General features: G+C 40.5%; 2 protein-coding genes and 2 pseudogenes across 11 annotated transcripts in view; 3 read left to right on the forward strand and 1 right to left on the reverse strand.

The window, feature by feature from the left end:
- Nucleotides 1-14,261: 14,261 nt before the first annotated feature.
- LOC114217590 (actin-related protein 2/3 complex subunit 5-like protein pseudogene) lies at nucleotides 14,262-42,211 on the forward strand (annotated as a pseudogene).
- On the forward strand, nucleotides 42,200-156,117 carry SCAMP1 (secretory carrier membrane protein 1). The gene is made up of 9 exons (XM_028114567.2): nucleotides 42,200-42,346; nucleotides 71,640-71,717; nucleotides 93,531-93,629; nucleotides 95,445-95,553; nucleotides 98,394-98,522; nucleotides 102,581-102,740; nucleotides 128,276-128,377; nucleotides 138,290-138,407; nucleotides 153,327-156,117. Exons 1-9 carry the CDS (start codon nucleotides 42,290-42,292, stop codon nucleotides 153,489-153,491), a joined length of 1,017 nt encoding a protein of 338 aa, XP_027970368.1. The 5' UTR covers nucleotides 42,200-42,289; the 3' UTR covers nucleotides 153,492-156,117.
- An 11,069-nt stretch (nucleotides 156,118-167,186) lies between these two features.
- LHFPL2 (LHFPL tetraspan subfamily member 2) overlaps nucleotides 167,187-288,358 on the reverse strand; it is a 154,354-nt gene continuing 33,182 nt past the window's right edge. For 3 of the 10 annotated variants that reach the window (XM_088023363.1, XM_028114442.2, XM_088023362.1), the window contains 4 exons: nucleotides 247,284-247,341; nucleotides 233,593-233,675; nucleotides 191,217-191,850; nucleotides 167,187-171,205 (listed from right to left, as the gene is read on the reverse strand). In XM_088023363.1, coding sequence (XP_087879489.1) covers nucleotides 170,949-171,205; nucleotides 191,217-191,646 — 687 coding nt within the window. In that variant the 5' untranslated portion in view covers nucleotides 191,647-191,850; nucleotides 233,593-233,675; nucleotides 247,284-247,341 and the 3' untranslated portion in view covers nucleotides 167,187-170,948. Of the gene's footprint in view, nucleotides 171,206-191,216; nucleotides 191,851-215,143; nucleotides 215,396-233,592; nucleotides 233,676-247,283; nucleotides 247,342-259,928; nucleotides 260,009-260,431; nucleotides 260,618-288,358 lie in introns of those variants that run through there. The other 7 variants (XM_028114448.2, XM_028114445.2, XM_088023358.1 and 4 more) reach the window with 6 other exon arrangements.
- LOC114217568 (actin-related protein 2/3 complex subunit 3 pseudogene) lies at nucleotides 196,157-197,029 on the forward strand (annotated as a pseudogene).

A 288,358-nucleotide genomic window follows, 5' to 3' on the forward strand; every position in this document is an offset into this window, starting at 1 on the left:
GACTCTAGTGTCAACATTTAAATGGACAAGACCAAACCATATTGACCTATTTACTACCTTCTTTCTCCCCCACTCATGTTCCTGCTAGAGCAATTAGCTCTGTTTAATGCATAATCATCTGGGATTCTGGGCGAGTTACTTAACCATTCTTGCCTTCGATATCTCCAAAGGTAAAATGAAGATAATCAGATGAACTTTAGAAAATTATAGTGGTGACTAAATGAGATGGAATGTGAAAGTATCTCTAGTGTGGCTGGCATCTATAGGTGCTCAATAAATAATAGTTCTTAATTCTCTTTCTAAATGTCTCCCAACAGCACATCTACCAGACTGGAATGTCCGCATTTTGGATCACAAGGCAGTAGGGGAAAGATAAATGATAATGCTAGGTTGATGCCAGTCATAATTCCAGTTGCCACCGTTAAGATTCTAACTTTGAAGCTTTTTTTTAAAGATTGATTGATTGATTGATTTGTGAGAGAGAGCGCGCAAGAGAGAACGTGAGTGGGAGGGACAGAGGGAGAGGGAAAAGCAGACTCCCTGTGAGCAGGGAGCCTGATGTGGGGCTTGGTCCCAGGAGCCCGGGATCATGACCTGAGCTGAAGGCAGACAGACGCTTCACCGAATGAGCCACCCAGGCGCCCAACTTTGAAGATTTAATGTCAGATAATTTTCTTCTATTTAATTTGTGACCTTTCCCTCTGCTCACCTCGCTCCTCAATCCCTACTCTACTCTGAGAATCCTATCATATCAAGACTCTGAGAATCCTATCATATCAAGACTCATTTCCCACTGAGTACCCTACTTTCATAAAGTTCAGCTGTTTAAAAAAGTTGGCAATGTAACACAGCGAAGAACACAAGTTTGATAAAGGAATAATTTTGATGGTGCCTTGAGAGCAAAGACAGGAATAATAGTAATAGCAATTTAACATATTTCATCTCTCTGATATGTGGAAAATTGGGCAAGATTCCTAAGAAAAAACAAATCACTTTTAATCACTTTAAGTACGTTAAAAATCATTTTAAGGCATTGCCAAAGAGTCCAGAGCTGGTGATAATGCCTTATTTAAGTAGGTTGTGTTTGTTTTTACCATATCCATGATGAATTGTAACATTTTCACTACACTAAAGTAGATATGAATGTGTGCTATCTTCATATCTTTGAAGCTCTTGGCAAGTCAGTAAGAACAGCCCATTGTTTTTACCCTCTTTTAACAGAGGGAACAAATAAATAATTCAACCAAAACGTGATGTCTGTTACGCTGATCATGAGTTCAATTAAAAATAAGTATAGGGGCGCCTGGCTGGCTCAGTCGAAAGAGCGTGTGACCCTCGATCTCAGGGTTGTGAGTTTGAGCCCCATGTTGGTGTAAAGATTACTTAAATAAATAAAAAAAACCTTAAAAAAAATAGAAAAATTTATGGAATATAAAACATGGAAGCTATATTGGGACTATATTGGAGAAAACCTCTGCTTTGTCATAATTAAAGTAAAAGAATTCTATAAATATTGAAGTAGCAGCGACTAACATAAGTATAACATTTTGGCATATGTTTACCAAAAGCATACTTCCCTGGAATATTTTTATTCGGTAAAATTTTTTTATCTAACAAGATAATATTTTACAGTGAAAGACATATGACCTGATTTTATTTTTTCTGAACTCAAGATGATACAATTAAACCTAACAATCACTAGAGTTCAACAATATTAAAATAGCTAAATAGCTGAAGTAGTATTGGTTAATTATTGATGAAAATGTAATTTTGATGATAATTTAACATTATTTAGTAAAGGTTTAATTTCCTATCTAAAAATTATTATTTCTAATTAGAAAGTCTTACTCCAAATAGTTTTGTATTTTGTTATGTAGTAGCAAAAAATTACTTGAAGTGGCTGGAGGCAAAAACGGAATTACTCTCTGAGCCCAGCAAATCATAACATTTCAATATAGTCTAATGAGTAGAGTGAATCAGTAATGCAAAATCACTGTGAACTATTTCTGCTCTTCTCTCTGGCACTACAGTGAAGCACGAGATTGGAATATTGAGCATTTGGGGCAAGAGTCAAGGTCATTTAAATTTTTATTGCTACATTTAGTCCTTGGCTTTGAACAAACCAAAAAAAGAACCCTCAAAAAAAGTAATTTACTAAATCATGGTACCAATAAAATCATGAACAATCAAACTGCAACATTTGGCTTGCCTTAGATTCCTTCTGTGTTGCTAAGACGTTAGACAAGTCTGACTGACAAGCAATATTTTGCTGCAAAGGAGTTCAGAATGCTCTGTTGACAAGGCTGAGGATAAGGGTATGTACAGAGACTTAGTCTATCTTCTTATTTTGTAACTAAGATGGCTCTGTTGCATTTCCTTCTTGCTTTAATTGCCCTTGGGATGATTGACATTGGTTCCTAACTCCCAGTCCACAGGCTAATTAATTTGGTGAGGCTCTAGTAAACCTGTTAGGCAGCTTGGGTCAATGGCCATCAAAATTCTGTGATTCCTTAGAAGAGCCATCAATGAATCAAAATGTTGATCATCAGGGTAACACACACACACTCTGCAACAGTGGTTTTTAAACATAGCATAACCTTTTTTTCCAGTCAAAATCTTAAATTTCAATCCTATTCAACAAGCATTGAAAAGATCAGAAAAAATAATGAATCTACATTCATTTTTTTAAATAGTCTTTTTTTTAAGATTTTTATTTATTCATTTGCGGGAGAGACAGAGAGAGAACAAGCAAGGGGAGAGGCAGAGGGAGAGGGAGAAGCAGACTCCCCGCCGAGCAAGGAGCCCGACGCAGGACTCGATCCCAGGATCCTGGGATCATGACCCGAGCCGAAGGCAGACGCTTAACCATCTGAGCCACCCAGGCGCCCGATCTACATTCATTTTTAAATGTGTAAAAATTCAATTTAAAATGTGTTGATTTTCTGCTGTACAACAGTTACTATGGTGGACCCAGGAAATATAAATAATAATAGTAACCAATAAATATTTACTGAGTGATTATCCTGTGCCAGGCACTATTCTAAGTTCTTTACAGGCATCAATCCACTTAATCTTTACAAGTATGGTTCTTTCTCTTAGATTCAGGCAAGAACGGCCCCACTCTGGTCTTCCTCTCTGGTCTTCCTCTGATCGTACCACTCTCTGCAGGATAAGGAGGTGTGCCCATCCAGAACCTGCCACCTCCTTTTTAAACTACTTTTTTTTACCCAGCGCCTTGGCATTGCCTAACTAGCCCCAAGAACATTTCAGGGACCGTGTGACTCTTTCCCCTTTGTCCATCCTCCTGCGAGGGGACAGTGCCACCGTTATTGCACTTGTAAGCCTTCTGATTAACTTTGAGAGCTCATCATTCTCTTCTCTTTAACATTTTCTTCACATGACTTTTGGCTCACTATCCTCTCTTGGTTTTTCACTCAACTTACTCACCTACCTTGTCTCCTTTGCTACTCTCTCTCTCTCCCTCTTTTTTTTTAAGTAGGCTCCAGGCCCAGCATGGAGCCCAGCGTGGGGCTTGAACTCAGGACCCTGAGATCAAGACCTGAGCTGAGATCAAGAACTGGTTGCTTAACCAACTGAGCCACCAAGGCGCCTGTGCTACTTCCTCTCATACGCCCAACATACGAATTTTCAAATGTCTCAGGGCTCAGTCTTCAGTCCTCTTATCTTGGCAATCCATTACTAAATGGTCTCATTCTGTCTCATGGTTTTAAATGATGTCTATGTACTGACAACTCTCAAATTTATATCTCTAGCTCTGACCTCTCCCCTGAAATCCACCCTTGTATATCTGCCTGTTTGATGTCTCCATTTAAATTTCTAATAGGCATCTCCAACTTACATTCAAATATGTACAAAATAAAATCTTATTTACCCACCACCTCAAGCTACTTTTCTCACAGCCTTCCCCATTTCAGCAAATGGCAACATTCTTCTAGTTGCTCAAGCCAAAAACTCAGTCATTTTTGTCTCCTCTTTTTTGTTTCATATACAGTCCATTAGCAAATTCTGTAGGTTTTACTTATAAAGCACGTCTAGGATATGATGACTCCTCAACCTTCTACCACTGCCGTACAATATCAAGACTGAGGTTAAGATCGGATGCTTAATTCTAAGTGAGGGAGAAGCACTCAGGGGTCCTGTCGAAGGTTGAGTTTTTTAGCGGAAATGGAGCTTCAGGCGCAGAATGTTTATTAGAAAGTGCCCTGGCATTTGAAGTATGTGGTCATGGGTTGGGGATATGGGGGATGGGAAGAGGGCAGGGAGGAATCGTACAGAGATGATTTCAAGCACTGGAAAAACAGACTATATAATGTTGGAGTCTATTCTATTTTGGAGAATCTAAGATTAATTCTCACCTTAATAAAAATAACCAAGATAGTCATCACAATCCCAGAAGAGAAAATTAAATCTGGCTTATGATAAGTAAAATTCAATGAAAACACTAAAGTTTTGTCATTGCTTTCACATTCACTTTTTATTCTGTCCTCTTTCATTTTCAGAAATAAATTCATATGAAGCAGATCTGTAAAGGAAAGCAGTAGAGTTGAAAATATCAGGGAAAAAGCAGCAGTTTGACTAGTAAATCATTGAGCTGAGACAAGTGTGAACTCATTACAACTTGAATTTCTCACGCATCTCAGTTTCTCCTTCCTTTTCAACTTCCTAATAGAAAAAGTTGAATTTCCATTATTGGCAACTCCACTGTTTGCCCTCACTTCCATCAAAAAATAAATAAATTAGAAATACCTCCTTTTCCACATTTATTTTAATCTAGAATGTTGTGGTCTCTCAGGATTTATATTATGATTTCTCAAAAGACCAAATCTTAGAAATCTCACTCTTAAATCCATGGGGAATCTGTCTATTTCTACTTTATTTGGGCAAGTGGATTGAGAGGGAATGGAGTTTGATTTAATACCTGTTAAATTCTGTAGACTATGTATTAAAGGTGTTGCAGAAACAGTAAGTACTGCAATAAAGTTCTATTTTATTTCATATTTGAAGATAATACTGCTGACCATTGTATTATTTGTATATTAATGACACTGGGGGGAAAAACAACCTATAATCTTATCAGCTTTTATCAGTGGCATATTTTTCTTACTCCAATACGACAGTCTCGCTAACTTCTTAAGGGCAGAGAAAAGCTTTTTTAAAATCACTAAATCTCTAACAAATCACAAATCACAGGTAAAATAACAGTGATTTATTGAGCACCTCTTTTGTGCCAGGTAATTTGTACATATAACTTTCTGGTATTAACAAGCTGCATTTTATTTACAGGCAAGAAATTGATGTTTAGGGAGTTTTAGTTACTACTTTTCCAAGGTCACATAACTAATAAGTTGCAGGTCCCGGATTCAAGGTCTGGCTTCTGTTACCCCATCTAGCACTCTCACCTATGGGATGATACACTCCCTACAAAGCGCAATGTGGCAGGGACTATTTTGCCTACCAATTATCTCTTCTCTCCCTCTTCCTTCTTATAATAGAAACCTGCATTTTAGCTGAACGTGTCGTTCAGCTACTTCTTTTCAGCTTCTCTTGCAGCTGAAGATGAGCATGTGACTAGAAAGTATATAAGGTCTATAATAGGTAATATGTAAGTGGAATATTTCACAAAACTTCTTCCCCCCTACTCCACCCTTGCTTCATGAAATGTAGGTCTAATGCTTCGAGGTCTAGCAGCTATCTTGACCTATCAGATGACCTTGAGGATACATGCCAAAGATGGAGATGGAAGAGCATATCCTAATGTTTCCTAAGTACATCATGGAGACGCCATGCCAATTCTAGTCGGCCCGCTCTCAGGCTTCTTTTACGTGATCAAGAAGTAAACTTCCATCTCCTTGAAACCGGGTGAACTTACTCCCAACTTTTAGACATAGTACATCATGCTCAGTATCATGCACAGTATTTTTATGGAATTAAATTTGAAACCTGCTGCCTGATACTCTTTCTTTTTCTTTTTTTAATTAAATAAGCTTTACACCCAGTGTGGGGCCTGAACTCGTAACTTCAAGATCAAGAGCTGTATGCTCCACCAACTGAGTTAATGAGGTGTCCCCCAACCCCTGACATTCTCTTATGTGTCTTCTCTCATCTCCTTCCTTTAGAATTTCACTTAAATTCTAACTTGTCTATAGACCACCATTTTTTAATAAAGATTTTATTTATTTGTTAGAGAAAGAGAGAGAAAGAGCACAAGCAGGGGGAGCAGCAAAGGGAGAGAGAGAGAGAAGCAGACTCCCTGCTTAGCAGGGAGCCCGATGCAGGACTCTAGCCCAGGACCTCGGGATCACGACCCAAGGGGAAGGCAGATGCTTAACCAACTGAGTCACCCAGGCGTCCCTCCTAACCACCATTTTATCTATGGTGAATTTCAAATAAATTACCAGACATTTATAATTATCTTTTTGTTAGTTTTTTAAAAGATTTTATTTATTTATTTGACAGAGAGAGAGAGCACAAGTAGGCAGAGTGGCAGGCAGATGGAGAGGGAGAAACAGGCTCTCCGCTGAGCAGGGAGCCAGATGTGGGGCTCGATCCCAAGACCCCAGGATCATGACCTGAGCCGAAGGCAGCCGCTTAATGGACTGAGCCACCCAGGCGCCCCTGTTAGGTTTTTAATATAGAAAATTTCAAAAATGAACAAACATGGAATAATACAATGAAGAATATTTTTACAAATCTTGTTCCGTATTAGTCATAAGGGTTAATTTGGCTTCATAGACTGAGTTTCCCCACCCTCACTTTTTCATGTGCATCTTTCTGCAGTTCTGGGCTCAGATGAAGAGGAGGCCTCTTCTAGATATTTATAAATAGCCAACTTCAAAATATGTTGGAAATACACTATTGTTTGATGTTACTATATATAAATGCCAGATGGTTTCTACTATCTAGTTTAATGGTACAAAAAAAAGTTACGTTAAGTAAAAACATTATGGAAATTGGCCCTATTAAGCCCACTTAGGTATGGACCAATCAAGTCTGAAGTGTAAGAATGATTATTTTAGAAAATGCTCATGTTGGTAAATAAACAGACAGGGCCTGACATAATCAAAAGACCACAGGGATTAGAGTCGAAGACCTGCTTTCGAGTCCATAGAGACAGAAAATAGATTAGTGGCTGCTAATGGGTACAGAGTTACTTTAGGAGTGATGACAATGTCCTAGAAATAGATAATGGTGATGAGTGCATAAACTTGTGAATGAACAAAAAAAAATCACCAAATTATACCCTTTAAAATGTTGATTTTTATAGCACGTGAATTGCATTTCAATTAAAAAAATAACTTTGTACATAAATAATTTCATATGAGTATGGGTTTGTTTTTTTTTTTTTTACGTTTGGGGTGGGGGCAGAGGGGGCAGGCAGACAGAGAGAAAGAGACAGAATCCCAAACAGGCTCCAAGCTGGGGCTCAGTCTCACAACCCTGAGATCATGACCTCAGCCAAAATCAAGAGTGGACACTTAACTGACTGAGCCACACAGGTGTCCCGAGTATGGGTATTTTTATAAGATAAAATCCCAGAAGTGGAATTGGTGGGTCAATGGTCAGGTGCATTTTAATTTGTAACTTTCATAGATTTTGCCGAATTTTTCTCCAGGTGTTATGCCAGTTTACACTCCCATCAACATGTATGAGAAGCTTTGTTTCCCCATAGCCTTGCAACAGCTGTGTCGTCAAACTTTTAGAGTTTTATCAATCTGATAGATTTAAAAAGTGATATCTTGGTGTAGTTTTAATTTGTTGCCTTCCTACTATGAGTGAAGTTGAGTTGGTACTGTTTTTTTTGTTTGTTTGTTTGTTGCCTATTTCCTACAAAACAAATTTAATTCATTGAAAACGCTTGCTTGTACTGCCATGTTTTGCTATGTAGAATCTCTAATTCTTATGGCAGGAAGGAGTTTGCTCTGTTTCTAACCCTCTCAATCAACCCCCAATTTCAGTTCTACCCTACAGTTAAGTATATAATTATTCAAATTAGCGATGATTCTCTCTGGCAACAAATTGAACCTCTACAGAAAATGAACCAACTACCATAAAAGGAAAATAAAAGCTGAATTTTTAGCCTTTGAATCTGAGCTTTTGAAAACCAAACAAAAGGCTGCAGCCTCTCCAAATTACTGATTACATAATAATCTCTGAATCCTGACATCCGGGGGTTTTTTCCCCCAGGCTTAAACCAATGACTTATAGCTCTTTTCTTCTGGCTAGAAAAATAGACCATACAAACACTGTTTGTTCCTTAAATACATTTATTTGCGTAGTTCCTTCCATAACTGAAGATTAATCCTCCTTCTGTGTAATAACTTGGATCACACATTGTGCTCGCTTTCTGGGTAGAAAATCCTCATGTTGAGATCAATGGCAAGGCAGCCTTTCGATAACGTCTAGCTATTTCAATCCTCAGGAGCAATACTTTAGACTCCACAGTTTTAAAACAAATGTTTTTAATGTAATTTTTATAATTCTCTCAATTAAATTTATTTCCAGGCTGATATGTAATTTAAGAGTTTAGTTGTGCTTCACACTCAGAGTTCCTCTTGGTAGCATTTTCTCTATCTGGATTTGATATCTTATGTCTCTGAGTCTTAGGAAGGTTGTTCCACATTGTAGAAAAAATGAAAGCCAGATTGGGAATAATGCAAACTAACATTTATGGAGCATTTACAATGTGCCAGGCTGTGTTCTAAGAACCTGAAGTATGCTAACTCATTTAACTTTCACAGCAGCCTGTGAGGTATGGATCATAATTAACCCCTTTCTTAGAGATGAAGAAACCAAAGCCCCTGGTGGTTAACAATCAGAAAGTCTGATTCTCCTGTCTGTGCTGCTAACCACTACTCTGTATTAACACTCTAGGGCAATCTGATCTAACATCCATTTTAGGAACAAATTGTCTGAAGCCCAGAGAGATAAAGTGCCTTACACTAGAACTCTAGCTCCATGTTCTTTTTTTTTTTTTAAAGATTTTATTTATTTATTTGAGAGAAAGAATGAGAGAGAAAGCACATGAGAGGGGGGAGGGTCAGAGGGAGAAGCAGAACTCCCTGCCGAGCAGGGAGCCTGATGCGGGACTCGATCCCGGGACTCCAGGATCATGACCTGAGCCGAAGGCAGTCGCTTAACCAACTGAGCCACCCAGGCGCCCACCTAGCTCCATGTTCTTCGCTCAATACTACATAAGGGAGAAAAGGATGATAATTTCCCTTCCAAATCTTACATGAGTTATGAATTAGCCCAGTCTAGCTGAGTTCAGAGAAATGATAATATAATTAGTTTAGGAAGCCATATATCTAGGCCTGCTAAATATAAACACAGACATGAGATTAAAAATTGAATTTCAGATCACTGATGAATAACTTTTTAGTGTAAGTATGTCCCATGCAATATTCAGGACAAACTTATACAAAAAGATTATTCGTTGTTTATCTGAAATTCAAATTTACTGGGTCATCCTGTATTTTATCTGGCAAACTTGCATATACAAAAAGGTAAAATATTAATTGTGTGTCTTGAGGAGGTGGTGGTGTTACTTTCCAGGCACTTTTACTTCTTGCTTTATCCAATTCCATATTGTTCAAATTATTTGCAAATACTAAGATCCTCAAAACCTTTCCCCAAGTCTCCAGCAGACCTCAGCTTATATCCTGGCCAAACCAGTCTTTGACAAGGGTAATAGGATTACTATGATTTGCTAGATTTACTCCAGGTAAGGAAACACTTGGAAAAAAAATGGGTTATGTTAATAATAAAAAATATTCTTAAACCTAGCAATTATTAGAAACTGGACTACCCTCTTAACATCATACACAAAAACAAACTCAAAATGGATAAAAGGCCAAAACGTGAGATCTGATACCATAAAAAATTCTCAAAGAGAGCACAGGCAGTAATTTCTCTGACATTGGCCATAACAACATCTTTCTAGATATGTCTCCTGAGGTAAGAGAAACAAAAGCAAAAACGAACTATTGGGACTACATCAAAATAAAAAGCTTCTGCACAGCAAAGGAAACAATGAATAAAACTAAAAGATAGCCTATCAAATGGGAGAAGATATTTGCAAATGACATATCTAATAAAGGTGTAGTGTCCAAAATATATAAAGAACTGATAGAACTCAACACCCAAAAACCAAATAATCCAATTAAAAACTGGACAGATGACATGAACAGTCATTTCTCCAAAGAAGACATCCAGAGGGCCAACAGATACATGAAAAGATGCTCGGGGTGCCTGGGTAGCTCAGTTGGTTAAGCGACTGCCTTCAGCTCAGGTCATGATCCTGGAGTCCCGGGATCGAGTCCCGCATAGGGCTCCCTGCTCAGCAGGGAGTCTGCTTCTCCCTCTGACCCTCTTCCCTCTCATGCTCTCTCTCATTCTCTCTCTCTCAAATAAATAAATAAAATCTTAAAAAAAAAGAAAAAATATTTAAATACAAAATCAGTGGACAAGTTTTCAAGTGGAAACAATTCTCTTGTGGGCACAACTATCATTTGAATTCAGTCTTCTCATTGCCTGAATACTCCCAGATAAAATGCCAAACTGAAAGGCAAGCAAGCCTATACCTGGACGCGTAGTGCCCCATAAACTCAACAACCAAAACATGCTGACTTATCTTGACTGCAACACCTAACCTTAAATCTTCGTCTTCCCACGCCACAAAGTTTTCACAATTATAAAAGGTGGGATTGGTGCGCCTGAATGGCTCAGTCGGTCAAGCGTCTGCCTTCGGCTCAGGTCATGATCCCAGGACCCTGGGATCGAGCCCCACCTCGGGCTCCTGGCTCCGCGGGGAGCCCGCTTCTCCCTCTCCCTTTGCCTGCTGCTCCCCCTGCTTGTGCTCGCTCTCTGTCAAATAAAGTCCTTAAAAATAAATTAACTAATTAAATAATAAAAAGTAAAAATAATAAAAGGTGGGACTGTTTTATACTTGCCCCTGTTTTAACATGCAAATGCTAATGCTGTTTTTTCACTTAATAGAGTACTTAAATAAACTTACCCATTATGGTGACAATAGCTTTTAGAGAAGCATGGAGTACCAGAGCATAGCAGCCAGGGAAGATTTTTCTGAGGTGCTTTCCTTGAGTGTTAGGGGTTAAGGAACTCACATTTGTCAAAGAGAACACAAGGACTTTCAGATGTAAATCATTGGTGAATTTATCTCCAGGGTTTTTGGGAAATGAATAATGAAACAAGAACAAGCCACGTGCCTGGGAGGAAAGCTTCAGGACAATAATTACCAAGATTATCATGAAAACCAAGTGGTAATTAGCTTCACTGGTTAAACTAATTAAGTGAGCAAAAAAAATACTTTCAGAAAATAAAATTTCAGATGTTTAATATTAACGCAGTTTTACTACAATTTCAGAATACCTTGGAGAACATGTAAGTGCAATTTAGAGGACAGTTCTCTCTATAATGGAGTGGTAAAAGTAGCCATAAATGAAGTAAAAAGCCCATTGAAAGCTGTGTGTAATTCACAAGTCCATACTTTGTGTTAAGTATGCCAAAGGGTGCTCCTGTCTAATGTTATATTTGACTCTTCATTAGATTGTTGCTCCTTCTGAGTTTCTGTGACTGCATACCATAGCTTTGGGCTGGAGTTAACCCAGGGTATTTTTCCCACCAAAATTATTGAAACCTGTGTTATTTATCATTATTCAATATAAAGAAAAAAAGAAGTGCCTTATATTGAAATCATTTTGTACTGTCACAACCAGACTTTCTGGGATGCAGACCCTGTATCAGTCTATTTATCCATCCATTCATTTGCTCATTTGCTCGTTCATCAAAGCCCTGGATGCCCACCTCTTCTTTACCAGCCACTGACCTAGGATCTAGGGTTATAAAAACAAATAGGATAAGGTCCCCGTCATCAAGTAGTTTACAGTCTGGTTAGAGGAGACACATTTGTAAATACATGAATGCCACTGTTGTTATGGCTTCTGGGTTATAAGTACCTATAGGCTGTGGTGGGGCATGAGGGAATGGATGAGTTTAGGGTGGAAAGCCTATAGAAAAGGAATTGCTGGAGCTCTGGTGTTTTGTCCCCTTTTATCATTCTGTTCCCTCTTCCTAAGATACCCTTCCTTCACTTATGGATTGGGCTAAAATTTGCTCAAAACTTAAAAAAAAATCATGTACAGGGGTGCCTGGGTGGCACAGTCACTTAAAGCATCCAACTCTTGATTTCTGCTCAGGTCATGATCTCAGGATTGTGAGATCCAGCCTCATGTCAGGCTGGGTGTGGAGCCTGCTTGAGATGCTCTCTCCTTCTGCCCCTCCCCCTCCTTCTCTAAAAAAAACTTTAAAAATTAAAAAAAATAAATTCCAGGATCCTAAATAAAAAATTAAAAAATCATGTACACATTTTACTCAGTTATGTATGAATGCATTTCAATTATTTAAAATATTGTAATACAAAATATTTAAATAGTGGAAGTCTTTCTTCACCCTGCTCCCCATACTCTTCTACTTAGAGGTAGCACTTTTTTTAAAAGATTTTATTTATTTATTTGAGAGAAAGAGAGAGAGCACAAGGAGAGGGAGGAGGAGGGGCAGAGGGACTGAGCCAGACTCCCCACTGAGCATGGATCCCGATGTGGGGCTTTATTCCCGGACCCTGAGATCATGACCTGAGCCGAAGTCAGACGCTTAACCAACTGAACCTCCCAAGTGCCCCAAGAGGTAGCACTTTTAACACATTGCATGTATGTTTTCAGAACTGTTTCTGTATATTTATACATATTCATATTTATTTGCATTTGTATATACACATGTATGTACATGCATGCATGTATAATTATATACAAATGGTAAAATAAATATTGTTTTTCAATTTTTTTTTTCACTTAACAATTTATCATGGGTATTGTCTCATTACAGTACTTCCATATGAAAATCCAAAAGTTGGGATTACCATATTTATTTAGCCAATCCCCTATGGATAGAAATTTAGAATTTTCTCCAAAATTTTTGCTATTACAAATACTGAAATGAGAACATGCAAACATTTTTACATACATGTAGGCCATATACCTAACAGTGGAATAATTAATTTAAAATCATGATATATTGTCAATTGCCTTCTAAAACACGTGTAGCTATATGTACATGCATCTACTTGGTAGAAGACTGCTTGTTTCCCCACACTTTTACTGGTTAGAATCTTGTAAATCTTTTTTTTTTTTTAAAGAAAAGACTATTTTTTTAGAGTAGTTTTAGGTTTGCCGCAAAATTGAGAGGAAGGTATAGAGACTTCCCATATATACCCCCTACCCCACATGTGCAGAGCCTCCCGCATTATCAGCATCCCTTACCAGAAGGGTACATTTGTTACAATCTATGAACCTACGTTGACACACCATAATCACCCAAAGTCTGTGGTTTGGGTTCACTTTTGGTTTTGTTCACTGTATGGGTTTGGATAGTGCATAATGACATGTATCCATCATTATAGTATCATACAGAGTACATTCGGTGCCCTAAAAATCCTGTTTTTTGCCAATTCATCCCCCCTTCCCCACATCCCAACCCTTGGCAACCACTGATCTTTCTTCTGTCTCCACAGTTTTTGCCTTTTCCAAAATGCTATCAGTTAACATAGTTGGAATCATACAGTATGTAGGCCTTATAGCTTGACATCTTTCACTTATTAATATGCATTTAAGATTCTCCCATGTCTTTTCATGGCTTGATAGCTCATTTCTTTTTAGCACTGATAATATTCCATTGTCTGGATGGACCTCAATTTATCCATTTACCCTCCGAAAAACATCTTGATCACAATTATGAATAAAGCTGTGTCAACATCTGTGTGCAAATTTTTGTGTTGACATAAGTTTTCAGCGACTTTCGGACAATACCATGAGGAGAAGAGTGATTGCTGGAATGTACGGTAAGATATGTTTGGGATGCCTGGGTGGCTCAGTCGGTTGGGCATCTGCTTTCGGCTGAAGTCATGATCCCAGGGTGCTGGGATCAAGCCCTGCAACAAGTCCCGCATCCGGCTCCCTACTCAGCAGGGAGTCCGCCTCTCCCTCTCCATCTGCCCCTCTCCCAGCTCATGCTCTCTCTTGCTCTCTCTCTCAAATAAATAAATGAAATTTTTTTTTTAAAAAAAAGAGTATGTTTTTCCCGCCCCCGAGCCTGAGCCGGTGCCGAGCGGGGTAGAGCCGAGGTCGGACCCGGAGCGGAGCGGGCTGAGCGGGCGCCGAGTCCCAGCCATGGCCCGGAACACGCTGTCCTCGCGCTTCCGTCGGGTGGACATTGATGAGTTTGATGAGAACAAATTCGTGGACGAGCAGGAGGCGGCGGCGGGCGAGCCAAGCCCGGACCCTAGCGAAGTGGATGGCCTTCTGCGGACATGCTTCGGGCATTCCACGCAGCCTTGCGGAACTCTCCTATCAACACCAAGAATCAGGCCGTGAAGGAACGAGCCCAGGGCGTGGTGCTGAAAGTGCTCACAAACTTTAAAGCAGTGAAATTGAGCAGGCTGTGCAGTCGCTGGACAGAAATGGCATTGACTTGGTAATGAAGTACATTTATAAAGGGTTTGAGAAGCCCACGGAAAACAGCGGTGCAGTGTTACTCCAGTGGCATGAAAAGGCATTAGCACTAGGAGGACTAGGCTCCATTATAAGAGTGCTTACAGCAAGAAAGACTGTTCAAAAAAATAAAAGGACTCATGTTACCTTGAGAAGAATTTTGGATGCACAGGCTGATGAAGAAGGGATTGACAATGGACCATCTTCCTGGGAACTCCCAACTAAATTATTCCAGGACATGCATCCCCTAAAGTGTATTTTATTTTCAGGGTGGAGGGAGAACTTGGCTGTTTCCTAAATCCTTTGCAGGATCTGATGGTCTATGCCTTTGTCCACGAGTAACCCAGAACTGACCTCATAACTGTCTGCCGGAGTGGCTGGTCAGCATCGGCCGGGTGTAGCTGTGTGCTCTGCCTATTTCACGTGGGGGAGGGACGATCTGGGCAGGTACAGATCCAACGGCTGTGGTCAAAGGGGGAGCTTGTTTTTTTGAAGTAGTAAAACTTCGAGGGTTTGTACAGACATCCCGTCTTCCGAGAGAAGACGGGCTCTCTTGGATTCATTGTAAAGTGCCTGCTGCATCAATAAAGTTCTTGGCTTACTAGTAAAAAAAAAAAAGAAAAAAGAATATATTTAGTTTTGTAAGAAGCTGCCAAACTATCTTTCAAAGTGGCTGTACCATTTTGTATTCCTTCCAACAGTGAATAAGAGTTCCTGAGGCTCCATAGCCTCACCAGCATTGGGGGTTGCTAGTGTTCTGGAATTTTGGCCATTCTGGTAGGTATGTAATGGTATCTCATTGTTGTTTTAATTTGCAATTCCCTAGTGACATATGATGTGGATCAACTTTTTATATGTTTATTTGTCATCTGTATATCTTCTTTGATGAAGTATCTGGTAAGATCTTGGGTTCATTTTTAGACTAGAATTCTATATCCTGAAAAATTGCCCTTCAAAAGCAAAGGAGGGAAAAATGACTTTCTCAGACAAACAAAAAATTAAGAGAATTTGTTGCTAGTACACCTGCCTTGCAAGAAATTTTAAAAAGAAGATCTGTAGAGAGAAGGAAAATAACATAGGTCAGAAACTTGGATCTACAAAAAGAAAGGAAAAGCATTGAAGGAGAAATAGGTAAAGGTAAAAGGAAAATTTTTATTTTTCTCATTTTGTGAATGGTATAAAGTCTATGTCTAAATTTATTTTTTATTCAATTTATTTTTCTTTTGCATGTGGATGTCTGGTTGTTCCAGCACCATTTTTTAAATAAAGATTTTATTTATTTGACAGAGAGAGAGAGACACAGCAAAGAGAGGGAACACAAGCGGGGGGGGGGGTGGCGTGGGAGAGGGAGAAGCAGGCTTCCCGCCGAGCAGGGAGCCTGATGCGGGGCTCAATCCCAGGACCCTGGGATCATGACCTGAGCCGAAGGCAGCCGCTTAATGACTGAGCCACCCAGGAGCCCCCAGCACCATTTGTTGAAAAAATTGTCTTTGTTCCATTGTATTGCCTTTGACTCTTTGTCAAAGGAGCCTTTGACTATATTTATGTGGGCCTATTTCTGGTGCTCTATTCTATTCCATTGATCTATTTGTCTATTCTTTTGCCAATACCATGCTGTCTTGATTACTATAGTTTTATATTAAGTCTTGAAATCAAGTGTCAGTTTTCCACGTACTCCTTAAACATGGTGTTGACTATTCTGAGTCAATAAAATTGTCATATATTTAAAGTATACAACATGATGATTTGATATATGCCTACATTGTGGAAGGAACCCCAGTTGATGGTATTGTTGAGTTCTGCTGTGTCCTTCCTGATTTTCTGCCTGCTGGATCTGCCCATTTCTGATAAAGGGGTGTTGAAGTCTCCAAGTATGATTCACTCCAAGTGGATTCATCTATTTCTCCTTGCAGTTCAGTTTTTGCCTCCTGTAGTTTGATGTTCTATTGTTGGGTACATACATGTTAAGGATAGAATGTCTTCTCGGAGAACTGCCTTCTTTGTAATTATATAGGTCCTTTATTTACCCCTAATAACTTTCTTTGCTTTGAAGTCTGCTTTGTCTGAAATTAATTTAGCTATTCCTGCTTTCTTTTGATTAGTATTAGCATGGTATATTTTTCTCCATACATTTACTTTTAATCTTCATGTGTCTTTATATTTAAAGTGGGTTTCTTGGGGTGGCTGGGTGACTCAGTTGATTAAGTGTACGACTCTCGATTTCAGCTCAGATCGTGGTCTCAGGGTCATGGAATCCAGCCCCGTATCCCTGCCCCCCGACAAAATAAATAAATAAATCTTTTTAAAAAATAAAGTGGATTTCTTATAGACAAAGAACAGTTAGGTTTTGGTTTTTTCATCCACTCTGACAGTCTCTTATCTTTTAACTGCTGCATTTAGATCATTGATGTTCAAAGTGACTTATTGATATATCTTGATTAACATCTACCATATTTGTTACTGTTTACATTTGTTGCCCTTGTTCCTTGTTCCTATTTCTGTCTTCTACTCTTTTTCTGCTTTTTGTGGTTTAAATTCACCTTTTTATATGATTCCATCTTTTCTCCTTTCTTTTTTTTTTTTAAAGATTTTATTTATTTATTTGAGAGAGAGAGAATGAGAGATAGAGAGCACGAGAGGGGAGAGGGTCAGAGGGAGAAGCAGACTCCCCGCTGAGCAGGGAGCCCGATGTGGGACTTGATCCCGGGACTCCAGGATCATGACCTGAGCTGAAGGCAGTCGCTTAACCAACTGAGCCACCCAGGCGCCCTCTTTTCTCCTTTCTTAACATATTAGTTACATGTCTTTTTTTTTAAACTTCTTTTCGTGGTTGCCTTAGAGTTTGCAATATACGTTTACAACTAATCCAAGTCCACTTTCAAAGAACACTGTATCTCTTCACAGGTGGTGAGAATACCTTATAATAACAAAATAATCCTAATTCCTTTCTCTTGCCCCTTGTATCATTACTGGCATTCATTTTACTTGTATAAGCATATGTACACATGATATATACATAAGCACACATAATTGAATACATCATTGCTATTATTACCTTGGACAAAGTATTATCTATTAAATCAACTAAAATAAGAGAAATAAAAGCTTTTTTTGTACCTTTACTTATACCTTCTTCGATGTTACTTATGTAGATCTGAGTTTCTGACCTTTGTTATTTTCCTTTCCTCTAAAGAACTTCTTTTAACATTTCTCACAAGGTGGATCTACTGGCAACAAATTCTCTCAAGATTTTACTTGCCTGAGAAAATCTTCTGTTTTTTCTCCTTCACTTTTGAATGTTAATTTTGCAGGGTACAGAATTCTAGGTTGCCTTTTTTCCCTCTCTCTCTCAACACTTTATTAATTTTTTTCAAGATTTACTTATTTATCTGAGAGAGAGAGAGCAACTGAGCAGGGGGGAGGGGCAGAGGGAGAGGGAGAGGGACACAAGCAGACTCCCCAGTGAGCGTGGCCTAACATAGGGCTCGATCTCACAAACCTGAGATCATGACCTGAGTCAAAATCAAGAACTGGTTGCTCAACTCCTGAGCCACCAGGAACCCCTTTCTCTCAATACTTTAAACACTTCGTTCCACTCTCGTCTTGCTTGCTCGTTTCTGAGGAGACTTTGGATGTAATTTTTATCTTTGCTCCTTTATAATAAGGCATTTCCCCCTCTTCCTCCAACTTCTTTCAGGATTTTTTTTCTTTTTCTTTGATTTTCTGAAGTTTGAATATGATATGCCCCTGTGTAGTTTCTTTAGGGCATCTGTCTGGCTTGGTATTCTCTGAGGTTCTCAGATCTGTGGTTTGGTGCCTGACATTAATTTGGGGGAAATTCTCAGTCGTTATCATTTCCAATATTTCTTCTGTTCTTTTCTCTCTTCTTCTCCTTCATTATTCTCATTATACATATATTACATCTTTTGTAGTTGTCCACAGTCCTCGGATATTCTGCTCTGTTTTTTCATCTTTGTTCTGCTTGCTTTTTAGTTTTGGAAGATTCTATTGATATATTCTCAAACCCAGAGAGTCTTTCCTCAGTTGTGTGCCATCTGCTCCTAAACTCATCAAAGGTGGTCTTCATTTCTGTTACGGTGGTTTTGATCTCCAGCTTTTCTGTTTGGTTCTTTCTTAGGATTTCCATCTCTCTGCTTACAGTGACAATCTGTTCTTTCATGCTGTCTATTTTTATCCATTAGAGCCCTTAGCATATTAATCGTAGCTGTTCTAAATTCCTGGTTTGATAATTCCAACACCTGTGCCATATCTGGCTCTGATGCTTGCTTGAGCTCTTCAAACTATGTTTTTTGCCTTTTGGTATACCTTGGAAATTTTTTTTGATAGTTGGACATAATGTGCCCAGTAAAAGGAACTGTTGTGACTAGGCCTTTAGTACTACAGTGGTGAAGTGTGGGGAGAGGAAACGTTCTATAGTCCTCGGATTAGGTCTCAGTCTTTTAGCGAGCACATGTCTCTGGAGTGTGAAATTCACAAGTGTTTCTTGGGTTTTTTTTCTCCCCTGTTTAATGGGACAAGATGGCTAGAGTGTGCTGGAGTTGGCTCTCCCCCTGCCTCCAGATCAGTTAGGCTCTGATCATACCACAGCAGAATAGGGGTTAGGCTATGGTTAATTAGATTCTCCTGAGGGCAGACGTTGTTAAGAACAGAATGCCCTGACATATCAAATTAGTCCCTTCCTACCGCCCTCTTCTGCCAGAAGCATGACAGAATTTTTCTCCAATATTCACCATGGGAACCTGGTTAAAGTCTTAGAGGCAAAAGTCACAAAAGCATGGGGAGCTCCCCTATGAATAAGACCCTCTGGATTTTTCAGCTGTCAGATTTGTCCACATTGCGTCCCCAGCAATTCGTCAATTACTGTTTAGGTTTTCCTACCTTGGCCCTGGTTCTGCTGTCAGTTTCTGCTTGTGAGTCCTGCTCCAGTAAGCCAGGACACTGTATTCTCCGGTCTGTCTCTCCGATCCTGGGGGCAGTGGTTTTCCCTGTGGCTTCTTCTCTTACGGATCCAAGAGGAATTGTTGATTTTTCAGCATGTTCAGCTTTTCCCTTGTTAGGATGGAGTAGCAACTTCTAAGTTCCATACATGTAGAACTGGAAACCAGAAGTAGCATATTTTAAATATTTTAATATTTTGATTGTCAGATAAGGGGAAAAGTTATCATTTTAATTTCCACTTCCCCAACTTCTGGTGGGATTGAGCATCTTTCATATATTCCTTTGAATCTAATCTTAAAAGATGAATCAGTGTTCAGCAGAGGGAAAAGGGTGAGCAAAGGCATAGATCTATTAATTGCACAGTGTCAGCATGCTTTAGAGGGACTGGAATTACTTAGTATAGGGAATGAGAGGGTGACTAAGAAAAACAAGGCTCAGAAAAGTAGATAGGTATCAGGCGACAGAGGGCCTGTTCAGACTTCATCCTGTCCCATAATGGGGAGCTACTGAAGACTTTAAGCAGGGCTGCAAAAGGCCAAATTCGTTTTTAGAAAAAGTGATCTTTTAGCTGAGAGAAGAGCGAAATGAGGTGAAAGCGCAGAGACTGAAAAGACGAGAGCAACCTTGAGAGAACTGTGGTGGCTCCCTGAGGGAGGGCAGCCAAGCTGTGTCCACAGGTGGGGGGGGAGGAGGGGCAGAGAGGAGAGAGGTCAGAAAGACGGCAACCGTGGCACGGACTGTGCATTGTCTATGACGATGGGGAAACAGGAAGCCAGGGGTCTGAGAGTCAGTTTTCCATCAAGTGTATTGGTATGAATGATCAGGAAATTTTGGTGGTGGCCAAAAGAAAAAAGAAAAAAAGTTACAGAACAGTGCCATGTAAACTAGTTAAGTCTAATTTCAGTAAAGTGTCTACAGAGTTGAACATTTAAAAGAAAATCAGAAAAAAAGTCTGTGTGAGACAGAGAAGACATTGGTTGAAAAGAGCCAGTAATAAATGAGTCTGCAAGGAAAAATAAGGGAGAAATAAGAAGAGAAAAATATTTTTAAAATTGGATGAAGGAAAGTAAAAGGAGGTAGAGGAAAATATGAATGGAAAACTGAGGGTTTTAAGTTTTTATTTTTTTATATTTCATTTTCCATACATTAGCATTAAACTTTGAAAATAATATATTGAAAAGAGAGCATTAATCCACGGGAGACAAGTCGATTTTGAACAACACGTTTGATGAAATCTCCAAGTGACAGCTAACTGCTGCTAATGCTTTCCTCTTAACCTCCTGATGTTATTTAATCTGCAAAGAAATCATTATCTCTATCTTGTAGAATGCATGAAAAGGTTACTTGTACACATTACCAGTTAGATATTCGAACGTCTTAGCTATTTATTATTAGTCATTCATTTGATTGCTGGGGTAATTTTCATGGGAGTTGTGAAATCCCCGAACATTCTAGTTCTCTTTCTCTTGGACTAAGTTTGCCCTCCTCTGAGTTTCTTTCTTAGACACAGCAATTATTGCTGCTATTTCTTTAAATTTGTACACACCAGTCCTTAGATAAGTAATGATTTGTCTTGGAATCAGTGCTACTTTTCTAAGGCATGTCTATGTAAACCATCTTTGGTTGAAGGGTTCTGTGTGAAAACATAATGCTTTGCTATTACCATTTTCATAAAATGGCCATGGAGTAAGTAAACGAATATTAACAGAGAAGGAATCTTTGTGTCCCCCTCCCCAGTTCATATGTTGAATTCCAGATGTCTAAGGTGATGGTGTTAGGAGTGGGGCCTTTGGGAGGTGCTTAGGTTGTGATGGTATAGGCTTCATGAACAGAATTAGTATTCTTATTAAAGAGGCACCAAAGAGCTCCCTCACTCCTTCCCTCATGGGAGCACACAGCCAGAAGGCACTGGAATCTGGAAGAGGCCTCACCAGAAGCTGACCGTGCTGGTGCCTGACCTTGGACTTCCAGCCTCTTAGAATTGCAAGAAAAAAAAATTTTTTTTGTTTATAAGTCACTCAGTTTGTGGTATTTTGTGATAGCAACCTGAACAGATTAGAATAAGAACAAAGAAAAAAAAACTCATCCATATTCCCACCACCCAGGACTAATCACTATTATCATGTTGGCATGTTTTCCCCCATATTTAAAAAAGAAAAATCAGTCTATTCTTATACTCATTGTATAAGGACAGAATCGCACTAAGTTAAAAGTTCAAAAATCACCTCAAATCTGACACCCCGAAATGACCTTTATTAGCTTTAGATTAATATTATTATATACATCTTTCTAAGTATACACACAGAAGAAATACTTTTATAAAAAAGGATCACACTATATTAAATATATTAAACTTAAACTTGAATTTTTAAAAATTTTTTTAAAGTAAGCTCTAGGCCCAACATGGGGCTCAACCTCACAACCCCAGATCAAGAGTTGCATGCCCTACTGACTGACCCAGCCAAGCACCCCAACTTACCTGAATTGAAAAAAGGAAATTTGAAGAGAAACTGAAGGAATTGTTGAGTTCCAAATAAACATTTCTCTAGCACAAGAGATATTATTTCCTAAGGGATTCTCAATACTCTAAAATATTAAAAAGGTATACTCGATGTGCTTTAAAAAACCCCCACATATTTTGATTGTATATGTCATCAAGGCCTCCCCGCTTTAAAAGATGAGAGCATTAGCATCCTCACGCTCCTGCCCCTCTCTTCATCCTTCCCTTGGTTCAAAACAGTCACCTCCTATTTTATAATCACAATTTTCATAAATTTTAGCAGGTGCACCTAATGTATTAAAAAATCCTCCATCTGTACCTCTGTCATTCCCAAACTTGGAAGCAGCTGCTCCGGAAAACCCTCCCCCACCCGCACCGTCAATTCCCAGCCAAAAACATTCATGTCACTTGTGTCGCGAAGGCTTGAGACTTTCTTCTCCCTTCCCCCATCTCTCTAATAAGGCCCAAGAGGAAAAACGAGTGAGAAAATGCCTAGAGAATGAACAACTCCTGAATCCTACTTAGCATGCGAGGAGAAAGAAAGAGGCTGTGAACCCTTGTGCATTACTAATTTTGACTACCCATGGGCACCTGGGTGGCTCAGATGGTTAGGCGCCTGCCTTCGGCTCAGATCACGATCCCAGAGTCCCGGGATCGAGTCCTGCATCAGGCTCCCTGCTCCTTGGGAGCCTGCTTCTCCCTCTGCCTCTCTCTCTCTCTGTCTCTCATGAATAAATAAATAAAAAGTTTAAAAAAAATTAATTTTGACTACCCTAAAATTCTCCGGAATGACAGATGTGAACAGTAGAACTCGGAGGTTACAACTGGCCTCTGAGAACTCGCTGAGGAAGTCAGGGCAGGAGTTCCAAGGAGAATAGGGTCAAAGGGGAAGGACTGAGGGGAGTGGCATCTTTTCCAGGGTTAGGGAGCCTGGCAGAGGGACCATACCTCCATCTCAGAGGAGCACAGCCAGTGTCTACTCATCTCCACACTTCCCACCCGTTTAAATCGAAAGCTCAGTATTCAGAGCTAAACATCTGGCTTGATAGCAGGGAACATGCAATTAACGGTAGTTCAGGGGAATTGCTGTGTTTGCAGCTGTTTCTTCTTGATAAAATAATTGTTGTTTCAAGTGGGAAATTATTATGTAGAATCGGACTGGAATGAAAAAGTAATGTCTTATCACAGCTTGATTTAGTAGTATATAAATAGGTTTTGGAAAAGGAAGGTATCACATTAAAAAGTGAGATCATTATAAATGGTGGATAAACATTGTCTCAAAGAACAAAAGAGAATGATGCCAGGAAAATGTGACACGTGACTGAAGAGGCACAGGTCACATGTCAAATCAATATTTTTTAACCCTGTATCTTGAAAAACACACACACTGAAGACATGGTATTTGGTAATCTGCTTTGGCCAGACTGAAAGCTCAGTGGTTACTGGAAGCCACAGGAAAGTTGGTGAGGACAGCTATGTATATGATTTAAAAGTATTTCAAAAGTCTTGTACCAAGTGTCAAACTATCATTTGTCTGCAATAGCTACTAGTTGAAGAAAATAAATGAGTGATGTATTTTTTTTTCCTGTATCTGCAAAGAGCAATTGAGAGAGAACAGATGACTCAAGTCCTAGGGCAAGAAGGGAGCCGGGGGGGACTTGAAAAGAACAGCAGTTGAGTGAAAGAAACAGAGCCTGGGAAAGAGATTTCAGAACATGCTGCAAGCCCTGATTTTCTCTTCCTATGACACCTGTCAGTGGTAAAGACCATAAATGGGCAATTCCTAGAACATTTGTAGGTCCTATATTAAAGGAGCAGACCAGTAGGGATTGAATAAGTGTGGGGTAGCAAGAATTTCAGAACCAGGAAAGCCCACACATGGAGTCTGGGTGTAGTATACACTGTTTGCGGGCTCAGCTGGGGCTCTGTGGGTGGGAGGCCATGATTCTCCTTAGGGTTACTTTATCAGGGCCACATTGGACCCAGATAATTCCTTACCTTGTGCCTCCACCTTGGCACACCCCATAGAGGATCAGAAAGAAGTCACCAGAAGGTCTTGTTCACTCTAATGGATTTTTGTTTATGCTGCTTGTGTTTCATTTAGTCTTTTGATAAAATCGATGACAGAACAAATCATGGTGTATGGATTTCCTTTTTATCTTTCTATTCCCAAACCTGATCTTGTCAGCCTTGGACCTGAGACTCCTCAAATGCTGTTCATATTTCTAACTTGTGACCAATGTAGATTCAAAATATGATATTCTCCTTATTTCATTTGTTAGTAGTACTGTTTTGCCCTGTTCTTTCAATATCATGTTGGGTTTTCTTGAAATTGCCTTTTTTTCCTCAGTGCCAAAATTAATGAAATCCTAGGGCTTGGCCTTTAAAAACTGGGGGCACGTGTGGCTACTCCCTCTCACTACACTGAAGAGAAAAGCAAATAGTACTTTGCATCATAAAACTGTTCTTGCAGAAGTTACTTCCAGCCAAAGAATCTCCTTTTCCTAAGGGGCCAGAAAGTAAATATTTGAGACTTGCAGGCCTTGTGGTCTTTGTTGCAGCTACTTAATTCTGCTGCTGAAGCATGAAAGCAGCCAAACGAATGGGCATAGCTGTGTTCCAATAAAACTTTATTTACAGAAACAGGTTGTTGGACCGGGCAGTCGTTTGCTGACCTCATCAAGTGCCAACTCCTCTTAGACAACTGGACCCCAAAGATTGTTGCTATGGCCTGTGAAAGTAATCTTTAATCCTTAAAATGTTATAAACTTGTTGTTTTACTTAATAATGTGTTGCCTAGTAATATATACTTAAGTTGACATCCCTGTTTTCCAGAAGACATAAATACTTGTGAATTTTCTTTGTTGAACAGAAGAGGATTACTGGCTTTCTCTCTTCTCCCTCATGCATGAAGGTAAAAGAAAATTATTATCTTACAGGTTAGGTTCTCTAGAAGCAAAAGATGAGGTAGAGCTTTGGGAGCAAGATGTTTCACTAAGATCAATACTTATGAAAAGTAGGGAAGGAAACAGGACTGGGCAGGGAGAGAAGTAGTACTCCTATGCAGGTCCGAAAACGTCATCCAACATGGCGGGGAACACTGGAAGAACAGTACCCCAACATGGCAGGGAACACTGGAAGAACAGTACCCCAAATGGCCAAGACTATAGCCTTACCTTGCTCAATCACCAGATCCAGAATGCCCTAGGAAGAGGAAGGCTTCAGGCAAAGCAGCTCTCTGGAAAAAGCTCATAGCTAGAAGTTGTCCGCTGGCTACATTCCCCACTGCTTAGGCATCAAGTCCTTTCTTGGAGGGGGTCTGGACAAAGAATCTTCATACCTACCCTAAACAGCCAGTTTTTTATTTAAACAAAAAGTCTGAGAATGTATCTCAAAAGTTAACACCAGTGATGGAGTAAGAACAGCTGTAGAGCTATTGAACATGTTAGCTTCATCCTTTTGATTATGTTTTCACTATTTAAATGTATAAATATCCCTTTTCATGTGGGAAAAAAGAGTGTAGGACACAGATATCATGATGAAGAAGTATCTGGGCATCTTTTTTTTTTTTCCCTCTGTTTCTTCACTCATCTTCCCTAACTAGTTGTCATTCACCTTCTATTCTATCTTCTTTCATTCTACCTCTTACTTTCTGGTTTTTCCATCTTTCATTCACTAACCCCTTCAGTTCTACCCAGCATTTTTCAATAGCTTCATATAGAAAGCAATACCTTGGGCTTGTAATGGAGGACAATTTCACAAACCACATTCAACATTTCCTGATTTTTGAACACTACATACTATGCTGCTATGAATATTCATGTACAATTTTTGTGTGAATATACGTTTTCAACAACTGTGGTTATATACCTGTGAATGGAATTGCTGGGTTAGGTGGTAACTCCATGTTTAGTCCTTTCAGGAACTTCCAAAATGTTTTCTAAAGTGACTGCACCATTTTACCTTCCCACCAGCAATGTATGAGCGTTTCAATTTCTCCACATCCTTGTTAATACTTGTTATTGTCCATCTTTTTCCTGACAGTCATCCTAGTGGATCTGAAGTCATATCTCATTGTGATTTTGATGTGCATTTCCCCAATGACTATTGATGAGCATCATTTCATGCCTTGTTTCTTTTACTATATCTTTTTTTGAGTTAGTTTCTTAGTGGCTGCCCACTAAGACACTAATTGTAGTAAATGATAATTACTATCTTAACCTAGAACAACCAAATTTGGATCAATAGAAACTTAATTTCAGGAATGAAACAAAAATTTGCCTCAGTATAGTTCCATTCTCTTCCCCCTCCTTTGTGCTATTACTGTCATATGGATTACATGTTATGCATTATAAACCTATGAACAAAATCTTATAATTACTGCTTTATGCAACTGTCTTTTAATTCAAGTAGGAGAGGAAAAGCGTTTTTTTTAAAGATTTATTCTATTTATTTATTTGAGAGAGAAAGAGAGAGAGCACAAGTGGAGAGAGGGGTTGGGGGGGGCAGATCTCAAGCAGACTCCATGCTGAGTGCAGACTCCGAGGCAGGGCCTGATCTCATGAGTCTTGAGATCATGACCTGAGCCAAATCAAGAGTCAGACACTTAACCAACTGAGCCACCCAAGCATCCCACACTTTAGTATTTCTTGTAGGGCAAGCCTGCTATTAAGAAATCTGCTGAGGCGCCTGGGTGGCTCTGATGGTTAAGCATCTGCCTTTGGCTCAGGTCATAATCTCAGGGTCCTGGGATCGAGTCCCACATTGTGTTCCTTGCTCAGCAGGAAGCCTGCTTCTCCCTCTGCCTGCCGCTCCCCCTGCTTGTGCTCTCCCTCCCTCTCTCTCTCTGGCAAATAAATAAATAAAATCTTAAAAAAAAAAAAGAAATTTGCTGTTTCTTTTTTTTTTTTTTTGGAATGTCTGAATTTCTCCTCATTTTTTAAGAACAGTTTCTTAGGATACAAAATTTTTGATTGACAGTCTTTCTTTCAGCACTTTGACTATGCCATCTCCCTGCCTTCTGGCCTCCATAGTGTCTGATGAGAAGTCAGTTGTAAATTTTATTGAGTAGCCGTTGTACTCGTAAGTCATTTTTTTCTTGCTGCTTTCAGGATTCTCTCTTCGTCTTTGTGTTTGGACAATTTGTCTATGATGTGTCTAGGTTTTGATCTCTGAGTTTATCCTTTATTGCATATCTTGGATGTGTACATTAATGATTTTCATCAAATTTGATTAGTTTTGGGGTATTATTTCTTTCTCTCTGTTTCTTTTGTTTTTTCCTTTCTTTCTGGAACTTTCATAATGCATTTGTTCATTTGCTTTATGATGTTCTGAAGATCTTTTGCAATCTGTTCATTTTGGGGGGCACCTGGCTGGCTCAGTCAGAAGAGCATGGGACTCTTGATCTCAGGGTCATGAGTTCAAGCCCCACATATGGGTGTAGGGGTTACTTAAATAGATAAACAAATAAATAAACTTAAAAAAAGGAAATATGGACATTTTTCTTTTTTTTTTTTTAAGATTGTTATTTATTTATCTGAGAGAGAGAGAGCACAAGTGGGGTAGAGGGGCAAAGGGAGAGGAAGAAGAAAACTCGCTGATGAGTGGCGAGACTGACATGGGACTCTATCCCAGGACCCTGGGATCCTGACCTGAGCTGAAGGCCTACACTTAACTGACTGAGCCACCGAGGTGCCTGGAATGTGGACGTTTTTCTTCATTCTTTTCCTTTCTATTTCTCAGACCAGATAATCTCAATTGAATGATTCATTCTTTTAAACTCACTGATTCATTCTTCTGCCAGCTCAACTCTGCTTTTGAACCCCTTGAGCATGATTAATAAAATTTATTTTATTAAAAAATATTGTCACGTATGTAACATGTAAGCAGTTAATACTTACTTTTTTCTCATTGTCCTGAAATATTTACCAAAAAACAGGATTATATTTCAGGCCAAAAAGAAAATACTGCAATTTAATTTATGTAATTTATATGGGCTACATCCTCAGATCACAAAATACAGTAAAAATTAACCACTCTTCTAAGTAACTATTGGATCCAAAAAATAAAATTAAAATGGAAGTTAAAGATCATTTGAACATTAATGATAACAAGAATACTACACTGAAAATACATGGAAAATTTAGAGGCAAATTTGTAGATGTAAATGATTTTATCATTAAAAAATTTTTAAAATTAACTCAACATCCATCTCAAGAATCTTAAGAACATAAATGCAAAACAAACTTTAAAAATAGAATTAATAAAGTTATAGACATTAGTGAATTAGAAAAAAAAAAGACAATCTATAAACCCCAAAATGTACTTTTTAAAAATTATATCTTGTGTTTTTGTTTTTTGAGATGATTCTTTATAAGGACTACTATAACAAGAATATTTGGTCAGTGACTCTTCCATGTGGTATCTTTCATAGACAAGCCAGGCCATATAAGGCTAGGCTATGCTACTGTAATTATTCTCCTTAATATAATAATGCTTGATATTTAATAGTTTCTACTTGATAGTATTTTTCATTCATACACATATGTTGTTTGAATAACCCATACAGTGTCAGTGTGCCTGTATTTTCAGTCATCTCTCACTGGGGGTGTGTTTATGAACAATTCTATAGCAGAATGAATTAAATACTGTCAAGAAAGAAGCACTGTTTGAAAACAAACAAACATGTTTCTCACTGTAACTGGGGTTTTTGGACATTGGACTCTATAAGACTAACTGAACTTCTGGACAACTTAAAGCATCAGAGAATTCAACCAGCCAGGGCAAAATTGGACTATAATCATACACTAGAGTAACTGGTGCCTCAGGGAAATTGTTCAAACTAGAAAACCATTTGACTCAGGTGTGAGCAGTTTCTGCCTTCTTGGTCAGTGGAATTTGTCCTTGAACCTGGAACCTCTTTTCTCTTTGTTCTGGGTGTGGCAGGTGTGGTGAACTTTTACAATCATTTTGTTTTAAACCGGTACCTGACCATTGTTCTTACGGAAATCCTGAACGAAATGCAAATGTGTCTGACTGAAACATTAAATTTTGTTTAGTAATCTAAATTGTGTTAAGTCTTTCCAGAATGATACGGTTAGGGAGGGAAATCTTTCTACTAATTCAAAAATAATTGCTTTTTTTGCGAGCTGAGTGCCTTTTTATTCAGTTATTTCCTCACAGGAAATCATGAGACTAGAGGGGGCCCATAGGTCTAACTTCTTCCTCTCTGCACACGGAAAGACTGTGAAGTGAAACTGCACTGGATTGTTGCAGCCCACCGTGTACTGGATAGTTAAGGTCTCCCATGGGATGCCATTTATAACTGAAGGAGGCAGAGTTTGGAAAGTGCACTGGCAACTACTCACTTACTTTGCATAGGTTTTGGGGGCCAAAGGATCTCTGAGGGTGAGGGTGGGGATATTTCTCCTGAAGAAAATGGTAGACCCATTGTCAATTTCTTGTAGTAAAAGTAAAGATGGCCTTGAATTAGGGGAAGGAAGAACTTCATTCTCTCACTTTGTTGGTAGCAGTGGTTGACTCTGGTAAAGGAGGATAGGACAAAGATACATGACTGTGGAAGACAAGATAACCTTGGCTACTTGTGACGTACCAAGGCTGACGAGGGAAATGGCTGCAGGGGATCCTCAGTACTGGCTGATTGACTCCAGGACCAAAATCTAAATTTCCATTTTACATTTTTTCTTTTTGTATGTTCCAATTCTCCTTTAATCTTTCCGAGCCCTCGGTAAAATTTTAACACTACAGTCCAGTGTTACCCATGCTGTGGGGACTTAGGAATAAGCCTGTGTACATAGCTGCACCAAAGTAGTGTAGGAATGTAAGTTTTCCTCCACTCTGCTCTCTCCTGTGAAGTCAGCTTGGTGGTAGATGTCAGAAAATTGAATGGACATCCTGGCTGAGTAGAGAGTATTTGTCCCGTGCCAGGCAATAGCCGAGTGGAAGTGGACGCTACTGCCAACATGACACAGCTCTCCCATCAATATTCCAAAGGGAGGAAATTGGTTAGGTGATCAGACATATTCTGTTATTTTATAGATGGGACAATCTGATCAGTAGATAGTTTCGTTATTGTTGCCAGCTGGAATAACTTGGCAATTAAATTGTGGTAGTTTGTTGGTACTTTATAACAAGCATGGAAAATTCAGTGGAAGAAATAAATTACCCATGGTTAATAATTAATCATAAAATAAAGGATTATCTTCTTAAAAATGTCTAACATTGAGAAGAATATGCTAAGAACAGAAAATTGAGTTTATACTAAAAGAAAACTAGATTCAAAATGAATGAAGCAGCCCGCTTCCCCATATGATACATTCCCTATAATTTCTTTGATAAGATTGGAGGAACATGTTGACCATCAAGACATGGAGACAAATGTTTATACGTTAAAAACAGATGTTGTTTGAAAACAACAACAACAACAACAAAAACAGATGTTGTTTGGCATCTCTTTGTTTATGCGCCAAAGGTACAAACTCCTCCTCTTTCCTGGGAAAATTCTAGTGCATTCAAGATTGTTAATCTTGAATTATTAATCACAGTGTTTTCTGTGATTTTTTTTTTTTTTGGCATTTTAGGATTCCTATTATGGTCCTCTATAGTCCTAAACGCATGCTGCGGGGATTATTCGCTTACTACAACAGCACTGTGGGAAACTTAGGTTGATTTACAAAGAACTGTAGTTCTTTAAAGGCACAAACATTCAAAACATCTAATTGGAGATGAGCGGCAAAGAGGGAAGCACACACATATATATTTGTTTTCAGCATCGATTTTGTCACAAAAATGTTGCAGTTCACTGAGGTGAACTGATGCTATGTTATATATAAAATAACTGTAGTGAAATCAGTCAGAGAAAGACAAATACCATAGAATTTCACTCATATGTTAAATACAGACAACAAACCGGTAGTTGTGAGAGGGGAGGTGGGGGGGTGGGGCATGGGTGAAACAAGTGAAGGGGATCGAGAGAACACTTATGATGACGAGTGCTGAGAAATGTACAGACTTGTTGAATCACTATATTGTACACCTGAAACTAATATAACACTGTTAATTATATTTGAATAAAAATATCAGATATAAAAAACAGAGAGAGAAAGAGAGAAATTAAGAAACTACCATAATTATTAGGAAGTAGTGCACAGTTTTAGATTGAAATTTGCCTGAAATAGACCATTCAGACATGGAGACAATAATAAATTATATGTAAACACCAAAAGATAAAATAAGTAAAACATTTACAGATTTTGACAATTATAGATTCTATTTTGATTGGTAGAATATTCCAAGTTGTTTGGATACAAGTGTGAATTCCACATGCATCACAACAAATTAGATGTGTACTTACACTGTACAGATATTTTAAGGAGCTAGAACGGGGGTTGGCAAACTATGGCCTGAAGACTAAATTATGTCGTACGTGTTCATTTACATATTCTATACACGCTCTGAGTTTGTCATACTGCAAAGTTTGAGGGCACAGTCCCCAAGACCGCTATCACTTATGCATCACCTGTAAGTTAGGAAGATTCCCAGCACCACCCTCAGGTTTGGTAATTCACCAGAAGGATTCATAGAACTCACTGAAAGTTATACTCCCGATTATGGTTTATTAGGGAGAAATGATACAGGTTAAAATCAGCCAAAGGAAGAGACACACAGAACACAGTTTGGGGAAGTTCCAAACCCAAACCTTTTGTCATCCTCTCTCGTGGAGTAATGAACCATTAATCTGTGAGAAGTAGTATTTGACAGCATGTATAGGTTATTACCAACCAGAGATCACCTGAGCTTTGGTGTCCAGAGTTTTATTGGAGCTTCATTCCTTAGGAATAACTGATTGACTTAATGAGTGCGCACAAAGTTGAACTCAATCTCCAGATCAATGATACCATGTGACTCAAAGCCCTCACCCTAAATCCCATGGTTGGACTTTTGGTATGGCCAGCCTGCACTCTAAACAAAGACACTCCTATTAGTTATGGCAGAGATCACCTGCCAGAAGCATTTTTGTACCTGCTGATCAAAAATAAGTTAGTTACAAATTTAAAACATAGCTAATGTCAGTGTCAATGTCTAGTCCTAAGACATTCATGGACAAATTATACTGGGAAGAGAAGGGGTAATATGTAAGGGATCTTCTTGCTAGGTTTGGATTTAAAGCTCTGATTGTTATTTTGTTTTTTTACACTGAGTGAGGTGATTAAATTTTGGAGCCAGTGGTAAAGGGATTATGATACCATCAGTAAACTTTCACAGGGGGTCTCCTTTCTGCGAGGTAACTGTTCAGCACACAGTTCTCCAATGTTTCACTTACGTGTTCCGGACCATGAGAGAGAACAAAGGTGATTCATAAGCGAAAGCACAGATTCATTTGATTCAGAACAGTTTATTCTAGTTTGTAAAGTCAATTATCTCAATTCTAAGTCCTGTAGAAGTTTTGGGGTTTTTACAAACACCATTTAAGTCAAAACTAAGCCATATTCTTTCTCTTAAACTTATTTTAAAATTGTGAAACGGATGGTCATTAACTAAATGGAAAGTAAAGTAGAAAAAAGAAAAATTGTCCGTTGTCTCATCTATCTTTGGATTTTAGGCTTAAAAATAAAGTTGTACTTCTTTTTTTCTTAAAGAATTTATTTCAACTTTTTTTAAGTAATCTCTACGTCTAACATGGGGCTCAAACTTACAACCCTGAGATCAGGAGTCACATGCTATACCCCTTGAGCCAGCCAGGTGCCCCCATACTTCTACTCTTTATACTCTAGATATCCTGCCTCTTCCCATTCACATTGTGCTTATTTTTTCATGTTATTATGCACTTTAAAAAGACATTATTTAATGGTTATATAATAATCCTTCCACGGATTTAGATTGGATTGTTGATTTAACCATTTGACTTTTCTACATTTTTCTCAACCAATGTTTGTGTGTTTCTTTGTTTGGTGAGGTAAAGCACCAGAATGTTATTCCAAAACTTTTTCTTTTTCTTTTTTTTTAAGTCCTTTTTTTTTTTTAATTAACATATAATGTATTATTTGTTTCGGGGTACAGGTCTGTGATTCAACAGTCTTATACAATTCATAGCGCTCACCATAGCACATACCCTCCCCAATGTCCATCACCCAGCCACCCCATCCCTCCCACCCCCCCGCCCCCAGCAACCCTCAGTTTGCTTCCTGAGATTAAGAGTCTCTTATGGTTTGTCTCACTCTTTGGTTTCATTTTGTTTCATTTTTCCCTCCCTTCCCCTATGATCCTCTGTCTTCTTTCTCAAATTCCTCATATCAGTGAGATCATATGATACTTATCTTTCTCTGATTGACTTATTTCGCTCAGCATAATACCCTCCAGTTCCATCCACATCATTGCAAAAGGCAAGATTTCATCCCTTTTGATGGCTGCATAATATTCCATTGTATATATATATATATATATATATATATATATATATATATACCACATCTTCTTTATCCATTCATCTGTTGATGGACATCTCGGCTCTTTCCATAGTTTGGCTATTGTGGACACTGTTGCTATAAACGTTGGGGTGCATGTGCCCCTTCAGGTGACTACATTTGTATCTTTGGGATAAATACCCAGCAGTGCAATTGCTGGTCGTAGGGTAGCTCTATTTTCACCTTTTTGAGGAACCTCCATACTGCCAAACCTTTTTTTCAAATTTATACAAGCTCATAGGGCATTCCAGAACCTTAATTCTGACAGATGCTGGTTGTATGATAAAACACATGAATTTATATATGAATTAAATGTAATAATCAGGGGCCTTAGCCCCTGTCCATAGAATAAGCCTGGGCTCTCTCATTCCCTCCTTTGGGGTTGAACTCTTTTCCTACCAAGAATATTGTCTGTGAGAGGATCAAGGAAGAGTTTTTGTTCCCCATTGGCTTCAGGGCCTCCGGCCTAGAGCTGGCTGTCAGCATCTCCCACTGTCCCTCCCATGATGTTTCGCGGTCCTATTATGGTTGTGCTCTGGTGAGTCTGTTTGCGGGCTACCCTGACATGTGTGGACCTGTCTGGGTTCTCAACTTCTTAACTTGAGCTAATGCTCTGGGACCCTCACTCCATTGATTTAGAAATTATTGGACTTGATTTTTTTGTGTGTTAACATTAATTTTTTTTAAATTTCACATCACCAAATCTCCATTGACTTTATGTTTCAAATTCGTTTGTGTACCAAACTACAATTTAATCGAGAAACTGGTCTAATACCCTTGTGAAAATGTGATTAATTTCTTCAGAATCTTGCCTGACAACGAAGATGTTCTCTGTTCTTATTTTACCATCACTGATCTTCTTATGCCCTTTATGGTGAAAAGTGGGTGACAAAGCAGGCAAAGGGAAGGCAAATTGTTTTCCAATTTTGTTTTTTGTACAGAAATTTCATTGTTCTTAAATAATCTTTTTAGAAAATTTTGCTACAATGTTTATTTACTATGATAAAATACAGCATTATATGGCAAAAATTCAGAATATATTGTAAAAACTACTATTAACAATGCAAGTAATAAAAAGAGGTTAGGGAACTGTTAGGTGAGCGCAAATCTGCTGTGAAAGAAATTTCTTTGGCTTTCACTATACCCATCCATGAAATCGTTCAGCTTCAACATTATACCAGATGCTATGCTGGGTATCAAGAGTGTGAAAATAATCAAGGTGTGGTGTGTGCCCCAGTGGTATATATAATCTGGAGGGAGACAGAAGTACGCCAAGAGGGGTGATAGACCTCACTGGAGCCCAAGGTCACATTCCTTTGGCAACCTCTGACTTGAGCTGTGGTAGACAGTAACTATGTACATTGATGGCTTCTCACGACTAGTGTTCACTGAGTTTCTGAGCTTTACTGCCTCAGGGATTGCCTCTGTGTGTGTGTGTGTGTGTGTGTGTGTGTGTGTAATTAACATGCCTGGGAAGATCTCTACCAATAAGGAATAGGAGTTGGTGGATAAATGCCTCTGTCCTTCGAAGGACAATTATAAGGAACATTTTACATGGTTCCTCAGAGGATCCTCACTGGGAATGAGCCCCAATTACTTATAGTTGTAAATTGCTTAATAATTCATTTATTGGAGGGATGCCTGGGTGGCTCAGTCAGTTAAGTGTCCAACTCTTGGCTTTGGCTCAGGTCATGACCTTGGGGTCGTGGGATTGGACCCCACACTGGGTTCCACACTCAGCTCTGAGTCTGCTAAAGATTGTCTCCCTCTCCCTTGGTCCCTCCCCCTGCTTGTGCTCTTTCACTCTCAAATAAATAAATAAAATCTTTAAAAATAATTCATTTATTGGATTTTGCTCTTTAGCTGTCTTGTTCTTCCCTCTAGCTTCCTGGGAACACCACTCAAATAAGCTATTTATACCCAAGTTCCTTGTCACTTTCACCCAAATCAAGGTCCTGCTTTTGGCAGAATCCGATTTTTCCATTACCAATATAAAGTAGTGATTTCTATAGATGATAAATATATAAACAGAGTTCTCTGGTTCTACAGAGGATGGATCAACTAATTTCTTTTTTTTTTAAAGATTTTATTTATTTATTTGAGAAAGAGAGACTGAGAGACAGAGAGTACGAGAGGGAAGAGGGTCAGAGGGAGAAGCAGACTCCCCGCTGAGCAGGGAGCCCGATGTGGGACTCGATCCCAGGACTCCGGGATCATGACCTGAGCCGAAGGCAGTCGCTTAACCAGCTGAGCCACCCGGTCACCCTCAACTAATTTCTTGAGTAGGAGTTTCCAGGAGAGACTCTAGGTCAATTGCAGGAGCCAAAAAAGGGGAGAAGTTTGAAATTGATTGAAAGATAAGGCTTTCCAATTTCTTTAACTATTGCTCAATATATCTAGTCCTGGGATGATACAATGGAGGCTAAATTGCATATCTTCTGTTATTTGAATGCTTTATATTTGCATTCAAATATATATATTTGAATGTTATATTTGCCTAAGACCTTATGGGCTTTTAGGAGGAGTCAACGAGACAGTTTTGCTAATGCCCAGGCCTCGGACTAAGCAGTTTTTAGAACCAAGAATATGAACAAATCTATGCTTTGACCTTTGAAACCATCTCTTGATTCGTGAAGATGGTTCAAGGTTGGAGAATATCATGATGGGCAGGCTTGGTCCAGGGATATTGGTGTGGTTAAAGATAAAGGGACAGTTTGCTTGCAACCCTGTGTGGTGGTTTTCCACTGTCTTGTAACCAAGCTCCTAGGGCAATGTGTCAGGTTCCATGAGAGAGGGGCTGTGAGAATGTAAAGAGAGGGTCAAAAGATAAAATTGTGATTTATCAAAGCATATAAAAAAAAAGTAAATCATGAAAACCTCCCTGTATAAGGCCCATCCCCCAGCAGAACCCAGGGCCTTAGCGAAGATGTCTAAACAGTATGAGATTTGAGCAGGACTGTACTGGGTTTTGTGGGAGGAAAAAATATCCTCCCTTAGTCCCACGGCCTAAGACCATACCAAGAGACAGGCAGTAAACTCCTGAGGGTGCAAATGGAGGGAAACCAACTATGGCAGCTGCCCCAAGGGCTGTTTCAATGAAAGGAGGTGATGTGGTGGGGATGGGGGAGAGCTTGGTTCTCAGACCTAGAAAGTATGGATATAGTTATCCTCATCCCTGTCAGAATTTCTCCCCAGTCATCTGGTAGTTGGACTTTGGGTTAAAAGGGCATACTTAACAAACCAACGAGATTATGCCACTTCTCTAAAAAAAGAACAACCCCCCAAAAAGAACCCAACGTGGAATTCTGTCCTTGGGCAATATAATAAAGCCTAATGTAGAATGAAAGGACAAACAATATAAAACCCCAGATATGAGGCCTCTATTTCACGTAATTCTTAAAATAACCTTTAGATTCACTTCAACTCTGAGTTCTCATTTTCTCATTTGTGAAATGATGATAATAATATTTGCTTCCCAAAGGTATATTGTATAGGAGAAAGTGTGTGTTGAGATTCGAGCATTTCAGGGCCTGACCCATGCCAGACATGCAAGAAATTTTTACTGCCTCTACTCTCTCTTCCCTCTTTAGAATAACTACTTTAAATAAAACTGATTTTTTTTTTAATTCTCGGTATTAAAGAGGGAGAAAACTAAGGTAAACTTTCTATAAAAACCCAATAGTTAGATTTGGGGTATTTCTTTTGGGAGATTAGAAAATGGGTTAGACTGCTATGATTATTTCCTCTTTTACAAGAGTTCCCTGATGATTTATGCCTAATTTACAACTTAAGAATTGTAAACTGTCCTTACTTTGAAGACTTTTATGAAACTGCACAGACATTAGGTAATATCAAGTGTGATTATATAATTTATGGTTCATGAAGAAAAACCAGAATCAGTTTTCTAAAAACGTACCTAGATAAAAATAACAGTAGTCTTTGTTCTGCTTCTCACACTTGTGTCCAAAGGAGTTACAGGACTGTAACACTTATCTTACTACATTATTATAGTTATATATTACTATATATACATTACTACATATTACTATATATTACTATGTATTACATATTTTACTATTACTATATAATTACTATAATACTACATAATTTACTATATATAATATATAACATAGTATGTATTGTATACTATATAACTTACTATGTAGTTTATATATTTTACCATGCCACTATTTTACTTTATTTTCCTTTTTTATAGTATTTTAAATATGCACTGGTAAATGCCTCAGTATTTAGGTATACATATGTGTTTGTATATATAACATACATATATGTATAATAGTGTCTTGCAAAATGCATTTTTTTGTCTTGCAAAATGAGGATAATTTCACCATAATGTTCTTATGCAGACTCTTCTAGCCAATAAAATGAACTCTACAGTTCTTTTTTTTTTAGAGTTTATTTATTTATTTGGGAATGAGCGAGCGAGCGAACACAAGGGAGGGGGAGGAGCAGAGGGAGAGGGAGAAGCAGGCTCCCCACTGACACTTAACCAAGGCGGCCACCCAGCTACCCCTGCAGTTAGTTCTCCAATCTCATTGGCCCATACCATTTACAATGTTTCTATGACGTCATTGTTTGGAATTTAGAGTTTCAATCCAGAAGATTTTATCATAATACTTATACAACTTTGTTTATATTGACTAACAAAATGGTTGTTCTGAATCTTATATTTGCGTTTATTGTGAGCAAAGATGGTATGTGGGATTCTTTTTTATTAACTAAGAAATGTTAACCGTAAACAATCATTTCTTGAATACTTTCTTAGTAGCAGCAGTCACAGCAGCAAATCTGGAGATGGGGTCTACTGTGACAAAAGACGAATTTCAGTTTTAACCCATTAGTGAATCCAGAGTCCAATGAACCTTTGAAGTAAGAAATACAAATTTCTTTTTTTTAAGATTTTATTTATTTGACAGAGAGACACAGCAAGAGAGGGAACACAAGCAGGGGGAGTGGGAGAGGGAGAAGCAGGTTTCCCGCTTAGCAGGGAGCCCGATGTGGGACTCCATCTGAGGACCCTGGGATCATGACCTGAGCCGAAAGCAGATGCTTAATGACTGAGCCACCCAGGCGTCCCAAGAAATGTAAATTTCTAACTTGACATTTTCTCAACATTTACTGGCTATATGCTAGCCAGTGTAGAAAACATGGAATTTAGCCTATAACCCCCACCCAACAGATTCTCACAGTTAATTTGTTAGACTGAGCGAGGAGCATGATAAGGGTGTGAGGCATACCCTAAAGGAAAAAAACAAAAAAAAACCCAAAAACAGAGTTAGGGAGGGGTGACACATTGCCACAGGTTAATAAAATATTAGAGCTGTCCAAAGGACCCCAAAAATCATGTAGCTATGTTCTAGGCTTTTTAGGAATTTTCTTGGGAACAGTCTCTATATTTTTATCTTATTCAAGGCTTTATTCTCAACAACTAAAACGCTGTTTATCAGTTAGTAGGTGCTCCATAAATACTTGTTGCATGACTAGTGTGAAACTTCAGATCATAGAGGGGAATTGATTTGATAAAGGTCACACAGCTGGTTTCTGGCAGAGCTGGATCTAGAAACTAGTTTTGAGTCTTCATTCTTTGTTTTATCAAATTTAAGAGGCGGCTCCTGGAAAATGAACAAGTACAGCAAACGAAGCCTTCCATATGCGGACTGTCTTCCACATAGCATTTCTTCTTCCTTTATGAAATACCACTAACCAGATCTATCAATTTAATGTCTGAAATGTGAGTCAGGAGAACGGAGTTCTGTTCCTACTTCCTCTATTCACTCACTCCCTTTGCCACTGAGGCAAATTGCTTAACCTGTCCAAAGTCAGTTTCTTCTCCTGTCATGAAACAGCTAAGCTCCCTTTCATTTCTCATGTCCTAGGAGTCTAGATTTCATGAAAGCTAATCAATAAGCTCACCCATGGACCATATCTCTGAACATCCTTATATCAGGGTTCGTGAAGTGTGGTCAGCATATCACCTTTATCAGAATCACCTGGAGTCCTTTAAAAATGCTGATCTTGCAACTGTTAAAGAGTATAAATTAGATGCATAGTTGTTGATTTGGAGGGATTTCCACTAGGCCATCCTTTCCAATGATTTTCACTTCAACAGTCATGGTACACATAAAAAATGAGAATATTGGGACCCCTGGCTGGCTTAGCCAGAAGAGCGTGCGTAAGTTCAAGCCCCATATTGGGGGTAGAGATTACTTAAATATATAAATAAAAACTTAAAAAAAGTAATATTTGTGTGGTGTATTGGGGTAAGAAAGCTTAGACGGTCTCTTTGCTAATGCACTTTTCACTGAGAAACTGCCAGAAGTAACAGTGAGTGAGAAAAACAAGTTGCAGGAAAATATTAGATATGATCCATTTTCAAGACAATACCAAAACTTTGTATATGTGTCTACATGAATATTATGTATTTGTGTATGATCATGTATGTGCATTATGTGCATGTAGATATACAATGTTAAAAGAATGTTGAAAGGATCATACTAGGTTGTTAAAGTAGGGGAAGAGAGAAGGGAAAACAAAGAATAAAGAGAAAAAAAGTGAGAACACCAGTATGTATGCTACGAATCCACCTATGCATTTATGTAAAATAATGTATTTGTGTGTAAAGACATTTAAAAAATTAAAAATGCAGATCCAGGGCTCCTAGCTGAGATTCCTTAAAGCAGAATTTAAAAGATAGGAGATGTGCAGAGGTGGGTGTCTGCATCATTAACAAGAATTCCAAACGATTCTGAAACAGTAAAGTCTTTGCATTAGGTGCTAATATCATTAGCTGTAAACACACTGTATTGGAAATTTCCATCCTGCAATGCAGGCTAAGCTGATACTCATTGTCTTGGAACATAGTAGATGCATAATAAATAGTTTGATTATTTGGGTCATTTATAGGACAGGTGGAGGGAGTGAGGGCCAAAGTGGTGAGACAAGCAGATCAGGTGGGCAAGGTCAAGCTCAGGAGAGTGGAGGAAAAAAGCATATAACAGCAATGGACTGGGCCCCCTTGCCATTTTCAGACATTCAATCAATATATGTTAGGCACTAAATACATGCAGCACACTTTTTCTAGCTCTTACATAATTCCCAAATAACTCTTTACAGATTCAAAGTTATTAAGTGATAGCACTGTCTCATCAGAACTGGGATTTGTACCTGACACATGTTTTGAGCACTAAGCTAATGAACCAGACACCAGGCAGCTGCTGAGGATAGGGTGGTGAATACAATAGTTAGCTCTTTTTCATATCTAGAATCTTGAAGCTCTGCCATAATCATCTCTGTCGTCACTTATTAGTTGACCGTCCTAGTCAGGTGCCTAGAAGCAGCTTCTTTGTCCTATATTTCAACCTGGATGCTGCCAAAGAGAGATTATAGTAAATGTGTTTTTGTCATCATCCCTAGAGCTAGTGTTTTCACAGTGGGGAAGAAGTATCATTTCCTTGCATAGAGCAAGGTGCTCCGCCCGCTCCCCCCCCCCCGCCTCCGGGGCCGACCCCCCCCCCCAAGCTAAGAAGACTAATTCTATTTTTTTCCCCAAATCTTAGGCACCGACCAACTGAGAATTCTGGCTCTTCATTGCTTCATCTGTTAAGTGCTTTTCTGTTAGAGCAGAAAGATGAAAATGGGGAAGACGATTCCCTCTCATTAACTTCAGGGGTAGGGCAACAAATGGTACAAAAATTCTTTACACGTACCCATTTTTCTGTGATCTCATCCCTGGTGTTGGGGGCTGTTTAGGAAAAAAAATCAGAGGTGTATATTTTGTGCCCAAATGCCTTAAAGTAAAAACAACAACATCCTTTTATCACCCACTAACCACTAACATTAACTTGAGGACCTTGATTTCTAATTCGTGGCACCCTCACCCCAGCCCCATTCATTTCCGGAGAAGTAGCCATTTTGCAGATTCCGGAGAATGGGAGCAGGGGCTGGACCCTAATACTGGATCTTCCCTCTTTCCCAAACCTCTGTGGAGCCATTCCGGCTCGGTAACGCGAGCCTGGTCTCCGTGATTTGTCAGTAACCTAGAGTCCGGGGACCGGAAGACCGGAGGCTGCGATTCCCAGGTGGGGTTGAGTGGGGTGTGTGTGCAGAACTCATTAGCGAGGTCAGGCCCCCTGGGGCGTTATCTTTGGAACCAGGTGCGGAGCTTCTCCAGCTGCCGGAACCTCTCCAGCCCTGGGCTGGAAGCGTGGTTAAATAGCTGCTCCCTGCCCAGGTGTGCAGCCTACGTCTCAGGCTGCCTTCCCAACCTGGGGAAATGGGGTCAGTGTGTGTCTTTCATGTTCACAAAGTACCACCTCTTCCCCAAGTCACGTTCGATCACACGGAGCCGATCTTAAATGGATAGTAATGTAATTAAGTCCAGCCAAACGCATTCGTCAAGACGCGGAATCTCAAGCCCACGGAACGTGGGACGGGTCACCCCCGCTCTCCGCTCCCGGCTCCCTCCGCCGCTAGTCCCCACTCGGTCGTAGCCAAAGCCCGGAACGCTGGATCCAGGCCCGGAAGAACGAGACCGCGAATGGGAGCGGCGCCGGCGGCCGGGAGCCCGTGGCACCGGGCATGCTCAGTGGCGCGGCCGGCTGGGTGGCCCCGAGAGCTGCACCCGGATCTGCTCGGCGGCGGCGGCGGCGGCGGCGACGGCGACGTGAGCGCGCAGGGGGGCGGCGGCCTCGCCTCGTCTCCCTCTCTGCGCCTGGGTCCGGTGGGTGACGCCAAGCGCCGGAGAGATGTCGGATTTCGACAGTAACCCCTTTGCGGACCCGGATCTCAACAACCCTTTCAAGGTGAGCGTGTGGTCCCCAGCAGTCTCCCGCCGCCGCGACGCGTCGTTGTTTGTGAAAACGACAAGTTCCTTCGCGCCCACTGAGCCCGCCCCTCGGCTCCCCTCAGCCGCCTAGACTGGGGCTCGGGGCCGCCGCGCCCCATTTGGGGGTCGCGCCGCGGCCCTCGCAGCGCTCGTTTGGGGGTTGGGGTGGAACGTCTTCAGCAGCCTCTCCCGCCGCCCCCTCCGCACATTCCCGCCTGGGGAGCGTCGTGCCCTCGCCCGGGAGTGGGCCCGCGCGTCGGGAGGGTTCCTGGCCGGTCTCTCGGGAGCGGGGAGAGTAGAGCGCAGGGCAGGTGAAGTTGTCACTTGACAGGCGAGTGTGGCCGGGCGGGGGCCGGGAGGCGGCGGAGGGGATCACCTTCGGGTGGGGTTGTCATGGGGACCCGCGGCGGCGGCGAAGAGCTGCGTGGGGTGATGGCAGAGGTGTAGAAGAGAGGTGAGGGCGCCGAGTACGCTGCAATTAAAAAAAAAAAAAAAAAGGTGGTGTTATTTTTTAAACTTGTGTTGCTCCCGCATACCACCAGCGGCGCTGCTATCCCCCTCCCCCCATTTGATTCAGGTTGAGAGTGCTGATATCAAAGCAGAAGTGAAAAATAAATAAACACCTGGAAAACAATAGTGCACGTGGACGACCATCTTCTTACCTAACTGCACTTAGTAAGGTGAACGACGGGATGTTTTCCAAGCTCCTAGTGCGTCACGAGTTCTCTGGGCTGTGTGAGGATAGCATTTCCTACATGAGTTTCTTTCCTTCTTGGAGTCAGCCTTATCAACCCAGCTTTGGAAGGGCTTGGCACAGAAACGGGCAAATGAGGAAGGAGGCTAAGATGTTTATGATCTGTGCTTAAACTAATGCAACATCTGAGTATATACCTATTTAATAGTCTGTGTTTCCTAATGAGGTCAGCTGCTTACATGTGTAATTTGTTTCCAGCTGTTGAAGTTTATTAATTTTTTCTGGATATGTGCAATAGTAACTTTAATTTGTAGTCACGCAAAATGAAAGAGTAACTTTATTTTGTGGTCACACAAGTGTCACTTCTGCCTTGAGTTTACATCTCATTACTCCTGGTTTGGTCTCTTATTATGAATCCTGGAAGGGGGCGGCACCTGGCTGGCTCAGTCCGTGGAGCATGCTACTCTTGATCTTGGGGTTGTGAGTTCAAGCCCCACGTTGGGTGTAGAAATTACTTAAAAATAAAATCTTAAAAAAAGAATCCTGGAAGGGAAAAATATCCCTTTTTTTGATTATTGGCCTTTTAATTTCACGGAGGATTATTATACTTAAATGATCCTGGTTATTGACAACTTGATTCACTGTGTAGGAATGTAGAATAGACTCAGTCTACTATTCCTTTGCTCCTAGTGTCCTTTAAGGAAGTTCTGTGCAATCGGCCTGGAACTTTCAGGCTTTTATAGCTGATATGGTTGCACTTTAAGGAGAGTACTTTCCTCCCCTCCTCACCCCCTCCACCCATTTAGTATTTGGTATTCCATCATTCCGTGTTGTGGAAAATCAGATTATTCTTTAATCATAGACATTCTGGGGGCTCCTGGGTGGCTCAGTCGTTGGGCGTCTGCCTTCGGCTCAGGTCGTGGTCCCAGGGTCCTGGGATCGAGCCCCGCGTCGGGCTCCCTGCTCAGTGGGAAGCCTGCTTCTCTTTCTCTCACTCCCCCTGCTTGTGTTCACTCTCTTGCTGTGTCTCTCTCTGTCAAATAAATAAATAAAATCTTAAAAATCATAGACATTCTGAACACACGTTTCATAACTTGCAAAATAGGTGTTATTTTTAAATATTTTGAAGGTATAATGTTAAGAATCTGTTAGCTATTCCTAATTCAGATAATTTATTGATGTTATTTATTCAGCATCTGACAGTTTGGTTCTTTTTATTGGTCATTCCATTTAATGGCTTATTTTGTATAGCTCGTTCCCTTGTTAGGGCAAAACATTGTTTTCTTCTTAACCTGGACTGTTCTTTGGTGACATCTGATGTTGCCATGACGCTTTGCTTTTCTGCCATACGTATGGTCGTTGTAGTAATTCTAAACCCAAAAGTGGTTTTATTTTTATTTTTAAATTTTTTTTCCAAAAGTAGTTTTAAAGATTTATTTTTATTTTGGGGGGGGGAAGCCCATGAGGAGGGGAGGGAGAGGGAAAATCCTAAGCAGGTTCCACACTCAGTGGAGCCTGATGTGAGGCTCAGTCTCACGACCCTGACATCATGACCTGAGCCGACTCAAGAGTCGGCTGCCTAACCATGTGAGCCACCCAGGCTCCCCTCCAAAAGTAGTTTTAAATACTCATTTGTGGTGACATAAAATTATAAAACTTTTTTGTTGCTTATAAGGTGGATGCACTCAGAGGACAATGACTATTCAAGTCCATGAAATGTTTCAAGGGATGGATAATCTAGGCCTAAAGAAGATTTGGCTGTATACGTGTTCCTGTTTATGGCCTTACCCTGTTTTTGGTGACTGTCACAGCACTGCATATCTGACCCTTTATCTTTCCATTTGTGTCCACCCGCCCTGCCTTTTTTTTTTTTTTTTTTTTAGTTTGTTTATTTGACAGAGAGTGAGACCGTGAGAGAGGGAACACAAGCAGGGGGAGTGGGAGAGGGAGAAGCAGGCTTCCCGCTGAGCAGGGAGCATGATGCGGGGCTCAAATCCAGGACCCTGGGATCATGACCTGAGCCAAAAGCAGACGCCCAACGACTGAGCCACCCAGGCACCCACCTGCCCTGCTTCTTAAAGTGAAGCTTTACATCTACTGCATATTCTTTCTTATTATGTATGATTTTTGAAATAACATTTCTGATCCTCTCTACTTAAATATAAAAGTTCCTGGTTTTATCTTTTTTTTTTTAAGATTTTATTTATTTGAGAGAGAGAGAGAGTGAGCAAGCAGAGCAGGAGGAGGGAGGGGCAGAGGGAGAAGCAGACTCCCCACTGAGCAGGGAGCACCATATGGGGCTCGATCCCACGACCCTGAGATCATGACCCGAGCCGAAGGCAGATGCTTAACCGACTGTCCACCCAGGCACCCCTGGCTTTATCTTTTTGTTAACTTATGATCATCTTTTCAGATCTGTTCTAATTTTCAGTATTGCAGTATTGAAAAATTTCGTATTTTCAAAATATGATATTTCACATTTGGCAACCATCCTAATTTCTTCTTGGTTAAAAGCTATTTGATTTTGGGGGCTCCTGGGTGGCTCAGTCACTTAAGCATCCGACTCTTGATTTTGGCTCAGGTCATGATCTCAGAGTTGGGAGATTGAGCCTGGCATCGGGCTCCACACCAAGTGTGGAGCCTGCTTAGGATTCTCTCTTCCCCTCTTCCTCTGTCCCTCCCCCACACCCCCTCTCCCTCTCTGAAAAAAACAAAAAACAAAACAAAAAATCCCAAAACCATAAAACAAAACCTGTTAGATTTTTTGTTTATTTAAATTCTGTTTAGCATATAGTGTCATATTAGCTTCATTAGTAGAATTTCATGATTCATCACTTAAATACAACACCACAAGTGGCCTCCTTAAGACCCATCCCCCTGCCTGCCTCCCCTCTAGCAGCCCTCAGTTTGTTTTCTATCGTTAAGACTCTATTTTGTGATTTGCCTGTCTCCTTTCCCCCCATGTTAATCTGTTTATTTCTTAGATTCCACATGAGTGAAATCACATGGAATTTGTCTTTCTCTAACTTGTTTCACTTAGCATAATACACGGTAGCTCCATCCACATTGTCGCAAATGGCAAGATTTCATTTTTTGATGTCTGAGTAATATTCCATTGTATATATGCACCACAACTTCTTTATCCATTATTCAGTGAACATTTGAGCACTTTCCCTAATTTGGCTGTTGTTGATAATGCTGCTATAAACATCAGGGTGCATGTGTGCTTTCGAATCAGTATGTTTGGATCCTTTGGGTAAATACCTAGTAGTGCAGTTGCTGGGTTGTAGGGTAGTTCTATTTTTAACTTTCTGAGGAACCTCCATACTGTTTTCCAGAGTGGCTGCACCAGTTTGCATTCCCACAGTGTTAGAGGGCTCCCCTTTCTCCATATCCTTTGCCAACACTTGTTTCCTGTTAATTTTAATTTTGCTAATTTTAGCCATTCTGCCTGGTGTGAGGTGATACCTCATAGTAGTTTTGATTTGTATTTCCCTGATGTTGAGTGATGGTGAGCATCTTTTCATATATCTGTTAGTCATTTGGACGTGTTCTTTGGAAAAATGTCTATTCATGACTTCTGCCCATTTCTTGACTGAATTTGTTTTTTTGGGTATTGAGTTTGATGAGTTCTTTATAGATTTTTGGACACTAACCCTTTATCACGTATGTTATTTGTAAATATCGTCTCCCATTCTGAAGGTTGCCTTTAGGTTTGGTGATTCTGTTGCTGCGTAGAAGCTTTTTATCTTGATGAAGTCCCGATAGTTCATTTTTGCTTTTGTTTCTCTTGCTTCCAGAGATGTATGTATCTGGTGAGAATTTGCTATAGGCGATGTCAAAGAGGTTGCTGCCTGTGTTCTGTAGGATTTTGATGATTCCTGTCTCACATTGAGGTCTTTCATCCATTTTGAATTTATTTTTGTGTGTGGTATAAGAAAGTGGTCCAGTTCCATTCTTTTGCATGTAACTGTCCAGTTTTCCCAACACCATTTGTTGAAGAGATTGTTTTCCACTGGATATTTTTTCCTGCTTTGATTAGTTGACCATAGAGTTGTGATTCCATTTCTGGGTTCTCTATTCTGTTCCATTGATCTGTGTGTGTTTTTGTGCCATTACCATACTGTCTTGATCACTACAGCTTTTTCATGTAACTTGAAGTCCAGAATTGTGATGCTTTCAGCTTTGCCTTTCTTTTTCAAGACTAATTTGGCTATTTGGGGTCTTTTGTGGTTCCATTCAAATTTTAGGATTGTTCATTCTAGCTCTGTGGAAAATGCTGGTGGTATTTTGATAGGGATTGCTTTGAATGTGTAGATTGCTTTGGGTATCCTAGGCATTCTAATAATAATTGTTCTTCCAGTCCATAAGCATGGGATGTTTTTCCATTTCTTTTTGTCCTCTTCAGTTTCCTTCAGTGGTATTCCATAGTTTTCAGAGTACAGATCTTTTACCTCTTTGGTTAGGTTTATTCCTAGGTATGTTAGGGTTTTTTGTGCAGTTGTAAATGGGTTGATTCCTTGATTTCTTTTTTTGCTGCTTCATTACTGGTGTTTAGAAATACCACAGATTTCTGTAAGTTGATTTTATATCCTGAAACTTTAGTGAATTCGTGTATTAGTTATAGCAATTTTTTTTGGTAGGGTCTTTTGGGTTTCCTACATAGAGTATCATGTCTTCTGTTAATGGTGAAAATTTGACTTCTTCCTTGCTGATTTGGATGCCTTTTATTTCTTTTTGTTGTCTGATTGCTGAGGCTAGGACTTCCAGTACTATGTTAAACAACAGTTGTAAGAGTGGACATCCTTGTCTTGTTCCTGACCATAGAGGAAAAGCAGCCAGTCTTTCCCCATTGAGGATGATATTTGCTGTGGGCCTTTTGTATATGGCCTTTATGATGTTGAGGTATGTTCCCTCTATCCCTGCTTTGTTGAGAGTTTTTATCAGGAAAGGATGCTGTATTTTGTCAAATGCTTTTTCTGCACCTATTGACAGGATCATATAGTTCTTACTCTTTCTTTTATTATTGCTGTGTTTCACATTGATTTGTGAATATCAAGCACCCTTGCAGCCCAGGAATAAATCCCATTTGATTGTGTGATGGATGATTCTTTTAATGTACTGTTGGATTCAATTTGCTAGTATTTTGTTGAGAATTTTTGCATTCATGTTCATCAGTGGTACTGGCCTGTAATTCTCTTTTTTAGTTGTCTGGTTTTGGATTCAAGGTAATGCTGGCCTTGTAGAATGAGTTTGGAAGTTTTCCTTCCATTTCTATTACTGGGAGCAGTTTGAGAAGAATAGGTATTAACTCTTCCTTAAATGTTTGGTAGAATTCCTTAGGAAGCCGTCTGGTCCTGGACTTTTGTTTGTTGGAGACATTGATTACTGATTGAGTTTCTTTGCTGGTTATTGGTCTCTTTAATTTTTCTGTTTCTTCCTGGCTAATTTAGATATTTCTAAGAATTTATCCATTTCTTCCAGATTGCCCAGTTTATTGGCATATAATTTTTCATAATATTCTCTTATAATTTTTTTACTTCTGTGGTGTTGGTTATGATCTCTCTCATTTGTGGTTTTATTTATTTTTTTTAAGATTTTATTTATAGATGAACCATGAGAGACTATGGACTCTGAGAAACAAACTGAGGGTTCTAGAGGGGAGGGGGGTGGGGGGATGGGTTAGCCTGGTGATGGGTATTAAAGAGGGCACGTACTGCATGGAGCAATGGGTGTTACACTCAAACAATGAATCATGGAACACTACATCAAAAACTAATGATGTAATGTATGGTGATTAACATAATAAAAAAAGATACTATTTTTTTTAGAGAGAGAGGGAGCTTGAGCAGGGGGAGGGACAGAGGGAGAGGAAGAGAGAGAATCTCAAGCAGACTTCAGGCTGAGTACGGAGCCTGACATGGGGCTCGGTCCCATGACCCTGAGATCATGACCTGAGCTGAAATCAGGAGTCAGATGCTTAACTGACTGAGCCACCCAGGTGCCCCATTGTGATTTTATTTGGGTCCTTTCTCTTTCCTTTTTGATAAGTCTGGCTAGGGGTTTATCAATTTTATTCTTTTCTAAGAACCAGCTCCTGGTTTCATTGATCTATTTTTTTGTTCTTTTGTTTATTTCTATATCATTTATTTCTGCTGTAATCTTTATTCCCTTTTTTCTGCTGGCTTTAGGCTTCATTTCTTTTTGTAGTTCCTGTGGGTATAAGGTTAGATTGTATATTTGAGATTTTTCTTCCTTCTTGAGGTAGGCCTGTATTGCTACATAATTCTCTCTTATGACTGCTTTTCCTGCATCCCAAAGGTTTTGGACTGTCATGTTTTCACGTTCATTTGTTTCCATGTATTTTTTTTCTTTAATTTCCTGGTTAACCTCATTCTTTAGTAGGATGTTCTTTAACCTCCATATATTGGTGGTCTTGCCAAATTTTTTCTTGTCGTTGACTTCAAATTTCATAGCATCATGGTTGGAAAATATGCATGGTATGATCTCAGTCTTTTTATACTTGTTAAGGCCTGATTTGTGACCTGGTATGTGATCTATTCTGGAGAATGTCCTATGTGCACTTAGAATGTGTATTCTGCTTTAGGATGAAATGTTCTTAATATATGTTAAGTCCATCTGTTCCAGTGTATCATTCAAAGCCATTGTTTCCTTGTTGATTTTCTGTTTAGATGCTCTGTTCATTGCTGTAAGTGGGGTGTTAAAATCCCCCACTATTATTACTATCAGTGTGTTCCTTTATGTTATTAATTGTTTTATATATTTGTGTGTTCCCAAGTTGGCATAAATATTCATAATTGTTAGATCTTATTGTTGGTTAGACCCCTTTGTTATGATATAGTGCCTTTCTTCATCTCTTGTTAAAGTCTTTGATTTAAAATCTAATTTGTCTGATATAAGGATGGCTACTCCAGCTTTCTTTGACGTCCATTAGCTTGATAAATGTTTATCAACTCACTTTCAGTCTGCAGGTGTCTTTAGGTCTTAAATGAGTCTCTTGTAGGCAGCATATAGTTGGGTCTTGTTTTTTATCCATTCTGATATCCTATGTCTTGATTGGAGCATTTAGTCCATTTACATTCAGAGTGATTACTGATAAGAATTTAGTGCCATTGTATTACCTGTTAAGTTGTTTCTGGAGATTTTCTCTGTACCTTTCTACTCTTTGTCGTTTTTGGTCTTTCTCTCCCACTCGAAGAGTCCCCTTTAATATTTCTTGCAGGACTGGTTTAGTGGTCACAAACTCCTTTAGTTTTTGTCTGTCTGGGAAACACTTTTATCTCTCCTTCTATTCTGAATGTCAACCTTGCTAGATAAAATATTTTGACTGCATATTTTTCCCATTCAGCACGTTGAATATATCCTGCCACTTTCTTCTGGCCTGCCAAGTTTCTGTGGAGAGATTTGCTAACCTTATCTGTCTTCCCTTGTAAGTTAGGGATTTCTTTTCTCTTACTGCTTTTAGGATTTTTTTTTCTTTATTTCTATATTTTGCAAATTTAACTGATTTGTCTTGGTGTTGGCCTGCTTTTGTTAATTTTGATGGGAGTTCTCTCTGCCTCCTGGATTTGAATGTCTGTTTCCTTCCCCAGATTAGAGAAGTTTTCAGCTATAATTTCCCCAGTTAAACCTTCTGCCCCATTTTCCCTCTCTTCTTCTGGGACTCCTATGATATGAATATTACTGTGCTTTATGGAATCTCTAAGTTCCTTAAGTCTGCATTCATGATCTAATGTTTTTCTTTCCTCTCCTTTTTAGCTTCCATTATTTTCTGTTCTGTATCATTTATTCATTCCTCTGCTTCTTCCATCCTCTGCATCCTTCCATCCATTACATCCAGCTGGTTTCATATCTCAGTTTATAGCATTTTTTAGTTCAGCCTGACTAGTTTTTAGGTCTTCGGTTTCTGCAGTAAGGGACTCCCTGGTGTCTTCTATGCTTTTCTCAAGCCCACCTAGTATCTTTATGATTGTTGCTTTAAATTCTGGATCAAGGGGCACCTGGGTGGCTCAGTTGGTTAAGCATTTGACTTCAGCTCGGGTCATGATCTTGGGGTCCTGGGATTGAGCCCTGCACTGGGCTCTGTGCTCAGCAGGTGGTGGGGGGGTCTGCTTCTCCCTCTGCCCCTTCCCCCCACTTGTGCTTACACACTTTCTTTTTCTCTCAAATAAACAAAATCTTTAAAAAAAAAAAATTCTGGATCAAGCATTTTACTTACGTCTGTTTCAAGTAGATCCCTGGCTGTGACCTTTTCTTGTTCTATGGGATTAATTCCTCTGTCTTGGCATTTTCTTCTCCACCTTCTTCTGTGTGTTAGGAAAGCCTATTATGTTTCCTGTTCCTGAGAGTATTGACTTTGTAAAGAATAGGTCATGTACTGTTGAGGGCCTGGTGCTTCAGGAAGTGTCTCTGGTGTATGCTGTGTGCATTGTGCTGCTCTCTTTTGCTTGCTCTTTCCCTGAGGTCAGTCCTCTGCAGAGTTTCTCCTTGCCTGCAGTGGGGAGTATTTGGACGTTGGCCAGAGTGTGGTGAATTTTAACCAGGTGTGCTCTGGTCAGCTTGTTAAAAGAGACCTGATGTTATTTCCACTCGAGCTGAAGGTTTGCAGAACTCTATGGTCAGTAGATGTGGGGGGTGTGTGTGTGTGTAGGGAGTGTTGTGCTGGTCTTCTCGGGGGGCCTGCTGTGTTGGTTCTCAGACATACTTGCCCGAGGAAAGCAGCACCTGCCAAGTGCACAGGGGCAGGGCTTGGTGTAAGTGGTTTATGCCACTCTTGGCACTGTGCTGCTCATTGAAGTTAGTTTATGCTGGGGGGCGGGGGAGAATAATGGCGCCTACCAACTTGTTTGTCCTCAGAGAGGCAAGCCACCTCTTTTAGATGTGCTCCAAGAAGGGGGAATCATCTCTCCCAGTGTGTCCTAGGGGATCCTCAGATCATTCTGTCTGCCCTGGGCTGTCTGCACTCCTTCTCCACAGGAACACTGCATCACTTGCTGGGTTCCACACCCACCATGCCATGGACTCTAAAATTCTAGTGTTTGAGCCCTGTGGTTGTAAAAACTCACAAAAATCAGTCCCTCTCGTTTTCCCAGTCACTGGCTTTGGGGAGATGTCATCTTTGTGTTATCCCCTGTGCACTCTGTCTCTCTTTTTTTCTCTCTCACCTCTCTCTATGACCAGGGTTCCCTCCCCTCTGAGGCACCCGTGATCCTCTTCTCCCCCAAATCATGTCTCCACATCTCCTACCTTCCATGATGTGGCCTTTTATCTCCCTCTGTGCAGTTTGTTTTGTTCTTAGAACAATTTCTTGGGTGTTCAGAATGATTTGATATTTATCTCGCTGAGTTCCAAGGACCAGGCAAGCCTGGGGTCCTCCTCCTACTTTGCCATCTTAGCTCCTCTGGGCTTTAGCATTTTTTTTTTTTTAAAGATTTTATTTATTTATTTGACAGAGAGAGCGAGAGAGGGAACACAAGCAGGGGGAGTGGGAGAGGGAGAAGCAGGCTTCCCCTGCGGAGCAGGGAGCCTGATGCGGGGCTTGATCCCAGGACGCTGGGATCATGACCTGGGCCAAAGGTAGATGCCTAACGACTGAGCCACCCAGGCACCCCGGGGCTTTAGCATTTTTAATGAATGATCAGATTACCAGTTTATTATGAAGGCTACAATTCAGGAATGGCCCAGCAGAGGAGATGCCTAGGGCAAGGCCTGAGGGGTGAACGCCTGGCCTCCTGGCATGGCTGTCTCCCAATATCTCCACAGGTTCAACCCGGAAGCTCTCCAAACCCCATCTCCTAGGGTAGGCAGAATGAACTAAATGATCAAAAACTATTCGATTTCTATTGCTTTTTCAGTTTTTCAAGGTTTCTTTTCCTTCACTTTCCTTCCTTCACTGTTAGCACTTTTGCCAGCATCTTCATTTGAGCTGTCATGAAAATAATTTCTGAGGATAACCTCCTTAGATAATATAACTGTAATGGCTTAATAATTTGCTGGATTTAGTTGTTTTGTTTTGTTTTGTTTTGTTTTTTTTGAGCTCCTGCTTGATTCTAGTGGTTGTGATAGGCTAAGTGAAAGTGTTTTTGGAATTTGAATAGTTTTTATTGTGTATCAAGAAACTTGGAGTAACTGGAAATATGTAATAATCTGAAAAATAGATTATTATATGGATGTTTCTCAGAATCCACTCTTGAGTTGTTATAATGTGGCTTTAAAGCTAGAGAGGAAAAAACAGTTTCCACATAATCAACATTTATTATGTTATGTTGCTTGTTCTGTTCCCTTATTTATTCAATAGATATTGAAGAAATATATATCCTTAAGGTTATTAATCTAACATGTAGATAAAAATGCTTAGAAAGTAAAATAAAAATAAAGTAAAATAACCATCAGACATTAGTAATATAATTTGGCTCTTATAAGTCAGTGTAAACGTATAAGTGCCAGAATGAGTGTAGTTTATTCAAAGGAGAGAAAAATTAATAAGTGGTAAGAAAACCTTCATACCTTTTAATATGTTTTAGCATATTAATATGCTTATTGATTGGATTGGAAAATTAATTTTGGAAGTAACATGTAGTTTTTAAAAATGGAATCAAATTTTCATAGCTGGGAAAGGAAAATCTTATAATGGATTTATTCAGATCTCATTCTGTGGATGAAAAAAAGCCCAGAGATAGGATGATTGCCAAATGTGAAATATCTTAATTTCTTCTTGATTAAAAACTATTTGATTTTCATTGCTTACTTGCTCATTATCTTTTACCCAGGTGTAGGTGGTACAGAATTGGCACTAGAATTTAAATCTTATTCCTAGTCTATTAATGATGGCACTCTATATGCTTGTTTGCATTTCTGACACCAAATTCTTGTTTTGGGACTTTGTACTTTAGGCTCTCATACAGAGATAGCAGAGGGTAGTGGTTAAAGGTTCTGCTCAAGAGTTTAAAAAAAACCCCTGCATTTGATCTTGGCTTTGTCACTAACTAGTTGTAAGACCTTGGAATGTTACTTAGCCTCTCCATACGTCTGTTTGCTCTTCTGTAAAATAGAGTAATAGGACCTTCCCTGTAGGGTTGTTAATAGGATTAGATGAACATATATTTAGGTTGTAATAAGTGCTCAATGCATGGTGGCTTTAATTAGATCATAATTAGTAGTAATAGTAATTTAAGAAATTGTATTTAATTACGGTTAACCACATTCTTAGCTTATTAGTTTAATGAAGTTCATGTTTTTTTAATTGATGTATAGTTGACATACAATGTTACATTAGTTTCAGGTATACAACATAGTGATTCCACAAGTCTATGTTATACTATGCTCACCACAGGTGTAAGCTACCATCTTTCACCTTACAACACTGTTATAGTATGATTGATTTCATTCCCTATGCTGTACTTCCCTAAGACTTATTCATAAAAGTTCATGTTCCTTTAGACTCTTCAAGAGTGCTAGTATTTGTTGGGCAGGTCATAGTTGAGGAATCAAGGCCAAACATAAGTGGTTTGCCCTAGGTCACCCTGCTAGACCTGACCCAGGTTGTCTGAATTTTAGTGCTTTGTCACTACAAAGGCTTCCTCCCTGATGACTCTATTCTTTTATTTTGGGCCTCAAAAATTCTACTCTTTTAAAAATAATCTCTTAAAAATGGGCTACAATTCAACATTCTTTTTTGATATTTAAGTTACAGTAATACCAGGGGTATCCTAAGAGTTTAGTTGGAGTTGAAAATTAAAAACCTCAGGGCACCTGGGTGGCTCAATCATTAAGCATCTGCCTTCAGCTCAGGTCATGATCCCAGGGTCCTGGGATTGAGCCCCACATCGGGCTCCTTGCTCAGTGGGAGGCCTACTTCTCACTCTCCCACTCCCCCTGCTTGTGTTCCCTCTCTCGCTGTCTTTCTGTTGAAAAATAAATCTTGAAAAAAGAAAATTGAAAACCTCATCATTAAAAATGACCCATAATTCAAGAATGTTACTTATTTTGTTTTCATTTACAGTTAGTTGATGTCACTCTTGCCTTACCCATTTAAAATTTGTGACTGGAGATTGGACAGCACTAGGAAAGAATTTTGAGGATTTCTTCTGTGATAGTCTAACATTGCAAACTTGAGTCATTTCTTTTCGGCTACATTCTGTTTATCAAACAAGACACAAAGCCAGACCATATTCAAAAAGGAGTGAGAAGGATTAGATTGTACTCCTTGGTGGGAGAAGCTATGTTCCTCCTGATACAGACCTAGGAACTGAAGAGCTATGCCCAGCATAAAATGGTGAGGCAAGTACAGGATAACCCCAATAGACATTCCCATTCAAGTAGGGGAGGAATGGGAGACAGGTAGCAGTTGCTGGCCTGTGGCAAGTCTGAAATCCAGCCAGGCCCATTTGTCAGGGTCTCCTAACTGGGGCAGTGAGTGTTCCTTGAATAGGGCCAAGTTCTACCTGGAAGTCTTCCCCTAATCTATTATTTTCTTCTGGTTTTGGTTCCACCCTCTGATAAGTCCTTTTTTACTGTAAGAAATGTTTGCAGCTGAGTAGCATTTTCAGTGTGTTTCTTACCCACTGGAAGTTGGGAGTCCAGAAGCTTCTTTTCATTTTGAAATCTCTGTTCCTTTTAGTCCGGTCTGGCCCATTTCTCTTAACAGTTTTTGTTGTTGTTGTTAATTTTACCAGGGTTCAAGCTATCCCTTAAAACACATCTGTAATTCATTTTGAGACCATCTTTTTTACTTAAGGTAGAGTGTCAGGGTGCTCTGCATCAGTACTATTAAGATATGTAGAATACTTCTTGTCTAGCTTGAGCATCTCCTTTGGCTACTGAAAGCTCTCAGGCAGGTACAGTGGGAGGCTGTTACTGTAGTGGAGTACCTTTTAGAGATGCTACATGGCATAACTAGTATTTGAACATGATTTTTTATTTTGGTATCATGACTTTAACAATAGTCATAATTGAGATGGTAATGGTAAAAATTTTGAAAGTAAATTGTTCTTTTGCTGATACTAAAAAAGATTTTTTTGGCATATAATTAATATTTAGTAGTGCTGAAATGCAGATACAGGGAATTTATAGGGTATTTTCTTAATATGAATCACTGGAGAGATATAGTTCCTGAAAAATTTATATTGGATTAATGAAACTAGTGATGAGTTCCTAAAGATGAATCTACAGTATTCTGTTCTTGTCCAACCCGCAGGTATTGTCTTCAATTCCAAGTGTGTATTTAAAGAGTGGTTGGAACAAAACAGGATGTGCCCAAAGAAGTGAGAATGGCCATGGATCTGGAATCGAGTCCTAGGAAGAATAATTTAAGCTTAAATTACTCAGTGGATTTAGTCTGCAGGAGGCTAAAGGGAAGTATGAGATATTCAGATACTTGAAGGATCCTTGCTGCGCTGAATAAACCTGTTTTTGCTTCAGAAAAAAAAAAATTAAGGCTAATTGGCAGAGTTTACATGAAGCTAGATTTTGCTCTAAAGTAAAGATTTTTTTAAAAAAAGATTTTATTTATTTGAGAGAGAGCGAGAGAGAGAGAGAGGAGCAGGGGGAGGGGCAGAAGGAAAGAGAGAAGCAGACCCCTGCTGAGCAGGGAGCTGGAAGGGGGGCTCTGTCCCGAGACTCTGGGATCATGACCTGAGCAGGAGGCAGATGTTTAACCGACTGAGCCACCCAGGTGCCCCTAACATAAAGATTTTTAAAGATCTGTTAGAATAGTCTGATGATGCTTTCTTTGGTATGGAGTTCCCTAGCAGTTGAAGGAATTCAAGCAGAACTTGGATGATGTACCAGAGATGCTGAAGTAGAGATTTTTGTGTCTCAAGTTTTTTTTTTTTTTTTACTTTGAAACCATATAATTGTTGCATTTTTGTACCTGTATGGACCATTTTGTGAATGTATAAGTTCTCTCCTGTTGTAATCTATTAGACATTGGGATTGCATCTGATCATATAAGCTAGAGAGGAGGCTTTGTATTTTAGGAGGCTGCTATGCTCTGAGCCTCAAAGTCAGCTGAGGAAGCAGCCCTGAGTGGTTACTTACATGATAGATGATTGTTTCCTTTGTTGTATGACTCTTACCATGCTGTCCTCACTTGACTAATCTTAGCAAAGTTACTTGGCTCAAGGAAAGTCATTCTCTGAGATGATCAGGAGCAATTAGGATTGTTTGGTGCAAAATTTTGCTCCAACAGTAACAGTGATAGTTAAGTGAGCTATCTTTCTCAGGAACTTGAACTGAAAGCACAGAGAAAAAGTCCTGTAGTTAGGTGGGAATAACCATGGAAAGATAAGGGGAAAGAGCCAAATTATCTAATCACAAAATACTGGAGTAGTAATTGACCAGGGCTTTTGAGGGTCATTTTTTATAATTCTTATTTCTTATTAGAGCTGCTCTTGAACTACATGTTGAGGAACTCTAGTCTTTGAAACCTGGCACCCTTTTTTCTGTACGTATCTTTAAAATATCCTCCCTTCCCTCAGCATTTGAGGTGACTTGAGTCTGTTTCTTTCAACCAGAATTGCCAAAAGGTAGTTGCAAAGTAACATTTTCTTGACAAAACCATGATAGAATTAAACCTGTATTTAGATCAAATATAGATCTAAATGAAAGAATACAGGTCTACATGATATAATTAAACCCGTGCTTAGTTTTTGGTGATAAGGTAATGAAAATCCAAACACAAGGAGATGTTTTTAAATCACAAGAGGGAAATTTCCCAACTTTCAATAGGTGAAGGAACTAAAAGATGATGTGTAGGGGGGCCTGGGTGCTCAGTCGGTTAAGCGTCTGCCTTCGGCTCAGGTCATGATCCCAGGGTCTTGGGATCAAGCCCTGCATCGGGCTCCCTGCTTAGTGGGGAGTCTGCTTCTCCCTCTCCCTCTCCCCCGGCTTGTGCTCTTTCTCTCTCACTCACATTCTCTCTCAAATAAACAAATAAACCAAAAAAAGATGATGTGTAGAGGTTGGTTGGATTTGACATTGTACTGAGTTCCCTTACCACTTTTATTCCATTTCATTTGTTCCTACTGAGACAGCCTGTACTGTCCTATAGCTTCTGTCTTCACATTGTGACAAGTGTTGGAGGCCTGTGTTCCTCTTCCTTGTGCAAGAACTGCCACAAGAACTCTTTGTAAACCTGTACAAAGAGCAATCCAGTAATCTCCCTGGCATTTGGTTTTGAGTGCTTTTAAGAATTAGTAATGCCAGTTCATTATTTGATGGGCTTTTGGGTAGTTGCCACCTTTCAACTATGATGAATAATGCTGCTGTAAACATTTGTGTACAACTTTTGTTTGACACTTGTTTTAAATTGAGTACCTAGGAGCGGAATTGCTGGGTCATATGGTAACTATGTTGAATCATTTGAAGAACTGCCAGACTGTTTTCCACAACAGGTGCACCATTGTATATTGGAACCAGCAGCATATGAGGATTCTGCTTTATCTACACTCTTGGCAACACTTGTTATTATCTGTTTATGATTCTAGCCATCCTAGTGGATTTCAAATATCTTTTTTTTTTTTTTAAGATTTTATTTATTTATTTGAGAGAGAGAATGAGATAGAGAGCATGAGAGGGGAGAGGGTCAGAGGGAGAAGCAGACTCCCCGCCGAGCAGGGAGCCCGATGCGGGACTCGATCCCGGGACTCCAGGATTATGACCTGAGCCGAAGGCAGTCGCTTAACCAACTGAGCCACCCAGGCGCCCGAATATCTTGTGGTTTTGATTTGCATTCCTCTGATGGCTGTATGGTGTTAGCTTATTTTTATGTGCTTAGTGGTCATTTGTATGTCTTTTTTGGAGAAATATCTATTCAGATCCTTTGCCTATTTTTAAATTGGGTTTTTTGTCTTTTTTATTACTGAGTTGTAAGAGATTTTTATACATTCTCAGTACAAGTCTTTTACCCACGTACAGTTGAGCCTTGAAGGACAATGTTTGAACTACATGGGTTCACTTATTTTCAATAAATACAGTATATTACTGTAAATGTGTTTGCTCGTCCATATGATTTTCCTAATGTTTTCTTTTCTCTAACTTTATTGTAAGACTATTGTATATAATACATATAACATACACAATATGTATTAGTTTTTGGGATGTCAAAAGTTATATACTGACTTTCTATTGCCCCTGGGGGGGTCAGCCCCCCTAAGCTCCTGCATTGTTCAAGTGGCAACTATATACGATTTGTAGATACTTTCTCCTATTTTGTCAATTATCTTTTTACTTTCTTGTTAATGTCCTTTGAAGTACGAAAGTTACAAATTTTGATTCAGTCTGAATTATATTTTGTGGTTTGTGTTTTGATGTTATATCTAAGAATCCTTTGCCAAATCTGAGGTAATGAAGATTTACCCTTATGTTTTTTCCTAAGAGTTTTATAGTTTTAGCTCTTAAATTTATGTTTGTGATTCTTTTTGAGTTAATTTTTGTATATGGTGTGAAGTAAGGTTGAACTTCATTCTTTTGAAAATGTGGATATCCAGTTGTTCTAATACCATTTGTTGAACAGATTATTCTTTTCCCATGGAATGATCTTGGCACCCTCTTCAAAAATTTCTGTATTCTTTCTTAATCTTTCTTCTTGCAAAAGAAATACTTTTATCTAAAAAAGCCCTTATACTGTATGCAAAATGGCTCCTAAGTACCTGAGTGTCCCTAGAGTATATATATTAGCTTGCCTACCTTCCAAAGTTGCCAGAGCTAGTGTTGCAATTGCTTATAAATCTGTGCTTGCATCAGTATTTTTAGAATGCAGTTATGAACACATTATCAGTATCACCAACTTGATACTTTTCCTTTTTTTACTTATATTTTACAGAATATAGATGAATTACTGAATTTATTTTTGCAGATAAGCAGAAATATTAGAGCCTCTTTACGAAAGCAAGGAATGTATATGGTAAAATGCATTTTGAGTATTGGTGAGATTAAACTAGGAAGAAAGGATTTGTGATAGTTATACACTGATAATTTTAACTTGGTAGTAGAAGAAAAAATCAGACATTTGAATGCAAGTGATTTAGTTTATGTAGCTGTTAAAAGTTTTTGCTTCAGAAACAGTCAAAACAATGCATACTGTAGAAACAGTATATATAGAACAAATACTGGAAGTTTCTGCTTTCTCAAAGAGATACAAGCAGTGTCAGAGTCATATGTGCTATTGGTAACCATTTTAACTATGGCTATCTTTTTTTTTTTTTAAGATTTATATATTTTAGAGCAAGAGCAAGCATGAGTCGGGGGAGGGGCAGAGGGAGAGAATCTTCAAGCAGACTTCACACTGAGTGTAGGGCTGGATCCCACGATCTATGAGATCATGACCTGAGCTGAAACCAGGAGTCAGACCCTCAACCACCTGAGCCACCCAGGTGCGCTTTCCTCTGACTATCTTCTAATGGTGGTTAGAATCCTCATGTGGTGATTTGAAATACATATGGAAAGTGGTGAGAAATGAAAGTAGGAGGTGATAGGAAAAGAGCATCAGGAATAATGTTAGAGATGGCCAAGGGCTGGTATACTAGTATAATTTACCACCATTTAGCAATTTTACTAAAGCTTTTGAGGCTTGTCTTAGGTGGATTTAGTCAGTCTTGTGGTTTTATTTATGGCGTAGCATGCTTAATTTTTGGCATCTCAAATAGTCATAAATTTCAGTGAATTGCTTACAAGTCAGTGGTGTATTGTAAAAATGCAAATTAATGTATTTCCCAAGGTTAAAAGAAGTGTACTGCATACTTCTACTTGATTAAAAAAATTTCTTATGGAAATGTTTGTATTTGTGTCTCGGGAACTTAATCACCATTTAGCATTGAGTTCATAAGAAAATGTTCTATGAAGTACATATATTATAGACAGGCATTTCTTTGTTCTTAACCTGGTATTAGGGGCATTAGAGGAAGGAGTAAATGAAATTTGTGGAGGTTTGTCCTCACTTGTTGAGGGGAGGAGGTAGAAGGGTGGCTCTGGAACCAGGCTGTCTAGATTTGCTTTCTTGAGTGACCTTAGGCAAATTACTGAATTTTTCTGCCTTCGATATTGGTGTTTTTTTATATTTCTTATAGGAATATTTCTTTTGAATCAAGGCAAAGATGGGAGGCTCTTAAAATAACAGGAAATAATGGTGCAAGATTATCTTTGGTTACAGCATGTGATTATTATTCTTTTATTTTATCCCTAAATTGCCTATATTTTCTCAGATGAATTTTTATTAACTTTTAAGCTTTTTGGTTTTAACAGAAATAGTAACAAAAACAAAACATACAAATTACTGGTTGTGTTACAAAGCTTAGGCATTTTAGAGGTTGTTATAGATCAGAATGTGAACTAAGGGTAATAAGGAAAGGTCATTGTATTTTTATGACTTAAGTTTTGTTTAAATGTTGCAAAGTTGTGTACTTGGTTGCTTAATGTTGATGATTTTTGGAAAGGACATCTGTTTTTTTGTTTTTTATTACATTAGGGACTAATAGTTTTGGAAGTTTATGATTCCTTTTTGAAGTCATGGGAAGCTAGCAGGAGATGAATCCCTGGTGTCACAATTCAAACTCTGAACATTTTCCTCCCTTGGCTATATTGTTGTACAGAATGCCTGGCTTTGGTGGTGCTTTGATTTTAAGTACTGGCTTGGGTACTTGTATTTGATTTTAAGTACTTTTGTTAACCATGAAGTTAACAAGAGTAGTTTATTTAGCCAGGTTTTTTTCCATAAGATAGTGTTCTATGAAGTATACACTTATTCTCAGGTGGAAAAATTACGTTTAAAAGTTCACTGCCCATGATATGACCAAAAAAACAAAACAAAACAAAACCCTAAGACCTTTTAAAATTTGTTCATAGGTCTTTGGTGTCACGTTTAGTGGTAAATTGTTCTGGTAATTTCAGTATTTAGTACGTTAAAGGATAATGATCAAAAACTCATTAATCTTGGTGAAGAACTACTGAGTGTGATAAAACAAACTTTTCTGCACAAAAATCTAACAGTTCACTGAAAATGAGGGATTATTTATGTGGGAAGACTGCTGTTCTCTGATCTCTAGGATTTCATTTCAGTGACTTATTCATTAGTGGTCAAAGGTGATTGAACTTGCAGGTCATTGACAGACATATGACCAATTATTTTCCTGTTTTTCATGATTACCTTTTTTCTTCTTATGTCTCTAGATTTCAGTGCATTAATACTGGGGCACATAGCTGTATTAGCTACCCAGTTTCTCAAATATCAGAAGAAATTTTAGTGATTTAGTATAATAGGAAATTCTGGTGTCATTTTGGTCCCTGATAGCTAATACCCCCACTCTCTCCATCCTGACTTCATACCTAATGAGTATTTCTCTTTAATGAGTGATGTGGTATTTAGATTTTTTGAAGACTTAGAGATTTATAGCTGGTTGGCAACATTTATTCTAAGAAATACTACATCTGATTATCTTTTTTAAAAAACAGCTTTGAGTTATAATACATATATTGCACAGCTCACCCAATTAAAGTATACAGTTTAGTTGTTTTTAGTATATTTGCAGTTGTACAGTCATCACCACTTTAGAAACTTTTCATCACCACAAAAAGAAACCCCATTAGCAGCAGTCATTCCCCAATTTCCCCCAATTCCTCTAGCTCTAGGCAGCCACTAATACACTTTCTGGGGATTTCTTATAAATGGAATCATGCACTGTGTTGTCTTTGATTGGCAGCTTTCACAGAGCATAATGTAAGGTTCATGCATATTGTAGCATGTATCAGGACTTCATTTTTTTTTATTGCCAAATAACAACTTTATTGCATGGATATCCATTTTTTTTTTTGTCAGTTGATATAAATTGGGGTTATTTTCACTTTTTGGCTGTTAGGAATAGTGCTGCTATGAATATTTGTGTACAAATTTTTGTGTGGGCCCATGTCTTCATTCCCTTGGATATATACCTAGGAGTGGAACTGCTAGGTACTTTGGTAACTTCCAAAATGACTGTACCATTTTAAATTCCCACCAGCAGATTCGTTTTTTCATACCCTTGTCAACACTTGTCTCTGTCTTCTTGTTTGTAGCCAGTAGTAGGTGTGAATTGGTATCTCATTAAATCTGCTTGGTGTGATGGCTTCAGTTATTTTAATTTACTGAGTACTGATTTGGGTTCACAAAATTTAGTATGTGAGTTGCTTTTAGGTTTGAGTAAGACAGTCAGGACTTGTAATGAAAATGGAAACCAGGTTTTAAAAGTCATGATTTACTGAATAGTTTCTAGTGATTATTAAGCACTTCTTTTGATATGTTATAAAAGGTTTGCTAAATACATGTTTTAGTGTTTTGCTGAGATTTTTAATGGCTTCTCATAGTTTCTTTGGTTTTTAAAAAATAATTGGGGCATTTAGAAGTAAGTAATTCTCCAGGTAAGTGAAATTCTCAGTATTTATTAAATTCATGTGATTATAGTAGCTCCGCGAAGTACAAAGTAGGAAAAAAAAACTTAACTCTCTGAAGGTAGGGCCTCTCATAGCCTCTAGCTTGGGACTTTTATTTAATCAAGTTGCCTAGTCTAGTGTATAATATTGATTGGATTAAGTAGAGCTATTGAAGAGTATTTTAATTAAGTTTTGTGGAGCAATGCCATGTTTAATTCAGCCTTTTTCCTTTGAGGACATAGTGTTTTAAACATAAATTTGTTTTCTTTATTACATTTTTTTCTAAGAACTCAGTCTTAGGGATCAGATTTGAATTTGAGTCCTACCATGTCAGCTTATTAGCTATATGACTTTGGCCAAATTACTTTAAACATGTGTGAGGTAGTATTGTTAGCAGTGAAGGAAGGGATACAGAATTAAGTAATACGGCTGTTCTGAGGATTACATCATGACATAAATAGTCTAGTATTGTGCTAAAATAGATGAATTCTCTTTTTCTCCTTGAATCTGTCTTTGCTTTAGCCTTCAGTTTTTCACAGACATGCTTGATAGAATTAGAAATATGCATTTACTTCTAAATGTTTTTAATATTCAAATTATTGTCTTCTAGCATCTCATGTAAAAAGGTGTGAGTTAAGTGAAAAAGTGTAGTAAAAGTCTGCTACTGTGTTATATGAAGACAGTGGATTGGGAAGCTGCTGATCAGGTCTCTTGTCATTTTTTTTTAGAAGATTTTATTTATTTGACAGAAAGAGAGCGAGTGTGCAAGTGAGAGCACAAGCAGCACAGGGAGAGGGAGAAGCAGGCTCCCTGCTGAGCAGAGAGCCTGATGCGGGACTTGATCCCAGGACCAACTGAGCCACCCAGGCGCCCCTCTTGTCATCTTTTGTAATTTTGAAAATCTTACAGGAAACTCAGCTTTAAATCTGAGTTTGTTGTTTTCCCTTTGGCTAACACAATTGAATTTGTCCAAATGGATGAAAGTGAAATTATAAGCCAATCTTGAATAAATTGCATTGCTTCACTCAGAACGGTCCGGTGGATGGGTACTTGGGTGGCTCAGGTTAAGCATCCAACTCTTGATTCCGGCTCAGATCATGATCTTAGGGTCATGAGAGAGAGTCCCCGACCTGGCTCCCCACTCAGCAGGGAGTCTCTTTCTCTCCCTCTGCCCCTCCCCCCACTGGCATGCTCTTTTGTGCTCTCTCTCTAAAATAAATAAATCTTAAAAAAAATTGTCCAGTAGAAGTATAATTTGTGCTAAGTATGTAATTTAAAATTACCTAGTAGCCATATGGGAAGAAACCAGGTGAAATTAATTTTAATATTTTATTTTACCCCATATATACAAAATATCTTTTCAACACATAATCACCATAAAAATCATTAATGAGATATTGTACATTGTTTTGTGCTAAGTCTTTGAAATCAGAAATATGGTGTGTTCTATACTTTCAACATACTTCAATATGGACTAGTTACATTTCAAGAGTCATGTATACTAGCGACCGATAAATGTTCATACTTAAAAAATCTTTCTCTTAGAGCAGATTTTATTGAAATATAGTTAGTGGCAGGAAACTGTCTTTACATAGTTAGAACACGAAATGGCAAAGAACATTGATTCCACCTGTTCCTGCTTTAAAGCATGGAGACGTGCTCAGGTTACCTCAGGTGATAGATTTATTGTACGGATTGTTGAGGGAGGAAAGGTACCCCAACATAGTCAGTCTCTGCAGTTGTAGTGAAACAGTCTCTGGAAGCTAACAATGTGTTTCCTCAAATACCCTCTTCCCCTCCCCACCCTCCCCTTCCTCCCACCAAGCGGTGGAAGTCGTTTTCATGTGAAGTCAGTGTTTATAAAACACAAAAGTTGCGCTGTACTGGTTTAAGTGAAGGTTAGGGGGCTGATCTCTGCCATCCTCTTTTCCCTCTTCTGCTCTTCTGCTACTTCTCCGTTTCCTTCACCTTGGGGACCTTCTGAGGATCTTCTGGACAGTGAAAACTCCTGTAACACCAAGTCATTCTTCACCAACTGGAATAGCAGTCACTCTCTTGGCCCCGTTTTTGCTTTGGGCACACATTGGCAACCCTGGTATTTGCCATTCCCCTCAGATTCTGTACCTGCTGCTCCCTTTTCTGGTCACCTTCTTTTTAGCTTCTATTTGTCTTTTTACCATGACTAGTGTCAGCTTCTTCTCCTGCTACTAATTACCAGTCTTTATGTCTCCTAGTCAAGTAGCTCAAGAAATAGGATCTAATTGATTAGTCATTATCCAATATAGAGTCACTTCTGTTGGGGTCTACCAGGCTTCCCCCTCCAGTTCTAAAAATGGCTGCCTTTGGCACAAAAGCCAATTCTTTGTTCTTTAACATGTCGCCGAGATAACAGGGTCACATGACACAAAGGTGGGCAAAGAATGTCTGGTTGCTTTTCTCGCAAGGTGGCTGTGGGTATTTTGGCCTATTCATCATATATGATGCACTATACTTTCTTAATATCTCAGTTAATCATAAATGGAAAGCTTTTTTGTTTCGTCTTTCGCTTGGTGGTAGTGGTAATGATAACAGTCTCAGCTATCACTTACTATTTCCCATGTGCAGGAATAGTAGTAAGCATCTTATATGTAGTAACTCATGAGCTCTATGATATGTTTTACTGGGGAAGGAACTGAGTCACACTGATGTATGAATTGCCTTGTTCAAAGTTTATAACTTTTCATTAGTGGAACTGGGATTTGAATATAGGCAGTCAGCTTTTTTCCAAATGGTAAAGACCTAAAATCTATAGCTTAACATTTCAGAGCTGCAACTGACCAGGACAGTGATCTATCAGGATTTCCCCCTATTTTACAGATGAGAAAATTGACAGGTTAGGTGTGTTGCCTAAGTTCACAGAGTCTAGTCATTGCCAGGAGCTCAGAGTTTCTAATTCCTAGGCTAGTATTCTATTACAGAGCAAGTACCTAAGATACATGAGGTTTTGAGTGTTGATCTTGAAACTCAAACCTCTTAAGTGTTAGCAGACCTAGTAAGTGGATACATAATATATGGTTGTACACAATCATCCATGTAGGCTATTATGTTATTAGACTATTTAGCTTCAAGATAGTATATATATGGAGAAGAAAAGAATAAGCAGGGTACTGAAGTTGATTAGCCACAAAACTTGTTTATTCACTTCATCTCCTTGAATGTAGCTGAAGGTGAAAGTACTTTCTGCCAGGTTTAGAATCTTCCTGAGAGGTTATGTGTGGAGTGATGGAGAAATGTCCAGTTTAACACATGGTGGATGAAATAATTTGAAATACAATGAAGGCACACTACCCTAGAAGGTTTGGTAAAGAAACGTGGATTAAAGATGTAAAAAAGCTAATTATGCTAGATGTGAAATTTTAGTTACTCTCTTTGAAAAAACATTTTTATAAGGCATCTCAATTTTTAATGAAATATGAGTATGAAGTAAGTGGCTTACTAAATAAAGGGTTAGCATAATAGCCATGGCATCATTAAATGACATAAATTTATAACTTTAATGTTTATAGGTAGTCCTATCCAGATAGGGTATTTAAATTCTTAAGAATGTCTATACTTCTTGAAAGTCAATAAAATACAGAAGCCTAGTATATTCCTTTAAGTCAATAAAATGAGACTATCTCAGATTGTTTTCCTTATTAGAAATGCACATTCTCAGACACCATCCCAGACATCAAGGTACATTTAGAATGGGATTCAGTTATCTGGGTTTTAAACCCTTCAGGTGATTCCAATGTGTACTGAGTTTGAGAACCACTGCCATAGAAGTAACCAAGGTAGCAGTTGAAACAGTTTCATTTTGTTGTGTTAAAAGAAAGTGCAGTACTTTCCTGCCAAAGCTTTGGAATCATTAATAAACAATCAGCTCAATGTCTTTTCTTTTCTTCGCTCTCTCTCTTTTTTTTTTTTTTTTTTTTTTAGAGGGAGAGAGAGAATCTTAAGCAGGCTCCAGGTTCCATTGTCTTTTCTTGATAAAAGTTGTGACTGTGGTAAATTCTATTTTTAGTATATCTGATAGAAACAATATATATATAGGCATTGGAAAGTCATGGCTTCATATTTTGCCTCAGACATACACTAATTGTCCTTCAGGAAGTTTCTTGACCTTTTTTTTTTTTTTAAGATTTTATTTATTTATTTGACAGAGAGATAGATAAACAGCACAAGTAGGCAGAGCGGCAGGTAGAGGGAGAGGGAGAAGCAGGCTCTCCGCTAAGTAGGGAGCCTGATGTGGGGCTTGATCCCAGGACCCTGGGATCATGACCTGAGCCGAAGGCAGACGCTTAACCAACTGAGCCACGCAGGTGGCCCTTGATCTTTTTCAAGGCCATAGCTTCTTTGTCTGAAAAATAAAATAATACCGTCCATCAGGGAGGATCATAGCAAGGATTGGAAGTAATGTAAGTGCTAAACACTTAATAGGGTTTAAAAGATTATTCATTATTGGGGCACCTGGGTGGCTCACTTGGTTGAGTGCCTGACTCTTGGTTTCTGCTCAGGTTGTGATCTTATAGGTCATGAGATTAAGTCCCCTGTCGAGCCCTGCGCTGGTTCATCGGGGAGTCTACTTGAAGATTTTCTCCCTCTGCCCCTCCCCCTAGTCGTGTATACACTCTCTGTCTCAAAATAAATCTTAAAAAAAAAAATCATTATTAAATCTTAAGCTTTGTCTTCTTCCAGTTTACAGACTGCAGCTTTCTCAATACTATTTACATTTATTCAAACTAATTTGAAATGTTAGTCATGTAATAATTCAGAGATAGCAGTTCTTTATCTTCCTAAATCATTCTTGGCAAATCCTGTACATATTCTACTCCTTTGTCACCTAATACTACATTAAGGAGAAATTCCAGACTAACTAGAAATGAACTCAGTTCACTTGACACAATGCTTTTGTTAAACTGTCAGTTAACTCTCAGCCTGGATTAAACTCTTCTAGAATCTAGAAGGAAACCAGGTATGTTTTAGTTATTGTAGTTAAAAGTAGAAAATTGGAAGAATGATTTCATTCTGCATCTCTTTGGAGCTAAGTTATACCTTAGGTAGGATTAAAAAAAATTTAATGTGAATTTTAGGACACTTGATAATTTGCTGTGTGTATTTATAAAATGAGAATTGGGACTCATTGAACTCACTGTATTTCGCTAGTATTGAAAGAATGACACTGATGGCATGAATGTTGGCTAGGATCCGTATTTTTCACTCTACATTTTGCTAAATTATATAATATTTTCATGGCTCCAAAGTAAAAACTATAAAACAAGGGACATTCAGCAAAGTCTAGGTACCAACCCTGGGCTCTCATATCACTGTTCTCTTCATCTCCCCATAGGTAATCATAGGTTTTATGTAAGTAAGCTCTACACCCAACACGGGGCTCGAACTTACGACCCTGAGATAAGAGTTGCATGGTCTTCCAACTGAGCCAGCCAGGCACCCCTGGTTTTTTACTCTTGTTAAACATTTAAATAAACACATACACATTGATTTTTTTCTTTGAATAAGAGTTAACATATTGTTTTACACCCTTTCCACTCATTCCATGGCAGTATATAGATTTTCTTATAGTATTTTACAGCTGCATGATACTCAGCTGCATAGTACTCTATCATGTACATGTACCATAGTTTATTTAACTATATTCTATTGATATTTAGTTTGCTTCCAGTCTTTTGCTATTATAAATAGTATTTTGCCAGTATATTTTAGGAATAAATTCCTAGAAGTGAGATTGTGGGTCAAAGTATAAATGTAGATGTAGTTTTGCTAGCTGTTGCCAACTGTCCCTCCATAGAGTTGTAACAATTTCTCTTCCCATTAATAATGTATGAGAAGTCTTATTTCCTTACACTTTTGTCACAAGACTGTGTTAGACTTGTAGATTTTTGCTAATCTGATAGGTGAGAAATGATTATGTTAGGGTAGTTTTAATTAGTATTTCCCTTATGAGTGAGATCAGCATCTTTTCACTTAAATTTTTGAACTAGTTTCATATTTGTGCACATTTTTTTTTCAGGTACTGGTGCTACTATCCCGAGGAATTACTCTTTGGATTTTTTTTCTCTTTGGGAGTGGTAATAATCACTCAAACAGTATTACTAGGCATGTATGATTAAATAAAAAAGATCTATTTATGTATTTTTTGTATTTAAAGAAGTGACATTCTAATTTGGGAAAAGGGACTTGTATGAAGATCATCATGATTCAGTGAAATAAATGCTGGTGGAGATAAATACCAAGCTCTGTGGAAGCACTTAGCCTGGGATGAAATGACTTGGGTATCAGGAATTTTATTAGTTAACATGTGAATTGTTCTTCACATTGAGTCTTTAAGGAAGAGGAGATTGCTAGGTTTACCCTCCCTTAGAGTATTCCTGCCAGAGGAAGCAATGCCAAGGAAGAATATGGTGCTGAGGACTCCTGGGTCACCTGGTTTTGTGGGTAGGGATAAGGGGAGTGGGCATTGAGACTGCATCTGGACCATGAGGATTTGCTAAGTCTCTACTTGTTGACTCTAAACCCACTTCTTTAAAAAAAAAAATTTTTTTTTTAATTTTTTAAGAAAGCTCTGCAGCCAATATGGGGCTCAGACTTACAACCCTGAGATCAAGAGTTGATGCTCTACTGACTGAGTCAGCCAGGTGCTCCCCTAAACCCATTTCTAAATTAAGATAACCACAGCAGTGCCAAGTTGAAAAATTGGATTAAAATATTCATGTTCCTGTTAATTTTCTCCCTGAGGCACATTCTCTCTTGATAATCTTCCTGCTCCTCACATTTTGGAATAAACTTGGGAAGAGAACTCTGGGAAGTAGAGTGATTTCATTCCCTCCTTCCCTTTTTATTGTTGAGCAAGCCTAAAGTTCTTACTTTTTGTCCGTGCCATACTTTTAATTTATCATTACATCTTCCTTTTTGCCAAGTTCAAGGCTCCTTATGCAATAGCTTGTTTGACTTGGTAGAGAGTGAAGATCTGGGTAGGGGAAGGTGCTTGTGAGAGAGTTTATGAGTCTGGAAAGGTAGGCAGGGACTAAGCTAGAAGGTCAGAAGCCTTGTATCTCGTTTTGAGGAATTTGTATTTTGTCTTGGTGGAGAGCCTCTAAAAAACCTGAAATGGGTGAGGAACAGAGGAGAGGGGTCGGAGGAGGGGAATGACAAGATAAGCTTTTCATTTTTGAGAAGTAATTTTGATGACTATGTCGAGGAAGGTGGGTAGGAGAAAGTCCAGTATAGATGGGAGAGCAGTGCTCCAACCAGCAGCAGCAGCACATGGGAACTTTTTAGAAAAACAGATTCTGACACCGCACCCTAGAACCCTGGGGGTGGGTGCAGCAATGTGTGTTTGATTCAGATGTGTGCCAAAGCTTGCGACTAGAGACAGAAAAGTCAATGAGGCTGTATTACAGTTTGTAAATGTTTTTTCATGTTACTTACATAGTTGGTTTTTGTTGAGATGTTCCTGTTTGTGTCTTATATTCATTCACAAGAAAAGTAGATGAGCTCTCTAGGATTTTGGGACTTATTTATTTGAAAGCCTAATATGAAAAGATTTGAAAAGCTGGGATATTATGGTAATATATTATATTTGGAAAAGGGGAAACCATTCAGGATGCAGTAAACTATAGTCAACTGAAACTATTGGAGTAGAATACAACAAGTAAGTGGAACATCTTGGATGCTCTAGATGTTGCCTGTACATGACATTGATTTGTAATGTGGTATTTTTATCTGCAGTAGGGAAAAGTGATAGGAGATATTGTAAAAAAAAAAAAAAGGGAACATGAACTCGTTGTGGAACCCAAAGGAAAGGACGGTGAGTTTGCCCAAGATTTCCTAAGATGGTCTTGTGCAGTCAGTTCCACATAACTGTTTTCCTTCTTTATATAATAGCAGTTGATTTGCATCTAAAGCAGATGCAGATTTTTCATTGAGGGTGTGAGGGCTGTGGGTATAAATTTCAACCTTGTTGGAATGGGACTGAGTAAATCTGATAGTCTTTATTCTCCTCTTTAGCTTTGCTGGGTGAACAAAAGTACAGATAGAGCAAGTGCTTTGTAAATATCAAAACTGTGCCTTAAAGGCTAAGTAATCTTTTTTTCTCTTTTGTATTTTATTCCAGGACCCATCAGTTACACAAGTGACAAGAAATGTTCCACCAGGACTTGATGAATATAATCCATTCTCGGATTCTAGAACAGTAAGACTATCTTAATTGGACTACTTTTAAATGTTGAAATTAGATAGGAATTATATTTCAGTTATGATTTCTTTTTTAGTCAATTGGTTAAACTTATATAAAATAAGCTGTTAGTGTTTTATTTATAATTTAGAAAGTCAAATTTTTTTTAAACAGAAAGGAGTATCAGTAATAATTGAAAATTACCACGATGGTCCTAGTGAAGTACTACAAACTTTCTTTTATGTTCTACATTGCTACTAATCCCTCTACTAAGTCAATCTTACTACAGTTCTTAGGAGAGGGAAGTGCTTTTTGGTATAAGTGTTGTCTTCGTGGTAATGTAGGGGTGACGTTTTCTTATAAAACAGAACATTCTACTCTGTGGTAGACAGACTAAAACCTCTGGAACTTTACTTGGCTTAGGAACATACTGGTCTCAAAATTTAGTCTTGATTTATGGAGGGGTATGAAAAAATTCCTGAAGAAACAGGGGTTCTCTCCCCTGGATGCATATTAGATGCACCTGGAGAATTTGATTACACTTTTCATTAGGGCCCTACTCTCTCACAGTTAGGGCACTTGTGCTTTTTGTTGTAGCTGTTTTGGTGATTTTATTCTGAACCAGTTCTGAGAACTATTGAGGTAGGTTATGTTGAGAGTTCTTCCCCAAAATTTCTCTGGCAAATAATTTTGTTACTGTATTTTGAGTCTTTAGTGTAATTCTTACATTCAAGAGGTCTCGTAGTTTAAACCCCGTTGGCTTTTGAAATATAAGTCATCCTGGTGAAGGTATTGAAGTTCTTCAATTGTATGCTTGGATTTACAGATCAGTGTAATGATTGTACTTAATCATCTCTTCCTGATGTGTTTTCCATAGTCTGGAAAATAATTCTCTAAAGATATTGTAGGTTTTAGCTTAGAAATTTATTCAAAATATTTTATATTAACATTTCAATTTTAAGAAGAGCTTTGTACAAAGTAAAAGCATTAAAATAAGAATGAACTTTTACATTTCACTTTATTCCAAAGCCCTTATTAAACAGACTTTGCTTATGTATAGCAGCTACACCCCAGCCTTGGTTTACTAAAGTGTTCATTGAGCAAGTAAATTTCAGATTGAACCATTGGGGATGGCCAATAAGTTGACCAGTTTTGACATGTAAAAAATGGCAATTTCATAAGATTCAGCTGTATAGTAAATTTGTGCTATGAATGTATGTATGAGAGTGCATTTGGTTGTAGTTGAAAGGGAGAAAAAGAAGAGCTGTATATTTTATTCCACAAGATGTAGTTCTTTTAATATGATTTCGGGGGGTGGAGATGGGAACAAGACTCGTTAATATTTGTTGGTAAAGAATGAAAAGAGGTTTGCATATTTTTTGTAAGATTTTACTAGCAAGAAGTATGGTGAACTTATTAAAAGTAGCAACTGTAGATTGTTCTGAGCAGTAATATTAGTACTCTTTACCAAGTTGTCTACTTTGTGTCATGTGCTTTATCTGTCATTACTGAATTCTTATAACATTCAAAATGGATATTTTTTATTTCTGTTTTACTGATAAAGAATCTGAGACACTGGTCATCCAGATAGTAAGTGGCAGAATTGGTTTAACTATCTGTTTTCTCTAAAGCTTTTGCCTTTTACATTTTGCTAGTTCTGTCTTTAGAGAAAGGTGCTTAAGAATAGAAGGTACAGTCCTGGTCTACGAAAAATTTCTCACCCAACTGGAATTTAAAACAATTACACAAAGAAGATAGAGCCAGGAAAAATAAAACATAAAAGTGTAAATTATAGTTTGAAACAGAGTTTTTGCAATCAAGGAAAGGTTTTCTGAAAGAGAATAGTCTTATTTAGGTAGCTAGGCAATATGGACAAGCCAATTTAAAATGAAACACTTAGATTTGATAGAGTATCAGAACCAGGGAAATGTAAATTATTGTAACATATGCATTTTCCAGTGAACCTTTTTACATGATTGAAATTGTAGTTGAAATAATAATAAAAAAAATCCTTTGTTTTCTCTGTATGGTATCAGAAACTTGTCTTTTTTTAAATGGTTGTGACTATTTTCCAAAACAGATCAGATGTATTTGTATAATTGATTTAAGTGATATGTAAGAACTCAATCCAAATACTGTTTTAGTTGATTGGTGGTATTCATATTTATTTTAGAAAAATATTAGTGAAAATCAAGCTTCTGAATTGTTGCATAAGGGTGTGGTGAAATACTTAAGGTCAAGTGAGAAGATCCATCAGCAGAATGAGTGTATAAACTATAAGATTTAGAAAAAGTTCCTGTTTTTTGTTTCTTACTTAAGTTTCCTTTTATATTTAGTTTTATGTTTAAATGGAAAATAAGGTATTTAATGAAGGCAACAATTAAACGTTTTTTTTTTTTAAAGATTTCTCATTTATTTATTTGAGAGATAGAGAGCAGACTGACCAAGAACATGAGTCGGGGCGGGGGGCGGGGGGGAGAGGCAGAAGGAGAGGGAGAAGCAGGTTCCCTGCTCAGTGGGATCATGTCCTGAGCCAAAGACAGACACTTAACCGATTTAGCCACCCCAGGCATCCCTTTAATATTTTAATAATTTACATACTCACTTTACAGATTCAGAAAAAGGAATTGTCCCGACACATTACAATATAGACAAGGTCGGTGTGTTGGCAGTATAATGGAGGGCTGTTGAGCGCTTGTAATGTGGCTAGTCTGAAATGAAATGTGCTTTAGAAACGGAGGGTAGGGCGCCTGGGTGGCTCAGTTGGTTAAGCGACTGCCTTCAGCTCGGGTCATGATCCTGGAGTCCCGGGATCGAGTCCTGCATCAGGCTCCCTGCTCGGCGAGGAGCCTGCTTCTCCCTCTAATCCTCCCCCCTCTCGTGTACACTCTCTCTCTCTCTCATTCTCACTCTCTCAAAATAAATAAATAAATCTTTAAAAAAAAAATAAAAACGGAGGATAGTCTTGAGTTACAAAATAATTTTTGTGTGAACTCAGAATGCATTTTCCTACTGAAAATTATGTTGAACATGGTGGGTAGGTTCCCTGGCCTACCTTCTAAAATTTAATGAATAAAATACTAGAAAAATTGACTCATCCTTGAGAACTGGTATGTACTTATGGAGGAATGCTTTCCTTTAAAACAAGGTAATAGTTTAAAATGTCTACTACAGCGTGATTGGCACTAGTTTCAGCCACTGGTAATGACATTTATGGCTTCAAACAGAATTTCTTCTGGTAGATCTTAAAGTATAGGAATTAGGGACACGTGTGTTGGGGGGGATGTATGGTGCTGCTTATATAAATTGAGTGACATATTTCAGGGCCTAGTATACTGTCACATTTTTATTTTCTTCAGGGATAGGTTGCTGCTTTTCTTACTGTTCTAGTTGTTGCCATAAATAATTTTGGTCACACAAAGCAGCAGCAGGATCTGTATCTTCTGGCAGAAGGGAGAACCTAGAGAAGAAAATTCTAAGTATTGGCATGCCCATATTTTTTATTTTTTAAAGAATATCTTTTTTTTTTTTTAAAGTAAGCTCTATGCCTAACATGGGGCTTGAACTCACCACTTGACCATCAAGAGTCACATGCTTTACTGACTAAGCCAGCCAGGCACCCCAGCATGCCCATATTTCTGACCATATGGAAAAATAAGTGATTGGTTTATGTAAGAACTGCCTCTAAGATAATTCTGGACATTAGGTAGACTGAGAGTCATAAGACCTGGATTCTAAACTAGACCTTCCACTGGTAAGTTGGTGACTTTAGGCAAACCACCTAATATCTTTGGACATCTTTTTTTATTTTATTATTTTTATTTTAATGGGTAATTATGGAAGTAGGAAGATGTTGAGTTAAATAGTTTTTAATACCAGTTTCTCTTGAAAATGGATGAAACTTAGCCCAGGGACTGACTGATTATACTTCTACACAGTAGTTTACTTATCTTTAATATTGCAAACACATTTTTCTACAGTGTAATAATTGTATTTTCTCTTGCTCTGAGTTTCTTTTTGTATCTTTTCTCCTTTGCTTCTCATTGTCTTGTCTTTGTTGGAGCTGATTATCTGTCTCTTATGGAACCAGTCTTCTTTGTTTCTCTTCTTATTTAATGATAACTATGGCCTTCTATCCTCCTATCTAGCCAAGTGTCATTGGCTAGAAATATTTGAGTCTTCTTTGGCTCAAATAGCTTCTTTTCCTATTTCTAATTATTTGCCACATCCTGTCACTTATATTTTCAGGTAATACTGCCTTTTTCATTCCTACGAAACCACCCTAATTCAAGTACTCATGTGAAATAATACAATGGCCTATCTACTTACCTTTCTCCAGTTTCTCTCCTCTCAGCTTAAATTCCACATTCAGTCATTATAGTCACTCCCTTGCCTTCTCTTCTCTCCCTTACTTTGACATAACTTCTAGGCTAAAACCCAACTGCTGGTTATATACAGTTCTGTCTACATCTACTTTCTGCCCCTACCCTAGCAGCTAAATATGGCTGGAGAAAGCATGCCAGAGGGTCTCACTTTCAGTTACTGACCAGCTCGGTAGAATACTAGAACACTGAATATTCTGGTTATATAATTGTCCACTTTCTTCTTCCTCCCTCATCTGTAAAATCTCTTCCCCTATGGTTATTCTTAGATAATGACCTTGCTTATTTCACTGAGAAAATTGAAGCAGTCAGTAGAGAACGTCCACAGACTCCCATCACCGCATCCACCTACCTATCAGCATTTTACCCATGTTCTCTGCTTGCCTGTTATTTATAGATGAGCTACTTATTTGTGCTTCTGTCTAATGTCATCCCCTCTATTGCTGCAGTAGATTCCATGCATTCTCACCTTGGAACTTTGCCCCCTCCTACATTATTAGTTTTTTCCTTCTATTAGATCATTATATCTTCATAAAAATATGTTGTGTTTTTTCCCATCTTAGAAAAAAAATCTCAAAAATTTATTCAACAGATAAAGATAGTGAGATAAAGTGAGATAAAATTCATATGTCCATTTAAAGCATATAATTCTGGTGTCATCAGGATTGCCCAGCTATTGTCAAATTCTAATTTTAGAACCTTTTTGTTTCACCCCCAAAAGTCAGACCTTTCAGCAGTCACTTCACGTATCTCTTCCCTTTCCAGCAGTAGGCAACTACTAATTTACTTTCTGCCTCTCTAGATTTGTCTTTTCTAGACATTTCATATAAATAGAATTATGCAATATGTGGTCTTCTGTGACTAGATTCTTTCACTTAGCATAATATTTTCAATATTCAACTGTGTTGTGGCATGTAGCATCAGTTACTTTATTCCCCTTCCCTTTTTTGATTTTCATACCACCTTTTATTTAGCCATTTGTGAGTTGATGGGCAGTTAGGTTGTTTCAAATTTTTGGCTCCCATGAGCTTTTGTGTACTACTTTTTCTGTAGTCCTGTGTTTCCATTCCTCTTGTATATATATACACGTAGCAGTGGAATTGCAGGGTTGTATGTTCAACATTTTGAGGGGCTACCAGCCTGGTTTCCAAGGTGGGTGCACCATTTTACATTGTCATCAGTAGTGTGTAAGTGTTCCACTTTCTCCACATCCTTGCCAGCACTGGTTATTGTGACTTTGTGCTTGTAGCCATCCTAGTGGATGTGAAGTAATCTCTCCTTGTGGTTTTGATTTGTGTTTCCCTGATGGCTAATAATATTAACCATTTTTTTGCTGTGTTTATTGGCCATTTGTGTATTTTCTTTGGAGAAATGTTTAGATCTTTTGCCCATATTTAAATGGAGTTGTCTTTTTATTTATTTATTTTTATTTTTATTTTTTTTTGTTTTTAATAGTGAATTGTGAGTTTGTTAAATATTCTAGATACAAGTCCCTTATCAAATATGTGATTTGCAAACATTTTCTCTCATTCTGTGGGATGTCTTTTCACTTTATTGACAGTGTTCTTTGCATAAAAGATTTAATTTTTTTTAAAGATTTTATTTATTTGTCAGACAGAGAGAGAGAGAGAGCACAAGCAGGGTGAGTGGCAGGCAGAGGGAGAGGGAGAAGTAGACTCCCCGCCAAGCAGGGAGCCCGATGCGGGGCTCGAACCCAGGACCCTGGGATCATGACCTGAGCCAAAGGCAGACGCTTAAAGACTGAGCCACGCAGGCGCCCCTAGGAGATTTAATTTTGATGTCACATTTGTTTATTTTTTCTTGGGTTGCTTGTTATTGGTGTTCTAAGAAACCATTACTTAACTCAGGGTCTTAAAGATTTACTCCTATGTTTTCGTCTAAGAGTTGTACATTTTTAGTGCTTACATTTAGGTTTATGATTGGTTTTGAGTTAATTTTTGTATGTGGTATGAGGTGGTTGTCCAACCCCATTCTTTTGCATTGGATATCCACTGTTCCAGCACCATTCGTTGAAAAGACAAGTTTTTTCTATTGGATTATTGTGGCACTCAGTTGAAAACCAGTTGATTAATTTAGGGATTTATATTTGGACGCTCTGTTCTGTTGATACCTGTGTCTATCCTTACTACAGTAGCACACTGTCTTGATTACTGTAATTCTATAATAGAACTTAATCTTATTTCCCTGTCCAGTTCATTTATGGCATCCTCTTCCCTGCAAAACTTTCTCTTCTCTCCATTGCTGCAGAAATCCTCTGAAGGGTAGTCTACTTATTTTAGTTTCTTAGTCCTCTCTCCTGAAAGATACTTCAGTGTTTTTCTCCTAGCACTCTACCAAAATGTACTTGTCAGGGTAGCCAATGACTTCCACATTGTTAATTCAGTGGTAAATTTTCATTCTTAACCTTAATCAGCAGCACTGAGAGTTGATCACTATCTCATTCTTTTTTTTTTTCCCCAAGATTTTATTTTATTTATTTGACAGAGAGGGAGAGCACAAGTAGGCAGAGTGGCAGACAGAAGGAGAGGGAGAAGCAGGTTCTCTGCTGAGCAGGGAGTCTGATGCGGAACTCTATCCCAGAACCCTGGGATCATGACCTGAGCTGAAGGCAGATGCTTAACTGACTGAGGCACCCAGGTGCCCCTCACTATCTCATTTTTAGAATATTTTCTTCATTTGGCTTTCGGAGTTTTTCCAGTTTTTCCTTCTCAGTCTCCTTTGTTGGTTTGTCTTCTCCCCTTTCATCTTCACCTGCAGTATTGGAGGGCACCTGGAATTAGGCTTTGCTTCTCTTCTTCATCTGTGTTTGCTCAGATGATGACTTCATCCAGTTTTATAGCTTTAACGTGTATCTATAGCTTTAAATACATGTGGGTGACTCCCAGATTTACATCTCCAGCACAGACCTCTCTTCTGGATACCAAGTTCGTATTTTCAACTGCCTACTAGATACGTCTACCTGGATGTCTTAAAAATTGTAGTGTTTCCCCATCCAGCGTCATGAAAACTGAACTGAGTCCCTTGATTGTAAACCTGCTAATTTTCAGTCTTTTTCCTCTCTATCCTACTAGTTGCTTAGGCTAAAACCTTGGTGGGATTTCACTGTTTGCATTTCCTTGTATTTCATGTCTTTCTCTTAGGGAATCCTGTTGGCTCTCCCTTAAAAATACATCCAGATCTGATCCTTTTTCTCCATAACCACCGCTTGGCTTGTGCTGCGATCATCCCTTGCCTGAATTACTGCAGTGGTGGTTTCCTAACTACTCTCTCTCCTTCCACCTTTGCCCTGTTTCAGTCCCTTTTCAACTCCGTAATCATGTGATCCCTTAAAGTTGACCATTTCAGTCTCCTCTTAAGAACTCTTCACTAGCTTTTAATTTTTAGAGTAAAACCAAGAGTCCTTAAAATAATCTGATTCCTAACAATGCTCTGTTTTTTTTATCTCCTCATACTCTTTCCCTCATGTATTCCTGTATCTAGCATACTGGTGTTGGTCATATATGTCAGGCATTCTCCTCACTTTCCACTGGCTCTTCATTTCCTCTACCTAAGATGGCCTTCCCCCAGATATCTGCAAGGTTGACTTCTTCACTTCCATAAAGTTTTTACTCAAATATTGACTTCCCTGACCACCTTTGTAAAATTAAATCCACTCAGCCTTTATTCATGATGCCTTTACCCTGTTCTTTGTTGTTGTTGTTATTGTTGTTCCATAAAATTTACTGCTTTCTGAGATACTCTAAAATGTGTTTATTATGTATATTGTTTATCTTCCATTGTAAACTCCATGAGAGTAAGGATGTTTACCTGTTTTGTTCATTAATGTATCTCAAGTGTCTATAACTGTTGGACGTTGTAGTTGATCAATAAATGTTTGATTAATGTATGTATGAATATGTATGGTCACACCTCTTTTTCTTCATTTACCTTTCTCTACTTGGAAACTCCCATCCATGTATATTCCTTCTTTCCTCCTATTGTGCACCTCTTTCCCCAAGTACTCTAATCTTTAAAGCCTTGTTTTAAAATGGTTATCTATTCTGATAAAATTATTTCTGTTTGTCCTGATTCTTACATTAATGTGTGTAATTTTCACCACCCTTAATAACAAGAGAACCTATGTTAAGCATAGCTACAATCAGTTGTCTGCTCAGAGACTGAAAAAGTCAGTGAAAGCTGAAAAGTTTTAGGTTTGTTTTGGCAGTCTCTTAAACTTTTTTGCCTTAGAGAGGCATTCTCAATTTCTAGGTGTCTAAAACTCACTCTTGGGAGTTGGTTTAAAAATGCAAATCTTTTCTCTTCATTCCTCTGAGTTTTTGAATCTGTGTGTCCATAGCAGGGACCAGAGTCTGCATTTTTAAAAAGATTTACCTATTTATTATTTGAGAGAGCGAGCGAGAACGAGTGAGCTGGGGAGGGTGGGGGGAAGAGAGAGAGAAAATCTCAAGCGGACTTCCTTTTGAGCACAGAGCCCAGATGTGGAGTTCCATCTCCGGACCCTGAGATCATGACCTGAGCCAAAATCGAGTTGGATGCTTAACCAGCTGAGCCACCCAGGTGCCCCAGAGTCTGCATATTCAATAAGCATCAGGGGTTTCTGATGCAGGGTATCTATAAACACATTAAGAACCCTTGCTTTAGACCCTGAGTAAACTTAAGAACTTTATTGGTTCACAGATGGAAGAGAAAGAACAGGAAAAAACAAGGAGAAATTTTCTTGAATAGGTGATTAGAATATGGAAGAAAACCAGGAAGGAGAACATACATTTGTTTGTGCATCAGAAAGATAACTCATGGGGTGCCTGGGTAGCTCAGTTGTTGGGCGTCTGCCTTCGGCTCGGGTCATGATCTCAGGGTCCTGGGATCGAGCCCCGCATCAGGCTCCCTGCTCGACGGGAAACCTGCTTCACCCCCTCCCACTCCCCCTGCTTGTGTTCCCTCTCTCGCTGTCTCTCTCTCTCTGTCAAATAAATAAATAAAAAATCTTAAACAAAAAAACAGAGGCAAATCCCTTAAAAAAAAAAAGATAACTCATGGACTAGTTCCTTGAAGGGATCTTAGATATTATTTATTAAATAATGAAACATCTTTAGAATTTTCAGTGCAGAGAGCCCTTAGGTTATAGAAGAATCTCTATACTGTTTATTGCTATGATTGTTATAATGGTTTTAATTCTGAGCCAAAATATATTTTGAAATGAAAAATGTTGAACATTTTTTCATTTGTCTGTTGGCCATTTATATGTCTTCTTTGGAGAAATGTCTGTTCATGTCCTCTGCCCATTTCTTGACTGGATTTTTTTGTTTTTTTGGGTGTTGAGTTTGCTGAGTTCTTTATAGATTTTAGATACTAGCCCTTTATTGATACTAGCCCTTTATTGATAAGACATTTGCAAATATCTTCTCCCATTCTATAGCTTGCCTTTTAGTTTTGTTGACTATTTCCTTTGCTGTGCAAAAGCTTTTTATCCTGATGAAGTCCCAGTTAAAATACCAATTTTTATCACTTATTATTGGTACAAACTTTTATCACTTATTATTGGTACAAACTTTTCCAGTTTCATTAAATATTCTTTCAGACCTTTTAAATAGGTGCATAAAATGGTCTCCTATGGATAAGCCTTATAATGATAATATTATAAAGGGACATTTTCTTATTTTGGACATTTGGGTTATTTTCTTATTTTGGACATTTGGGTTATTTCTTATTTTGGACATTTGGGTTATTTCTAACTTTTTGCTGTTGTAAATAATGCAATGGTGAACATCCTTGTACCTATCTTGGATTATTTCCTTATGATATTTTTTAAGACTAGCTATTTGTGAGTCATAGAGTATAAATACTTCTGTGCTGATGTACATAATACTAGATTAAGCTCCAGGATTATTATATGAACTAGTTTATAATCCCATTATCATTGTGTGAGAATACCCATTTTAGATCTTTTCCAAAATGTGATAATCTTACGGTAATAATGACCTAAAAATAATTAGATGAAGCTTACATTTTTTTGGATTACTAATGAGGGGTTAACATTTTTAATATGTTTATTTACTTTTTGTAAGTATTTTGTAAGCTGCTTGTTGAGGGCTTTTTAAAATGCATTTTTCTTCAGTAACATGTTCATCTGTTTTTTTTTATTGATTTGTATGTGATGAAGTGTATTAACCAATTGACAGTTATATGTTTTGCTTATTAGATTTTGCCCTTTAATCTTGGTTATGAAATGCTTTATATCATCCAACTTCGAAGTATTTATTAGATATATTACCTTTTCATTATGATTTCTTTCCCCTCATCCCTTTTAAATATTTAGACTATCTTTGCTCCAACCCAAGATCAGAAAGTCATCTATATATCATCTATAACATATCATCTGTATTATAGAACTATGCTATGTTCTAGTGTTTTTATAGTTTAACAAAAAAAAATAACCATTTGAGATTTATTCTGGTGAGATACAGAATACTGATTTTTCCCCCCTAAACATTTAAATAATTGTCTTGGCACCATTTTGGTAATCTTTGTTGTTCCTGTTGTTTTGAAATGCTATCTTGGTTATGTGCTTTAATTTTTATATATGCTGTCATTGTATATATACTGGAATTCCAAATTTTTGTATTTCAAACTTCATGTTTTTCTATCTCATGGTTGTGAAATATGTCACTGTTTTCTCATCTGTTGATTACTAGTGAGTTTGAACCATTAATTAATATTTTTATTGACCATTCTTGTTTTCTTCTTTGTGCTGCCTGTTCAGATCTTGTGCTTATTTTTCTGTTAGTAGTTTATAGTTCTATGAATTTGTAACAATTCCTTATGTATTCTGCATAGCATTATATATGCATTATAACCAATTTTCTCTAGCCTGTGATTTGACTTTTCACTTGATGTTAAGTTTGAATGTACACGTTTCCCCCATTATTGAAAAGTAGAGCACACCTATGAAACTTCTTGTAAGCCAAAATAGCAAAAAGTGAAGGGTATTCCCTGCTTTCCAAAACTTCCTGTTACACCACTTTACTTTTACAAAAGACCTACATTAGTACCTGTTTTCTCTAACCTAAGGAAATCTGATTTTCTTTGATTATATGAAAAAAGCTGTCACTGTACTAATGTAGGTCTTTTGAAGTGGTGTAAAGGGAACTTTCAGAAAAGGGGGGATACCTGTAGTTGAACTTGTCTATCTTTATTGTTTGTGTGTTTTTCTAATCTTGATTTAACAAGTACTTAATGAGCGTTTACTGTGTTCCAGGCATTGTTTTAGGCACTGGAGGTACATCACTGACAAAATACATAGAGATTCCTAGAGCTTACATTCAAGAAGCTCTTATGTACTCTTAAGTTCATAAAAATATTCACGTAATTTTTTTCCCCTAAAAGTATTTAAGTTTTGCTTTTTTACTCTTAGATCATCCACCTGGAATTTATTTTTGTGTGGTGTGAAGTAGGAAATCTAGCTTCACTATTACATCTGGGTAGCCAGTTTCCTAGCATCATTTATTGACTAATACGTTATTTCTCCACTGTCTTACAGTGAGTATCCCCTCTGTTGGATATCAAGTTTCTGCATTTGTGTGAGTCTGTTTCTGTGTCCCTTCTGTTTATTGGTATATTTCTGTATCTTTGCCATCTATACCACCCTCTTAATTACTATATCCTTATGATAAGCTTTGATATCATAGGTCTGCTCTATTCTTCCTCAGAATTGTTTGACCTATTCTTAGCCCTTGGCTTTTTCATACGAATTTTAGAATTAGCTGTATTCTCCGGTTATTTCTTCCACTGTGCCTGGCTTCCTTTTCAGGACTGCTACTTGCTGTGACAGGATACAATCCTGGTGCATTGGTGGGGTCTTCTGGCTTTGACAGTTCTGATTTTTGAACTTCCCTTTGCAGCTACTTGCTCGTGTGCTTTCTTTCTCTTTTCCTTTTTTTCTTTCTGTTTTCCTTTTCCTATGGCCATTTAAAAGAATACTTAAAAATATATATGTATTTTAATTTTTTAAAAAGATTTTTGGGCTCCTGGGTGGCTCAGTTGGTTAAGCGACTGCCTTCGGCTCAGATCATGATCCTGGAGTCCCGGGATCGAGTCCCACATCGGGCTCCCTGCTAAGCAGGGAGTCTGCTTCTCCCTCTGACCCTCCCTCCTCTCATGTGCTCTCTCTCGCTCATTCTTGCTCTCTCAAATAAATAAATAAAATCTTAAAAAAAAGATTTTTATTTATTTGAGAGCGAGAGAGAGTGAGTGAGAGAGAGAGAGCAACATGCAGGGTGAGGGGCATAAGGAGAAGCAGACTCTCCGCTGAGTGGGGAGCCTAATGCAGGGCTCGATCCTGGGATTCCAGGATCATGACCTGAGCCAAAGGCAGACGCTTAACTGACTAAGCCACCCAGGCACCCATAAAAATATATTTTTTAACTTAAAAAAAAACAGTATATTGGGGGGGTATATAATAGAGATGTGTATAAAGCAAAAGGTGCAAATCCCTCTCACACCAGTTTGCTGAGAGCTTTCAGATATTTTTCTGGGTGTGTACAAGTGTGTGTTTATAAAAGCAAAAAATGGTCATATGCATTCTGTAGTTCACTTTATTTCATTCATTATTTAAAAGGCAGTCTTCTGTAACTCTAACTCATTCCTTTTGATGGCTGCGTGGTATGTTTATATAGTAATTTAACCAATTCCTCTTTGGTGGACTTGTAGATATCTATTTGCTCTTTGATACTGCAGCTGCTTTCAAATACTGCTGGTCCCCATTGGCAGAGTGGAGGTTGTGCAGTCTGTTTTCCATCTCCCTAATGCCTCCCCTCTTAGTCTTTTCAAAGGGTATTAGTGGAGTTCTGTCAAAAGCACTCCTATTTACTTTTTTAAAAATAATTTTTTTAAAAATCATGATAAGTGTACTCTTTAATCCCCCTCCCCTATTTCACCCATCCCTCCACCCACCTCGCCTCTGGTAACCATCAGTTGTTCTCTATAGTAAAGAGTCTGTTTCTTGATTTGTCCCTCTATTTTTTCATCTGCTCATTTGTTTCTTAAATTCCACATACAAGTGAGATCATAATATATTTGTCTTTTTCTGACTTATTTCACTCAGCGTTACACTCTCTTGATCTGTCTGTGTTGTTGCAAACGGCAAGATTTCATTCTTTTTTATGGCGGAATAGCATTACAGTGTGTGTGTATACACATCTTTATCCATTCATCTATCGATGGACACTTGAGCTGCTTCCATAATTTGGCTATTGTAAATAACGCTGCTATAAATAAACATAGAGGTACATGTATCCCTTTGAATTATTGTTTAGGTATTTTTTGGTAAATATCCAGTAGTGTGATTCATGGATTATAGAGTAGTTCTATTTTTAATTTTTTTGAGAAACCTCCATACAATTTTCCACAATGGCTGCATGAATTTGCATTCCCACCAACAGCGCAAGAGGGTTCTTTTTCTTCACATCCTCCCCAAGACTTGTTGCTTATGCTTTTGATTTTAGCCCTTCTGAGCTGTGTGAGGTGGTATCTCATGGTAGTTTTGATTTGCATTTCCCTGATGAATGATTTTGAACACCTTTTCATGTGTCTATTGTCCATCTGGATGTCTTCTTTGGAGAAATGTCTGTTAATGTCTTCTGTCCATTTCAATCAGATTACTTGTGTTTTTTTTGGTGTTGAGTTATATAAGTTCTTTATGTATTTTAGGTACTGACTCTTGATTGGTTGTGTCATTTGCAAATATCTTCTCCCATTGTGTAGGTTACCTTTTAATTTTGTTGTTTCCTTTGCAGAAGCTTTTTATTTTGATGCAGATGTTTTGTTTTTGCTCTTATTTCCCTTGCCTCAGGAAACATATCTACAAGAATATTGCTAGCCGATATTAGAGTGATTACTACCTCTGCTCTTTTCTAGGATTTTTATTGTTTCAGGTCTCACATTTAGGTCTTTAATCCATTTTCAGTTTAGTTTTGTGTATGGTGAAAGAAAATGGTCCCGTTTCATTCTTTTGCATTTGGCTGTCCAGCTTTCCCAACACCATTTGTTGGAGACACTGTATTTTTCCCATTGTATATTCATTCCCCCTTTGTGAGAGATTGGACCATATAATTTTTTATTCTGTTGATCTCTAATGTATCTGTTTTTATGTCAGTACCATCCTGTTTTAACTACTACTGCTTTGTAATATAACTTGAAATCTGGGATTGTGATAACTACAGTTTTGTTTTTCTTTTTTAAGATTGCTTTGGCTATTTGAGGTCATTGTGGTTCCATACAAATTTTAGGATTGTTTGTTCTAGTTTTGTGGAAAATGCTATTGGTATTTTGATAGGGATTGCATTAAATGTGTGGATTGCTTTGGGTAGTATAGACATTTTAACAATAATTGTTCTAATCCATGAGCATGGCATATCTTTCCATTTCTTTGTGTTGTCTTCACTTACTTTCATCAGTGCTTTATAGTTTTCGGAGTATAAGTCTTTCACCTTTTTAGTTAGGTTTATTCCTAGGTATCTTATTATTTTTGGTGCATTACAAATGGGATTGTTTTCTTAATATCTCTTTTTGCTGCTTCATTATTAGTGTATAGAAATGCAACAGAGGCACTGAGTGGCTCAGTCACTTGAGCATCTGACTCTTGATTTTGGGTCGGGTCATGATCTCAGGGTTGTGAGATAGTCCCCTGGAGCTCTCTCTCTCTCTCTCCCTCTGCCCCTTCCTCCCCCCCCTTAAAAAAAAAGTAATGCAACAGATTTCTGTACATTGATACTTGTATCCTGCAACTTTACTGAATTCATTTATCAGTTCTGGTAGTTTCTTGGTGGAGTCTTTTGGATTTTCTATATAGGGTATCATGTTATCTGCAAATAGCAAAAGTTTTACTTCTTCCTTACCATCTGGATACCTTTTATTTCCCTTTTTTCCCCTAAAGATTTTATTTATTTATTTTGAGAGAGAGAGGGAGAGAGAGAGCGTGTGCACACATGCACATGACTGGGGGGGGAGGAACAGAGGCAGAGGGGGAGAGAGAATCTCAAGCAGACTCTACACTGAGTGTAGAGCCAGATGTGGACCCATCTCACAACCCTCAGATCATGACCTGAGCTGAAATCAAGAGTCACATGCTCAACTGACTGAGCCACCCAGGTACCCCAACCTTTTTTTTTTTTTTTTTTTAAGATTTTATTTATTTGAGAGAGAGTGAGTGAGAGAGAGAGAGCATGCCTGAGCAGGGTGAGGGGCAGAGGGAGAAGCAGACTCCGTGCTGAGCAGGGAGCCTGATGTGAGGCTCCATCCTGGGACTCCAGGATTATGATCTGAACCTAAGGCAGACATTTAACAACTAAGCCACCCAGGCACCCCCCTTTTTTTTTTGTTGTAGGATTGCTGTGGCTAGGACTTCCCATACTATGTTGAATAAAAGTGGTGAGAGTGGACATCCGTGTCCTGTTCCTGACCTTTGAGGAAAAGCTCTCGGTTTATCCCTACTGAGTATGATGTTAGCTCTGGGTTTTTAGTATAAGGCCTTTATTATGTTGAGATATGTTCTCTCTAGACCTACCTTGTTGAGGGTTTTTATCCATAAATGGATATTGTACTTTGTGAAATGCTTTTTCTGCATCTGTTGAAATGATCATTTGGTTTTTATCCTTTTCTTATTGATGTGATGTATCACGTTGATTGATTTGCAAATATTGAACCACCCATGCATCCTGGCAGTAAATCCCACTTGATCTTGGTGTATGATTTTTTAAATACATTGTTGGATTTGGTTTGTTAATATTTTGTTAAGGACTTTCACATCTATGTTCATCAGAGATATTGGCCTGTAGTTCTCTTTTTTAGTGGTATCTTTATTTGGTTTTGGTATTGGGGATATTGGCCTCATAGAATGAATTTGGAAGTCTTCCTTCCTCTTGCATTTTTTGGGAAGGTTTGAGAAGAATGGGTATTAACTCTTCCTTAAATGTTTGTTAGAATTCGCTTGTGAGGTCGTCTGGTCCTGGACTTTGTTTTTTTATGTTTTTTGGGTTTTTTTTTTTTTTGGTGCAAAATGTTGGTTTATTAAAGCATGGGTCCTGTCCCCGTGTTGGGGCAAGTAAGGAAAAGGGAGGTTTCATAAGAACTTTCCTATACTAAAGAGGACTGACGTACAAAATATCAGAGCCATTGTCAAGCTTATTTCTCTCGCACCAAGGTATTAACATTAAAACAGTTGGGAGATTCCTGGAAGAATGTCACACACCAGGGGGGGAGTGGGGTGGGGTGGGAGAGGTTGTATATGCTTTGTCTTCACCTAGCTCCTTTTGCTCCCTCATCATTTCCTCCCTGAGCAATTTTGACCCTTAAATCTAAGGTTGTTGGAGGCAGAAGTTCTCATTTTCTGTAACGACCTCCTGCTGAATAGGGGCGTAGAGATGTCCCTAGCTAGGGGAGGCAGCTGAATCTAAGGCTGACAGGAAGTCAGGAAGTATTTCTGTGGGTGGTAAGAATCATCTGTTGATGTGAAGTCATCGTAGGGACGGAGTCTCGTGCTAAGTGGAGAGATACTGATGGGGAAATCTGGAGTGGGTGATGTTAACTCCAGGGGGTGTTCTTCTTGATGGGGTTTTGGAATATAGGTGAAATTTGGTGGGGTGAGGTCCGGAGCTGACTACCAAGAATTCTTGAGACATCTTTGGTGCAAGAGGATGGTTTATTCTGGACTTTGGTTTTTTAACTACTACTTTTTGATTCAATTTCATTGCTGGCTGTTCAGATTTTCTGTTTCTTCCTGCTTTAGTTTTAGCAGGTTATATATTTCCAGGAATTTATTTTTTTCTAAGCTGTCCAATTTTTTGGCATAGAAGTTTTCATAATATTGTTAAAATTGATTGTACTTCTGTGGTGTTGGTTGTTATTTCTCCTCTTTCATTAGTAATTTTGTTTATTTGAGTCCTTTTTTTTTTTTTCCTGTAATGAGCCTTGAAGGATTTATCAGTTTTGTTGATATTGTCGTAGAACTGGCTCCTAGATTCATGGATCTGTTCTATTGTTTTTTTTAGTTTCTATATCATTTATTTCTGGTCTAATTTTTATTTCCTTCCTTTTCCTGGGTTTGGGTTTGTTCTTCTTTTTCTACCTCCTTTAGGTGTAAGGTTAGGTCATTTACTTGAGATTTTTCTTGCTTCTTGAGGTAGGTCAGTATTGCTATAAACTTTTCTCTTAGAAATACTTTTGCTGCAGGGTGCCTGGGTGGCTCAGTTGGTTAAGCGACTGCCTTTGGCTCAGGTCATGATCCTGGAGTCCCGGGATCAAGTCCCACATCGGGCTCCCTGCTCAGTGGGGAGTCTGCTTCTCCCTCTGACCCTCCCCCCTCTCATGTGCTCTCTCTCTCTCATTCTCTCTCTCAAATAAATAAATAAAATCTTTAAAAAAATACTTTTGCTGCATCCCAAAGATTCTATTTTATTTTTTTTTGAAAGATTTAATTTCTTTATTAGAGAGAGAGTGTGTGAGCAGGGGTGAAGTGGGGGAGAGACAGAGGAAGAGAGAGAATCTCAGACTCTCTGGTGAGCATGGAGCCTGACGTAGGGCTCGATCCAACGACCCTGAGACCATGACCTGAACTGAAGTCAAGAGTCCTGCGCTCAACCAGCTGAGCCACCCAGGCACCTAAATGGCATCTAAAATCCCAAAGATTTTAGACCATTGTGTTTTCATTTTCTTTGGTTTCCATGTAATTTTTGATTTCTTGGTTTGACCCATTCATTGTTTTATAGCATGTTTATTTAATGTCCATGTATTTGTGCTCTTTCCAAATTTTTTCTTGTAATTGATTTCTAGTTTTATAGCATTGTGGTCAGAAAAGATGCATGGTATGATTTTGATTTTTTTGAATTTTAGAGTTTTTTTGTAGCCTCATATGTGATCTATTCTGGAAAATGTCCAGTGTGCACTTTAATGTGTATTCTGCTCTTTTAGGATGGAATGTTTTGAATATGTCTTAAATCCACCTGGTGCAGTGTGTCATTCACAGTCATTCTTTCCTTGTTGATTTTCTGTTTGGATGATCTGTCCATTGATGCAAGTAGGGTGTTAAAGGCCCCTACTAAGACCATTATTGTATTACTCTTGTTTAGTTCCTTTATATTTGTTGTTAACTGTTTTATGTATTTGGGTGCTCCCATGTTGGGGCATAAATATTTACAGTTGTATCTTCTTGTTGGATTGTCCCCTTCATTATTACATAGTGTCCTTGTTTGTCTCCTGTGGTCTTTAAGTCTATTTTGTCCAATAAAAATATTGCTACTCTGGCTTTTTTTTTGGCTTCCATTTGCATGGTAAATGTTTTTCTGTCCCCTCACTTTCAATCTGTAGGTGTCATTTGGTCTGAAATGAGTCTCTTGTAAGTAGCATATACATGGGTCTTATTTGTATATCCACTCTGTCACACTATGTCTTTTGATTGGAGTATTTAGTCCATTTACATTCAAAGTAATTATTAATAGATATGTATTTATGCCATTTTGTTACATGTTTTGTGGTTGTTTCTATAGATTTTCTGATTCTTCTCTTGCTATTTATAGGAATAAGGTTCATTGGCTTTCTTTAGTGATATGTTTGGATCCCGTTCTCTTTAGTCTTTGTATATTTATTACTGGGTTTTGATTTGTGGTTACCATTAGGTTTGTATATAACATCTTCTGCATATAGCAGTCTATATTAAGTTGATGGTTGCTTAAGTTTAAACTCATTCTTTACTCCTCTTCCTCCCACCTTTTAGGTGTATAGTGTCATATTTCACATCCTTTTATTTTTTGAATCTCTTCAATGATTTTTATAGAAATACTGATTTTTATTGCTTTTGTGCTTTTTACTTTTCATACTCTCACTTATGGTTTTTCTTTTTCACTCAAAGAGTGCTCTTTAAAATTTCTTATAGGGGGGCGCCTGGGTGGCTCAGTTGGTTAAGTGACTGCCTTCGGCTCAGGTCATGATCCTGGAGTCCCAGGATCGAGTCCCGCATCGGGCTCCCTGCTCAGCAGGGAGTCTGCTTCTCCCTCTGACCCTCCCCCTCTCATGTGCTCTCCTTCTCTCACTCTCTCTCAAATAAATAAATAAAATCTTTAAAAATAATAATAATAATAAAATTTCTTATAGGGCTGGTTTAGTGGTCTGTTTTTTTGGAGGAACTCTTTATCTGTCTTTCTATTCTGAATGATATCCTTACTGGATAGAGCATTCTTGGCTACAGAGTTTTCTCTTTTACCACTTTGAATGTATCATGCCACTCCCTTCTGGCCTGCAAAGTTGCTGCTGAAAAACTCACTTGTAGCCTTATGGGATTTTCCTTGTATGTAACTGTCTTCTTTTCTCTTGCTTTAAATGTTTTTCTTTATCCCTACTTTTTGCCATTTTAATTGCTGTGTGTCTTGGTGTGGACCTCCTTGGGTTGAATTTTTTGGAGGATCTCTCTGCCTCCTGGATCTGGATATCTGTTACCACATTAGGGAAGTTTTCAGTTATTATTTCTTCAAATAAATTTTCTGCCTCTCTCTTCTTCTGAGGTCCCTGTAATGTGGATGTTACTATGCTTGATAGGCTTGATAGAGTTGCTGAATTCCCTAATACTGTTCTCAATTTATATACTTTTCTTTCCTTTGCTCAACTTGGTTACTTTGTGTTACTCTGTCATCCAGGTATTAATTCATTCCTTGGCTTCATCAAGCCTGCTATTTATTTTATTATAAGTGTATTTTTAATTTCACTTATTGTGTTCTTGACCTCTGGTTCTTTTTTATCTCTGTGTTAAGGGTCTCACTGATATCCTCCACTCTTTTCTCCAGTCCAGTGAGTATCTTTGTGATCATTACTTTAAATTTTCTTTCAGGCATCTTATTTATATCCATTTTGCTTTGGTCTCTAGCTGTGGTTTGGTCCTGTTCTTTCATTTGGGAGATTTTTCTCTGTCTTCTCATTTTGTTTGACTTTCTGTGTCTGTTTCTCAGTGTTAGAGAAGTCAGCTACTTACCTTACTCATAACAATAGTAGTCTTTGAAGAAGTATTATAGTGCCCTGTAGTGCAGTGTCCCTGTTCCCCAGGGTGTGTTGTAGGTGCTCTGCTGTTGAGTTCTGGAATCTTCTCCCTTCAGTCCAATTGTTTGCTGATGCTGTCTTTACCTATTGTGAGTAGCAAGGTGTGCAGTGGTCTACGTGTGAAACAATACCTGCCACTGCTGGAACTGTGGTCCTGCAAAACAAGCGGGTCAGGAGATGTGGTATTGGCAGGGTGGTCTTCTCGGGGAGGGACCCCACAGCACCACAACTCAGGGGAGCATGCCTGGGAAGGGCTGATCTGCCAAAGCACGTGTGGCGGGGCTCGGTTTGGTGTAAGCAATTTAAGTAGCATGTGGCCGCCCACACAGTGTTGGTTTCCGCAGGTGGCTGTTATTTATGCGGGGGAGCAGGGGAGAAAAATGTCACCTGCCAGCTCCTTTTTTCCTGGAGGGGTCTCCCCATGATACCTGTCTTTCTAGGCCCGTGCTCTGAGATGAGCAAATCTCTGTCCTTCTTGTCTGCCTGTGGCATTTTTCAAACTGCTGGTTCTACACTGCATCTGCATAGGCTGTCTTTCATCCTGTCTCTTTAAGATGAGGGACTCTGTTTCCTAACACCTTCTGGGCTTACCCAGAGCTGAGCATGCTGGTTTTTAAAATTCTAGGTTTTAAGTCCTGCTGGTTTTAAGAATCCATGCAATTTCAAAGGCAAATATGGAGATTCATCCTCCCAGTTAGTATGAAGATCTGTCTGCCTCTCTTCTCTGTGCCGCTGGCTCCTTCTCCGCTGCGGCAGGCTGCTGTCCCTTTTGCTCCCAGACTCTGTCTTCACTCTTTATACCTCCTTTGTTGTGGACTCTTCCCTACCCTTCGCTGTGGAGTGTGTTCTGGCATCCTTTGGGCTGTTTGCTGGGTTATTTCCACTGCTGTGGGTGTTACCTAGTTGTATCTGTTGGAGGAGCCGAGTTTAGGGTCCTCCTTCTCTGCCGTCTTCCCAGCCAACCTCTCCTATTAACTTTTTAGGGCCCTGGCACGTACCTTTCTTTGGTGGAAAGAGTTAACAATTAACCTTGATGTAAATTCTTCAGTTTGGCACTATCTGTATTTTACTAAAAAGTGATACTTCAAGGTTTTGTTTTGTGTTTCTACACGTGGCATCCTGGAGGAGAGTGTGTGTGGTGCAGTGGTAGAGGTAGCAGCCAATTGGAGAGTTGAGGAATGAGTGAGTTTGAGAAAATGGAGATGGAGAGCTGAAGCAGCACTTTACTACACACTAGAGGAAGAAGAGAGGAGTTCTTGGCGTTTTGCTTTTTGTTAGGGTTAGGCCTTTTGAAAGAAGTTAAAATTGGATCTCTGTGTTATATAATTTGTCCTTTTCTTAATCTTCCTAGCCTCCACCAGGCACTGTGAAAATGCCTAATGTACCCAGTACACAACCAGCAATAATGAAACCAACAGAGGAACATCCAACTTATACACAGATTGCAAAGGTTAGTTCATGTTATGTGTGTAAATTTGTTTTGGAAATTACAGTATCAACATCTTCAGAATAGAAGAATTTTTTTTTTAAAGATTTATTTATTTTGAGAGAGAATGAGAGAGAGAGAGTACATGAGAGGGGGGAGGGTTAGAGGGAGAAGCAGGCTCCTCGCTGAGCAGGGAGCCCGATGCGGGACTCGATCCCGGGACTCCAGGATTATGACCTGAGCCGAAGGCAGTTGCTTAACCAACTGAGCCACCCAGGCGCCCGGAAGAATTCTTTATATGTTGCCTTACTTAATTTTTTTTTTTTTTTTTTTTTTTGCCTTACTTGGTTTTTTTTTTTTTTTAAGATTTTATTTATTTGACAGAGACACAGTGAGAGAGGGAACACAAGCAGAGGGAGTGGGAGAGGGAGAAGCAGGCTTCCCACTGAGCAGGGAGCTGGACACAGGGCTCGATCCCAGGACTCTGGGATCATGACCTGTGCTGAAGGCAGACGCTTAACAGCTGAGCCACCCAGGTGCTCCTGCCTTATTTAATTTTTAACTTACTTTTGAGTGTGGGTTAGTTAGTCAACCCTATAATACAGTTCTTTTTCAGCTTATAATATTTATACTGTTATTAGCAGTTACTGAATTCATATATCCTCTTGAACAATTTCTTTAGGGAAATTTTTGTTGCCTTTTGTTGGGTTTACTCTTTAATGCACAATGCTATTATAGTACCAATGATAAGATAATATAAACTATTGGAAAAGAGTTGTAATGGCTAAGCAAAGGACAGTGGTAGGAAGTAGCAGGTGGTAAAAATAGGAGAATAAAGGAGATGAATAGGATGCCTTGTATTACATAAAGGCAGATGGAGTTACAAACCAGAATTTCTTAATCATATCCTTCTTTCATCTCGTTGTCTTCTAAAATAGAAGATACTGTATATTCTTGAATTGGAAACCTTAGGCACCATTCAAACCAATTCTTAAGAGGCAATTCAGTTGTCATTTTCTCACTTTGTCTGTTTTGCCTCAGTTGTTCCCTTTGTTCTTCATTCTCATTTAGGCACAGAGGTTACCTTAATTTTATTTTCCCAATTAGGACTCTAACTACTCTTACTGAGAGAATTTTGTCCTGTTCTAAATGTCCCAATATTCTCGCTGATGGTTTTCATAACCAGAAAAACCCAAATCAGGGATTCCTAGGTGGCTCAGTCAGTTAAACATCTGCCTTCAGGTCAGGTCATGATCACAGGGTCCTGGGATCAAACCCCACTTCGGGCTCCATGCTCTGTGTGGAGCCTGCTTCTCCCTCTGCCTGCTGCTCCCCCTGCTTGTGCTCTTTCTCTCTCTCTGAAAAATAAATGAATAAAATCTTAAAAACAAACAAAAATCAGTCACGTATTTCCTTGTCTTCTGAAGATGTAACCTAGAGTGAATTCCTGTATTTTTTTTTAAGATTTTATTTATTTGAGAGAGAGAGACAGAGATAGCAACAGAGATAGAGAGATCACGAGTGGGGAGGAGAGGGAGAAGCAGGCTCCCCACTGAGCAGGGAGCCCCATGACCAACTGAGCCACCCAGGCACCCCTGAATTCCTGTATTTTGGAAGAGCATTTGAATTTAATTCTGACATTGTAGGACTCTTGATCTTGGGGTCCTGAGTTCAAGCCTCACATTGGATGTAGAGATGACTAAAAAGTAAATAAACTTAAAAAAAAGTTTCTGGCATTGTAGAGGGAGAGAGAGAGTAGAGAGCATAGTCATGTTATCGGATTTTCTAACTCTGACAACCTATTCATTCACTGATGTTTTGTTTGTTTGTTTGTTTAAGGAACATGCTTTGGCCCAAGCTGAGCTTCTTAAGCGCCAAGAAGAACTAGAAAGAAAAGCAGCAGAATTAGATCGTCGAGAACGAGAAATGCAAAATCTCAGTCAACATGGTAGTATCCAAAGAAGTTTGAAATAAAAATAACTTTTAAACACTTTAAATTATGCCTGTGCTAGCTCTAAGTCATTTGGTTTATGGATAAAGCCATGGCATTTTTTCCTGTTCTAGCAAGATCAGACAGGAGATTTCCTTCTTGTTACTCTGTAGCTCTCTGATCTTGGCTGATTTGCATAGTCTTTTGATAGATTATAACAGTGTTAGCCTTATCACACAGAAAGTGAATGTGAACATGATAATTTTGGGGTTTGGCCAGGAGCCTTTGATTCTGCACTTGGGCCCTCTTTGAGTCTATTGAAGCTTTAAGAGTGTGCCCTAAATTTGACTCTTACTTTTTGTTTATTACTGTTTCTAATTATGTGCCTTGTCCTCAGAAGTATAACATGCCTGTCAAATCATATTAAAAAAATGTGTGACATGACTTTGGAAGCCTCAGGTTTCTCAGTGATACCACAGAAATAAGTACTGAATTGATCATTTGCTATGAAATCTATTTAGACTGTGACTACCAAAGGCCACTTCAAGGGTGTATCTTAGAGAAAGATAGCAGTGTCTGGCTAAGGGGTTAAAGAGCTAGATAAGTCATTGTTACTATGTCTAGGATAGTGATGGAATGACAGAGCTAGGTCAGCAATAATATACTGAACTATTTCTTCCTTATCTTAGATTGTGTAAGCCTAAGTCAGAGAACAACAAATACCATATGACTTCACTCATATGTGGAGTTTAAGAAACAAAACTAACAGTCATAGGGGGAAAAAGAGGCAAACCAAGGACAACTGTAGAGAACAAACTGATGGTTACCAGAGGGGAGGTGGGTGGGGTTGGGGTTTAAGGAGGGCACTTGCTGTGATGAGCATCAGGTATTGTATGGAAGTGTTGAACCACTATAATGTACCCCTGAGACTAGTATTACATTGTATGTTAACTAGGGAATTTAAAACTAAAAATGAAATTTATATATTCAAAGACTATTAAAAAAAAGTGTGTAAGCCTAGGGCCTTGTGAAGACACATTCATCCTTGGCCATTTTGTTGGCTTGCAACATCAGAGACCACATCTGTAAAAGGAGAAACTAAGGATTTATTTGAGATCAGTGTTTCTGAAATACCTGTAATAAAATCTGTCCTATATCCTTAGTATTGACTAATATAAGTTATTTCTATGGGAGATATTTTAGTAAAGATAGTAACAAAGAGCGGGAAATTAAGAGTTAGACTTTTAGTATGTTACACATGTAAGTACTTATTATCTATTAACTCATTTAATTATAATTCCCTGAAGGGTGGTATAGTTATTATTCTCTTGTTATTTCTACTCTTAAATTTATGAAGAAATGTAAGATTTTATAGATGTCTTCAGATTTTACCAAGTCTTCAAGAGTTTAAGGTACCCAATGCCCTCTAGCCAAAAAATTGCTAGGCACTTCTTTTTTCAGATTCTAGTTCTTACTTTGCTATTCTCTGCTCCTCTCAAATAGTGTGAGACTTGTATGAGAAATGAATATGAAATTTGGAAAGAATTATAAATAGCACAGACATGGTGGGAAGAATCAGACATAGGTCATTCTTGTTTTCCACTGTAAAGTTTTCTTCACCTATACAAAGTATATAAAATCAAATTTTCAAAAATTGTGGCATATAATTTCTAAAATGAGAAGTGGCCTTTAGGTGTTGTGTTTACCTTCTGTTTTTAATGTTTAGACTTCTTGCTTTAATTTTAGTGTTTTTATTGCTCCCACTGCTTCCCAAGCCCTATTTTCTGTTTCATTTCTTTATAAAGACACATTTTCCCTCCTCATAATTTGAATTTATTTTTCCTCTAGGTTTTTGAAGGTGTTATAATTCCTTAGCTCCCTTCTCATGTTTCATATTTTCTCCTAGTTTCATGGTTTTCTTACATGGATATTTTTAATATTTTTTCAGACTTTGGGATTTCCAAATTTGATTCTTTGGTATTAGTTAATTGTGTGTTTCTTCATGGAGTTAACAGTAGAAAACTCAAAAGATTCAGAAGCTGTTCTTCCCTCTCGACATGGGCTAGGAATTATATTCAAACACTTAAGATGCTGAAGAGGAAATTGTAGATATTTTAAAAACTGCATGACCTTCACATGACAGCCAGACTCTTGGGACTTTGAGAAATAAGTCTGTTTTTAGGATAGAGTCACAGGGTATGTCTTTGTGCTCTTTTTTTGTTTCTTGTATCAAGAAACCATTTATGTACATAAATGGTTCCTGCTAAACATTACATGACACCGGAAAAAATATTTTGCCATCTAATGTTTTCTAAAGTGAAACTCTGGGGAAAAAACCTTTTTTTTTTTTTTTTTTTTTTTTAGGATTTATTTTTAAGTAATCTCTACACCCAACGCAGGACTTGAACCCACAGCACTAGATCCAACAGTCGTCACATGCTCTATCAACTGAGCCAGCCATGTGCCCCTACTTTGGGGGAAAAAAAATTTTTTTTTTTTTTAAAGATTTGATTTATTTGACAGAGAAAGGGAACACAAGCAGGGGGAGTGGGAGAGGGAGAAGCAGGCTTCCCGCGGAGCAGGGAATCAGATGTGGGGCTTCATCCCAGGATCCTGGGATCATAACCTGAGCCAAAGGCAGACACTTAACAAGTGAGCCATCCAGGCGCCCCCTTTGGGAAAATTTTTAAAAATACAAAGCTTGGCTTTCAAAGCTGTACCAATATAGGAATGTAGAGATGCAGCATTCGATTTATAAAACATCTATTAAAAGAACAAATTATGTTATTTATTATGAAACCAAAAACAAGAATAGCACATCTTGGTCCTAATATAATTTTTTTTTTTTAAATTTGCAGGCAGAAAAAATAATTGGCCACCTCTCCCTGGCAATTTTCCCGTGGGACCTTGTTTTTATCAGGATTTTTCTGTAGACATTCCTGTAGAATTCCAGAAGACAGTAAAGATTATGTACTACTTGTGGATGTGTGAGTATAAAAGAAATTGTATATTCAACAGAGTTTCTGTTTTATTGTCAAAAACCACCCTTTTTGGAATTCAGATATTAAGGATAGTATCACAAATAGGTTTTTTGGTATAGCTCTTAATTTTCAGAGTGAAACATATTTAGGTATTGCAAAATTATACTGTATGTGACAATCTAAACTGAAAGCATATATGAAAGCATATATGAGAACTGGCATTCTTTTGAGGAAAGGACTTCTCTGTCACATATATAGTATTTTTTTGAGGAAAAAGGAATAGTTGTAAAATACTCTCTAGGTAATACTTGTTTTGAAAAAATTATATGAAATGAAGGCTGTTTGAAGCATTATGACTTTTTAAAAGGGCCATAAAATATTATTATAATTTTTATTAGAGCTTTGAGCACAATTTACTTTTCATTTTCAAGTGGTTGATAAGTACTTTTATTATCGGAAGTCCTAGTTAATGTAGGATATTTTACTAAATAGAACATTAGGACATATATTTAGGCTGTGGTGCTTGCGTTGTGTTGAGTATAATTACAACTCATGTAATAATTAAAGTAAAATGTCAAGCTGTTAACAGTTTGTTCTAGGTACACAGAATTTCCACTTATTCTCTGTTTCACTTTTATTGCAAACAGTAGTCTCAGCCCCTTTTAATGTTACTATGTTAGTAGGAGAGGTGTAGCTGTCATGACTTCTCACCTGCATAACTGCTGGGTTTAGTGGAGGTTTTGTAGTGTACATTCTTGATGGAGGAAATTTATGTGTGTTACTGTATAATTATAAAAAAGCCGTTTTTTCCCCTTCCTAAATAAATGAGACAGTTTTCCTCAAAATCTTTTCAGAGCATTCTTCACATATGTGAAGTTACTTTAGAATGTGAGTAGTGATCCCTTATGGATAGTACATTCTTAACTCTTTAGTTATTCTTTGAGATTTTGTTGTTGATCTAGTATCTTGCTAAATCTCCAGTGTAGGCAGTATTATATACTTTTAACATTAAAGCTTTTGATTTTATATATGTCATGTAAACAACCCATATATTTTATTTAATCAATATATAATATATGCATGTATATAGTAATTATTTTTTAATGGGCAGACCTGGCCTAGCATTTTAAGTATAAGTTCTTTGACCTAGTGGAAAAACATATTTTGGATGGCGGAGATAGAGGGTTGGAAGAAAATTCTACAAGGAATTTAGTAAATAGAGATTGAATGGGAAAGGTGATTAATTTTAATTGAATGGCTACTTTACTAGTACTAATTGTTTCAAAGTAGGTCTGTTTTGTTTTATAAATATGTAACTTTCTGAGGTTTTTAGAATACAGTTTTTCTAAATCCTGTTGAGTTGACAGATCTCTTATTTAAAGTATTTAAAGAGGTCTCAATATTTAAGGAAGCATTACCTGGAATAAAGTAAGATCTAGTACCAGCTCAGTGATGTTTCTAAATTTCACTTTTAATAAGTCACTTTCAAGAAGTGTCAGCCTGTTAATGATTTCAGAGCTGACGAGTGCTTTCATACTGTAGTAAAAGTTATAATGAAAGAGAATATTTATTGAGGATTTATTTGTGCCAGGCATAGTACTAATCACTTTATATACATGATGTTATTAAATCCTAACTGCACTATGAAGCAGGTATTATATTACCTAAGATAAGGAAACCAAAGCTTAGAGAATTGGAGTAACTTGTTCAAGACTACACAACAATTAGGATTGGAGTTGGATAGCTTGACTCCAGAGCCAAGAGTCTAGATTTCCATGTTGTGCAACCTACAAAGTACCAAAATGGAGAAGTAATTTATGTTTTAAACCCAAATAAGATGAAGATATACTTTCAAAGGTACCTTACTTGAAATAAATATTTTACTCTATAAAGGAACTGAAGCAATTAGAACTATCACTGTGAAATGAATCTTAACCTCTTTGAGTATATTCTTAAAAAAAGGGAAAACAAGCCATTTAAAGATCAATTAGTGAAGAAGATAATTATACTGTTTAAAATCTGTCTATGTTAGGTGTCTGTGTTATAATGCAGAGCTTATCAAGAAGAATATTGTAGTGATAGTTACAAATTTAGGTCCACTAATAACAGATTTAAGTGCTTAAAAAAGCATATGGAAATTTTCTATGAAGTTGAATCACTCAACTTAAAAACTTACAAATCATGTAAACAAAATACCCTAAAAGTTTCTTAGTGTTATATGTACACCTAGAATCCACCAAGTGGATTGGAATGGGATTGAAATTAGCAACAGAGAATCATGTGTTTCACATTACCTTGCCTTTCTGTATATTTTTTGATCTGTGTATAAGTGGATTATTTAGTAAGTAGGCTGGACATTTTACTTTTCTTTGGGGTACAAATAAATGACTTGTTGATCATGGTTTTTGGTTACTCTGAAAACATTTAGAAAGAAATTTTAATAGATTACACAAAATTAAATTGAAATTTTTATCAATAATTGGAAGAATTTTTAATGAAACTTAAATACACATATCCATATTTTCTTAGGCAAATTAGGAGATAAACCTTTAAAAATTCTCTTAAGGTTGAAATTTGAATTGTAATGTGAATATATAAAACTTTTTTAGGCAGTTGGATGATATTTAATGTTAAAAAATAGTAACTTTCTATTTCATGGTCTTTTGAAATCTGTTTTTAAGCCATTGACAAAAACTTTTATTTTGAGACAGAAGATTGTGAGTAAATTTATTAGTAAGCTAGCTTTTGTCAGAGTTAGAACTCCTAATGGTAACAAAGTTAATAAGAAAGAGTCTTCTTTGTGTAATAGAATGGAATGGAGTTTTAAATGTGGAAGAGCTCCTGTATTTCTGTAGCTGAAAAATTGAAATGTAGAGGTTGATTAGCTCAATAGTATATCTGTATAACCCAGATGTTTTCACTCTTCCTCTAGTGCCCTTTTCTTACTCTAGAGTTTGTATATTTAGCTAGTCATTTAAGCAAATATAGAGGCACCCTATAATGTATGTCTTTATCTTGTTTTGTTAATTACTATTTTTATTTAAGTTGAAAAGATTTTAAAGTTTTTAAGGTAAGTTGAGATTTTTGTATTTGGATTTACTAGGTTTTTCATTTATTTTTAATTCAAGTAGTAGTTTGTTGGTATATTTTTCTTGTATTAATTTACATTGAACATTATTTTAACTTTTGAAAAAAAATTATTTCTTTTAATTCAGCTTGTGAATAAACTTCTTAAAAATCTTTTTTAAAAGTTATTAATTATAATGGGTAAATGTAGTTCTTTAGGATCAAAGTATAGTTAGATGGTACTCGGATTTTTTGTTTTAGGTCTTTCTGGATATGTAATTATTAACAACATATGAAGAGTTTTCCATTAACTGTGTTAATTAAAAGAAAGATCTGCCACAGCAGCTGAAATTCATTATTTCCTTTCTTTAAAAGTAAATTTAATCCTCTACCAAAACACCATATTTATCCCAGCATTTTAAAAAATGATAACCCTATGAAGAATATTCCCGAGAGATTGACTATACAGTCCCTGAAATTGCTACTGTATTGTTATTTTTAGTTCAGTGATTCTAATTAATTGCTTAAAAATGTTACAGTGAGATTGTACAGGGCACTTCTCCAGTTTTCTTCTCCTTGTATAGTCTACTCTGGGAGGAGTCTGCAGGCCTACTCTGTAAAAATGTAATTCAGAGTGTAGGATCTTTTTCCTCCAAAGTCCTGGTTCTTTCCCTGGCGGGGCCTTGGATCAGAAAGGCATATCACGTGTTTCCTTCTCAAGGAAGAATCCCTTAAGGCAGTGTTTCTCTGGTAATTGCCCATCAGGAGAGGGTCAGAAGAATTGTTCCCAAACATTACATATAGTAGGACTCTTTTTCCTGTATATACTGTTTTCAAATCAAATGTGTAAGAAACAGCAATGTTTTTTGAAAGATCCTAACTAGAAACAAGGGATGGAATACATTTGCTCTAAGAAAGAATTTTTTCATTTACAATTTTTGTTGAATGAATTCATAAATTGAATGTAAACATTTCTATTTTGTTTTTTGATTCCACAGTCCACGCTGTAACACTCTTTCTAAATATCTTCGGATGCTTGGCTTGGTTTTGTGTTGATCCTACAAGAGGGGTTGATTTTGGATTGAGTATCCTGTGGTTCTTGCTTTTTACTCCTTGTTCATTTGTCTGTTGGTACAGACCACTTTACGGAGCTTTCAGGTAAAATGTGTGTACTTTGAAATATACTCTTTAAAACCTGTGAAGTAAATAATTGGTAATTAACCTTAAGGGGAAAATTGACATTTTCACTAAAATTTTTTATTGTGTAACATATATTCTGATAAATTCATATGTAATATGCCTTTGTAGTAATTAGGTTTTGTAAGTCACAAAATCTCTTTCTTTTCTCCCACTTGAGAAGATCAAACATGAAAATAAATAAATGACAATAGTCTTATATCTTAATATTTGTAGAATATTATATTTCATATGATACACTTGACATTAAAGAAAATTTTGCTCTTCATTCCCCTTCAAAAAAAAGTCACAAATGGTGATTAAAGTCTAATTCTTAAATGAACCTAGGTAAGGTCAGTATACCTATGATATTTAAAGTGAGTCATTTTTACCTAGCAAGCTAATTATTTTCTATGTAAATTCATTTTTGGCTTTTCAAAAGTTCTCACATTTGAGAACCATTAAGATTATAAGGTTATAATATTTTGCATGATATATTTTAATCGGTGGTTAGGATTAATATTTCCTAAATGCATGTTCTGTGAGGTATTAATAAATGTTGACAAAAAAGGGACTCATTAACTTAGGTTTGGAAAAACTGGATAATAAAGTTAAATTTCTTCGCTTCAGGATTTCTTAGACTCTTTTAAGAACCTAGTGTGATTTGTGATTTGACTATGAAAGCATTATTTTTTTGTGGAACACCTTGTTGAACTATTGCTTTAAATAAATGTTGGGAAGTGCTGATTTAGATAATAGTTCTCTACGACTCCATATATGCAACATTTATCAACTTATTTTTGAGTAAACTTATTTGTGAGTAATGAACTTTTTTTAGCTCTCATGAGTGAGGGGGGCAGCATTACTAGGAAACAGGTATGTATGGTGCAGATGTTATATTGGGGAAATTAGAGGGCCACATTCAGTTGTTGTTGTTATTTTTTCCATTTCAACATAGAATTTCTTTGCTTAACTACAGTTTATATTCCTTCATTGTGGAATTAGAAACCCAGATATGTAAACAGATAAAAAAAAAAAAAAAAACCCAGACGGAAAAGGAATAAGATGAGGGAATTTGGGGAGAAAAGGGGTCATTCAACAGAAAACTAAATTGGTTAGAATTGGAATGAAGGGAAGAAAATGGATGGACGAAGGAAAGAATCTTTGAATATATTAGAATATGGAGGTTAGTTATCAAGGAATCGGGAGAGGTGCCTCCTCTGGATGTGGCTTGGAGAGGAATAAAAAGGACCTATTTACTCTTTCCATGACCTAGGAAGAGAGTTACTGCTGCTCTTTTCCTTGTTATCTAAGCCTGGCTCACAAGGTTTTTTAATTTTTTGACACTTGGCTTTGGCTTCTGCCTGCCTACTTCCATCATGCTACTAATATATTTGTAATGATGCCAGTGGGTAGGATTAGGGTTGTTTTTGAGACTTTAAAAGTGACATGAGGAGGTGCCTGGGTGGCTCAGTTGGTTAAGCGTCTGCCTTCACCTCAGGTCATGATCTTGGGATCGAGCCCTACTTTGGGCTACCTGCTGGGTGGGGAGCCTGCTTCTCTCTCTGCATCTACCCCTCCCCCTCCCCCTGCTCGTGGGTGCGCACTCTCTCTCTTACATGCGCTCTCTTTAAATAAATAAATAAATAAAATCTGAAAAAAAAATAAGTGACACGAGACTAATGACTTTGGATTTTAAACCTTCTATGACTAATGTAGCGAAAACAAACTACTAAAAACCAGCTTTCTGCCTTTTATTACTTGAAGTCATTTGCTTCCTTTTATTTCCTTTCTTTGCCAGTTGAAATAAAAATGCTTTGTGGAACATTTTTACTTCTGTCATTATTAATATGTAAGGCTAAGTTCTTAGCTTCATCTCAGTCCTTTAGAGTTTATCCCAAATATGTTAATTATCTGGGTTTCCCTGTTCAGAGCAGAACTGAGAGGAATAATATTTAATGGGGAAAGTTGAAATTAAAGTATTTTACATCATTACTATACCTTCTCAGTATGTAACTTCGGCATTTCTTTCATCCACATTGCCACGTGTCTTTCCTGCTGTATCTAGTAGTTTGTTAAACCTGTATTGATGGCAGCTTTTTCCTTTAAATATGAAAATCTCAAACACAGATACATTGGATGTGATTCTTGATATTAAATATAGGGCTTTAAATAGTCTTAATCACATAAATGCTTTATTTTATTTTTTATTTATTTTTTTAAAGATTTTATTTATTTATTTGACAGAGAGAGAATGAGAGAGAGCACGAGAGGGAAGAGGGTCAGAGGGAGAAGCAGACTCCCTGCCGAGCAGGGAGCCGGATGCAGGACTTGATCCCGGGACTGCAGGATCATGACCTGAGCCGAAGGCAGTCGTCGCCCAACCAACCAAGCCACCCAGGCTCCCATAAATGCTTTATTTTAGATCAGTTTTGATAGGGATTACTGCCTTTGAGAAAGGGCAGAATCAGGATATGCAGTGTTTCATATTTTGTTTCAAGACTGATTAAGAAATGAAAACAAGTTTCTGAACATACTTTGTAAGTCAGTAGAAAATGGGTAGCTACAAACTTTTAGGCCAGGTTCACTGGTTTCTTGAGAGAAGTTGTTATTGAAAGCATTTAGTTTTTATTAATCAGATGCTGCAGTGAAGCTAATATGCTTTTGAAAAGTTTTCAGGGTTTTTTTTTGTTTTAAGATTTACTTATTTATTTTAGAGCGAGAGCGCACAAGCAGAGGGAAGGGCAGAGGGAGAGAGGCAGCCACCTAGTTGCCCCTAAAAGTTTTCAGGTTTTACTCTTCTCTGGCTAATGGTATATTTGCCTCTTCTGCCATAAGATTATTTAAATATCTCCTGAATTTTATTTCTCAGGTTTCCCCCTAGAAGTGAAGAAAAGACTAGTAAGCAATAAGGCTCACCTTGGGTGGCTCAGTTGGTTAAGCGTCTGACTCTTGATATTGGCTCAGATCATAATCTCAGGGTTGTGAGATCAAGCCCTGCCTCCAGCTCACAGCTCACTCCCTGGGCATGGAACTTGCTTAAGATTTTTTCTCTCCCTCTTCCTCTGCCCTCCCCCCACTTAAAAAAAGGAATAGTAAGCAGTAAGAAAAACATGGCAAGGATTGATTTTAGAATAAACTAGTCATTGCAAACATAGAAGTTAGGGGCATTAGGTTTGAGAATGTGATCAGATTTTTCTTTTTTTAGTTCAGTGAATTTATTTTTTCTTGTGGATGGTGGTAATTTCAAGTTTCTAGAGTAGCTGTTAGCTCTGTGGTGGAGTGCTAAAAATAACTAGAGGACATATCAGGAAGCCTTTATTTCTAGAATACAATAGAAACGTACCTTAGTCATTTGGAGTTGCATTTTTAATTGCCATATGTGGTTTATCTCTTTTGCCTCTGGCTCACAGGGTAAAAGTAAATAAATTTAGTATTCAAATTCCTTTTTGAAGGTTAACAGGTAACTTTGTTATTAAGAATTTGTTGTAATTTGCTCAATAATATGGCTGAATAAACCTTTTTTTATATTAACTCTAATCTGAGAAGAAAAATATAATTGTTTTAACTGAATTATACAATGCCTTTTTAGATTGAATTAAAGTATTTGGTAGTACTTTTAAAGCCCAGTGGAAAATTTAAATCTACATTTAAGTGATTGTATCTAGTAATCACATATAACACATCATAATAATTACACATAATTTTAAAATGTGATAAAGGTAGAATATTTAGCAATAATCATTTTTTAATTAGTTATTATGCATGAGAAGTTGGTTTTCCAGTGTCATCTGGGTTTCTATTTTAGTATTTTATTTGCATGCTCATTATTGAGTTCACTGGATTCTTTCAGGGGGACATAAATATTAAGATAAATAACTTATATTATCCAACTGCTTTACAATAATGAAGTATCCTAAGGTTAAATGAATCACTCATTGAATAATGACCATATACTAAGCTGGAGATACAAAGAAGACATGGTACTTGCCCTTAGAAATGTATAATTGATTTGAAAGTAGGCATTTCTGAAGCTTTGGCTAGTAAAATTTATATATAAAAATTGGGTGATATTCAGACACCCCCAGAATATTTGAATTCCAAAGGAATTTAATATTGGTGACATACCTTGTGTTATATCTCAAGATATAAGATCAGTTATCTTCAAATTAGTCTTCTTGGATTACCTTTTTGAGGATATCAGTTTTTGATAAATATTTTTCTCTGAAATCAGGGGGTGAAAAACCCTGTTTTTATTGGCACCATTGAAATATCAGAATGTTCATGAAAAAGATGGTTTCAAACTGTGTAAAATACTGTACTGTATGACTTATCTTAGTTTTCCACCAAGAAACTGGTTTTACTGTTATACTTACAGGACTTTGTCCTTCATAAGGTTATCCGTCCACCTGAATCTGAAGGTCAATGTAGAGAAGTTTCAGGTATATGTGTTTTTAAAAGTTAAGTTTAATAGCTATCAAAATTAAATCTGGACTTGTCATTTTGTCATTTACATATTTTAAAAAGATTGTAACTCTGATCTTAATTTTATGCTTCCACAAATGACTAAGCATTATGTAAATACTTTAAGATAATAGGTCATTATTAATGAGGCAGTGTTTTGTTGAAAAAGCTTACTTATTGGAAATATACTGAAAAAGTGTAAGAATCCTGGCTTCTCTGCTTAAAAGTATTGAGCTCCTAGGAAAATGCAGTATAAAACTTTAGTGCCTCAGTTTGTTGAATGTAAATGGGATAATATTTGCAGAGTTGATAAAAGGATTAGAGATAATATATGCAAAATACTAGGTTTTATAGGTTGTCAAAAAATGGTAGCTGGAATTAATGTTTTATTTTTGTGTTAGGTTTTATTATTTACTTCTGATCCATAAAACTGTTCCTTGTAAGAAATCATCCTTTGCTGCTTTTAGTTCATTGTCCTCTGGTGCCTCAGTCTGAGCTAGAGGAAATCATAATTTATACTAGGGTGTATGTAGGTCCTTGTGTTGAGAGATAAAAATAAACTTAAAAAAAATCTAGTATGACAATCTAGTCTTTTAATTGGAGTTTTTTGTTTATATTTAATATAATTACTTATTTACATGGATTTATATCTGCCTCCTATTTTCTTGAAGAGGAATAATTCTTATATTTAATTATGAAAAATTTCAAAAAAATAGCAAAGTTGAAAGAATTTTATATCGAACACCATATATACACCATCTAGATTCTGTCACTAACATATGGATGCATTACAGGGTAAGTTGTAGACATTAGTAACTAAACTCAGTATTTGTTTACTGTTTTGGTTTGTTCTTGTGTGTGTTTTTTTAATTTTTTATTTATTTTTTAAAAGATTTTATTTATTTATTTAATTGACAGAGAGAGAGCGAGAGAGGGAACACAAGCAGGGGGAGTGGGAGAGGGAGAAGCAGGCTCCCCGCTGAGCAGGGAGCCCGATGCGGGGCTCAATCCCAGGACCCCAGGACCATGACCTGAGCCGAAGGCAGACGCTTAACGACTGAGCCACCCAGGTGCCCCGTGTGTGTTTTTTTTTAAATGTAAAATCTGAATTCACAAACCCTATCAAGATACAGTATATTATTACCTCACCCAAGAAAATTTCTCAGGGCCCCTTTACTTGAATCCCCTTTCCCACTCCTCCAGAGGCTACTGTAAATAGTTTGTTTTTTTGTCATTGGAGTTTTTTTTTTTTAATTTAAATTCAATTAACTATAATGTATTATTGGTTTCAGAGATACAGGACTGTAATTCATCAGTTTTATATAATAACCAGTGCCCATTACATCTCGTGCCCTCCTTAATGTCTGTCACCCAGTTACTCCCTCCCCTCCAGCATCCCTTAGTTTGTTTTGTATGAGTAAGTCTCTTATTGTTTGTCTCCCTCTCTGGTTTCATTTTGTTTTATTTTTTCTTCTCTTCCCCTATGATATTCTGTTTTGTTTCTTATATTCCACATATGAGTGAGATCATATGATAATTGTCTTTCTCTGATTGATTTATTTCACTTAGCATAATACCCTCTAGTTCCATCCATGTTGTTGCAAATGGCAAGATTTCATTTTTTTGATGGCTGCCTAATATTCCAGTGTGTGTGTGTGTGTGTGTGTGTGTGTGTGTGTGTGTACACACCACATCTTCTTTATGCACTCATCTGTTGATGGACATCTGGGCTCTTTCTGTAGTTTGGCTATTGTGGACATTGCTGCTGTAAACATTGGGGTTCAGGTGCCCCTTCGGATCACTGTGTTTGTATCTTTGGGGTAAATACCCAGTAGTGCAATTGCTGGGTCATAGAGTAGCTCTATTTTCAACTTTTTGAGGAACCTCCATACTGTTCTCCAGAGTTCTGCCTTCTATTTATATGTAGTGCTTGCTGTATAAAACATATCTGTTATATACCTTTTTCTTTCTTTGCCTTTTAGATCAATAAGTTCTGTTTTTTTAAATATAGTTTACTTTTTCTCTCTCTTTTTTAAATTTATTAGAGCGTGCTCAAGTGTGAGCAGGAGGGGCTGAGATAGGTAGAGAGAGAGAGAGAGAGAATCTCCAGCAGATTCCCTGCTGAGCTCAGAGCCTGACTCGGGGCTCAATTCCACATCCCCGAGATCATGACCGGAGCTGAAATCAGGATCAGTCACCTAACCAACTGAGCCATCCAAGCGCCCCTGTGGTTCATTTGTTTTTATATAGGTCTGCTGGCAATGAATTCTCTCTGATTTATTATTTTGTTTCCAAATATATTCATTTCACATTGATTTTTTTAGCTTTTTTGAGGTATAATTGGCAAAATTATACTTAAATTGTATAACGTGATGATTTCATAGTCATACATGTTATGAGAGAATTCCCACATTTGGGTTAACACATCCATCACCTCACATATTTACCTTTTTCTTTTGTTGTTGAGAACTCTTAAGATTTACCCTCTTGGGGTGCCTGGGTGGCTCAATTGTTAAGCATCTCCCTTCGGCTCAGGTCATGGTCCCAGGGTCCTGGGATCAAGTCCCACATCGGGCTCCCTGCTCAGAGGGGAACCTGCTTCTCCTTCTCCCCCTGCTTGTGTTCCCTCGCTCACTGTCTCTCTCTCTCTCTGTCAAAATAAATAAATATTTAAAAAAAAAAAAAGATCTACCCTCTTGGCAAATTTCAATTATATAGTACAGTATTAACTATAGTCATTATACACTACATTAGATCCTTAGACCTTCCTGATTTTATAACTAAAAATTCATACCTTTTAATCAATATCTACCATTTCCCCCATCCCCTGGCAACCACCATTCTACTCTGTTTCTGTGAGTTCAACTTTTTTTTTTTTCTAGATCCCCATATAAGTGATACCATTATTTGTCATTCTCTATCTGGCTTAGTCCATTTAGCATAATGCTGTCCCAAGTTCATGCATATAGTCCCAAATGGCAGAATTTCCTTCTAATGTTGAGTAGTACTCTATTGTATATAAACCATTCTTTTCATCGTTGGCCATTTAGATTGTTTCCATACCTTAGCCGTTGTGAATAATGCTGCAATGAACATAGGATTACAGATGTTTTTTTGAGATAATGATTCTACTATCTTTGGATGAATGGCCTGAAGTAGATTTGCTAGATCATATAGTAGTTATATTTTTAATTTGTTGAGGAACCTCCATACTGCTATCCATAGTGACTGCATCAATTTACATTCCCACCAACAGTGCACAGCTCTTTATCCTTGTCAACACTTGTTATTTCTTATCTTTTTGATAATAGCCATTTTAACAGGTGAGAGGTGATAAATGATTGTGGCTTTAATTTGCATTTCCCTGATGATTAGTGATGTTGAACACCTTTTCATCTACTTGTTGGTCATCTGTGTGTCTTTGGAAAAATGTCTATTTAGATTTTTTTTTAAATATTTATTTGACAGAGAGTGTGTGAGAGAGCACAAGTAGGGTGAGCAGCAGAGGGAGAGGGAGAAGCAGGCTCCCCGCTGAGCAGAAAGCCCAACATGGGGCTCGATCCCAGGACCCTGGGATCATGACCTGAGCTGAAGGCAGACGCTTAACCCACTGAGCCATCCAGGTGCCCCTGTCTCTTCAGATCTTAGGCCCATTATTTTTTAATTGGATTTTCTTTTTTTTTGCTGTTAAGTTGTATCAGTTCTTTGTATATATTGGATATTAATCTTTTACAAGATAAATTATTTGCAAATATTTTCTCCCATCCAGTAGGTTGCCTTTTCTTTGCTGTGCCAAAGCTTTTTATTTGTTGTAGTACCACTTGTTGATTTTTGCTTTTGTCACTTTTGCTTTTAGTGTCAAATCCAAATAATCAGTGCCAAGAATGATGTCAGGGGGTTTACCACGTATGTTTTCTTATATGAGTTTTATGGTTTCAGGTGTTTAATTCAAGTCTTAAATCCATTTTGAGTTAATTTTTGTGTATGGTGTAAGATAGTGGTGTAATTTCATTCTTTTGCATGTGGCCATCCAGTTTTCCCCACACCATTTATTAAAGAGACTCTTTTTTCTCCATTGTATATATTTGGCTCCTTTGGTACATTAATTGACTATATATATATATATATATATATATGGATTTGTCTTTGGACTGTCCTGTTCAGTTAATCTATGTGTTTGCATACTGTTTTAATTACTATAGCTTTTTAATAGTTTGAAATCAGGGATTGTGATGCCTCCAGCTTGGTCCTTTCTCAAGACTGCTATGGCTATTGAAGGTCTTTTGTAGTTCCATACAAATTTTAGGATTGTTCTATTTTTGTGAAAAATGTCATTTGAATTTTGATAGGGATTTTTTTTGAATCTGTAGATTGCTTGGAGGAGTGTGGACATTTTGACAATATTTTTCCAATCTACAAGCATGATGTATCTTTCCATTTATTTGTATTTTCACTTTTATGTGTCTTCAATTTCTTTAATCAGTGTTTTACAGTTTTCAGTGTAAGGGTCTTTCACTTCCTAAGTTAAACTTATTCCTATGTATTTTAATTTTTATGCAGCTGTAAATAAGATTTTTTTAATTTCTCTCTCTGGTAGTTTATTGTTAATGTAGAGAAACACAAGAGATTTTTGTATATTGATTTTGTATCCTGTAACTTTACTGAATTTTTTAGTTCTAACAGTTTTTCAGTGGAGTCTGTAGGGTTTTCTGTATATAAAATAATTTCATCTGCAAATAATGATAGTTTTATTTCTTCCTTCCATTGTGGATGCCTCTGACTAGGACTTCCAATACTGTGTTGAGTAAAAGTGGTGAGAATGGGCATCCTTGTCTTGTTCTTCATCTTAGAGGAAAAGCTTTCAGCTTTTCACCATAGAATATTATGTTAGCTATGGGCTTGTCATATATGACCTGTATTATGTTGAGGTATATTCCCTCTATACCCACTTTGTTGAGAGTTTTTTCCTTAAAGATTTATTTATTTTAGAGTGGGGGAGGGGCAGAGGGAGAGGGACAGAGAGTCCCAAGCAGACTCCGCACAGAGCATGATGTGGGACTTGATCTCAAGACACTGAGATCACGACCTGAGCCAAAACCAAGAGTCAGACACTTAACCAATTGTGCCACCACCCAGGTACCCCTTTGTTCAGAATTTTTAATCATAAATGTATGTTGAATTTTATGATATACTTTTTCTGTATCTATTGAGATGAGCATATGATTTTTGTCTTTTGTTAATGTGTTTTATTACTTTGATATGTGAATGTCAAACTATCCTTGCATCCTTGGAATAAATCCCACTTAATCATGGTGTATGATTCTTTTCATGTATAGTTGAATTTGGTTTGCTATTTTTTTAAAGATTTATTTTTGAGAGAGGGGGAGAGAGAGAGCACAAGTGGAGGAGGAGCAGAGGGAGAAGCAGACTTCCTGCTGAGCAGGGAGCCCAATGTGGGACTTGATCCCAGGACCCCTGGGATCATGACCTGAGCCAAAGGCAGATGCTTAACTGAGCCACCCAGGTGCCCTGGTTTGCTATTTTTTATTAAGGATTTTCGCTCCTGTGTTCATTCTTGTCACTTATATGTAAGCATTTATCTACACATAGATAAGCCTTTTTCCTTCATTTACTCCATCTCCGATGCTCTTCCTTTAGGTGGATCTTTTTCTGACATATTATTTTCCTTCTCTCTGTAAAACTTCTCTTAATATTTCTTGCAAGGGCGGTCTACTAACAACAAATACCTTCAATTTTTGTTTGTTGTTTTATGTCATTTTTTTCTCCTTTGCTTTTGAGGAATAATTTTACAGGGTTCAGAATTGTAGGTTGGTGGCTTTTTTTTTTCCCTCAACACTAAATATTTTACTGAACTGTCTACTTCTTTGTATGATTTCTGAGGAGATATTGGATGTAATTATTACCTTTGTTTCTCTGTAGCTAATGTGTTTTTTTCCTCTGGCTTTTTTCAAGATTTTTTCTTTATCTTTGAGTTTTTTGGTTTGAATATAATTTGCCTTGATGTACTTCTGTTTGGTGTTCTCTGAGCTTCCTGGATCTGTTATTTGGTAATCGACATTAATTGGGGGAAATTCTCAGTCATAATTGTTTGTAATATTCTTTCTTTCTCTTCTCTTCTGGCATTCCTGTTTTGCATATTTTACAACTTTTGTAGTTGTCCCATAGTCCTTGGATATCCTTTAATTTTTTTTAAAAGTCTTTTTCTCTTTGCTTTTTATTTTTGGAGATTGTTGTCAAGATGTTCTCAAACTCACATTCTTTCCTCAACCATGCCCCATCTACTAATAAGCCCATCAAAGGCAATCTTTATTTCTGCTACAGTGGTTTTTAGACGTTGACCATTTCTGCTTGCTCTTTCTTAGTTTCTCCATCTTTCTGCTTACTTATATTGCTAATTTCATCTTGCATGCTGTCTACTTTATACATTGGAGGCCTTAGCATATTAATCGTAGTTGTGAAATTTCTGTTGTAATTCCAACATCACAGCCATATCTGAGCTTCCTGTCTCCTCAAACTGTATTTTTTGCATTTTCATATACTTTGTAATTTTTACTTGCTAGGTAGACTTGATGTACTAGGTAAAAGGAACTGCTGTAAATTTTGCCTTTAGTAATATGACTTAGGGTTGTGGGGGAGGGGAAGTACTCTTTAAAGCTAAGATTAGGTATCTTTTAGGGAGCCTGTGCCTCGACTGTGAGCTTCACCAATGCTTCTCAAGCTCCCTACCCTCTTAGATGGGACAGTATGTTTAGAATTGGTTGGAGTTGGGTATTTCCCTTTCCTAATGTGGGTTAGGCTCTAGTAAAGGCCTCTGCAAATTAGGCTCTGGTTAGTTTCTCCTGAGGGCAGACCTTGTTAAGAACAGAGTGCTTTGGAGTATTTCCAAATGGTTCCTTTTCTCCTCCTCCTGCCACAAGCATGAGGGGATTTTCTCCAATTTTCACTGTGAGAATCAGGTTGAGCTGTTGGTGATAAAACAAACATGTGGCGGGGCGCCTGGGTGGCTCAGTCATTAAGCATCTCCCTTAGGCTCGGGTCATGATCCCAGCGTCCTGGGATCCAGTCCCACATCGGGCTCCCTGCTCTGCAGGAAGCCTGCTTCTCCCTCTCCCACTCCCCCTGCTTGTGTTCCTGCTCTCGCTATCTCTCTCTCTCTCTGTCAAATAAATAAATAAAATCTTTAAAAAACAAAACAAAACAAACATGTGGGGCTCCTCCATGACTAGGTCTCCTGGAGATTTTAACTCCAAGAGCTGTTCTGAGCCTCCAGCAATTCAATTACAGTTGAGATTTTTCTGCCCTGGCACTGGTTCCTGCAGAGGTTTCTCTCCTATAAGGTTTGATCTTCTGTATTTACCTGCCTCTCCAGTTTTCGGGTAGCAGTTTGCTCTGTGACCTCACTTTGTTTGGGATTTAAGAAGAGTTGCTGATTTTTCAGTTTAGCTTTTTACTTGTTGCTAGGATGGATTGACTGTTTCTAACCTGCTTGCAGGTATACTTTTTAAAAGTAAGCTGTCTCTGGGCATTAGACAGGGTTTTTGTTTTGTTTTGTTTCATTTGTCATTTCTTTCTAACATGCTTAATATCCACGGGAATATTACACCTTTTATGTTGGATTATTCTGCTCACTGGAATTAGAAATTAAATATAATTGAACTATAACACCATTTTAACGTCTTGAAAAACATATTTTAATATTTTAATTTAAAAACATAATTTAAGATATTTTTAACAGAAAATTTAATTTAGCTTTTTCTCTAAAAAGATAACTTTATAGTTGATTTAAAAAAGCTTTTTTTAAAGATTTTATTTATTTATTTGACAGAAAGCGAGAGAGGGAGCACAAGCAGGGGGAGTGGGAGAAGGAGAAGCAGGCCTCCCGCTGAGCAGGGAGCCTAATGCGGGGCTCGATCCCAGGACCCTGGGATCATGACCTGAGCCGAAGGCAGACACTTAACGACTGAGCCACCCAGGTGCCCCTATCGTTGATTTTAAGCATAAAAACATATTCAAAGATAAGGAATTGGTATAATTTGTATGCTGTTTAAGTTAGTCTTTCAGTTTATATACTGTTTAAAGTCTTTCAGTTTTGCTTTTCTTTTTAAAGGTTGCTTTGGCTATTCTAGGTCTTATTTGAGAATTTTTCTTTTTTGACACCAGAGTGAAGTATGACTTTAAACTTACCTGATGGAAAGATAATATTCTTTCTGTACCTGCAAGGAGAACCTACTGTTTATCATATTTTCTCACATGTGTATATGAATACATGGTACTTTAGAGTCTATAAGTCATGTTTAATATTTACACACTTTTGAATGGGTTGTTAGTTGCTGAAATTTTCCACCTAGGTCTTCAGACTAAATAGGGCTCATGTGTTCCTTCCTAATTTGTTACATTTACTTTATCATTTAGTTTGTGGTGAATCCAGGTATTTCAGTGATCTCCTTTCAGTGGGTTAATTTATTTTGGAATAGTAACTAGCAATGCTTATTTCTTGAATAGTTTTTTATCCAAGCTACTTAAGACCTTACTATTCATTATAAAGGTCTATGCCAGCTAAGTGTTGAGAGTGTGGAGAAGAAAAATGACCTGTTCCTTTTTATGCAGCTTATTTCATAATAGTTTTTCTAAGTGTGATATTAAGATACTTGGGTCTCTTTCAGGGAGCTTCAGGTTATCCCTTTCAAACTATATGTGTGGAGTTAATTTTCTTAATTTTCAACCAAAATAACATATCATTTAACAGATTGAGTGCAGAAGTTATTTTGAAAACTCATATAGAATGTATGTGCCACATACAGTGCTAAAGGATTTTAAAACTCTGAAATAAACACCTCTTTTTGTGTGCACTTGAAAGAATGTATATTCTGCTATAGAAGGGAAGAATGTTGTGTAAACAGAAGTTGGTATATTTGGTTGATAGTGTTGTTCCGGTCTTCTGTAACCATACTAATTTTTTGTCTGTTTGTTTTGTTAATTCCTGAGAGTGATAGGTTGAAATTTCCAATTTATTTGTGGACTTTTTCTGTTTCTTCTTTTAGTTCTATTGTTTTTTGTTTCACGTAGTTTGATACTATCTTATTAGGTAGATAGATATTTATGATATGTTTTCTTTGTGCTTTGACTTCTTTATCATTATGTAATGTACTGCTTTATTCCTGGTAATAATGTTTTCTCTGTAATCGATTTTATCTGATATTATTAAAACCACCCCAGCTTTCTTTTGATTCGTGTTTGCATGTTATATATTTTTGTTATTTTATTTTTAACCTTTCAATGTGTTTACATTTAAAGTAGCTCTTTTTGGTAGATAACATATAGTTGGCTTTCGTTTTGCAACCAAGTTGATGGTCTGTCTCTCTTTTTTTTTTTTTTAATTTTATTTATTTATTTGACACAGAGACACAGCGAGAGAGGGAACACAAGCAAGGGGAGTGGGAGCGGGAGAAACAGGCTTCCCGCTGAGCAGGGAGCCTGATGCGGGGCTTGATCCCAGGACCCCGGGATCATGACCTGAGCCGAAGGCAGACGTGCAAATCAACTGAGCCACCCAGGTGCCCCAAGTCTCTCTCTTAGTTAGTGTCCTTATGTCCTTTGCATTACTTGATCTGGTTGGATTAAAATCTCTCTTTTTATGAGCTGTTTTCTATTCCAACTGTTCTTTGTTTCTTTTTCATTTTTGCCTTCTTCGGGATTATTTTTAAAACATTTTATGTTTTCATGTTTTTTCATTGTTTCTACCTCTTACCAACATCTTTTTTGAGTGATGACTGAGTTTTTATAATATACATCTTTAATAAATCTGAATCTGTGTTAAAATAATAATATTCTTATTTATGTGTACTGTAAGGACCTTCCAACAGGATAGTCTCATTTTCTTACTCCATCCTTGGTGCTATTTTTGTTATATAGTTTATTTTTACATACACTAGGGACACATAGTACCTTGCTATAGTTTTTGCTGTAGGCAGTCTTTTCTCTGTTAGAAGAATTAAAAATGAGGAAAAATAAATTTTATATTTGCCTTTATTAATGCCATTTTTTTTGCTCTTCATTTTTAAAAAAATTTCCATCCCTATTTCTTTTTTTTTTTTTTAGCTTTTTTTGTTTTTTTATTATGTTATGTTAGTCACCATACAGTACATCATTAGTTTTTGATGTGGTGATCCACGATCCATTGTTTTCATATAACACCCAGTGCTCCATGCAGTACGTGCCTTCCTTAATACCCATCACTGTGGGGCTAACCAATGCCCCCTCCCCTCTCCCTTCTAAAACCCTGTTTGTTTCTCAGAGTCCATAGTCTCTCATGGTTCATCTCTCCCTCTGAGTTCCCCCCCCTTCATTTTTCCCATCATAATTATTTTGCCAGAAGAATTCCCTTTAATATTTCTTTTAGTACAGGTCTACTGGTAACCAGTTCTCTAGTTTTTGTCTGAAAAAAATCTTTATTTACCATTCATTTTATTAAAGATACCTTCACTGGGTATAGAATTCTTGCTTCACGGTTTTGTTTATTCAGTACTTGAAACACATCATTTTGTGTTCTGGCTTGTAAACATTCTAAGTCTTCTGTAGTTCTTCTTCTTCTTCTTCTTCTTTTTTTTTTTTTTTTTTTTGAATGTGTCTTATGCCCAGTGTGCTCTGGGCATTTTGAATGTGATTATGTGTGGTGTACACATGTGTATGTGGTGGTATGTGTTTTGGTTTGTATCCTTAACTGTTCCGTCATATTCTTCGATCTGTGGTTTGGAGTCTCTTGTTAACTTTGGAAAATTCTCAGTTGTCATTTTTCAGATAATTTTTTTTTTCTTCTCTTTCCAGAATTCTTACTACACATAATTTGGACTGTTTGATACTGCCCTACATCTTTTGGGTGCTCTGTTATTTTTTTCTTCACTCTTTTTTTATCTCTGCATTTCATTTTGTGTAATTTCTACAAGTTCACCCTCGGCTGTTTTGAGTGTGTTGATGAGCTTGTCAAAGGTATTCTTCTCTCTGCTTTCATGTTTTCTTTCTGCCATGTCTGTTCGGTTATTTCTTATAGCTTACATATATGCTGAGATTCTTCTTTTGTTCATTCATGTTGTCCACCTTTATGACTTCAGTCTTGAACATATTAATCATAGTTATTTTAAATTCTTTATAGTGCTGACATCTAAGCTATATCTGAGTTTGTTTCTTTTGATTGTCTTGTCTCTTGTCAGGCCTTCTTGTACAGCCATAGGATTGGCGACTGGTGTTTATCTTTTCCCTTGAAGGCTTGGAGGTTAAAAGCTTTATAGATAAGGGCAGTCTTGATTATAAAGCTGACTGCATTTGCACAAAACAGTAGAGTTAGCCTGTCCCTTCCTCCCTTAAATCCTGGTGCACTCTTCTCTTCCTTACTAATAAATGTCCTTTGTGGCATTCTTTTTTTCTTGAATAGGGCACTTTCATCTGCCTTAAACACCTGTTCTGGCAAATATCTTTTCTTCTCAATGATTTTCTTAATGGCATCTTGGAGCTCGTCTGCTGTCTCTTGGTTGGCAGAAGCTGCTTCTCCTGTTATCTTGATATTTTTTAAGCCAAACCTTTTTCTAAAATTACGAAACCATCCTTTTGCTAGCATTAAATTCTCCAGCTTTAAATCCTTCACCTTCCTTTTGTTTTAAGTTGTCATGTAATGACCTCACTTTTCTTGATTATATTAGATAGATATGCCTTTATTACAGCATTCTTGCACCCACATAAAAGCTGCATTTTCAGTATGAGATAAAAAGGCAATTAGCAAAAAATGTAAGGTCTTTGCACCAGCTAGTGTAGATACAGTGATGGCTTCATGAATTTCCTTACACTGGATTCATTTATCTGACCTCTGAACCTATGGTATGTATTAAGTAATTCAACTTTTTCTTGTAATGTCATGACTTTTCTTTGTTCTTGGAAGCACTTCCAGCATCACTAGTTTGTATGGGTCTCATGGTGTTATTCAAGGTTTGCTATATTGTACGAAATACAATGAAAAATATGCAAGAGTTGTGAGAGTTCACTTTTTACTGCAGTATGCATCTTACTAGAGAGATGATCTGCTTACCCAGAGATACTAATGTGACATGGTATTTTAAGCGGGTACTGGCAATACTTGAGCTCACCACAATAGCAACAGGAGGTGGGTATGAAACTATTACAAAACTATTATGAAACAGTATGTACTACCATTAATTTATCATTTGATACCACATCTTTACATTTGCTTATGTGTCTCTTGACTATAAATGGTGTCATGTACAGTCTAGGTGTTGTATGCAAAGTATGTGATAACTTTTTATAATAAATTTACTACCATAAAATATGCAAAATTGTTTAGTATCTACATATAGTTTTGTTCATGACATAACTTTCTCTTTTTTTTGATATTTCTAGGCTATGTGGTTTGTCTGTGTTTTCAAATTGTTGCAAATCTCCAAAAAAAATTACCAGCACATTTATTGAAAAAAATCCATGCATAAGTGGGCCTACGCAGTTCAAACCTGTGTTGTTCAAGGGTCAAGTGACTTTTAAGTATGACTTTTATATTCCAGCTGAAATGAGGAAGGTGGTGTTAGCTGTAGAGTTTTAAAATCCCTAGCAGTTTACAGTAATAGAGATTTGCAGTAAATATGAAATCATTTAAGGTTGATGAGACAAATGTTTTTAAAATATCTTTTGATCAGTTAGTTCTAGATTCTTTGTTCTCTTAGCTGGTTATTTTGCACACACCTGATAATAAAAGAAAACACAAATAAGGTGAGTAGCATTGTTCCTTAAATGGCAAAAACAGGTAGGTAAGAAACATTTATATATGGTACAGTTAAGAGTAGCTTAGATACAGAACAGAGCAGAATGATACATGTGCATATATTTACTTATGTATATATAAGTAAATATATGTAATGTATCTGTAACATACATAATTTATATTAAAATAAGTAAAACCCCTTTAATAAGGAATTCAAGGTGAATTGATATTGGTGATAAAGTTTTTAGTTTACTCAATAAGAGTTATTTGTTTTCAGTAATAGTCCATGAGATAACATTATTTTTCTCTATGGCATTTTACTATATGGAAGAAGTACATACTTACTAGCTTGCAATATAAAATTAAGATAGTTGATTTAGAATTTAAGTATATGTGAACATTTAAGGAAATAGTTGAGGAGATAAAAGGATATTTCAAAGTAGATTAAGTAATTAGGAAACTTGTCGTGTGGAAATAATAGGACTGTAGATATTAAGTTGTTTAAATGGTTGACTCCTGGCTGATTTTAGCTGTTTATGCTTTCTAAATTGAAGGCAATTCAGTGGTGAGATTTTAGTTGTTAGGTAAATTTTTGCTTAATCAAGTAAAAGTTTTAGTAAATTTCAATCCTTATTTTCTGATAAGCTACAAAATAGTATTTTTTCAGTCGTAACCTCCTCAACTCTTCTTAAAAGGGAGTATTTTTAAAGAACTAAATTATTACGAATAGAAAGAAAATTTATAATCTCCCCGTATATAGAAAACACTACATTGAGCATTTGAAGTTAATTTAGAGAGTGGTATCCTATTGATAGATAATTGGCTTTCTTGGGCAAAATGGAATTGAAATAATAGCCTAGGGATAGATTTATCCCATGGTTAAAAACATTAGCTTCACAGATACACAGACGAGTCTCAGCATTTCTCTTACCAGCTCTGCATTTGGATCACTTAACTTCTCTAAATCTGTTTATTCATCAGTAAAATGGAGTCAGTATTATTGCCTACCTCACAGTGGGTATTTTAAACATTAAATGGATAATGCATGTGTTTGCCTTGGTCACTGACACATAATGTTCAATAAATGTTAGCTATTATTACAAAATACAGAGTCAGGTGTAGAGGATAGAGTGTTAGGTGTAGAGGATATAGACGTTGAACCCAGGTCTAGGTTTAAAATTTCATTACATGTGAACCTTTTATTATGCATGTCTGCTTTAAGCATAGCATGGACGGGAGGAAGACCAAGTCTAAAGGCCTATGCTTTTTCATTTAGACTAATCTAGTGAGTGGTTTTTTAATGGTTTTTATGTCACAGACTCCATTACGAATCTAAAATTTTTGAGTCCTCTTTTTAAGAAAAATACACACATGCAAAATTTTATGCACAATCTGGGTGGGTTTGTGCTGTTTCTTTTTAAAGCTATCTGTGGAACACCTGATCTTGGAGAAAGAATTGATTTCAGCACAAAATTATTAGAAGGAAGATGGGGTTGCATCCCAAAGTAACTAAGACAAGGAAAGTAGCTGTACTTTGTAGGTTCCTTTTTATTGTAATGTCTTTACATCAGTAATAATTTTATGTATTACTTTCTTCTCTTAGTAGTAGTGAAGTTACCAGCCATGTCCCAGAAATGCTCAGGATCTTGTCAGAGGCCAAATATCACTTGTGTAAGCAGAGTAGTCTGAACAAAACCGTTTTAGTGTAGTATTGTACTAGTGCAGTAGAGGTACCAACAAGTAACATTTATTGATTACTATGTGCCTATACATTCCCTGCTAAGCCCTTTATATCTGTTTCATTCATATAAAAGTAGATTCCACTGTTATTCCCATTTTGTAAATAGAAAATCTCAGATTTAGGCTTAGATTTTGCTTGAAGTTACACAACTTTTAATGGGAGACTTCTGGATTCAAACCCAAGTCTGTCTATAAAGGTACATGCTCTTAACTACTATGCCAAGTTACTGAACGTAAAATGTTTAGTATTTTAGTTAAGTTGTGCTGTGCTCCCGTATCATGGGAGCTCCCTTATACATTTTACAAATGTAAAATTTTTGTTAACTCTTTTGAAATGATGAGATACCTTTTCTTCTCTGCTTCCCCAAACTGTAGTTGTAATTAATATCTCTGATCCTGATAGGTAATGTGAAATATACTTTTAAGATCATATAAATCTATTTTCTGAGAACTTTTGAAAATTTAGGGGAGAATTTTTTTATTTTAAGGTGTTGTAACAGGGCACCTGGGTGGCCCAGTTGGTTAAGCATCTGACTTCTGATTTTGGCTCAGGTCATGATCTCAGGGTTGTGAAATTGAGCCCTATGTGGGGCTCTGCACTGGGTGTGGAGCCTGCTTAAGATTCTCTTTTTCTGGGGCCCCTGGGTGGCTCAGTTGGTTGAGTGTCTGGCTCTTGATTTTGGCTCAGGTTGTGATCTGGGCTGTGGGATTGAGCCTGGTGGTTGGGCTCTACCTTCATTGGGGAGTCTGCTTGGGATTCTCTTCTCTCCCTCTGCCCATCCCCTGCTCGCGTGCTCTCTCTCTCTGAAATAAATAAATCTTAAAAAAAAAAAAGGTAGGTTGTAACTTGGCAGTATATTTGAAGACATTAAGCCAAATCCAACTGGCTTATTTGAGATGCAGTTTTCTAGTAGACTTTGATCTGGAAGAGCTAGGATGACAAGTAGTAGAAAGCTTTTATTACTTATTGATTGATTCTGACAAAATAGATTACATAGGTGGGTTTATTATGAAAATATATTCACAATACCATAAATACTTGATTGTAAACTGAGGCAGATTACAATTTAAAACTGCTTAGCTTAAATCAGTTGATAGCAGTTTTTTCAAGTATATTTGTACTTTTTCTTCTTTGGCTTAAAATAGCTATATACAAGCTGGATTATTTTAAAGTTTTTTTCCTAATCTTTTCCTATATACAAGACTTACCCCTTTTGGTTCTGGATGCCAACAGAAGTCCTTCTACACTCCTGATGATGGTTTTTCTCCTGGACTCCTCATTTTGGCTCTATCCCTTTACAGCCCTCCACCAGTTTTCTGGCAGCCTTACCTGGCTTTTCCGTCAAACATCTCAAATGAACTTGATATTCATGTGATGTTGTATTGGTCAAATTTGTTAATTTACACTTTACAGAGTTTTCCTCTCTTCAGTATATGGGAAGTTATTTATACTTAATACACTTCTTAATACTGTGATTAGCTCAGTTTTTGCATATAAATTTTTAATAATTTTTAGGCTTTTGGCAGGGAATGTAACCCCATATTGTAAAATTGTTTCCACACGATAGATCCATATTTTTATGTCACTTTGATATAAAGAGCTATATTTTCAGTGACTGCTTGTTTAGTTAAAAATGAGGCAACCTGGGGTACCTGGGTGGCTCAGTGGGTTGAGTATCTGCCTCTTGATTTCGGCTCAGGTTGTGATCTCAGGGTTGTGGGATCGAGCCTCACATTACATCGGGCTCTGTGCTCAGTGGCGAGTCTGCTTGGGATTCTCTCTCTCTCCCTCTCCCTCTGCCCCTTCCCCTACTCTCACTTTCACTTGCTTTACCTCTCTCTCTCTCTTAAATAAATAAATCTTTTTTAAAAATGAGGCAACCTTTTTAAAATTTGAATTTGACTAATTTTGCATTTTTAATAATTTGAATAGATTATATAGAAGAAGATTTGTATACTCTTGGAGGTAAGAGTTCAGGTAGTTGACTAATTATATGGAGTTTACATCTCAGAGAAATTTGAAGTGTTTTAAAATTATCATTTATATTTACATGGTAGGTGTACAGTGAAATGAATTTTACTGTCTCCTTGTCCACAAACAGAAAAATTGGTTAATCACATAAAGCAAACAAGATATACTGAGAAAGGTTTCTAGCCTGTTCAAAAAAATAAAAGTAGACCAAACGGGTTTCAAAGACTTTGGGGTTTCTATTTGATCAGTTTAGTAAACTAGCTTTACATTTATATGTGCTAACTGTACGTATAAAAGAGGAAGGTGAACCAGTTTTAACATTCTTCAATTTGTATCTGAAAGCAATATTTTAGAAATATTTGCTTTTTAGTAGGACTTCCTTAGCAGGACTTGAAAACATATTCTGTATTTTCTAATAGATTTCTTAACTAGAGGCTGTTATTAGGCAGTTGCCGCTTCTACAATATTATCTGTGAGTTTGGAACAAAGAAAGATCCTTCTTCGGGAACTAAAATAGCTTTTGTGAAGCCTTTAGACATTATGTAGGAAGCTCTTATTCAGAGTATATATTCCCTTTATAATTTTAACCATTTTGATAATATGGTTTCTTGGTAAACAGGTAATGAAGTAAAAACTCAAACAAGAAAAAGAGAATTATAAGTTAGGATCTTTTTCTACTAAAGGGATAGGGAAATAGAAGTATATTTTAGCAGTACCTATTTGAAAAGAGTAAAAAAATTGATTTATTAAATGTGGTATTTGTTTACCAAGTATTAGCCTGGAGAAATGAAGCGTACATGGGATTTCTATTTGTTATTAATAAAAATAGCATTTTATATTGTGAACTTTTTGTTGCTTGTTTGTTTTTTGTTGGTTAAGTTTTCTAAGTTTTATGGTCAGTAAGTAATACCAACTTTGGTGTAATATATTACTAATAAATTACTGTGAAAGGTGGAACCATTTGATTTAAATCTAATAACAGAAAAAACATTATTCGTGAACTATTAAAAACTGCTTTTTTGCACTTTGGAGAAATGGCTGATTCTAAAGCAAGGAAAATACAAAATAAGCAGAGATCAAGTACTTAAGCAAATAGAATCTAAAAGGCTAAAGCTAGAATAGTTTTAGCACAAAATAATGATAGTGTTTAATTTTAACCTAAAAAATAAAGTAAATATCCATGAGTCCATACTGATAGGAAAAAATGATGAATATAAACAGGTGGAGCTGAAAGAACAAATCTTACATACAGAATTCCAAATAATAATTGTGAATTCTACTCTTTCTAAGGGGTAGAGCTTAACTGTCCTCTATTTTAGTGTGGAGTAGACTTAGTGATTCATCTTAAAAGCTGAGTGCATGTTTGCCAGGCAGGAAAGAGGACTGTATTGGGCATTTTAGACACAGTGTAAATAAAAGCATTGAAATAGCAAGACATGTTCTTCAGTTTCTATTATGAAGACACACACACACACACACACACACACACACACACACACACACTGGGTTATATTATTTGAACTTCATCCTGTTCTTGGTGGGTCATACATTAGAAGATACAAGCATCAACTAAGGAACCTTCCTGTAAAGACAGTTTTACAATATGACATGGAGGTGGATCTTGAAATAAGAGACTGAGAGGCAGTCTAGATTTGAGAAGAAACAGAAGTAGAAGTGAGTAATATTATAGAAGCCAAGGTCAAAGAGTGTTTAAGAGGATCTTTAGTGTCAAGTTCCATTAAAATAAAGAGACTTGAGGAATTTGGTTTGGAAATTCATAGATTGCCCGTGATTTTGAAGTACCTCTGGAGGAATAGGTGAGGAAAGGCCAAGTTACAGTGGGTTGAGAAGTGAATAAGAAGAGGGAAGTAGAGGAAATCAAGACTTACTGAAGGGAAAGCGGGAGATCAAGTAGGTGGAAGTTTAGCAGGGGAGATAGGGTTAAAAGAGGGTTAGTTGAAGATGAGAACTATGTGTTTATACACTGGGAAAGATTCTCGTCGAAGAGCTGAAGACACAGGGAAAGATTCTCGTCGAAGAGCTGAAGACACAAGCTAGGAGAGAAGATAAATGACTACTGAAGTAGAGTGCTCCAGAGGAACTAGAATGATGGACTAAAGATTTTTATGCAGGTGTTAATTTTGAAATGAGTGATACTTCCTCCTCACACATAAGCAATAAGGAGGGTTGGTGGTATATATAAACTTGGAAATCATTATATGGAGAAGAAAGTTGAGGTTTATTTCTATGCCTTCTGTTTTCGTCTCTGGTGAAGAAAACAGTTTTATGCTGAGACTGAGGAAGTTGAAATGTTAAGGGCCTTGAAAAATGTGTGTTGGGGTTGGAATGGTCACTGTGATGAAAATGGAGTAAATTTGGGATGGTTGAAAATCTTGCCAAACAAATCAAATCCAATAATATGTTAAAAGGATACCATGTCATAATCAAGTGGGTAGAACTTTTTCAGGAATTCAAGGCTGGTTTAACATTTAAAATTAACTAGCATAATTAACCATATTATAAATTAAAATAGAAAACCCATATGAGTATCTTGATGTAGAAGCATTTGACAAAGTACAATACTCAATCACTCATGATGAAAATCCTCAGTAACTTAGAAAAAGAACTTTAGCAGGGCACCTGGGTGGCGCAGTTGGTTAAGTGTCTGACTCTTGTTTTTGGCTGAGGTTGTGATCTCAGGGTTGTGGGATTGAGCTCCGTATCGGACTCTGCACTCAGGGTAGAGTCTGCTTGAGAATCTCTCCCTCTCCTTCTGCTCCCCCCCCCGCGCCGTGTCTGCTCTCTCTCCCTTTCTCTAAAATAAATAAATAAATCTTAAAAAAAAAAAAAAAAAGAACTTTCTCCACTTAGTCAAGAGCATCTATAAAAAACTGTAACAACTAACACCATACTTAATGGTGAAAGACTAAATCTTTCTACCAAGATCAGGAACCAAGATAAAGATGTTCGTTCTCAACACTTCCATAAAACACTGTAATGGAACTTCTGTCCAATATAAACAGGCAAGAAAAAGAAAGAAAAGCATCCAGATTAGAAAGAAAGAAGTAAAACTGTCTTTATTTGCAGATCATTTGGTCATTTGTGTAGAAAATATAAATGGAGACATATACTTTGTTAATAGTTGGGAAGACTTGATGTTACTGTGGTGTGAATTCTCTCAAAATGGATCTGTAAATCCAATGCAATTTCAATAAAAATCCCAGCGTGATGTTTTATAGAATTAAACAAGGTGATTCTAAAAGGCATATAGAAATATAAAAGCCTAGAATAACCAAAACAACTTTGAAAAAGGACAAGAAATTTGGAGAGCTAACATTACTTAATTTGAAGACTTAATAGAAAACCTTGAAGGACACTCTGCAAAGAATGAAAAGATAAACCAGAGACTGAGAGAACAATCCTGCCAAACATGTATCTGATAAAGGACTAGTACATGCAAATGCACAAAACCTACTAGTAAGAGGAAAAAAACAGTTAAAACCTTGGGGAAAGATTTTAACAGTTCACCACAGAAGATAGATGGATGGCAAAAGGCAATGAAAAAGTGCTTAACATTAGCTATTAGGAAAATGCAAATTCAAACCAAAAGAGATAGTTATTATATACCTACTAGAATGGCTAAAATTTAAAGGATTGACCATACTCAAGTGTTGGTGATATGTGGAGGAACTGGCATACTCCTACAGTGCCACTGGGACCATAAAACAGAATAAGTCCTTTGGAAAACAGTTTGGCAGTTTCTTAAAAAGTTAAACATACACCTATCATGTGATCTAGCCATTCTACTTTTAGGTAGTTACCCAAGAGAAAAGGAAATTTATGTTCATGTGAAGACTTATACATGGATGTTAATAATTAGCACCTTTATTTGTAATAGTAAAAAACTAGAAACTACCTAAAAGTCTATCAGTAGGTGAGTGAGTTGACAAACGTGGTATATCTGTACAGTGAACTACTACTCAGTGAAAAGGAATGAACTCTTGGTACGTGCAACAAAATGAGTGAATCTCAAAATAATTGTGCTGAGTGAAAGAAAGCAAAGTATATGTTGTATGATCTCATTTATTTGAAATTCTAAAATATGAAAACTGTAGTGACAGAAAGCAGTGGGTGCGATGAAGAGGGAGGGATTATCAAGGTTCACAAGGAGACTTTTGGGAAATGCTTACTATTTTGATTGAAATAGATGCATGGGTATATACATGTCAGACCTTATCAAATTTGTATTTAAAATAGTTGCAGTTTATTGTATGTTAATTAAATTCCACGAAACTCTTTAATAATTTAAAAGGGAACAAAAACTTTTTTGCCAAGATGTTTGTGATACAGTTGAAAAGTGAAAGGACAAAAAATGAGTTAAAATGTCATTGAGTATCTGGAAAAAGGGTTCACATACATTGTCTTGGTAGCCTTAAGTAGTTGCCAGTGGTATTTTTATTTCTCAGTGTTTGAATGTCTTTCTTCATGTGAATTGTGAATATAAAGGTATTGAGAAAAATGACACTTTACTCTTCTTTCTCCCCCCCCTTTTTTTTAAAGGAGTGACAGTTCATTCAGATTCTTTGTATTCTTCTTCGTCTATATTTGTCAGTTTGCTGTTCATGTACTCCAAGCTGCAGGATTTCATAATTGGGGCAACTGGTAAGTCATTTACTTTAATTACTCCAGTTTTAATCTGTTTATCTAGTATCTCTACATAATTTTGGCTTCCTAAAAATAGTTAACATAGAAAAGCCAGATTAGCAAAAGTAAACAAATGTAAAAATAGTAAAAAATGCAATTTAAAAAATGTCAAAGGCATATAACCTTTGGGCAAACGATTCTACTGAAAATTATCTTGCTATTTTTTAAAAACAGCATATTATATCTAGTTTAAAAATGTGTATATAACGGGCACCAAGAGGAAGAGTAAAAAGGATACTGAGGAGGGGTCAAATACCTGGGCCAAAGATTATGGAAGGGAGAGAAAAGAACTTCTAGGACTTTAAGGAAAAGGATATCTATTATGTGTAAAGCACTATTTTAGGTAGAGAGACATATATTTCCATACACACACAAATACACACATATGCACATGGACACTTATCTTTGAAAAATGGGATCACTGCAATGCTCACTCTGTGGGAGACCCTCAGAAACTGAAACTAAATTATTTAGACTCAGGCTAGGAGAAAATGGCAGATGGGTATGGCTCTTCATACACTTTGGAGCAAACATTCCTTGAATGAAATGGTGGGTGGAAGAGTACACATCTCTAAAATTATCCCTCCCTCTCTTCTATTATAATTGAGTTGCATACTGTTGAATTCTTATAAGCAAAAGTATGTACAAGGCAACTTTGCTGCAGTGTTTACAAAAACTAAGGCTGTAACTAGAGTATATTGAGGACTTAAATTTAGTGTGCTCATTCTGAATCAGAGTGGAGACTGGCAGTCAGACAACTATAGGTAGCTTTGTGGATCCCTTAATGGTCATGCATACATGCAGAGAATTTATATGGATACTTTAAATCAGTTCTTAAAAAAACCATACATTATCATTTCAAATAGTGTATTTAGTCTTTGGCATATGAGGGAAAGGAAATGTTTTAAATGTTTAATTTAAAAATATACTGCTTATGTTAACAGCACGTTTTTTTTATTCTTATGAAATTGAAGTAATTTCTTTTGCTTTTTAGCACAAATTTAGAAAAAAGTGTTAAAATTGAGCATAACATTGTGTAGTGGCCACATAGGACAGTAGACTGCTAGTGAGGGGGCGTATAGGATGATGTGTTTTAAGATATCTAGACCTCATGTGATTCAGCAGATTTTTAAAAAATTAAAAATTTTTATTTATTTTGAGATAATTGCAGATTCACATAGTTATAAGAAATAATACTGTTTACCCAGTTTTTTCCATTGGTAACATCTTGCAAAAACATGGTGTCATGTCAAAACCAGGATTTTGACATTGATAGAGTAAAGATAAAGAACATTTCCATCACCAGAGGATCTCCCATGTTGCCCTTTTAGAGCACATTCACTTCCCTTCTGCCCTCATTTCCTTCTTAACCCCAGCAGTCACTAATCTGTTCATCATTTCTATTATATTGTTATTTCAAGAATGTTATATATGTGGTATCATAGGGTATGTAACTTTTGTCTTTCTGTGCTTGGCATAGTTCTCCGGAGATTCTTCTAGGTCGTTGGGTGTATCAGTAGTTTGTTCGTTTTTATTCCTGAGTAAAACCGTGGATGTACTACAGTTTAATCATTCACCAGTTGAAGGACTCTGGACTGTTCCTAGTTTTAGGCTTAGCCTCTGTAAACATTCGTGAACATCCATTTTCACTTCTTTGTGATAAATACCAAAGAGTATAATTGTTGGTTCATATGGAAATTGCATGTTTAGTCATTTTTAAGAAACTAACAGACTGTTTTTCAGAATGGCTCTGCCGGGTTGCATTCCACCAACAATGTATGAGTAACTCAGCCTCCACGTCCTGACCAGCATTGGTGTTGTCACTTTTTAAAGTTTTAGCTATTCTGATAGATGTATAGTGATAGCTCACCGAGGTTTTAAGTTGTATTTCTCCAGTGACTCAAGATGTTGAACATCTTTTCATGTGATTATTTGCTTCTTTATAGTCTCTTGAAACATCTTTTCATGTCTTTTGCCCATTTTGTTTTTTTTAAATTTTTTTAAATTTTATTTTGTTACGTTAATCACCATACATTACATCATTAGTTGTTGCTGTAGTGTTCCATGATTCATTGTTTGCATATAACACCCAGTACTCCATTCAATACCCTCTTTAATACCCATCACCAGGGGTGCCTGGGTGGCTCAGTCGTTAAGTGTCTGCCTTCAGCTCAGGTCATGATCCCAGGATCCTGGGATCAAGCCCCGCATCGGCCTCCCTTCTCAGTGGAAAGCCTGCTTCTCCCTCTCTCACTACCCCTGCTTGTGTTCCCTCTCTTGCTGTGTGTCTCTCTGTCAAATAAATAAATAAATAAGTAAAATGTTAAAAAAAAAAAAATACCCATCACCAGGCTAATCCATCCCTCACCCCCTACCCTCTAGAACTCTGTTTGTTTCTTGGAGTCCATAGTCTCTCATGGTTCGTCTCCCCCTCTGACTCCCCCCCCGCTTCATTTTTCCCTTCCTACTATCTCTCTCTCTCTCTCTCTTTTTTTTAACATATAATGTATTATTTGTTTCAGAGGTACAGGTCCATGATTCATTAGTCTTACACAATTCACAACACTCACCATAGCACATACCCTCCCCAGTGTCTGTCACCCAGCCACCCCATCCCTCCCACCCCCCACCACTCCAGCAACCCTGAGTTTGTTTCCTGAGATTAAGAATTCCTCATATCAGTGAGATCATATGATACATGTCTTTCTCTGATTGACTTATTTCGCTCAGCACAATACCCTCTACTTCCATCCACGTTGTTGCAAATGGCAAGATTTTGTGGGTTTTTTTTTTTTTTTGGATGGCTGCATAATGTTCCATTGTATATATACACTACATCTTCTTCATCCATTCATCTGTCGATGGACATCTTGGCTCTTTCCATAGTTTGGCTATTGTGGACATTGCTGCTATAAACATTGGGGTGCACGTACCCCTTCAAGATCCCTACATTTGTATCTTTGGGGTAAATACCCAGTAGTGCAGTTGCTGGGTCGTCATATGGTAGCTCTATTATCAACTTTTTGAAGAACTTCCATACTCTTTTCCAGAGTGGCTGCACCAGCTTGCATTCCCACCAACAGTGTAGGAGGGTCCCCCTTTCTCTGCATCCTCGCCAACATCTGTCGTTTCCTGACTTGTTAATTTTAGCTGACTGGTGTGAGGTGGTATCTCATTGAGGTTTTGATTTGGATTTCCCTGATGCCGAGCGATGTTGAGCACTTTTTCATGTGTCTGTTGGCCATTTGGATGTCTTCTTTGGAAAAATGTCTGTTCATGTCTTCTGCCCATTTCTTGATTGGATTCTTTGTTCTTTGGGTGTTGAGTTTGATAAGTTCTTTATAGATTTTGGATACTAGCCCTTTATCTGATATGTCATTTGCAAATATCTTCTCCTATTCTGTCAGTTGTCTTTTGGTTTTGTTGACTGTTTCCCTTGCTTTGCAAAAGCTTTTTATCTTGATGAAGTCCCAATAGTTCATTTTTGCTCTTGCTTCCCTTGCCTTTGGCGATGTTTCTAGGAAGAAGTTGCCACAGCTGAGGTCAAAGAGGTTGCTACCTGTGTTCTCCTCTAGGATTTTGATGGACTCCTGTCTCACATTTAGGTCTTTAATCCATTTTGAGTCTATTTTTGTGTGTGATGTAAGGAAATGGCCCAGTTTCATTCTTTTGCATGTGGCTGTCCAATTTTCCCAACACCATTTGTTGAAGAGACTTTTTTCCATTGGACATTGTTTCCTGCTTTGTCGAAGATTAGTTGACCATAGAGTTGAGGGTCCATTTCTGGGCTCTCTGTTCTGTTCCATTGATCTATGTGTCTGTTTTTGTGCCAGTACCATTACTGTCTTGATGATGACAGCTTTGTGATAGAGCTGGAAGTCCGGAATTGTGATGCCACCAGCTTTGCTATTCTTTTCCAACATTCCTCTGGCTATTCGGGGTCTTTTCTGGTTCCATACAAATTTTAGGATTATTTGTTCCATTTCTTTGAAAAAAGTGAATGGTATTTTGATAGGGATTGCATTAAATGTGTAGATTGCTCTAGGTAGCATTGACATCTTCACAATGTTTGTTCTTCCAATCCATGAGCATGGAATGTTTTTCCATTTCTTTGTGTCTTCCTCAGTTTCTTTCATGAGTATTTTATAGTTTTCTGAGTACAGATTCTTTGCCTCTTTGGTTAGATTTATTTCTAGGTATCTTATGGTTTTGGGTGCAATTGTAAATGGGATCGACTCCTTAATTTCTCTTCTTCTGTCTTGTTGTTGGTGTATAGGAATGAAACTGATTTCTGTGCATTGATTTTATATCCTGCCACTTTACTGAATTCCTGTATGAGTTCTAGCAGTTTCGGTGTGGAGTCTGTTGGGTTTTCCACATAAAGTATCATATCATCTGCAAAAAGAGTTTCACTTCTTCTTTGCCAATTCGGATGCCTTTTATTTCTTTTTGTTCTCTGATTGCTGAGGCTTGGACTTCTACTACTGTGTTGAATAGCAGTGGTGATAGTGGACATCCCTGCCTTGTTCCTGACCTTAGGGGAAAAGCTCTCAGTTTTTCCCCATGGAGAATGATATTTGCTGTGGGTTTTTCATAGATAGCTTTTATGATATTGAGGTATGTACACTCTATCCCTACACTGTGAAGAGTTTTTTTAATCAAGAAAGAATGCTGTACTTTGTCATATGCTTTTTCTGCATCTATTGAGAGGATCATATGGTTCTTGTTCTTTTATTAATGTATTATATCCCATTGATTGATTTGTGGATGTTGAACCAACCTTGCAGCCCATGAATACGTCCCACTTGGTTGTGGTGAATAATCCTTTTGATGTACTGTTGGATTCTATTGGCTAGTATTTTGGTGAGAATTTTGGCATCTTATTCATCAGGGATATTGGTCTGTAGTTCTTTTTGATAGGGTCTTTGGTTTGGGGATCAAGGTAATGCTGCCTCATAAAATGAGTTTGGAAGTTTTCCTTCCATTTCTATTTTTTGGAACAGTTTCAGGAGAATAGGTATTAATTCTTCTTGAAATGTTTGGTAGAATTCCCCTGGGAAGCCATCTAGCCCTGGGCTTTTGTTTGTTGGGATATTTTTGATGACTACTTCAATTTCCTTAGTGGTTATAGGTCTGTTCAGGTTTTCTATTTCTTCCTGGTTCAGTTTCGGTAGTTGATACATCTCTAGGAATGCATCTATTTCTTCCAGATTATCTAATTTGCTGGCATAGAGTTGCTCATAATATGTTCTTATAATTGTTTGTATTTCTTTGTGTTGGTTGTGATCTCTCCTCTTTCATTCATGGTTTTATTTATTTGGGTCCTTTCTCTTCTTTTTGATAAGTCTGGCCAGGGGTTCATCAATCTTATTCTTTCAGAGAAGCAGCTCCTAGTTTTGTTGATCTGTTCTACTGTTCTTTTGGTTTCTGTTTCATTGATTTCTGCTCTGATCTTTATTATTTCTCTTCTGCTGGGTTTAGGCTTTATTTGCTGTTCTTTCTCAAGCTCCTATAGGTGTAGGGTTAGGTTGTGTATTTGAAACCTTTCTTGTTTCTTGAGAAAGGTTTGTATTGCTATATAGTTTCCTCTTAGGACCACCTTTGCTGCATCCCAAAGATTTTGAGCAGTTGTGTTTTCATTTTCATTGGTTTCCATGAATTTTTTTAATTCTTCTTTAATTTCCTGGTTGACCCATTCATTCTTTAGTAGGATGCTCTTTAGCCTCCATGTATTTGAGTTCTTTCTGACTTTCCTCTTGTGATTGAGTTCTAGTTTCAAAGCATTTGTGGTCTGAAAATATGCAGGGAATGATCCCAATCTTTTGGTACCAGTTGAGACCTGATTTGTGAGCTAGGATGTGATCTGTTCTAGAGAATGTTCCGTGGGCATTAGAGAAGAATGTGTATTCTGTTGCTTTGGGATGGAATGTTCTGAATATGTCTGTGAAGTCCATTTGGTCCAGGGTGTCATTTAAAGTCTTTATTTCTGGGGCGCCTGGGTGGCTCAGTCATTAAGCGTCTGCCTTCGACTCAGGTCATGATCCCAGGGTCCTGGGATCGAGCCCCACATCGGGCTCCCTGCTCAGTGGAGAGCCTGCTTCTCCCTCTCCCTCAGCCAGCCTCTCTGCCTACTTGTGCTCTTTCTCCCTCTCTCTGTCAAATAAATAAATAAAATCTTTAAAAAAAAAAGTCTTTATTTCTTTGTTGATCGTTTGCTTAGATGATCTGTCCATTTCAGTGAGATGGGTGTTAAAGTCCCCTACTATTACTGTATTGTTGTCGATGTCTTTCTTTGATTTTGTTATTAACTGGCTTATATAACTGGCTGCTGCCATATTAGGGGCATAGATGTTTATAATTGTTAGATCTTCTTGTTGGGTAGACCCTTTAAGTAGGATATAGTGTCCTTCCTCATCTCTTATTACAGACTTTGGTTTAAAATCTAATTTGTCTGATAAAGCATTGCCACGCCAGCTTTCTTTTGGTGTCCATCAGCATGGTAAATGGTTTTCCACCCCCTCACTTTCAATCGAGGTGTCTTTGGGTCTAAAATGAGTCTCTTGCAGACAGCATATCAGTGGGTCTTGTTTTCTTTATCCAATCTGATACCTGTGTCTTTTGATTGGGACATTTAGCCCATTTACAAAGATATGAATTTAGTGCCATTCTATTGCCTGTAAGGTGACTTTTACTGTATACTGTCTCTATTCCTTTCTGGTCTATGTTACTTTTAGGCTGTCTCTTTGCTTAGAGTACCCCTTTCAATATTTCTTGTAGGGCTAGTTTCGTGTTTGCAAATTCTTTTAGTTCTTGTTTGTCCTGGAAGCTGTTTATCTCTCCTTCAATTTTCAATGACAGCCTAGCTGGATATAGTATTCTTGGCTGCATATTTTTCTTGTTTAGTCCTCTAAATATATCATGCCAGTCCTTTCTAGCCTGCCAAGTCTCTGTGGATAGGTCTGTTGCCAGTCTAATGTTTCTAACATTGTAGGTTACAGACCTCTTGTCCTGAGCTGCTTTCAGGATTTTCTCTTTGTCTCTGAGACTTGTAAGTTTTACCATTAGATGTCGGGGTGTTGACCTATTTTTATTGATTTTGAGGGGCATTCTCTGTGCCTCCTGGATTTTGATGCCTGTTTCCTTCCCCAAATTAGGGAAGTTCTCTGCTATAATTTGCTCCAGTATACTTTCTGCTCCTCTCTCTTCTTCTTCTGGGATCCCAATTGTTCTAATATTGTTTCGTTTTATGGTATCACTTACCTCTCAAATTCTGCCCTCGTGATCCAGTGGTTGTTTATCTCTCTTTTTCTCAGCTTCTTTATTCTCCATCATTTGGTCTTCTGTATCACTAATTCTCTCTTCTGCCTCATTTATCCTAGCAGTTAGAGCCTCCATTTTTTATTACACCTCATTAATAGCCTTTTTGATTTCAACTTGGTTAGATTTTCGTGCTTTTATTTCTCCAGAAAGGGTTTCTCTAGTATCTTCCATCCTTTCTTCAAGCCCACCTAGTATCTTTATAATCGTCATTCTGAGCTCTGGTTCTGACATCTTACTAATGTCCGTATTGATTAGATCCCTGGCAGTCAGTACTGCCTCTTGTTCTTTTTTTTGAGGTGAGTTTTTCCGTCTTGTCATTTTGTCCAGAGGAGAACAGATGAATGAGAGAACAAAATGCTAACAGGGTAACAGTGACCCCAGAACAATTTACGCTAAACAAATCAAAAGCAACCTGAAACCAGGGGGAAAGAAAGGGAAAGAAAGAAAAAAGAAAAAGAAAAAAAAAAGAATATGATCAAATATGATTAGGCTGGTGAATAGATCAGTGCCACACACTAGATTTTGGGCATATTTTGGTCTATTAGAAAAAACTGCCTCCCAAAATTTTAAAGAAAGAAAAATGTATATATGTACAAAAATAAGGATAAATACAATGAAGGGATAGAATGATTGTAAAGATGAAAATTATAAAAGATTTTATAAAAGGAATTGATAAGTTGGTTGAAAAAAGAAAGAAGAAAAATTTAAAAAAAAGGGGGGGAGAATGTGTTTAGATAGGAGACTAGAAAAAAGCCATGCACTAGAGATTTAGGGTATATTTTGGTCTGTTAGAATAAACTGTATCCCAAAATTTTAAAGTGAGAACAACTTATGTATATACACCAAAAATAGGGTTAACTACAATGAAGGGATAAAATATGACTCTAAAAATGAAAAATAAAAAAGATTTTTAAAGAAAAGGGATTGATAAGATGTTGGTTGAAAAAGGGAAAAAGAAAAATTAAAAAAAATAGAAAAAAAATTAAAAAATTTAACTTTGAAAGACTAAAGTATAGGGGAAAAGAGCCATGAATTCTATGTGTAGTAGTCCCCTGGTGCTGGCGTTTTCCCATTCTCATTGATCAGTAAACTTGGTCTTGGCTGGCTGTTCTTGCTGATCTTCTGGGGGAGGCGCCTGTTGCTGTGGTTCCCAAATGTCTTTGCCGGAGGCAGAATTGCCCTCCTTGCCGGGGGCCGGGCTAAGTAATCTGGGGTTTGCTCTCGGGAGCTTTTGTTCCCTGCAAGCTTTCCCTACAGCTTTGGAGGACGAGAGTGAAAATGGCAGCCTCCCAGTCTCTGCCCCAGAGGAGCCCAGAACTTGGGGCCCCACTCCTCGTGAGCCCCCAGAGAAAAGCAGTCAATCACTTCGTCTCCCTGGTCTCCGGCCGCACTCCATGCTCACGGGGCCTGTGACCAAGCATTTCTGTCACTGGCACCCGACCCTGTGTGGAGTCTCCAAACCTAGCAGATCCCTACGGTGGGCTCCCGCGCCGCTCCTCCCCGGGGGCGGAAGGGGAGTCTCCCCGGTGTGCCGCATGTTGGGTCCCTGCTGGAGGAGCAGTGGCCTGACTGTGCCTCGGATCACGGTGTATGGCAACCCCTCGGCTCCGTCTCTGCACCCGGCTTCTCCGCTCTGATACCTGGGAGCTCTGCCACACTGAGGCACCCCCGGTCTTTCTGTGACCCCGAGGGTCCTGAGACCACACTGTCCCAAGCGAAGGTTCCACCCCCCACACCCTGCTCAGCCAGTGGAGCGACCCCTCAGCGGAGCTGACTTCTACAGGTTCCGATTTTGTGCTCTGCTGCTCTATCACTTGCCAGTAGCAGCTGACGGAGGCCCCCTACCCCTCCGTCTGTCTTCTCAAATATCGCCTTGGCTTCACTTCTCCGTACGTCCTACCTTCCAGAAAGTGGTTGCTTTTCTGTTCAGAGAGTTGCTGCTCTTCTTTTCTTTGATGTCTTATTGAGTTTGTAGGTGTTCAGAGTGGTTTGTTCCCTATCTAGCTGAATTCCTGGGACGACGAAATTTAGGTCTCCTACTCCTTCGCCATCTTGCTCCTCCCCCTTTTGCCCATTTTCTAATGGAATTTTTTTCTAACTGTTGAACTTTGAAAGTTCTTCATATATTCTCAGTGCTAATTGTTGGTTGGATATACAGTTTGCAAATATTTTCTTCCATAATTAAGCAGAATTTAAAAAGAATTGAAGGTAATAATGAGTTCGTGTGCTGAAAAAAAAAAGTAAAATGTGGTGGTACACACTTAAGGCTCTGGTACTCATTGTTGGATTTGAATTCAGACTATACCATTTATTAGCTGTGTGACTTTGAGCAAGTTAGTGAATATCTCTGACTTACGCTTATCTGCAAAATAGAGATTTAAAACAGTATCTGTCTTATGAAATTGTGAAAATTAAGTGAGTTAATATGAAGATCTTGAATATTGCCTGGCTTATAAGTGCTGAATATGTATTGGTTACTATGTTATTTTTTTTTAAAAGCATGCATTCACTTACTTGTCTAATTATACTTTTTTTAAAATTACTTCTCAGTGGTTGGATTTCATCCCTTACTGGCCTCAACCAAAGTATTCCTGTTGGAATTATGATGATAATCATAGCAGCACTTTTCACAGCATCAGCGGTCATCTCGCTAGTTATGTTTAAAAAGGTAAGTGATTTGTACATCTGTAAATTTTTATACTTAATCTTATGTTCAGTTCCCATCTTCCCATTTTACTTTCAATTCATTGTACCCTCAAGCTGTTTTGTTGTTCATCTTGAGCATATGTGCTCTCTTACGATTACCTTTTACAATTATAAGTTAAGCATAAAGAAAACTTCATCACATTTTTAACTTCCTGTAAAAAGGAAGTATCTTAAAATCCTGTTAGCTCAAGGTTTCTTTGATGAAGAGTCAACCTCATATAAAAAATTTTGGAATTAAAAATATTTTTCTAATTTCTTTTTTTAATATAAAGCATATTAGCCTGATTAATACATAGAAGTAAATTTGTGTGGAATGTGCATTTTGTTTGTATTTAAAATTGAAAGACATGAAATTAGGAAAATAAAGTAAGCTGGTGACAGGTTTGGACTGGGTTATAACGTGAATTTGTTTTTAGTGACTGCCCAGTTATCTTAGCTGTACTTCTCGTATGAAATTCCCATGGCTGTTTTCTTAGCCTTAACAAAATCATTACATAGGGGGAGAGAGAAATCAATGGTTTTATTTGTTTATATAAAGTTTTACTGTGTCTCAGATACATATTTTTCATATTCTACATGTGTTCAAACATGTAGATTCTACATGATATAGAAACCCTGGGAATAACCCCTGTGTTTTAAGATGATAAAGACTTTTGATGGGTCTTCCTTTAAAGAAGATAATTCCTTAGAACAGTTTTTTCTTTATTTTTTCCCTGTCTGGTAAAAATGTACAAGGAATACTTAGAAATAACTGTACTTTATATTTAAGAACACTTGGCACTCCTGAAATATTATTCTTGTGCATTTGCCTTTTATTGTCAGAACTCTGAAGACTAGGCTGTGTTCTTTCTGCCCATATTTTGCTACTCATTTTTTCTCTTAAAAGCTTTTACTTCTTTTCTGTACTACACACATGTACTATCAAAACTCAGCTTCCCAAAGTTACTAAATTCTGTAGCCTTTTTGCAGTTACCTTTTTCCTTGAACTCTGCAGTCTTCTGTACTACAGGTGGCCCCTCTTCCTCAGTCTTTGTAATTGTGTTCTGATTCTCCTGCCTTTGAGGTTGTTCTTTCTTCTTCATTTCTTTGTCCAGCTCCTAAGTACAGGTCTTCTTAAATGAAATCAGTTCTCCTCTTTGTGCTATATAATCTTTTTCCTTGGAGATTTCAATCTCTCCCATTTTTTGAGTTCCTTCTCTTCTCTGTCGTGGGTGCTCTAGAATCTTGGAGTTGGAAGACATAATGCTTTTCATAATAATGTACTTGCTTGATCGGCTGAGTGTTTAGGTCTCCAGTTGGACAGTATCATCATCTTACAGTAATGCGTCAGTGACTCATCAATTCCTTCTCAGAACTAACTCTTCCTCCAGAAGTTCAGATTCATAGTCAAGAAACATTTAGTAAGACCACATATTATATGATTTCATTTATATGAAGTGTCCAAAACAGGCAAATCTCTAGAGATAGAAAATAGATTGCTGGTTGTTTTTGACCAGGAATAGGGCAGAGAAGGATTGCTTATGGTCATGAAATTTCTTTTTGTGGTGATGAAAATTAGATTATAGATGATATATTCACAACACTATAGTGTTGTGTACTAAACCGCATTGAATTCTACACTTTAAGAGGGTAAATTGTTGATTATGCAAATTTTATCTCAGGGAAGCTGTTTTTATTTTTATTTCTTTTATTTCTTTTCTTTTTATACCCATCAACAGGCTAACCCATCCCCCACCCCCCTCCCCTCTAAGGGAAGCTATTTTTAAAAGAGGAACATTTATTAAGTCCCTACAATAAATTTGGTGATGCTAAGTATTTTCTCATGATTCCATTTAAATTTATTTCAGCACTTTGACTGCTTTTGTCAGTGTTTTTGTTACTTCTTAAGTCACTTTCCTAGATATTTTCTTAGAATCTTTTTCATTTTTTTCTTCCTCTCCATTCCCAGCCTCAGCTAGCCCAGAATTTTTTTGCAAATCACTCACACTCCCAACTTCCTTCAGTCCGTTTTGTGTGTAGTTACTATGTTAATCTAAAAAAAAACCCCAAACCCAGCACTCTGAAGATTTTTGAAGTGGACTCGGTTGGGAATGGGATTTTGGTGGTTAAGGGAAGTAGGGCTAGTACTGACCTTTTACTGCTCCTGGATCCAGACTTTCTCCTCTAGTCAAACTGTATTTCTAAGTTTCTTCATATATATCACATATGTTCCTTTGTCCCGGTTTTTGTTCATGCTAGGCCTCTTGACTCCTGGGTTGCTTCATCTTCTATGCCAGTTGAAGACCTATGAGTGTTCTTTCAAGATCTTCATGCCTCTTTCACAGAATCTTTCTCATTACTCCTGTCTCCAGGATTAGGTCATCCTCTGTTTTCTTGGGGAACTTACTGTAGGTATTACTCACTGCAGCATCTGGGCACAAGCCACTTTATATACCTTATATTCTGGGTACCCAGCTTGTTAAAGTTCGTCTGGGTGAACATGTCTTTTAGCATTGGAATGAATTAGAAGAGCAAGAGCTTTGGAACCATACACTCAGGTTGAAATTCTGGTGCCTTGACTTAGCGCTTTGTGAGCTGAGGCAGGCTTCTGTAACCACAGAGGTTCAGTGTCATCACCTGTACTCTAAGCTCCATGAGAGCAGAGACCTAGTCTGGTTTTTTTGAGGTTGTATTTCTTACATCTGGAACAGTGACTGGCAGTGATTCCCATGTGATAGGCACTGAAAGTATTTGTTGAATGAAGGAAGGAATGGGAATAATAACTACTTCCAGAGTGTTAGGGTGAGGGTTAAGTGAAACAGGGAACATAAGTTGCACAGCACAGGGCTTTCTCAATTAAAATTAACTATTTTTTTCTGGTCTTCTTGACCCCTTTATCAGTTTATATACAGGGTCTGGTTTAGTGTCTACCTTTATTTAGTAGATGCCTGTGTCAGTCAGTGTTGTATCAGAGAAACAGAATGAAGAGATTTATTGAAAGGAATTGGCTTATGTGGTTGTGGGGGCTTAGGTTCGTCTAAAATCCATCAGGCAGGCAGTCAGGGAGGGTCAGAAAATCTCAAGCGGAAGCTGAAGTTCCAGTCATAGATGGGATTTCTTCTTCCTCAGAGAAACATCAGTTCTGTTCTTAAAGCCTTTCAACTAACTGGATCAGGCCTACCCATATAACTCAGAACCACTCATTTTCTTAAAGTCAGCTGATTAATAATCACGTGCACAAAATACCTTCGCAGCAACACCTAGATTAGTGTTTGATTGATAACCAAAGACTATAGCCTAGCCAAAGAAACCTGACCATGACAACATCTCTTTGGACATTTCTTTAATTATTCTATATGTATCATTGGGGGTGCTTTATAAAACTAGAAATGTAATAAGTTTAGAGTACAGTGGAGGGTTTTGTGGTATGCTGCAGATTCCATTCATTTGTTAACCATTTATGAGCATGTGTCATGTGTCAAGTACTGCACTATGTATGAGCTCACAGGGCATGGAGCCTACATACATACATATGTACATAAATATATATATAAATATATATAATATATATGTGTATCTCCATATATATCTCCATATATATGTATATATGGAGAGAGAGAGAAGCTATATGGGCATCAGGTTGTTTTCAACTTTGAATCCAGAGAGTTTAAAATAATGCTGGAGCACCAAAGTATAAATACACAGTAGGCTTTTGGATGTATAAGTTGGGAGCAAAAGAAAGAGCTTTAGGCTGGATTTCTAGACTTGGGAAGTAACAACTTCTTGATGTAAATGAAGCCCAGAAAGTGGGTATGGTAGTGAGATGAGGGTAGAACACACTGCAGATCTGCTGAGGAAAGAATGTGGGGGATTTTAACCAGTGGTGATGGTGCATATGTGGCACAGATGATTAATCCGGTCAGAGTGAAGGAGAAAGTGTTTATTCTACAGCTGTGTAACTGCTGTGTGCAGCACTCTAAAGTCTTTGACCTGCAGCTTTTCCCCTAGGGACACAATTCTTTAAGATCCAACCCATTAAAGGAAAAGTTTTAGAGCTGTGCTGATTGTATGCCAGGCATTCGAAAGAACTGTGACTGCTTCCCAACTAAATGTATTAATATGGGAGTTGTGCAGCATACTTTCTTTTGGTTGACCTTTTTTTACCTCATAGTTGAAGAACTTGCCAGTTAACTCCTTTTATACGTGTTCACTGTCGGTCAGTGCAATATAAGTCCCTGAACTTCTCTGAATCTCATATTCTAATGAAATAGGAATTTAGATGAGATGATTTTCTGTATGATTTTATGAAGTACAATAAATGAGGATAATATAAGCTAAAATATAATTTGAGCTCAGATTTCATACTTGTAGTGGCAAGGATTTCTCTCTCTCTCTCTCTTTTTAAGGATTTTGTTTATTTGAGAGAGAGAGAGAGTGTACAAGCAGGGGAAAGGGCAGAGGGAGAAGCAGGTTGCTGAGCAGGGAACCCGAAGTGGGGCTCCATCCCAGGACCCTGAGATCATGACCTGAGCCGAAGGCAGACGCTTAACTGACTGAGCCACCCAGGTGCTCCTATTTCTCTTACTTTTGATAGAAATTGAGATCCAGTAAAAACGCCCAACAAACAGCTGAAAGCATACTGGCTGTTTCCTCTGTATGTATGTAGCCATAGTTGCTAACCACTAGGGGTCAGGCTCTTCATAAACAGTTAATGCCCTCCAGAAGTTCCCAATGCACACTATTTGACTCTAGAATTGTTGCATTTTGTTAGACTATTCTTGTCTCCAGCCCCAGCTAAACATGCTTGGTGGTATATATTTATTTCAATTATAATGAATACAATTTTGAGAATTCTTTTGGCATTCTGATTTGGCCTTGCATAATTGGAGTAAGTAATAATTGCTGTATAAAGTGCCCAGTATGAGTGTTATAGTACCTTTGTTTTCTCCTAGTGTCATTTTATAATTGAAATTTGAAAAAATTGAAATGTAGGAATATCTGTCTCTTCACAGATAAGGGAACAGGGAGCAGGGAGATTTACCTTACCTTTCACAGATAGATTTCTTAAACTTTCACTTAGATTGTTTCTAAAAGGTATTTTTTTAAAAAAGGTCTTCTTTCCATAGTAAACAAATAGAATTAAGTAATAGTTTTGGACTAAGGAGGAGGTATTTTCAGTGGATCATACCAGGGGAATTCAAAAATTTCCTTCTTTTAATTGGTGTAAGAGCCAGAATAACTTAGTATGGAAGAGATAAATAAATAGATGATACATAATTTGTATTCCTTTGGGGACTTTTGAATGATTTTTCTGATGAAATTTAAGAAACTGTTCATAGACATTTGTGTTCACATTAATAAAGTAATTAACTGATTTTTTTTAAGCATTTCAAAAGAATTTTAGAAAAAATTTATTTCAAGGGGGCCTGGGTGGTTCAGTCCATTACTGCCTTCGGTTTGGGTCATAATCACAGGGTCCCTGCTCAGCAGGGAGTCTGCTTCTCTCTCTGCCCCTGCCCGTACTCTCTCTCTCTTTCTCTCTCTTGGTCACGCTTTCTCTCAAATCTTTAAAAAAAGAAAGAAAAAACTTATTTCACTTTAAAAAAAAAAACAAGTTTCCCTAAATGCTTGAAATTTTTTTTAAATGTCAGTATATCCATTCTGAAAATACTTTTGTGTGAGTCTTTAGAATTTAGGTATATGATCCAGAATAATGACAAGTCTCATTGATTCGTTAAGTTGGTGTTTTATAGTAAATGCTTTGTAAACACATTGCATGTAAATACATGTAAATAATAGTCCTCTTAGATTCAAAGTGATGCTTTCATTTTCTTTGAAAGCACTGCTATTGTTCACTCCCTCTTTCTTTGGATCTAGGACAGAATGCTGATAATTTTACTATACTTTTTTTAATAGTCACAAATAGGTATACTTCTTTTGTCTTTCTGTCTCTTTCTCTGAATCATCCAACACTCATTTTTCCTGATGGTGAATCAATTTCAGATGATTTACATTGCCTATTAAAATGCAGGTCCACATGCTTGTTATCTTCATCCAAGGGACACACAGTAGGCACAGTAATACTTTTGAATCCCTAGAAAAATTGGCACTCTGAGCAAGTTGTTTATATCCTGTCCTCGAGTGGTATCCTTAGTATGTTCACTTTTTTCTGATTGCCCCCTCTTTTTATTTTGTTATTCTTTTCTGATCTTAATAGATCCCAAGTCAAGATTGATATGTCTAAATTATTGAAAATCATCTTTACTTAGGCATGTTCAAATTTGTTGGCTCTGCTAATATTTATAATGCTATACATATGATATTTTATCTAAATAATCTTTATTATTTTTAACAAATCATGTTGAGCGATCATTTAACTTTACCCATTTAAAATGTACAATTCATGGTTTTTGATATTACCTTATTTTTTCAAATTGTGATGAGATATATAATACAAAATTTGCCATTTTAATCATATTTAAGTGTACAATTCAGTGGCATTAATTACATTCACAATGTTATATAACTGTAACCATTATTTTGAAGACTTTTTATCATGCCAAGCAGCGCTCTGCAGTCATACAGCAATAGCTCTCCCTACACCCAGCCCTTGGTAAGTTTGGTAAGCTTTGGGCTCTGAGCTGGGTGTGATGCCTACTTAAGGTTCTCTCCCTCTCCCTCCACCCCTCCCCCTGCTCACGTGCACATGCATGTTCTCTCTCTCTTAAAAAAAATAAATAAACATGATGAAATACTTTCCATGATAAGTAGTTATCATCTGTCGCCATAAAAGGTTACACAAAATTATTGACTATATATCCTATGCTGTACTTTACATCCCTATGATTTATTTTGTAACTGGAAGTTTGTACCTGTTAATCCCCTTCACCTATTTTTTCCATCCCTTCACTCTTCACTTCTGTACGACCCCTTCCAATACCCCTCCCCCCCCAGCAACCATCATTTTGTACTCTGTATTTATGAGTCTCTTTCTGTTTTTTTGTTGTTTGCTCATTTGTTTTTTAGATTCTGCATGTAGGTGAAATCATATAGTATTTGTCTTTCTCTGACTTATTTCACTTAGCGTAATACCTTCTAGGTCCACCCATGTTGAAAGTGACAAGATCTCATTCTTCTTTTGGCCGAGTAATATTGCATTGTGTGTGTATATACACACACACATACACACACACACACACCTTCTTTATCCATTCATTTATCAGCATAAGATACTTAGATTTCTTCTATATCTTGGGTATTGTAAATAATACTACAACAACCATAGGCATTCATACATCTTTTCCAATTAGTGTTTTGTTTTCCTTGGGTAAATAACCAGAAGTGGAATGCCTGTATCATATGGTACTTCTATTTTTAGTGTTTTGAGGAATTCTCCATGACCTTTTCCATAGTTGCTATACCAATTTACATGCCCACCAACAGTGCAGGAAGGTTCCCTTTTCCCCACATTTTTGCCAACACTTGTTATTTCTTGTCTTTTTGAGGATAGCCATTGTGACTGGTGTGAGCTGGTATCTCATTGTGGTTTTGATTTGCATTTGATGATTAGTGATATTGAGCATCTTTTCACATAGCTGTTGGCTATTTGTATGTTGTCTTTGGGAAAATGTCTATTCAGGTTCTTCTGCCCATTTTTTAATTGGATTGTTTTTTTTATTTTTTTGAGTTATATTGATTATATATTTTGGATATTGTCTCTTATCATTTGTATTATTTGCACATATCTTCTCCCATTCAGTAGATAGTGCCTTTTCATTTTGTTGATGGTTTCCTTCACTGGAAAAAAGCTTTTTAGTTTGATGTAGTCCCATTTGTTTATTTTTGTTTTTGTTGCACTTGGCTAAGGAGACATATCCAAAAAAATATTGCTAAGATTAATGTCCAAGAGTTTACTACCTGTGTTTTCCTTTAGGAGTTTTATGGCTTCAGGTCTTATATTAGGGATTTTAATCCATTTTGAATTTATTTTTATATATGGTGAAAGTGATCCAGTTTCATTCTGTTGCATGTAGCTGTCAGTTTTCCCAACACCATTTACTGAAAACACTGTCTTTTCCCCACTATATATTCTTGCCTCCTTTGTCACAGATTAAGTAACCATGTAAGAATGAGTTTATTTCTGGGCTCTGTATGATGTTCCATTATTCTGTGTGTCTCTTTTTGCACCAGTACTGTACTATTTTGATTACCATAGCTTCACAGCAGAGCTTGAATCTGGAATTGTGATACTTCTAGCTTTGTTCTTCTTTCTCAAGATTGCTTTGGCTCTTTGGGGTCTTTGTGGTTCTGTATAAATGTTAGGATTATTCTAGTTCTGTGAAAAATACTGTTGGTATTCTGATAGGGATTGCATTGAACATGTAAATTGCTTTGGATAGTTTGGACATTAACAGTATTCTTTGAGTCCATGAGCATGATACATCTTTCCATTTGTTTGTATCAACATCAATTCATTTCATCAGTGTTTTATAGTTTTCATTATATGGGTCTTTTACCTCTTTGGTTAAGTTTATTTCTAGATTTTTTTTTTCTTTTTTGATATGTAATAGTAAAGGGAATTACTTTCTTAATTCTCTTTCTGCTGGTTTATTATTAGTGTATAGATTTCTGTATATTAATTTTCTGTCTTGCAACTTCACTGCATTCATTTAACCTAACAGTTTTTTTGGTGGAGTCTTTAGGATTTTCTATATATATCACCATGTTATTTGCGAATAGTAACAGAGTGGATGCCTTTTTTTTTCCTTTTTCCTGCCTGATTTTTGTGGCAGGGACTTCCAGGACTGTGTTGAATAAAAAAGGCAGGAATGGACATCCTTGTCCTGTTCCTCATCTTGGAGGAAGAGCTTTCACTTTTTCACCACTCTGTATAATGTTAACTGCAGGTTTGTCATATATGGCCTTTGTTATGTTGAAGTACGCTCTCTCTTTGTCCACTTTGTTGAGAGTTTTTATAATGAATGATGTTGAATTTTGTGAAATGATTTCTCTGCATCTATTGAGGTGATCATATGATTTTTATCATTCACTTAATTAATCTGGTATATTATGTTGATTGATTTGAAGATATTGAGCCATCTTTCATCTCGGGAATAAATCTCACTTGATCATGGTGAATGATCCTTTTAATGTATTGTTGAATTTGGGTTGCTTATTTTTTTTTTTTTTTGAGGATTTTTGCATATATGTTCATCAGGAATATTGGCCTGTAATTTTCTTTTTTTTTGTAGTGTCTTTGGTTTTGGATACCAAATGAGTAATGCTGACCTCATAGAATGAATATGGAAGCATTCCTTCTCCTCAGTTTTTTGGACTAGTTTGAGAAGAATAGGTATTAGCTCTTCTTTAAATGTTGGGTAGAACTCATCTGTGAAGCCACCCGGTCCTCAGCTTTTGCTTGTTGGGAGTTTTTTTTATTATTGATTCATTCTCATTATTAGTAATCAGTCTATTCAGATCTTCTATTTCTTCCTGATTTAGTCTTGGAAAATTTGTATGTTTTTAGGAATTTATCCATTTCGTCTAGGTTGTCCAATTTGTTGGCATATAATTTTTCATAGTAGTCTCTTAACAATCCTTTGTATTTTTGTAGTGTTGGATGTAATTTTTCCTCTTGTATTTCTGATTTTATTTATTTGAGTCCTCTCTCTTTTTTGCTTGATGGTGTCTGGTAAAGATTTATCTATCAATTCTGTTTATCTTTTCAAAGAATCAGTTCTTAGTTTCATTGATTTTTTTTTTCTATTTTTGTCTCTATTTCATCTATTTCCAGTCTGATCTTTAATTATTTCCTTGCTTCTACTAACTTTGGGCATTGTTTGGTTGGTTTTTAGTGCCTTTAGGTATAAGGTTAGATGGTTTGAGATTTTTCTGGTTTATTTGCGGTAGGCCTGTATTGCTTTAAACTTTTCTAAGGTCTTCTTTTGCTGTGTCTCAAAGATTTTGAACTGCTGGGTTTCCATTTTCATTTGTCTGAATGTATTTTTTTTTAAATTTCCTTTTGATTCCTTTGTTGACCCATTGGTTGTTTGGTAACATGTTGTTTAGCCTCCAGGTATATATGTTTTTGTCCAGTTTTTTTAAATTGGTTTCTAGTTTAATACCATTGTGGTCAGAAAAGATACTTGATATGATTCCAGTCTTCTTAAATTTATTGAGATTTGTTTTATGGCTTAATATGTAATCCTGGAGAATGCTCATGTGTACTTGAAGAGAATGTATGTTCTGCTGTTTTTGATGAGGTGTTCTGTGTGTATCTATTGAGCCCATCTAGCCTACTGTGTCCTTCACAGCCACTCCTTCCTTGACTGATTTTCTGCCTGAATGATCTATCTATTAATGTAAGTGGTGGGGTGTTAAAGTTCCCTAGTATTTTCACTTTTAAAACAGCCTGTGAGGTAATTGCAAACTAAGCAATTTACTTTGTAACACAGGTACAGTCTGCTAGAGCAGTATTGTACTTCTTTGGTAACTTTGTAAACAGGGTAATTTGGGGCCATTTTTTTAATCCCTAACAGATAAACAAGTAATTAATTATATAGTGGCTTTTACTGCAAATCATTATGTCATGTTTTTTTTTTCTTGTTTTGTTTTTTGTTTTTTAAAGTAAGCTCTACACCCAGTGTGGAGCTTGAACTCATAACCCCAAGATCAAGAGTTGCATGCTCTGGGGCACCTGGGTGGCTCAGTTGGTTAAGCGACTGCCTTCGGCTCAGGTCATGATCCTGTAGTCCCGGTATCGAGTCCCACATCGGGCTCCCTGCTCAGCAGGGAGTCTGCTTCTCCCTCTGACCCTCTTCCCTCTCGTGCTCTCTATCTCTCATTCTCTCTCTCTCAAATAAATAAATAAAATCTTAAAAAAAAAAAAAGAGTTGCATGCTCTATGATTGAGCCAGCCAGGTGCCCCAGCAAGTTACTCTGTCTTATAGGGATATAACAATGAGTGGAAATTAGCCCTTCCCCTCAAGAAACCAAAAGCATGTGGGGTATAAGACATGTATACCTACAAACCCGACAAAAGAAAAAGCACGTTATACATCCCTAAAAGATGTACAGTGTACTGGAGGTGCTCACAGTAGGGAGAGCCACAGCTAGGTCAGGCAGAAAGAGGGCAGCAGTGTATGAGATAGGCTCATATCTCATGGGATGAGTGGGATTTCAGTAGTGTGGGACTGGACTATTAATTCAGGAGGTTACAGAGGGGTATCTGACCCCAATCTATGGGCAGTTCACAGATGGTTTATAGGAAATGTTTAATGGAAACATTAGACTATCGCTTCTCGTCCTTTTGGCTAAGATCAAGTGTGGAAAACATTAGACTAAGAGATTGGTAAGTTTTTTAAAAACTCAAAATAAGAAAGAAAATTTCAAAAATTCATTTCTTCATTTTTTCCCAGGTTTTAAAAAAGTTAAAATAATTTTGACATAACAGGCATCTTTATATTTATAAAAGCATCACTTCTTGAACTCATATTCTCTGAGCTTTAATGGAAATAAATGTTTGGATTATTTTGTCTAAGTACTGTACCATGGTTCTTTCCATAGTATATAGTACATAATTTTTTGTGTCATATACCAGCACAGTATACACTGAGGAAGCAAGATTCCCTTCTGGGGTTGTATCTTGGCTGTGACTCTTCTACAGATATTTAAAAGTTAATTTTAATTTTTGTTACATATTTACATATTACATATTTATATAATTCTCATTTGATCCTTAGGAAAACTTTGAGAGATAGGGCAACACTCTTGTTTCATGGGAAGTAAACTTGAGGGCTTTTTGTTTGTTTTTTTAAGATTTTATTTATTTACTTGAGAGAGAGTGAGAGAGAGCATGGGGGGGGGAGGGTCAGAGGGAGAAGCAGACTCCCCACGGAGCGGGGAGCCTGAAGTGGGTCTGGATCCTGGGACTCCGAAGGCAGATGCTCAACCCTCAACTGACTGAGGCACCCCTTAAACTTGAGGTTTTATGTGGTGACCAGCCAGGTAGAAAGTAGTGGAATCAGTAGATACAAAATCTAGTGTTCTTTCTGTGTTGCTCCTAGAACTAAATATTTAGGTTAATGCAGTTCTCGTAACTGGAAGAATAGCAAGTATTTAAGCTGTTCGGTTTTTAAAAATTATAATATTTTATCTTAAAGCTTTCATAAGGAATGTGAGCTATCAGTAGATATCACTCTGAAACATAGCAGGGAAATGATGAGCTTTTTTAAGATGGTGATACTTAGAATTAGCCTGTCATGTTGGAGCACTGATAAAAGAATCACCCTTTTTACATGGATAGAATGGATTTCATACAGCATTTGAGCATTATGCACTGAATACTTATGTAATCTTTTCCCTCTAGGTGGCTCTCTGAGTCTGTATGAATTTGGACTACTGAGAAATATGTGTTCTTCTACCTTTATTTTCCTTCCTGCTCTGGGACTATGCATTACATTTTTTAAGTAATGAAATATGAAACCCATTGAATATGTAACCTCAGGGACTCAGTTTAAAACACATCTGGGAAAGGAAATAACAAAGCAAGTTAGAACAAACATTTGTTTATTACATGCCCTTAAACTTGGGGGGAAAGGAAGAGAGACAGACAAGTGAACTGTAGTGGCATTGCACTGTGACAGGGTCTAGTAAGTAAAGGTTTATTAGATTTCTGTAACATACTTCATTTTCTTGGGCTTAATCGTATGAACTCTGTTTCGAGATCATTTTCTTACATATAGGACTGGTAATTTATCTGTATCTTTTATGTTCCATAGAAAACTTGGTTTTAAAAAGGGAATAGGGCGCTTGGGCAGCTCAGCTGGTTGAGCATCTGACTCTTGGTTTTGGCTCAGGTCACGATCTCATGGTTGTGAGATGGAGCCCTGCATTAGGCTCTGTGCTTAGGGAGGAGTCTGCTTGAGATTCTCTCTCTCCCTCTGCCCCTCCCCACTTGCGCTCTCTTTCTCTCTCTCTCAAATAAATAGATCTTTAAAAACAATTTTAAAAAGGAATAAAAATAATTACTTGTGATTCTGAAAATTCCCAACATGAAGAAATGCTTTTGAAGGTGTTGATCAAAATTACAGAACAGGAAGTGATCATATAATGGAATGACAAACTATGAAGATTAATATTTCAGCTCCCTTTGTGTTTATAAGCAAGGATCAGCAATTTTGTTTGGAACCATTTTTGTGTGTCATAACAATAACTTTGGATAATGCATAAAGATTATCCTAGGAGAGAGAAGGGAACACAAAAGAGATGCAATATAACGTTCAGTTAACCAGCATGTGAAAAAGTCATTTCTCATCATTCTAAGTATTAAAAGAATTAAATTATGATAGTGCAATAGTACTAGAAGAAAATAATTTTAGGGTTTACCTAAAGTGTACTTGTCAGCACTCTCTTTTATTCCTTGACCCTTTTATAGTTTGTTCCACTGTAATATGGCATTTGCCTTCACCACTATGTCAAAAGAACTTAGGGCTGTCTGGGTATTTTTATCTTCCACCCTGGGCAGCTCTCTATTCCTTAATGTGGCTTTCTTCCCTTGGCACCTGTGAAAAAGTCTCTGGCTTTTCCCATTTCTCTTTTAATTATTCCTTGTTATTGTGGGTACCTCCTAAATATTGGTATCTTAACAGACTTTGGTACTTGACTTTCTCTTTTTTTTCTCCATGGACCATTTTATTTATGTCAGAGTTGCAGCTACCACTGATGTGCCATCGCTTTTCAAGTCCTTGTTTCCTGCCCATTCCTCTCTTGAGCTCCCCTGCCTGCTATAGCAGGTCTAGAGTAGGCATCCAAACATTTGTGGAATGTATGAATGTTTAAAATTAGCATCTCCTTTCCTCTCTAAACCAACCTATCTTGTCTATTCTCTGTCTTGAAACAACTTCTCAGTATCTAAGCTTGACTTGAAAATCTTTGATTCATTCTCTTTTTCCTCATTCCGTATTTACTCCACGAGTATCAGTCCCTATCCAGTCTTGGGAAAAAGACTGACTTGGGTGCAATGCCCCGATGTTCCAAACCTGCTTTGATTGCATTTCAGGCAGGCTTTATTTAGACTTCATCAAAATGCAGTGTAAGTTGCATTTCTATCTCTTCCGCCCACCCACCCAAGTTTGTAGGCATGTAATAAATATTCTAATTTGTTTTATTATTTTCTCAAATTTATATTAAATTGGCTGGCTATTGTTGCACTTCATAGTTTATGCATCTTGCAACATATGCTCATAGAAAGAGTATTTTTGAACCTTGCTCTTGCAAATAAATCCCAAAGATTTAAATGATAAATCAGTATGGACGGACAGTTCCCAAAAGTTTATCTTTGTAAATCCTTTAGGACTTCACCGTACACAAAAAGTAAAATGGTATACAGAGTGAGAGAGGATAGCAGAAGTATCTCTAAGAACATAAGTAGTGCTTGGTACATTAAATGATATCATTTGATTGTAATAGGGTTAGTGGTTCATATGTAGCCAACATAGAAATAGATAAGGTATTATTCTCTTTGAATTGTCTTACATAGTAAATTAATAAATCAAAGTCTGAATGTCTCTTGTGTTTAAACCATTCTCTGTAATATCTTAAGTAAGTACAGCAGGAAACATAGCCTTTTGCACTTGGTTAAGAAGTTTTAAAAATTATTTTTAGTTTGGCATAAGCATAAGTACCTCTCCTGCATTGGGGATAAAATGGAAAAGTCTGTGTTAGGAAAATATTTAAATACAATATTGTGTGCCAGTGTGGTGGCTGATGTTCTTGACCCTAGGAATCATGGCTGCAGTCTGGTCCTTTTATCTCTGGATAAGGTTGAGATTAATTGAAGAGTTGCTGAAAATGATTGTATAGGTTACCACTTACTTTGTCCCACTTTTTTGTGCTTCCATAGGTACATGGACTATACCGCACAACAGGTGCTAGTTTTGAGAAAGCCCAGCAAGAATTTGCAACAGGAGTGATGTCCAACAAAACTGTCCAGACTGCAGCTGCAAATGCAGCTTCAAGTGCAGCAACTAGTGCGGCTCAGAATGCTTTCAAGGGTAACCAGATTTAGAGAACCCTCCAACAATACACTGGTACCTTCTGACTGTACTTTTTCTCCAGTTACTGTATTCTATAAATATTTTTATGTTCAAAACAGTACACACGGCATGTATATTTCCTGTTCACTTGTGCATGGGCTAAAACCAGAAAAACTTCCTTGTCTTATTATTTACCTAGCAATTTAACATTTTGGTGCCCCCTGCAGAAAAAAATATCACAAATATTCTCCATATTTTTTGGGGGATGAATGTTCAGCAAATTATTTCAGTGGTGACACACTGAAATTAATATGGTACTTATGATTAAAAATGCATTTAGTACTAGCTGCAGTCTTTCAAGAATCTTAGACTTAAGGATTACATACTAGAGCATTAAAGCGATACTTCATTCTGTTTTCCCTATTTATATTGAAAGAAATAGGCCATCAGGGACTTAGGGATTTTAAAATTGGCTTGCTTTTTAGCAGTTTTAGTCACCAGTGAAGAGCCTGTGTGCATTTTGTAGTAGATCATGTAAATTTTATCCTTTTATTTTTGTTCCTTTTTTTCTTTTTTAGAGTAGTTGATATTTTGATATCAATCTCTGATCTTGCATGGGCACCACATTTCTTAAAAGAATTCGTATTTTGGCTTCTGCACTGCTTATGGTTGTAGGATTAGGGAGTTGCTGGTAGAATCAAAGACGTGGTTTTCTGCAGTAGTTTCTTTTAAATAAAAATTTATTGGGATGCAATTTGAGAACATAATATGCAGTGCATTATCCAAAAAAAAGGGTAGATAATCAATGAAATAGAATGTAGTAATGATAATACTTTTTTTTTAAATTTTCAGTATTCGTATCATAGGAGAATATTACTGTATGGAAACTTTGGTATATTCTTGTGGCTACTCATTTTAACTGAATTGAGATTGTGTTTGGCAGCTCTTTTTTGGGGAGTGTGTGTGTGATTTTTAACAGAGGTATTAAAGTTAGACAAACTCCTTGTCCAAAAAGAACATACAGTATTTCAGGGATTTTTCTTTTAGCCTCTCATCTGTAGTGGGATTAAAAAGAAAAAGACGCTGTTGTTTCACATATACTTGAATCCCTAATTCACCTCAGTCTTTCAATTTTTGAGACAGACTGAATACATTAAAATTTTTCAGCAATAGAAAAAACATTTAACCTGCACCAAACAAGAAAATACAAATACAGTTAAATGCATTAATTATGACTACAACCACATTAAAATTGTTACTATGCAGCATAGGATTTAATTCTTACAGTATACTTGGTTTGAAACTTTGAATCATTTTTAATACTGATTAAATGACTCAAAGACATTCATAAAGTCATGATATACTGTGTTTTGGAAGTCATCAGCTAACTTAAGATTGCAGAATAATCAGTGATTTTTTTAACTTGACTTTTAAGTAAGGATAGTCTATTGGATTATATTATTTGAGACTGCAGAACCTTTTTAAAAACAACCAAATGGGCATAAATTCATTCTTTTCCCCAAACCTGGAGATAAATGAATTTAGCGTTGGGGGGTGGGATGGTGAGTTCTATTTATGAGGGAAGTGTTGTGTGACACTAGGTAACATGGAGCCATCTAGATGGTGTTTACATTTGATTTATTTGGGATTAATTGAAGTAATATACTTGGAAGATATTTCCTTTATTCTGCTTAAAATAGGATTCAGAATATGAATTTAAAGCTGTTTTTATGAGTATTTCTGATCAGTGATAATCTCCCTACTTTCTCAAATAAGCCAGTTCAAGTTTGTCAGATTCTATAATCTTACTGGAAATCTGTTTTATCACAGTGTGCTTTACTGGGTGTGTATTTTACAAACATTCACAACATTAACCACAAAATATAATAGGAGTACTTATGTTCATCATTAATTTATATCTCAAGTCCATTTCTTTTTTTCTTTCAACTACAAATGAATATAGAGACTTGAAAAATACTAAGATACTTTCCTTCAAGAATAGGAAGGCTTCTGTCTGTCTTGTAGAAATCCCCAAAGGTAGCATTGTTAAATAGCAAATAATTAAAACCAACAGTACCTTTTTGTGTGTGGATGGGGAAAATGTTTTAAAATCCACTTCTTTGGGTTCATACAAGCTTACGAGAGAAAATTGTTTTTTAAAATATATAAATGTGCATTAAAATGATGGCAATAACAGTTTGGTAAGGTATGGGGATTTTAAATTCTTACATTCCCTGTTCTCCTAACAATAATGAGTAAATGGTCACATTTTCCAGCAAGAGATTGGCATTTTTTAATGTTTTGTACTTAATACTAACATGACCCAGTATCACAGTCATGAAATGGTCTTCATTGTTGTAAGCATTCGTGTCCTTTTTCAGTTTGCAATATTAAATTGTGGCTATTTTATTTAAAACTAAAATTTGAACACTGGAAAATCATTGCTCAGTGATTTGTAATTTGGGACTTGGATTATTTAGGGATGTTTGTATATTTTGTCAATGAGTAATATTGCGCTGCCATCATAAGGAGCGTCATGGTTCTATATAAATGCCCTCCATCTGTCTCTCTAATGTTGCATGTTTTCAGTGGTTTGGAAGTTTTGTATATTTATTGTATTAACACAGAGTGTCATGAAATAAAATGCTGTTTACTGGATGTTAGTTTGTCTAATTTTAAACACGATATTAGCATTTCAGAGGTAGAGATTATGCTGTGGGCTTTATGTATATAGAAATTTCACATTTGATTTTTAAAGAATCTATGTATAATTCTATCATGTGCTGAACAAAATACTATAAAAGGCTTCATTAAAAACTGAGCAACATAAAATGACAATTTTTCTGTTGGATTAGACCTTTTAGGTGATGGAACATGAGCTTCACTCATATTTTGATCACTTCAAGGTCAAAATACACATAGTATCTAGAAGTTAGATTCAAAATGGAAAACCTGTTTTGTGGCTCAAGTTTTTCCTTGTGGGTTAAAATGGTTGCTTCTGTACTAGTATTGTATTGATTAGCTTGAACTTGTGTTCTGTTTCCTAACCTAGCTACCTGTTGCTGTTTAATGTACTGATGAAAGTACCTATTTGTGTATTGTTGGATTTTTCACTTGGATTATCTAAAGAGGATATACAAATCTAAAATGTTCATGTTGAATCTTATTTTGAGAAATATGTGTTAAATTAAAATAGGACCAGCATTTTTAATTTTCTGGGTGTTATCCAAAAAGTGAGTTTGGATTTTTATTGGATATATCTTCTTCTATAAATCATGTTGAGCTAATGTATAGTTTACATTTTATGGGGAATTTATGTTAAATTGAGTTTATTAGTTTCTGTAATTTATTTGTACTAGCATAATGCTTTTATAGTTATTGCTATGTCTTTTTCTGAAAATGCTGACACATTAGCATTTAATTTTATGTCTTTACTGGTAAAAATCTATGTTTAAACTGTTTATATGCAGAGTTTGTTACAGTTTTGCACATTTCCCCCCGTTGGAATTACTGTGGCCGTCAAACACCATTTCACTGTATTTCCTTCCATTTTTCCTTTAAGGAAAATGTTTAGAGGGATTTTTTGATTCCATGTGATTAAGACCTTTAGAAGTGAAATAAAAGTGGTTAATGTAAAAATAATGGTTAAAAATAAAAAAATGCCTTACTTTGATAGATTTTCAAGTGCCATAGTATAAATTTATTTAGAGTAGAATAATATAGTGTAAAACATTAGAGCTGTTTTAAAAACTTGTTTATTAAACTAAAAAGTTACATCTCAATTGTTAAATATTATGGAAAGTGAACTATTTCCACTAGAATTTTTGGGTACATTTTATAAAACAGTGTGCTTTTTGTATTGATGGGCGTTTGAAAACCTTACTTTAGGGCTTTGTCACAGTACAGAGAGAGCTAGAAAGAAATCTATAGAAATTTTCTAAACCAGACATTGCCACTAATCTATACTAGAAAAGTATCTTTAAAGATTCTAGGAAAATAGGGAAAGACCCTTCTCTAGTGTTCTTACCCTTCCTATCGGTTTCATATTTACAGTTTAACTTTGTGGTTTTGGTAAGACAAAGCCTTCAACCTGTAGAGTTTTCTTTAGCACTGTTTATATTTTCAAATGGCAAGGGAGATAGGAGCCACCATGTAGCAGTGTAATGAGTGTTAAATTTTATGTTTATCTAAATCTTGATTTATTCTTCAGCTTATCTTTTTTTAATTTTTAATTTTTTTGTTTTTTAATTTACTTAAGTGATGGCTATACCCCATGTAGGCCTTGAACTTAGGAGCCAGAGATCAAGAGTAGCATGCTCTGTGGACTGAGGCACCAGCTAGGTGCCCCATCAGCTTATATCTTTCTGGGCTTGTATGGCTGATGGTGTAGTTAAAACCTTCCTGCCACTAAAACCCATTTTTTCTCTAACAGGACAAAAAATAGTTAATCCTCTTCAACTTAGTAATGTTTCATATGCTTGTATAAGATTAGTCTGAATATTATTTTCTCTACATTTATTCAGTTACAATTTGTAGAATCATAGGATGCAAATTTTATTTTTTAATTCTTTAGTTATTTATACCCCTTACATGTAATCCTAGAATTCCTCCAGAACTCATTCGATATTTTGTAGGCCAGTGATTCTCAAGATAAATCATAGTTGTGAGTAGTTGTTACTGGTAGTAGTTTATGGTATTCTTCAGCTGTTTCTTCAGCCAAAAATCACTGTCTTTTATCTGGTCATAGTAGTTCCTACAAAATTACAGTCTACACAAAAACTCAGTCCGCTGGTCATACACATTCCTCAAACTAATTTTTTCTAGTTTGAAAGTCATATATACCTGTTAGAAAACAGTTGGAAAATAATGAATGAGAAAAAAATAATATGTAATTCTGTCATCTAGGGATATCACTGCCAATGTTTTATTGTATTTTTTTATCCTTTTTCTATGCATACATTTTTTTTAGAGAATTAAGGAATATAAACTGGATTTTTTAATCTTATTTTCCCTCCTTTAGCATTATGTCATAATGGCCTGATAGTTTAGCTTCTAAAACTAAAATTAATACACACTTCAACATAAATTTTAGAAAATATAAGCAAAAGAAGATAAAGTTGCTCATAATTTCATACCAATAAATAACTGCTATTAAAATTTGGCTTATATGTTTCTATTAATTTTCTAGGAAGACAACTTTTATCCTAAAATTAAAAAATAAGTTTCCCTTCTGCATTCTTGTAATAGGTCCTGTGGGGGTGTTTATCTAGCTCTCATAAGCCTCATCTCTTTGGGCCCCTTAAGACCACACTGGTACAAGTTGTCATCTAGCCATAGCAGACTTAGACTTGGCTCATTAAATGATAAAATGCACAAGTAGGATGAAACACATAAAAAATACCCTAAGAGCTTTCCATTTCCTGTCTGAGGCCCAGCAGGTCACCCATATTTCATCCCAATATCCCAGTAATACTCTTACTCTTGTTTTCTCTCTGAGCTATCTTGAGTTGGTTTCCTGTTACTTAGAAAAGAATTTAAGTGGTTTGTAATCTTTTTAAAACTATGATATGAATATATGTTGAACTTTTTTCATATTCTCAATATATTTCTATAACATTTAATACCTGTATAGCTACCCTTATATGCATGGGTCATGTTATTTTTTAATTAAAAATTTATTGAGGTATAATTGATGTAACATTAAAATAGTTTCAGGTGTACAACATAATGATTCAGTATTTGTGTACACTGAAATGATGACCACACTAAGTCTAATTACCATCCATCACCATACATAGTTACAAAACTTTTTTTTGTGATGATATTTAAGATTTACTCTCTTAGCAACTTTCAAATATTCACTACAGTATTATTAAGTGTAGTCACCATGCTGTACATTACATCCCCATGATTTATATTAATACTGGAAGTTTGTACCTTTTGACTCCCTTCACCCATTTCCCCTACCCTCTATACCCTCCTCCTCTGGCAACTACCAGTCTGTTCTCTGTATCTATGAGCTTGGGTTTTATTGGTTATTTTGTTTTGGGGGAAAAAATTTTTTTTTTTTTTTTTTTTTTTAGATTCTGCATATAAGTGAGATCATACAGTATTTGTCTTTCTGTGATTTATTTCACTTAGCATAATGCCTTCCAGGTCCATAAATGATGGTGCAATGGCAAAATTCCATTTGGGGGTTGGGGGCTGAATAATATTCCAATATTCCAAATGCACATATTGCAGATATTTTCTCCCATTCAGTAGGTTGCCTTTTCATTTTGTTGATGATTTCATTTGCTGTGCACAGGCTTTTGAGTTTGATGTAGTCCCACTTGTTTATTTTTGCTTTATTGCCTTTGCTTTTGGAGTCAGATTCAAAACATCATTGCCAAGGTCAGTGTGAAGGAGCTTATCACCAGTGTTTTCTTCTAGGAGTTTTATAAAGCTTTCAGGTCTTACATTCAATTCTCTAATCAATTAATTTTTGTGTATGGTGTAAAGTAGTGGTCCAGTTTCATTCTTTTGTATGTGGCTGTCCAGTTTTCCCAACACCATTTATTGAAGAGACTGTTCTTTCCCCATTTATATTTTTGCCTCCTTTGTCATAGGTTAATTGGCCATGTATGTATGAGCTTATTTCTGGGCTCTCTGTTGTGTACTATTGATCTGTCTGCTTTTATGCTAATATCATACTGTTTTGATTACTGTAGCTTTGTAATATAGTTTGAAATCAGGGAGTGTGATGCCTCCAGTTTTTGTTTGTTTTTTTTTTAAGATTTTATTTATTTGACAGAGACACAGCGAGAAAGGGAACAGAAGCAGCGGGAGTAGGAGAGAGAGAAGCAGGCTTCCCACTGAGCAGGGAGCCCAGCGTGGGGCTCGATCTCAGCACGCTGGGATCATGACCTGAGCCGAAGGCAGACACTTAGCGACTGCGCCACCCAGGCACCCCTCCAGCTTTGTTCTTAAGTTTTCTTTGGTTATTCAGAGTCTTTTGTGGTTCTGTACAGACTTTCCTATCATTTATTTCTTTGAAAAATGCCATTTGAATTTTGATAGGGATTGCATTGAATCTGTAGATGGCTTTGAGTAGTATGGACATCTTATTCTTTTTAAAAGATTTTATTGGAGAGAGAGAGAGCATGAGCAGGGAGAGGGGCAGAGGGAGAGGGAGAAGCAGATGCCCCACTGAGCAGGGAGCCCGATGTGTGGGGCTCGATCCCAGGACCCTGGGATGATGACCTGAGCTAAAGGCAGTCGCTTAACCAACTGAGCCACCCAGGCATCCCTAGTATGGACATTGTTAGCATTATTAATTCTTCTAATCCATGAGCAGAGAATATCTTTCCATCTGTTTGTGTCATCTCTGATTTCTTTCATCAGTGTCTTATTTTATTCTTTTTGATGCAGTTGTAAATTGGGGATTGTTTCCTTGATTTCTTTTTGTGATAGATTGTTGTTAGTGTATAGAAACACAACAGATCTTTTGTATATTAACTTTGTATCCTGCAATTTTACTGAATTCATTTATTCTAACATTTTTCTGTGAAGTTGTCAGGGTTTTCTATATTTAAAATCATGTCACCCATCGATAGTGACAGTTCTATTTCTTCCTTTTCAGTTTGGGTATCTTTATTTCTTTTTCTTGCCTTCTTGCTTTGGTAAGATTTCCAGTGGTGTTTTGAATAAAAATGGTGAGAGTGGCATCCTTGTCTTACTCCTGAACTTAGAGGAAAAGTTTTCAGCTTTTCACTATTGAGCATGGTGTTAGCTGTGGGCTTGTCATATATCACCTTGTCATACTATCATCTTTATTATAAAGGGTATGTTCCCTCTATACTCACTTTGTTGAGAGTTATAAATGAATGTTGAATTTTGTGCAATGTTTTTTCTGCATCTATTAGACGATCATATGATTTTTATCCTTCATTTTGTTAATGTGGTATAGTTGTGATTGGACCATCCTTGCATCCCTGGAATAAATCTTACTTGATCATGGTATATGATTCTTTTAATGTATTGTTAAATTTGGTTTACTAGTATGTTTTTATGACTTTTGCATTTATGTTTATCAGGGATATTGTCCTGTAATTTTCTTTTCTTGTGGTGTTCTTATCTGATATTCGTTAGGGTAATGCTGGCCTCATAAAATGAGTTTGGAATCATCCTCTCTTTTTGTTTTTTTTTGAAGAGTTTGAGAATGATCGGTATTAATTCTTTGAATGTTAGGTAGAATTCACCCATAAAGCCATCTGGTCCTACACTTTGATTTGTTGGCGGTTTTGATCACTGATGCACTCTCCTTACTGGTAATCAGTCTATTCAGAGTCTCTGTTTTTTCATGATTCAGTCTTGGAAGTTTGTATATCACTAGGAATTTATCCATTTCTTCTAGGTTGTCCATTTTATTTGCATATAATTGTTTATAATAGTCTCTTAACATCCTTTGTATTTCTGAGGTATCTTTGTAAAGTCTTCTGATTTTATGTATTTGGTAAGTCTAGCTAAAGGTTTGTCAATTTATGTTTATATTTTGAAAGAAACCAGTTATTAAGTTCCATTGATCTTTTTTCTTGTTTTTAGTCTCTGTTTCATTTGTTTCTTATTGTTATTTTTTCCTTCTTCTAACTTTGGGCTTTGCTTGTTCTTTTTCTAGTTCCTTGAGGTATGAAATTAGATAGTTTGAGATTTTTCTGCTTCTTAAGGTAGGCCTGTATTACTATGAACCTCTCTCAGAACTGTTTTTGCTGCATCACATACATTTTGGTGTGTTGTGTTTGCATTTTTTATCTCAATATATTTTTGATTTCTCCTTTGATTTCTTTATTGACCCATTGGTTGTTCACAGTTGCATGTTTAATCTCCACATTTTTGTGAATTTCCAGTTTTATTCTTGTAATTGCTTTCTAGTTTCATATCACTGTGGTTGGAAAAGATGCTTGATATGAATTGTTCTCTTAAATTTATTAAGAATTGTTTTTGTAACCTTACATATATATGATCTATCCTGGAGAATGTTTCATGTGTACTTGAAAAGAATGTGTTTTCTGCTGCTTTTGGATGGACTGCTCTGTATATATCTAATAAGTCCATCTGGTCTAATGTATCTTTCAAAGCCAGTGTTTACTTAATGGTTTTTCTGTCTGGATGATCCATTCGTTAAATGTCCTACTGTAATGTCCTACTATTATTATATTGCATTGTGTTATTTTGTCTCTTTAGATCTGTTAATATTTGCTTTATGTATTTAGATGTTCATGTGTTGGGTGCATAAATATTTGTAAATATTATGTCTTTCTGTTGGATTGACCCATTTATCATTATGTAATGCCCTTCTTTGTCTTTTTTTAGTGTCTTTATTTTAAAGTCTATTCTGTCTCATGTAAGTATTATTACCCCAGTTTTCTTTTGGTTATTTTTACATGGTTATTTTTATACTTTTATTTTCAATTTGTGTGTGTCCCTTACATCTGAAGTGAATCTCTTGCAGACAGCATAAAGTTGGGTCTTTTTTTTTTTTTACCCCACATTCAGCCACTCTTATGTCTTTTGATTAAAGAATTCAGTCCATTTACATTCACAGTAATTATTGATAGTTATATACTTATTGCCATTTTGTTAATTGTTTTCAGTTCTTCTTGTTACTCCATTAAGTTCTGATTTTCAGGTTTTTGTATTAATAATTTATCAGGGAGGGGCGCCTGGGTGGCTCAGTTGGTTAAGAGACTGCCTTCAGCTCAGGTCATGATCCCGGAGTTCTGGGATCAAGTCCCGCATCGGGCTCCCTGCTCAGCAGGGAGTCTGCTTCTCCCTCTGACCCTACCCCCTCTTGGGCTCTCTCTCTCTCTCTCAAATAAATAAATAAAATCTTAAAAAAATAATTTATCAGGGATGTATTTGTTCCTAAGTTTGGGGGCTTAGCCTTTTGTTCTTTCTTTAGGACAAATTGCTGGGTCAAAACTTAAGCATTTTTTTTTTTTTTAAACTCTACCCCCAGTGTGGGGCTTGAACTTAAAACTCCAAGATCGAGTGACATGCTCTAATGACTGAGTCAGCCGGGTGCCCTAAACAAGCATATTTTTTAAAGACCCTTGATGTGCACTGCCAAATTGTTCCAGAAAATTTTATCAGTTTATGCCCCATCAGTATTGTCTGCAGTGGCTTCTCTATCCACACTCTGCCAACATTGCATGTTCCTTTTCTAAAGTCTTTGCTTACCAGTAGGTTTTGACAATTAGGTTTGTTTTCTTAGATTCTGCTGTCCCATAGATGATGGGCTAAGTCACACTAACCTCTTTATCTTTTTGGTTTTGCTAAATGGGAGTGACCATGTATACTGCATCCACAGAGAAATCTTCCTCTTCTGAAAGCACTAAGTTAAAGGTGATTAGGATGGAAAAAGAAATGGTGGCCTCAGGTAGCCAATCCATTGAGCCTCTCTCGGTAAAATTAGATTGGTTTTAACAAGTTATGTTATTCTTTACAAGTTTTTAGCACAAGTCTTAATTTTTAAAATTAAATGACAGTCTGGGCAGACAGAACATTCTCTTAATTTTCTTCTAGTAACTTTTACTTATTGAGGACTTTATACCAGAGAGTATACTAACTGCTTTAATACATCACTTAATCCTCACACCAAACCTATGAAATAATTTCTATTATGGGTCCCATTTTTAGAGATGAGTAGAAAATTATCCCATTCAGTGAGTGCTGGTGAAGGGGCAGCTAGACCTATGTTCTCTGACTCCTGCTACATATGGGGCTGCCTCTGCCATGTGGTACCCATGGTATCACTTCTCTCCAACTCTGTTCCCTTTCCATCTTTCCACGTTCATATCCATAATTCATATCCATAATTCATATCCATCCTTTCAGGACAGTGGACCCTAGGAAAAAAGTCAGTACCCAAGGAAAAAAAGTTACAGCATGTATTTGAAGTCTCTACACCAAGGCCTAGTTCTACAACATGTGGGTGAGTACCTGCTGTACCGTTACCAAATAGTCTTTGGCATTTGTGTGTATGTTTGGAGAAACTTTAGTTGAAGTCAAATCCTTATTAGGTTAACTACAAAGAAAATAGGCTTTTTAGCTAATAATAGCTGCTTACCCTGGATGAGAGATTATTTATAATAACTATCAAATAATCATCTGTTTAACTACAGTCATATATCCTGATGAATTTTTAGGGGCACTTTACAGGATTGAGTGAGTTGAGACCTTCTAAGGTAAGAAAAACTAGCAGGTCTTTCTCTGAAAGGGAGAAAAGAGCATTTTTCATCAGTTGTCATCTTATGGTGTGGTCTTTTTGGAGTTGTACTTAGAAGTTATTCCAAGATTTAACTACACAGAGATGTTGGTGTTCCTCCAGGATTTGTATTGGCCTTCTTTTCATCATGTACATTTTAGGTACAAGGAAACTACCATTGTTTGAGAATATAGGCTTGGAAAGCCACTTACTAGCTTTTTAACCTAGGGTAAATTCAGTTTAGTTCAGTTACTTGAATAACAACTTATCTGTAACATGAGGATAATTCCTGTTTATAGGGTTTTGATGAATAAATGAATTTAATGCTTAACACAGTATGTGCATAGAAAGTACACCCTAATTAACTCTTCTTGTCTGTCATGCATATTGATGACTTCCAAATCTCTATGTCTAACCTGGTCTTCTCTCCAGAGTATATTCCTGGCTGCACACAGGACTTCTGGCAGCCTAAGCCGAACCTTTCCACCTTTATACTCTTTCTGCTCCTCTCTGATTTCTGATGTTGCTGATTACCATCACTTTCCGCCCAGTCTGCCCAAGCTAAATACCTGGGAGACATTCTGGATTCTTTCCTTTCCTTTCCTCTCCTCCCACCCTCAAGCCCCCCACTTCTAACGAGTCACCAAACTGTCCATTCTTTTTCCAAAGCATCTCTAATTCATCTCATGGTCTTCACCATCACCTGCCTTAATTCAGGCTTTCTTTTGAGAATAGGTCAAAGTGGTTTCCCCCATAGGCACTTGGTTGACTGCTTGCCTGTAGGTTCAACAATCTAAAGGTGTTAGATTTTTCAGAATATTTGACTATAAAAAGCCAGAGAGGTGCTAATATGTACATGTTACTTGACTTTTCTTTTCCATGTGGTTTTACTGCTTCCTCTTACTTATTTATGCTTTTATCTACATCCTGTGTACCTCAGCAAAAAAGAGCAGTTCATAGCTTCAAGACTTATCTTGCAGAACTCTCCACGGTGAGGAAGAAGCTGCAAGGAAGAAGATAGAAGGAACAGCAGCCAAATGATTAAGCAGCTGATAGATAGGGACTCTGAGGGAAGGGAATTATTGGTTCTTGTTGCCCTGAAGAGTAGGCTAAACGTTGGCTTTGATGCCATTATTCTTTAGTGTTTGAGGGTTGAAAGGGTAGTGAATAAATGGAAACTATTGAAATAACCCACTTAAAATAAATGTCCTATTTTTTGATAGTAAGATTGTTCTTAAGTGGTTTAATGTTAAGGAAAGACTTTAAGGAGAGCTAGCAGTAAGTTGAATGCAGTGTCCCAGGAAGATCAATTGTGGGAAGTTGATCCAGTAGCAAAATTGCCAAGTAAAAACTAAGGATGAAATGTGAAGCACATGTGAGCGTTTCCCAGCCTCTGCTGACCTGTAAAGCCAGGGTCCTTTCTCTTTTGGATTAAAGATGTGAAAGCTGAAAAAGCAAGTGAAGATTTCCAATTTTGCTTGGACTACCTAGATCATAATTCTTTTGAAAATTTTTTTCTTTCGTGATTCGGATAATTTTGTCAGCTTTTAATTTTTGTTTCTATTAGAAACTTAGCAGGTGTCAGGTATCTTTAGAAGCCAAAGCATAAAAGTAGTTTCAGCTGTCACGGCCCTTTAAAGAGCCATTTTTGTTTATTCTATCAGATAAGTGCTTCATGGGATATGCAGAATTGAAAGAGTTTATGAGAAGTGTTATTAGTGTCATCTTTGAATTTCTAAAGTAGAATTCTGCTTCTTGATGAGGCTCTCTATGGGCAGGACTACCTTCAGGAAAGGTGGATGTGCACCTCCTCCAGAACTGGCTTTTTTTTAAGCAGTTTTTTTTTTTTTAAAGATTTTATTTATTTAATTGACAGAGACAGCATGAGAGGGAACACAAGCAGGGGGAGTGGGAGAAGGAGAAGCAGCCTTCCAGCCGAGCAGGGAGGCTGATGCGGGGCTCGATCCCAGGACCCCGGGATCATGACCTGAGCCGAAGGCAGTCGCTTAACCAACTGAGCCACCCAGGTGCCCCCAGAACTGGCTTTAATTTTGGTATTTTTGTTGGAAGAGACTGTGCCCTTCAACTGACTTTTTTTCTTTGTCACTATTATACATATTTCTTCAAGTGTTTTTAATGCTTGGAAACATTTTCATATTTCTTAAATTTACTGTAAAATTAAGGTATTTGTATAATATTTGAGAGTTCCCCTCTCCCCATTTATGTTGATGCTTCTCCAAGAAAGAAATAGGTCCTTAATCTTGAAGTTAAAAAACTAACCTAGAGATACATATGTACTAAAGAATGGAATAGTTAAAATACCTGAACATTTCCCCCCCATCATTAATATTACATATAAGTTAGTGTTTACCATAAAAGTTGACTGGTAGGTGTTTTTTTTTTTTATGTTATAATAGGTGTTTTCTTGGGAAAATTATCTAATTCTGTTGAAACCAATATACTTAGACTTGAAAAAATCAGATTGAGTTTCCAAAATCTGGTTTAATTCCGATCTGGGGAGGGGAGGGCATTGTGAAATACATATGCACAGGAACCTAATCAATGCTAGACAAACAATGTATTAGTTTACAGTATAATAGGATAACCATAAATTTGAAGGCTCAAATTGAGTCCATTAGCGGTAAATACAGTTTTCTATTTGGCTCAAGTGGCTACTGAATATCAAGTGATGCTGAGTTCCTCCAAAGCACCTAATGACCTCCCCAGCCTTGGAAGGAGTTTCACCACAGTCTCAGAAGAAATCCCAGTCATGCCTTTAACTCTTTTGGCCCTTGGGAGTCATCGCTGCCCAAATAGAAATGCAGGCCAGGGATTCCTAGTGGCCACATGTTATTGCACAGAGAGGTCTGTTCTAAGCCAGACTCTTACGGCTAAGAAGGTGTGAGATCAGCCCTTAAATAGTGGTCTAGCATTAACGTGGTCTATCAAAGCATGTTAAGAAAAAGCTCCTTAGTGATTATGTCCCAGCTACTAGTTTTCACACTAACAGAAAAGGCAATGTGGCAGCTTCACATTTCACATGAAAGACTAGCATTAACTGGGCCTGGTGCTGGCTTAATTTTCACGTAAATCTAGTGATTATTTTAATGTAGACCCAGGAATAAATGATTTCATACCAGTCTTTTCTTCACATCGGTTTGTGTAGCATTTAAATTGTTATGGGTTAATGACTAGGCCATGAAGGCAAACATGTTTAACTCTCCTTTGCCAAAACAGAAACAATCCCTGTTCTGACTCCTGTCCAGTTTCCAAAAAAAAAACAAAACATACATACACCTTTGTTATTGCACATCTTTCACAGACTTGTGTATGTATAATATACATATATATATTTTAAATATGCTACACATAAAAAAAGACTATGGCACTTTACATGTTTAACAAAGATCATTACACCACAGATGTTTGAAAACTGTACAAAAACCCTTACACAATTAAGTGTAACATCGTTGAATTAGCACACAGGTTTAAAAAATCCACAGAATCCAAGGCAAGTATTTCTGCCTTCTTGGGAGTTCACTGAGAAGCCCAGCCCATCACAAAACTTTAAGCACAAATGCAGGCAAAAATAAATAAGACTTTTCTGGTAGTAGTAATGGTCCAGGTGTATTAGATTTTTGGACTGAGGTGATTAGATGATTGATATTTATTAGGAAAATGTGGGTCAACAATCAGTCCACTTGTTTAACATATTTCTAATACATTCCTCGTATTCAGTGGTTTTTAAACAGCTGTACAGGTTGGTGCAGACTAGCATGATTTTGACGTTTCATTTTTCCCAAAGCCTGGCTAATGGACTGAAGGTTTAAAAGGCCCAACATTAGTTCTTACTCTGTCTCTGCTACAGAAATTCCATCTCTGCTCTGCTTATTAAGTCAGTGTTTAAGTAGTTTTTAGTGGTTTGGGGTGATGTATGTGTGTGCATGTACTTTGTCATCTGTAGCAGTCAGACTAATGGAATAAAAACAGTCAAGTGAATTTCTTCTGGCCAAGAGAAGTAGCATTTTCACTTGTGACTACTGCTTTATCAGGGTATTCTAGAGATATGCCACCACCTTAGCCAAAGAGCAGTCAGGTAGTAAAAATGATGGCCATTCTCAGAAGGTCCTCAGGGCTTAGGACTTAAACTTTTCTGTAAAAAAAGGGAGTTAAGAAAACCCATTTCCTAACACTGATTTTGTACAGAAAAAGTAGAGCAAAACTGCTGATGAAAGGAATCCCCCCTCCCCCGCTGTTTTTTTGAATGAAAATTACTGCCAAGATTTAAAAAGTAGTTACGGTGGGCACTGGGAGTTGGTTAGAGCATAAAAATACACAGCAGGGACAGGAGCCCTGTCCATCGGCTTCCATACCCTATGTCTGTGGGGACTTAAATCCTGCTTACTCTGACCTTTGGTCTAAGAAAGGTGAACTGATTAAGACCTGGTTCTATACCACCACCCCTCTTGCCCTTAGCTCTTAATCTGGGTGATAAAGTGGTTTGTGGTATAGGCCCCAAAGAAGGGAATAAAAGTTTAGTTGCTCCGTTCCCTCTACATATAAAGCAACTGTTTGTTTTGCACCAAGGCATGGTTTTAGACTCAGCCTGGAGATGATTCACTTCAGGCGGTGTTGTAAAATCTGAATCAGGTTTCTATGCCTGGTGGTACTTAGCATACAATACCTTACCCAAAGAAGGTGCAAAGTTATTATTTGTTAAGCTTTCAAAACAAAGCAAGCTCTTAGGGGAACAGATTCATAAGCCGAAATAGACCTGTACTTTTAATTCTTCCAGAAATCTTGTAGGTCCACTCCAAACTTGCTAAACTGTGAAGGAGTGTTTCTGTATCATTCTGCAATTCTGAAGCTTCGGTAATACCCAGCTAGGTGCTTGCCACTGAGATCATTCCAAAGTAAATTTGAGGTGGTGGTGAATACCATTTTTCTGCATCAATTTTATTGGCAATTTATAGAAACTAGATTATAAGCTCCTGAATCCTTTTTAATAGTGGTGGTCCATTCTTTTTGTAAACAGGCATAGGCAGGTGCTATGAGCTTGGTCTAGCTCTCATTTTTGCATTAAATTTCCACTCTGTGCTTCTCTGGGTATGAAGGCTTGATGCAGCTCACCCACTGAAATAATTTTAATGTTCTTTCAGTCTGCTTTCAGAAACAACACTAGTAACTGGAGAAACTGAACTCCCGTGACTAGCTCCTTTTTTTCCTGCAAAGGTCATTCCATTGCTGCTGGGGTTGGAAGTACAGCTGACTACCACATGGTTACCAAACAGTGGGAAAAGGTCTCCTGGCAAGTGCTGAGATTCTGGCAAGTTCTCTCAGTGAGTATCTGAAGGAGCCGCAGTTGGCTTGGAGACCTCTGTTCCTGGAATGAGGAAATAGGGTGAGGTTTCCTTTGGCAGTCAAAGCTCGATCCTAACCCTAGGAGAAAAATATGGGATCTCCTTTAGAAGAGGAGACTGGGCCGGTACTGGTGCTAGCCTGACTGCTGGGCAGTGGCATGAATTTCTCTTCCCTAGCAGGATTTTTCTACTTCTATTCCCATGATCATATACGTCCTTATTCTTACTCAGATTTCTAAAATCTTGGAGGGACGGTTCAAATGATCCAACCTTACCCTGGAATTCAGCCTAAAATCAGTTCCACAGTGGGATTCCACACTGACCTGCTGACCCCTTTGGTCCTAAGAGGCAGTGTCTTATTATGCCCTGGAACACATTACCTATCCCCAGCAAGTATGCAGGCTTCACTTTAGTCTCTGAGATGACCCGCAAGAACTAGGAGGAGACAAAAACACCAACCCCAAAACCCCATTCTGGGGCAGTGATGCTTACAGGCCTACAACTTTGTGGCAGAAATACATCTCAACATAGCCTGCAAATCTAGCTCACAGTCTCCTGTTACCAGAGGAACTGCTGCCTTAATGATTTAGATCATCATCCTTCATGAGCTTTGGAGGAGATGGAGTCAGACAGACTCGTCAACTCCAGGTCAGGGTTCATGCAGTAGTTTCCTGTTCCATCTCTGACAGCTGGAACTGTGGCCCTTGGGCGCAGTCACTTAGCTGGATGTTGCCTCGCACTGGTCCTGTTAAGGCCTGGGGCCGTGGAATGTAGGCTTTGGTAGGTAAAGGCTAGTTCTTCACTTGACTCAGACGAGGAAACCAGAGGGGTACTCTTTCACAAGGTGACACAGGAAGAAAAAGGGCATTTACGTCTCTTCCAAACTAAAGGAGGCAGATAAGGTTTTTTCCCTCTTCGATTTCTTCCTGTACTTTGTCACTGGAGGTTGCAATCTCTGCTTGTGCGGAGAAGACAGCACAGATGAAGGTGAGGACCGTGCCTCCAATGGCGGTATAAAAGGCCCAGCCCAAGGAGCAGTCTCCAGGCTTGTAGGCCGACGCATAGTGTCCGCAGTAGCCTACGGCCTTCTGACAGCCCCAGCCAGCAGGGTAGAGTATCAGACCCAGGATCAGGAACAAGCCTGCGAGGCAAAGAGAGGACAGGTGAAAACCCCCACGGCTTTACAGTGTAACGTGAGCAACTGTACAGAGAGGCTGTCATCCGTTTGGTAGGAGCAGCAGGGACCACTTTATGCAACTAATCTGACCTGATCGAGAAATACCATCACTTTCTTAGAAATATATTTAGCCTCTTTTGTATATGTTGGAATGTGAATCCATTCATAATTTCTCTTCTACAAAAGCAAATTAAACTGGTTGCTAGTTCTTCCCACACAACTCTTATTACAGTGAGCATTTCCCTTTTGGTCTAAGGCACAGGTTGGCAAACTAAGGACCCTACAAGTGAAATGTGGACTTGGTTCTGTAAAGTTTTTTTTGTTTTGTTTTGTTTTTTAAGATTTTATTTGAGAGAGAGCAAGTGAGAGAGCCCAGGCTTGGCGGGGGGGGGGGGGGGGGGGCAGAGGGGTAGAGGCAGAGAGAGAATCAGGTTCCCCGCCGAGCAGGGAGCCTGATGCGGGGCTCGATCCCAGGACCCTGGCATCATGACCTGAGCCGAAGGCAGACGCTTAACCCACTGAGCCACCCAGGCGCCCCTGTAAATAAAGTTTTACTGGAATGTACCCCATGCCCATATGTTTATGACCTTTGCCTACAGCTGCTTTTGTGCTGTAACAGTTGCAAGATGATGGCTTATATTTTATGTGGCAGGAGAAAAATGGTATTCTCCACAAAATGATACCTAATATAAATCGATTGCTGACTTTATACCCCCAAAAGCTTTTTTTTTTTTTAAGATACCTTGCAGTAGCAATTCTATCCTCATAATTTAATCGTGGTTCTAAATTCTCTTTTTTCCTACCTTTCCTGAAGTTCTCTGGGTTTACCACACCAAAGCTTCTAAGTCATTTATAGGAACTCTCTCACAGAAAGAACATGACTGAATCTGTGGTGCTATCAGGCTTGAAGGATGATCAGGAACAGTGTTTCAGCCCACAGGTCACAACTGTCATAGCTGTCTTCGCCTTAGGATGGCATCTTCTTGCCAAGCCTGGCAGTTCAGATCGGACTTTCCCTACTTCCCAAATTAATCCCATTGTTCTACTCTGGAGGCCTTAGGGGACTTTCTAGCAGGGATGGAATATAGGGAAGTGGTTCATATGTTCACTGTCTGAAGAATAGTGTTTCAAAAAAGAAGTCTTTCTAACCCTGCAACCCTTTATTTCTGCATAGGTCAGAGTGCTGGGCAGTAGGTAGGGAAATGCACTCCAGGGTTAGAAGCATCAAGTGAAAGGACAGCCGACTGAGGCATCCCAGAGAGGTGCTGTTAGAAAGGACTGGGAGCACGGAGCTAATTCCCCCAAGAATAAGACCGCCAGTGGAGGGCGCCTGGGTGGCTCAGTCGGTTAAGCGACTGCCTTCGGCTCAGGTCATGATCCTGGAGTCCCGGGATCGAGTGCCGCATTGGGCTCCCTGCTCGGCAGGGAGTCTGCTTCTCCCTCTGACCCTACCCCCTCTCATGAGCTCTCTCTCTCATTCTTTCTCTCAAATAAATAAATAAAATCTTTAAAAAAAAAAAAAAAAAAGACCACCAGTGGAGAATGTGTTGGTACTCGATTATGCAAGGTTTTAACAAAGACTTGCTAAGTTAAGAGGTGGGTGGGTTAGTAGTTATGAGCTCGGACGTAGGTACCATAGAGGTTTGAATCCAAACTATTGCCATTTATGAGCTGGGTGACCTCTGGGTATGATTCTTCACCTGTAAAACTGGCTAATCCCTAACTCATAAAGTGGTTGTGGATATTAAAGTGTGTAAAAAGATACTTTATACGTCCATAACAGTAACAGCCTTAACAAAACTGGAACACAGACTAGCAACTGATAACAGGTTAGAGCCTTTGGCAGACCTCTCCCATATATAAACACAAGCAGTTTAAAGTTTACCGTTTATGAATAAGCAAATCAGGTCTATTTTGAGGGTGTATTTTGAAAGGTGTAATAATTTGGGACGGGGAGAACCCAAGCTATAATTTAATACCCTTGGAAGAATAAACTAGTCTCCATCTGAACATATCTTACTCAGCTGGGGAGATCTAAATCTACTGAGCTAATAAGTCTTCTGTATTTCTAAGGCCTACGATAAAGCCTGATTAATCCCCATCTCCTTCCCTAGGAAACCTCACCTGAGGTAGACAGCACTTTGGTAGTCTCCTCCCTCGGGTCCTCAGTTTCCACCCGGGAAACAGTGAGGTACCATGGCTGGGACTTCCGTAAGGATTCAGAGGCACTCTCTGGCACGTGAATGTTCACTCCAGCACTACCCTCCACACTCCGGGCTGTTCCCCTTTCCAGTAGCTCAGCTAAGCTTCCCGAGGGGCTTCAGCCCATCTTAAAATCCTGCGGTAGCCAAAGGCCGATCAGTTTGTGAATCAGGACAGCAGGGAAACTTTCCTTACCACAGAGTTTGTCAGAGCCTCAGCTTGAATATTGACAAGCCCACAGGGCAGTCCAGGTGGGAGGGTAATAAACGGTGGGCTCGGGTATGTCTGCAAGCCCCAGCGGAGGGGGTCTGGGCTGCGACCACAGGCAGCCAGCCTACACAAACACCAGGAGTGCCTTGTCCAGATTCTCGGAGGGAGGAAACCTCACTGTCTACCTTGCCCTGGCTGGTGACCTCTCCTCCCAGCACTCATTGGACTGTCATTAACACAACTGACGCCATGAAAATGCAAGACCTACGTCTCCATGAGAGACAGAAAACAGGCCTTTGGGTGAGCAAACATAAATAAAAATGTAAAAATCCCATTTTTCATCTCTCTAGTATTTAGACAAAAAGGCTCTCTACCAAAGGAATTCAGTAAGTTGAACAATTCAGGTTGCCTCTCCAGTGACTGCCACAGTCAGTCCTTACCTTACACCACGTCCTGACTCCACTGCTGTCGGGCCCAGTGCAGCTTATGAGGAGCCTGGGCCTTGGTGGTTTCCTGGGCCCTAATAAGCATTCCTTAGTCATAAAACCCTACCCAAACAGATTCTTTTTGCTTCTTAGTAAAAGTGAGAAAAAACCCATTAAAGTTCCCCATCTCAGGGTAAAATCCAGCTTTCTCTGTCTCCTTGGCCTTCAAGGCCCTATGACCTGCCTACCTATTATCTATTCAAATTCACCCTTGCCTTTCTCGCCCTTGTGCTCTCTGCTCCAGCCTCACTAGCGAGAGGGCTTTTCCTTGGACATCCGTACCAGCCATGCTCAGGCCTTTGCACCTGCTATTCCTCTTATCTGCAGTGCTTTCCTTCCAGATAGCGTTTAGGCCACGGTCAAGTGCCACCTTGTGGGTGTGGTCTTCCATTCCACTCTACTTAAAAGTCCTACCACCTACCTCCCCCCTTTCCTTGCTTTATGGCTCCTAAGCATTTATTACTAACATAGAACATATTTCTTTGAATCACATGAAACTTCCAATATTTGACCATTTTTGACCTATAAAAATGGACACATCCTATAGTTCAACCTATTATTTTACTTCTTTTGTTACCATCTCCATCCCAGACTTGAAATTCCATGAGGGCAGGGATTTTTGTATTATGTATTTACCACTCTAAAGCCAGTACTCAAAGGAGTGCTTGGAACATAGTTAAACTCATAATAAAATCTCTCCAAACCACAGTGCCCACCGTGAAAACCAGTAAAATAACTTGACAGATACCAGTCAATCAATGAGAACGAAATGTGTCAGCAAGAAAGGAAATAGAGACTCTTAGCTGGCTGGTTTAGCTCGTCACACCTCCCTGTTCCAGGCCTCTGAATCCCAGTATTTAGAAGCAAACTTACACCCCAAATTCCAAACAGGATTAATGACACCAACTATGGGGCAAAACTGAAGTCTTAAAGAGGCATGTGAGACAACAGGTGTAAGAATATAGTCAGACATACCCATACCAAGTCTGCTGCGAACTTAGCATGGTTTTTCTGGTCCTCGATCTGGAGTATAGCCAAGGACTCTCAGTGTGGTTGTGGGTTACAGCTAGAGACCAAATGGAAGGTGAAGTGTGCTCTGGATTGAATTTCACACAGGAGCCAAGCCAGAAAATGGTCTGATCTTCTTGTATGGCTATTAAAAAAGTAGCTTCTGAAGTTAGGCCAGCCTATAGTGAGTGGTCTCTGGGGTCTTTCCACCACCTTGCCCTTGTGCATTATTGTTTTGGGAGGGGGGCATCATTGATAGAGAAAGTAAGCAGCGACTAGGCCAGTAGGCTTTGGCTTTTCTGACTGGCATCTCCTCCCGTGTGCCTGATTAAGCAATGGCTGGTCCAGCAGGGAGGAAGAGAAGCAGGGAGGATGATGCTGGCCAGCAACCAAAGGAAATAGTCATCACCGAAAGCAGCAGTGACTCAGAGCTGTGATAACCTCTGCTATAGCTCCACTTGATAGGATGGTACCCCAGAAGGTACCATCTGCTCATCATGGGATCACCTGGGGATGACTCAACCTTATCTGGGAAAGAAAAAAATGAACTAATGGTTAGTTACTTAGACTACCTGAGATGCCACCACAGGCTGGAGACAGAGCCCCGACGACCTCGGTGAGGCCGGCCATATGGTGCTGGCTCTCTCACGATGAGCTGGACACCAGCTATCACAATGCAATGCCCACCGTGTCTCTGTGCCGTTTGAATAACATTTTCCCCTGCCTGGATGGCGCATTCAGGCTCAACCCCAGATTCCCAGCAGCTGAATCTTGCTGCACAGGAATCTTTAGTCTCTGTGGGCAACCTAAGCATGTGGTTTGGACTTTCAAATAGACTCCGTAAGCTCCCAAAGGGCAGAAACTATGTCTTACCTAGCATTTCCAGTGTCTAAAACCTAGGAGGTGCTAAAAAACAATGAAATGCACCAAGAAAAGTCTTAGTCCTCTTGCTTTGTGGTCCACATTTATTGACTGCTGTGAGTAGACCAACCACAAAATTGTACATCTTAGGTAATTTTCTTGCTACTACCCTGGAATGAAATAATGTTATCAAATCTAAGTTTTAAGCAAATCCCTTAGGTGGGAAGATAAACATCTCCGTGATCCTGCCAAGCACCCAATTTTATAAAGATTAGGAGTTCCTGAATACAATAAATAGTATTTTACTTGGTCTGAAGATGACCATCTCCAGCTTCATGAGATGCCAGGAATGGTGGGGGCGGGGGGGGGGGGAGTCCAGTCTGAACCAAGCTCTTCAGTCTGTGAGGGAAATGAGGAAAGGCTCTATGGCTGTTTCAGTGTTTTCCAGCTGTTAGAGCATCACCTCCTTCCCTCCAGATCAACCACACAATTGTCACTCTTTCACCACTGGCTGACCAAGGGAATGGACTCAAGGTTTCTTGTCCTTTGTGGGTCACCCACCATTTGTACAGAAGAAGGCCATTTTTTCCTGGCCTGAAAATGTGAGAACCAAAGGCTGGCTCCTGTTCCAAAGAATAACAAGTGGATCTTTGGACATCACCTTCCTATTTCCTCTTCAGACAGGCTTTCAGTCTAAATAGCAAAGACTGACTAGACCTCAGTTTGCAAAGCACTTCTCTAAGGACACGAAGAAAAGAAGGCCAGCTGTCAGTGCCGCCGCCAACCTGTGGGGAAGCTCCCAGAGAGGGACACAACAGTTAGCCTCTACTAGATTATAATCAAGAAGCTCGTTCTAAAGCTATGAGAGATCTTCATCTCTTTGGAGAGTGAGCACACAGGCAGCAGACAGTTGGCAGCAGGCGGAGTAGCTTTTGATAAATTTGGGTTCCGATTAGGTAATTCGCGAGGTGAGTCCACTGAGTGTCCTGGTGCCAAGCAGGTGAGTGGCCACGGCAGCAGGGGAGGAGGGGGCTGGTGCGGGGTTTCACAGGCTTTGCACACTTTTAGGCCAGTAATACTCAAGGAATCAGGTCACACTCCACACATCACCATTCCCCGAACACGGGGCTCTTACTCATGCTGACCCCTGGGGTACTCCATCTACCTGGAAATAGCCCCCCTCACCCAAGTCAAGTGTCACCTCTATGTGAAACATTTGTCACCACTTCCTGCCAGAATGGTCTTGTCTGTGTGCTTCCACTACCCTGTCCCTCTTCAGCTCTTCATCACAGTGTTAATTTTGCAGACTTATTCAACAACTATTTACTGAGTTACCTAAGTGCCCCTCCTATTATACTCAGCCCTGAGGATAGAGCAGTACCCTAGTAGGACTCTGAGCCCCTTGAGGGCAGAAAACTTGATTTCTCAGTATACATGACAGTTTTGTCTTAGCATTTACCATAAACCTGATGGGTGTGTCACAGTTAACTTTGGATAACAAAGGTCAAGAGTTCAACTCATTTCTTTGAGATAGCCACGGACTCATTTAGGAACCCAGCAGGAGATCCCTTGTTTAAACCTTTGGGTCTACCTTGTGACTCAGAGACCTGGACCTAGACCTGGAATGTGGATCTAGCTTAGCCTGCACCCCAGTGTTTGTTGACCCAGCTTAGCTCACTAAAGCATAATGCCAGGAGGCTGCCCCCAGGCCGCCTACGCCTCATTCCCTTGCTCCAGGCAGCCATCTCTCTAACAGGAAGTAAGGCAAATCAGACGAGAGAGTGGCTTCTAGGACAGCTCAGAGAGCACTCCAGGCTTAATGGGAGTGGTACCTTCAATCAGCAAGTTCAAAACAAAACAAAAAAAATACAGCACAGGATTAGAGGAAGACCAAGACAGGACAGCCCTCCTTGCAAGTATTTTAGAGCATCCACCAGCGTTCTAGGTGGGATGCCATATTGGCTTTTCCTTCTCAGTATCCTTTGCTGTCATTAACCTTCCAGTTTCTTAACATTGGACTGCCCAGGGCTCAATCCTTTGTCTTCTCTGTATTCTGCTCATTGATCACACGTGGTCCCATAGCTTTAAAATACTCTAGGCTGACATCTCCTGCACTCGGATCTCCAGATTTGCATACCCAATTACCTACCTGACCTCCACTTAGATGTCTAACAAATTATGTCCAAACCTAACTCATGATTGCCACTCCCCGCTTCCCAATCTTGTCTTTGCCCTGTGCACTTCATTATCAGCAAATGGGAGTTCAATTCTTACACCCTCTCAGGCCAGAAACCTTAGGATAATTTTTGACTCCTCTCTTTGTCTCAGAGCCCACATTACTCTTTATCAACAAGGCCTTCATTCTGACTGTTCCCTGGGCCTGCAAAGCTCTTCCTGATTACCCATATGGCTAACTCCTTTATCTTCGTCAAGTCCTTAAATCTGTTCTCCTTGAATCCTACCCTGACTGTCCTATTTAATATTATAACTTGTCCTCTTATCATGCCAGCATACTTAACCTCTCTTATCCTGGCTACACCTTTTTTTTCTCCCCTAGTACCCACCACCTTTTAATATACTAAATAACTTAGTTTACAGCCTGTCTCCCCCACCTTCAGTGTAAACTCCATGAGGAGAAAGAACTTTGTCAGTTTATGTATCCCAATTGCTTATAACAATGTAAGACATGTAATAGGTGCTCAGTAATATTTGCTGGGTGAATGAAGAGACAGGGTGCTGTGATGCAGATGTTACATTTTAAAGGAAACCAATGTAACATACCTGCCAAGTTTTTAAACTAGTTGGAGGAAAAAGCTTAGTTCGATAAGGTGAATCTCAGGAGTTGGCAATTTCGGCTAACAGAACAACAGCCATACTTACTAATGAAACCCACACAAGGTCCAAATCATGGGACTTGACTGCAAGCACTGAAAACCTCCTTTCTAGCTCTAGAAAATGATGCTCTTTGGAAGAACACAAAGATAAAAGCATTAAGTTAATTAAATGTAATAAATTTTTAGTTATCTAGAGCTCAGCCTTAGTTGAGCCTCAAAACTCTGAAATTGTTTCCAACTCTGGCTGACTGCAGTGAGGACAGCTAAAAAGACAGACTGTGGCTGACCTGGGGGACCTTTCCAGGACACCACCTGTGGGAGGGGAGCAGTGCCGGGATAAGCCTGGAGAAGTTCAGGAAAATGGCAGGTGACAGAAAGTAGAGGGGTACAAGTGTAAATGAAGAAGGAGGTGGACCGTGGCAGTTTGCAAAAGAGCTAAGGGTGGTATCCAGGAGCAGCACGAGCCTGGACAATGGAAGGACCAACAGAAAGTGCCAGCACTGAAGGCAGGAGAAGGCAGCACTGCTCTGCAGTGCAGGAAAGGCCCCTCCCACCAGCAGCCCGAAGGCAGTGTCATGGATGAGCAGCTGGTGTGCGTGGTCTGCACTCCCCGGGAGAGGAATACCACGTTCGGCTATTTTCCGCTAAGGCTGGGACCATCATGTGCCAGACCAAGTGATGTACAGAGTGGTTTACAACAAAGGTAGGGATGCTGGTTAACATTTATCTGTACGTTTACTGCGCTTTTCTAAATTTTAATTTTCCCCCAAGTCACCTTTCATGCTGACAGCCGGAAAGCATCTTGGCAGGTCAGCTGTTGTCAGGTGGGGACACTTCTCTTTGACAGTACCCCTAGGCAAACATATGCTTTGAGGAAGGCACACCACATCAGACCATGTCCAGTTCCCACCCACTGAATCTGTCATCACGCCATTCTCTTCCCAGCCGTCCGGCTATGAACCTGTTACACACTCTTCACGTGCAGGGACTTTGTGAGACATTCTGTAGTGACCATTCTCAGTCACAACACAAAGCTAACCCAGGTTCTCTCTAATCTTTTAAGAAAGAAGAAATGTAATTTTTATTTGAAATTTTTACCTATGAAATTCTAAGGAGCAAGTACAGGGTTAACCAACTATCTGGAAAACTATATAGAACAGTGATAGTAAAAAAAAGAGAAGTCTTAACTGTGACATAATACACATCTGTCCCATAAAAGAACAGCGATTGTCTGAGCTCAGACGGACTCACACTCAACTGTAAACTCGCTAGCAGCGGGAGGAAGTGTGTTCCCTGTCGCTTGGCCTCTCTCTCCATCCCTATCCCACGTCTACGCTCAGTGCCCAGGCCCCAGGCGTCTACACATTCTGTGTTGTTGGCCGACTTCGCACGTCATTTCTCATGCCTGTTTTCTTTCTAGTCTTCACATCTTCACAAGAACCTTTTGGAAAGGTCTATGGCAAAAATGCTAGATTCCAAGTAAAGATGACATGGAGCTAAAGCTATAAACACCTTCCCCCAATTTTATACATTCACAACTATTACTTTAAAGCTAGAGGTTTATACAGATGATTAGAACCGTTTAATGGTCAGAATAACTTAAAATAACGGTGGCAATCACTGATGCTGACTGAGCCCTACAACGTGCCAGGCACGGGTGAAGCACTTTAAACTTAGTTCGTTCAGTCCTTTTCACAGTCTTAGGAGGTTGGTACTGTTCCCACCCGAGAGATGAGGGAACTGCAGCCTGCAGGGATTCAGTAGGGCCCTGGCTAACGAGTGGTGGAGGCGGGCCTCGCATCCAGGCGCTGTGGCTCCATACGGCACGCCCCGCTCCCGAGCCATCGGCTCCTGCCGCCTCACTGCAAACCAGACGGGCTTCTCGCCTGGGTGGCTCAGGTGGTTAAGCGACTGCCTTTGGCTCAGGTCATGATCCTGGAGTCCCGGGATCGAGTCCCGCACCGGGCTCCCTGCTCAGCAGGGAGCCTGCTTCTCCGTCTGACCCTCCCTCCTCTCCTGTGCTCGCTCTCTCTCTCATTCTCTCTCTCAAATAAATAAACCAGACGGGCTTCTAAGCAAAACGCCTGTCCGGCCCAAGGGGGGAGACTGGTACGTACTCAAAGCTGGCTTATTCCTCCAAGAGGTTAGAGAGCAGATGATGAGGAACAGCTACCAAGTGAGAGAACCACAGGAGTGCTGTGAGGGAGAGGGCGGGAGGGAAAGGCTGCACCAAAACAAAGGGTCACCTATTCTTCATGCCGGCTGGTTTGCTAACGCCACAGCAAGACAACAACAAATAAAGGAGTTCCATCCACACCTTCTCCTTCATTACAGCCTGTCACCAGCCTCCTCACCGCAATATAGATGCCACTGTGGAATGGCTGCCTCTGGCTAAAGAAGCTTCTAGAAAGAAAACCTAGTGAGCAGGTCGGAACAATTTCAGGTTTGCTATGATGTCCTCTCCCGCAGGATGTGGAACACCCGTGTGAGCAGAAAACTGTAAGCAAACCTAAAACCTATTGGCCTAGAGGGAAGAAATGTAAGCCATATAATCCACCTACATTTTTGTCTTTGCTCTGAGATTCTGTATGATTGGGAATTGTCTAAAATTGCACATCCACCTAAAACAATAATGCCGTCCACAAGCAAACATATCCCGTGTTCTTCCCAGGGCAGCTGATGAGACAAACACAGCACCAAGGGCATTCCCAGACAGCCCCCAAATTACACCCTCCTCCAGCGGGTCAGGCCACTGTGCAACTGTCTCTTCAAGTGGCTTTCCGTAATTCACAGAACACAGCTGATGATCTTTGTCTCTCCGGCCCTCCTCCTCCTGCATCCTCGCGCCATTACCTACACACCATAGCTGTCAGTCCACCACGTGTCTGCAGGAGATCTGCTTGTCTCACTCTCTGCCAGCCGGGGATATCACCCTCAGTCCGCGGCATCTCGCTGGCATGACGTCTTGCTTAGGACAACTGCAGACACCAAGATGGTGGCTCTCAGGGCCCTTCCCTCCGCCCAAGGAGAGTCCTGGGCTCACGCCTCCCAAGTTGCAAAGCCATCTAGCGATGGTATTCTGGCCTGCTTGACTTCTCAGATGCCAGGCAGGCCACTATCCTCAGTACCAAAATGTCAAGTTCGCCATTCAGAGTCAGGGGTATTTGAATAGTATTTATAAATAGAAGTAATAAAACAAAGTATTAGTTATAACATGAATCAAGGATTTCTGCCCAAGAACTGCCACCTTTGGTTAATCTGGACCTTTAACATCACTTTGCCCATTAAGGTTTTTCAATTTTTCAATGAAAATTTATTTAAAAGCCAAAACAATTTCGTTTTAGTGCTTGCCAGTTCTGAAGCGATTCTTATTAGTTCTTTGGGTAATGGCTCCATTAATCTATTTATGCCCTGTCTGGGAGGGCAGAGGTCATGTCAGGATTGAGGCTTAGCAGCACTGGTGAACACTTTACTTTTTTCCAGATACCTAGAAATTTATAGCTCTGCTAGGACAGATCATAACGCGGATCATGTTTTTATCAATGAATATACATTTACTGAGGACTTATGTATGTAGCAGGGCCCATTCTGAACAGTAGAGATAGAAATGTGAAAAAGACACAATCTGCACCCTTGCTTACATTCTAGAACAGTGGTTCCCACACTTCTGGACTTCACACACTAGTACAATAGCCAGAAAAATTATTGGAAGGCCAATATTTTTATTTTGCTGATATAAGGACACTGAAAACCATCATCTCCTTTCCTCCTCATTTCATAAGAGGATATTTTAACACAAAAACTGTGAAGGATGTAATCTGAGAATTAAAGACAGTTCTTTAAATGGAATACATTCAGCTCTATGAAATCTTAGTACATTGTCCCTGTCTTTCTTTTTGCTGTGGACTGCTGGAGACCATAGCAGGGTGGACCAGGATTCATTCAAAGGCAGTAACTGCTGGGCAAGAGGCCCCTCTGAGGAGAGGGCAGAGGTTGCCTGTGTCAGGCTGGGGACACCTCTCTAAGAAGCAAGTAATAGGCTGAAGACTAAGAAGGCTCTTTGTGAATTCTCTGTCTTTGGAATCCAGAATCTGAACTTGCATTCGCTGCACCTCATTGTAAAATTTCAAGAGTTTATGAAAAGCCACAGTGGGCCCAACTTTGACATTTAATAACTCTGCTTTGATAGGCAGATCAGGAACTGGAGGTCAAAGGGTTCACTGGTAATCAAAAGGGTTTTCAGCTGCTACCACAGTGTCTTTGTTAAGCAGATTATATCTACATGTCATCTTCATACATGATTAATAACATTAGAGGTTTTTTTTTAATTTTTTTTAAAGATTTTATTTATTCATTTCAGACACAGAGATACAGAGAGAGAGACAGCATGAGCAGGGGGAGAGGCAGAGGGAGAGGGAGAAGTGGGCTCCACGCTGAGCCAGGAGCCTGATGTGGGGCTCGATCCCAGGACCCTGGGATCATGATCTGAGCCGAAGGCAGACGCTTAACCATCTGAGCCACCCAGGCGCCTAACAGTAGAGGTTTTTAACCAACAAGATGTTCTGAAGGGAAGGAGAAAAAAAGTGAAGGATCAGGTGTCAGTTTTTTTTAAAAAAAAGTTTGTATTAATGCTCATACCATCTCCCCGGAAGAATCTAGTATGGTACTGGTTTCCTACTAAGAACACTCCCAGGGAATTATAATAAAAAGAAAAATACTTTTGCAGGGTCGGGGTGGACAGTGGATGATAGAGCAACATAAAGAGAATTCTTTGGAAGACAATCAGAGCATAGTTGTCATAAAAAGACTTTACAACCAAGGCCCCCAGAGGAAGTTTCTGTTAGAATTACTCAGAATTAATGACCATCAATTAAGAATTGTCTGATGCCCTTAAAATATACAGAGAAACAATCTGTAAGAAAGATGCAGTTTCTCCCTTGTTGAAGCCTCCTGAAGTCTTTCTCAGCAATGATTCATGTCTATATGCAAATTACTTCACTGTCAGTTTCTAAAGCCTTAACTCTTAACAGTTTAAATGCATCCCCAAAACTAATTTAGCCAGATTAGTGCTTCCTATGAATTAGTGGTATCATTTTCTTCTCATTCCAAGTGAGAGGCTTTTTTTTTTTTTTTTTGAGAAGCTGTTTTTTAAACTACATGCAACTGGGAAAAATTTATAAAATATTTTCTTGATAAATCATTCATCCAACATGCAAGATTAAGAAAGAGCTTCTGTTTGACTATAACCAAATTACACTGATCATTCAAAGTAAACTTCCAAAATAAATAAAATGCAGCGTACAGCAGAGTAAAAGACATGTGAAAAAATTCAATTTTTGAGCTATAAAATTTTTAGAACAGTAAGTAAATTTCTTGCCTGCTAAAGTCTTAGGGTCCAGATAATGTTAAATAACTCCTCTACTGAAGCAGGTGTCTTTTCAACACAGGGCCCTGAGTTTGGCCTCAAAACTCCAAACACATAGCACCTGTGCATTTTGGTTTGAAACTTTTAATATTGGCTTTGCATTCTCAATGTTTATTTTAGATTTCATTGGTACTAGGGGCTATCTTTTAAAAAAGAGGGTGATTCTTGGGGGCGCCTGGTGGCTCAGTCGGTTAAGTGTCCAAATCTTGATTATCAGCTCACGTGATGACCCCAGGGTCCTGGGATGGAGCCCCACCTTGGGCTCCCTGCTCAGCAGGGAGTCTGCTTTGCCCTCTCCTTCTGCCGCTCCCCTTGCTTGTGTGGGCACGCACACTCTCCCTCTCAAATAATAAAATCTTTTTTGAAAAATAAAAGATAAAAAAGAGAGTGAGTCCTGGACATTTAACAAAGCTACTGGAGAGCCCGTACACAGGAACTGAACTCCTAACTGGCTGTCTTTGCTGGAGCACAGTTCTTCATAGGATGCAGATGACTCTTCAAGTGGTGTCACAGCTTAGAATACTCCCAATGCAGCAACCTCTGAAAACGAAGCGTCTGAGCTGCTCATGTAAATGTTCAGAGCCATACTTAAGTGATTATTTGTTCATGAAATTTGAACATACATCATCCATGGCTCCATGATAATCTACGTCTATAATTAAGTGGTTCCCATGGCAAACTGCTTTCCACATTTTATTTGCATATCAAGGAGAATTTGCAATTTTCTTCTAGACCTTCCAACTGGTTCTTTAAGAACAGATCCCACTCCCTGGATTTACTCAAATTAATGCCTGCTTGGTCCACTTGCTTTTAGGGCGTAGTTTTTTATCTAATGATATGGTTGAGTAGTTCTCTGTTCCCTTTATATATAATGATTTATATATATATTTTTTGCCTCTCTAGGGTACAGTTTATGAAACAATGACTCTCTAATATGGCTGGGGAACAGAAACTGAAGAAACTGGAGACCTGAGTGTACACGTCTTTGTACTTAGTAGGCATCCCATGAAAGCTCCTTGAACTGAAATTTAATTCTGGCCTGCTGTACATTTCTGCATTCTTCAGTTTTTACCAGGGGATTACTAGAGGTCGATGAATTAGTAGATGTGTCATAATCAGTGGTATTCTTAAATCAATCCAGACACAGAACTGTTAGGCCTGACTTCTGGGGGGAAGCATTCTCTGTCTGGAGAACCAGAAATGAAGAGCTTCCCTTTGACAGCCAGAAGCTTCCAGAGCTTTGTTCTAAGAAGGAAAAGCACCAGATGCTTCCTCTATTTTCCTCATGCTTTTTCTCTGAGGGGATTTTGAAGTTGGGCAGTCAAGGTCACGCTACCTTCTTGGAGAAAGCCAGTAAGTTTTCCAGGTGTAAAATTATGGGACAAGGTGTCTGTGAGAGTTAGGAATCTCTTCCTCTCTCCCTATGCTTTCCAAGCCCCTGTTCTTATTTTTCTCCTGTCCAGTGGCTGATTTTCCTGGCCCAGAAGTAAATGGGTAGAGCAAGGGACAAGTCAAAATATATGCTGAGACCAGGTTGAGTCGTGGTTATCTTCTTGATGCTAAGGTTATTGTTCAGCCTGTGAAAAACAGCAGTGGCAATACCCAGTCCTAGATGGTGATCACGGTATATTTCATATGCCTACCCATACTCCCATATACCTTCTGGTTTACAACAAAGCAATTCTACAAGCAGCAAAGGCAAAACCCTCCACTTGTCTCCTCTCTCAGATTCTTCTTTTATTCCTTTCCCTTTTTTGCATATTGTCCTCCTCTTTCCTCAGTCATTGCTCACTTCCCAGAAAGCTGAGCCTGCGCACAGCAGGAGCTGAGCTATGACAACAGAGAGCGAGTCCCAGGAGCACGCCCTCTGTCCCAGACCGGGGAAGGCAGAGTTCAGCCCACAGCCATCTATCTGGTCAGACTGGTGGAGCAGCTGGCCGAGGCGATCCTGTTGGATTGAAACGGATAGAGAGAGACAGAGGGCTATGGGGAACAGAGAGCGTGAGAGCCAACCAGACCCAAAGAAGCCAATGAGCATATGAGGGAAGACTGAAAAGATAGCAGGCAGCCAGGCCCAGCAACTCATGTGCTAGTCCAGCCCTCATGGCAACCCCAGTGGAATAGTCCAGGCCAAAACTAGTGAGCCAAATCCTGAGCTCATTTTAATGGCTTCTGTCCCAAACCTGAGTCACTGGGGATTCCATGGACTTCTAAGAGAGCCCTACATGCGTTTCTAAAAACAAACTGCTTGATGCTGTCATGGAAAACCTGGATCTTTGCGTTCTGTGGTTTCATTATGGATTACATCCAGGTCACAACCTAAGGAAGACAGCTGGGGGCGACGACCCTGCTGGCCGATTACCCAGCTTTTGTAATGAATCCCAGAGGGCTCCAGATGATGTGTGTTTCTGGCTCTGCCAAGCTCTGGACAAGTCCTCACCTCGTGAAGACCAATCAGCCTGTGATTTAGTTTGTGTGGGGAGCCTGAAAAGCCACCTGCAGTCAAGGCTCAACTGCGAGAAGCTGCCTCCAGCAAGGAGAGGAATTAGAGACTGTGTGTCAGACGGAAGAGCAGTGAGAGCAAGAAGTTCTTGGTTTTCCTGTCAACTCAACTGCTATCTTCTGCTTTTTAAAAAACGCCCCAAGGACACCCACAGTCACCCCAAAGCCACAGGAATACTCTACACTCTTTAGCCCCAACACAGGCAGGTTATGAAGGGGCCAAGAATGGCCCAAACAACACAGTGATGTTTGATTTTTCAATAGAACAAGGTCACTTCTAAAGACTGGAAGAGAAACCACTATTCCTTAAAATGCAGCAATTCTAGGAAACATTTAAAAAAACCAACTAAATCCTGCCAAGAAAGCAGAAAAACTTCAATAACCACATAGCTACCACTTATTGTTTACTATGTGCCGAGTACTCAGCTTAAGCCTTTCTTCTCATATATGTAACCCACAAAACAACCCTGAGGTATGTATATACCTCATTATACCCATTTCACAAGTGAGAAAGGAGGTTCAGAGAAGTGAGGTCAATTACTGGCCATTTCATGGCCACTGTAAGGTGAGGTCAGGACTGATCCGGAGGCAGGTGAGGCTAGACCTCTAATTGCTGTCGAGAGAGAGAAGTACTGAACTCCAAAGGCGTCTGTGCTGAGTACTTAGGAAACGTCAGATGGGTGCCCAGCAGTAGGCTAGACCTTGAAGGCAAATCCTATATCTGGGTTGATGTGATAGTCAATAGTTGTATCTTCTTCTTATTTTTAAGTAACATAGATTCTGAGAGTTCCACTGAGGTAGCAAATTCTTTCACATCCACTTCTAAAATCAAAATACCCAGATTTTGATAATTTATGTTACACTTTCTATAGACAATGAGGCTACACAAATCTAAGGCCTATTTATTCTTTAAAATTAGTCATAGTAAGGAATATGCTTACAGTATCTTGTAATTTTTCTTCCAGTTATATTAAAAAAATGTTATTTTTGCCAAAATGAAAGTTTTAAGAACAAACATAGTCTGAGTGTATTTCCAGAGAATGCTCTTGTTGCGCTGGCAACAGCTCCTTTCTCACCATTTGTTCCCATGTCACATAGATGCGGGGCTGAGAACCGTGGGGGGGTGTGTGTGGGGGGCGGGGGGGGAGGGAGACTGACGTTAGCAGCTGCACCGAGTCCTTGGCTGAGGCTGGTGCTGCCCAGATGCTATTACATATTGGCCGACAGGAGAGAAAGCAAGTCAGCTGTTTCAGACACTGGTGGGGCAACTTTCTCAGCCATAGATTCAAGGACCATGGCTGCCATTTTGTTGGCTTGAACTACCCAGTATAGACCTCCATTAGGAGAGAAAGAGCCCACCAAGCATCCCTTACAAGATGTGCCCCCTCCCCGAACCATGAGGGAGTCACCTGCCCAGTGCATAGTCCATCTCGCCCAAGATTTCTGTTCAACAGGGATGCTGCTAGGCTAGGCAGAGAAACTACTCCTTCCTGTACTTCAGTCCTTAGCCTTAGATCAGTGGGCTCTAGAGAGATGGTCTGGTTTATAGGAATCTCTGCCTCTTGCCAATTCAAAATTTTAAATAATTTCAGACTTTCTGAGATGCTGTGTTTACTCAGAGGGAACCTAAGTGAGAGGGGTGGGGAGAAAGTTCTCTTAGAAAATCTAGACTTTTGGGACGGACAGGTGACCAACAGACTAGCACCTCAGGTATGCTACTATTTCCTTCCTTTCAACCCTTCTTCCCAGAGCCCTGATACAGAGAGGGAGGGAGAGAGGGAGGGAGAAGCCAGGAATAATTCACTGGAGTGTATGAATAATTCCTACGACATATACTGATCTTTGTGCCAAAATGAACACTCTTGTCATTTATGTGAAATAGCAAACAAGAGCACCAAAAGATTTGTTGGACTAATCCTCATTCTTAGAGACTGAGTTCACTGGACTAACACCTTATTAAAAACTGCATGGAGGCGCCTGGGTGGCTGAGTTGGTTAAGCATCTGACTCTTGATTTCAGCTCTGGTCATGATCTCAGGGTCGTGGGATCGAGCCCCACATCGGGATACATGCTGGGCATGGAGCCTGCTTGGGAGTCTCTCTCTCCCTCTCCCTTTGTACTGCCCCCCCTTCAAAACCTGCATGTAAATAGTTTGTAAGACTGAAAGGGTAACCATAAGTTGCTTGTGAATGACTGTAAAACACAGCTTAAGGTGTTATGGCCCAAGATGCCCCATTCGTACTATGGATGGCCAGGAGTGCTAGAAGGAACTAAATTTCTCAGGATGAAAAACATTCTTAGGGATGACAAACCAGGAGTTTTGCCTGCATACCAGCACTTTGATAAAATTCATCGTAAAGGCATGAATCACCACGGATGTGGAAATATACTAGTAAGGAAAAATTACACAGAAATCCACTTCTCTGGTCAACCCGGGCTCTTCGACAGGATTAATAAATTGTGTATGCTGCCTTCTCTTCGTCCACCTGTTTATTCTGGCTTTTCAAAAGCCTTTGGTAATACTTCTCAGCAGAAGTTTTAAGATACACACAGCATATATGCACATACCTCTGAGGCACTGTGTGTCTCAGGGCAATAAAGTAGGGGCATTTCTCTGACACGAAAAAGATGAATCTTATTTAATGTAGCTGGGAGGTAAAATGCCAAGCTGAAGGGGATAAACTTCAGATTTCAGAAGTGAATAAAAGGGATAATGAACTTCAGAGAATTAAAAATTTAAGGTAAAAAAAATCTAAGGTAAGGTTATATTTTCCAATGTCCCTATTTTTCAGATGAGGAATGCCAAGCATTTATCTCAAGCAAAACTGAAAATGAGAACCCTGGCCTCCCCGGTGCTGTGAATGCCTAGGAGCGCTCGAGTCATTCATCAACCCGCTAGTCCTCTCAGAGAGATGGGGGCCCCAGGAGTATACCCCCCATGCAAAGAGATCAGCACCGTGCAGCAGGCCCTCTCTCATTTCTCTAGGCCCCTTAATCCACCAACCACCACACACACATATATATGGGGGCTCCCCTAAGACTGGGTGAACAGAAAACATTATCTTATCAGCTGCCTGGAAAATAACTGTTGGTTTGATCTGCTGATTTGGAAGCCAGCCCTGCTGAGCTCAAGAGTTTGCTATTAGACTAGAGTTAATTCACTTGGGGCCTGTTTCCTCACAGCCCTGCACACCAGGCTCAGTGCTTTACCTTCACTGTTGAAGAGTCCCACGCACAAAGCTTTAGGATTTGCTGAGGGATGAGTCACCCGTGCCCTTCAGTTAGGGTTTGTGGGTGGATTACCACTCTCCTGTTGGAGTTCAGATTAACAAATGCCTTGGTTCTGTTTAAAAAGTGATCTTTTTCCCCCCTGAAAAATCAAAGCGAGAGTCTAGTCCTTTAGTTCCTTGACGGTATCTTCAAACTGCAGCGTGTCTACGTGTTTACTCCTGCCATCCAGAACAAATCCCTTGAGCCTAGACAGACTGAGCGATACCCGCTTGGCTCAGGATCCACCTTTCAAACCCATAGGGGAAAGGCTATGGAAGTGCTGGTGTGCGTGGAAGTTTTCTCAAAGCTCCCGGCCTCCCTTCTGGGATCACCGTAAAGGGCGCACACTCTTCTTTCCACCAATTTCTAACAAGCTCATTAGTGAGGGATTGCCTGAGAGTGGAACAGTTAGTTTGTATTTTCAGATCTAAATGCACAGAACCTTCTGTCAGACTCCGGGAGACAGACAATTTAAACCTGAATGTGATTAAACACAGAGCTGCCCAGACTCCCTCCCCCAGCCTGCTGCTTCCCCTCCCCAAGCTGAAATCATCCTGCGGTTGGGTATGGGGCTGAGCGCGCGTGGCGGGACCACTGCCCTGGCCTGGAGGCCACACAGGCACATGCATGCCCTCCTTCCTAGCACACGCGGCCTGCTGCAGGGGGGCCTCTCTCACCGAATTTCCTCAGTGGGATGCACGGACGTGGAAAGCATGCTTTTTAATGTAATAGGAAAAGCAAAACAGTAGGAGTAGTCACTCTAAAAAAACCCAAGGAGGGCGCCTGGGTGGCTCAGATGGTTAAGCGTCTGCCTTCGGCTCAGGTCATGATCCCAGGGTCCTGGGATCGAGTCCAGCGTCGGGCTCCCTGCTCCTTGGGAGCCTGCTTCTCCCTCTGCCTCTCTCTCTCTGTCTGTCTCTCATGAATAAATAAATAAAATCTTAAAAAAAAAAAAACCCAAGGAAATCAGCAAAGAGGAACATGGGAGAGAAAGAGCAGGCGTAACAGGGGAAGGGGAGCCGTGAGGGCAGCACACTCCTGTTGCCTGGAACAGTCTTTGCCAAGCCAGTGTGCGCGGACAGGAGACGGACGGCCTTCCAAACCAGCAGGGATGGACCAGAGCAGCAGGTGCGCAGCACGCACAGCGCAAGGGCCCCGCCGTCTCCCCGCACGCTTACCTGCAATCCCTTGCAACAGCCCGCAGACGTTGAAAAGACTCTTCTTCATGATGCTCTGCACACACATGGTGAAGACGGACACCAAGGCCACGATGCAGAGGATGAAGATGCCCACGGCGAGGAAGATAGCGGTGGCCTGCCAGAAGCCGCTGGCAATCTCGCCGAAGTTCTCGGCATAGGGCCCGCACAGCGTCTCCCGCGGCACGTGCTGCACGCCGGGGTTGCGGATGCAGCGGGCGTAGATGCCCAAGGTCGGGTGGTAGGGCTCCGAGGAGCCTCCGCTCCGGTCCTCGGGCTCGGCGCCACTGCGACCCTTGGATGTGCCGATGAGCCAGTCGGCGCTCATGAAGGCAATGAGCTCTGCAAAAGCCACCACAATACTCAGGAGGGTCCAGAGCATCGAGCGACAGGTGACAATAACATGACACATATTGATGTTCCAGGCGGAGAAGTCAGGAGTCCACGGGGTGAAGAAGAACAGCCAGCGGGTGGGGAGGGAGGCTCAGGCGGCCTCAGGATGCAGTCGCTGCTCCGGGCGCTCACTCCCACAGCCTGGGGCTCCCTCTGGCCGGCGTCTGGCAGCGCGGCGCCGGGCCGTCATGCTGCCATGTCCGAGCTCGGAGCGCGGCCTCACCTACGGGAGGGAAGGCAGGAGGGCGGTGAGCGGCGGCCAGGCTCCGCCCCGCGGCGCCGCCGCCAGCGAGCGTGCGGCCCCCAAAGCCAAGCGTGCGGGCGCCGCGGGGCTGCTCCCCGCGCTCCCCAGCCCTCCCCAGCCCGGGCCGCCGCGTGCCGCTCGGCGCCCCCCCGCCGGAGCAGATCCCGGTCCCCGGCCGGCGCGCCGCGGTCACCGGTTTTCTTTGTTCCCATTCTCCGTTCGCGAGCTCTCGCGCCCTGCGTGCGGTGGTTCCCTTTTCTCCGGGCCGGCGGGGGGCCGACGCTTCGGCACCGGAGCTCCCGCCAGAGCCGCGGCACTCTCGGGATGGGGCTCCTGCTCCATCATCTCTTACCAGACAAGGTCAACGGCACGGAGAGCCAGATAGATCTCGATAGGACCTGCAGGCAACGAACGCTGCCGACAGCCTGGCCGTGTTTTTATAAAGCTCACAGGGACTCTCTGCCTGCTGTCTTGGTACGAGATGAGGTGAGTTTTGAAAAACTCGCACCAAAAGCTTTTGCTTAGAGACAGCGCAGCAACACCCACTTTTATTGCCTGGGAATCAAATTAGTGGCAGAGACCTAAGAGGGAGGGTTTGCTTCATAGGTAAGTGAGAATTTATAAAAGGAAACACTATGAAAAATAACAACACACTGCTCCCCAAACTTATTTTTATTCATTTCTCACAGGGTGATTTCTGGACAAAAAGCTACACCAATTAAAACTCAAAAGAAGAAAAAATAAGAAAGCCTTGAAGAGTTCATGACTTACTCACTCGGGGAAATCCTTCAAAACGGGCATTAATGACCACTGACTAAGTGTCATTACCACTGAGGAGACTTGTTGCCAGAAACTTGCCGAGGAAGAATGCATTCCTTGAACTGTCCCAATTCAGCCCATGTGCCTCTGCCTGAGCTTCCATTCACCCCATGTCTGCAACTCAACATGCCCATTGTTTCTGATTGCACAAGGGCTCATTCTCTTCCCAGGGACAAATGGCTTCATTACCAGAGGGCTGTGCTCTAAGGTTCAAACCTCCTTGAGAGGGGCCTGAACCCTTAAACAGGGGTACAGTGCTCCTCGGCCGCCCCATTTGCTGCCCCTTCTCCAAGGTCAGGAAGAATCACACAGTTCACATCTGACATCTGGGCACGAGGCTGTGTTGTGAATGATTAGACATGATTAAACTGAGGTCATGTCAACCTCACGGGAACCAGAAAGAGCCCCAGTGGGGTGGGGCAGGGAGTTAGTGACGAGGAAGGGCAGTGGGGAAATAAGGAAGCCCAGAGTCAAAGCGTCCACACCACACTAGTGGACATGCTAGTGAGAGATTACTATTTATCTCCTAGAACGTGGCACATTTACAAATCCTCATATCATTCTAGTTACACAAGATGCTCTTTTGGGAAATTACCTAACACAGTAGTAAGGACATAGGCCCTTCATCGTCAGTGTGCGTGTGTCTGCTGAGTGCGGCTCTGCTGAGCACATGAAGGGAGAAGCGGGTTCCACTCTAGGAGTTTTGGAGTCTGTCAGGTCTGGGTTCCAAACCCAGCTCCACCACCCACTGGCCATGTGGACGCCTCAGCTTCCTCACCTACTCCATGGCAACAGTAAGGTATCCCGCTTCACAGTGTTGCTTCAGGAAACTACCAAGAACCTGTTAGAGCCCCTCAGGGCCTGGCAGTAAGTAAGCCCTCAGTAACTATCACCTCGCTTCCCTCAGAAGCCTTTCCCTGAGCCTGGAAGACACTGGTCAGACAACAGTGTAACTGCTGGAAGCGCTCGGTTGGTAACAGAAACATGGTCATTACACGCAAACATTAAGCACATGCTATTTAGAGACGGATGAGGTCACTTGTGTCAGCCTCCCCGGTGGGCTTCACGGGTGGGTCCTGGTCCTACTTCCTACTTCCTCACTGCCCAACCCGCTGCCAAACTCAACTGCGAAATAAATTAGCACTAGGCCAGAAGGAGAACTTACTCCCCCTCGCTCATCTCACCGCCACTCAACCCCAAATGCCACCAAATAGAAATGCCTTTTTGAGACAAGAGTTAACAATACAAAAAAGCTTGGGAGGAGATAGTTTAGTCTGAAATGATCATTCTGAATGAGAACAATTAACAAGCCAGTAATGACTCCCGGGAGGTCCCACAAGCTGCACGCACCTGCCCGCCCACCAGGCTCGCACACACCTTGCACCGACGAGTGGAAAGCCAGCCCATTAGATGAAGATGAGGCTTCTACAAAGTCTTTTCATTTGATTAGAAAGCAGTTCACTGAGATGCTAGCCGATCTTGATCCCTGCTCCTCTTCTGTTTAATGGACAATTTTCAATATGAACATAAAACTTCTGCGTGTACTCTTACAGAGCCTCGGGGCTCTGCTACAACCTCTCCAGCGACCTGGATCTTAATGACCGTATCACGTGTCCACTGTCCTGGGCAGCAAGCTCAGCTCAGAGTCAGGCCTGCAGTCAGGTCGCCACTTATGAAGAGAAAGGGTGTGAAACTTCAGGGGAACGGAAGGTGGCACATTCAGGCTTAGCAAAATGGTCCGGGCCCCATTTAGGGCAGGATTATTTAGGGAGCCAAGTGGTTAAGTTCACAGAACGTAGTTCTCTTGTCTGTCCATGCTAGAACAATCCCCCATCTACGGCACCAAATTCTCACATCCAGGCGGGCATGGCTGGAAGGAAGCTTTTATTCGCCTGTTTGGAAGAGGGAGATAACATGCTTTGCTCTCTCCAGCCCAGTCTGCTAATAACTAAGTGGGACGGCCGTACCACACAAGGCCGACTGACCAGCTTTCCTGGGGATCCAAAACAAGTCCTCAGATCGACAGGACAAGGGAAAATCTGGAAATGCATCAAGGGGCTTTACCAGGAGCCTGTGCTCTGTAGAGTGTCCCAGTTTGGCCACGTCACATGTGCGAGGAGAGACCCCTGCTGCCACAACATCCATATCAAAGGGGAAACAGATCCTCATGACAGATGTTGTGAACCATGGGGATCCCAGCACGGAGCTCAACACGGCCTCCACGGATGTCCCCCGGACTCCCTGCTTCTCCACAACTCACTCAATAAGACCAGGCCCTCGCTGACCTTCCATATGGAAGTCTTCTCTCCACAGGCCACTACATACATCTCCACTCCAGCACAGATGACTTCACTGTCTTATCCCTGATGGCTGGGCCTCATCTGGACAGTCTTCTGACTTTCAGAAAATGATGCTGTGATTCTCACAAAGGTCCGCAGAGTAAAGCCTCTTAGCGAGTAATAAGAAACTACAACAACAACAACAAAAAGAGACTCCTACAGAAACCTACAGTAATGATCTGCAGTCATACTAGAGTCAGAATGCAGAGCAAGGGGAAAGTGACAAGTGGCCGGTCTCCACAAAGCCCTCATATTTAAAACAAGGGTGAAGGTAGTAGGCTGAGCTCAACTGGGTCTGTCACTGCCACCACAGGGTCCTATCTTTGGCAGCTTCCTGCTGTCACAGTGAGCAGGGAAGAAGGTGCAGGTGGAGCACAACCACCCGGGGCCAGGTGGCCGGGAGATGACCGTAACAGAGACTGAGGAGCAGAGGAGGTGAAAGGACTTGACTCAGGTGCGTCACAGCTACCCAAGTGTGCCGCCATTACGAGAGCAGCGAAGCCCGTGAATGAAGCCATGACAGAGTTTTGAAGAACACTAGAGCTTGCTTCTTCACTTCGGTTCTCTTTTTCTACTTTATTATGAAAACTGGCAAACATAGATAGAAGTGGAAAAGAACAGACTATGCACATTCAGCTTCGACACTGGTATACAGCCTCACGCTAACACTCATTTTCTTCTGAACCATGTGAAAACAAGTCACAGATGTCTTGACACTTCAACCCTAAACACTGTAGCATACACCTCCTAAAAATAAAGACATTTTCCTACATAACCACAATAAAATGAACACACCCCAAAAAAACTGACAATACTTTCCTTCTATCCAAAGCCTGGTCCACACTCAAATTTCCCTATCCTGCCCCATTTTTTATAGTTGTTTTCTTATAACCATGACTCAGTCAAGGCTCATGCACTTCATTTGGTTTTGTATCTTGTTTCTTTTAGTAAAAAATGATCCTTTCACCCCTAACCCTGTTTGCATTTTTCCCTTGACACTGAGGCTTTTTTTTTTTAAGATACCAGGCCAGTTGCCTTGTAGAATACCCAACAATCTTGATTTGTCCATTTCCTCATGATGTCATTTAAAGTGTTCTCTATTCCCTGCTTTATAGAAACAAGGTGACTAACTTCCACCTACCCCGCCCGGGCCCCTGGACCGGAAGCGCCGCGCTCGAACCCCAACCTCCTCGTCTGGCTTGAAACACCGGCGCCGCCAAGATGCCGGCTTACCACTCTTCTCTCATGGACCCTGACACCAAACTCATTGGAAACATGGCACTGTTGCCTATCAGAAGTCAGTTCAAAGGACCTGCCCCTAGAGAGACAAAAGATACAGATATTGTGGATGAAGCCATCTATTACTTTAAGGCCAATGTCTTCTTCAAAAACTATGAGATTAAGAATGAAGCTGATAGAACCTTGATATATATAACTCTGTACATTTCTGAGTGTCTAAAGAAACTCCAAAAGTGCAATTCCAAAAGCCAAGGTGAAAAAGAAATGTATACACTGGGAATCACTAATTTTCCCATTCCTGGAGAGCCTGGTTTTCCACTTAATGCAATTTATGCCAAACCTGCAAACAAACAGGAAGATGAGGTGATGAGGGCCTACTTACAGCAGCTGAGACAAGAGACTGGACTGAGACTTTGCGAGAAAGTTTTTGACCCTCAGAATGATAAACCTAGCAAGTGGTGAACTTGCTTTGTGAAGAGACAGTTCATGAACAAGAGTCTTTCAGGACCTGGACAGTGAAAGGAGCCTGAGCAGACACTTTCCACAGCCGTGGGCAGCATTTTACAGCAAGGTGTACACAGTTATTTGCCTTTATTTGATAAAGTTTTATACAGAAGAGAGGAGAGAGCATGTCTTCACTTGAAGAGCTCTTTTATCAAGAATTTGGGGCGGGGAGGGAAGAATGGGTGATTTGAAATTTTCTGCAGTATTAAGCTGGTGCTTAATAAAAATAAGTAAGAATAAAGAAATTTCTAACATTCCATGTCAAAAAAAAAAAAAAGAAACGAGGTGAAATCTAAAGGCTAGTTCAGAATCAGCTTAAATATTTTTGGTGAGACTGCTTTGCAGGTGACACTGTTTATTCCTACTACATCACATTTGGGAGGAATAATACTGAGTACACCTCAGAATCAGAATAATTTTATACATATATAGACATACATGATTATGTATATGTGTACATGTATAAATATATATGCATATATTTATACATATATATGGGGGGGAGAGAGACAGACAAGACAGACAACATGCCCGGGGTCCTCTCTGGCCCTGAAGAATCAGAATTTTGGTGAGGGAGATGCAGAAGGCTGGCTGGGCAGGGCTCCATGTTTGGAAGAGCTCCTTGGGTAAGTGTTGACAGCACTGTTGAGAAGCCCTGCCCTAAGAGATGCCACCCTGGAAGCTTAAAAAGTCCTTTACCAAAGGGATTTTACTTCTAAGAAATGTTTGCTGTATTTCTTTGAAATGAAATCACACTTTATATATGACGTATGAAAGCAGGGAAAGCTCTGCAGGCTTGGGGAGTAAAATACAACCTTAGAGAGAGGCAGCCCTTTCCAGGAGGACTGACTTGAACCAACAGAGCCCGGTTGTAGTGATGAGGAAAGCTTTTGCGTGACGAGAAGGAGGGGCCATCTTGCCGCTAACTTCAGAGCCCCCCCCCCCCCCCCCCCCCCGTCTCAGAAAGGACAGCCCTGGGCTCCTGCCGCCTCCCTGTGACCTTGCCCTCGGCCTGCCAGCCTGCCCTCAGCCAGGCTGCAGGGGGCATCAGGTGCTGGCAATACCACGCTGGGCAAAGGGCACTACACTGTGTGAGCTGGGATGGCGGCATTTTAAGAGCTTTGTAAACAGACTCATGAGCAAATCTCAGCTCTGCCGCTGAAGAGTTGTGTGTCCTTGGGCAAGCTATTCACGCTGCACCTTGGCCCGCCTCAGTTTCCTCCTCTGCAAAAAAAGGGTAGCAACATCTTCGTCCCGAGGCTGCCAGGAGGAATGAAGGAGACAGCGCACGAGGAATGATCAGCAGAGTTTCCTGTTCACTGTGCTCAACATATCTGAGCTATTATCAATCATTATCAGAGGATTAAATAATTTATTAATGATTATCATTTTAATCATGGGATCATATGACTAAATAATAGATTTACTATAGTAACCCATGTGACCAGAAGGACCAATACACTTCCGAGCAGATTGCATTTTGCTCCCACGTCACTGATGGTTTCTTTGGCAGTATGGTCTCCATCCCAGTGTCTTCTGGAAGAATAAGAGGATTAGGTGAGTAAAATTTATGTGCTTTTTGCCTTCCAAGAGTTGGAAAGACCCTCCAGAAGGCTGCTTCTTGAAGTGTGGTCCCTGGACCACCCCCCATCTCCTAGAGGGAGATGTAGGCCATCTGTTTTAAAAAACATTTAGTTCCTGGTCCCCACACACTGCATCAAACTTTCTGGAGGTGGTGTCAGAAAGTGTTTCTAACAAGCACCCCCCCCCCCCGAGATTCTCTGCACGGTGCCATCTAAGACTGGGTTGGGGGGAGGTCGCTGGCCCTGGCAGTGCCTTGGAGCTGGGGAGGGAGCCAAGAAGAGTCTTGCCCGGCTCAGGAGGACAGAGCCAGACCACCTGTCCTTGGCACAGCTCCTGACGTCACAGAAGTCACTGTGAATCTGCAGGGACGCAAGCTGCTTCCCCATACACGTGCTCTCCAGTGGTCCTTGTAGAGCATGAAAGAGCTCAAGCATTCAGGACTCTTCAGAGCACGCCAGCAACTCTCAGAACTGATGGACCGGGCTGGTCCAAAAAGCTCAGCACCTTGCATGACTTTCCAAAAAAAAAAAAAAATCAGCTCCCAAAGGAGGTTTTGCGAACTCTCAATTGCCCTGGCCACCCCCTCAAACACGTGGACTATGGAAATGCGGTCCTCTTGACAATATTTAAGAAGGGGCCCCAATGTACTAATCCATACGCTGTCCCTGGAGTGCCAGTCTTGGCATGCTCACATCCTCCCGCTAGCGACCACGATTTCCTTCCTCGCTCCCTCCCCGTCTCTGATCTGACTCTACCTGGAAAACTCCTGCCCTGGCTCTCAACCAGGACGATTTTGCCCCCTCCCCCTTGCAGGAGACATGCAGTGATGTGTGGACATATTCGGGGCTTGTCACAACTTGGGGCGGGAGGGGAGGGTGTGCTCCTGGCATCCAGTGTGCCAAGGATGCTGCTGACCGGCCTGCAGGGCACAGGGCAGCCCCACAAAGAGGCAATGTCACCAGTGTTTACAGTGAGAACCCCTTTCTGGAGGCTTCCTGCATAGAGCAGGGTTGACATTTGCAGGTGCAACATGAAACAGATTGCTAAAGCTGTTGCTTTTTAAAAAGGTCTAATGAGTAAGCCATGTTCTATAATCTGGATGGACAGTCACAGTATTTACTACATTAAGTACATTTTTAGTCGTTTTTCTGAATTTCTGTTTAAGGTCCACGCTAGTCTGTGTGTCCCAAGATGGCAAGCTGACAGAATGTGGATCCCAACTTGCCGGAGTGAACACACTCAGGGACAGTGCCCTTGACCTTGCCTCTTCGGGAGCCCTGACAGTGTTTGGATCACACACAGAAGTCAGCTATTGTTTTTAGTCATCTCTTCTGCAAATGGCAGAATGGGGCTCCCAGCTTATTAAGAGCAGGAGGTCATTTGCTGCTGGGTCTTTACCTCCCCGAGGGTCTTGCACTACCTCAGACAACTGCAAGTTTGGTCACATGGCCTCTATTTCTCTCAAATTCCCCTCCTCCCGAGCTGGGCTGTCCACTCCATACATGCTCAGGGGGCCTTGGCCATTCCAAATGCCAGGAAACCTCAAGGAACTTCCCAAGGAGACCGAGGGAATGCGCAGGCATTCTGGTTACTACCCGACCCCGGCCTGGCTCCCTCGACCAGATGCTTTCTTCTCTGGCTGACCCTCTCAGCGGTGTCTGCGGCCTGATGGCCCCCCCAGGGCAGCAAGGGCCCACCCTCCGAAAGCAACTGAACGAGCCTTTTCTTTTCTAGGTTTGGAGTACCCGGTGAGCTCCTGCTCATTATCAAGTGTGTCCTTTAATTCCCTGCTCCTCCCAAGGCCTTCTTGGTGCCCACTCTCACTCCTCTTGTAACTAATCCATCTGCTTGCTAAGCACCCATTTCTAAAAGTGTCATTTTTATATTTCCTCCCTGAGACATCAGCACCCAGAGGGAGCAGGTCTACTTGTCTGGTCCTATTTTCTAAATGATCCCTTCTTTAAGATTTCTGAAGCCCACCTAACTTACTTCTTAACTTTTTCCTTGTACAAACCTCACCATCTAAAAATCTTTAGAAAGCAAGTCTTTCTTTACGGATCTTCTACTCTGTCAAACAGGAGGGACTGAAGAATCAATCTCCAAGGTAAACGCTGACGTCTAATCTCATGCACATCCTGTAAGCCAGGGGCCATATGCCTATGCCCTCCCATACTGTGGGGTCCAAATGTTTTCAGTTTGTTTCAATGGAATTAGAGCTTGAACTTCAAGGGTTGCCTTTTAGTGTCACTGTTGTATATAATTTTAAACTAAAGGTATTTTCAAGTTCGTAATGAATTCTGTGATACCAGGCAAAATGTAAGTCTTAAAGTGAGCCTCATGAGTTTTCTCAGAATCAATAAGAAAGTAGAGCGCTTTAATGGAGAAAAGTAACAAAGGATGGAAAACAAATAACTTAGGAGAACTTGTGCGTAAAAATCAAGATACATAACTTCCTTCTTCATGAACACCCAGTGAAAACCAGAGACTCCAAATGCCCTCTGTTAAAGTGCCTCAACTCTGAGAATAAATAACAGGCTTCTGGCTTGTCTAAGTGGACAGCTGGGCAGCCTCTCCCAGGGCGGGGAGCATGGACGTTCACTCTCAGAGCAACTGTAGGCTTTCTAGTCCCTTCCAGACACAGGCAGAAAGCATCACTTCTGTTCACGGGATATGATGCCATCAGTCAGGTTCCCTTCCAACAGCTTGAGAAAAGCCAAACATGATAAACGGAAAGGATTATGCCATCTGTTATTTCTGAGTCTCACAGAAACCCAGAGAACCCAAGAATCAACTAGAACAAGAGTCCCATTCTGACTGGAAGCTTCGGCGGAAGCTTTTGTGGAAGACTGTATTCCTCTTTCAAATATACTCTGTCTCTCCTTGGAGGAGGGTCCTATTTTCCCTCCCCATCCCCATCAAGCCTGCCCAGAGCGCTGGCTTCAGCCAAACCACTGTAAGAAGCGACACATGCCACTTCTAAGCGGAAGAGTTTATGAGCTGGTGCCTTATTCTCCAGCTCTCCTACCTCTCCCATGAGGTCGAAAACACCTCAGACAGAGGCCTCCCCATCCGCCTGGGTCCCTGACAGCACGAAGCAGGGGCCCCTGATCCTTGATAAACAGGCAGTGTGGGCCCCAACCCGGCCCTGTTGTTGCCAGTGCGGAGATGTGAGGGCCGTGCTCCTGCTGGAATCCGAGTACCTGCCGGTCCCGACTCTCTGGTGGCAGGTTCGATTCCATTTCGCCATGTTCTTACCACACACACGGCAAAGAGCTTCCGGCATTTAACAGTAATAAATGAGAAACATTAAAGCTTGGCCACCGTCTCAGGAGTACTCCCTGAACAATTCAGTGAGGTAAGCTGCTCCAATACGGGGTTTGCTCTCACTGTATTTATTTTAGGGTTAATAAATGGAAGTACTAAGAAAGAAGAAAAATTCCCTTTTCAGTAAGTGGGGACATTTATAAAGCGACTCAGAGGACCGGCTTGAAGACTCACTTCCCACATCAGGCGCTTCTCCGAGGTCTCTTGCGGAAGAGCTGCCTCAGCTTTCCCTTCTCTGCTTCTGCTTCTTCCACCCAGGGGGGCTCCAGCCGGCTCCCGCCGCCGCCGCCGCCGCCGCCCAGGACGACAGCTAGGCCGCTGCCGTGGTGCAGGACAGCTCCGCGCCGGGCCTGAGCTGGAGGCTGGGCCCGTGCCGCCGCCGCCTCCAGGGAGCCCTGCGGGAGCAGCTGGTCGCCGCACGGGCCCAAACCAGGGCGCAGGGCCGCCCGGAGGCCGGAAGCCACAGGGCTGGAGGGAGGGTGTCGACGGACACGAGGCACAAGAGCTCCTTGAGCTCAGAGGGCAGGACCGACACCCGGAGGCTCCGGCTGCGGAACAAGAGGTCGCGGCGGCCCAGGATGCGGAGCCGCCAGAGGAGGGAGAACGGAAAGTCCGGAGGCACAAGGTGGAGGCAGTGAGTCGCAGGGGGACAAAGAGCCATGACCACACTTGACATTTTCTCAGGTAATCTCTACCGTGAGAATCAGAATATTCCATCTAGGAATGCGGCCATTGCAGAGACGGCATGAGGGTGGGAACTGGTGGCTTTTGTGAGGAAGACTGCCAACAACTCCTGAGAATATCTGTCATTTAAAAATGGGTTTTTTAAATTTTGGTATTGCCTCCTTTTGAACCGAGTCCTTTTTTTTTTAAACAGCAATATGGTATCATTTTCTAAACTCAGTAATAAGTGCCAGACAAAAACGCTAATCTGGAAATAGTCTGTGGTAGTTAAAAAACAGCAAAAAGTTCTTTCCTTCTAACCCCAACACACGCACGCACGCGCGCACGCACGCACAGGCACTGAAAATCTCACCCATTAGTGTTATTAACACAAGAAAACCAGAGTGGTTAATGTTCAACCTGGGCCTTGGTGCCAAGGTTCCACCAGCCGTTAGGGAGGTGATGGGTGTGAGTGGAAGTACCACAGAAACCTCCTTTTAGAGGCCAAGGGGACAGGGCAGGTGCATGACTCAGAGAAGGGGTTCCCGCCTGCGGACCAAAACTCCACCCAGGAACTTCCCGAAGGGAACGGGGCGGGAACCCAGGACGCCCTTGAAACAAGCCCATCACAACACCACCCGCCGCCATCTGGTCTGCTTGCAAAGCTCTCAGCAGAGTGATGTTCTTTCTAATTAGCCACTAAAAGATATTATCAGTCAACTGGGCCTAAAGATGCAAGACAACCCACATCCTTAAAAACCAAGAGGATAATTTGGGATTTACCCAGAGACCAAGACAGTGCTAGTCCTTCCTCACCTTTTTCTTTTCCAACCTTTTCTATTCTCACTGAAGTCACTTCTGTTTCTAACCAACATTGCTCAGCAGCAGTGGAATTTTAACAAGTTTTTGAATGAGTTAAAGGAAAAGGCCAAAGTCTACTGTAGACTATGCTCATATTTCTAAGAGCACCACTGAAATGCTCAAACTCGTTATTACTTCACTCACACCAATACTGGCTTTTTGCAACTGAAGATATGACTTGCAGCCTCTGGTCTGAACCACCCTGTTGGGTGTAGACACACTTCCTGACTGTCAGTGAGCTTGGACAGGGAATGGACATCAGCCTAAGGCTTTATGTACCCAACACACACGCAGCCTAGAATAAGATGGACGAGATAGGTGCTCACAAACACGACTCTTTGTAACTCTAGGCATCAAAAATCTCCCCTCTCTAGAGACTTCCTTCTCCCACGAAATACTGTATGATCAGGAATGTGTACGTACACACATATTTGCAATGTTAGATTCTTTTAAACCTCTAAAAAATCAGCCGGACAGATCTGTACACTGCATCCACACCCAGTTCATTAACCACTGTCCATTTCAGTGATTTCATAGCCAGAGAGTGAGCTACCCAGCACTTTTCACCTTTCCCTAATGAGCATGCCAAATTCAAAACCATAAGCAGGTTTAAGCTTCCTTCATTTATTAACTAGAGGAATTCCCCAGATATTCAGAATTCACACTGTTCTGGAAACAGGCGGGTTTAAGTACAGCTCCCAAAGGGATGCACACTCTTTGAGGGAAAATATGTTCGATGCATGGTTACCAGCAGCTTCAGGTACTCGCAAAGGGAGAACAGTCCTGCAGTGTGGGCGGCAGCCCAGGCCTACACTGCCGAGCTGGCCTAGTGACAGGGAGGTACCAGGCGGAGGAGGCCCCGGAGCTTTCTTCACTGCAGGCTCGATGGAGTCAGTGCAGACTCCAAGTTCAAGATGGTCAGAGCACACCCCCGATATTTTGGAAGTCTGAACCCTTGTACTTGATCATAGGACCCAGCACTTTCTTTCTGCAAACAGGGATTCACTGTTACAGTTTCTAACAATAGTGAGGTGTAGTGAACAGAGAGAAAGCTCAACTGGACGTCTCAGAAAAGAGAGTATGTGTCAGAAGACCAGGCTGCTTAAAAACAAAAGCAAAAGTGCTAGAAAGCCTGGGAGCAGAAAACACATTAGGTTCATTTCTAGAAGAAGACATGTCCCAACCCTCTGTTCCCTAGCTTCTCCCTTGTAAGGGCTGATAAACAAGGTGGGCAAAGAGGAAGCCTGTCCTGGTTTACAGGCCTGTCCAGCACTATGGACACCAGGTGCCACAGTGGGCTCTTGGCACCATCCCCGGCCCAGCCCCCCCCCCCCCCCAGCACAGGTCGGCTGTAGGGTATGACTCACTGAGAACACACATGGCTCCATAAGAGAAAGGTACAAGGCCAGGGGGCCTGAGGGAATCAGCAGAGGGGAAAAAAAATGGCCAGGTAATAAAATGGAACATCCCCGAGATGCTGACACATAATCCGCTGAAGTCGTAAGAACTGACAGACTTTGTGACAGCAAACCATTCCCCACAGCCCTGATCACTGCAGGCTTCGTAAAAAGACCCCTTATCTGGCAGAGTAAGTCCTTTTCTCTGCATCCCAACTGCCAAGCTCTCCCATGAGCAGGGTGGTTAATAACTCCAGGTTCCTGCACAGTGTTTTGGGGAGTCTCTCAGGCTCATGCACAGGAAGAAGGTAGGCTCAAGAGTCACCCTCTCAGAGTTCCTACAACGCCCACTGCTCTGCCCTTCCAGGCCAGTGAGATCCCCTAGAAAGACAGCACCAGGGAGGGATTTGGTCTGGAGCCAGACTGCCTGGATTTAAATCCTGTTTCTACCACTTCCTAGATGGTGACTCTGGCACAGACCTGCCTCTGTGCCTCAGTTCCTGTGTCTGCAAAATGGGATGCCAATGGAACCTACCCCAGAGGCTTGTTGTGAGGATCATGAAGTTAAAAGAAATAACGAGATCAGAACAGGGCTTGACGCATGCTCAGTGTTCCCGGCACATGGCCCACCCTCCCTGGAACAGGATCCAGCCTCCCCACCTCCTGACTTGCATCAGAACGGCCACTTTGGGGGTCGTGCCTGAGGCATTCCTTTTGCCATTTTGACTTTCCCGTTCTCTAAGGCCCACCTGGCATGCGGTAATTTGCCTTACCTTCAAACACCAGTCTTTTCCATGTGAAAGGAGTCACAGAGCAGGAAGGATACAGCTTGGAGCCAGATCCTCCTTCAACGCTGTCACCCTGACTATAACTAAGTCTGCGTCTGTGGACAACGAGGTTCGCTTCTCTGAAGCAGAGCTGATCAAGTACCTACCTCGCAGGGCGTTACAAAGGACGACAAGACCCATGCAGGTAAAGTGAGGTTAAGACTGCAAACACTCATTAGGTGGTAGGACCCACTACTATTATTATCCTGTTGGTCAACATGTATTTTTCTGCTCTCAAAAGGCTCTTTGTCTCCACAAGGCCACAAAAAAAAAAAAAAAAAAAAAAATCACAGCATCACTAACAGGTGGGAAAAAAGCCCTAGACAGGAAGCCGGGAAAACTCGGGTGCTGGTCTAGGCTCTCGCCTAACTGGCCTGTGAGCAGACAGCTCGCTGAGCGATCCTGGCTTCAACAGCTCAGGCACAAAGCGACGGATATGGGTTTGCAGATCACCACTGTCAGTTCCGGTGCCAAAAGGCTGTCATTTCAAGCACCACACCACCTCTTACCACCTTCTCCAAGACTAGGGGCTCCCCTGGAGCAGGTAGCACCCCAAGTCCTATTCTTCCAGAGGGGAAGCCTGTGGGGGAATGGCAGAGGGGAGACCCTGCAGGAATGCCAAATGCAGTGGCTTAAAGGTGGCAGAAGAGGGGCACGCAGGTGGCTCAGCTGGTTAAATGTCTGACTCTTGATTTCCGCTCAGGTCATGATCTCAGGGCGGTGAGATCAAGCCCCCTGTTCAGCAGGGAGTCTCCCTCCCCCTATGCCCCTCACTTAGCTCGCAGGGGGGAAAAAAAAAAGGTGGCAGAAAAGAAGGTCACATTTGATCACAGTGCTGAGAAGACCGGGGACTGGGGGACATGCCCTTGGGCAGCGCACGGGCACGTGTCCAAGGGCCATGGTCAGACGGTATGGCCTATACTGGTTCCCTCTTCCCATGGTCTTGTTTTCTCCCTGTGGTGGAGGAACCCAGCTCCGACCTTTCATTTCCCACTTCAGAGTGTCTCTCATTCTTGGAAACACAGCAGAGCAGTCCCCACTCCAGTCTCTGGGCTAACAGCTTCAAATGAGGCCCCCTCCTGTCCTTAGCTTCAGAGATGGATCCTGCAACTGAAGCACCCTTATTCAGTTCTGAAAATTCACGGTCATAAAAAGGATGCTTTCTTTCTTAGACACTTTTGCTACCCGTCCTAGACAAGTAAAACACTTGATCATGAAAAATTTCATGGCCATATGCCAGAGGACATGATAGAATACAAAGTTCTAATCATTTTGAAGTATTTAGATGTTGGTTTCTTACATATTTTAGGAAGGGCACCAGCTGATTCACCAATGCTCCTTAATATGAAGTCTGCAGTTAGAGAAGCCAGCAACAGGAGACACTTGTTTTGAAGGAGTTTAGTTTCAGGCAGGAGTCAAAAGTCATATCCCTTTTATTTCAAAACATAAACCATATGAAGCTGTCCTATAAAATTAATGTTTGCTGCTGTTTATTCTCTGTTCTTTGGTGAATTATTAAAGTCAGGCAGTGTAATTCTCTCTTCAGTTATAAATGGCCCCAGAAGGCTGATTTGCATCCATCCAGGGGCACTTATTTCTGATAAGTACTCTTATTAATGACCTAATAAAATGTCTTGTTTTGTTATGATCAACCAAGTGATTCAAATGATGTTTAAAAATTCAGCACTCCAACCCAACAGCCCTGGTGATGAAGCCGCTGAGCTGATGTTAATGTAAAGTGATTTTCAATTTTCCTTGGCATTATCAGTGAGATCGTGGATGAATTAAAAAAAATTTTTTTTTTACATTTTGGTCCCAATGCTGTCAAAGGCAATCGTTTACCAAGGTTCAGTAAAAATGATCTGATTAGAAATGATAATCACAGAGAGCAAAGGCCACGGTTAAGAGGTGCTGGTAAGACAAATGATTTGGCGGGCAGCCACATACATCCTAAATTGGCAGGCAGGCTGCCGGCATGGCTGTGAAAATAAAGCTCTGTCAACAACAAGAACAACACTCCCAAAAAGAACACATCAAGTTTCACGCCTCCTAACTTCCTGACCTTTGTTCCAAAATGCCCTTTTAGCAGAGGGAGCCACTCATAAAAGCAAGGGCTAAACCCGATTATGCCACCATGGTATGTCCTGCCCGTCTGGAAGGCCAGCTATGAGCGGGTGCTAAGAAGCTGATGAACGAGTTGTGCACACACACACAGAAACACCTCCCACCCCCGCGGAGAAACCCAGGGCCCGAAGCCTAACAGGACAGAAGTAATGGATTTCTGAGGTAATGCTGAAACTGTCCGTATTCTGCAAAAACAGCTCTTCTTTTTCCTGGGACCCAGAATATCATATTGCCTGATTTTTTTTTCCTTCACCCTTCTTTGAAAATAATGCTCATTAAATCTCTGCTAAAACTAAAGCACTTAACAAGGAGTCTCATCTGCGAGCTTCCCAAACCAGAGAATTTCTGTTCATATGCATTTATTTACCCTTATCTATCACTGGGATTAGCAACCGAGCACTCAAGCTCTCAAGAGGTAAGACAAGACAGTTCCCTCTAGAAACTAACAACCTTGTGCAAGATCTGACTGTCCAAGGTGTGCAGAGCAACATAGTGGGTCACGGAGTCAGGACAGGACGGGCGGGAGGAGACACACTCACTGCTCTCAAGGGGAATCAAGAAACAGACCAGATAGACTCAGGCCACCGAGGGGCAGGACCAGCCACTGAGAGAACTCACCATGGTGGATCAGGGCGGGCAGTACTGGGGCGGGGGGGGGCGGTGCATAGACACAAACTATGATAAGGTTTGATCAGGAACATAATGGCTGGGAAGTAAATCGAAGGGAAAACTGCAGTTGGGGGAAAAGAAGGTGAGGGTTATTCCTGTTTCTGTTGGATAACCCCAGATGGATGCATAACAACACTTCTGAGAGGAAGACTGAAGGGCTGGATGATGCTGACCCTCCTCATATTCTGAGCAAAACAGAGTGGCGGATAACCCTCCTGTGTTTTGGGGCATATGTAAGTAGAAATGGTGGCTGAACGGGAGAATGAGATTTAATCCTGGCATATCTGCCAGCTATTTAGTATGATGAATTTTAAACAAAAGAATTAAAATTAACCTATGTTCTAACAGCCCCCTCTTCCCCATTCAAATTCACTTTTTCACGGACAGGATTATTTGTGAACTTTTCGTAATGATTGCAAGGAACTAGGATGAACTTTGAGTCTGGCTTCCTCATCCAAATTCTATCAAGAAAGAAACTCCTAGAACACATCGGGTTTAGGTAGTTTTAAGAGACAAACGTGCTCTGTTGAATGTCAAACTCATACTGTTTTCGGAGGCTAGAGGGGGGTATACCTGGCAGGACTGCTCTGCCCTCAGCTGCTTCTGCTCCAGAGCGCAGGGTCCTCTGGTCCTGAAACACCGATGCAAGTGGAACCTACCATTCGAAGAAGCAGCTTGCACTTGGCAAAGTAAGTGCATATTTATATTTGGCTCAGGGAAAAAATAAATGACATTAGGGGAAGAGTTTGTAAATATAAAGTGTGATCCCAAAAAGGAATTTGCAACCCTTTCTGCAAGCTGTCCCTTCCTGCTAAGTTCCCTAGGAGCTCCTGACCACGTGGGACATTTTCAGGAGAGGAAGGAAGGGGGCATCAATGGATGTGACTGAGAAAACTGGGAGCTTTGCGACTTATATAAAACATACAATGTAATTAGGGACAAGAGTCCCCCAGTTTCCTCATCAGAAAGAAAGAGAAGTTGTAGCAGTCTGGTCGGTAGTGGCCATTCCTCAGAAACCAGGCAGCCAATCCCGGAACCAAGGGGTGAATTGATCTCATTTCTGAGAGTGAAAGGTTCTATTGACACACCGTCAATATTAACTTTGTAAGACTGTTCATGGGCCCGGGGCTGCGCCAGGGCTGGGACACCGAACTGATTAGCCCTCTTCCTCAAAGTGGTCACGGGCTCGTGGGGGGAGGGGAAGGTCAGCGGGGGGCCCAGCACCGAGCTGTCAGTGAAGAGGGTGCACTGTGCTCACTGGGAGGCTGATGAGGCCATGGGGAACAGCACTAGCACATTCATGTCCTGGGACACAAAGGGGGGGTGCAGGGAACAACATGACAGGAAAAGACAGCAGGAACCAACTAGCGAGGTGCTGGATAGGTCTGGGATTTGAACTTTGTCCTATACATTATGAAGAGGGGCCCCTGGAATAATTTCAGCATAAAAGTGACAAAATCAGGTCTGCATTTTAGAAGATCACCTCCAGGAAACCTGCAAGGGTTAGGCCGACTAAAAGGAAGGAACACACGTGTCCTGAGTGTGTCTGTGTGTGCACTTTGCACGCATGCATGCAGAGGTGCACTCAGGGTCTGAGGGGAGCTGGCGATCACCAGGATGGTTCCAAGGGTGCAGCTGGGCCCCAGATCCCACAGACTGCGGCCAGGCAGAGGGATCTGTGCTGCAGTGATGGCCTACCAGAGGCCAGTGAGGAAACTCCTGCAGCGAGCCGGGTGGGAACAGCTCAGAGTCTGTGCTACGGTGGAGAGAGGGGCAGGTTGGAGAGGGACCTGCCTAACGGAGTATGGAGGTTGTTGGGAAAAGGGAGTCCGGGATGACTCCCAGATTGCTGCCCAACCACCTGAACGCTTCCATTCCTTGGTGTAAGAATACGGAAGGAGGGACATGTGGGGCAAGCCCGTGCATCTAGTCTGGGTCAAGAAGAACCTGAGATCTCTGTGGACGTACAACAGGCGCTGAGAGGAGATCTAAGAGCAACCAGAGTAAGGGACACTGGGGATGTACCCTGGGGATCCGAGGAAACGGCCAGAGAGACAAGGAGCAGTCCGAGGGGGAAGAATGAGGGGACCGTGTGTCCCGGAAGGCATGACGGAGAGAGGTCACAGGGGGTGGCCGTGGTCAGCAGAGACCAGGGGCAGACAGTGCCGTTCACATCCTACCAAATAAACATTTTATCCTAAAAAGCAGCAAGGAGATCGCTGAGCAGGAATGAAAGGGAGTCTCACTGTGGTCTGATTTATACTTCAGAATGTCGTGCACTGACTGCATTTTAGCTACATCCTCAATTTGCCAGCCCCAAGCATTTAATTAAAAGGAAAAAAAAGTCCCAAGGAGTACTTTATCTGAGGAGTCACTACAACGAATGGGCGGTCAGCACAAGGTCACGATGAGGAAGAATGGGAACAATACAGTGCTGCAGATGCGGCTGGGGGGCGTGGGGAGAGGGCTGCAGGGAAGGAAATGAGCTGGACCATGCACAGATGTCTACGTTTTCGCTCTCAGACAAACAGGAAGACCTTAAACTTCTCCAACTGGGAACGCTCGGTTTTGCCTGAGGAGCAGAGGGGCTGAGCACATGACCGGAACACGAAAACAGACGGTTGTGATTAAGGCAAATCTACACAGAACCTTCATGCAGCCTCGTTCACACAGAAACTCGAGCCTGGCTCACCCTGCACCCAGACTACGCTCCCTCGGCCCGTGGCTGGTCCGCGGGGTTTGGGGGGGCGTGGTCTGTGAAGTCCTAAGAGCTGCACCCACCCATGGGACCAAACAAGGCCGACATGGTAAATTTCACAATTTTAAAATTTCCTGCTGACACATAGCAGAGAACCCATGTGCATTAAGCCTGTAAGAGGATCCAAAGAGAAAATGGCCAGCATAATTCTCCATGTGAGAGAATTATGTTCCAGTAACTGTAACACAACAGAGGTATAAGAATTGTTAGAAATCCTTTGCATTTCATAAGTTAGGAATTTCATGAAATATTTTTTCCCTGTAAACAGTTATATATTTTTTTCTCCCTGTTGAGTAACTCTGCAAACAAGGAATATTTCTTGAAGTAACTGAAATTTCACAGCATCACTTGGAAGGTGGCCCTTAACTGTTAAACCTAAATGCTCTGCTCTAACTACAACAGGGTTTCTCAAGTTCAGCACCTTTAACATTTGGGGTTGGATAATTCTTTGTCAGCAGGTTGTAGGATGTAGCCTCTTCCCACTATATGCCAGGAGCACTCTCCCAGTTGTGACAATAAAAAGTGTCCTCTGATACTGCCAAATGCCCCTGAGTAACAATTTTGCTCTAGAAGGTACCCACTAGTAGTTAAGGCACAAGATCTAGACTGAGGTGAGGTTCAAGCCCTAGCTATGGCACATGCTAGCAGAATAAAGTTGGGCAAGTAATAGCCTCCCTCTGCCTCAATTTCCCCAGCCATCAAATGGGGATGATACTACCTATTTCACAGGGTTGATATGAAGATTAAATGAGAAAATACACACAAAATGCGTTGCACAGAACCCAGCACCTAATACAAACTCAGTAAATGATAGCAGTGACAGTGGTTGAAGAAGAGAGCTACAGACCCATGACTTTGGAAGACAGAATCAAGCGTATCACTCATTTGGCCATAAGGTAAGACAAACCGCCCGTAGAACTCATATCTGAACAGTCTGTACGAGGGCACTTATGGCAAGTATGCTAGAAACACAACCACTTATTAATACTAACCTTGATGGAAATCAAATTGCTTTCATTCCTTTTGGGATGAAAGCGGGGGAAGAATAAAGAGAAAAGAAATGAAATGGAAAAAGTGCTATGTACCAAAGACAGATAACCTGACACAAAGCGGAAAAGGTAAAACTTCACGCCTTCAAAAAACTACTTGGGCCACCAATTAAAATAAACAGAAATCTGGGATGTGGGTACGATGGTTAAGAATGAGCACCTAAACAGTTAAAGGTGGTCACTGGGAGACCAAGGGGACGTCCTAAGTCGAAGCAGCCAGGAGGACAGACACCAAGGAGGCAGGAAGGTGTGAGCCCTGGAGACTCTGGCCGAGAGCAGTCTCACCGCTTGTTCCCGTCAGTGCCGTGGGGCCTGCTGCAGAGGTTGGCAGAGCCCCCATGGCCTCCCGAGGGTCCACCGGCTTTGAGGGCAGCCATGACGGGCTGCTGGTACTGCAGCCCACCTCCAGCACCTCTGCTCACAGGCGCGCGCGCACGCACACACACACGCGCACGCACACACACACGCGCACGCACACACAACGCACGCAGACACGCACGTACGCAGACACAGACACACACGCGCGCACACACACACAGACACGCACGCACGCATGCAGACACACACACACACACACACACACACACAGGCACGGACACACGCGCGCGCGCGTGCCCGAAAACCAAAAGCACCTCTCCTGCTCAGCCAGCACGGCCTCTGCTTCCCGCACAGCCTGGCTTTGAATGGGAGAATCAGAACGCAAGCACAGAGTCAACCAGCATCCAAGCGTCCTCGGGTTTGGCCATAGTGACTTTATCCAGTAGCTGGAGTCTGAAAGAAGCTGTTTAAAACAGTCATCTGACTCACAGAGAATGCAACACTAAATTAGAGATATCTTCTAATTAACCATTCAAAAACACAACCGAGCCTTTCTTTGGGAGACAAAGCCTTAGAAGTATGTGGTCAAAGACCCCCTTCACTGCCTATTTTCTGACCTGGGTTTCGCATGTATCTCGGTGACACACAGGGATCTACTATGTCATTCAAATGCACCATGTTTTTTCTTTTCTCATTAAAGTAAACTGAATAACCCAGAATAGTAGTAGGCTTGTGCCCAGCGTGGAGGGTTGTGTGCATTAACATTCAACAATGTGCCCACACATCCATGATCTGAGCCTCAGTTTTGTCCACTCAAAAACCCAGTGGAGGCGAGGGATGTTTTACACTGATATACTATTATGTTGTTGTCAGCTGAATGCACTCTAAGAACCAAATGAGGAAAACAAAGACAACCCTCCATTCTTTCCTGAAGGAAGGCCACACAGTGCCCTCCATTTGACCCCAGCATCCCATCAAAGACATCACATGGCATTTACATTCCAGGGTAATTTGTGTAAGATTAAAACTTCTACAGCGCAATTTAAAAAGCAAAATATTTGACGTAAGTACAGTATCCAACACATAGTACAGGTTAGAAATGAGAAAAACAGGCAACAAATAAATAGTTAACTTAAAATATCCTAAGCCATTTCGACAAACTCCCGAAAGTAGAATGCTAAACTCACTTCGTCAGAATTAATTTGGGAAACATTTAGCCCTGCTTGGAGGAGAACTGGACTTCCCCAGCCAACATTTTGTCAAGTCCCCATTTCCATAGTTTCTTCCTGTCAGTGTTCCATCTGAGTAACTAAGTGTCCCTCTCTTGCCTTGGCTGGGAGGACTAACATGGGGCCAAACAGCTTGGAGACAGAAAAACAAACGGACCCAGTTACTAGGTTTTAAACTCAGTTCTGTCTGGAAATCAGGAACCAAGATCAAGTTTTGGGGCAGCTCTCAGGCTGATGAGGTGTTTTTTTTTTTTTTTTCTCAAAAGTTCAAATGAGAAGTCATCCAGAGCTCAGAAGTGCAGAAGGCTAAGAAATGGCCATGTGGATCGCCTCCTGGGGGCACAGTCCGCCTCCACCGCTTGGGACAATTTTTGATTCAAAAGGATCAGAAATTTGGATTGGTGTCCTGCCTTGTTATTTCCACCTGACCCTTCTGTGTTTACAAATTTTATATAAAATGTCTCTGCCTGGAAAGGGATCTAGATGGTCAATTTCACTGTACTAGCGGAGCGAAGGAAGGGAGGATTTTAGATTTTACCTCACTGACAGAGAAAGAAAGGAAAAAATATTGTGCAATTTTCAAATTTCCTTATAACAACAGTTTTTCCCATCACAAGAGGAACTGAAAAATGTCATTTAACTGGAAAAATCAGCTATCTGCTTCCCAGCACCCTCCCACCCTAGCTTTATTTGTTCACATACACAATGTTTATTGAGCTGCCCGGCTAAGAACGTGAAGTCAGCAACGATTCCAGTTCTGGGTCCTGAAGAGAGCAGACTATGGGCAGGAGCTGGGGTCAGGAAGAGTGACATCCAATATTCACCAGTCTCAGCTTTTCCTTTCTCCTGTTTCTCTGCTCTCGTAACCCTCTGTCTCCATTTTCTGAGTCTGACAGCGGCCAGGACTTTCCATTGATTACAACTGATCTCTGAACCACAGCCGTCTGTCTAAAACTCGATCTCCCTCTAGGGTGACTGTGCTCCCAGAAACAAAATCCTGAAAGGTTTGAACCAATGCACTTCATGTGGGCATTCTGCTACAGATCTGTGTCTGCTGTGGCTTCTGAGTTAAAATACACCTATAAGACAGACTGCCTCAACCCAACTCAGTCTGCACACTCCCTACGTGATGCTCTCAGACTGCGTGCCGTAGACTATGCCGATGCAGCCACGGCTAACAGGCCTTACAGGTCAACAGGCGCCATGTTGCATACCATGCGTGCCCGGCTGCCGGGCTCCCACACGGCTTCCAAACCCTCTTTACAGAGGTGGTCGCTGAGCTCCAGGCCATGTAAGCAAATCAATAAACACAGACCTTTCCCTCCAACATCCAAGAGAGAGCATTCACACTCAAAAAGTGCTAATAAATACTGACGACCAAATACTTCTATTTTAACCAGTGTCATGTTAACATAACTTGAAGAACTACTTTAGAAATGTGTTCTTCAACTGGACACAACCAACCAAATGTCAATTACCATAGCCCTGTCAAAGGCAAGTACCTTCATACCTTAAAATTACATGTTTACCCATACCAAAAAAAAAAAAAAGTTTACTCATACCAATACCTGGAATCCTATAAGGACTGAAAAGTACTTTTCCTGGTGACCTCATTCAATTGCCACAGCATTCCTGTGAAAGTTTGGAAAGAACTGATAAACTCCAGCACTTTTCCCTGAAGCATGAAGCTTTCAGACGGCCTCAGAAAAGTGTTGCGTGGTGTGTAGGCAGGGTTTCATGTGGGATGGAGCCCCGCCATGGAGCTGGATGCCTAAATGCTCACAGGTTTAAAAGCAGAAAGCATTACACATGGAGACAGGTGAGAGGATTTGTGAAACAAATCACTGAATTTTCAAAATACTATATATTCTCAAGAAGGGAAATCATCTGACAGACTGAATCATGAATTTGTGCAGTGCAAGAATTTATGAAAGCACCAAGGTATGAATCATAGCCACAAAATGTTTTGTAACATCCTTGTAAAAATCTGCCTTATAAATGTAGCAGCTCTTCCAAAAGCACTTGTCTTTTTGTTCTAGGTATTCACTCATTTAACGATTTGTAAAAATGATTTATAAAATGTACCTGAGGTTTAATTTCTGGAAACTAGAAGAAAGGGAAAAAAGAAACTAAACCCCAGTACAGTAGACTGTTTGGATGCCATTTTGTCTACATCAGAAGCATTATCAAAAAGAGAGATTATCATGTTATTCCTTCTAATGATACTAAGTCAAGCCATAAGATCCAATAAGCACTTTACTTTTAGTATAATTACTCAAGGGCACTCCAATTCATAGCTAAATACCATCCATAGGAACTTTTCTAAGATTACAAATAATTTTGTCATTAAATTTTAAATGGGCTTCTCTGAAATACCAAGTGATTGTTAAAAGTTACCCCCAGTTTCTAACTCTTTGATCAAATTACATCATTAGGACTTAAAAACAGCAAATTAAGTGATTTTGGTTTTGTGTACATATGTGGCCTTAGTCTACTGTTTCTCCAATACTCCTTTGTGGGGAAAGCCATAACCATTAAGGTCCACATGAAACCAAGCTGAAAGATAAGGAATCATTCCGAGAGGTATGTCTACACAGGGAACTGGGAGCTGGAGAGTTTCATCCTGATACAATGTCTTCATTAATCCCTCCCCTGATAAGGACCCATCATTTAATGAGATCATGTGCCCTGAGTTCTAGAGCTACTGGTAAGATGTTGAGTCAGTCTTCTGGGAAGTTCCAGCTCCATGGTTGCTGACTTTGTACTTAATTGGGCCAGACATTATTAACCACTTTTACAGCATGAACCCCAAACTGACCATAACACTCACACGGACTCATCCTTGGTTACCAACTGCACCTAACCCTCCCGAAAATTTCACGTGCAGATACGAAGATGCTACTTCAAGGTGACTCCCACGGGACTGGGGCTGTTTCTGAGCAGTTCTTGTGTGGTAGGAATAATGCCCCCACAGCCCTGCCTGCCAACGGTGTCCCCTCAACCACAAGTTGACTCATTTCACAGTCAGCTGTGGGTAAGGACTTGAATAAGCAATAGGTAATTTTTCCTTGACAGAGACTGCCAGGTTTCTACCCAATATCCATTCTCCTCTTCTTTGCTCGGAGTACCGATGACCAGAAACTGGGGTGAGGAGAGTAAGACACTCTCCTTGAGCGCAAAATTTAAGGGGATGCCAAAAACTGATTAATCGTGATAAAAAATATTTTAATATGTTATCATGTAAAATCAATTTCAAAATCCACAATAAACCAAAATAAAATTTAAATAAAGACCAGGTCAGCATTACCAATTTTTCCTTTTACTTTAGGCTCCAAATATGGCACTGTAACATTGCATTAAAACATCACTTATCTTAATTACTGGGTTTTTTGGTGTACCCTTAAATTTTGCACAAAGGTGAGTGTCTTATTTGCCTTACCGTATTCCTGGCCCTGAAAGAAATCGTACCTTATGGGGGGTGGCAGTGTGTCCAGCTTAAAAAAAAAAAAAAATCTACATTTCCTTTGCAGACGGGTTGGCCAATGAGACTTAAATGGACAAGATGGGGAGATGTTTCTGGGAAAGCTATTTAAAAGGATCTGCTCTATCACACACACACATACACACAAAAGTAACCATGTGAGGCGGTGGATGTGTTCATTAACTTGGTGGTGGGAATCATCACATTGTAACCTTAAATTTATTATAATTTTATTTGTCAATTATACCTCAATGAAACTGAAAAAAAAAAAAAAAAGGGAAAAAAACCTGATAAGAACAAGGGACCTGACTCAGCTTTGATACTAGCTTTTCCCCTTTGGGGAAAGTGACCATGAAGGCTCCAGTGGGGACTTATAGGATGACATGCCCCTCCCTGGTGGCTGCGGAGCAACAGGAGAGAAGGCACCTGCATCCGTGACAACATCATGCAGCTCACATCCTGGTCAGCCCGTCTCAGGATTCTTTATTACCTGAAAACAACGCAACTCTTAGTTTGCTTAAAGCACTGTAAGCAGGCCTCAGTTAACTGATAAATTCAGTTCTCAACTGGTAGACTAGGAATACTTAAAAAAAAAAAAAAAGCTAATCACAGTGATAAAACCAACGCCTTCATTTAAATGGGACTGTTCTGAAGAGATACACCAACATCTCTGATACTTCTCGTTCCATCTTAACTGAAACACCAGTGTTTCCATCCAAACGATTCTAGTGTCGGCTTACTATTAGGAAGTCCACGTGCTGGCCTCCCGAGTAATCGGAGGCAAAGATCAGGCAAGGGTGGGGATTGGAGATGCTTCCCCACTGGTGAGGGGCCCCTGCCTGTGGCCACGGAGACAGGCCAAGCCCCCAGTGCCCCGAGAGCCCAATTCGGGGAGGCTGGGCAGTGCACCGAGGGCCCTCAGAGACTCTGCTCCCATCCTCTCCTTTACGGAGTCTACTTCCATCCGCACCAACGGGCTCCCGGACACCGAAACCCGTGGCCGCCTCGGGCCTTTGGGACTTCACTGCTCAACTGCAGCAAAAAGTAACATAGGTTCACCTGAGGACAGTCATCTTTTCAAAAACCAAAACTTTAGAAGACGCCTCACACATTCCTGATATTGCGCTCCCCACAAAATAGTAACACCTCCATATGGAAGATATATCAGGAAACACTGAACATTAAGCCTTAACATATTTTTAAATTATATTCTTAAACAAATGAAGCTTTGTTCCATCAGGTATGGCAGTAATTCAAACCATGTGAACAAAGCGGTGCCTGGTGACATTCCTTAGAAGATGTGTGACAAATATATAGGAGAATAAATCAGAAGAAAAATCGGCATTCGTTTGTAAACGTACTGCTAACACTGTGGGAGCAGGGGTGCGAGGTGTGGGGCCTGGGGGGGTCGTGAGGGAGGTAAGTAAAAGTATAATCTTTCAATCTCCCTGAACAAAGGAAACAGAGAGGGAAAGCCCTCTCTGGCTAGGAAGATGTCAGTGCAGGAACTAAAGGCTCCTATTCCAAGGTCAGAGCCCCCTTTTCAGCAGAAGAAAAGAAAGGAAAGCGTCATTTAACATTTCTCCTGGCTTGTGTGGGTTGTTAAGTAATAAGCCATGTGCCAAAACCTTAATCTGCAGGATCAGCTCTGAAAAGAGGAAGAGAATTCTGCCAAGCATTTATCAACACCTAAAATTGTTTCTTTTCATTCCTAGAACTAAAGCTGTTTTATTAAATTTATAAACCTGAGGTCCACTGCTCACCTCCAAACCTGCAGGCACTTCTCAGATTTTAAGCCATGGCTCTCAGAAAGCAAAGGGGGGGGTACCCCACGCCAAGGCGGCTGTTAGAACAAAGACTGGAGGCTCCCTGAGCTCTCCCCAGCCCTGAGGGTGTGCAGACACCCCCGCTCCAGCTGTGAGCCTTGGCAGGGCGGCTCCCCCCACAGCCCTTCTGGACAACTCCGAAGAGCAGCACCCCAGATGGCAGCCTCGAAAGGAGAAGCTGTGCAGCTGTGGCCACACCACCATGTGACACTAGATGCTGGCGGAGGGGGAGGAGGGAGCCAAGGGAAGGGCTGGATGATGCTGCTGGCCGCCATGCCCCCACAAGGTACAAGGTGGGGGGGGAATCTCTGAGATCTGGAGTCCCTCCTAGAAGGAAAGCAGAAGCAGCTCCTAGGAGCCAAAGGCTAAAACAACAGGCAAGGGCAGCTTCGTGGGCTTGGACCCAGCAGTGTGCTGGGGGCCGCAGAGAGGAACAGGAAGTCAGTGGGATCCTGGGAGGCATAATGGTGCAGAGAAGGGAGCACTGGATTGTGAGTTCAGCAACATGCTCCCCCAGCCAGCTGTGTGTCCTTGGGCAAGTTGCTTTGCTCTTCCAGGGCCTCTGCCGGTTCCTGCCCAAATGAGATCATTAGAAAGCCAACTGTCAAGAGACCCTCCCAGCTCTAATGTCCATGACTCAGTGATTCCCTGTCCTCAAGCCTCACCCATCCCTGGTGCTGACTCACTCACGTTGCGACTGCTCGGTTTTCTTTTCTTGACCATCCTTCAGATTCAAAGCAAAACAGGAACATAAAGGCAGAACTCCAGATGTGGGGTCAATCTTCCCTACTTCCCATGTTACTGAGCCGGCTGCAGATCCTTGGGGAGCAGTGGCCTAAGCGTTGGCCCCCAGGGCACCCTTGAAGCCCAGGGCCCCCTCTTCCGAGTCAGGCCTTCACCATCCCCTCCTTGGCTCCGGCAAAACTCCCTGCTCCTGCCAACCCGGGATAGGAGAGGTAGGGGCCGTGACGAGGCCCAGGGATTTCACTTAGAGAAACACTGCCAAAATCATACAGCCGCCTCAACTTAAGCTTTTCAAATCTTAGGATATTATTTTTTGCCCTGTACTGTAAGTCCATGGCAAAACTTAAAAGCTTTAATAGCATTTTTGTTTCAAGTTGAACAAGTTTGCTGGAATGTAGGAAGAAAAACCATCAATTTCTTAGGAGTAACTGGGAAGAAACCCCATTTTCCAGTGTCCCAGGACTGCTCCCCATTTCATTTTAGTTCTTTGTCTCCCACAAAAGGAAATGAGGCTTCATCTGAACCTTAGCACATATCACAGGTGAGACATAAAGAAGTGGTTTTGCCAAGGAATCAGAGACAGCTCTGACTTGGAACACCATGCTTAGCATCCAAGTGCATGGGGCCCCTAACTTTCCACTGAACTCTGACCCTGAGTGAATCACTGTGGGGTAAACAGAGATAAAGATAATCCTAAAAAACCCTCTCTGGTGCAAGGACCCCCCCCCCCATCTCAGGCTCAGCCCCAGCTTGTCTCATTGCTCCAGTTCCTCACAAAGGGTAGAGGGGGAGATCGAGAAGTGCAAAGATCTAGGGCGCCCTTCCCCCCAGAGCCAACAGCCAGGGGAGAGAAGCCATCCACAGGGGCTCCTCCCAGCCAGCCCTCCCACCCAATCTGGGTTCCCCAGCTCTGCCTGTAAATTCCTAACCCCACCCACTCACTGATGTCTTCCCGCCCCCGGAGCCCCCTGGAGAGGAAGCAAGGGAGGTCTAGTGCTTGCTTCCCGCCAAGCCTGGCTGGGGATGTCTGTGGAACTCCCATGCACTAACCACAGGCACATCATGACCGCCGTCCCTCATCCCCAGGATGGGCCGGCTGTGGGCTCCTCCACAGGCCTGACTACACCATTTCCACATGACAACGGGCTCTGGATTCCGACACAAACCGAAAGCAATCTCTAGAATACAATCAAAATCACAAGCTGGATCCTACTGGCCTCAGAGTTTTAATAATCAGACTGGCTGTTCGTACCCTTGGAAGAGACTTAGGCATTCTGCCTCAGGGAAGTGGGAGTCACTCAAAAGACCCACGCAAAGGGAGTTCACCGTGTTTCCTTCTGTGAAGATCACCCAGTCACGGCTTCTGCAGCCAGATGTCACTGCAGTTCCTCAGGGGCCCGTGCCAAAAAGAGACCAATGCTATAGACCGAAAACAGCCCAGGGGCCAAATGCGATCCCAGGGTGTGTGGCGGTGGCCCGCAACAGCATTGGAGATGAACTCCCACGGGGGGGCGGGGAGGCATGGCAGTATTCAAGTGGAAACTGGGTAGGGCTCTGCCAACTGTTGTTGCCTCTACCGTCCAGTCAGCCAGAGGCCCCAGCAAAAAGACGCGCCCCCCCGCCCCCCACCAAGGAAGTCTTTCAAGGAGACAGAGGAGTGCAGTTTTCTCCTCGCCTCTGGAAGAAACTCCAACAGCTTATACAGCCAGCCCAAGTTTCCCCCCCCAACCTCAACCAGGGCCTGTCATACTCATTCTCCTACAGATGGACACAGAATCCTGGTCTCTCAAGGAGTGGTCTTATTCCCCTGCCACCCTGCAAACTACCTATCTGCTCATAAAGGCTTTAAAATGATCAAAATGACTTTAACCTCACAGCTTCAGTGTCTGGGCTATTCTTTTGCCCTTACAATTTTGGTAAAGTCTGCTCCATTATTTATAAGAAGAGTCTCCATATACATCAACTAGTGCAGGTTTGCGCTTTACTGAATTAGTCATTACATCTACAGTGGTCAGAGTTTGACCAAATAGATGCATTTTTTACCAGCAAAATTATACTACACAACACACTCATAATCTTGCTGTTAGGGTAAAGCGGCGTCACCACCACCACCAGGCCAGGGAAACATCGTCAGTATGACCAGCAGCAGCTGTTGAAACACTGGTCTTTTACTTAGCGTAGGCCAAATACAAGATGATCAAAACGGAGTGGGGTAACTCCCCCATCTGTGCACCTTCACCCTTCCTCAGAGGCCTGAAGATCACAGTGGACTCCAACCCTTTGCCACTCAAAGTGTGTTCCCAGGAACAGAAGCATCGGTATTGCCCACGAACTCACTAGAAATGCAGACTCCCTGCTAGAGATGGGGGGTGGGAGGGATGGGGTGGCTGGGTGATAGACATTGGGGAGGGTATGTGCTATGGTGAGCGCTGTGAATTGTGCAAGACTGTTGAATCACAGACCTGTACCCCTGAAACTAATAATACATTATGTGTTAAAAAAAAAAAAAAAAAGATAATAGGAAGGGAAAAAATGAAGGGGGGGGAATCGGAGGGGGAGACAAACCATGAGAGACTATGGACTCTGAGAAACAAACTGAGGGTTCTAGAGGGGAGGGGGTGGGGGGATGGGTTAGCCCGGTGATGGGTATTAAAGAGGGCACGTTCTGCGTGGAGCACTGGGTGTTATACGCAAACAATGAATCATGGAACACTACATCAAAAACTAATGATGTAATGTATGGTGATTAACATAACATAATAAAATAAAATTTAAAAAAAAAAAGAAAGAAAGAAATGCTGACTCCTGGACCCCAGCCAGACCTCCTGAATCAGAATCTGTATTGAACACTCACAGGCACACTAAAGTGTAAGAAGCACTGCTCCCAGGCCTTTCTCCTCCCACCTCCACACTCCCCCGGCCATCCTCTACTCAAACATACACTGTGGTCTCAGATCTGAGAGCAGCCCATGCTCCCTGGAGGCCACTGAGGCTTTCTCCAAGGGGCCAAGTCGCCATGGCCACCCCACTCTGCAGGCCCTCCTGGCTGCACCCTGCCCCACTGGCCTCCTCTGTTGACTTGTCTGGGGTGGTTAGAAATGTGTGAGGCATTTCTGTCCCCCCAAAGTGGTTTATTCATGAGGAAAAAGATCTATTTTTAAGCGTCAACTGCCAGCCCATCCTGGCTCACCCAGTCCCTCTCCTCCCACTTGTCCAATTAGAAAGATCATATTGTTTCCTGGCATACAGTTCCGAGGGCATGCAGCACGGGCAGGGGACCTGGAGAGGGCTCCAAGAACAGCTCTTAGTGAATGGAAACAAGATGACTTCTGCTCAAAGCAATTTCCTCAGCACCCACCCTTTCCTCCCACCACGGACCCCATGCTGAAGGGACGCCAAGGCCACGTGGAAGTAACAGAACACCAACATATGCAAGACATATTTTTTACCCTCCAAATACAGCAGAAAAAAAGGAAAGCCAATCAGTTAACTCTCCTTTTATCCCACCCAAGTTGAAACCGTAATAGTCTAATCCCAAATTCCCAGATGATAGAGAGATGGATCCAAGTTTTTCTTATATGGAGGAGCGTGCCCAAGAAGGATGTAGTATCAAAAGCTTCTGAGCTTGCTGCGCTCTCAAATTCTGACTTTTTAGGGGGATCTGGAAGTGACCATAAACAGCTAATTTACCTTACTATCCTGGTGTACTACAGGGATGGCAAATATGTCAGGCCATTTGCCTTTCCTTAGCTCACAGTAGATGGCACTAATTCACCACAGTGCTTTTTGTCACTGAGCCTAGATACTGCCTTAGAATCCTTCTCAACAGAGCCCCTCTTCCTGTAGAACCTCAGAACCCTCCCCTAGAACTCCTCAATCAGGATGTACACTGGAGCAGGACCCCAGGTGACCCGCACATGGTGAGAAGCACTGGCGGAAGCAGTACCTGATGTGGGTCCACAAAGTGAGATACACTTGCTACCCCTGGTCTAGGGTCCTGGGGTTCCCATGTCTATTCCAACATTTCCAGAGCCTCAGAGCCTCATAGCCTATTCCACTCCTTCATGCGGCCTACCTGAGTATGTGACTATACCACAATGGAGACTGTCATGTTTCCCAAGTCAGTAAGAACAGGTGCCCATGACACCGACCTTCACATTCAACCCTTTTCACTAGTCCTGATGATGAGCAGCCACATCTGCTTTGGCACACTTTCCCTTTCCCCACATGATCCCCACAGGAAAGGAGCACTGCAGTGTAAGCTGCCCCTTCATAGAGCTCCTGTCCTGTTGGAGATCCACAGGCTGCCTGAGGCCTGCAACCACACACTACAAATCCTTTCTGCTGTCTTGTGCCCAGCACCAAGCACACACCAGCAAACACGACCTCAATAGCATGAGCCCTAAGTCTGCAGCCTGCTTCAAATTCCTGGCAATGCCACTCAGGAGCAGCGTGAGGACCCTGGGCAAGCCGCTAACCCCTCTGAGCCTGTTTCCTCCTCTGTGAAATCAGAGGAAGCACTTAACTCAGTGTTCTGCTCAGTTACTGGGGGGAATAAACGGCAGAGTGTGAAGTGCTCAGCACAGTGCCTAGCATATCTATGCACTCGATAAAGGTGGTTATTGCTATCATGAAACACAGCTCGTGCTCAACAAATATTTGTTAACTGACTTTCCCATCACCTTTGACTATCCTACTTCCCTGAGAAATGGAGACCTTTCAGACCCTCTGCATTGTCATCTAGGTTGGGAAGGAGGCATTGTAGTCCCTGAGGGGCGGGGGGGGTCGTCTCTGGACAAGCTGGCCACATCAGCATCCCAGGATGTGGGTTGGTGGAATAGAGACCTGAAACTGCACAGCCAGGCAGGGCATTTTCCTTACCTCCACTCACAACTTCTACACAAACCAGCCAACTTTTTGCTTTTTTAAAAAAAAGGTCATTAGCATTTCCATATGTCTCCTTTTGAAGTTAATAAAATAGATTTTTAAATTCCATTCCAACCCACATACATCTCTCACTTCTCTGATCTCACAATGCACTTGGGTAGGACCACCCATTTCAGCATTTAATGCTCTCTCAATATTTCATATAGACCGTATGACTCTCCAGAAAAATTCTAAGTGGCCTCTAAGGTGATCAGCACAATGTGTGGCAAACAGAAGGTATTTTTTTTTTCAAGTACACATACATGCATATACAGGTTTCCTTTTCAAGCAAAACAATAAATGTTTCTGCATTTATCTTGCACTGGCAAAGTGCTAAGCAATGTAACAAAATATATGCCATGCCCATCAACATCCATTTCCTTGTGCGCTAAGAGATATGTTTGATGTTAACTAAACTCTGAAATGGAACTCTTCCAGTTTTCTTTGGTAAACTTTGAAAGTGTAATAAATGAAAAGGGACTGAATTAGGTCACTGTCTTGTTTGTTTCCTTAAAAAGAGACTGGTGATGATCTCTGGGCTGCAACATTTTATCTGCCAACGCTGCAAAACTGACGGAAGAAACATGCTATGTCTTTCCAAAAACAATGGTTTCCGTGTTAGTTCCTCCTTTCAGTTCTAACTGATTTCAACACACGCCACAGGCCTTGGTCTTGGCCTTCCTTTTTGGGAACCGTGAAGGGCTCACATTCACAGCCTGCAGAATGCAGAGGGCCTGGGGATCGCTAGCAAGGACTGGCGGGAAGAGAACCACACTGGTCATTTTCAGTCTCCCTAACATGGGGAAGAAGTAGAGGTGTTTGGGACCATTCCTGGCACCTCTGTCCAGGCCATTTATTCGAGCATCCTGTTGCTGTGGCTGCCCCACAACCAGCTTTGACTCCGAAGTGGCACATCGAAACAGCTAGAAAATTCACTGTTTAATGTCAGCCCTGGACACCAGCTCCTCCTCCAGGGGTCAGACAATGGTCTCGTTGAAGCAGCTCTCTGGAATGGATTTGGAGTGACCCGCTTGTCTGAGCAAACCGCACAACCCTGCCAGGCAGCTGTCCCCTCGCTTATGGGGACATGGAGAGTTGTCATCCCAACCTTGGCCCTTAGCAGTAAGGAAACCCCTGTGTTTTCGGTGAGCAAAGAGTGCTGACCTCTAGCAGTGCCAGAGAGAATCATGGGAATGTTCTGAGCAGAGCCTGAGGTCTCCAGGAGGGAAAAAGGCAGGAACATTAGCACTAAGAACAAAGGAGCAGAAAACCCTTTACCTCCCAGGGAGAGGAAGTAGGTCCCTTAATTAACTGCCTGATGTATCACCCATGAGTGGCAGCCCCACCTCCCCAACTCTCTACCACCCCCACCTCAGCCCAGATCTGCATGGCACTTGCTCTCCAGACAGATGCTAAATCAGCTACTTTGAATCGAGTTGTCTAACAGGATTTCTCAGTTGGCGGGTAGTGAAGGTAGGGGAGAGGAACCATCTGGGGACACAGAGGGGGCAGGAGAAAGTGGGGAAGGCAACTTCCAAGTATCTATTGATAACAAAATATGAGCACACTGACTGAAGGCCCAAAGGCCTTATGAGTGCTTCCTTTGTAGTTTCTCAACTGAGTACCCCCAGTGCAGTCGTGAGATGTGGGAGCCCACTGAAGGACACTGCAGAGCTCCTATTTCACATGTAATTGCTGCTTGTAGAAACCATTTCACATTTACTGTTGTATGGAGAACACAGAGGCAGCCCACGGCCTGTCATCAGACTCATGGCTGGGCCAGTCACAGAGTCCTTGGGAAAGGGGAGGGTCCCCTTTCATAAACTCTTACATTATGACCAGCCTGACAGCTGATCAATCAGTTACAGAAACAGATCCGGGGAACCCAGGAACACTCAAAAGGGGGGAAAACGTAACGACAAACCCATAAAATACTACTATGCTGCAAAAACCACACAAAAGAGGACTTGCAGTTCAGGGAAATGCATCACAGGAAAATGGTAATAATTAAAGCAGTGCCAGGTGCCTGTGTACCTACACAGGTGAGGGCAGTCATTAGCCTACAAACAGTAGAAGCCATAACCACTAAGACTAAGTTAAACTAGAAGAAAAAGGAAAAAAGCATCCGCATTGAAAAAAATGCATTTCCATAGTAGAAATAACATTAGGATGCTTTGAGTTTGAATTCTGACAAGGGTCCACTTTAAGAGGGAAGCCATTTGTAATTCTAGAATCCTTAAGCTACAGCAATTTAGTAGCTCCATGACCTTTGGATTTTTTTTTTTTTTTTGAACCACTGTAGTTAAGCTTTTGTCCAACTACCTCTATATCCTTGGGAAGTAAATTCTTTAGCATTGTGTGATGGCTCCGATTTGCCATCAGGAAAAGAAAAGTGAGCAATCTCTAAGAGACCTCACATTACCCCAGAGCCTGCTTTCTCCAGTAGGATCCCTGGAGAGACTCAGTTTTCTGAATGGTAAGCACTGCTATGGGCCCAGCAGGATGACTTTACGGAGCTGCCAAACTTGCTTTGTCCCTCTGTGGAACCTACCAGCAAAGGGAGCTTGTGAATTGCTTCCCGAGACTTCCAGGAATCGCCCTGCTCGGCTGCTCCTGGTTGCGGCCTGTGTGTGTGTGTCCCGGGAGGCAGAGAACACATCTCAGCCTTTCCCGCTCCCCTCAGAGCTCCCATCAGGCGGGTTGCCTGTGTGCCCACCTCAGTGCTGTGGTCTCCGCACTCTTCACCTGCACAAGGCCACTGCCCCTCTGTCCTTCAAGGTCTAGCCTTGTTGACATCTCTTCCACGGAAGCCTTTCCTTTCAGACTATCTGCCCCCACCGAATGGGATCCAGTCTTTACCTGGACCCCTTCAATGGCACAGCACTTTCTACGGCACGGTGCATTTAAGAGAACATCTTTTCTCCCTTCCTGGAGAGCCCTACAAACTTCTTGAGCTCGGAACCCTCACTGGACTCACTGTCACATGCCCACAGAACTGCACACCCAGGGCCTGCTCAGTAAGTGCCTATGGGAAGCTGCCTAGGGCCCCGTTTCTGCCTGCAGGGAGGGCGGCAGGTGTCCACAGACCTTGCTGGGGCACGGGGACGGCAGTCTCCCATCCTTCCTGCTGGGGCTCTCTAGGCTTCCCACCTTCCTGCTCTGCCCCTCTGTGAGGATGGAGAACAGCAGGACAGTCGTGGCCATAGCCTCACTCCTGAGACACAGTCCTCAGACCCCAGGCCTGGCCTCCCGGATACACGGAGAGAAAGAGTGTTTCCTCAGCCAGAGAGTCACCTTCAGATACATACAGCTGTGGGCCTGAGACAGGGCGACCTGCACAGTGCCAACCAGGACAACACATCAGGAGGATCAGGGCAAGGCATGAAGTCATTGCCGTAGGTGCACTGAGGACAGAAAATGCGACTGGGGGGAGGAACTGACGAGGCGGGGGGGATTCTGTCATAGCCTCTGAATGTCTCTTGCAAATTCCGGGCTGGGATGCTAAGGGCAGACCCACCTCCAGTGGGCAGGCTATAAGCACTCTGCCTTGGCTTTTGCAAGGGACTGAGAGGCAGCACAGCTGACTGATCTGGGACCAGGTGGGAAGGGCTGAGGGTGGCTGAGGAAAATCACGGACCACCCACCAGTGCCGAGGTAGCCATGAGAGGGAGACGCTTGACGTGCCAATAGAGTTTCCTGTTCTGGGCTCTGGGCAGCCCCTTGGGTGGCTCTCTTCTAGACATTGTGCAATTCCCTTACTTCATGCCCCCAAGCTGTGGGGGCCTCATGCCCAGCCTACTGCAGACAGCAAACTCCTGAGGGCAGGGACCACAAGTGTCTCCCCAACTCAACATCACAACCTCCCACAGCATCTGGTGCACATAGCAGGTGCCCAGTAACGACCTGCTGAATGACACCTCGGAGGTAAAAAAGAACTCAGATTTTTGGTTTGGAATCGTCAGAGGTAGTACATTTTGAACACAAAGTACAAAAACTGTATCAGCCTCTCCATTCCCCCCTGTAGGGGACAGGGTGGGCATGCAAAATCTCCAAATCAAAATCCAAAGTTGCCTTCTTATAGGGCTACCATTTCTCAGAGAAAAATTAGCCAGGAAAACCTCTGTTATGATTTTTGTCAACAGGATGAATATGTATCATTTGTTTGAATCCTCAAGTCACAGATGTGTGCAGACACACGGAGGACTCACAGCTCCGCTGACTACAGCAGTTTCAAAGTAGCTTGTTCTGGTGAGACCAGGCTACCTTGGTGGGGAAAGTCAGGCCAAGGGCAGCAAAGTGTGCCAGGAGGTCCTGGGCCATATTCTGGTGCTCGTGCACATGCGCACACACACACTCATACACATACACACAGATACACACACACTCATATACCAGAACACAAAAACAAAGACACAACCACTGAAGTGACTGTTTGAACAGGCATTTAACTGCCTCTTAGTCTGCTTTTCAGTAACTGGGTCAGAATCTGAACTTTTCTTTGTCTTCCTTTTTCTAAAAGAAAACATCCCCTAACCAAAATATGGAATTCATCTGCACGGTAATCCCAAGTGGAGAGCAGACTCATTTCCTCTTGATCTGTGTCTCACTCACGCCCACTCACTCTTGTTTCTCATGGACAATGAATGGAAATACTCCCCTGTAGGAATCTCAACCGCCCTCTTTGAAACAGATGTTTTGGAAGTCCCTGACAAGCTGCCCGTCACTGTGAGGCAGATCGCACACGTTCACAGCCCGTCGGGTCCAACACTTCTGCACGCCCGGCTCCAACAAGGCTTGCAAGAGCTCAGACAGCTGTTCCATGAGATCAGATAAAACTCTGTAGTTCAGCAACTTTTTCTCCATGTCCCCTTTCAGCAACATTCCCCATCAGGAGGCCACTTCTAAGGCCCTCCTTCAGCAAAGTCATTGTCATCTGCTACAGAATCAAGACTGGGATTTCCCGGGCATGTCTCTGTAAAGATCTAGTATGGTCAAATCCTTCGATGAAAACATTACTTTCAGGAAATGAGCCATGCACTTGGGAAAGAAAATGAACTTTTGTAAGCCACCAGAGCACTGTTCATAAATTTCTGCTAGGCAAACGGGGCCCTCGTGGCCTGGGAGAGTTACTACTCAGTACTTCCTAAGCACCCACAGAAGCTCACGTTTCTCCCTGAGGGCCTCACTTGCCCCAGGAGAGAAATGCACTACAAGCTTTCATCTTGTTTAAAACTGTGTGATGCATGGAGGCAGATCATTCAAGCCACCTGGGTGTGCTGTGAAATAGTTTCTCCAACAGTTCCAGCTTTTCCAAATGCACCTATAAAAACAAAACTAAATGTCTGTTAAATCCACTCTTTAGGGGACCTACTTTGCTCCAGAGTCAACTGACCAGAGAGAAGCTTCAGCAGAACCTAATACACTTGCTCCAACAATCTGGTTATTGGCCAGAGTAAAGAATAGGTTCATGCACATTTGGAAGGCCATGAACTAAGGCAAGAGGAGACACCCCAAAAGAGACCTTTCCTTACCCAACTTTTGCTAAGGCCATGATACAGAGGATGAACTGGAGAAGCTAAGGAATCTGAGAGAAGCAACCAACATTTAAAAAGAAAACCTCTGAAACATTATTCCCATCTGCCTCAGCAATGGGCTTCAAAACAGTTCTGATTTCTACTGCACCAATAAAACTTTCCATGACTGTGAGCCATTAAATCCAGGCACAAACATACTTCTAGAACTGTACATGCCTGCTCAGTATTAGTACACACTGTTAAGGTTAGACTATTGGCTCCTTTTCTCTACATTCTTCTATCAATAAGGATTATTTACATGTAACACTAAATTTCAATTTTATTTGGAGTAAACTTTGAGTGGAATGACCATAAAGTTGTAATCATGATAAAAAAAAAAAGACATTTTCTCAAACCAGGTATCCTTAGGTACTGCATTCACCAAACCCAACAGGAAGAAAAAAATATACATACATGCATACGCATACACACACACAAAGATAAAAATAAAAAAGGGATTAACAGAGAAGGGCAACATAGTGGAATATTTAAGGACATAAACTCTAGCCCAAGGGACCCATCCCCAGCTCCATCACTTTATCATCCCGTGTGACCTTGGGCAGATTAGTCTCTGAGCCTCCGTTTCCCCATGTGTGAAATGGGGATAATAGAACATACATTTCTAGCATGGGTGATTCATCTTGAGGCACAGTGTCCAGCAAATGGAAAGCTCTCAATAAATGGTTGCCTTTATCATGTGGTTCTTACTAACCTCAACTCCAGGACCCGCTGGTGCTTGCTTACTTAAGAACGACACAATCTGGCAGAGTCACCTGCACATATTGACTATAACTGGCCTCTTGTTCGCCTTGCCACTTAGAGGTCACAGTCTACACGTTCTGTTTATATTGACAAAGAGTTTCCTGATGACATAGTAGTTACACAGAAATATCTATTTGTTTGGTTCTTTGCTTTTTGCTGCTTCCAAATGTCTGTGGATTGATCTATGTGGATCCCAGAAATGTAATCGTTAGTTGCTTGGCTAAAGAGGCTTCTCTCTGTGTTTGTTTTTACTAGAAGTCAGTCCTCTGAACCTGTGGTTTGCAAACTTTCTTTCTGAGCATGGAACACTATTTATCAAACAGAATCTGACAAGCAACCCTAGATGCGTATATGAAACAGCGAGAAGCAGAGCTGGTGCTGATTATAAAATAAGGAGTCGACAAGGGCCACCTTGCTCCCATGACCACCATCACCTCCAGATAATCCCTAAAATGCCATTAGAAACTGTAGCAACTGCAGCACTCTGTGGAAGATGCTCAGAAAAACACTGATCTAAACCACTCTTCCAATTTGGATCTCAGAGCCTATAAACACCACATGGCCTGAACTTGAGTCTCATTGGTGAGCTCCTGCTTTTCATCTCCTAGCTCCGTCAGTAACGACAAAGTCAGAGACCCACAAAACCACGATCCCTTGCTTACTAAATGTTCTTAACATGGCTGTGGTCTGTGAAGATACACAGACTCTTACTGTCTTTGTTTTACTAGACCATACACCGAGTTATAGCAACTCCCCAAAAGAAATGCCGTAGGACCACAGTGTTCATTGTACGTACGTACAATGTATGTTATCATTATTCCTGGCTTCTGGAGGAGCCATGTTCCTCTTACACTTTGTTTCACCCTTTAGTCCATGACATACAAACCAAGATCAATCCAATCTAGCAAAGACTCTGAAGAATACTGGAAAAATGTTCAATGAATATGCCACTCTCATGCTGAAATGTATATCCTTACAGGGCTTATGAAGTACCACACGGTTTCCACACATATGAAATGATGAAATGTTACAGGGATGAAAAAATTAGAGAGAAGTTCAGAGCAGGGGAATCAGAAGGCTGAAGCAGCTGGAGAAAGTCATCACTTCAGAAAGCACCAAGACCAGGAAGCAGGCCCCTCCTCCTCAGTTTAATGGCTGCTCAGCGGAAGCATGACATAGATTCAACTGTGGGAAGGCAAAAGGTAGGAGACTTGCTCAGGGTGGTCTGAGGAGACAGGCCAGGAGTGATGGGGCTGGAGCCAACCAACAAAAGATCCCAACCAATAGGGAGGAAAATATTTCCTCCACAGAAAAAGCCGCTCCATCTCCCAAGGGAATGGTTGGAAGACTCCCAGCCTGAGTCATTCGGAAACAGATTTTACAAACCACTCCAGAGTGTCCCAGGGGAAATGATCAGGCCATGACGGAAGAAGAGGCTTCATGACCAAGTGGGTCTTTTCCAGCTCCAACTCCCATGATTCCCAGAACCTTCTGCTTCTTCCCAACTCACTGCGGCCAGCGTGGCCAGAGCCTGACCATCACGATCCTCCCCTGTGAGCCCGGCAAGGCCTGGGCGTAGCTACTGATGTGGCTCTGCCTGAGTCCTCCCAGCTGCCACAGTGAGCCCGCAGTCCTGGCTTCCGTGTAAACAGCCCCACCTGGCCCCAGGGCCCTGAAGAGATGGTGGACGTGATAACCGAGGATGCAGAGCTACCAGGCCCCGGGGGCACTCAGCAATCAGGCTGCGGCCAGGGGCACTGCCCCGGGCCTTTTACGTTTCCACATCTCACTGGGGCCTTCGACATCTGCTAATCAGATTTGCTCCTGGGAGCCGGCAGTAATTAAACTCGCTGCATGGCTGGAACACTGGCAAGGTCTCATATCCCCGTAGCTGTCCAGCGAGGGGAGCAGATGGGCCGCATCTGAAAGTGTGTCTGCTTGAATCTAATTATTAGGCTGAAAGAATGAGCCCTAAGTGACCCTGGTCACCTCAGAGATGGCTGGTCAGACAGGCCTCGGGAAAATGTCGCCTCGACAGCAGGGGGGTAAGGCTACAACTTCTCCATCAGTCCCTCTCACCTTCTTCCCAAGGCAGTATGAGCACCACCCAAGCTGGATCACTCACACTGGGACTGACTGGGTGCCATTTTCTGGTGCCGTTAATCATATGTCAAACACATTTTTTCTTGGTAAGTATTCTCTTGACTCAGGTTTCTAGAAAATCCCTGTCCAGAAATTTCATTTTAAGCCAGAAAAGCCTCACAGAAAGTATCTGATTAGATAAACCACCACATTTTTTTTTTTTTGGTCTCGTTTCAGTTTTTAACTGGGCGTTACTGTTAAGACGGTATCCCTGTTAACTATTGCTGTGTAACAAAGCTTCTCAAAATGTAGTGGCTTAAAACAATGATTTATTATTTCTCACGATTCCACGCGCCGTCGGGCAGTTCCTCTGCTGGTTTTGCCCCAGCTCATGGATGCGCGGCTCTGTGGGGTCAGCCATGCTGGAAGGCCCGCTGAGCCTTCATTCACACATGTGGCAGTTAATGCGGCCTGTTGATGGCGGCACCGCGGCTCTCGTCCATGGGCCTCTCATCCTCCTGTAGGCTGGGCTGGCTTCCTTCCACACAAGTCTCAAGGCAGAGTCCCAACAGGGCAAAAGCAGAAGCTGCTGGACCTCTCGAGGTCTAGGCTCTGGAACTTACACAATGCTTGTGCTGCATCTGTCACTCCAAGTGAGTGAGAAGGCCAGCCCAGCCTCAAGGGGTAGGGAAATAAGGCTGTAGTTCTGGATGAGAAGAGCAAAAAAAAAAGGATTTGTGAAAAAAAAAGGTTTCAAATTCACCACATGTCAGCATTTTCCCAGTGTGTCAGAGTGACAGGACTTCTGGACAGTGGTCACAGGTGCTCTTAGACCAAAGGGATCCCAGAACAGATGCCGAATCCTACAGCCCACCCTTGAAAACCCGCTGTACACATTACCATGTTAAAGTCTCTGAAAAGTCCCACAATAAAAATACATCCTGCTTAACAATGAACAAATAACCTTATAGAAACCAAAGAAGACTACTTTCCTGTAGTAGTTGGAAACCTTGGTCACGAATCCTGAATTTTGGGAATAGTTCTGGTTTTGCATGCTTTGTTCTTGGTGACCTATGAAACATCCCAGAAATGTCACGTATGTTTCCAGAACACCTCCTAACATATGAAAGTGGCACCACTACTGCAGGTCCTGAGGTGGGGTTATAAAACTAAAAGCCACCACAGTTCTCTCTCAGGTAAGTAGACATGAACAAACTTCCACTCAGAATCATCTCGCATAGCCCTAGAAAACTTTCTTAAAAGTTGTAGGCACAAAGGTTTGGAGGTTTTTTTTTCTTCAGATATAGTATTTTTGAGCACTGACATTCGTACTATTTCCTACAGAATGAACATGAACATTTACTCTGACTAAACTTCGCAAATTTGAAATTCAGGGAAAATAGCATGACCCATAGCAGAGCAGGAGGCCAAAGACTATGCTTCCACAGAAGCTGATGAAGAACTACTCTACTTCTTACCTACCTATTGGTCACCGACCTGTACCCTCCCATAAATCTGTACCCTCCCGTATTATTTTCTGCTCAATCAGAAAGAAAAAGCTCATCCATCCTCAAAACCAGGCTCTCCATTGGCAGCTTTTAATAGCAATGATACGGGGGGGACAATGGTCTAGTGCTCTGGTCATAAGATCGCAACAGTTCCAGCGGTGAGTGAAGATTCATGAGGGCTGGGCCAAGTCAAATCATGATCTAGGACCATTGAGACACATGCACTCACGAGACCAGGAACAAGGAACAAGGGCAGTCTCCTCAAATTCAAGAACCAGACCCCCAGCACAGTCCCTGCACACAGAGTACAATGCACAGGGAAGGCACACTGCAATGCTGGATGCTAACTACAAACCTGAAAAAATATCCTATTTACCTTTGCATTTTCTCTTGTGTCAGGGAGAGTGACTGACAAGGAGAGAAGAACCTACACCATCTGGCTGCTAGAAGTTTCTTAGAATTGATTATTCTTACATTCATTCACTAAAGGACAGTGATTCACCCTGACAGCTGTCAGGAGGGCAGTTTACCAAATCAGACTCAAGACATCTCGGTATTTCTTTCTTTGGCATCAAAAACTTGTCAGTCTTTGTCTTATGCTGTGAAATCATCAGGGAAACATCTCCTGGAAGCCTGAATGAAGTTTCAAAGGATGGGATAAAAGTGAATCTACAGACAAATGGGGGGGAATTCCATGGGAAAAAACCCTCCATGTGTGATAAAAGAGGAAGGCGGAACTCCTAAGGGAGACAGAATCCTGAGCACACTGGTCAGTCTAAGAAATAAACAAGGTGACTGGCCGAAGGAGCTCCACAGCACAGCCCCTTGGAGAGCCTTTCTGAGAGTGGATGAACGACATGCAAGCTTGAATTTAAGCAGCAAGAGGTCGGTGCAAGGATCTGGTGAGAGGGTACTTCCTCGGGGTTCCTAGAGATACATCCGGGAGTCCGCTTTAGCTCCTGCTCCCAAGTCACCCTGAGAAACGGCCCTAGGATGTGGACACCACATCGTGTGCTTTTTCCCTCTACCAAGGTAGCTACTCTTTTAGAAACAAGGGACAAAAATGACAACCAAGGGATTCAGCTGCTCAGTGGGGTGTGGGAGAAAACCTGCAGCCAGCTGACGACTTTGTTCCCATTCTCAGTCCATGCACTGAGGGATTCTAAGCGCAGACGTGCCCCCCAGAGCACGGCCCAAAGCACCACCACACTAATGCGATGACACGGCGAGAGCAGAGAGGGGGAAAATTAGTTAAAGAGAAGCACTAACAATTCCAAACTCTGTTATATATAGTGAGGTGTCTCCAGGAACAGGGAACACTTGGACTCGCAGGAGTGGTAGAAAATACATGGCCCAGAGGGGACAAAGATATATCTAATACTGACCACCTGCGTGAAGCAGGCCCATCCCATCATCGACAAGGCATCCACAGGCCATTCAGGATCAGGGATCAGCTGCTAAGCACACAATGGTCGTTTTACTGCCAGAAGGCTGCATCTGTGGAACCTTGAACCCCACACAGGTTGTACAAGCTCCGTTCACCACCCTACGTCATTTCTATGACAGCAGGGTGTCTGCTAGGGAAACCAGAGGGGACAGAAGGGGTCGGGCTGTCAGTGCCATCTGCCTTCCGATGGTATGTGAAGGCAGTGGCAAGGCCCTCAGGACTTGGACAAGCTGCCTTCTCCTGCCTGCAGGTCCAGCCTCACGACACCGTGTTCCGAATCCCACCAACCACTCACTGCTCCCTGACCACACGCAGCACTTCCAGCCCCCTTGGCCTCCGTCCACACTTGTCCCCACCTGGACACCATTCTCTCCCTTCATGCCTTAGTGAAACCTACTCATCTGGTAAGGCCCAACTCAAATGTCACAGCTCTGGAATGCCCTCCCCAAAGGTCAGAATTAATTGTTCTGTCCTCTGTCCCCAGCGTTATCCATTTATCACAGAATCAGTGGCTTCTCTGCTCGTCCTCTCATGGCTGGACCAGGAACTCACTGAGGACGGGGACACTGTTCTACTCTTCGCTGCTCCACTGTCACACAACAGGTCTGAGTGATCAGATATCTGACAGCTTCAAGATCGCATCCGCTCGTCCCCTAAATGACACTCACAGAACAGCCAGCAGGATATTAGAAGATATTTTCCATTTTAGGGTGTGTCCTTAAGACTGCTGTGTAACAGAAAGGAATCAACAAAAATAACAGAGAAGGGTTCTTTTTAAGGTGCACTAACAGCTTGGATTCCCCCTTTTTTCCTTCCCCAGGAATTTCCCCGAGTAATGTAGATGGCTCTGTTCAGACTTGGCTGGCCAGAGATTTCCGTCAGGTTTTTGTTTTCTTCCAGATCTGAGTGCACGGAAAAAATACCGTAATTTCCTTGTGGGCCTAGTTACAATTCCGTAGGCCGATGAGCAAGGAGGAGCCCTCAGCCCTGCAAGAAGCCCGGATAACCCAGTTGTTCCATTTGTTACTGTCAAGGCTTATCAGCGTTTTTGACTGAGGCATGATGTGTCATTTTAGGATCAACATCTAGACACCTCTCAGAGATCAACCCTATATCCTCCCTTCCCCATTTCAGGATTAATGGCATCAAATTCTCAGTATTTTACATTCACTTCAGTGTCTATCAGACACTGATAGAATTCATACTCTACTAGCAATCTCTGCATGTGCTTTGTTTCTGACCAACCTGAGATGTCTCTAAGTGAACTTGCCTATGACTGTTAAAAATGTGAAAGCAGTGGATTCAGTAGGCACCATAGTGGTCCGTGCATACCCCTCATCTCCCTTGGGTGCTGCTGACAGCAAGCACCCACGACCAGCACCCAAGCAGAGAGCAGGCCTTAAGTGCTGGCCTCAAGAGCAGCCACCAGTCAGTGACGGATGTGAGGTGGAGGCAGCCTCTCCCTACTTGCTGGGCCCTCCAAGGGCTGGTTCTGAAGGAAGCCTCCTAGAATTCCCCTGGGATTCAGGCCCAGGTACCCACAGCAGCAACTTACTCAAAATCATCCCTTTATTGCCTTTCATCCCCTCGCTAGTTCACATACCTATTCCCTTACCAATGTTTTCCAGGTGAAGCCCAGTCATAGGATCTGGTCCGAAGGGAAGCCAATCTGAGAAAAGTCTCCACACAGAAGCAACTCGATAACCAATATGGGAAGGCAGACATACAGGGATATCCCGTATTCAAGTGTAGTAAATATGCACAGTAAATAAAACACTGTCATGGGCGCCTGGGTGGCTCAGATGGTTAAACGTCTGCCTTCGTCTCAGGTCATGATCCCAGGGTCCTGGGATCGAGTTCCACATCGGGCTCCCTGCTCCTTGAGAGCCTGCTTCTCCCTCTGCTTCTCTCTCTCTCTCTCTCTCTCTCTCTCTCTCTCTCTCTCTCTCCCCTCTGTCTCTCATGAATAGATAAATAAAATCTTAAAAAAAAAAATAAAACACTGTCATGGCATATTCGTGCGGAAGAACTTTCCGTGTCATAGTCATAATGAGCCTGACAGCCTCAGGAAGCCAACAGAGCTGTCTTAAATCTCTGGGAATTAGTGTGTTATTGTGTTCTAAAAACAGACTGGATTTCAGGGGCTGTTTCCAACTTCCATGGCATTAAATTTCCTTTTATTTTTCCCAGCACCATATTTCCAATAAGCCCTGAAAACACGTACCCCTGGGGAAGGATATTTTGCTATCTTAATAAAGTCTTTCAATCCTTAGGAGAAAATTCACCATATTTCATTCTCAAAAATATTAATTTTACTCCCCCCAAAGAATCTTAGGAAAATATTTGTATTTCTCGCCTGAGTTCCCTGGGAGGTGAAGTTGAAAAGCTAGCTAATAAAGGATAATTCGAATATTACAAAAAATAATCCATATTGCAATATGGAAATAATTAAGATCCAAAGAAAAATTGTCAAGCCCTCAAATCAAAAGCCTTCCACTAGAAAGTAATGTCCAGGGACTCTCATTTGACTAATATGTATTAGACATTATTCAAGGCATCCTTTGCTTTAAAACAAGCAAGTAGGTACTGAATTCAAGTTTCTATAAAAGGTAAATTCATGGATGAGGATTTACTTCATACAAAAAATTCATAAATATTCCATTAAAATACCATGCCCTGCAAAATATCAATTTTATTTTAGAGAAACTTGATTTTTTTTTTTTTAAAGACTACATCTCATTGGGAAAACACATTCCTTCCTCCCAGGAGTGTAGCCTGGACCAGGGTGGGAAGAACAGGGATGGAAGGAGGCAGAACTGAAAGGTCGTCATGTAACCCGTGGGATGTGGGCAGTGAGGTAAAGAAGGGTCTCAAGATGCCACCCAGCTATCTGGTTTGGGAGATGGACCGGAGGTCTTTTTACTGGGAGAGAGCAGGAATAGGTTCATTTTGGGGCACGATGCATTATAAGTGCCAGTGCGAATTCAGGGGAAGACCCCCTGGGCCTGCAGCCTGGAGGAGAGGTTAGATCGGGGGAGGTCTTGCCCATGAGTGGCAGCTGAAGTCATGGGGTGGGCCAGAGAGTTTGGAGAACGCAAGGAAAAGAAGGAAGGAAGTGGAGAGAAGAGTCCCTAGAAACAATGATAAGGAAGAGGCAAGGAAAGTCGGCTAAGCAGTCTGGGAAGAAACACTAGGGAGAAGCAGGTATGAATCACTTCATGGGGTCAGTGAACACCTTATTAGGAGCCAGCATGTGGTGTTCATTGTTATGATTCCATCAACATGAGCTACACCAGGTGCCTTGCACAGGCAGAGGGGACGGAGAAGTACCAAGGCAGTACTCGCAGGTTGATGGCTGGCGTGCCTGCCAGGTCTGGTGCTCCCTGGGTACAGCTGACTTTCCAGATGCTGACTGTCCCAGCCGAGAAGTCACATTAGAACCTCCAAGTGTGTTCTCTTTGGCACTTCCACACCCCATTTCCTCTCCCATACAGGACAATTCTGTATTCAGTGAACTATTACTGAGAAGGCAGTGGGTGCAAAGTTAGGCATCTTAATCAACCTTTCTAGAAAATGGGTCAAAAATCATAAACATCCCAAAAGTCATAAATGACAATTTCACCTGAAAAAAAGGACATAATCACAAAAAAGAAAATACAGGTGGCTATTCTGTTCATGAAAAACATTCAATTTCATTAGTAATAAAAAGAGCAAAAATTAAAGTGAGGTGCCATTTACTTCCCAAACTGGCAAAGATTCGGGTCGTTAGGGATCCTGGCAGTGCGCTAAAACAAGCACTCTCTCTTACTGCCGGGGAGAGCCCAGTGTTCCTGAAGCTATTTTTAAAACTGAACAAATATCTATAAAAGGACAGTGGAAGTTTATATTCAATTATTTTAAAAAATCAGAAAACTCAAATGTTAAAAACAGAAGGTTAAAATGATTTAAGTATATACCACAGATATAATTTTCAACCACCAAAATACTTTAACAAGAAGTTTCTAGTGATACGGGGAAATGAATATAGTATCATATGAAACAGAAAAGTAACTGGCTGTAAAGTTGTATAAGTGTGTAAGCACTCGATTATGGGAAGAAAAGAATGTACAAGAAGAGACACTCTTTGGAGCTCGGCCACCAGATTGGAAGTGGTGAACCCTAAGGAGGCGGATTTTTTTTTTTTTTCTCCTGCAGGTGTATACTTCTCTGTATGAACCTGGATTATTTTGATAATTGGTAGAAAACACAAATAAACATCTCCTGGCGATTCCAGTCCAGCAATAATAGCACATAAGGGTTGTTGCCTGACTTCACAAGTATACCAGTGTCCCAGGCACTAGGGAAGACTGAAGTGTCACCTTTGGGCAGCTGAAGAGGTAGTTACCTCTGCTTTGAGGTGTGCAGGTAATATAAATATGCAAGGGTAACAGCAGCTAGAGAAAAAGAGTACTCCTGGAGGTTTGCCCAAGTGACCTCTACAACCGCCCTTATCCCAAAATGAAGGAATGACTTCAACGTACCTGCCGTGGGGTGTAAATGGTCAATAAGTTGGCTACCCTGACCGTGAATAAACAATGAGAGGTCCGTGAAAGCAGTAGACCACCATGCCAGGCTGGCTGTGACTTTCCAGGCCATAGCCAGCCTATGAACATGAGCAGAAAAATGGATGGAACTTCAACTGAATCAGTTTGAGAATGAAGCAGGAAGAGAGAAATGTGTTGATGAGGCAACAAGACAGGAACCAGCTCCTTCAGATTAGTCACACTAGACTTCTAAAGTGAATTCTCAGTCATCTTTGCCTTCATTACATGAAAGAGATGACCTAAGCTGTGAGTTAATGACAGGAAGAGCCCATTTCCTAAAACAACTTGGCTGCGTATATAGAATAATTTGGATCAAAATCAGGTACATTTCTAAGTCCATCTGAGCTTGCCAATTAGCTCTTAAGAGTTTTTCACAGGCTATTCTGGGCTGGTAACACAAGGTACAGAGACGGGGGCCAATCCCATCTTTACAGGCTGCCTGGCACCTAACCCTGTGAAACGTGGTACGTGGCTAGCCTGTGGCGCGGGGGATGCTGGTGTTTTGAAGGACAGGGCCACTGTATGAAGAGTGGTTTCCACTCGTATGAGAGCATGAGAAAGGGAAAAGATTACAAAAACTTTATTTTGGCTTTTGAATTGATCCAAAAGGGAATGTAGATTAAATCAATATTTAATTGAAAAGAAGCCAGTTTTTCTTAGGAAGTCATGATGAAATTTCAAAGAGCAAATCGGGTGATTATGGGGGCAGGATCTCAGAACTTTAGAGCTCTATATAAGCAGGGATTGCTGGGTCTGACCTGAGAAATGAGGTCAAACCACAGCAAACTATACAGCTATGACTTACCTGTGTCAACAAGCTTCATGGGAAAGCATGTGTATATTTTACAGTGACAGTGAGGGAGACACCTCTACGCCATCCCCGTGTATATTCATTCAGATGAAGAGAGTTCATCCCCTTCCTTTCAAGGCGCAGCTTACAAAGTGGATCATTAAGGTGAAAGAGCTTTCCATGTAAGGATCATGGCATTTCTTTGTGTAGATGGAATGACAAGAGTACCACCAACTGGAACCAAGTCTACCTGACGGAGCAGCTATATATAGCCTTTCCCATAGACTTGAGCATTTGATCACAACAAAACTATATGTTTGCTGATGTGAGATCCAGAACTTCCCCGTGGACTTATTCCATCAGATGGAGGACCTGAATTCTCTGTCGAATAATCCTTTAGAGAGGCCCAGAATTCACAGGACGATGGATGTTCTCGCCACATCAGCACTGAGAAGAGCTCCTTTCCATGTGGGGAAGCATAAGAACCCCTGGCTTCACCTATCCTCCCCCAAACAGATGACTTTTCCTACTTCTCAGAAGAACTGAGACCAGCACATGAGAATTCTCTTAACGTCTATTCCTCGTACTTGAAGCTTATTTATGGCACTACTGCCCTTCCTATCCCGGAGAGCTGCCCCAGTTCCCCTCCGAAGCTAACCACACAGGCACCCACCCCTGGGGCTGTGCTTCATTCCATTAGCTGAGCCCTGCCCACCTGACCCTCTGAAGCCTCCCTCTCCACCCTCATAGTTTCTTACCAGTGGCACCTTCCTACCTGGTTTCCTAGCCTCTGGGCAATCTGCTAGCCACGTTCCCTTCCTAATAGCTAACCTCACTTCTCTGCTTAAAAGAACCTTTGCGGCTTCCCAAATTATAAATGGTTCATACTCCCAAGCTCCCTTATAAACTGGAAGTTAAACTTTAGCCTACATTCACTCCTCCAATTGTCCAATATTTAGCAAACACGTAACATACAAGACACTAGCTGTGCCGCCCCTAACGTGCCTGAAGTAGAGTTCTCGTCAGAGGACATTATAAAACTAGCTCTACAGTCTAACCACAGACATTTATCTTCCATTCCTTCAACCGATATTCACTGAGCACCTACTATGCATCAGACACTGTACTGGGCACTGAGGGTATAATAAAAGACTCAGACCAGCCCTCAGAAGTTCACAATCTACCAAGGGAAGCAACTTTTCATTCTGTCCCTGCTGAGAAGAATCCTCAGGACTCTCCTGTCAAATGGCACAGGTCTAGCCAAAACTTACCAGAAAAAAGGCAAGCCGTCAACATACAAGTAACAGAAGCGGAAAAAGAACTGCTTTCACTTTAAGTCTTTAGTATATCCAATTACTTTGATTTGCTTTTTTAAAATCTTGAAAACCACAATCTTATTTTTACCTTATTTTATCATTTTCCTATCCAGACACCATATATTTGATTCAATGTACTCTCAGTAAAGGAAGAGGGCTATTACACCCTCCCCTATTAAATGTTTCCAAGCTACTGGTGGAAATGAATTCTATACTCTGTCCCTGGAACTTAAAAACCTCACTGTCTTCATAAACTCTAGGCAAGGAAAAGCCACTTTTTGGTGGCTACAGATTCTTCATGAAATGTGATAATGGCTTGTATTTAATACAGACATCTCAATCCTGCTTAATTCCTGAATAGAACGATATTGGAAAGTAAACTCTCTCATTCATTTACCCAGCCTGGAAAAGTCTGAGGATGGCAATGTATTTGCCATGTTTATCACACGAAGGCAGGTAGTTTCATAGATAGTACACACAAAGGACGAATGTTGACAAGGAAAGTGGCTGGTGTTTGTTGGCACCAATTACACAGGAACAGAATCAGAGGTTAGGAAAGCTCACCACCATCACCCTGTGAGCCAGCCAGGATTCAAACCCAGACCAGCATGATTCCCAGTCAAATACTCTTCCCCCTGCCCCCCTTAGACTACATTTCAGCGTAACCCAGGGCATGAATGAGAAACAAAGACATGGATGATTCTAACTGGATTCTCTTGTCATGTTTCATACATATACTGGTGACAACTAAGCATCTAGCCAGCAATCATTCCCTTGAGAATGTACCTCTGTATTTCTGGTACCACAGTAAGAAGACAGTGCTAATTCACTGTAGGTAGTTAAAAGTCATTTTCTCCTGGATGACAGTTCCTAAACTGACCTGCTGGGGCATGTCAAAATGTGACCCTGGGAACATGGTACCTGAGTCAAATGTCAAAATTAACAATCATCAAAGAAGCAGAACATTTAACTGAAAAGTAGTGTTTGGGTTCATATCCTGGTGGATAGTGGTGAGTGTCTCCCTTGGCACATTTCAGAAGGAAGTGAAGAGGAGAAAGGTCTACAGCAAAGACATCAAAACTGAGCCTCAGGCTGTATGACATAAGGTCCAGGTAACACAGCAGCTATGTGTCTTTTCTTTTTCTTTACAATTTTGAATATTTAAAAATATTCCTCTATATGTAGACTGTGAACAAATACTTGAAAAGGAGAGAAAAAACCACTTTCATAACCCTCACAATCTATTAGAAAAAAACTGTATTTTACTTAATAAATTAGAAATTATCCCATTCTTTCAAGGATCTTTCAAGGATCTTCTAGAGCATCAATGTCCAATGGAAATATTATATATATGAGCAGGTATGGCATTTAAAAATTTTAGTAGAAACATTTAAAAAGAAGAAATTAATTTTAATAATATGTTTAACTCTATATATCCCAAATATTATCATTTCAACATATAATCAACATAAAACGTATTAAAAATATTTTACATCCTTTTTTCCTAACACTAACACTTCAAAATCTGCTGTGTTCTTTGCACATAATGCACATCTCAATTCAGGTACTAAGTTTTCATCAGAAATACTTGACCTGATTAAACCACATAAAATGTACAGTTGAAAAAATAGATCTGCATGCCCAAGTTGCCTCAAACATGCATAAAAGTTTTCCAATAACTGAATTAACTATCAATTCTAAGTTTTCAATGAACTAAAAATTCAGTGCTTCCGTCACAACTAGCCATGATTCAAGTGCTCAACAGCCACACGGGGAGAGGGGCTACCAGAATGGACAGTGCAAATCTAGAGCTCTCATTTCGCTCATCTGGTTATTTCTAGCAAAAATTCCCCCAGATGGGGAAAGATTCATTTACTCGTGAATAGAAAACCAAAGAACTCTAACTCCCAATGCTTCACCCTTCTGATGAGGGAGTCCCACTTTGGAGTATAAGGTCACTCTCGATTTATTCAGGAAAAAGATGATCCTTCCTGATCTAAATAATATAACATCTCATAAAAGGCAGCTCAATAAGCCAAAATTCAATCTGAAGAGATTTTAAAACTATGGATATTTTTTCAAGTCAGATTCTCTGCCCCCCTTCTTGTGTCCTGGCAAATTTATGAGCATATTTATTGAGATTCAATAGGTGCTAGTTCCATATGCCTCACTCTACACACAATACATCATTTAATCTCGCAGCAATCCTGTGTGAGACAGGTGAGAGCCAGAGAGGGTGTTAATAACTTGTTCAAGGTCATACACCTAATTATAAGGTGTAGAGCTGGGACTCAAGCCCAGAAAGTCTGACTAGATTTTTTTTAAAAGCCTGCTCAAGAGAAGCCCCCTAATACCAACTACACACCCTAAATTCACGCTTCTCAAAGATTTCTCACATCCACACCCTAAAGTCATGCTTTTCGAAGATTTCTCACAATTCGCACAGAGTAGGCAGGGCAGGAGAGAGCAGGTACTACCTTACCACTCTACCAGTGAGGCAGAGGAGGTACCTGGCAAGGCCGTTCCTCCATCCCACATCCAGTGCTTCTTCCAAGGTCCCTGACACATAGGAGGTACTTGTTGCTGCTAATACACCACACACATGCTATCTTTACCTCGCTGAATCCTCCAAAGCACTCTGGGAGGAAGGGGTACCTTCCTTTACACGTAAAGAGATGGGAGTTCCATCAGGTAAAGGAACATGACTTAGGTCACACAGCCAAATGGCACCACATCTGGGATCCCAACCCAGGTCTGCGCCCAGCAGAGATGGACTCCCAGCCTTGGACCTCCTGAGGACAGGCTCTCCTCAGACTGCAGTGACTCCTCGTTCAAGAGAAACCTTTCAACAAGTTGATATGATGTGAGTAGTCAGATTTCTTCATAATTCACATGCTGTTATTTCAGAAAGGCCACTCCTGTGTCTGACTTGGTCAAGTTTTATTGTATTTGTATGGGATGAACTCACAATTAAAAAAAGAGAAGATAGATAGATAGAAGGTGAGTTTTATCTGGCTAAATCTTCAGAGAGGGGGATTTCAAGGATGAACATGACTCCTGGAGGCACTGGCTTCTCCCCAGAGCTGATTTAACAGGCCAGCCTGGCAGAGATCCAGGGTGACAACCCACACTGGGGGACTAAATCATCATTGGAATCCATGGGAAATACGGAGCCACTTAACTCGGGCGTTCACATGCGACTCCTTACATAATGGACAAAATGGCAAATGGACCTGTTTCCCCTCAAACAGAGTGCCTGGGAGTTGAAATAAACACATTCCTCACCAGCACAGATCTGTCTCTGTTGAGAATATTTTCCCTTGTATATCTGTAGGAGTGAAAACAGGCCTCACTACCAACCCCAACGTCACCTGGCTGACAGGCATCTGAAAGTCTGGACCTGAACAATGCCTGGCAGACTGTGATATTAACCAAATTTTAAACAGACTTATGAACACCTGAGTCAGAAAATCACATGTAATAAATCCCTTATTTTCAACATACAGAAAAGATATATATTTTTTATTCATAGTCTTCATTAATAGAAAATCACTTTCATCTAAATAAATAAATCTAAGTAAATAAATAATGGAACAGATATTTCAAGATTATCAGTTTGATAAGGTGCCAATGATTAACCTTCACAAGACACCCACCCATCTTGGGTGAGCCCTGGCTTTCCCATGAGAAGGAACTTTGCTCAAATAATTTCCTAACTCACAAGTGTTTACAGTTCCCATTAAAAAAAAAAGAAGAAGAACCCAAGCTTCCTAATCTAACCCAAGTAGTAGTAGTTGTTAGAACATTTTAATAACATTTCAGAAGTCAATAGTTCAATTCATGATATAAGGGCAATTTTGCCTTCCCCAGAATCTGTAAGCTAAAAAGATCACCGTTCCACAGTTGAGATGGTGTCGGTGAAAATATTCTGTGAATTCACTGTATATGGTAGAGCCTCCGGGAGAGGGTGTCAGTGGGTCCCATATCCAAACCACATACTGGCTCTCTTGGCCTGAGCTGTACCCTCAAGTTCATTACTAGGCCCCTGGGGGACGGGTTGAATACTGTCTGCTTTTTTAGAATCAGAGATGGATCAAAGTCTTTTAAAACAATTATTCAATTGATCTTCCTTAATGCATACTGTAGGAGATTACTCAACCCCTATTATTGTTACTAACATTTTCCAAAAGTGACCTTTATAAATCAGAATCTATAGACTCAATCATACATCACCTATTAGTCAACTGTTTTCAACTTTTATTTAGGCAATTCCTTTACCCGAGCTGTCATCAAGTAATAAAACTGGGTAATTTGAATTGGCCATCTCTACTTCCCCTTTCACAGAGAAATGGTAACAAATGGTGAAATGGTCCACAGAGAGCTCAAAAAGAAAAACAACTTAGAGTCAGCTATGCCCATTATAAAGAGCTTGGAAATTTGCTTATGAATGGTCACAGAACCTTTAACAAGGGTCTTTTACAACATTTGGGTACGCTCATCCAAGAGGTTATTTCTAACCAAAACAAAACAAAAAACAAAAAACCTAGTGTTACCGTTCAAGATTCAAAAGTTTGAAACACTGTACCTCTTTCAAGAAGTAATTTGCTACCCACCTGGAAAGTGTATCCAAAGAATTGTTATAATAAGGGTATCTGACTTTGACTACTTACCTATTTTATCTGCAGGAATGCTGGGAAGTGTCAATGAACAACTTCAAAAAAATGCCACCTGGAGAAACAAATTGAAAAAAAACTTAAGATTAAAAAAAAAAATCGAAGGCTTTTTTTCTTTTAAACATAAAGAAGACTTAGCATACAGTTTTATGTCTCATTAAAATATGTAATGTTTCAAATATTGGCCTCCAGGCAGCAAATAGTTCAACATGCATTAGAACATAGCCACCTGTTTGTGGGGACAGCCACGGGTTCGTGGGAACACTGATGTACTAACACAGAGTCCAAACCAACCATGAACCAGAAAAGGTAAGAGAGCAGTGGGGAAGGTACAGCCCATGAACATGCCCCTTATTAAGCCCTTTCCTTTCCCCCACAAAGAGACCAACTTGAAAACACAATTTGTGTCCTTCAGGGCACTTTATAAACGGTCTTAAAAGGCTCCAATACTCCTGAAACAAATTAAGAATGAAATATATAATTGTGAATGAGGAACTATCCTGGCAGTACTCTATGTCCTTTCCAGTAACTCTGCTAACTTTTTTTCAAGCTAAACTCACAAGGATGTCCAAGAATGGAGAAAGGGAAAAGTGGCTGTTACAACTCTAACATAGTAAACAAAGGAATCAAGAACTAAGAATTTATCTAATGATTAGTTTACTCAGAAATCAAGCACTCCTTTTGGTGTTCTCAAAGTCTTCTGGTAATCTTAGAAAATTATAAGCCTATTAATATGTTCACAAAACAAAGAATCCCAAAATGTCCATTCATTCACTGCTTTGAAATATTAAACATAAATGGAACAAATTTCTAATACAAAATATCACAGTTACTATTTGGTGGGAATATATTACATATCAGCACAACGTGGCATCAGATTATAACCTTTCCAGATAGACAGTATGTCCTTTGACTGTTGAGGAAACTAATGTTGAAAGAAGAAGAGAAACTTCCCCAGCATCACAGAGACCCAGGGTTTCCAAACAGCAATCCTTTCATCCTGTCATGTGGCCCCCTGCAAACACCTTCTACTCTACACCTGCTAGTCTACTCATTACTTCTCCAAATAGAAACCTGACATTCCTTAACACAAAAGCTCTGGAAAACAAACCAACTAGCAGATAAAATTAACTTGTGCTTTTTGTATGTTTAAAAAAGTAGTTTCTTCATTTCAAAATGGTTAGCCTAATCATGCTATTTAGGAATGTAATTTAACATTGCATATAAGTAAAAATGTAGAAAGAAATAAGGGGTTTAGAGTTCAAGAAATAAAACACACAACTAGGAGTGAAGAGGTGTTTTTAACTTCAGGTAAGACAGATGAAACAAAATATTTGACAGCTTCAATTCTATTGGTAAGCAGAAAAACAGGAAAAGTCTATGTGCCCATTTTCTATTAACAAACTTTCAAATATCCCATCATCAAATTTTGATAATGAAAGTCTGTAATATTGGGCCACAAATATCCATACTTATATCCAAATAACTAGTTTAACAGCAGCAGTATCAGTGTTAATCTAAACTGGACCTGAGGTTGAAAAGCCAGTGTGGGGCTTAAAGGCTCCTCTATCTAAAGACATCATTTTAGTTCAATAACAAACTTGAAGATACTGAACAATAGTCATTGGGTTTCACTTTATAAAAAATAAATACACAAAAGAATTCTGAATTCATAAGGTTCTTTATTATAATAGCTTAGGGGAGTTATGATTTTTTTAAACAGTTCTTTATAAGTTAATTACTAGTTAAATTCCAAGCATTTCCCACAATTTAATTTTACCCCTTTAGGGAAAGTCACAGGAAGTCATGATCGGTATTTTTATCTGAAAACTGCTTCTGTGAAATAAACCACTAGGATTATTATAAATGGGTCTGTTGTGGTGGAGCTCTTGATCAACATTTCATTACCTCTCAAAGCCGAATGGGTAACAAAAACACTGACTTCAAGCATAGTTCAAAATCAAAGATAACATTTTAAAAATTTTTTGTCACATACAACACAAGCAAAGCTCTGGACAGTTAAGAAAGATCTCCAACCTCTAACAGTAACAGAGAAGGCAGGGTCATATCCTGATTCCCACCTAAAGTTTTCCAAACTCGCGCTGCCAGTAAAAGGCACTTCCTAGAATAAATATATTTGGTCTGAAGTTCTGAAGAAAAAAGACGTTTGGGACTAAGTTTTCAGTATCATGATTACTGACAACAAAGTCCTATCTTGTGAAACTACCAAAATGATCAGAAAGATAAAACATGACAATAGGGCATTACAGTTATTTTTATTTATTAAAAAAGTCATTTTAAACATTCAGTAAACTAAAAGTATACTAAGTCATAGATCCCTCAAAGGTTCACAAAAAATAATGACTCTATTAGGCATTAACTGTCAGGCACTGATCTATGTACTTGATGGGAATTCACTCACTTCTCACAAAAACGCTGAAGTAGGTACTAATATTATCCCACTTTAGAGATGAAGAAGCAGGCATAGAGGAGTCTTTCAAAGTTACATGGCTTGTAAGAAGTGAAGATTCAAGTCCATATACATGACCACATTTAATCCTAAACAACTATATTAACAGAGGCAGGTAAAAAAAAAAACTTAGCCCCATTTTGAATCTGAGGGAGAATGAAAATCTGAGGAGAACAGACTGCCCCGTGAATCACACTGCCCATCAGCAACTCGGGCAAGAAGAGAACCCAGGGCATCCAACTCTAGAGTCGGGCCTGGGTTTTGTTGAATTTGCTTGTTTTTGTTTTAAATTCTGTTAATTAACATGTAACTCACTGAAGAGAGTGTATCCTGCCTTTAATCTCTGAGAAGACACTTCAGGGTCCTCCCAGGGGCTGTGGCGACTCTAAGAATATCTAGCCCAGTGCCCACTGAGGTATCATCATTGCTGCCATTTCACGAGTTTCCCTTCCTCCATGTGCAATTACGTTTTTCACTTAACTGGTTAACAAATACAGAGGAGCTTATAAAAATCAGAAATAGATGACTTTATTATTTATCCTTCTTTCATCTTCATTTTTATAGACCAGTAGTCTCCTTGGCCACTTAAATGAGTTACAACCTAATAAATAAATGCAGGCACTTATTCAGCAAGTAGCCTAAATGAAATCAAAACCGCTGTTATTTTTGCACATTAAGGAGTTAAAAGTTTGTACTTCCCATTCATCTCCATTTGAGTTGCATGCCCTTCTGTTCCACTTCCGGAGATGGGGGCTGGGGGGGGGGAACAATAGCTGCCTTTAGCGCCAAGCACAGCACCCACGTGACAGGCACCAGCTCTTAGGTATTGAATTGGATTGCCAAAAACAGGAAGCTGAGTTGTAAGACCCCTTTCTCAGTTAGAAACTTCTATGACTTGAAATGTGCTGATTTGAATTGTTTCCCGTCAACTCTGTAAAATTAGAACCAAGAAGTGTAACTTGTTTTGGAAGTTATAAGGAGAAATTCCAGGTCAACCGAAAAAAGAATGTCACAGTCAACAGAGTGGCCACACAGAGGTCCTGGTTGCCGTGGGGAGACTGAGAAGCATTGGCTCATGATCACAGAAGCCAAAGAAGGGTAAAATCTCGATTACCATCCTATAACAGAGAGACTCATTCCATGAACCCTGTGATAGTTCACGACACCCATCCTCGGTGAGAATGTGAGTTCCCATAGCAGAGCACCGTATGAATTAAATGATGCTTTACAATTCATTTTCTCATCTGACCCACACAATGAGCAGAAGGCAGTTGGAGTGGGGGTGTTGGGCAGACATCATTTATTATTCCCATTGTACAGACTAGGAATGTGAACCACTCAAGCTAAATCACACAATCAATCAGTAAATGCTGGATCTTTGCAACAACCAAGACATGGGCTTTTCAGCCATCATACTTATTCATCAAGGACGAGGGCAAGGATGGGCCCCAAAGACTTGAAGCATGAAAATGAAACCAAAGGAGATGAGCTAAAAGCAAAATATAGTAATAGCCCTATTACTCTTATAAACCACTCTACCTTCACCTAAAAAGTACTCTACATTTTTAGTAGACAACTCTAGGTTCTGTTTACTTGTGTCAACTAAAGGGACAGTTGTCCAAACCCTACTTCACTATGCTCTGCTGATACGATATATGTTTGTATGTGGTTCCTATTTTTTTTTTTAAGATTTTATTTATTTATTTGACAGAGACAGAGAGAGACAGCGAGAGAGGGAACAGAAGCAGGGTGAGGGGGAGAGGGAGAGGGAGAGGAAGAAGCAGGCTTCCCGCTGAGCAGGGAGCCCAATGCGGGGCTCGATCCCAGGACCCTGGGATCATGACCTAAGCCGAAGGCAGACGCTTAAACGATTGAGCCACCCAGGCGCCCCCGTGGTTCCTATTTTAAGGGGAGTTGGTGGCAGTATAACAGACACAAAGAGCACTGTCCCATTTCTACATCCAAAGCATAAGTAATTGTTCAAAGACTAGGCTGAAAGGTTGGTTTTGTTTCTTTCTTTCTTTTTTTTTTTAAGTCAGTGAAATGTACAGACTCTATTCTGACAACAGGTCCAAGAGAACCTTACACTTGGGTCTGACAACAGGAGTTTAAAAGAAATGGGTCAGCCACTGAAGACTGCTGAACCTTGCAAGATTTTTTAAGGAAAGACAAGAAAGTGTCAAATTTCACAAACCTGTCTCTACGCAGAGGGAGTGGGAGGTTGCCAAAGGCTGGACTGCATTAACTCATGTGAAATGCTGGGAACCTGAGCCTCTACAATGTCCATCCTGCCACTCAGCCACACAGTGAATGACTGAAGTTCAAGGTTCTAGAGATCTCACAGTCTATAAGCCAAACGTTCATCACAAAAACTTCCTTTTACTCTTAAGGAAGGAGAAACTACTTGAGTCAAAAATCACATCAACATGAAGCTGTTAAAGGGTAAGTTTTCAAATATCTGAGAACACAATAACCTAGCCATGTGCCATCAATAAGTCAGATTCAATTATACTGCCTTTTAACAATCAGGTTTGTACACCACATTCGTTCACATGACTATTAGCCTTTCCCCAACACTTCGTTACAAATCTACTGGACCAGAAGCTCCTCCAGACTAAAACTAATTCTACCAAACTCCCTTACCTATCTCCTGCACTTAGCACAGTGCATGGCACAGAGTAGACATTTTATAAATAGTCACTGAATAAATGGATGATTTCCTACAGATAGTCAGAAAAGGCAGGATAGGGGGAAGAGAGAAATATGGGGTTGACAGAATGGAGAAAATCATCAAGCAAAGAGGACTGCTGGAATTCCAGCAGGAGAAAGTACCAGAGGCAAAGGATGAGTCAGCAGGCATGCAAGGAGCATCGGGGGGGGGGTGGTTACCCCGTCCACGTACGGGGAGTCCCCAAGTGGGTGTGTGTTTCAAAATACCAGTGTCTGGACCAACCTCCATGATATCCTTGGAACACAAGTGGTGGAAGACGGTGACAGGGGCAAGTGTATATAATTAAAGAGCTCTTTTGGGAATTCTGCGAAATGCTCCTCCAGATGACGACTACTCTTAATACTCTTGGCCTTTTTTTTTTTTAACCTTGAATATAGCTATGTGATCATTCTGCAAGACAGAAACAGTTGTGAATATTGTTGGGCACTGGTAATGAGCAAACCTCATCAAATACCCCAAGCACGTGTTCACGAATAAGTCATTTAAGATGGACAGACACAGGTCGTTATAGGCAGACAGGTGAGTGCCGCATGCTCGGAGTACGCGCAAGGCTAGCGGGTGGCCATGCAGATAGCTTGCACCGGAAACGCTGACAAGCCCTTTCTCTGTCTGACACTTCTTAGCAGTCTGCATTCCAAATCTGGGCATCAACTTAGTAACAGGCCAATGTTTCTGAAAAACAGAGGCCAAGATTAAAACTAGAACTAAATGAAGACTAAACATTAAAAACCTTTCTAAAGAGGGTAATATGGACACACTCCACACTCAGGTGAGAGCACACAGATGGCAAGTAGAGATGTTGCTCCCAAGGGGGCCATCAGTTATAATCCCCTTAAAGTCCAAGAATGAGCCCGTCTGACCTGTGGAAAGACCCAAAGATCCTTGTATAGCATCACCTTCACACAGGTGAAGTTCACTGAGGGGACACAGCTGTTACGACATCAGCACAGGCTAACTCTCACTCTGGAAATGTCTTCTTTAAAGGATCTGTAATGTCCTAAAAATGAAGGAAAGAATTCTGAGAGTCCCTGCATCCAAGCAAGGCTGATTCTAGTGGTGAAAGACAGTTGGCTTTGGGAGGCATGGCTCCCATATCTAAAATATTTTCCCTTTTCATTATCTTGCGAATGCAAAAAGCATTTATCTGTCCATTACTTTATCCTCCCCTAGTCAAAAATTATCTGTAGGGCACCTATTCCCTGCCAGGCACCAGGGAGACCAAAACAAACAAGGCATTATTTGCTGCTCCCAAGAGAAGTATTGTCTCCCCTGCACTGCTCAGTCGTGCTCTGCCCCGTGCCCTGGTGCTTCCTGGGACTTCCACTGTGTGAGGGGTCTGGTGGCCATCACGTACACAACGCTCGCCAGTCACTGCTGTCTCTTCCAGGGGGACTTACATCTTCAGCCTCTGTCTACATCATCAAAGGCTTTGAGCTTTTCTAAAACCTTGACATTAGTGAGCAAGGAACAGGATTTTGGTGAAACAGAGCCAGAAGAGGAGCTTCGATTACCCCTTGGAGAGCTCAGAAGGCCTGTGGCATCTCAGGAGGAGTGAGGATGTCTTCCAAATACATGTCGGAGGAATAAAATCACTTCAACACAAATTGAATAAGCTTTTACTGCTTGCCAGGGGAAACTTTCAAGAAATTTGTAAAAAAAAAAAAAAAAAGAAAGAAAGAAAGAAAAGAAAAATCTGTATCATAACATGGGGCGCCTGGGTGGCTCAGTTGGTTAAGCATCCGACTCTTGATTTCAGCTCAGGTCACGATCTCAGGGTCGTGGGATCGAGCCCCATGTCGAGTTCCGCACTCAGTGCAAAGTCTGCTTAAGACTCTCCCTCTGCCCGCCTCCCTCTCTCTCAAATAAATCTTTTTTTTTTTTAAGGATTTTATTTATTTATTTGACAGAGGAAAGATACAGCAAGAGAGGGAACACAAGCAGGGGGAGTGGGAGAGGGAGAAGCATGCCTCCCGTGGAGCAGGGAGCCCAATGCGGGGCTCAATCCCAGGATCCTGGGACCATGACCTGAGCTGAAGGCACATGCCTAACAACTGAGCCACTCAGGTGCCCCACAAATAAATAAATCTTAAAAAAAAAAAAAGTAAGTTGTTTGTCCACTAGAATATAAGCTCCGTTAAGGCACAACCTTTAATGTGTTTTAGTCTGTGCTGTATAGATCCCTAATACCTGGAGTGGCACTTGAGACAGAGCGAGTTCTCAGTGAATATCAGTTGGTGAATATATGTGTGGGCAGATGATAATGTCTTGACCAAAACAGGAAACCAAGGGAAAAAGGGAGATCAGGTGAGGGTTTGGAGGAAAATTTGCTCATTGAGGCTTTTAAGCTTGAAGTACCTGGTTGGGCAGATTCCAGTAGGCACGTGAGGAACTGAGGAAAGGAGGTTGGTGCAGGTGATATAGTTTGGGAAATTCGCACCATATAGGAGGTGTTTGAAGCCATAGGTACCCCCAGAAAAGCAATCAAGTGAGTGAGATAAGAGCTGGCTACTGTATAGTAAAATAAGTAAATAAATAATAGCATCTACCTCACAGGGAGGTGTGTACTAAAGGAAAGAGCGCATGTGAAATACCTGACCTGTCTAGCTCTTTGAGGCTTAGCCAAATTACACAGCAGGTGCTCAATAAATAGTTACTGCCGATATGCAAACACCTTTCAAGACTGATATAGACCATTTTTAGTGCCATTTTGTCCTCACAGCATTTGGGCACAGCATGGATGCCAAGAATTGTATGTTTACACGAGGCTGCTTTCGGAGGACTCTTACTCCAGTCTGATCAAAGATTAAGAGATTCTCCAGCGTTATCTACAGGGCAAAATAATGCTGTCTTCCTTTTTATTATCTAGTGGGGGAAAGTAAACAGGCAGGAACACAATTACCAGAAATGGGGTATGAAAGGCTACAACTCGTTCCTACAAGGTCCATGGACATGAATGTTTATCATGGTCCAAGCGCTGTAGCTACAGATTTAAACCTAAATCCACGAGGAGAAAAACTTGCTGCCACAGACTAAAAAAGTAATGACAAATGTGGCATTTGAGCTAAACTCAAAGGATGAGTTAAATGTAAAGGTCCAATTTCAAGAAAGAAAAAAAAAATCACAGGTTGGCTCAGGTGGTTTGCTTTTAAGTTCGTCATTAGTGACGAACTACTGCTTAACTAAAAATAAGCATCCCAAGTCAATGACGGGAAAACAAACGTCACCATGAGTGCCCCATTTAGAAGAGTTAGTCAAAGAGGTAGAAGTCCAACACCAATCAAGCACTAAAGCAACTGGGTTAACTGCTGTACGGCTTACAGCAACTGCCTGCTGGAAGTGCTGCTGGGTCTTTGGGGAGAAGTGCCCTGTGGTCTCACTGGTCAGGGCAGAGAAGGAAGTGAGCAGAATTCTTCCCCAGCTACAACTAGAGTGTCTCTGCTTTTATCTTTTTTTTTTCCTATATTAGAATTCTACTGAAAATTTTGTTTGAAGAAAGTACTCATTGTTAAGAACAAACATTTTGAAAGCCACTGACCTGGTAAAAATTAATTCTGGGGATAAAAATCAACAAAAGTTTTAAAATTCTGGTTTTTATACCCATTTTCACAATTGGCTTACAAGTATCTTAAGGGTGATCACTGTGGGGGTTGGCTGCTGCGGTGATTAGGAGGTGCAAAGGTTTTATAATTCTGTAATGTCTGAATTCTGCTTAATAAAAATGAATACTTTTCTCACCAAAAAATGTTTGAGATACTTTACTTCAGCCTACTTGTCTTTCCTATTTTTCAAAGAAAACAAATTATAACTAAATTTAATTGCTTCCCTGGGCAAAGATGAAATCGTACGGAAGCTTCATACATTGCTGTGTTTATGCTAAGAAATAAGAGAAAATGTTCCTTGTTGCATTAATAGTAAAAACCTAATGATATAGAACCATTCTCTAGGGGAATGGTGTGCATGGGAATAATATTTTTTTTCCAAACAACTTCCATAACATTCCTGTTCTTGTACAGATGCAAATGAAGTGTTTCCAATTTTAATTACAAAACGATGTTTAAATGAAGAAATGAGAACAAGCAGAGACAACGAACAACGGTCTTAAGGAGTTAGAGGCAATATCTCTCCTAATGCTGGCCCTTCTCCCAGTTCCTGAAAAGGAGGATGGTATGTTCATGTTGAGCACCATGGAGCACTATTTAAGCAATCTCAGTCTAACTTAGTATAGAAAGTTTTGTCTTCAGACCAGAGAAACCCACAAACAGCAGGCACTGAGACTCTGGCTCACGGGGAATATTTCAGACTCTCCTTTTAGGCTGTTAAACATGCAAGCAGGGTGCCCTCCATCCACGAAGATGAACGCCAAGCCCTCTACTACCAGGACAAAGGCCCTAAGAGATCCCAGGAGGTAAAGCGGAGTCTGGACATCCTTCCACACTCTCTAACCCTCCCTGGGACCCGTGGCATACATGTGAGAGGCAGCTGGTCGGGGTTAAAAGTACAGTCTGGCCGCACAGTCCCGCCCAGCTAACTGGACCACAGAGCAACTGAACCCTGACCTTGGCCTCACCATCCCCATTCTCTAAGCAAATGTGTTAACTGGCTGCAGATTCCTGAACTGTGCCTCAGATGCATTCCCAAACTAACACACATACACACAAACACACACACAAGTGATAGGACATAATTTTCTCTAGTGAGGAAAAACTGTTTTATTTATTAACAGCTAACCACTTACCAACAAAGTCAACTACAATCAATGGTAAACAAGAACCCATAACTTGTTTAAATCCCTTTCTCCACAAGATTCTGCTGTGTTAGAGGGTTACAGATGCCTCCCTGAAATCTCTGAAAAACATTTTCCTGAGACGATTCTGCTGATGCATCAGCTTCGGCTCCCAAGCCCTCACCTGCCTGAACTGAAGACCACTCACACTAGAACAGGACGATTCTCCCTTTAGCCAGGCCTTCTGCATGCGCTGTGCCTATTCCTCAGTCACCCAAATTCCACCACCTCAGCGCTCTGTGTGTCCAACTCAGAACTGCTTAGGGCAGGAAGGACGTCAGAGATGACCTAGCACAACGTCATCATTTCAACAAAACGGGTCCAAAAACAGCAAGTGACAAAAAAGTATTGGTGGCAGCCTGGGAGCAGCAAACAAGGCCCTCCCTCCTAATCCTGTGTTCATGTCAGGGGATGAAGAACCTTCAGGGGCCCCCAGTGCTCAGATGTGCCTCAGAAACCACAGAGCAGGAGGCGGCTGGGGGGCAACTCCCCAGAACAGCTACGGTTTATCTGTTTCATATATTAGGGTTAAAAATAAGATTTTATTTGAAAGAAAGGTTTTCAGTGTAAATACACAAACATCTTGAAAACCACCACATGGCAGAACTAACTTCAAATAAAAGGAAAGTTAAAAGAGAGAAAGAACTAAAAACATAGGGTCTTACTTTAATGAATGTGTCCTTTCTTAAAAGGAATGAGCAAAGAAAACAGTACTAAAACCAAATGTTACAGCTTGGAGTTCTCTCCTTTATTTTTGCCTGCCCAGGAAAATAAAACAAACAAAAAAAGACAAAGAAGAAAAACAAAAGGAAGATAATATATTTTAGTGTCTAGGTCCTTGGCAAAGTCTCAAATCCATATTGCATTGACTGGACAATTTCAAGAAATAAAGTCACAGAGGGCATTAACCTCCTATTTTAAATTCCTAAGATAAATTTTTACTTAAAAAAAAAGAATGGAAAAAAATGTTTCATAAATTGCCTTTGCGGAGGGGGGTGGGGGTGGGGGTGGGAAGCAAGGCTCCCAATTTCACATTTTGCTTTCCTGTCTGTTGAGCACCTTTAACGCTTTCAATTTCTCCATTCCTAAAAAATCAAGTCCTTCTTACAGGTGTTCATAAGCCCGTGAACTATGTCTCTTTAAGGTCAGTAGGCAGGAGGGAAACTGATTTGTCACCATGTGGTAGGCCAGAGCTGGATACAATCTGCAGGAGGGGAAAGCCCTGGGGGTACTGGGAATCCAGCAAGTCACCAAGAACTATGTTCACTGTGGTTTGGCATTCCACAAAGAATCTTTTCTTTGACTTTTTAATTTTTGTCATTCTAGACTCATACTGGATCCAGATGATTTAAAAATCTTGCTTTAGACAACCTTCTTAACTTTTTACAGTTAATATAATAGCTTCCAATGACAATGAACCAAACAACCTCTTTGCATTTTATAGACCATTTAAAGCCAGCAAACTAATCATTTAGTAATGCAATAGTTCTTTACAGGAAGTGTCCTCACGCTAAATACAGTTCTTTGGGGACTTTGTTAATATGCTCAGTCAAGTCAGCTCTGCTTAAGCCAAGTATCCTCTCAGTGCCACCCTCTGAAAGGATCGAATGTCACTCTCCAAACAGACAACCCCTCTTACTTCCTCCCTCCCACCACTCCTAAATTTCCACAAGCAACATTAGCATCCAATGCAAATGAGAGACACAGCCATTTCTAGGCACAGGGAGCTCAACACATTTTTAAGGAGCTCTAAGAGAATGTAGCAAAGTACTGATTTTCCTTATGCTCCACGGATATATGAATATTAACACAAGTTGTTTTATAAACTTGGAACACTGCAGGAGGCCATCTTGGTTAGGCTCCAAGCAGACTTACTTAAGTGACCTAATTTTTATGTTCTACTTTTGAAGATCTCCAGGACAGAAATTCCACAATCTCCACTGGTAGCCTTACTTGTAGTTTAATTTCCTTCAGAGTCAAAGGGGACAGTTTCTCTCAACTTTTTAAAGAAAAGTTAAACAAGAGCTTAAATCTTGTGAAAGACGTTATTTGAACCCCGAAACTGGTAAATGCAACCACACAAGTGAACCACCAAGAAAGAGGCTATAGGCTACAGTACAGGCTGACATGTCGCCGGCTTACAAAAGACGGTCACACTGCTCTGTCCCGCCCTGGCGAGTCTGCGTGCATCACCGACGTCCACATTCACAACTCAAGAGTCACAGATTTAAGAAATGACTCTACAGTGTGGGAACTGTTGAATAGTGGTATTCTACACATGAAACTAACAGAGCACTGTATGTTAACTAACCGGAATTAAAGCAAAAACTTAAAAGAAAAAAAAAAAAAAGAAACGACTCTACAGCTCCTGGAAGGAAAGGAGCTCACGTGCAACAAAGAAGTATTTCCTAGTCACTGGGGAAAATCTTTCCCAGGCCTTCCACACTTTCCAAATGAGAAGAAGTTGTGTTTTTTGGTTTCCTTTTCCTTCTCTGTTTTTCTAAGAGTCCCCTAAGCAATATCATACTCAGGTTTTCTACATTTTTTTTTTTTTAAAGATGAACTTTCCACTGAACTACACTCCATGAAACAAGTCTTCTGGAGATTTTGCCCTTGGCCTCCTGGAATTTTTCAATGAAATTCGAAAGAGATGTTTACCTGACCCCAAATGTTATCCTGAAGAAGACTCTGTTTTTAATTCCTTGAACTCTTCTCTTTCTCTTTTCTTGTCATGCCCTCTGGGAAAGAAAGACACATACAGATGTTGGTTTTACCTCAACTGGCAAACACCAAGATAATAGAGTTCTAATAGTTTCTCAAGAAACTTGGACAACATCACAGAGGTTAATTATGCCCCCTTCTCTGGCATGGGCCTCCACACTTCACCTTTTTAGAAGATCAGTGTAAAGACAGAAAATACCAGCATACTATCTTTGTGACAAAAACAAGATGCCAATCACTGGAAGAATAAAAGGAATGTTATGGGTTTCTCAAAAGCAATGAGAGAGCAGAAAATAAAACAAAACAAAAAACTATGACCTAAGTGGTAGGAGGAAGGAGGCGTTAGAACCATTTTCTGCCAATTAAAGAGTCCAAATGAAGCTGAGTGCAGGCTCTCTCTAGCAGACTGCATCTGAGGAATATAGGAATTGGGCACCTACAATCAGGGTTTAGTTGATAATTTCCTTTTCTTGCAAGAAGGAAGGTTCCCGGCAGGGAGGCTTGGCAAGTCCATTTCAAACGGTCACAATTCCCCGTTTAGGAATGGCTTTGGCTGTCACACGTACATACAGAGCCACGTCATACGCATTTCAGGGTCTTCCTCCTCCTCCTTTCCAGGTACTTTCCTGTACCAAGAAATCAAGGGGTGAGATCAATGGCTTCACTTTACTGCCAATTTTCTCTGAGAAATATCTTCCAGAAATCATTTAGGTACAAGGCTTCTGAAACCATTCCTAAACCTGCTCCTAACTACCTGTCCTGGAATAAGACAACACTACCGCACGACCCATCAACCACACACACAAGCCCTGGGGGCTCAGAGACACCAAGTCCAGCTCTCTGCTGCCTAGAAGCTACAATCCAGTAGCAGGAAGAATGCTGATTCACACAGAGCTTTGCTTCAAGCAGGTCCTTCTGAGAAAGTACAGTTGCTATAATAGTGAAGATGAACTCAAACCCAGTACAAAAGTGTAGTTTATTTCCTCTACCTTTTTGAACCTGACTCTGCAAAAGAGATGAAAACTGCCCTCAAGCAAAGGAAAAGGGCCTTCACATGGCCTATACAGTGCCCCGAGTTCAGTGATTTGGTATTTGTTACAGTCTGGCCGTTTCCCTGCACTTAGGGTCAAATAGGTGAAATCGTCTGGAGCCATGGTTGGAATCTTCTCAGATTTCAGAACCAAGCCAAGTGTAAACATGAATCTATACAAATGCCCACAGTAAGGGAGTAGTTCACACTTGTTCACTGGCTGGATTGATTTGTAGGAGTCGAAAAATTGCTCTTTGGCATTTCATTTAATAAAAAATTTCATTTAGGGCAACTGGGTGGCTCAGTCGGTTAAGCGGCTGCCTGTGGCTCAGGTCATGATCCCAGGGTCGTGGGATCGAGTCCCACATCGGGATCCCTGCTCAGCAGGAAGCCTGCATCTCCCTCTCCCACGCCCCCTGCTTGTGTTCCTGCTCTCGCTGTGTCTCTCTCTGTCAAATAAATAAATAAAATCTTAAAAAAAAATTTCATTTATATTTCATTTATATTCCAGCGTGGTCTATCTAATCAAGGACTTTAATGGAGATCTCTAGGTAAAGGAACAAAATACACAAATCACTGGAGTCTCTTCATCAGAAGCAAGATGTTTTGAGGATGGTGATGGCCAAGGAATTAATATGATTAGCAATAACAGGAACTAAGTGAGCAAATAAGGATTTTCAACCTTTTTGTTTATTTCATCCAGCTCAACTCAGACTGGCTACTGCTTTATCCCTGGGCCACTCTGCATAAATAGGAGCCCCCAAATTAGAAACAAGGGAACTTATTTTGTTCCCATTCCATTCAAAGTTTCAGTGACTAAGTTTAATATCAATGGTTTGTTTGTTTGTTTGCTTTTTTAAAGGACTGATAGTTCTAAAAATGGTTTTTCTTCTAGATGCTAAATGAAGGAGCTTTAGTCTTAGTTCATGTGGAAACCATCTGGCCTGAATGATGATTTGAAGCTCTCAGCAAACATCTGATTGTAAGGACACTGTACATGGAGATGACATTCTAAGCCCATCCTAGAGGGAGGCAAGGAGCTAACTGGTCTAGGATTTTCATAAAATTCAGATTAAAACTGATAAAGTTAGAACAGAAGCGTCCTACAGTCTTTCAGTTTCCCCTAAGTACATGAGTAAGAAAAGACAACAAGGATGAAAAACTCATCAAGAAACATCAGGGGAAGAGCAGGAACATCTGCTGGAAAGTACTTCTCATTAGCGCTGAAAATGAGGGAAGCGGTGTGACCCCAGTTTTTGGGTCCTCGTGTGGGCCTGTCTCTACCTGTTTCTCAGAAATGAGATGAGATGATACTTGCCAACCCCTGGTTAAGTGATACAGAGGAACAGGAAGTCCTTCTCTGGTTTGCCTGGGATAAAAATACTCCATAAATCTTTAAAGGATGAATTAAAAGATTAGCTCTGGACAGAGCCTACGAGTGCCATTGACCTTGGGAAGGCATGGGGGGTCAGCATGTACCATAGGCCCAGCTGTCTCTGTTGCTTGATGAGGCAGAAGAATCTTGAAAGTTTAAGCTGGGGTATGTGGAATAAATAGGAAACACATGACAACAGAGGTTCAATAGCTGTTCTCCATGGAAACCAGCCCCCAGGAAGCTATTATGGGCGTGTGTAACATGGGAGGGTCAAGAGTGCAAGTTCAGCCAGGAAACAGCTCAGCCACACATGGGTCCAGGGAGAGAGAACTTTCTGTTGCCAAAACCTCAAGAGCACTGAGAACCTTAGCAGTAACTATGGTCTTCCTCCTCTTCATGATCTAATGAGGGGTCTTGCTACGTGCCACAGTGCGAAGTACTTGACAGCATTTATCTCCATGGAACACTCACAACAATGACATGAGACAGTCAATTAACTCCATTTTACAGATGGGGACCACTGGGAGTTGGGGTACCCTGCCCACGGTCAAATGGCCAACAAGCAGCACAGACCCTTCTCACATTACCTCCCAATGATCTAAAAGGCCAAGCAACACCAGAGCTAAAAGCGGGGAGAATGACAAGGCCATTTTTAACCAGTGCTTTTTCCTCTCTAAAGGACTTGAGGAGGAAGAACAGCACCAACTCTGCAGTTCAAATTCTTGGGTTTAAGTACCAGATTCACCATTTGCTGTTTGGGGATGTAATGATCCCAAGGGTGGCCAATATCCACCCATTTTATTCTCCTTTCCCTGGGGCAAGTGACTGAGACCTCTAAGAGCTTTTGTACTCCTATCTATCATGCGATCATCATCATGTCACCTCTCCATATAGCTGTGAGCATTCAGTGAGATGATTTTATGATATGGCAGTACACAAAGACGAACCGTTGTTATTCCATTTGATTTCCATCTTGTCTCATTTGCAGAAAGTGCTAAGCCATCTGGTTTTGCAGAAGCACGGTATGGAGTATAGAACAGTGCTGTACTCATTTCACAAATGTGGTAACTAAAGCCCGGCACCCAGGGCCATCACACAGCCACGTGGCACTGTGACCCATCTTCCGTTCCTCCCTCCACCCTTTATCTCGGTCACCACAAAACCTGACATGCTCCGTCCGTGAAGAGAATACCACTCAGCATAGTTAAGTGCCCCAACAGTGGGCCCTTGCAAGGCTGCCCCCCCGCCACACACACACATAGGAGGTATACACATTAAGTAAAACAGCAGCAGAAACTTCTGGATTTTGTAGGAAAAGAGCTGATCCTTAAATTCTGTCCCAGTACTGAGTTTAGGGTCCTCTGTTTATTAATACAGTAGAAGCTATGTTTTCTAGCAATTATTTGAAAAGCTCTGGAAAGGGGCATTTCAATATAACAAGAACTAGAATGTCATTTTTATATATACCAAGACTTGGAATACTCTCTTTAATTGTTTCTGCTGCCTAATAAAGGTTTCGTGGATTTTTGAACTCAGGAAGTATATTTCCTTATTGGAGGTGGGGAGAAACCTAGTAGCTTTTGCTTCAAAAAGAACAACTGTTAGATCACTATCATTACTACTATCATTCCAATCCTGTCCTTCATCAATAATAAAGGCATTTCTTACAGTCATTAAAGCCTTTGCCATATGAATTGTGAAAAAACAGATATGAAACAAGGCAAACCTAAATACCTTGAACTTTGCTAATGTTAAAATATCTGTTGCATGGCCAATTAAAGTTGGTCATAGAGATTCGCATTTTCCACAATCTGTCTGCTGGCACGGTTGATGCTTGTTGGCAAAGAAGCCAATCAGAGTCATCTCACAAAACAGGACAAACGAAGACTATATTCGACACTGCAAACTAACTGTTATGGAAGATTTCCGCTGCTATGAAGGGCCTGGGGGTCAACAATAAATGATACACAAGGAAAAGAACACCAGAAAATGCTGACACCTCCAATCTCTCCTTTTGTCCCTGCATCGCACACCTCTTGGACACAGGGACTTGGGTCTGAATTCTAAATATCCTATACCCACATGTAAGCCATTATGAGTAACTGTTCTTGAAATTTAATTCCACATCTGCTGTTCTGCAGCCTTTAGAAATCTTATAAATTTCTCTGACAACTGTTTGCAAAGGCCATAATCACAAGCATCTGTAACTGGATCCCCAGCTACAGGGCAAAACACCACATAATTCCAACAGGCTTTTGGTCCAACCTTATTTGGTTTCTTGTCTCTCTTGCTTTAAAATTGTGCTGAGACTTCAATTTGCAGAGAGAGCTGATTAGCACTGGAAGGAGGCGGCCCAGGTCCTCCGTATCACCCCCACCACACAGACGTGGGCACATCCTCAACGTCTCCCTCTTGGTTGTGGCTGCCCACTCACCTTTAGAAAGAGCCCTCGTGACTGTGGCAGGAGGCAGTGGGAGCCAACAGAGATTCCCTGGGCCACTTAGGTTGCTCCCTGGAGCTTTCAAACTCCCAGAAGGTGTGAGGATGCTCCCTGGCTCCAAGTAGCCTAAACATAGATGCATTAGGGCTTCAACTCCCGCACTTGGGTTGCTCAGAAGCTGTGTGGCTCTGGAGCTGGGTCTGCCCTTCCTAATTACAGGTGGCCACTGGCCTGACATTATCTTGAGCAACATAATGAACCTCCCTGTGACCGTTAGCGATTTAAAAAATTTCATAGCATCCACTTGTTAACAGCATTCCTGTCCTGTTCTTTTCATTCTATTAACACTCCCAAGAATCGGGTGGTTAAAGTTCTTGCACCAACTGGGCCACACACAGATTCAGTAACGCTGGGCAAGTCACCTCCCCTCTAGGAAACCTCTGTTTTCTATCCCAATCTCTAGCCATCTCCTGTTTTTTACGAGGAACACATGTAACGAGCTAAGCAGAAGTGTTCTTCAAAGGATGAAAAATTAAAATCTAGGCATTACTATCACTGCCATCCTCATGATGCTCTTCAAAAACTCCATCCAATAGTTAAGAGCTCTGGAGCCACACAAGCAGGGTTAACTACTCGAGCCTCAATTTTCTCATCGTTGACATGGGGATGAAATAATAGCACCTAACTCAGAATTCTTGAGAGGATTAAATGAGGAAATGTACAGAAAGCACTTAGAATAGTGCCAGAAACAAACAAATTGGTGCCTAGTATTAGCCACTCTCAGTATCCTGTAATTAGCCCTGCTTTCTTTCTTGTTTCACCAAGCATCTTCCAAAATAAATGATCTTTTTCAAGACACTCGACTTCAGTGTGCCAAGGGAAGAGGAGGAATTCATCATTATTGGTACCTATACTACCTCATATCCAACCCACACACGGAGCATATTTTATTATTCCCTTTTTATGTGAAGTTCAGAAAGGTGGAACAGCTACTAGGTGGCAGCCAGCATTCAAAGGCAGCTCTAAACAACGCAGGCTACGCTTTCCATTGCCTTGTTTCCATTAGATATGAAGTGGCAGGAAAAAAAAAAAAGTTTCCCCCCAAATTAGAAAGTCACCTAATTTACATAAACAGTGTGGTTCAAAGTCTATTGTTAAGAAACAGCTTCTGATTTGGACTTAAGAGTCAACACTCAGCTCAAAGGGCACCTACTCTTGCCTTCCCTCTCCTGCTCCTCCTTCACCTGCAGCCCTGTGGGCACTGAGGTAAGAAGGGACCTCTGCTGCATGTCCCAGCCTATGTGGACCCGGGCACAGCCCCTGTCCCCCAGCAGCACACCTGCTGGTTTGTGTTGGTCCCCTCCAACGGACCCTGGGTTGGTTCCCTAAGACCCAGCACATTTTGTTCACCTCATATATCCAAGGCCCACCTGATGCCCAGCCCAGAGTAGGGGACAATACCGTCGGTTAAATGAATACATGAATGCTGTCCATCCATGGAATCCTTGCTGCACTGAGGTCTGGTTTATTTGACAATTACGAGAGGTTGAAAGGTCCCAGCATTAAACCTTGTCACTGCAGAATACGATCTGTATAGTACCCAAGACCACACCTTACAAAGAACATTCCGTAAGTCTATGTAATTAGAAAGACACCTAAGTAAAACATATTTATATCCTTATGAAACTTGGCTTGTGTCTGCTAGGAACTGGTCTTGTATCAAATATGAAGGCACAAACTTCCACACACATGACTAGACTATAACTAGTGCCTTATTATATATTTTTTTTTGGAGGGTCATTCAGGAGAATCCAGTCAATAATAACCAAAAAATGGGCAACTTGGATCATTATGTTTCCTTTTCAAAAGTACCACACAAGAGAACAGATACAAACTTAGATAAAAGCATTAACTGATTATATAAGTAAAACAAACTCTGAGTTCTTTACACTACACCTACAGCCCACAAAGTCAATTTGCCTTGCCTCTTGGTTTTTTATTTTTAATGACTATATTAAATCCATTTTTTTCCTTTTCACCTTAGGCATTTTTCCAGTTTATAAGTGGGTCTTCCTCCTGGAAAAGTTGAGAATCAGGGAGGCATACAGCTGCCTCGTGAAATGTAAGTGATAACTGTGTTAAAAACCTCTATGATGTTTACTCATGGATTTGAGAAAGATCGCTATGCTTTTGTTACAAAGAGGGTTTAACATGGAATAAGTTTATACTTCATGTAACACTCATACAAAAGCTAGAAATAGTTACATCCATGTTGGAACATTTAATCTTACCAAAATAATGTAGAACATAAGGTCATAATACCTCCAGGATAATTGTATATGAATGATAATGCAGATTATGCCTTATGTAACCACAGTCAGAGCTAGGGAGACTTCCTCTTCCCTCACACCTTTGATTCTGCTCAGGGATCTGTGACTCTTTATAGCTGGGTGTTTATGATATTTCTGAGAAAATCAAACTGTTTACTAGTAAAAATTACTCAAGCTACTTCTTGGTGCTAACCTAGTGACACATTTAATGTGCTATTTTGTGGAAGAGGGAACTTGGATTTACTATTTTTCATAAAATCAACTCAATTCAGGGGCGCCTGGGTCGCTCAGTCGGTTAAGTGTCTGCCTTCAGCTCAGGTCATGATCCCAGGATCCTGGGATCGCGTCCCGCATCGGGCTCCCTGCTCAGCGGGGAGTCTGCTTCTCCCTCTCCCTCTGACCCTCCCCACCCCTCGCTCTCTCTCTCTCTCTCTTTTTTTAAGATTTTATTTATTTATCTATTTGAGAGAGAGAATGAGATAGAGAGAGAGAGCACGAGAGGGGGGAGTCAGAGAGAGGAGCAGACTCCCTGCCGCAGGGAGCCCGATGCGGGACTCGATCCCGGGACTCCAGGATCATGACCTGAGCCAAAGGCAGTCACTTAACCGACTGAGCCACCCAGGCTCCCACCTCGCTCTCTCTCTTGCTCCGTCTCAAATAAATAAATATTTTTTTAAAAAAATCAACTCAATTCATACATAGTCCCTGTCCATACAGAAAGACACGCTACAGAAGTAAAACCCCCAGGACTTACGATGTATGTATAAATTTATAGAAGAGAATTAAGATGAGGACATGACCTTAAATGCCCAGTTTATCTGTTCCCATGACCAAGCAACAAATGGAACGCCAAGAACAAGGGGAAGTAGTTGACCTACAGAGCCCTAACATTTTTCCCTCTGCAGCTTTTGAAACAGTTTACAGTTTCTTTATCTTTATTAGGACATTTTTCCCTCATCAAATTAATGAGTCACTAAACAAAAGGCTTACTAAAATGTTTACGTTTGGGAATAAACTATCTGCTAAGGCTTTAGCAGAAAAGACAAGCCATACTTTGCCACTGCTTTTCAATAAAATTTTCTAGGAAAAGCCAGGCAGAATTGTTGGGATAGAAACATAGGATGACCATGCAAAACTCAGTGAATTCTGAGACCAACTCAAAGAAAATGTTCACAGTCCTTTCTGCCCCATAATCCTTAACATCTTCATTTCCACCCTCCTATCTTTATGGAGTCCATTCTTCCGTCCTTCCTTCCTTCCTTTCCTTCTTTCTTTCTTTCCTTCCTTCTTTCTCTCTTTCTAAGATTTTACTTTTCAGTAATCTCTATACCCAATGTGGGGCTCAAACTCATGACCCCGAGACTGAGAGTCACATGCTCCACAGACTGAGCCAGCCAGGGGCCCCTGAGCTCTTTCTTTCTGACAACTATTAAACAAGACATTCTTTTGGAATAATTTGCATTGTTATAACCAGATATCGTGCAAGGTAAGTGAGGGTAGGAGAAGTCAGTAGAAACCCTGTGCTGTGAGGACTTAAAGGAACAAGAAGCTTGTTAGTTGAGGTAACAAAGACAGAAAATGGATAGTAAATAATAAAGGGCAACACATACGTTCATCAAATTTTCTTAGGGTTCTGCCTGGGTACATGCAACCGGCTGAGCATGTGGCTGATGTACGGTATGACAAGAAGCCAGGACAGGACAGCTGTGAAGGATGCACTGTACACTACATCTGGAAATTTTCTGAACAGAAATGGCTCCTTTCAAATCATTTCCATTTGGTGGTCTTTTCACAGTGGTCAAGAACACATATTCCTGAATTAGTAAATAGTACAATATTCTTATTAACAAGCAACACAGACCTACAGTTAGAGATCGAAGGGAAGTTACAGAATTCCATCCAGGAGGGCGCCTGGGTGGCTCAGTCGTTAAGCGTCTGTCTGCCTTCGGCTCAGGTCATGACCCCAGGGTCCTGGGATCGAGCCCCGCGTCGGGCTCCCTGCTCGGCGGGGAGCCTGCTTCTCCCTCTCCCTCTGCCTGTCTCTCTGCCTGCTTGTGCTCTCTCTCTATCTCTCTGTCGAATAAATAAATAAAAGCTTTAAAAAAAAAAAAGAATTCCATCCAGGGAACCGTGGAAAGACCAGAAGTACTCAGAGGTGGCAAGGCACGCGGTGCCAGCAGTGCAGGAGGGGAGCCAGAGGACCGCGGCCTCCCCCTGCAGAAGGAGCCTCTGCAACCTGGTGCCCGGTCCTACATCTAAGAGATACTGGTGCTTCCACCAAGTAAGAGCTAACCTGCGTCGTTCTCCTGTGGGGGCTTCCGTTTCCCAGGGTAAACTGCATAAATCCTCTGCTCCGTGGGGGCAGTAGAGTTCTTTCTCCCTCTAAGTTTCACAATTTCGTACCACACTCACCCTTTCTGAACATCCTTGGCTTTCGTGGCTTCTCATTTCCTCTACATTAAGTTCTGCCTGATCCCTCCTCAAAGCAGTGAAAAACCCAGGGACCTATTATCAGTCAGCTGAATTACTCCTGGAGTTCCAGATTGCTGTTCTTCTTTAATTTCAAAAAAATTCAAAGCTGTACAGAGGTTCTTTTATGCAAACAGGCAGAACGGGCTCTACTCCTGAATCCCTAACGTCCCTTCAGAACAAAACCAACAGCATTATACCCACAGTCATGGCAGCGGGTTAGTCACAGCAGCCAGAAGTGGAGGCAAGCAAAGTCCCTATTAACAGATGAAGGGATCAACAAAATGCGGCATATACATACACTGCAATCGTGGGCAGCCTTCAAAAGGAAGGAGATTCTGACACATGTTCCAATACGGATGAGCCCTGAGGACATTACACTAAGTGAAACAGGCCAGCCACACAAAGACAAACACCGTACAACTCCTCTTACGTGAGGTTCCTAGGGTAGTGACATTCATAGAGAGAGAAAGCAGAAGGGTGGCGGCAAGGAGCTGGGGGGCAGGGGAAGGGAGAATTACTATTGAATGGGTATGGGATTTTACTTCCGCAAGATAAAAAAAAAAAAAAACTCTAGAGATGGGTGGTGGTGACGGTTGCACAACACCGTGAATGTACTTAATGGCATTGAACTATACAATTAAAAGTGTAAAAATGGTAAATTTTGTTATGTGTGTTTCACCACAATGAAAACAAAATGAAACAAAAACCAACAGGCAGTTTCCACATCAGTTTTTGGCAATTTGTGGGCCATCTCCATCACTGAGGCTTTCTGGGAGGGGGCAGTCATTCACTGCACTGCGGGGGTCACTACCTGCTTCTGACATGCGCACTGCGCTAAGGAGCAAGGGGAAGCCTTGGGGTGGGGGCGGTGCTCCGAGGGGAGTACTCTCCCAGGCAGTGGGGTTTCTGCATCAGGAATGCCTGACTCACTTCCCTTCATCGTGGGAATCAGAAGGGAAACATTTCAGGCCCTGAAGTGGGATGGGTAATAAGCCCTCCAGGTTCCCTAAATTAAGGAAGGGGAAAAAGGATTACGGAAGTCAAGAGCACAAGGCCCAGAGACCCCTGGCGCTGTCTTTCCACCTTCTGGTTTTCTGCCTCCTCCAGGTACCCCTCCCTTCATGTTCACACTCCTGTAACATAGCATTTTCATGATAAAAAACTTATTTTTTAATAAAACTGCTCTACAAGGTCCTCACAGATTCAGCCTTGCCTCCAGGAGGTCATCATTTATGATATACCCTTGTGGCCACACCAGCTGAAACATATAGACAAAAGGCTGGGATACAAAATCAATGTTTGAATGGGCAATGATGTAGTCAAAGCACCTGTGGTAAGGGTGGGAGATGCACACATTCTGAGAACAGGCAACCAGACCAGAGACCACAGAGACCAAGTATGTGTAGAAGAACCTGGGAGCTATGCCCACAGCCTAGAGGGTAAAGACTGGACCATGGTTCCAAGAGGGCCTCACTCCCAAAGTGGCAGGTCATGACCTTCCCCCAGTCCTACCCTACTCCGAAGCATCCCACAAGTGAACCCAGGGCACGTTGTTGCTTATTGAGGCAAGTAAGAGAGGAAATGGAGAGGACATCTTATGCTTATCAGTCTTCACAATAGCAAATACTTGCATAGTGCTCATCACAAGCCATTCTTCTAACACTTTATGGATACTTATTTCAACCTCACAACTTCAGGTACTGTCTTATCCACTGATGGAAACAGCAAGACGTAAAAAGGGTAAGGAACTTGCCAAAGGTTTCAGAGCTACCAAGCGTGGGAGTGAGACAGTTGTCCTTGCTCTTAACCATTATGCTATCCCGTCTCTCTGAAAGGGCTATTTACATATCACTAGACAGGGAGAGAGGCCGAAGGACATTCAGCACTATGTAACATGGTAGTTCTGCCCCCCACCCCCATTTTTAGGCGGGGAGGCCATAGAGCTTTGTGTAGAGACATCCTCCAAGTCAGGATGATATAAGAGATCAACTCTTACAGCTCTTTCTCACTTAGCTATGTGGCCGTGGGCATGTTAATTAACCTCTCTGACTATTGGCTATCTACTGCATCTGTAGTATATGCCCTCTAGTCTATGAGAATTATACCAAGTTCCTGGCATATATTCAGTAGACAGAAGCTATTATAAACCCAGCCAAACACTCTCAAAACAACCATCTGACAGGGGCGCCTGGCTGGCTCAGCTGGTAGAGCATGCGACTCTTGATCTTGAGGTTGTGAGTTTGAGCCCTAATTTGGGTGGAGAGATGACTTAAAAATCAAATGTTAAAAAAAAAAAAAAACGAACGCGTCTGACAGTCATCATCTAACAAATTAATCAAAATTCTATGATAAAGTAATAACGACCGTAAGTCCAAACTGTCGGTTCATAGCCACAACCCTACAAATCTTGAACAGTCCCTTTACCACAGTGTTTGGGGAGGGATTTGATAATTTTTCCTAAGTGTTCCCCTGGAATAGTTAAGAACCAAGACACAAGGAAAAAGAGCACAAATTAAAGTTAGCAGAATGTTTTACTTATAAACATAGTGCAAAAGTTAAAGATTTTTTAAAATGACATTTTGTAATAGTCTTTGATTCTAGAAAGCCAAACATTCCATAATTAGTAAATCACATATTGAAAAATGAACAGCCTTCAATGACCAAAGAAAGAACACAAATTGCTTGTCGCATCTCAAACTTCAGAGAGAAACTGCCTGACAAGGTTAACCTTCTGAACAGCTGTGAGCCCTGTGTTCTCTCCCTCAGAATGGACCCTGGTGACTGGCACCTGGCTGGCCTATCCTCAGGGTGCACAGTGATCTCTCAGGGACCACGAGAGCAAAGTTCATGCCCAGCATGTTCCCAGCTCACATACAAGAACGTGAAAATAATTGGCACTGTCTCTATACATGCACTGATGGACTTTTCCCAGGACTGTGTCAAACCAGGATCTAAGGTAAAACAACAAGCTAGAGAAGCCATGTGCAGACACCCCACCTCTGGCCAGGACGCAGGGATTCTCCTTCCTGGAGACAGACGTATTTTTACAACAGGCTTTTCTATTTTCCTTACAGATTGCTTCAACTATAACAGCACAAACCAAACATCTGAAATAATGAGTCACCTATTGGCTTGAATCCGAAGCACCAGGTCAAATGCAGTTTAAGCAACGTCAGTGCTTAAAAGCAACCCTAGTACAGTGAGTGGACAGATTTCTGCCACCCACCACCTGCATGCCCTTTCTACCGCAGTACACGATGTCTCAGTAACAAGAAGCATGATGAGCAGTCCCAGCTCTTCAGGGGACCATCGGGAGAACCTGTGGCGTTTTCCTTCTGAAACTGCCCCTTGATAGAGGGTATTCCAGACAAGGAAAAGCCAGAAAAGAAACTCAAAGCATTTTTCCCTGACAGGCACTCCTGGCAAAGGGCAGTATGAAAGAAAGGGGTGGTTAAATTAACAGTAATGGTATTAAGTAATATCACTCTTATTTTTGGATTTAAGTTAAATTTGTTCCGGATTGGGTAATAAAGTTGAGACATGTTTTCATTAGTGTGGCGCAAAAAAAGTAGCACTCTCAGCTCTCCTGCTATTCCGAACTAAACCAAAAAAACAGATTACAAGATTTACAATAAATTACAAGCAACTTCATGTGACGCCCAAATTACACATTTCCCCTCCTTTACGGTATCATTATAATGTCTGTAATTAAAGCCAGGCAGATACTACTTGAAATTAAATTGAAAAGATGCACAGCTACAAGATTATGTCTCAAGAAAGATGGAATGAGAGAGGGTCCTCATTCCAAAAGGCTGGGCTTTCAGGAAACATAGTTCCACATCATGTCATAGGAGACGAGCAGCCACCTGGAAGAAGACCACTCAGAGAGAATAAATGAGTGAGTGAATGAATGTCAAATAAACGAGTGAAGCACGCAGACATGAATGAATGGTTGACTGTGCATTTGAGTAAAGTAGCTCTGGAATTGTAAAATTTCAGGAGTACTTTTCATGAGTCTTCTAATGCTCAGTTTTCCTTCAACATAAGCTGGTCTTACCTCTTCTAAAAATATACCAGAAATGTGATAAAGAGAAGCACAGTAAAAAGGACTGATCTTCCTTGGCCAATCCTTGTGATTCTTATTTAATCATTCCAATGCTGCTTAGGGATGAAGGTACTGTGCACCCGCTGGGAAGTGTCTACTACAGCTATGTTCTGACTGTCCAAAAGTCGGGCCCCCAGATCCCCAATCACTCAGAATCCAGCTAGGAGCCAGGAAGGAGAAAGGGGCTCTGAGCAAGGAAATGCTGTCCAAAGCTCAACAAACCACATTCAGATACTGACAGAATACAATTTATAATCATCCAGAAAAGACAAATTCCTCCTTTCATGATAATGTTGATGGCTTCTTCTGCTCTTTCAAGTTTTTGCCTTCTTCCCATGAAACCACAAAATTAAGTGACTCTAAGGTGCCCATGTTCCAAAGTCTGTAAATTCATATGAAATCAAAACTCAAACATTTAAAAAGAAATTCAGTTTGTAAGTACTGATTAAATAAATGGCAAATAATTTTTAACACACCAAATATGTTAATTTTGTGAGTAAAATGCCAAGCCCAGTTCTCAGCCCTTGCTCTGTATCAGAATCACCTGTGAGACTTGAAAAAGTCACAAATAAACCACTACTATGCCCCAGAGATCAAACCTGAGGATCCAATACTACCCCCCAGAACTCAAGTATGATTTAGGACCACCTCCCACAGATTAAGTATGATGACCCATACTGCCCTCCAGAGATCAGGTGGGCCTTGGGATGGAGTGGACACGGCCCTGGGCAAGGAGCCAGGCAATAAACTTTCTAAGCCTGGCTTTTCACTTCCTGTGTGACCTCGGGTACAACACATTTCTTCCACGTGTTTCCTCAATTCTAAAATGGAAGCACTGTATCCAATAACAATGGAGTCTCTTCTAGCCTAACACATATAAATTTTAAAAATTGTCTCCCAAACCTAGCGTTTCTCCCACTTTGGAAACTTACATCTCTCAGTACCACATGTAAGCCAGGAAAGGCAGAGACAAATGTACCAAGCGTATCTCAGAGTACATGAGTGGACTGATTCAACAGGCTCAAAGGATTTGTGTGGGAAAGTGAAGAACTGGCAGGGGAGATTAGGAAACACCATGGACAGGAGGCCTGGAAAGTCACAAAACTCTAAGAACCCATCCTTCCTCCCTTTTGCCTTTTAAGGAACAGAACAAAAGAAAAGCTGGAAGGACAGAGAAGTGAAGTGAGAGACAGTAAGTTAGTTCAGTGCACTCCATGAACATTTGTCAAATGTACATTATGCCATATTACAGAAATAAAAAGGAATAAGAAGATTAAAGTGAAGAGCAACAAGGCCCCTGAACTCAAGGGATTTGTGATGGAATTTAGCGGCTCTCAAACTACATATGCACTAGTATCATCAGGCAAGCTTGTTAAAAAAGAGAGATGTTTGGGTTCCACCTACTCATCCCAAACATTGTAAGTCAGAATTACTAGGATACAGAGCCCAGAAATGTTTTTGTTGCTCACCAAAATTTGACAACCACAAACTTACAGCGAAAGCCAATTTTTAGATAATGCTGTAAATACACAGGCCCCTGAAGGCAACTCTGACTTAGTTACAGAGAACAAACACAGGTCAGACGCAGGTTCCCACACCAAGTGCCAAGGTGCCCTGGAGAGCCACAGGGAACCCACAGGAAGATGGAGGGGATTCCAATTTCTCAAAGAAAACACAATGAAGTCTTGGACACTGAACAAACTACTAGTTCAAGTTAATTCACAGATTGCATTACATGACATCATTCATATGTTTGTGAAAAGGTGGTTTTTGTTGCTTTGTTTTTGTTTTTGTAATTCCCGTGATAAAAACCCAAGTATCATTTGAAAATTAATATGAAGCAGAAAATGTGAGTGAGAGTGTCTAAGTCCAAGGTTTGAGAAGCTGTGCAATGTCCAACAAGTAGACACATTATTAGTAAATAATGGTACTTATTAAAGAATGAAATAAATTTTTAAATTTTAAGAGAAAAGCATATGTCTTTTACAATTTACAGGTCTTAACACTTTCAAATGGCAACTCAGTTATTAGGACATAAATATTTATAAAATTGTTTATGTTTACTTAATAAGCAAAACCGTTAGGTGTTTCTTTTGAAAAAATTATCAAGACACTTAAAGCACCATGAAGAGAGAAAAATCTGGAAATTTCTGGGTCAATACAACTTTACAATGAGATTTTTTTCACCACACAACTTAATTCACTTGATCAAAACAGATCCAACATTGCATTCTGACAGAGAAAGCATTCTGGAGGAGTTCCAGAATAGTGCTTTTCCAAGTATTCTCAAATGAGAACAATGGATAATCATGAATGTCTATCCACTGATTAGCCAGTAACTTCATGAATTATTTTCTCCCATGTTATATTTCAAATAACATTCCAAAGTAAAACATGGTAAGCTTATTACATTTGTGCAAAGCCTTCCAACATGAGACGGTCCCATTAATTTCGCAAAATTGGAACACACAGGCCCCTTGGATTATCTAAGCAAAGTTATGCCTGGTTTTTCAAGCAAGTCACAGGAAATGGTGAGCTCACTCTAACTGTTGGTATCATACTGATCTCCAGTCCTTTTTGGTATAGCAGTACTGTTTGTTTTGTTATACTACACCATTCTTTTGTCCTCCCAAATGCTACAGATACGGTTTTCTTTCTTCTTTTTTTAAATTTTTAAAAAAGATTTTATTTATTTATTCATGAGCGAGAGAGAGAGAGCACGTGCATGCATGCACAAGCATGCACATGCAAATGTGGGGGGGAGGGGCAGAGAGGGAGGGAGAGAATCCTAAGGAGACTCCACGCAGAGCGCTGGAGGTGGGGCCATGACCCCAGCAGAACCAAGAATCCGTTGCTCAAATGACTAAGACACCCAAGCGCCCCACACTTTTATTCTTTCAATTAATGTGAATTGGGTTTTGAGACTTCCATGATTCCTACAGATAAAAACTTCCCAAGACTGAAAACCAAGGCTAAACCCTCTTCCTAGCAGGCAGAACTTCAGTAAGAAGAGACCATATGTCCACACACAGGCTCTGCCTGCCTGTTCAAGGATTCAACCAATAACAAACATCAAGGCTTACTGCCTAGCCTTGGGATCCTGTCTACTTGTGACCTGGCACGGTGAGTGCTTTTTAACCCTCAAATTGGAGATTTTTCAAATTATCCCCCAAATTACTAGCAGTTTTTGGAGTTCTCTTTAGAAAATGCCCAAAGGGGAGCCTGGCTGGCTCAGTTGGTGAAGCATGCAACTCTGGATCTCAGGGTTGTAGGTTTGAGGTCCACGTTGAGTGTAGAGATGACTTAGACATCTTTAAAAAGAAAAAGAAAAAAGAAAGTGCCTGAAAACAGAATTTCTGAAGTGGCTATTCAGAGTCAAATCTGACTACATGAAAATTTTAAGTGACAAAGCAAATCTTAATTGTGTCCCTTAACAATTAATCTTTCTCTCAGATGAATAAGGAGCAAGCAGTACACTCTTCAGAAAGAACTGTTTCCTAGGGAAACACACATCAAATAATGGGAGCTTTTTTGTGTGTGAAAATTACACTGAAAGACTAAAGTTGATAGCAATGTACCTACTAAATTCCTAAATAGTTTTGAAAATCTCAAGGGGAGGTTTTTCACCTTCAGATGAGCCTTTCAAGTCAAAAATTTACAGAGCTGGGGCGCCTGGGTGGCTCAGTCGTTAAGCATCTGCCTTCAGCTCAGGTCATGATCCCAGGATCGGGATCGAGCCCCACATCGGGCTCCCTGCTAGACGGGAAGCCTGCTTCTCCCTTTCCTGCTCCCCCTGCTTGTGTTTCCTCTCTCACTGTGTCTCTGTCAAATAAATAAATAAAATCTTAAAAAAAAAAAAATTTACAGAGCTGTTCTTGTCAAGTGAGCAGACTAGATACTAATTCTAACAAAGCCCTGTTATTTCACGTTATGCTCCCCACCTATGGCCATACCAGTTTCACATTAAGAGTTAATCAGTAAGCTCTTCAGTTGGGCCCGGGGCTGGTGAGAAGAGAAGTTAAAATTATGACCTGGGTCAAAAGATAATTTCTCCACTTTGTGAGTTTCAAAAATCAAATCATAAAGCTTTCAGAGAGATAAATGACTAATGAATGCAAGCAAACAATATATTTACCCCCCAGAGAGATATTACTAACAAAATACTATGAAGTTGGTAACTAAACTAAATGTTCTGGCTGAGAAAATACTTTCCACAATGGAACACCAATAGCAGACAACCAGGACAATGCTCCCTTCTGGCCTGTGTCTGAACTCAAATTAGCAGTTTAAAGAAAAAGAAGTTCACCCAAACTCCAAGAACACTAAAAAGTAAAAAGGAATGACATTTAAATTTGCCCAACACTTGACCAGCATGTTTGCCATTTGCCCAACCTCGACACAGGAGTGACCCTGCAGGCCAGGAGGGCACTCAAGTCTGAAAGACCCAGTAACAACAGGCAGAGAAGTCTCTGAGAAAAAACTGTGAAAACACAAAGGAGAACAACTCCTACCATTTGGTCTGGTGATGAAAGGCGAAATGAGGTGTCATTGCGGATGATAAATATCTGGACCCTTGACTTCTTTGTGAGGGCAAGGTAACAGAACAAATGCCTTTTCTTAAAGGAGTGATGTGGTTTGCCTTGAGATTTATGATGCTGAGGTGATTCTACCATGTTCACAAAACCACCATTGAGAATTCAGGTCCCAGAGCAGAAGGTCCCAAGAGCGCAGAGTCATGGATTATTCCCTGAATTCTTCTGCTCAGAGTAAGTGCCCACTAGCCATACACATTATTCTCAGGTGTGTATATGAATTAATATTCATGGTGACTGTCCCAGTGAGGTAGGCAGATTGCCCAACAGGGAGATGTTGGTTCTTAAAGAACAGATGAGGAAGAAATTTAGTAAGAGTAGCGACCATCTCTATGTAGCAAACTTGTGCCACCCACCAATTCAACAGCACTAGAAGACAAAAAACAAAACAAAACCTTCCAACCCCTCACAGGCATTCCCCAGGGCTAGAGTAAACACAGAATAAAAGTCCCCTGTTGGCTGCATTCTCACCAGGCCACCTGCTAACCTGCTGGAGAAAGAAGAGAAGCCAGAGGGTGGGGAAGGGTGCGGGGAGCTGCTTCTCTGACCGGTCAGTCTCCTCCCCGAAAGTCATTTTCCTCAGAGCTTCAGTTCATCCAGCAGATGTAGACCATCTCATCCCTAGTTAAACACTGCTGAACAATTGTAAATGTCGTGGCTGAACCTCAATATGAAAAAAGTCAGTGAGTGGGGAAGTCTAACTCCTTAAAAACAAAAAATTAAAAACTTTTAAAAATACATATTGATGTTGGGGCGCCTGGGTGGCTCAGTCGTTAAGTGTCTGCCTTCGGCTCGGGTCGTGTTCCCAGGGTCCAGGGATCGAGCCCCACATCGGGCTCCCGGCTCCGCCAGAAGCCTGCTTCTCCCTCACCCACTCCCCCTGCTTGTGTTCCCTCTCTCACTGTCTCTCTCTCTGTCAAATAAATAAATAAAATCTTTAAAAAAATACATATTGATGTAGAAAACACATACACACCCCTGACACACACACATTTAGACTCTTCTCCTAAAAACACTGATGAAATATGGTACCAAATTTAAAAGAGGTTCCAATGGGGGCACCTGGGTGGCTCAGTTGATGAAGCATCTGCCTCTGGCTCAGGTCATGATCCTAGGGTTCTGGATGGCTCAGTGTCAGGCTCCCTGCTCAACGGGGAGTCTCCTTCTCCCTCTGCCCCACACCCCCCACCCCACCCCGCTCATGCTCGCTCATGCTCTCTCTCAAATAAATAAATAAAATCTTTTTTTTTCTTTTTTTTTTAAAGAGGTTCCACTGAAATTTCCAGAAAAGGAAAGCCTATCCAATACATACTCTGGAGAGAGAATGACAAATCATTGATTTCCAAAATACACACATGGTTAAAGAGGATGATGATGGCAATGAAGAAGGGAAATAAGAAAAAAAAATTAAGGGGGCGCCTGGGTGGCTCAGTTGTTAAGCGTCGGCCTTCAGCTCAGGTTATAATCTCAGGGTCCCGGGATTGAGCCCCGCATTGGGCTCCCTGCTCGGCGGGAACCCTGCTTCTCCCTCTCCCACTGCCCCTGCTTGTGTTCCCTCTCGCGCTATGTCTCTCTCTGTCAAATAAATAAATAAAATCTTAAAAAAAAAAGAAAGAAAGAAAGAAAGAAAATTAAGGCCCAAATGCTGTTGACGCTTGACTTTTTAAAATTAGGTGGTTGTTAGGTAGAAAGATTTCCATTAATGCCACAGGAAAGTAGAAGGTGCAACGTTTTCTTACAATACCCAAACAAGTTAAAATTTTCATCCACCAGCTTCTCTAAAGGCATTTTATTCAAGCTAAGGAAACAGGATTGGAAGGAACACATCCTTCTCAAATTCTACCTTTATTACCCAAACAAAAAAGTACAGTACCAGGGGAAAAAAATGGTATGTTTGCTACATCTTTTTTTTTTAATGTTTTTTAAAAAGATTTATTTTAAAAGAGCATGAGCGTGAGGGACAGAAGGAGAAGGAGAGAGAATCTTAAGCAGATTCCACACTGAGTGCAGAGCCCAACATGGGGCCGGATCTCGGGACCCTGAGATTGTGATCTGAGCCAAAACCAAGAATCGGATGTTCAACCAAATGTGCCACCCAGATGCCCCAGGATGGTTGATATTCTTATTAGAGTTGTTCTCTTATTTGTTCTTGAAGAGCAAGCATCTGCCTTGGGGCAGGGGGTAGAGCCACAGAAACCCTTGACCGTATCCACTCATATACAACCCTGAAAATGAGCGCATTGCAAGAACCGATCCCAGGTAGAAGAATGCTGACCCAGAGTGCAGTCAACACACCCAAGAAGTGTCCTAGAGCCCAAGGACTTTGGGGAACAACTCGCCAACACTGCATAAACCCAGTTCAGAGGCCTGCTACCACCGGGTACCCCCCTCCCCCAGCCAGAGCAAATCACAGCAGCTCTCACTCACTGAGCACCCAGTATCAGCGAGGCCTATGCCAAGTGATGGCTTTGCAGCACAGTATTGTACTTAAAGCTCACCACAACCCACAACGAGGCAGGTGCTATTGCATGCACATTATGAAGCTGGAGGTTCAGAGGGGTAAAGCAACGGATGGGAACCCACGCCTGGCTAACTGCACAGGCTGGGCTCTTCAGCACTACACTGAACTCATTAACTGATCAGCCGACAGCACCCGAAGTCTCACTGTAGGTATCGGAAAACTTGATCTCTTGCCAGTGAAAAGGTTTCAAATCTCAGAGACAATTCCTTTTCCTTGTGGTCACTTTCCCCTTTCTTAGAGCATCTCTTCAGAGGACTCTTGAAGCAAAGGGGAAGTAAGAATATGGCACAAGAGTGACAAACCAGACCATACTCTTTACCAGGGATTTCTCTCCAGGGAAATATATCCCCAAGAAGAATCCCAAGGTGGGAAGGGGGGCGCAATCTTCTTAAAGATGTTTGCAGCAAGGGCGCCTGGGTGGCTCAGTCAGTGGCATGTCCAACTATTGATTTTGGCTCAGGTCATGATCTCAGGGTGGTGGGACTGAATCCTACATTGAGCTGCGCACTCAGCAGGGAGTCTGCTTGAGATCCTCTCTCTCTCTCCTTCTCCCTCTGCCTCTCCCTCCCCGCCCGTGTGCGTGTGCGCGTGCTCTCTAATAAACATATCTTTAAAAAAATGTTTGCAGCAGGATTATTCATGCCAGCCTCAAACTGGAAAGAGTTTGAATGTCCTATAATGGGGCCAGTCAAGCACACCATGACACATAAAATGATTAAATGCTAAATGGACTATTCAAAATGAGAATGTGGTTAATGCAGCTATTTGGAATGTAAAATTACAGTAACATTAAATATTTTAAGTGCAATAGTATGTACCCACCACTGAAAACCATTAAATAGTCCCACTCAGATACAATTTCAGAACCCAATCAGAAAGTGATATAAATGAGAATTCAATCAACTATAGCATTTTTATGGTGGTTTAAAGCTGCTAAAGAAATACAAACTATAGAAAGTCAAAACAGAGACCCCCTAACAGGCTGTTATGTGGTCAAAGAGACATATTCATGCTAACATCACATGCACATTCTGATCATGGAAATTAATTTTTTTTTAAGATTTTTATTTTTAAGTAATCTCTACACCCAACATGGGGCTCAAACCCACAACCCTAGGATCAAGAGCCACACGCTCCAGTGACTGAGCCAGCCAGGCGCCCCTAAGTTCTTAATTTGTGTTATTAAAATACCTGTCTACTCTAGAGCTTCTTTTTTTTTTAAGATTTTATTTATTTATTCATGAGAGAGAGAGAGGCAGAGGCAGAGGGAGAAGCAGGCTCCCTGCAAAACAGGGAGCCCGACCAAAGGCAGACACTTAACCAACTGAGCCACCCAGGTGCCTTACTCTATAGCTTCTTGAAAGCTGGCTTTAAAATAAAGTCAACAGTCTCCCTGGGGAGAAAAAGAGGTATGAGATTCTGTATCAGTGCTGCTCAGGAAACGGTTCCTTTAATCCTGTTTGTCTATTCTAGTCTTTGCATTTATGAACTCTCTAAATCCCTTCTATTTAAATCATAGCACTAAGCCTAGGATTAAAGATGCAGTGAATTTTCTGACAAAATGCACCTAACTTTATGTCTAGGCCATGTGCTTACACAGTTTTGTACTTGAGTAATTTGCTGAATGAACCTGTACAAAATAATGTGTCTGAAAATTCACCTTTTAAAATGTGTTTTATCAGAAGATGTGACAGGAGGTTTCTATTACTTCTGGTAAGAAAAGGTTATCCAGCCCCATTGTGGACTTTGTATGTGTTAATGGGCTCTGAAGCCAAGTGACAGAAGCCATGACATGGCTAGGGTTTAAATTATGTCTTAAACATCATTAGGAAGAGGAGTTTTATGAGAAGGATTTCAATTAACTGTCGATTAGCTGACAAAATCAGACCTTCTACAGGACAACCAGGCAATCAATGCAATTTTGAGATCTGGCAGGTGTCAGAAGCAGAAAAGCATTGATACATTGCCCCATTGCCCAGCCTCTAACAGGAGGACGTGCGTCTGGGAGACAGATGGCACCACAGGGTCATTAGCCATTCCAGTAACTTGTTTCATGGACCACTTCTTCATGCCGTAGGCTGTCAGTCCTTCCTTCTACCACCCTTCAAAATACTCACCAGGATTTCTAGGATCTTTTATATCATCATTACCACCACTTTGACCATGATACTACCTATGCTGGATAGAATTCAGATAGGTCACTTTATGACACACCTGGTCTCTACAATGAGCAAAAACCACAGAAAAGGCAGTGCCTTTATGCTTCTATTTCAAGGTAACAATTTTAACTAAATCATCCTTACTGACCCTCTTTCTCCTTTGATCTCTCACAAATTTACCCAAGGAATCAAGACACAATAACCTGTATATGAGTTGTCTTGGGATTACTCAGTTCCACATCTCAGAATGCCCCAGAATTTAATATAATGCAAAAATTAATCATTTCTACATAGTACTGTCAGCAGAAGACATTAATTACCTTGCGTTTACCATCTGGTTTGAGGTCCTTCCAGTTTTCACATTTGCTATTTAACCCTCACAACCCCTACATACAGTGAAATCCCTTTAGTCAGCCACATTGGCGAACACATTTTACAAAATCAACATCGCTGATATGAGCTCTGATGAAAGAATAACAAAATGAAGCAGGTGTCACCAACAAAAATTCTGTCCTAAAACGCATAACTTAATTCAACTCAACCAATATTTAGGCCTACCATGCCCTACCCCAGGCAACGTGCTCCTGAGTCAGGCTTCTTGGGGGGGAACAAAACCACAACATAAAAAATTTAACCACCTTATGTATGTCCCTAAACATTAAAAAAAACAAAAACAAAAACAAAACGTGGTCCATGATATCCAAAAGTCTGGCGACTACTGATTTAAAAGATTTTATGGCACCTTTACACTCCCTATGCCTAAGCAACCATCTGGCTTCAGATGAGCATCTCTAGAGGCGGCCACCAGGGACCGGGCCATGAATTACTGCTCAGAGCTACTTAATGTCCAAGACAGAAATGTATTAAATGGCAATGAAGTAGTAATTACTAAATGCTTCCACAGGGACTCAAAGAGCCAGTAATTAACTACCACTTACTATACTAAGATTGTGAGTTATTAAATGGCACTAAAGGAACAGTTCGTTAAATGGTACCTTAGTGTCCTGAAAGAGTCATTTCCATACAAGTCGGCACCAGCATGCTTAGACACTGGGGGAAACCCGCTGTTTGTTGGAAAACAATGTGCACGGTCACCCAGTACCGGAACCCCAACATCTGGTTAGATAGCTGAGCAAACACTTGATTCAGTGACCCCTCCCAGGTCACTGAATGTAGCCTGAGCGCGGGTGTGACAAGACCACTGCCCCACTGAGTCTATCACAGTCCTTTCTCCGGTACCAATTCACACCCAAATTTGTGGTGAATCTTGTCACATAGGTTTATATTCTGCCTTTCTGACATGAACAGGGAACATCTAAAAATGTCACGATCTAATTACAAACAAAATTTGCCATATCTACTCTGCCAGCCTCCTCTAAAATGTCTTTTTGTGCATCCTACTTACTCTCCTCCTCTTGGTTCCCACCTCTCATTCCCATTTTATTCAAAGTTAGCCTCATCCCTAGCCATTCCTTTCCTCCAGTTAGTGATCCCAGCCTTTTAAATCAAAATTCAGCACGAAGAGTCTATTCCCTCTAAAAGGCTTTACCTGACAAGGAGACAAGACATTGAAGAACTCTCCCAAACTACTTTAAAATCATTCCCTCAAATTCTAAATAGGTTTACAAAGAAAACTAAGTTGGCGCACCTGGGTGGCTCAGTTGGTTAAGCATCGACTCTTGATTTCAGCTCAGGTCATGATCTCAGGGACATGAGGTCCAGCCCCATATCCGGCTCGGCACTGAGCATGGAGCCTGCTTCAGATTCTCTCTCTCCCTCTGCCCCTCCCCTGCTCTCTCTCTCTCTCTCTCTCTCTCTTTAAAAACAAAAACAAAAAACAAAAACTAAGATGGTGTTATTTTTTTCCCCTAAGCTAAAGTTGCCTACATCTTGTTATTGCAATAGTCTCAACGGGGAAATCTGTCTTTCGTAGATCTATGTAACACCCAGACAAAGGGAGCACATAATGAATGTCACACATTGAATCACTCTGGTCTGTAAAAGAATACACACTACAAAAGCATTTTAAGATGATAGATGATAGCCCTATCATTAGATGAACTCAAGAAAGTGTGAAAGAAAGATAAGCAATTAACCAATGAACTGGTCCAAGTTTCAGGTGACACAGAGAATGGACAGATGAGATCAAGGAGATAAAGTTCAAAGAGGTGGAACAACAGGTCATTAATCACATGGATCTGGGGAAACTTTCACGGACTGAAACAAATGGAGAAAACATTCTAGAAGAAACCAGAGACAGTCATGAAAGCACTGCTTCCTTCCATAGTAGAAATGCTAGAATACTCACCTCAAGATGATACCTTCAAATAAGAACTCAAGAATTATTTTTTTTAAATCCCTATCAAGTTACAAAGTAGTATTTGCTACTTTTATTGTCAAAAGCTCTCTTTAGCTAAGTTTTAGAAGCAATACGAAAGGACGGAGCATGACAGATTGCCACAATAAAGACTGGAAAAGGGCACTGGCTTTCATTGCATAACCGCCAATGTGATGATTAATGCAATCAAAGTCAAAAGAAGACATTACTGTGTAAAAGCATGGGACAGGCTGCCCCAAATGTACCACACTGGCATACTGATTATTTTGAACTGAAGCTACCTGGAAAACGGGCAGCGTAAGGACACTCAGACACTCCGCTGTCCCTCTGAAAGTGGGAAATAAATCTCCCGTACGAAAAGTGCCCTCCCTGGACTAAGAAGTAAAAAGACCTTCTTATCACCAGAGATGGGAACTTTAAAGCTGAGAAAGCTACAGAAATAAACTTGGTTACGTTTTTACTCATCTATTACCTCAGCCCAAGTTCCACTCAGAATACTTCTCTAATTAAAGCTCCCAAACATCTGTTTTCTTTATCCCTGTCAATTCCCTACCAACTGATTGTCTCTTTGTCTAAAATGTTTAAGAACTGCCTGCCTTTGGTCATTTGCTTGGATCCCAATTTCATTATTGGGCTTCTGTGCACACATAATAAAACTTGGTTCTTTTTCTCCCATTAATCTGTCTCATGTAAAATTTAATTCTCAGTCCATCTGGAAGAACCTCAGACTGAGGAAATTTTCTTCCTCCCATTTAACTGCATACTAGAATGATGTAAGGGAAAATATAGACTGGATATGCATTTTTGGTTCCTAACCAGTGAAGCTACATCTATCATTAAACCTCCCCTTAATTAGTTATCCAAAGTCTACTTGCCAAGAAAAAAAATAGTAGCTCAAGAGTTTGGGAAAATTAACCATTTAAGGTACAGTAAAAGAACAGCATTAAAGAAAGTCCACAACAGGTTTTCTTTCATTATGGGACCAAAAAAATGGTTCAACATTTCTGTAGGTAGCTTGTCAGCCTGCGTGAAAATCCAAAATAGTTATTATATTGTGACTCAGTAGTTCTAACCCATTTATCCTGTGAGAGAATTAGACTGGCACAAGGGTGTTTAATGAAGCATTATTCATAACAGGGAAAATGTTCCATCTTTAAGAGACTGGTTAAATAAATCACAGCACATTCACACAATGGCATATATATCAGATATTAAAAAGGAAGGGTCTAGGGGCGGCTGGGTGGCTCAGTTGGTTGAGCGACTGCCTTCGGCTCAGGTCATGATCCTGGAGTCCCAGGATCGAGTCCCACATTGGGCTCCCTGCTCGGTGGGGAGTCGGCTTCTCCCTCTGACCCCCCCCCATGCTCTCTCTCTTTCAAATAAATAAATAAAAAATCTTAAAAATAAATAAATATAAAAAGGGTCTAAATTTACTGACATGGAAAGACTGACCACAATCTACTGTGAAGAAAAAAACAGAACAATGCCTTATTATATGATCTCATATTTAAGGTTGTAAGTGTGCATACATGCATGGTGATCCTAAAACATAAGGGCAATAATTACCTTTAGAAGGTAGGTACTTGGCATGGTTTGACCTTTACTTGTACTTTTATATGCTGTTTAAACTTTCCACAATAAGCATTTCTTTAATAAGCAGAAAAAAAAATACCAGAAAATTAAGCTTCTTTATATGGGGAAAGGAATCACTGATACATCTATTTTTTTTTTTTTTAACGAGCTTTTTCTAGAGAGAATAACGGTCATCCTTTAATACAGGACGCAAATTCGCTGTCAGTCGTCAGAAGCTCCTGACAGGAGCTAGCCTGACCCTCAGGCTGGGTTAGGAGAGCCCCGCGTAACTGGAGTCAACGATTCCAACTGCCGCGGACAGAGCTGGCGGAGAGGCCATCCGTGGTCCACCTGCCTCCTCATTAGCACATGCTCGCTTTTCCGCTCTGGGACTCGGTGAGAGGCAAGGTAGGGACAGCAGGTGCTGGCTCAGGAAATGCCAGCGGGGCCCTCTGTACTTAGCCCGTGGCCCTGAGTGGGGAATCGCTAAATGCAACTTCACCAGAAGGGAGTGGGAGGGTAGAGGAGACCGGAAGCCTTGGGCCTGCTCCACCTTTCCGCAGATGCAGCCAGGGGCCACTGGGAAAGGCAGTCTGGTTAGGAACAGTGGGCAGGCTCACCAAACAGAGGCAAGACTCCACCGAGGAGCAAAGGGTCTAAAGCACCAGTGAAGAGGTCCCTAAGAGGCCCAGTACGGATGCAGAAGTGCAGTGTTCCCTGGAGGTGGTCTAGGGAGGACAGTACAGAGCAGGGCAAGACCACTGTGCGCTGAGGTCAAGAAGGGCTTTCCAAGTGGAACTCAGCCTGGGCCTGAATCCTGTTCCTTGTCAGTCTCTACACCAGACAGGTTAAGAATCACCATCTGGCCCCGGCCCATGGAGCTTCTGGGCTTCCTTCTCAGCAACCGACATACCACAGCCTGAGGAGGTGATGAGGAGCTGAGCCTCGAGCTCAAGGAAGCCAGGCCAGAGGCCTGGGGCAAGAGATTTCAGGCAGGGCAACCGGCCATGCTGAGGGCCCCGAGTGGGTCAGGAGCTCGGTGGCTGAGGGCCAGAAAGACAAGTCTCAGGGCTGGAGCGGAAGGAGCACAGGCACAGCCAGAGCGGGGGCTGGCGAAGCTGCCAGGGATTTGGATTTTATCCCTAGTGCAACAGCAGACTGGAAGATTTTAAGTAGGGTGCAAAAGCAATCGAATTTGTAGCCTGATTGACATCTCTAACAATCCCGACAGCTGCTGTGTGTAGTCATGGATCCTGTGGGAGGTCAAACGTTTCAAATTTTACTGAAAATCTATGGTTAAAATTCAGAATGTATTGAGGCCACAAAGCAGAGTCTTCTTCTATTCCATTCTCTCCATGGGTGGTACACACAGGCTCCTAGAACACACACTCCCACGCCCTTTAAAAGCCCACAGTACATTGGAAGATGGTCCT

This window comes from Eumetopias jubatus, unplaced genomic scaffold (assembly GCF_037043125.1).
Source record: "Eumetopias jubatus isolate StellerSeaLion01/CBP00866 unplaced genomic scaffold, mEumJub1_p1.0 scaffold_5, whole genome shotgun sequence".
Lineage (NCBI taxonomy): Eukaryota > Metazoa > Chordata > Mammalia > Carnivora > Otariidae > Eumetopias > Eumetopias jubatus.

What these genes read in the sequence shown, in the direction of transcription:
- SCAMP1 (XM_028114567.2), top strand. Translation starts at nt 42,290, where the DNA reads ATGTCGGATTTCGACAGTAACCCCTTTGCGGACCCGGATCTCAACAAC. An exon ending in CATTCTCGGATTCTAGAACA is followed by an intron (nt 71,718 to 93,530) that starts GTAAGACTATCT and finishes TAATCTTCCTAG; the next exon opens with CCTCCACCAGGCACTGTGAA. An exon ending in CCACTTTACGGAGCTTTCAG is followed by an intron (nt 102,741 to 128,275) that starts GTAAAATGTGTG and finishes TTTTTTTTAAAG; the next exon opens with GAGTGACAGTTCATTCAGAT.